We start from the raw sequence: 272,592 nt of genomic DNA, 5'->3' as shown, positions 1-272,592 counted from the left end.
AGTCGCTGTGTGCGAGGGTGGGAGGGAGCCGGGGAGTCTCTGCTCTCTCTCTCTCTCCCCCTCTCCTCTCCTCTCTCTCTCTCGGTCTCTTCTCTCTCCCTCTGCCCCCCTTCTCTCTCTCTCTCTCTCTCTGTTTGTGTGTGTGCGTGTGTGCGGCTGCGGGGGGAGGGGAGCGGGAGAGACAGAAAGGCGAGGGAGGAGGTGGGAGGCTGGGGGCGGGGGCGGGGGCGGGGGGGTGATCGGCGCCGAGGTGAGGAGGACGCAGCGACGCGGACACCTACTGATGATTGGCTGCAAATTACACGGGGAACAAGAGGCGCACGCGGGCCGGCGCTCCCCTTCACAAATCCTCTCCTCGCCGGAGGAGCCACGTTTCCCGGCTCGCCTGCCGATCGCCCTCCCTCCTGGCGCCCCGCTCTCCGGCTCAGCCGCCCAGCCCAGCACAGAGGGCTGTTGATTATTTTCTTTTGCTCTCGGAGATAATTGTTTGGAAGGGATGGAAAGAGGGCGTTTCCGCCTCTCTCTCTCTCTCTACGTGTGGGGTGTGTGTGTGTGTGCGTGTGCGGGTGTGTGTGTAAATAAACTTGTCTGGGTTTTTTGGCTGGGTTGAGAAGAGCAGTACAAGAAACAGAAAAGGTCGTGTTTGTTTGAAGAATACTCTTATTTCACACCCTACCGCATGGCTTTTAAATAATACTCCTGATATACCCAGGAAGACTCTTAAAAAATTATGATCATTTAGATCTTTAAAGTAAGGGAAAACGGATTGGTGTTCTGCTTGTCCGGATCTTTTAAATATTATTATGCCAGAATGTAAAAAATTTGGTAATGTGTGTAGCCTGACCGATCTCAAAATCAATCTCAATCTCTCTCCTCTTTCTCTCCTCCCCCCGCTTCCCCAACCCCATTCTTTTACTATTCCATCTGGTAGTTCCAATGATTAAATCTGATTTTTAACTTACTACCCTATTTTTAATTACAAACTTACTTAAACAAAAACTACTTTTATAGCTACATTAATCTATTTTATACTAGTATGACTTCTTGACACTTGGGAAAAATAGTTTCGTAATTGAAAGATAAATCTTTTTACCACAGGTCAAAAATAAATAAAACTCACTCATAAATGCAGCTATGAATTAACTTCTTCACTGCTGCCTTAAAGAAAATGATGTATTCCTGGCTACATGCTATCCTACTATTGAAATGAAGTGTGCTCATATTTATCTGAAATATTTAAAAATATGAATCTTTTGGATAATTTTAAAGAAAAAAATAGTGGTTCATAATAAGCTACAGAAGTAGGAAAGAAAAAAATTCAGATTGTTTAAATTGGTCTTATAAAGCAAAGTAAAAGTTCTGTATTAAAATTAAAACTGTACTCTAGAATAATACAATAATATAGTTTCAGAGAAGGAAGAAAAGTATAATAATGAGTTGTTTCTTTTATAATAACAAAATGCTGAAAAGACATTTTAAATCATTTTGTTTTTGAATTTTCAAAAGACTGACCTTGACCATATCAAGATTCTGCCAACTCTGGAGGACTGATTATTGATAAGATGTTAGGAACCGTGGTGTGCATAAATGCAGGTGCTGTACCAAGAGTGGGCAACTATTGAAATAGGGGGCAGATTGTTTTGTGACTCATTGATTAAGATGCATGTTTTGTAATTTAAAAAAATAGAATAAGTTGTTTATAAAATCAATCAAATCAGTTATTTGGCATTTATAGACAAAATAACTGGATGGTTAATAATTACTTAAGTTCATTGATAAGATATTTTTATACTTTTGTCAATGCTTTGTGAAAGCAAAGAAGGGAATTTTCCATTTGATTTTTTATTTTTTTTTTGAGCTGAACATCATAAGAAATTTATCAGCAAAATGTAGGCACCTTTTAATGAGCGCCTATACTCATTATACTGAAAAGATGATAGATTCTTAAACATCTTTTCGAAATATTTAAAGTAGTCCAATGTTAGAGGTTTTGAATTTGTAAATAAACAATTTTTAAAATCAAATAAAAATATCATGCTTTCTTATGCCAAACTTGCTTTTCTTTTCAGAATGCTTCAAGCTCACTTTCAAGATGAGACTTTAAACAAATGAGAGAAAATAAGCTCTAAATTCCAAAGAGTTTTATTTTCTAGTTGATAAAGGGAAAACTCAGAACACTCAGTCTTAATGATTAATAAGAGCCATCGTTAATGACCCATCTGTGTCAGACACTGTAGTAAGTAATTTGCAGGTAGTTTATTTTGTCCTTGAAATAACCCTATGAAGTAGTTAGTATTGTTTCCACTGGAAATAATAGGCCCATAGATATCAGATAACTTAGATGGGTCAAAAAGTTAGTATGTAACAGGGCTGAAGTTTGTACCCAATCCGGTATCTTCAAAACTTTATGCTTATAACCTCTACTCTAGTCTCACTATCAACAATTAATTAATGAATAACCCTCTCTGCATACTAGAACCTTAGCTTTAATTATGATCATAGGCCCCTCATTTATATGACATACAGAATATATTTTAGACAATATACCACATACCTCGGATATAACATCCATTGCCTTTCTGCTAGGGAATTGATTACATCCTTAGCCAAATGTGGTAAAGGGAAACATCTCTCTTCTGGTCTGGGATACCTCATATCCTTTATTTTTTTATATATACTAGTTTTACCACTTGCATATCTACCATGTCTCACAGTAAGAACATTACTCCACGTTCTCCATTGTGTTCTCCAGAATGATGTGTCAGGTTTTTTAGGAAAATCGTTGAGGACACTTGGTCCTGTATTAACTCTACTTCGGAATTCATAGTTCTATAAAGTACTAAAACTTAAGGTTCATTCTCTTTGGAAAATGCCTGCTACAGCTTCCAATTCCCTGGAAATGGTTTGTGCTTTACTCCGTATATTTTGTGACCCGAAGTAGGAGCACAGGGGCTTCCTTGATATCTTCATGGGAAAGATCAACTTGAGTCTCACTTGAAGAAGTGTCCCTACTCTGCAGAAATTTTGTGTTGTGCTGTGAAATATCTCTAAAGCATGGCTGCTTTCATCACGATCATGATCAATATTGTCATCATTATCCAGAATCTCTAAAAAGGTAGTTCATCTGTTGTAACAGATAGACTTCAAAATGTGTCAATGCAAAAAATAGAAGTATATTTGTTGTTCATGTCCCAGTCCGGGGTGGGAATTTCAGATCAGAGGATGGCTCTCCTCTATGAGTGATTCATGGATCCATGGATTCATCAACTACATCAAACGACCAGAAGGGCATGAATGGGGCATGATCCTTTCTTAAAGACTTGCTCTTGAAGTGACCCACAGCACCACGGCTCACTGACAATTGTCAAGAACCAGTCACATGCCATGACTAACTGCAAAGATGGCGGGGCAGTTACTTCCTAGATGCAAACTCTACTACTGTGGAGTAGAGAAAGAGTTTTGGTGGACAGCTGGCATTTTCCCCCCAAGAGTAACACTGGAAGGAGAATAACCTGCTGGAGAGGTTAAGTTGGCTCACACAGCCATGAATCGACTGTGAAAGTCCTCTTCCCTTGAGAACACTTTTGCTGATTACCACCCTTAGAGATTACCACTAAAAGCAGTCTTAATGACTTTGGGGAAAGTTTGGCAACTATGAACAAACTATGTTTCCTTAAATACCTGTAGGACAGCCAAGCTATGGATAAAATAGTTAAACAAGAATTTACTAAAGAATAAAGAAAGCAGAAGTAACACAAGCAGAGGAAATACCATAAATCTAAAATAAACTGACTTAGAGATAAATCTTAGGCATTAGCAGCTTGTCTGCTGGTGTTTTCAAAACCCAGAGGTAAGCTTTAATCCCTCCACCAATAATGTGTACCCTATTAGTCATAAAAACTACTCACTGCCCAGGTTAGGAAAGGTGTGTGAAGCTCTCTCACCTAACATCCTAGAATCCAGCTTCCCAATTCCTGTTCACAGTATCTGAGGACTGTCTCTTTCCATAGTAATTCATGCTGTAGATAATAATACAATAACCACCCTCTTCGCAGGAGGAATATGCCAATAAAACAAATGCAGAATAATGTCTTCAATTCTTCTCTAACTGTAGCTATCTGGGATTTTTATTTATTTGTCTTCTTTACCAGAACTGGAGATCCTTGATATCAGGGATTGTGTCTTATTCAGCTTCGTGTCCCGCCTCATACATTGCCTGACACATGGAAGGTTCTAACATTCTGTGCCATGCTCATTGAAGAAAGTAGCATACACAAAATGTAGAAGTAAGTTCCCCATGGTCCATAGGATAAAAATGGAAAATTCATAACATGTCATTCAAAGCTCTTCTCCAATTGGCCCCCATGTTTTGAATCTCATCTCCTATTACACCTAGCAAGAACTCTCTACTCCAGCAGATCCACTTTATCCAGAAAATGTCCATCACCTTACCATCACCAGATAAAAAAAACCTAATTAATAAAGAACCATAAGCTAAGATGAAGGTATTATTACTTACATAAAAGAGACTTTTTGCTTATAATGAATTATTCTTTTATAATGAAATAATATTTTTAAATCCCTTAAGTGAACATTTTAAGGAAATTTTCAGAGATTTTCTCAGTGACTCAACAAAGTGAAATTTGATTAAATTAGTCCTTAAAATCAATATTCTTCACACCCGTTATTTTCTTTCACTTTTAATTAAATATCGATACATCATTATCATAGTGTTGACCTTCATATTCGAAGCTGGTACTCTTAACCTGCCAACAGCAGGTCATGTGCTTTGAGCTGTTTTCTAGCAACAACAAATTTGTCTTAAGCTATCTACACTCTCTTGCCTTGTCTTTCTAATGACTAGCAGAATGCATTTATGGAATGGCTGACCACTCTTAGGGATAAAATCTGTAACTGTTGATGATAATGAAAATAATAGGTTCACAGGGTTGTGAACCTTGGCCTCATTAACACCATATTCAAATCAACTACGCTAATCAAGTACATACATTCACCTGTTTTTACATACAATTTGGACACTAGACAGATATTTACCAAATGCTAACCTGAGCATTAATTTTTAGAATTGTTCTTTGGAAGATCTAATTTGGTCTAGGCCATTTCTTATTTCTTCACGGCACTCCTTCTTATTATACAAATTCTCGTTTCTATAAAATTACATCTTTAATACTCCATGGCAGTATAATAGGAGTTGTCCCCAAATGCGGAAATCCATACAAATGAAATAACAATAGGCTAGAAATGAAAAGTCTCCAGAAAAACACTTCTTCTATAGGCTCCCTAATTTGGCTTGATTTTGATAAGATATGGGCTTCCTTGTATTTTACCATAAATATTCGGTATATTTTGTTCATTGGATTATTAGGAAACCCAAGCAATAACATTCCAGATTTTTTTCAAAGTATTTACTCATGAAGGAAATACTGCGTCAATTTTGGTCAAAACAAAACAAAACAAAACCACCAACTCACGGTGAGTAGCTTCCAGACACTCACAGATATAAACACAAATTTGCAGTTTGAGCCCCATGTTCCTTTCGGTCTCTCTTTCCTCTGCCTGACAGTATCAAGGCACCCTTCATTGACCTTTCTCCCAGGAAAATTTGCCTTAGGCATAGAATCACCTGTATGCTTTCTTGAAAGTATATCTCTTAAGATAGATCAGTAATGATAAAGTAATATGAAGCTTGGGAATCTTATGAAATTGACAATTAAGAGCTGACCAGAAAACACTTCCTATAGCTCTGTCAACATGCATTCAGTGTCACAGCATCCCTGTTTCCAAGAGAGCAGTCCAGAACGTGGCAGCATCATTCCTTGTGCTTTCAGCCATTCTCCCTGCACACAAGTTGTATCTGACAGGATTTACAGAACACTGGAAAGCAAGTGACAGAGTCTCCTCTCTCAATCCCTCTCCTTATTTTCAGTCAAAACCTGAAACCCAGTAACTCAAGTAACTAATGTTCTCCTTAGCTCAAAGGTGGAAACAATCTATATGCAGAAACTGGACATTTTACAAATAGGCTACTGAATCTTCAAATTACCAGATAGGACTTGCCCAATTATTCAAAACTAAGAAACAAAAAAACTCAAAGAATTTTAATAATGAAGTTATTTCTAAAACTTACTTTTTAGAGACATGAAATTTGGCTTATAAAAGTCATACTTTTTAAGCTCTGTCAAACAACTCTGAAATTAAATTTATCATAAACTATTTTCTATTAAATAATGTTAATTGAAATTTTTTGATTTGCCATTTTAAATACAAGAAAGATTTTTCATAAAATGTGATTTTTGGTTTTTTCTCCTGTACTTAGATTTTGATTTCCAAAGTAACCAGGATGCCCCTATTTGCAAAAGCACAGTTTTCTAATATTACTCTCAAGATTTCAAATCAAAACCAATTTTTTATGCTTGGTTTTTAAAAATGTAGGTTACCATTGTTTGGTTTATCTTCAATTAACCGTTCTCAGTATAAAGGATTATTATCTTTCTCTGTTGGGAGGAAAAATTCAGGATAATATCCCTGAGTAGTTAACGTTCAATCCAGGAAGGTTTTTTTTTTTTTTTTTTAATTTTCCCCAGCGCTGACCTTTGTTATGCTGTAGTTATAGCAACAAGAAGAGTTCCTTCTGTCTGTCTGTTGTGTTCTCTTTTCAAACTAATGACAGTCTTTTCTAAACTGTTGTATAGTATGAAGAAAGCTTTACATGCATTGATTTCTTGATTTATTGATGCATTTAGCTAAACCAGCAATTTAAATGGAAATATTTTAAATAAATGCAATTAATTGGAATTCGCATATTATAAATGTTTAGAACTATGCATTGTTCATTTAGCTATTTTTCCATATTGTCTTTAAGCTTCCCTAATCAACTTGCAGTTTAACTTCTCAGTGATCAAGTTTATTTATCCTATCATTATATCTTCTTAATCTAAACATGGAGAGAGAGAGAGATTGAAAGAGAGAGCTAGAAAAGCTCTTTCCAGAGGAGCAATAGATTGTAAGAACATGTAGTTTGTCTGCCAAACTAGGCCACACAATCTTGGCTATGACCTTGGGCATTCTAAATCTCATTGTACGGATCCAGAATATCAGTTTAATTATAGTCATTACCTATCTCAAGGGTTTGTGAGGTTTAATTAATGTTAGCAAAGTGTTGGAGCTATTTAGTAGCATAGTACTATAAAAGGCAAGCTACCTGAAAATCACAACTTCCTCCTCCCTACATAGTGCTTAATTTTATACACTCCTTTTCTTTCTTCTTCAGTTAATATCACTTTATTACCTTTTCCCCTGCCCTCCATATCTATATCTATGGTCTCTCCTACTTGAGACTTACCTTGGATGACAAATGGCCTCTGCCCCACATCTCTCACTTGCACCATCACCTCCAGGAGCTCAAACATTCCTGAGCCCAACAGGATCAGGATAAACATGGTATCTGAGTAAGCAGCTATGGCTATGCACTTCCTTTAAGCCAGACTCACAAGCATCCAGTCCACAATTTAAATTTGGGCCTCACACTCCTTTTGCTTGTGTCCATGGTGTTAATGAAACTGCGTTAGACTTCCAGCCTCTTTCAAAAATTGGGAGATGTGAAAACACCGTGTCTACATTTCCTCCTGAAAACAATAGCTGGAGCTGTGATTAGACGGGGTCTCTAGCTTGCCCATTCTCAGCGCTCCCTATTGTCTAACACTCGTCCACCTAAACGCTGGAATTTGCAACCCAGGGCCTCTGAGTACATTTGCGCTGGCTGTTCACCACACAACAATGCCTGGCCAAATGGACGAGAAGGGGCTGGAATCCAGCCTATTGCTCTGCTTGCCAAGCCATGTTCTGGTGGGTCTCATTTGCATAAAGGCATTCTAGGGACCAAAACTGGCCTGGTCGGTATCCCAGCTATAAGTCAATTAAATAGAGCAGTGAATGTCACAGCTTCCTTAATTAGTATTGAAAAATTGGCATCCAATTTTTGAAATTATATCCTACAACACTATATCTAGACTGAGCTTAAAAGTCATATTCAAGTTTATCCTTACCCACTTTTTGTCGTGGACCCTTTTTTCTTTTTTTTTTTTTAATTTTTATTTTATTGTTTATTTATTTATGTTTTGGTTGTGTTGGGTCTTCGTTGCTGTGCGCGGCTTTCTCTAGTTGTGGCAAGCGGGGGCTACTCTTTGTTGCGGTGCGTGGGCTTCTCATTGCGGTGGCTTCTCTTGCTGTGGAACACGGGCTCTAAGCACGTGGGCTTCTGTAGTTGTGGCACGCAGGCTCAGTAGTTGTGGCTTGTGGGCTCTAGAGCGCAGGCTCTGTAGTTGTGGCGCACGGGCTTAGTTGCGCCGTGGCATGTGGGATCTTCCCGGACCAGGGCTCGAACCCGTGTCCCCTGCATTGGCAGGGGGATTCTTAACCACTGTGCCACCAGGGAAGCCCCTGTCGTGGACCCTTTTTCACCTAAAACACATTCCAGTATGAACTACTTTACAAATAGGATGAACATAATATGAGAATTTTAATTGTTTTAACTCATTGAAGCTGAAACAGGAGCTGTATTTAATTGAAAATTAAAATGACTAAAACAGTCATGTATATTGGATAGTCATAATAATGTTATATTTCTTTCTCTGGGAAAAACTACTCTTTAAAAGAGGAAGCCACTGTTCCCACCCTAGTCTCTTGCTAACTGCTAACATTTTATAATGGCAGCACTGCTTAAAAGAGCAGTTGTTTTGACCTATTTGTAACTTAGCTCTTTTAGAATGCATGATGATTTAATAGCATTTCCTTTTGAGTGTTTCTGTTTTGAAAGCTATTCTATTCCTTTAATTTCGGCTACCTTATATAGTGTAAAAGAAACAATTCTGTTACCCAATGGCAGCACTAATTGATTTACACTTCTTTCCTCACCAAATTTCAAGCGTCTAAAATTTGAACATGGTCCATTGAAAGCTAATCTCTAGCTATGTTACTGCCACTAATGTACTTCCAAAAGAAATCCAGGTATCTGTATCTTTTCCTTATACAAAACGTAATATAAATTTATTCTTTAACCATAGAGAGAAGGAAAGTTGTCTGATTTCTACTGACTACAGGTAAGAGAAAATGACTCAAACTGGCGTAAATGAGGAGGTCCCAGGCAGGGCAGGCTCCAGGCACGAACAATCTGAAGCTTCAATGTGTCATGGGTGGTGCAGGTTCTTCCCACTCTTTCGCTCTGTCATCCCCATCATCTTGGCTCTTCCCTCAGGCAGGCTTCCCTCACAGGTACTGTTGCAGCAGTTCCAGCCATCATATGCAGGCACAAAAAGCATTCAAGGAAAGAAAGTGACTATCGTTTTTTGTGTCTATATCTCTAGAGATAAAATTTCCTAGAAGCACTAAGGTTGACTTCAACTAAGGTCTCATTAGCCAAAATTAGGTCACATGCCCACACCTAAACCAACCACTCTCAAAGAGAATGAGATTGACTTAGTTTTATAAGTATGTACTATCCCTGGAGCTAGAGATGAGATCATCTTGAAGCACATGCCAGTGTGGAGGATAGGAAATACCTGAACATAATGGTGGTTCAGTAAAAAGAGAGGAAGAAGCAGATAGGGGGATTAGATGGATGTTTGTGAGACAAGTATCAGTGTCTATTGTTGCCTTATTCAACCCCATCTTCTCATTTCTGCTCTCTGAGAAAAGCTAACCAGCTCTAAATCTCATGACTCATGCCAAATTACACATGATAAGAGGGAGTCAGTTTATGGACACCGGCTCTTTATCATGAATGAATTAGTGAATTATAATTTCAGCCATGAATGTCTGTAAGTAGAGCTTGTTTTTAGCAACATGGCTTTCTGGGCAAAGTTTTGATATATCAACATATCCTCATAGAATCCTTCAGGTTCTTCTCAAAATTGTATATTATGCTACACAAATCAGGTAACATCTGACCTTAAGATATAAGAGATGGGGCTAAAAACTCTGGATAAGAGGAGGAAACAAAAAGAATGAGGAAATTAAAATAAATTAAATTAAGAGGAATGGTAAAAAATTTTGTAGTATGATGCATCTATTTCCATAATTAAGTCCATCATGAATAATTTCCTCTTATAACTTCTGCTGGCCCTTAAAACTATTACTTTAATATATTTGCAAGGTATCAGAAGCAAAGTACATAGCCAGTCTTTAAAATTTCAAGTTGATCCCCAAACTGATTCAAATTTGCAGAAATCTGGCATAATTTAAAAGTAAATAAATAGAAGCAACACTTAGCAGAAGGTTCCTAACATAAACAAAGCTGTGCACGTTTTGTTTATTTATGGATCCATGCAAAAGTGCCATATTCATTTAAAAATATTCAGCACAAGAGTGATTGATTTAAAAAATTGAATAGAATTAAGGAGCATTCCTGAAACCTAAAAGTTTAGTAAAAAGAAGAACAATTCTTTTATTGTAATATTATGCTTGGGAAAACATTCCTCTCCTTTATGTATATTCAGATTTTTTGTTTTTGAGGTTGACTGTGAGAAAAGTAGACACCATTTCTGAAAAGTGCCCTTGAATCGGGATGTAGCAAACCTCACCCTTCGTATAACTCCTGTATGTTGTTCAAGGTTAAGTGTTGAGATGTAAGTGTGAAATCTCCTATATTAGTCTTTTTCATTCAATGAATTTTTACAGCACTCCCAAAAGACAAAGCAGTTTAAAATCCCTATCTTTGTGGAACTCACATTCTACTGACATCTCCTTATTCAGCTGATGGCCGTTCACTCTTCCTTGCCAGCCTCGATTATTCCCTGTCATATTTTAATTGAATAAACATTTCTTTAACACCAGTTATATGCACAGCACAGTGTAAAGTACTCAGGGAATGAGAAACTGCTCTGGAGAAACTAATAATCTAATACAGAGTACTCAGACAGGGAGAAAACACAGACACACACACACACACACACACACACACACGCAGATTTAATGACAATCATCTCACTTCTTTTTAACAGGAAGAATTTAAATGAATAGGTAAAGTGTAACAAAAAGCAGACTCTGAAAACATCTATATTGGAAGTGTAAGTAGAGTGTCATGATAGCAAACAGGAAGTATTGGGCAATTTGGAAAGTTAAGATGCTCCTCTGAAAGACCTCACAAAAGAAGTCTTCTTTGAACTGGATTGACTAACAAATGGAGAAGAGGGGAAAGAATATTGGGGGTAAAGGAAATAGTGTAAGAAAAACTGAAGGAACACAAGTGTATAGCAGAACCCACAATTTGTGTGTTGATAAATGTGGTACAGTTAAGGGATCCCTAAGAAGAGAAAAGGTTATGGAAAATGAGACCCAGGAAGAACAGAGTCAAATTTGCATATAACCTTCAACATTACGCTAAGGAAAAAAGACTTGCTTAGTGGTAAAAAGAGGCCATTAAATGTTTTGAGTACTGGATGTTTACTATTAGTTTTTGGTTTTTGAAAAAGTCCCTCTGATTTACATTGGAGAGGATGATTTGGCGGAAGGAGAGACATTCTGCCCCTTGAGGGCATTTACGATTCAGATCCCTGCCACAGAATAAAATAGGAAGGAGACCAAGTAGAAAATTTTAGGAATGCCGACAGTTTATTTAAGGGACAGATGAGGTTCAGAAGACAAGGAAGGTGACTGAGAAAGAGTCATCAGGAAGGGAGATAGCGATAGAAATTCCCAAAAGGAAGGGTATTCCTAAATTGCTGAGTGGTCCAAAGAAATAATGATGCTGAGAGGTCCAGAAAGGCCTGAAAGAAGCTGCCAGGGGCAATCCTAGGGTTGTATTCGGAGCAGTTTTATTTTCACCACTAATTGGTTTGGGAAGAGATGGCAGACTTCCACTACTACTGCTCTGAGTACAACCCCACAATTGGCTTCTGCTCATTCATGTGCCAAAACTATGGCCATTTTATAATTTATTTTATGGGAATTTATTATTTATTTTATGTGAGGAAATGGAAACTTAGAGGTGCCTGCTACGTATTTGAGCTTGCCCCCTAGAGAAGCCAACAAATTTGGCAATAAGGACTTTTGGCCATAAAGAAAAAAGTCAAAGACTTTATGGTTATATGGATAACTATGCAGTTAGATCATCCCTTGATTGAGGTCCCCACACCTCCATTAAGATGATGAAGAGAGGTCCATAGATTCTAAACTTTGCGTACTTCCAATCACTCACCTCCTCATCAGGACTCATCTATTTATTCACTTTATCACTACTTTTGTCAGTCACAACCTAGATTCCCAGAACATAGTTCATTTTCCGCATTCTCATCTCTATACAGCTCTCTACATCTACCTTTCAGTAGCCAGCTCCCTGACTCCTGAAACTGATTGTCATTAGCAAAACCCCCCCATTGTCCTCAACAACTTCTCTGAAAGTTCCCTTTATCTTCTTGTTCTTGCTGAAATGTGGCTCCTTTAGAGGCCCTGCATGCCCTGTATCTCAAATGGTGAAGGTAAGGAAGGTTCATCCTTGCTCTTCATTGCCACTTACGTACTATTCTATGCTTCCCAACACCTGCCTTTCCTGCTCTAACATAAATGTCATCACGCTACACCATCTACTTCTGTTTTTTGTTTCAGTCATCTCAAGGACTTTGGGGTTCTCCTCAATCTTTGAAATTTAGCTTTAGCTCCCAGCTCACTCCACCACAACTCTTTCCTTGAGTCTGAGTCATTTCAGTATTTAGGTATGAAATTCTTCCAGTAGTCTTGCCTCCTTGACCATCTCCCTCCAATGATAGTTTCTTCCATCTTGACTCAGTCACTAAACTCTATGTTCACACTCTAGACCCACTGTGTACTCATCACATCCTGTCTTTCCAGATCACTTTCTCAAATCCTCAGCTCTCAAATATCATTCAATGCCCCCCACCTCACCAGACCTATAATCCACTGATCCTACCACCCCTCACCCATCATGCTTTTGCTTCCCTATATACTCGGCTTAGTCAAGTATTACAAACATTCTCTTTCAAACATTCTCAGTTTTCCATGATCAATTATTTGAACACCATCTTTCATAGATCTCAATTCACTTGGCTTTCTCTTCGCTAAACTTGCTAAGCAAAACCCTTACTCTGGTTAAAAACAGCTCTATACCTCCTTCATTCCTGTACCCAAATTGCTAAATGTGGCTGGAAAAAAAAGTTTACAAATCTGTTTCTCACTTTAACTTTGTGGCGTTTACTCAAGGGAGCATTTAATGATACAGAATAATTGTATTACTTTTACTTTTCCTCTTTCCTCTCTATTTCATATTCTTCTCAAACCTCCAAAACCTCTTCCCTGTTTGTTATTTCAGTTCTCAACTTTCACTGAATTCATGAAAACATGAGAATAAGAATTCTATAAGCTCTCATCATCATATCTACTCGTCTTCTAGAATCTGTACAGACATTTTTTCCTTTCCTCCTATTAGAATAAACTCTAAATGTTCCTTTTTAAAGTCAAACTCCACGTTTTCACTAGACCTCATTTGCTGTGTCCCCACTCAGGAACCTCACTCCTGTAATTCTCCCCTGTCCTTCATCATCAAATTATCAACATTTCTCTCAACTGTACCATTACCATCAGACCATCAGTATACAAAGATATATATATATAAATAAATATATATAGATAAATATATATATATTTAACTCCATTCCCCGCCCCCCACAACCTAGAGTTATTCTCTCTTTTGACACAAAAATTTCTTGAAAGAATGATGTGTATGCAATGTCACAATGTCCTTTTTATCTATTGAACTGACTCCAGTTGGGCTCTTGTGAAGATTTCCAATGACTTGTACCTTGTTAAATACAAAGTTTTCAAGTCTCCCTTTTATTTGACCCATCAGCAGCATTTGACATTTTCTTCACATGGCTTTTAGGAAACCATGTTCCTGGTTTACCTCCTGCCTTGCTAACCTCTTAACACTGAAGTGATCCAAGGTTTAGACATTAAACCTTTTTCTTATCTGTCTACACTCACTCTCTTGCAGTTCTCATCCAATCTCATGGCTTTAAATTACACCTATATCCTAAAGACTCCAAAATGTAGATCTCTTATCTGGACTGTTATGTGTAACAACTTGAAAATTCCATTTAAATTATTTAAAATTGAACATTCCTCTTCCTAATGCCACCAAAACTGACCCTAAATTAATGGCAACTACATCACTCCAGTTACTCATATCAGAAATGTTGGTGTCATTCTTGACTCTTTATCTTTCCACATCTAATCATTAGCAAATCCTATTTGCCCCATTACCAAAATATATCAAGAATCAGATATTACCACCTCAACTACTAACACTCTGGTTCATACCGCCAGGATCTCTCACCTAGAGACCATCATGACTGGTCTTTTTCTTCCCTCCTTCTCTCCTACAGTCTATTATCAACACTATGATTTACCCTGTGGTCAGCAAAGAGCGAAAGCTGACAACTCAGTATTTAACTAAAGAGGAGTAGAGCTCTTTAGAAAGTAGAATCCTCTACTCCAGGAGGTCTGTTATGGCAAAGTCCGGTCCCAGACTGGGAAGGAGTAGAACCCTGAAAACTGGGATGTGGATGTCTGGGTTGCAGAACTTTCACATGTTAAATATCCAGATACTCCTGAACGCTCTGAAACTGTCAAAGTGATACACTCCTCCTTGTTAATTAATAGGCTAGACTACCATTGCTTGAGATGTCTTCTCTGCAAGACCAAATATGCTGTTCTCAGGATATGCCTCCACTTCTCCCTCTCCCTCTCTTCTAGTCCCTAAGCCAACAACTATGGTTAAGTCACAAACTAACTCACCTAGGGAAGTGCTGACTCTTCTAAAGTAGCAAAAGGATTGTAAGCTGAGGAAGAACTAACCAATATATACTGGCTGGATCCAGGAGACTATACATGGGATTCCATTCTGAGGATGTAGAATAAAAGGAGAGTTTTTTGATGTGAGAGCACTTTCTCAGGTTACAAGATTTAAAACCCATGCAAAGTCCCGGGAGGGGGGCAGACGGGGTGCTGGGATGGCTCCCAGAATCTTAGAGAAAGTGATGGACTATACTCTGTGAGGCAGAAGTGCTAGAACTGCTGTGCCTTACAGTTGTAGAGGGATCAAAGAGCTCACAGAGGTAGGCATGCCTGAATGAATACACTAAATAGGTCAGAAAACCTACCAGACCACTAAGTTCCAGGAGAGAAAATTCCACTTACCAAAGGAATAAGGAATATACTGGTGAGAGGAATGTGAGCATTACTGAGATGTTCTCTAGAGGGTAGGTAGGAGATAACTGTTAATAACTGGGCTCACTGACAGCAATGGTACTCATAGGCTCTCTAGTTAATAGAGGCAAGGTGACAGTGCCAAACTGTCAGAAACCAGTTGGGGCAGTTGCTATAATGAACAGCAACATCGGAGTGGAGGTCAGGAGAGGACATCCAGAGAGCTACAGAGATGGTTCTCAGGGCAAGATAGGTGGGCAGCCAAGAAAGGTTCTGCTCAAGCTGTACAACCAAAATAAAGGCTGGATGATCAGGAGACTAAAGGCAGTTACCCTAATAAAAAAAATTTCCATCTCTTCCCCAGATTCCAGACATGAGCCAGTTTTCAGACCTAGAAATTTTTAATTGAAGGAGAGATTTTGTACTTTAGAAAGAAGAAACCTGCAATACCATGGAATGGGTACCCAGTACCCACACAGTAATTATTAGCCCAGTCCCTTCCAAGTGGACCTTGCCATTTACTTGGCTAATTTTGCACTAGAGTCAGAGAGAAAGTCCAAACCTTTCAAGATCTCTTGCACAGGGTTCAAGTTGACATAGCTACCTGGAGGACCAAAGCATCATTATGATCCTTTTATTTGGGGCAGGAGTCAGGGTACTTAATCAATGGAGTCAAGTCCCAGGTGTGGCTCACAGAGTGTTCACTGGGACCACTGAGTTTTCAGACTTACTTGGTCTCTGAATGCACAGTTGAAATGGACATATTTAGCTTTTGAAAATACCCCATATCGGCTGCTTGGCTTTTAGGTTAAGAACCACCAAAGTGGGAAAGTCTCTGAAACTTGTCCCTCAGATATATCTAGATATATTATATTGAAACCAGGGGAGAGTGAGCAAATATTATGGCCTCTATTAAAGACACAATGGATTCAAGATTAGTGATCCATCTTACATTTCCATTTAATTCACTAGTCAGGTCTGTACAAAACCCAGATGGATCCTGGGTTTACAGTGGCCTGCCGACTGAAAACTCAACCTAGAAATCCCAAGTGCAGTTGCTTTGCTAGATGTGGTATCTTTGCCAGAGCTGGTTAACAATTCCTCAGGTTACATGGTATAGAGTAAGTGATCTGGCCAGAGTGCTTTTTCTCCACCTCTTCAGGACAGAGAGCATGAATATATTTGTATTCACTTCAAATGGACTATAGTATAGTTTCACAGTCTTGATCCAGCACTCTGATACCTCTTCTGCCCTGAATCCAGATATATAGTCTGAAGGTACCTTAACTATAGCTTCTACGAGGCTAGTGGACTTGTTCCCAGATGGAGAACACTTCCAACAGGAGTCACAGTGAGTGTGCCTTCATCTTGAAACTATGGCTGCCAATAGGTCACTTTGGGCTACTTGTGCCTATTTCCTTCTCCCATCTTAGCTGTTCTTCCCAAGAGCATTCTCCAAAACACTCCTGAATGCAAATTACAGAATCTGATAGTCTGTTTCCCTGGCAGCTGGCCTTCAACAACTTTAAACTTATCATAGAATTTACTCATTTATTGTTCTTGTTACTTATCTTCTCTTTCTTCCCAACAGAATGTGAGATCCATAAGAGTGGGAATCTTTGTTTGCTTTCTTTTCAGATATAATCCAGCATCCTAGAACAGCTCCTGGTTCATTGAAAGCACTTAAGAAATATTTGAATAAAGCTTTTAGACCATCTTACTATGTGACCTAAACGTCTTGAAATCTATTTAAGACTGGATTTTAAGTATATCTAGTGATTACATAATTTGCTATTAATTTTTAAATAGCTTTATAATTTTTCAAATTATCTAAATAATTTTTACTCAAATGGCATAGAGAAGCACAATGGACAGGTAATGTTACAACCCAGAGAAATACTATCAGATGACCATTCTTTAATATTTCTTTCTCAGCATTACATAAATACACTTTTAATTTTACCTAAATAAGATTTATCTTTTTTGTTATCAATATTTTTATCTTTTGTTTTGATTACTTGTACTACCCTCAGCCCAATTGTTCTCCCCATCACCAAGGTTTATATTCTACTTTTCCCTGTGCATATGTGATCACTTACAAATATGTTTGCACCTTTTGAGTTTGGGCATAATTTGCTTCAGGTATTGTGATGGGTGGAGGCACCGCCCAGATCCCCCCCTCAATGAAGGACTAGAAGCTGGGGGTGCTGTCAGCAGATGTCTTCAGCTCTCATTTCCTTCAGGGATTGCCTTGGCTGCAGAGAGCTGCCTCACCCAAGATCACACAATTTCCTGAGCAGCCCACATCAAGTAAGTGCCTGATACAGGTCAGAGTATGACTTACTGGCCATTTTGTCCCAGTGCAGGGACATTATTCTGATGGCCCACTTTAGTCCTAGACCGTCCCCCTGGGTCAACCAAGATGCTCATCAGTCCTGTTTCACAGTTCAGTTTCACCCTCTGCCCAGTCTTGCTTTTTACCCCTCCCTTCCATAGGTGTTGATTCTTAAATACTCCTAATAATTATCCTACAGTCTAAATTCCATCTCGGTTTCTGCTTCCTGGAGAATCCAACCTGAGTAACAGATCACATTACGTATTCATCTCTGCATCTTGCTTTTCTGCCTCACTATAATCATGGACTCTGTCCCAGGCAATTGACACAGATATAATGCTTTCTTTTGAATGACTGTGTAATTTTCCAGGGTTTTCATGTATCACAATTTGTTCAACTTTCCATACAAGGGAAAATTCTAGTTTCCAATTTTTATTTTTAACCACATGAAAAGTTCTGAAATAAATGTCCCTACCAATTTAAACTCAAAATTACATGATTATTTGCAAAGTTCCTATTACTTTCTTTCACTAATCAACTGTCCTTTATTTGCTTAATGATGTCCACAGTAGTCCACTTATGTCTTCATCTACCTTCTGAGCGTTCCAATATTATCAGTAATTTAAGAAATTCATGGTTGATATCTATAGAATCAAAGTCCTCCATAATTTCTCAGTCATTCTTAATTTTGTGAAATATCTGAAAACAGTACTATCAATATTCTTCTTTAGCTGGGATAAATCACTCCCGTAAAATTAGTAATGCCACCTTTACTCCTGTTGTAATCTAATCCACATGCACTGAAAAAAATATTAAAATCTATAAATTTTGAAGTCACACATTAGGTTGCAGTCCTGGCTGTATAAAATACTGCATGTCCAATATCCAAGTTATTCAAACTCTCTCCACTTCAGTTTCCTCATTTGTAAAATATACCTACCTTACTTTTAGTGATCTGTAACCTTTACAGATCTAAAGATTCTATAGGTTCATTGCCTAGCAAAGTGCTTGGCATAGAGAAGATGGTCTATGAATCATTATACTTATTTTCTTCATATTCTTGGATTTCCATGCAGGGGTGTGTGTGTGTGTGTGTGTGTGTGTGTGTGTGTGTGTGTATGCATGTGTGTGTATTGAAATGCTATACTCACATTTTTTTAAAGTTATTTCTTTCTAAAGAAAGCCACCTTTGTTCTGTGTAATAAAACTAAAGAATACTATCTCATGTGGCCTTTGTGATATCTAATTAGATGCATTTATATTCTTCTAAAATTTCAGGTTCCCTATATTTCTCAAGTCACCCAAGTACAGTTCATTGCCCACATGAAAAAGTAGAAGTAGATAGAACAAGTTTATGGACTTGATACATTGAGTTAGTTTCAAAACAGAAACAAAAACAAAAACCACTACTGGTTCAAGGAGTCAGTTCAGATCTAAACTAGAACCATTGCAGAAGCCTCAGCGTGGAATAAATCCGTGTCATTTCCCCTCTCTGTCCCCTGCATCAGGAGCTGGTTCCCTTAGCTGGGGGTGCCAGTGAGCCTTCCTCAGTCCTATACAGAGAGCAGGATGATGCTTTTCATCCCAGACGATCCTGATTTACTTTATAGGTAATATGCCACTCTGTTATATGGTGCCAATAGTGCAAATCTTCCTCCCCTTCCATATTGTTACATATTCTCTATTTGGCAACATTTTACTCTTGATTCTTATTTCCTCTGACTCCTAGCTTTCTCCTTGGATTATTTCTTCCATCCTGCCTAGCAACACTACTAACCCAGGTATACAGAAACATCACTCAGGATCTTTCATCTCTTCCTCAGGTGAGAGGTGACTCAACTCAACCCCGAGTCTCTCACCTGTTGGAGACTAGGTACTTAAACCACGAGTTGGAGAGCAATGGAGAGAGTGGAAGAAGCGGAGAACCTCCAAGAGAAAACACAAGAAAGGCAAAGAATTCTCTTTCAGAGAAATCTCTCTAAAAATCTCTACCCAAAGATTGTGGCACAGATAGTGAATCCAAGATGGAGCCAGCACTGAGAAAACACCAAAACACCATTTGGATATAGTGCTTTGTGAAACATTACAGAGCAAAAACTGTCTTACACTTTAGGTAGTACACATAACAAAGTAACATTTTAAGAGGAGCTATTAGAAAGTCTAGTGATAAAACAAGTATTCGCTCAGGAACATTTTATTAAATGTGTCTATAACATCTTTATGAAATCTTTCATTTAGTGGTTCTCAAGCCGGGGTGTCACCTATCACTCTTTGAAGCATCTGAAAATGTGTGAGGGCATTTCGGATCATCAGAATGACTGAGGTGTGTTCCTTGCATTATGTTGGCAGTGACCAAGGACGTAAATATCCTTTGCGTATTCCTGGAAATCCAGTCTAGTAAAGAATTGGTTTACATGAAATGTCATTGGATACTCCAACTGAGAAATACAACAATATAGTTGCAGATATGCTGCTAGGCTGTTCATAAACTCACTGTTTTACATGTTGCCTGGTAGGACTCAATCCATAACATAGCAGTTACTCCTGCACCCATCACCTCTAACTGGCTACGTAAGTACTTTCCGTAGCATTCAAGCTGGCCTACTCGATGTCAGGGGTAGAAAGTCAAAATACTCCCTTGCTATGGAAAATCAGAAAAAATACAAAGCCTAGCAGATGGGGACTTGCTCCTTTCTAAGATATTGTATATTTCTCATCAGCTGAGGGCTCTTGTTTTCAAGAAATGTACACAACTGAGAAAACAAGCTGCTCAGAGACTCAGAGAACAAAGCTCACCTAGGCCAAAGGTTTTTAAGTAAAACACACGGATATACACATGCATACAAACACACAGATACCCACACACAACTTGTTATGCAAATTAGCAAAGACTAAGGCTACTTTTACTAAAAGACAAATTCTCCAAGAAGAGTTTTAATAAAAATGTAAATAATAATCTACGGGTATGTTACTGGGCATGCTCAAGATACAGATACTGATGGCCAAGAGATGTGTCATCAGTATCACAAGGTACATAGCAGGACTAGTAAAAATTTCAAACCTGGTAAGAACTTCTGCCAGCTGAAAATGTTTTTAGCTATTTGTAAAAGTGCTATTGTGCTCTTGTTAGTGGGACAGAGACTTAAATATTCACATGGTCGTGTGGAGAAAGTTATACCTGCTGGATTAACAGCTGTAACAAAATTTTTCTGACTAACATTGAATGGATTTGTGGAAAATAACAACTGAGAATATTTAGAATGATCCCCTCCTCTTTTCGATGTGCCAATGTGAATACAAAAGTTTTTCTTTACAACATCGGATTCAACAGTTCTCTTAAAGATCTCATTGCAAAGTGACTAGTTAATTAGAAATTTTACTTAACATCTGACTAATTTTGATCTAGGAAAGATTTTGAGGGGAAATTCTTATTTTGAAATTCATACAACTAAATAAAAGTGCCTCCTTGCTCCTAGGACCATGTTCCAACCTCTCTGTGCTAGTTTTTACATGCTAAAATTCTCAATAATGATTTTCCTTTTTCTTCCTCTTTGCACTAACAACTGAAGGAAAATACTATTATATAGGAGAGATTCCCTCCAAAAGCACAAACTGCATAGAATTTCATTAATCCAGCCAAAAATATTAAAACCGTGTTTACAGCAGATAACCCCACTCTACTGTTATGCCTTAAACTTTTAATAATATTTGAATTCCATCCCATGTTCAAACAAAAGCCGAGTATCTTTGGTCCACTTTGAGGTTCAACTTAAAAAGAATCCATGAGACACTTTCGTAGAGAAACAAAAAGTAACAAGGCACAGGTGTCATAAACGAGAATTGCAGTTTGGCAGCACCAGGAAAGAGGCACAGCCCCAAAAGCCTAATCCTCTAGACCAGCGGTCTCCAACCTTTTTTGCGGGGGGATGGTTCAGGTGGTAATACGAACGATGGGGAGCGATGGGGAGCCGCAGATGAAGCTTGGCTTGCTCGCGCACCGCTCACTTCCTGCTCTGCGGCCACGTTCCTAACAGGCTGGGGACCGGTAGCGGTCCGTGGCCCGGGGGTTGGGGACCCCTGCTCTAGACTATCCAGAGAGCAAAGTAGCTTTCTGTTATTATCTCTATGCCATATGAAGCATAAGTGAAATTTGAGGCTTCCTAGCTTTGGAATATTAGATATTATCAAAAGAGATGGGATTGGGACCATCGGTTAATATCATAAACTGCCCAGGAGTTAGGCAGAACTGCCCTCTGCCCTAGGCTGTACCGCTTAGAGGTCTTCTAACCTCTCTAAACCACATCTTTCTCAATGAAATTCTCATGTGAAAATGATGACGTCTAGCTCTAAAATTCTGTAGTGCTAAAAAAAAAAAAAATCTTTATTTTCCTGAACTTTTTATAGAAGTTTCGATAGAAGCATGGAAAATAAAACAAAGGAAGTGACTGATAGATTTTACCACTCAAATAAAATAAAACATTCTCTATGCCATATAAATGAAATAAAATATTCTCTATGCCCAAAATTATGAACAAAAATATAAGGCGACCTCCCAAATGGAAAAATACTTATAAAAAACATGCCAAAGCATAATACCTTGTTATATAAAAAACTCACACAAATTCAAAAGAAAATTATGACTCAGATTTTGAAAAATAAGCAGAAAACATAAAAAATGAGTCACAAAAGTCAAAATTTGTATAGCTAGTAAACTTACGAATAAAAGTATTAGACTGCCTGTTGGAAGAACCAACAGTTTTCCTTTTCCCATACTCCATTTCCACATGCTTTAAGACTTTTATTTTATAATTTCAATTTCTTCTCACCCTTCCTTCTGCACTCAGTCCACTTCTCAAGTAAATGAGTCTTCTCATTCTCCATTGAGGAAATAGAAGTAATCAGGCAAAAACTCCAATGCCACAGCATTAAATCTACAAATCCATCTGATTTATTCCTATATTCCCTATCTTTCCATCACAAGGGTTGAAATGCAGCTAGTGTCTCTGTTGGCTATAGTTACAAAGATACTGCATAACAAATCACTCAATTTCAGCAGCTTAAAAAATATTCCTTTATTATCTCATTCACAAAACTGTGGGTTGGTTGGAGCTGTTCTGCTTCACTCTGCACACCTGAAGGATCGCTGGGATGGTTCTGTTCCATCAGAATCATTTTGGGTGGGGCTTCCCTGGTGGCGCAGTGGTTGAGAATCTGCCTGCTAATGCAGGGGACACGGGTTCGAGCCCTGGTCTGGGAAGATCCCACGTGCCTCGGAGCAACTGGGCCCGTGAGCCACAACTACTGAGCCTGCGCATCTGGAGCCTGTGCTCCGCAACAAGAGAGGCCGCGATAGTGAGAGGCCCGCGCACCGCGATGAAGAGTGGCCCCCGCTTGCCACAACTAGAGAAAGCCCTCGCACAGAAACGAAGACCCAACACAGCCAAAAATAAATAAATAAATTAATTAATTAATTTAACAAATTAAAAAAAAAAAAAAAAAGAATCATTCTGGGCTTCAGGCTGAAGGGGCACCAGTTTCCCAGTGGAAGCTTTTCTCATGACAGAGTCTGAAAACTCCCAGAGGGGAGGGTGGGAACACATGGCACTTCTTTTTAAATTTATTTTATTGAAGTATAGTTGATTTACAATGTTGAGTTTGTTTCTGGTGTACAGCAAAGTGATTCTGTTATATATATATTCCTTTTCATATTATTTTCCACTATGGTTTATTACAGTATATTGAATATAGTTCCCTGTGCTATACAGTAGGACCTTGTTGTTTATACCTTCTATATATAATAGTTCACATCTACTAATCCCAAATTCCCAATCCTTCTCTCCCGCTTGGCAACCACAAGTCTGCTCTCTGTGAGTCTGTTCAGTTTCATAGATAAATTCATTTGTGTCATATTGTAGATTCCACATATGAGTGATATCATATGGTATTTGTCTTTCTCTTTCTGACCTACTTCGCTTTGTATGATAATCTCTAGGTCCATCCATGTTGCTGCAAATGACATTATTTCATTCTTTTTAATGGCTGAGTAATATTCTATTGTATATATGTGCCACATCTTCTTTACCCATTCATCTGTCGATGGACATTTAGGTTGTTTCCATGTCTTGGCTATTGTAAATAGTGCTGCTATGAACATAGGGGTGCATGTATCTCTTCAAATTTTAGTTTTTTCTGGATATATGCCCAGGAGTGGGATTGCAGGATCACATGGTATCTCTATTTTTAGTTTTCTGAGAAACCTCCATGCTGTTCTCCATAGTGGCTGAAGCAATTTACATTTCTATCAACAGTGTAAGAGAGTTCCCTTTTCTACACCATCGCCAGCATTTATTGTTTGTGGACTTTTTAATGATGGACAAGACATTTCTTATGAGTAGGTTTGGAACTGACATAGTGTCGCTTTGCCCATACTGCATTGACCAAAGCAAGTCATTTGGCCAAGTCTTATATCAGTTTGTTGGGGGAAAGTATGCTGTCTCTAAAGGAGGGAATGTAAAGGCACATAGATGTGAATACAGCAAGGGACAAAGAACTGAGAAGAGAAGTGCAGTGTACCACAGTCAGATAGTTTTTCAAAGGAGTGAACAAGGAAGATATGGTTTTGGCTCTTATAAAACTTAGTTTAGTGGGGAGATGGAAGTTATAAGTAGAGAGGTGCAGATGACAGATATATTTTAGATTTGAGAATCATATGTACTTAGTGGATACCTGATGTCACTTTTGAGGATGAGAGAACCCAGAATGAAGAAAGAAAAGATCCAAGGACAGAATCACATATTTAAGAGATAGCAAAGGATTAAGATCTCTTGAAAGAGATGGAAAAGGAAGGTACAGAGAAATCAAAATAAAACCATGAGAGTGAAAAAAATAATCAAAGTCAAGAAGGAAGTGGCCTTCCAAAAGGCAAGTAATATATCAAAATCCTGCCAAGAGTTCAAGAAAACTGTGGACTGACAAGTGTCCATTTGATGTGACCATTAAGAATTTGTTGGTGACATTGATGATGATAATGTCAGTGGAGTGATAGGGCTAGATTCTAGACTGAAGTGGGTTGAGGAAGTAGAAGCAGTGAATATGGTCTACAAAGTACATAAGCTTAGTTATGAAGGGAATGAAAATGACAAGAAAACTGAAGAGGCTTGATTGAAGAGATCAAAGAGAAGAAAGCCCAGAAGGTAAAATAGTACATAAGGCCCTCTATGAACAAGCCACTACTTTATCTCAATTCTCATCTTCCATTTTTTTTCCCTTTCAAGCCTCTTTGTCACTTAGAGTTCCTCAAATAGGCCACACTATTCCCCATGGACAGGCCATTTTGTGTGCTTTTTCCTGCTTGAAATAACTTTTCACAGTGAGGCATTCTCTTGTATCCCTACATGTCTTTACAGGGATGAGAACTAACACTTATGGATACATACTATGCACTAGGCACTGTGTCCAGGGCATTAAATCAATTGCCTTAATGAACTGTCACAGAAACTCTCATACAGACATAATTATCTCCAATTCACAGGTGAAAAACTGGACTTAGAAAGGTATAATGACCTGCCCAAATACACATCTCCTATTGGTATATCAGAAAATTGAATTTATGACTATTTGACTCCAAAACCTGTGTTCTAGGTTCAGCTTAATTTACTGAAAAGTAAATTAAGTATCTTAATTTTACAAAAAAGTATCCACTTTTTTGTAAATCATCCCCTATTCCAAGGGTGTGATCCCTCCTATGAGTAGTGAAGAAGATAAAGGAGGTTTTGCATCATAACAGATTGGTGTTGATCTTACCCACCTTTGCAATACTGATATATCTTGCATGTGTCAACTCTAGCACTTATTACAGCATATTGTAACATTAAAAAATATAAACAGCACTCTCACAGGCAATAAGGAGCCATACAAGTATTTGAGTCTTTAAGTAGGGAATGACATATCACTTAGATAGTTGAAAGAGAAAACATTTATGTTAATATGGAAGGTGAATTGGAAAGAAAGAGACTGAAGCAGAGAGATAAACTGAGTAATAATTTCTAAATCTAAGTGAGAGAAATGAGGGCCTAACTAAAACTATCATAGAGAGGCTAGAAATGAAAGGAAAGAGTTGAGGGAGGTTTAAGAAGCAGAATCCACACCACTATGTATAAAATAGATAACCAACCAGGACCTGCTGTATAGCACAGGGAACTCTGCTCAATATTCTGTAATAACCTGTAAGAGGAAAGAATCTGAAAAAGAATAGATATATATGTGCATAACTGAATCACTTTGCTATACACCTGAAACTAACACAACATTGTAAATCAACTATACTTCAATAAAAATAAATAAATAAAAATAATTTTAAAAATAATAAATTTAAAAAAGAAGCAAAATCACTAGGACTTGGCCAGTTGGATGGGGAGAGATGGATGACAGAGTTTCCTAGCTGAATGGCTTGAATGGATTGATGTGCCTCAATGAAAGTGGAAAAAATAGGTGAGAGAACAGATTTGAGCAGGAAGTATGGAGCCAACCATGACATATGTGTGAGGCCCAGAGGAGAGGGAAAGAGACCACAACAAAGAGATCCCACATCAGCATGCTTACAAACAAGTCTGAGAAATTCTATACCCAATACTCATTTGATCTAAAGGAAGTTTTAGTTCTCAATTATTACCTGTGGATTTTGACTCACAAGGATCTGGCAACCAAACAAATTTTTATCCAAGACTTCTCAACAGAACACCATTTCTTTAGTTTTCTGATGACATACTACAAGTATATTTTTCAAAAATATTTCATCTTGCTCTTTCTGCAAGTAGCCTAAGGTGATATCTGGAAACTGTTTGCTATGCACTTGACTGAGAAAATCCCACAAAATCATGCATTTCAAGAGTTTTAAATCTTTGTGTCCACTTTAAGAACACCTGTGAAACTGCCCAGGCCATCAAGGGTATGTGTATCTGAATAGCCACCAAGTATCTGAAAGATGTCACTTTACAAAAGCAAGTGTGCACCATTCCATCACTACAGTGGTGGAGTTGGTAGGTTTGCTCAGACAAAACAGTGGGTTTGGACACAGGGTCTGTGGCCCCAAAAGAGTGTTAACTTTTTGCTGCAGTTGCTTAAAAACGCAGAATAATACTGAATTTAATGGTTTAGATGTAGATTCTCTAATCGTTAAGAACATCCAGGTGAACAAAGCCCCTTAGGGTGTGCTGCCTATTCACAGAGCTCATGGGTGGATTAACCCATACATTAGCTCACCCTGCCATAGAGAGATGATCTTACTGAAAAAGAACCCATTGTGATCTATATTTAAAATGGATAACCAACAAGGACCGACTGTATAGCACGGGGAACTCTGCTCAATATTATGTAACTATCTGTCTGGGAAGAGAACTTGAAAAAGAATAATATGTGTATATTTGTAACTGAATCACTTTGCTGTACACCTGAAACTAATGCAACAAATCAACTATACTCCAATATAAAATTAAAAGTTAAAAAAAACCCCAATTGTTCTTTTTTTCTTTTTTAATGTAATTTAATTAAGTTATTTTTTATACAACAGGTTCTTATTAGTTATCTATTTTATACATATAAGTATATATATGTCAATCCCAGTCTCCCAATTCATCCCATCACCACCACCAACCCTCCCCCCACTTTCCCCCTTTGTGTCCATACTTTTGTTCTCTACATCTGTGTCTTTATTTCTGCCTTGCAAACCGGTTCATCTGTACCATTTTTCTAGATTCCACATATATGTGTTAATATATGATATTTGTTTTTCTCTTTCTGACTTACTTCACTCTGTATGACAGTCTCTAAGTCCATCCATGTCTCTACAAATGAGCCAATTTCGTTCCTTTTTATGACTGAGTAATATTCCATTTTATATATGTACCACATCTTCTTTATACATTAGTCTGTTGATGGGCATTTAGGTTGCTTCCATGACCTGGCTATTATAAATAGTGCTGCAATGAACATTGGGGTGCATGTATCTGTTTGAATTATGGTTTTCTCTGGGTATATGCCCAGTAGTGGGATTGCTAGGTCATATGGTAATTCGATTTTTAGTTTTTAAAGGAACCTCCATACTGTTCTCCATAGTGGCTATATCAATTTACATTCCCACCAACAGTGCAAGAGGATTCCCTTTTCTCCACACCCTCTCCAGCATTTGCTGTTTGTAGATTTTCTGATAATGCCCATTCTGACCCATGTGAGGTGATACCTCAATGTAGTTTTGATTTGCATTTCTCTAGTAATTAGTGATGCTGAGCAGCTTTACATGTGCCTCTTGGCCATCTGTATGTCTTCTTTGGAGAAATGTCTATTTAGGTGTTCTGCCTATTTTTGGATTGGGTTGTTTGTTTTTGTAATATTGAGCTGCATGAGCTGTTTATATGTTTTGGAGATTAATCCTTTGTCCATTGATTCGTTTGAAAATATTTTCTCCCATTCTGAGGCTTGTCTTTTTGTCTTGTTTATAGTTTCCTTTGCTGTGCAAAAGCTTTTAAGTTTCATTAGGTCCCATTTTCTTGTTTTGTTTTTACTTCCATTACTCTAGGAGGTGGGTCAAAAAGGGTCTTGCTGTGATTTATGTCAAAGAGTGTTCTGGATAGGATTAGAGGGATCATCAAGATGGTGGAAGAGTTGTCCTCCCAACAACTGAACAACTCCTACAGAACACCTACTGAATGCTGGCAGAAGACCTCAGACTTCCCAAAAGGCAAGAAACTCCCCATGTACCTGGGTAGGGCAAAAGAAAAAAGAAAAAAACAGAGACAAAACAATAAGGATGGGACCTGCACCTTTGGGTGGGAGCTGTGAAGGAAGAAAAGTTTCCACACACTAGGAAGCCCCTTCACTGGTGGAGATGGGGGTTGGGTGGGGGGGAAGCTTCGGAGCCACAGAGGAGAGCACAGCAACAGGGGTGCAGAGGGCAAAGCGGAGAGATTCCCCCCACAGAGAATCAGTGCTGACCAGCACTCACCAGCCTGAGAGGCTTGTCTGCTCACCCGCTGGGGTGGGTGGGGGCTGGGAGCTGAGGCTCGGTCTTCAGAGGTCGGATCCCAGGGAGAGGACTGGGGTTGGCTGTATGAACACAGCCTGAAGGGGGCTAGTGCACCACAGCTAGCCAGGAGGGAGTTGGGGAAAGTGTCTGGACCTGCCGAAGAGGCAAGAGACCATTGTTTCTGGGTGTGCAAAGAAAGGGGATTCCTTTCCAGTGTGTCCACAGAAGGCAGAGCACTGCCTAAGCAAGCTCCAGAGACAGGCGTGAGCCATGGCTATCAGCTCAGACCCCAGAGATGGGCCTGAAACGCTAACGCTGCTGCTACTGCCACCAAGAATCCTGTGTGCAAGAACATGTCACTACACACACTCCCCTGGGAGCCTGTGAAGCCCACCACTGCCAGGGTCCCGAGATCCAGGGACAACTTTCCCGGGAGAACACACGGCGCTCCTCAGGCTGTTGCAATGTCATGCCAACCTCTGCCATCACAGGTGGTGATCACACGCGGTGCTAGCCCTGCATGCTGTACGCCACCCTCCCCCTGGCCTGAGTGAGCCAGAGCCTCCTAATCAGCTGCTGCTTTAACCCCATCCTGTCTGGGCAGGAACAGATGCCCTCAGGCAACCTACATGCAGAGGCGGGGCCAAATCCAAAACTGAACCCCAGGAGCTGTGCGAACAAAGAAGAGAAAGGGAAATTTCTCCCAGCAGCCTCAGGAGCAGCGGATTAAATCTCCACAATCAACTTGATGTACCCTGCATCTGTGGAATACCTGAATAGACAACGAGTCATCCCAAAATTGAGACGGTGGACTTTGGGAGCAACTGTAGATTTTCTCTCTTCCTTTTTTTTTTATATATAGATATATATTTTCTTTTTCTTTTTTCTCTTTTTGTAAGTGTGTATGTGTATGCTTTGTGAGATTTTTTCCGTATAACTTTGTTTTACCATTTGTCCAAAGGTTCTCTCTGTCTGTTTTTTTGTTTGTTTGTTTGTTTGTATAGTTTTTAGTGCTTGTTATCAGTGGTGGATTTGTTTTTAGGTTTGGATGCTCTCTTCTTTCTTTCTTTCTTTTTTTTAAATTACTTTTTAATTTTTTTTTTTAAAGATTTATTGATTGATTGATTGATTGATTTATTGCTATGTTGGGTCTTCGTTTCTGTGCTAGGGCTTTCTCTAGTTGTGGCAAGCGGGGGCCACTCTTCATCGCGGTGCACAGGCCTGTCACTATCGTGGCCTCTCCTGTTGCGGAGCACAGGCTCCAGACGCTCAGGCTCAGCAGTTGTGGCCCACGGGCCCAGTTGCTCTGTGGCATGTGGGATCTTCCCAGACCAGGGCTTGAACCCGTGTCCCCTGCATTGGCAGGCAGATTCTCAACCACTGCACCACCAGGGAAGCCCTTTTTAATTTTTTTAATAAAAATTTATTTTATTTTTTATTTAAATAACTTTTCCTTTCTTTCTTCCTTCCTTCCTTCCTTCCTTCCTTCCTTCCTTCCTTCCTTCCTTCCTTTCTTTCTTTCTTTCTTTCTTTCTTTCTTTCTTTCTTTCTTTCTTTCTTTCTTTCCTTCTTTCTTTCCTTCTTCTTCCTTCCTTCCTTCCTTCCTTCCTTCCTTCTTTCTTTCTTTCTTTCTTTCTTTCTTTCTTTCTTTCTTTCTTTCCTTCTTTCCTTCTTTCTTTCCTTCTCTTTCCTTCCTTCCTTCCTTCCTTCCTTCCTTCCTTCCTTCCTTCCTTCCTTCTTTCTTTCTTTCTTTCTTTCTTTCTTTCTTTCTTTCTTTCTTTCTTTCTTTCTTTCTTTCTTTCTTTCTTTCTTTCTTTCTTTCTTTCTTTCTTTCTTCTCCCTTTGCTTCTGAGCTGTGTGGCTGACAGGGTCTTGGAGCTCCAGCTGGGTGTCAGGCCTGAGCCCCTGAGGTAGGAGAGCCGAGTTCAAGACATTGGTCCACCAGAGACCTTCTGGCTCCACGTAATATCAAACAACGAAAGCTCTCCCAGAGATCTCCATCTCAAGGCTAAGACCCAGCTTCACTCAACGACCAGCAAGCTACAGTGCTGGAAACGCTATGGCAAACAACTAGGAAGACAGGAACACAACCCAACCCATTAAAAGGGAGGGTGCCTAAAATGATAATAAGTACACAGACACCCCAAAACACACCATCGGACTTAGTCCTGCCCACCAGAAAGACAAGATCCAGCCACATCCACAAGAACACAGGCACCAGTCGCTTCCAACAGGAAGCCTACAGAACCCACTGAACCAAACTTACCCACTGGGGGCAGACAAAAAAAACAACGGGAACTACGAACCTGCAGCCTGCAAAAAGGAGACCCCAAACACAGTAGGTTAAGCAAAATGAGAAGACAGAGAAATATGCAGCAGATGAAGGAGAAAGGTAACAACCCACCAGACCAAAGAAACGAAGAGGAAATAGGCAGTCTACCTGAAAAAGAATTCAGAGTAATGATATTAAAGATGATCCAAAATCTTGGAAATAAAAGGGAGAAAATACAAGAAACGTTTAACAAGGACCTAGAAAGCTAAAGAGCAAACAAACAATGATGAACGATGCAATAAATGAAATTAAAAATTCTCTAGAAGGCATCAAGAGCAGAATAACTGAGGCAGAAGAAGGGATAAGTGACCTAGAAGATAAAGTAGTGGAAGTAACTACTGCAGAGCAGAAAAAAGAAAAAAGAATGAAAAGAATTGAGGACAGTCTCAGAGACCTCTGGGATAATATTAAACACACCAACATTCAAATTATAGGGGTCCCAGAAGAAGAAGAGAAAAAGAATGGCACTGAGAAAATATTTGAAGAGATTATAGTTGAAAACTTCCTTAATATGGGAAAGGAAATAGTCAATCAAGTCCAGGAAGTGCAGAGAGTCCCATACGGGATAAATCCAAGGAGAAACACGCCAAGACACATATTAATCAAACTATCACAAAGGAACTACATATTAATCAAACTGTCACAAAGTAACTACAAAGAAAAAATATTAAAAGCATCAAGGGGAAAACAACAAATAACATACAAGGAAATCCCCATAAGGTTAGTTGATCTTTCAGGAGAAACTCTGGAAGCCAGAAGGGAGTGGCAGGACATATTTAAAGTGATGAAAGGGAAAAAACTACAACCAAGATTATGCTACCCAGCAAGAATCTCATTCATATTCGACGGAGAAATTAAAAACTTTAAAAACAAGCAAAAGCTAAGAGAATTCAGCACCACCAAACCAGCTTTAAAACAAATGTTACACAAATTTCTCTAGGCAGGAAACACAAGAGAAGAAAAAGAACTACAATAACAAACCCAGAAAAATTAAGAAAATGGTAATAGGAACATACATAGTGATAACTACCTTAAATGTAAATGGTTTAAGGCTCCAACCAAAAGACATAGACTGGCTGAATGGATACAAAAACAAGACCTGTACATATGCTGTCTACAAGACACCCACTTCTGACCTAGGGACGCATACAGACTGAAAGTGAGGGGATGGAAAAAGCAATTCCATGCAAATGGAATCAACAGAAAACTGGAGTAGCAATTCTCATATCAGGCAAAATAGACTTTAAAATAAAGACTATTACAAGAGACAAAGAAGGACACTACATAATGATCAAGGGATCAATCCAAGAAGAAGATATAATAATTATAAATATTTACACACCCAACAAAGGAGCACCTCAATACATAAGGCAAATGCTAACAGCCATAAAAAGGGAAATCGACAGTAATGCAATCACAGTAGGGAACTTTAACACCCCACTTTCACCAATGGACAGATCATCCAAAATGAAAATAAATAAGGAAACAGAAGTTTTAAATGACACATAACAAGATGGACTTAATTGATATTTATAGGACATTCGATCAAAAAAAGACAGAATACACTTTCTTCTCAAGTGCTCATGGAACATTCTCCAGGATAGATCATATCTTGGGTCACAAATCAAGACTTGGTAAATTTAAGAAAATTGAAATCCTATCAAGTATCTTTTCTGAAGACAATGCTATTAGACTAGATATCAATTACAGGAAAAAATCTGTAAAAAATACAAACACATGGATGCTAAACAATACGCTACGAAATAACCAAGAGATCACTGAAGAAATCAAAGAGGAAATCAAAAAATACCTGGAAGCTAATGACAACGAAAACATGACAACCCAAAATCTATGGAATGCAGCAAACTCAGTTCTAAGAGGGAAGTTTATAGCAATACAATCCTAACTCAAGAAACAAGAAACATCTCAAATAACAACCTAACCTTACACATAAACCAATTAGAGAAAGAAGAACAAAACAACTCCAAAGTTAACAAAAGGATAGAAATCATAAAGATCAGATCGGAAATAAATGAAAAAGAAATGAAGGAACCTATAGCAAAGATCAATAAAAATAAAAGCTGGTTATTTGAGAAGATAAATAAAACTGATAAACCATTAGCCAGACTCATCAAGAAAAAAAGGGAGAAGACTCAAATCAATAGAATTAGAAATGAAAAAGAAGAAGTAACAACTGATGCTGCAGAAATGCAAAGGATCATGTGAGATTACTACAAGTAACTATATGCCAATAAAAAGGACAACCTGGAAGAAATGGACAAATTCTTAGAAAAGCACAACCATCACAGACTGAACCAGGAAGAAATAAAAAATATAAACAGACCAATCATAAGCACTGAAATTGAAACTGTGATTAAAATCTTCCACCAAACAAAAGCCCAGGACCAAATGGCTTCACAGGCAAATTCTATCAAACATTAAGAGAAGAGCTAACATCTATGCTTCTCAAACTCTACCAAAATATACCAGAGGGAGGAACATTCCCAAATTCATCCTGCAAGGCCACCATCACCCTGATACCAAAACCAGACAAAGATGTCACAAAAAAAGAAAACTACAGGCCAATATCACTGATGAACATAGATGCAAAAATCCTCAACAAAATACTAGGAAACAGAATCCAACAGCACATTAAAAGGATTATACACCATGATCAAGTGGGGTTTATCCTAGGAATGCAAGTATTCTACAATATACACTAATCGATCAATGTGATACACCATATTAACAAACTGAAGGAGAAAAACCATATGATTATCTCAATAGATGCAGAAAAACCTTTTGACAAAATTCAACATCCATTTATGATAAAAATCCTCCAGAAAGTAGGTATAGAGGGAACTTAACTCAACATAATAAAGGCCATAAATGACAAACCCACAGCCAACATGATTCTCAATGGTGAAAAACTGAAAACATTTCCACTAAGATCAGGGAAAAGAGAAGGTTGCCCACTCTCACCACTGTTATTCAACGTAGTTTTGGAAGTTTCAACCACAGCAATCAGAGAAGAAAAAGAAATAAAAGCAATCCAAATTGGAAAAGAAGAATTAAAAAATTAAAACTGTCACTGCAGATGACATGATACTATACATAGAGAATCCTAAAGATGCTACCAGAATACTACTAGAGCTAATCAATGAATTTGGTAAAGTAGCAGGGTACAAAATTAATGCACAGAAATCTCTTGCATTCCTATACACCAATGATGAAAAATCTGAAAGAGAAATTAAGGAAACACTCCCATTTACCATTGCAATGAAAAGAATAAAATACCTAGTAATAAACCTACCTAGGAAGACAAAAGACCTGTATGCAGAAAACTATAAGACACTGATGAAAGAAATTAAAGACGATACAAACAGATGGAGAGATATACCATGTTCTTGGATTGGAAGAATCAACATTGTGAAAATGACTATACTACCCAAAGCAATCTACATATTCAACGCAATCCCTATCAAACTACCAATGGCATTTTTCACAGAACTAGAACAAAAATTTCACAATTTGTATGGAAACACAAAAGACCCTGAATAGCCAAAGCAATCTTGAGAAAGAAAAATGGAGCTGGAGGAATCATGCTCCCTGACTTCACACTAAAGTACAAAGCTACAGTAATCAAGACAGTATGGTACTGGCATAAAAACAGAAATACACATCAATGGAACAGGATAGAAAGCCCAGAGATAAACCCACGCACATATGGTCACCTTATCTTTGATAAAGGAGGCAAGAATATACAATGGAGAAAAGACAGCCTCTTAAATAAATGGTGCTGGGAAAACCGAACAGCTACATGTAAAAGAATGAAATTAGAACACTCCCTAACACCATACACAAAAATAAACTCAAAATGAATTAAAGACCTAAATGTAAGGCCAGACATTATAAAACTCTTAGAGGAAAACATAGGCAGAACACTCTATGACATAAATCACAGCAAGATCCTTTTTGACACACCTCCTAGAGAAAGGGAAATAAAAACAAAAATAAACAATTGGGGCCTAATGAAACTTAAAAGCTTTTGCACAGTAAAGGAAACCATAAACAAGATGAAAAGACAACCCTCAGAATGGGACAAAATATTTGCAAACGAACCAACTGACAACGGATTGATCTCCAAAATATACAAGCAGCCCATGCAGCTCAAATATCAAAAAAAAGAAACAACCCAATCCAAAAATCTGCAGAAGACCTAAATAGACCTTTCTCCAAAGAAGATATACAGATTGCCAACAAACACAGGAAAGAATGCTCAACATTACTAATCATTAGAGAAATGCAAATCAAAACTACAATGAGGTATCACCTCACACCGGTCAGAATGGCCATCATCAAAAAATCTACAAACAATAAATGCTGGAGAGGTTGTGGAGAAAAGGGAACCCTCTTGCACTGTTGGGGGAAATGTAAATTGATACAGCCACTATGGAGTACAGTATGGAGGTTCCTTAAAAAACTAAAAATGAACTACCATATGACCCAGCAATCCCATGACTGGGCACATACCCTGAGAAAACCATAACTCAAAAAGAGTCATATACCACAATGTTCACTGCAGCACTATTTACAATAGACAGGACACGGAAGTAACCTAAGCGTCCATCGACAGATGAATGAATTAAGAAGATGTGGCCCTTATATACAGTGGAATATTACTCAGGTATAAAAAGAAACGAAATTGAGTTATTTTTACTGAGGTGGATTAACCTAGAGAGTGTCATACTGAGTGAAGTAAGTCAGAAAGAGAAAAACAAATACTGTATGCTAACACATATATATGGAATCTAAAAAAAAAAAAAAAAGATTCTGATGAACCTAGGGGCAGGACAGGAATAAATATGCAGACATATAGAGTGGAGTTGAGGACATGGGGCTGGGGAAGGGTAAGCTGGGATGAAGTGAGAGAGTGACATGGACATATATACACTACCAAATGTAAAATAGATAGCAGCCACATAGCACAGGGAGATCAGCTCGGTGCTTTGTGCCCACTTAGAGGGGTGGGATAGGGAGGGTGGGAAGGAGATGAAAGAGGGAGAAGATATGGGGATATATGTATATGTATAGCTGATTAACTTTGTTATAAAGCAGAAACTAACATGTCATTGTAAAGCAATTATACTCCAATAAAGATGTTTTAAAAAAAAGAGCATTCTACCTATGTTTTCCTCTAAGAGTTTTATAGTTTCCGGTCTTACATTTAGGTCTTTAATTCATTTTGAGTTTATTTTTGTGTATGGTATTAGAGAGTGTTCTAGTTTCATTCTTTTACATGAAGCTGTCCAGTTGTCCCAGCACCACTTATTGAAGAGGCTGTCTTTTCTCCATTTTATATCCTTGCCTCCTTTGTCATAGATTAGTTGACCATAGGTGAGTGGGTTTATCTCTGGGCTTTCTATCCTGTTCCATTGATGTTAATTTCTGTTTTTGTGCCAGTACCATATTGTCTTTATTACTGTAGCTTTGTAGTATAGTCTGAAGTCAGGGAGTCTGATTCTTCCAGCTCAGTATTTTTCCCTCAAGATTGCTTTGGCTATTCAGGGTCTTTTGTGGCTCCACACAAATTTTAAGATCTTTTGTTCTAGTTCTGTGAAAAATTCTATTGGTAATTTGATAGGGATTGCATTGAATATGTAGATTGCTTTGGGTAGTGTAGTCATTTTCACAATATTGATTCTTCTAATCCAAGAACATGGTATACCTCTCCATCTGTTTGTTTCATCTTTGATTTCTTTCATCAGTGTCTGATAGTTTTCTGCATACAGGTGTTTTGTCTCTTTAGGTAAGTTTATCCTTAGGTATTTTATTCTTTTCATTGCAATGGTGAATGGGATTGTTTCCTTATTTTCTCTTTCTGATCTTGCATAGTTAGTGTATAGGAATGCAAGAGATTTCTGTGCATTAGCTTTGTATCCTGCTGCTTTACCAAATTCATTGATTAGCTCTAGTAGTTTTCTGGTGGCATCTTTAGGATTCTCTATGTATAGTATCATATCATCCACCAACTGTGACAGTTTTAGTCCTTCTTTTCCAGTTTGTAGTCTTTTTATTTCTTTTTCTTCTCTGATTGCCGTGGCTAGGACTTCCAAAACTATGTCGAATAATAGTGGCAAGAGTGGACATCCTTGTCTTGTTCCTGATCTTAGAGGAAATGCTTTCAGTTTTTCACCATTGAGAATGATGTTTGCTGTTGGTTTGTCGCATATGGTCTTTATTATGTTGAGGTAGGTTCCCTCTATGCCCACATTCTGGAGAGTTTTTGTCATAAATGGGTGTTGAATTTTGTCAAACCTTTTTCTGCATCTATTGAGATGATCATATTGTTTTTATTCTTCAATTTGTTAATATGGTGTATCACATTGATTGATTTGCATATATTTAAGAATCCTTGCATCCCTGGGATAAATCCCACTTGATCATGGTGTATGATCCTTTTAATGTGTTGTTGGATTCTGTTTGCTAGTATTTTGTAGAGGATTTTTACATCTTTATTCATCAGTGATATTGGTCTGTAATTTTCTTTTTTCGTAATATCTTTGTCTGGCTTTGGTTTCAGGGTGATGGTGGCCTCGTAGAATGAGTTTGGGAGTGGTCCTCCCTCTGCAATTTTTTGGAAGAGTTTGAGAAGGATGGGTATTAGCTCTTCTGTAAATGTTTGATAGAATTCACCTGTGAAGCCATCTGGTCCTGGACTTTTGTTTGTTGAAAGATTTTTAATCACAGTTTCAATTTCAGTACTTGTGATTGGTCTGTTCATATTTTCTATTTCTTCCTGGTTCAGTCTTGGAAGGTTATACCTTTCTAAGAATTTGTCCCTTTCTTCCAGCTTGTCCATTTTATTGGCATAGAGTTGCTTGTAGTAATCTCTTATGATGCTTTGTATTTCTGCATTGTCCGTTGTAACTTCTCTTTTTTCATTTCTAATTCTACTGATTTGAGTCCTCTCCCTCTTTTTCTTGATGAGTCTCACTAAAGGTTTATCAATTTTGTTTATCTTGTCAAAGAACCAGCTTTTAGTTTTATTGATCTTTGTTATTGTTTTCTTTGTTTCTATTTCATTTTTTTTCTGCTCTGATCTTTATGATTTCTTTCCTCCTACTAACTTTGGGTTTTGTTTGTTCTTCTTTCTCTAGTTTCCTTAGTTGTAAGGTTAGATTGTTTATTTGATATTTTTCTTGTTTCTTGAATTATGATTGTATTGCTATAAACTTCCCTCTTAGAACTGCTTTTGCTGCATCCCATAGCTTTTGGATTGTCATGTTTTTGTTGTCCTTTGTCTCTAGGTATTTTCTGATTTCCTCTTTGATTTCTTCAGTGATCTCTTGGTTATTTAGTAATGTATTGTTTAGCCTCCATCTGTTTGTGTTTTTTACATTTTTTCCCCTGTAATTTATTTCTAATCTCATAGTGTTGTGGTCAGAAAAGATACTTGATATGATTTCAATTTTCTTAAATTTACGGAGGCTTGAGTTGCAACCCAGGATGTGATCTATCCTGGAGAATGTGCCATGTACACTTGAGAAGAAAGTGTAGCTGTTTTATATAAATATCAATTAAATCTATCTGGTCTATCACATCCTTTAAAGCTTGGGTTTCCTTATTAATTTTCTGTCTGGATGATCTGTCCATTGGTGTAAGTGAGGTGTTAAAGTTCCCCACTATTACTGTGTTAGTATTGATTTCCTCTTTTATAGCTCTTAGCATTTGCCTTAGGTATTGTGGTGCTCCTATATTGGGTGCATAAATATTTACAATTATCATATCTTCTTCTTGGATTGATCCCTTGATTGTTATGTAGTGTCCTTCCTTGTCTCTTGTAACATTTTTTATTTTAAAGTCTATTTTATTTGATATGAGTATTGCTACTCCAGCTTTCTTTTGACTTCCATTTGCATGGAATTGCTTTTTCCATCCCGTCACTTTCAGTCTGTATGTGTCCCTAGGTCTGAAGTGGGTCACTTGTAGGTAGCATATGTACAGGTCTTGTTTTTGTATCCATTCAGCCAGTCTATATCTTTTGGTTAGAGCATTTAATCCATTTACATTTAAGGTAATTATCGATATGTATATTCATATTACCATTTTCTTAATTGTTTTGTTTTTGTTTTATAGGTCCTTTTCTTCTCTTGTGTTTCCCACTTAGAGAAGTTCCTTTAGCATTTGTTGTAGAGCTGGTTTGGTGGTGCTGAATTCTCTTAGGTTTTGCATGTCTTTAAAGCTTTTGTTTTCTCCGTCCAATCTGAATGAGATCCTCACCAGGTAGAGTAATCTTGGTTGTAGGTTCTTCCCTTTCATCACTTTAAATATATCATGCCACTCCCTTCTGGCTTGTAGTGTTTCTGCTGAGAAATCAGCTGTTAACGTTATGGGGATTCCCTTGTATGTTATTTTTCATTTTTTCCTTGTTCCTTTTAGTTATTTTTCTTTGTCTTTAATTTTTGTCAGTTTGAATACTATGTGTCTTGGCATGTTTCTCCTTGGATATCCTGCCTGGGACTCTCTATGCTTCCTAGACCTGGGTCGCTATTTCCTTTCCCATGTTAGGGAAGTTTTTGACTCTAATCTCTCCAAATATTTTCTTGGATCCTTTCTCTCTCTCTTTTCCTTCTGGGACCCCTATAATGCAAATGTTGATGCATTTAATGTTGTCCCAGAGGTCTCTTAGGCTGTCTTCATTTCTTTTCATTCTTTTTTCTTTATTCTGTTCTGCAGCAGTGAATTCCACCATTCTATCTTCCAGATCACTTATCTGTTCTTCTGCCTCAGTTATTCTGCTATCGATTCCTTCTAGAGTATTTTTCCTTTCAGTTATTGTATTGTTCATCTCTGTTCTTTAGTTCTTCTAGGTGTTTGTTCTTGAATTCTTCTAGGTCCTTGTTAAACATTTTTGCATCTTCTCGGTTTTTGCCTCCATTCTTTTTCCAAGGTCCTGGATCATCCACTTTCATTATTCTGAATTCTTTTTCTGGAAGGTTGCCTATTTCCACTTCATTAGTTGTTTTTCTGTGGTTTTATCTTGTTCCTTCATCTGGTACATAGTCCTCTGCGTTTTCATTTCGTTTATCTTTCTGTGAATGTGGTTTTCATTCCACAGGCTGTAGGATTGTAGTTCTTGCTTCTGCTGTCTGCCCTCTGGTCTAACCAATTGTTCTTAAATCACAAGATGAGGTTGCACAGAAGACGATATCCCTGAAGAAATAGAAGAAGCAAAAACTTATGTTCTGGGAATAAATTCAGCATAAAACGAATGCAAATCAAAGTTTAAAAAATTATTTTAGTTGGCAACTTTTAAATTGTTATTTTATTTTAGTTGTGTGTTACTGAAATGTAATATATTTAATACCTTTCAGCAACACTTCTACCCAGTGGTTTTGTAGTCTTTTGATAATGGCATAATAACCTGGGTATTGATTTCTAGATTTCTTTGGTATCTAAAAACTGGGAGATTCCTGCAAGATTGCCAGTGAACCTCAGGGAACACAGAATTGCTATTTGGTAGAGGAGAGAGCATTAAGTAACTCTGGCTGATATCACATCAGCATTTTGACCACTGAAATGACACCACATCCCACACAGCTGTATTGATCATTTTTCCTTTCCTGGTGTGGACATTGTTTTCAACTTTGGAGTCCTATGGTCCTATGTTGGAGTTTAAAAATAAAAAAAGTTAATATTAATGATTTTGTAATCTACTTCTATATTTTTGTTCAGATACTATCATGAGACAAAAGACGGAGGCATCTTCTCTATTAAGATGCTATATTCATCCCCATACGTATTAGTAGAACTCCTGCTTCTTCAGTGAAATGGTTAAGGTGTATTGAGGAGATGGATACAAAGTTAAATTGTCTCTGCCAAAGTTTCAGCAATGAGAGTTTAGTCATTAGTGCTCTCTAGTGAAGCAGGAATTTTGTGCTTACATCTTCAGACATCTCTTAGAAAGCTGTGTTTCCAGCAAATTTTTTAGATTACTCAGCATGGCCTGATGCTTACCATCTTTATAGGATGTATATGATGCTGAATGTGGTGATCATAAGGTGTTGGCTGTGAGTTTTTAATCATCCTGGACTTGGTGTGAAATTAGATCATTTTTATCTAACCTGTTTTAGAAGTGATGTTTTATTCTGTTACTTTGTTGAGGGCCATGCATATACACATTCACTTTTCATGCTCTAGGAAACATTAAAACAATATAACTTTAGCACCAGATTTTATTGTTTTAGCATCCTGGATACTCTCCTTCTATTACTCTTAAATTAAAGATATTCTAAATTTATTAAATCATAGACATTTATTACTTAAATTATAAATAAGTAAAAATTATAGTAGACAAGAAAGAATAATGTCTGAGTCTAAATCAATTAAATTACTTTGCCAACATTATGTTTCTTAGATTAATCTGAGTGTGAATTGAGAAAAAAAATCAAAATCCTTTCTGGCAAAATTTATCTGGAATAATACATTTGGTACTATCTTAACCAAAGTGCTCAGATTATTCCAAATTGACTTCAATTGGAATACTTCAAAATTCAGCACTTTGGTGAAAAACTCAAATAAATGGTATGAAGACAAATATATAGGTTTGCCTTTTGAAATGTAAAAACATTTTTGTGTGGAAGAATCCTAGTAGAACAAGTTAAATTTTGGAAAATTTTGATCATTTACACATTATAAAGCCAACTGATGAATTTTCATTTATTGAACAAATTATGATGCCTAAATTTTCAACCCAGTATGGTAGACAATAGTGCCTCTCTAGCTCTGTATCTATATCTATCAGTATGAAAAATGAAATTAATGAATAAGAGTACAAGAAACTCTGAACTGGTTCAAAGTGTATATAGATAGAAACATAGATAGATAGATAGATAGATAGATGGATAAATACATAGATAGATAGATAGATAGATACATACATACATACATACATATATATAAATTTTGAACCAGTTCAGAGTTTCTTACACTCTCATTCATTACCTTTATTTTCTGTATTGCTATTGTTAATAGAGCTTCTAATAACAGCTCTTACCTCTTAGTGCAACAGTGCAACCCTGCAGCTCCATCATTTTACTCACCAGTGCTTTTTTCCTATCACAACGGTGCTACTGCAGTCCTTCCTTTTGGGCAAAGAAATGCATTCTATAGAACATAGCTTATGAAATAGAAAGCAATGGTGTGCAGTGAATTTGAAAGACAAGGCAGAGGTTTAACAGGAATAAAAAGTTGATGGGCGGACGACTCAGATAAAGAGGAAGAGGTGGAGGTGATGCTTGGGTTGGACCTTTCAAAAGACAAAAGCCAGCACTGGGGAGGAGAGGGGAGGGGAATGGAGTGTAGCCTGATTACAGTGGAACAGGAAAGGGCTGTTTAAAGGAATACTGTACCACCAGCAGGATATAACCTAAAAAAATTGGTTTCCCTCCCACATCAGCTGACAAAACCAAGTATCCTGGACCTTGGACATCTAGTGCTCTCTACTTTTTAACAACCTTCACACCAAAGTACTTCTGCTGGTTGAATAATAATCCTCATCTAAAGGTCAGCTTCACTGTATAAATAGCATGCATGCAAGAGCAGTTCCTACGATACTACATTCATAATGATAGTATGGATAGGGTACTTTGCCAACTATCATGTTTTATTTTATTAACACAGTCTAAACCTCAACTCAAAATATCCCATTCTGTTGTTTCTATAATTTTCAGGCCATGTAATTCACCTTACCCACATCTGCAATTTTACTATAAATAATTATCTATAGGAACATGGTTCAGACCAACTGTCAGATCACTCTAAAAACTATTTAGTGTGAACTCTTGGAGAGCTCTTCTTAGCAAGACATTTTCTTGATCTCCTCTAGCTTATTCAGCCATATTAGAAACCCTGATGATAGAAAACTCCATGGCTTTCACCTATAACTCTTGCCATCTGGAAAGATGTTTTCCCAGTGCTCTAAGTAGGACAGGCAGGACCCTGAACTCCATGGGGAGCCCTTTGCCCAACATCTATGAGCATCAAATTTTATCCTAGATAGAGTATCCTAAATGGGAAAAGTTTACATATTGTTCCAAAAAGAATTTGACAAGGTTTCATACACCTTAGGTGTTATGAATCATTGCAGCCAATGCTGGGGCAGATTCCTCTAGAACCTAGTTAACTATATTTATCCAACAAGTGCAGCTGGGACCTGGCTGCAGTTCTGAGCACTATCCCTGACTCAATGTTTACTTCCACCACTGCCTTCTGATGACCAGGAGAGAAGTCATACTCTCAGAAGCAGACTGGTATCTTTAAAAATCCACAGGACAAAAAAAATGCTGTGGAACATCAAAAATGTGCTAGGATGAAAAGAATGATACCGAGAACCCTATCTGCTGATAATTATTTTCTTCTACAGCACTGATCTTGGTTTCCTCTTGTATTAAATGGCCCAGGAAAATTGCTTTAAAAAGACTCCTGGCAGCCTCTTCTTTCTGCCTACTCTGAAGTCTCCTTCTTGTGTCATGAAATGAGCTCCTTTGCCTGTGGCTCATCTTCTTATGTGGCACCACCCAGATTTCTGCTTCTGCCCTCTTCCCATATCATGGAAGATGTAAGAGTCCTTTTGGGAAAGAGACTGTGGCAATTCAGGATATGTTGTTTGGAAAGATAAAAGATAGCAAGCACAATTGAAGTAGGTAAAATGCAAGTTTGCTATTAAAATACATAATTAGATGATAGAAACTATAGTTGCTTATGTTATACAAAAAAGCATTGGTGAACTTTTGATGATTTTACTATGGTTATACGGTTGCTTCCTAAATGAGAGTTGGTATAAAAGTATGCATAAGTGTGGTATAAATACAAATTTAAAAATGGTTGAAATAGTAGCTATAAGATATATTGGCAGAATTTTGATAACAACCAGTAGTATATTGTTGTTAATATATTAGATATTCTGCTGTTGGCTAAACTCAATAAAGTGGTAGAGCTACTGATATTGCTGTTTTCATTATGCAGAAATATCATAAGGACGTGGATACAGAGTATAAATAAGTATTTGGGACTGGAAGAGGAATAAAACAAATGTAAAGTTTGAGGGAAGTATAGTAAAATCATTTATGCTTCTGATGATTAAGTTTTACATGTACAAGAAACTGGAGTTTCGTTGGCCATGACATAATTCAGAAATTAGTATCTCTGTTCATACAAACAGAACACTAATCTCAGTGATAGACCATATTCATGCAATTAATTCATGCAACTTGTTAAAGGTATGAAGATGAGTGCTTGCCTGAGATTCAAATATAACAACAGTAGCAAAGATCCTACCATCACTTTTTTCCAATAATCTTTAAATACCTGATTAAAACATAATTTCACGTTAACATACAACTGCAACGTTAATGTATTGGGTTGGCCAAATTGTTCCATTGGTCTTTAAGTAAAGCCAAAAGAAATATTTTTCATTTTCACCAAGAACTTTGTTGAACAACATATTCACCGTTTTGTTCCACTACCTTCTGCCATTTTTCAGGCAACTTCGTAATTCCATCTTCTAGAGGACTCCCATCCAATCCCACCATATACACAACATCACCTTCTTTGGATGAAGACTGGCCTTTGGTGTAGTTGGTGGTGGTTCATTTCACTTGTCCCACAATCTCTTCTGTTCCACATTATTGTACAGTATCCACTTTTCATAGACCATCACAATTTGTTTTAAAAACGGAACGTTTTTGTTACATTTCAATAGAGAATCTCATGTGGAAATACAGTCATAAAGTTTTTTTTCACTTAATTATGTGGAACCCAAACATCAAAGCCATTAACATAACCAAGCTGGTGCAAATAATTTTCAACACTTCATTTGGATATTTTGAGTATGTCAGCTGTCTCCCGCGTGGTATAACATTGATTGTTCTAAATTACTGTCTCGATTTGGTCGCTATCAACTTCAACTGGTCTACACGACCGTGGAGCATCGTCCAGCGAACAATCTCCAGCACAAAACTTCACAAACCACTTTTTTTGACACGTTTGATCAGTCTCAGCACCTTCTCCATACACTGCACAAATCTTTTTTTTTGCGTTTCAGTTGTGTTTTTACCTTGCTTGAAATAATAAAGCATAATATGCTGAAAATGTTGCTTTTTTCCTTCCATCTTCAATATTAAAATGGCTACACAAAAATTCACCAATTTTGACAAGTTTTTTTTTTTTAAGGCACACTGATATTACAGCTGTCACAATACGATCTAACAAAATTGTTTCAAATGAAGTTAAAGACAACTAAGAGCTACTAGAGCCATCTTATAGAAAAAAAACAAACGAACTTTTTGGCCAACCCAATAGAAATGCTCCCAAGCTAACTCTTTCCTGCCACAAAGTCACAAAAGTCCTCCTCTGATTTGAGGAAAAGCAGAATTAAACTGTAAGCAATTTCTAATGTTTCTGTGATCTGTGTAAACATTATTGTGAAGGAAAAATTCCCAGAGATGAGGGTGTACCTAAGAAAAGAGATGCCCGATGAGGTTGGAGGCTCCAGATTTTGCAGGTAGGCTGGAAATAGCAACAAATGACAGAAGGATCCCCTAAAGAGAAAAGAGGGGCTGAAAGGAGGAAGAAGAGGAAAGGAGAGAATACAGGCGATGTTGAACGCGTTGGGGCATGCTGCCTAGGGGGACTGAGGGAGACAGTAGTATAAGTGAAGGGATCAAGGGGACAAGGAGCAAATTAAGTTAGTGGGAATAATCAATTGGCAGGGTTGAAGAATTACTGGAATAGGGGTACCAAAGTGTTGTTGGAAAGGATATTGAGGTTATCAAGGAGCTGAAATTACTGGTAATGACAGCAAATTGGCATGACCCGAAGACTGAGTGTCTCTTTAAATTTTGTATTTGCCTCACCCTAGTCTCATTCTTGCTGAAATACTGAGACGGTCTAAACTAAGAAGACAGTATTATTGGATAGAATAAATAATAAATTGAGATAAATTGTTGAAATTTGAGAAAGAACATACTGAGGAATAGCAAACAGTAAAAATGAGGGGTAGAAGATGTGCTGTGATGATGTGGGACACTTCAAGAAGAAGAAGGGGAGACTTGTCTGAAAGCAGCCATAAGCACAAACTCCACCTTCGGACTCAGTGGGACGATCCCAGAAAAAGGAAGTATAGACCACAGAAAACAGAAACGTAGTAATGGTGCTCAGTGTTCACAAGACTGGAAACTGGCCCTTGAGCTCCCCTACCTCCATCTGTCTCAGCCTGATCTCTTTTTTGTTTCAGCAATCTGCTGCCTGCTCTAGATTTCCCAGTTTGGCAAACCAATCACTCAGTTTCTCTGGCTCTCTACTGTTTCTCTTTATTCCCCAGCTGATGCCTTAATTTCCACTCTGGCCTACCACTTGTTTTGGAAAGCGCTTCTGGTCACTGACCTTTGTCTTGGCTCAGAAACCTGCTTTGTGGATATGCCTCAGTAGTCAGTCCTATGGGGTGTGTATTCACCCCACATTCATGGAATATACATCTCTCCTCATTTTCCTAAGCACTTATAGCAAGTAAAACTAGCCAGTTTTAACAAAATGATCTTGATTTCAATCATAGCAGAAATTTATATAACTTGATCTACTGTCCAGTTTGTTTCATGGAATTTTACAATTGAGAAATGAAAATAGCAAAAAACTAAATTTCAACATCAGTTTCTCAAAAATAAAAATCACCAAAAACCCTGATTCTCAATCTACCTCTTTAAAGATTCCTACTAAAATTATATCCCTTTAACCTCCAGCCAAAGAAAGCATTCAAAATTTTATTTCTTGTAAAATAAATATTTATTGCAAATAATGTTCCAATATCTGGTGTATGTGTTTTCAGTTTTGTTGTTGTTGTTACCATTTTATACTTAGGAAAGTCTCACATTGCATATCATTAAGGTGTATGATTTACAGTTAATTATAATGTTATTCTTTTACTATTGGACTTTTGATAAGAAACATATCTTCTCTGTTATATACTTTTCAATGTACAGATTTATTTTCAGGATTAGGACCTTGCTCTATTGTTTGCTTACTTTGGTTTCTGTACAGTAGACTCTCTTAACCCAACTCCACTTACCCAAACCGCTGGTAACAAGCACTCCATTCCTCTGTAAAAAGCACCCAGTGCTCTAGGCTGCCGGCCACCCTCCTGTAGCCTCGTGCACTCCTGTGTCCTCCAACTTAGTTGTAGTTTACCAAGAGTCAGTTGAGTTTGCCCAAAGTTATTTTATTCAGTTTCACTTGTTGTCATTTTAAAATTAAATAATTATGTAAGTCATTTAGGTGTGTGTGAAAAAAAATAAACAACAAACACCCCAATCTGTTTCTAGGAAAATTAAACTTAATGCTTTGAAAAGTCTTGAAGAAGTTAAATTATAAACTGTAGTTAAATTAGACATGGACAGAAACAATCTGTAAAAGTTTGACAAAGCTTTTGTTACCTAAAGACTTTAAATTTAAATTCCACTTTAAAGACCTCAAACTGGAAATTATAAATGATGTGTTATGAGTGTCATTTATTCCAAAAAACCATTTGAAGAACTAAATAAAGGCTTCGATCTATATGTAGAATTTGATGAAAAATGTGCCCTTATATACATTAAGTTAAAATAAACTTTAAAAATATGTGTTATACTTCATTACTCTCCATTTAAATTCATATTTGAAATTAACAAATTAACTAAAGTTTCCAGTAACAATCCATGGCATCTACTGTATGTTCCCTTCTATACTATAATCTTCCCGAAACCCAAATTGAAGTCTGGTTCACCTGATTCCAAACCCTTTGCTTTTAACAACTATGGTAACATTATTCAATTCTTGCCTAACTTTTCATACCTTAAAATACAAACAAAGGACAATGACAATATAAAAGCTTTGGGTTTAATACTCTCTAGCCAAAACCCAATTTTTCTCCTTTCCAAAGCTAAATTCCTCAAAAGAATGAACTATGATTTCTTCCTCCATTCACTCTTCAAGCTACAGCAGCCAAGAGTCTGGCAAAGAACCCTGGCAAAGGCCTGGGACTGCTGTTGAGAAGTCCATCCATGACTCTTCCAATTACACTTTCCCAGTGGATTTTTTTCATCCCCATCTTATTTGATTGCAGTGCAGTATCTGAGACTGTTAGCTGTTTGCTTTATCTGCAGATCATCTCATTCGTTGGCAATTCCTCCTCCATCTTTTGTTTTTTCTCATTCTCTTTTGCAGGCCCACTCTTCTTATGCTTACTTTTTGCAGGATTTGTCAATAGCTCTCTTATGTTCCTTTCCTTAATTTCTGATTATAAAAGTAAAATAAGGCCATTATAGAATATTAGATATTAAACATTACCTTGAAAGTAACATAAAATTTACAATTATGCATAATCATGCCCCCTAGCAATTACTACTGTCATCATACAGATATTTTCCCTGCCTTCTTTATGCCTAATATATTTAACAGAAATGAAATGATATCCATCTTTAGTTTTGTTTTCTACTTTTATCATTAAATATTATTCTATAAACTTTCCAACCAGTATTATTAAATATTTTTCAATGTGAGTTTTTTATAGTTGGATGACATTAAATTATATGGATTTGTACTGGCTTATTTAAGCACTCTACCTCCACTGTTATTTATTTAACTTTCTTCTATATAGAAATATATTTTAACTCAACATACAAATTTTAGTTTTTAAATGTAGAGTTTAATTTATTCACGTTTAGTCATAACTAATAATTTTTTTTTCAAGCACTTACATATTAGAGAATGTGTAATTTCTGTATTTCTGACAAATTGTTAACTATTTGGTTTTCTACAGAATTCTTAGATCATATTTTTGCCCTATGAAAACTTGATATTTCAGATTATGTTCTGGAATTTTGTATTGTGAAGCAGATATATCCAGCCACTATGTTTTTATAGTTCAGGTGTCTTTTTATTTTTTCCTGTCTGGTTGTCTATAAGGATTTTTCTTCATCCCCAAACTTAGCAATTTTTACTAGGCTATGTCTAGGGTTATTTTTCAAAAGTAACTTTATTAGAGTAAATTCATATTTATTAGAGAAACTTCATCAAGAGGCAGCAGTGAAGAGTAATCAGACATTGGCATCTTTTGCTTAAATCATAAAATAAGAATTTTCAACATGTTCACAGTGCAGAACTGGCTGACTATCAAATAATAATATTAAATGTGTGATGCTGATAAACCTTCAGACTTATTAAGTGATATAAACTTATAGAGACCTTGGCAAGTATTAAAATACATAGATTATTCAATTCTGCCCCAAGAGTTATTTGCTCATTTATGTATTTCCTAGTTATATTTGTGTGTAACTTAATTATTTATAACAACATTCAGGCATGTCATTTAGTTTGATCCTCAAAACAACCATGACAGGGAATTTTGGTTATTGTTTCCCTATTTTATAAATCAGGGAAAAGATGCTCAGAGCAATTCAGTAACTTTCCCCAGTTTATCCAACTACTAAGTCTTGGAGTAAGACTTGTAGCCAGGTCTTCTGATTCCAAATAGGTAGATTTGTTAAACGTACCATGTTGATTTTTTTTTTTTTACATAATTTATGTAATTATGAGCCCAAGAGACAGAGAAACAGCCTCTGTGGACTGGAGTAAGGACTATAATGAGTGGTGTTAGTCACGATATATGCTGGAAAGTTTCATTCTCACTACCTGGAATTCTACCATCCTGGCTTGATTAAAGAGGCCCCTAAAGATTTTTTTTTTTTAATTTCTTCAGAAAGTCCATTTAAAATATAAAGTTTCCAGAAAAAAATCAAGCCATATTTTTCTTTAAGGGAAAAACTTGAGTATGTATTAGTATGTTTGGAAGAAAAGAATAACAACTAATGTGAGACATGTGTGATGATCAAGGATAAAAGGGAAAAGGTGCTCATCAAAAGAGACCAGGCTAACATACTTTATTTCATTCTATAACCAGTATCACATCTGCTTGAAAGTACTGTAATATTCTAAACACCCTATAACTCACATCTTTTTAATCAACAACTCATGTGGAGTAGATCCCTCATCACTTAGATAAAACATATTTCAAATTTGATAGGCATTACAATATAAACCCCTAAAATACACATTTTAGCAGATTTTTGCATTAAATCTTTGTAGCATTGCTAAGAATTATATATTTATAGAACTAAGTTACTAAAAAAATAGGACACATATTGTAACAAGTATGTAAGTTTTGTACCATATGAAAATTGATATACCTGCTATTTGATTACTGTAAGGTACACATTATGATTACGTAGTCTTGCAATAAAGGGTTTCTTTACTTTCAGGGTACTTTACTTGCACCTTTTTCCTACTAACAATCATTGTGAAGGACTTTAAAGGATCTCCACTTTCTAGGTAACCAGCTAGCTCGCCATAGTGATGTGAATGCTGTCCCAGACTCATGAGATTCCTGAGTCAGAAATAAAGAATTTTGTTACTTACAACAATAGCAATAGCCAGAATATCAGCATTTTCTTGTGCTGGTTCCTCCAGCTTCATTTTCCACAGAGCAATGCAACTGAGAGTTTGCATTACAGAAGAACTCTGAACTTGGAGATTCTGAAACCTTTATATACAAATGGGCAGGTATCATGTCTGCCCTCTACTCTGGAGGAAGATACTATCTCTATCTCCTAAGGATATTTGCTATACAAAAATCTTTTAAAGGTTTTTAAGAACAAAGGGCAGTTAGTACCTCACTCCCAAGATACACAGAAATGCAAGACACCCTTGGAGAATTTTTTACCAACAGTCATTTGCAATATATTTAGTACTTTGTGATAATTTCTGACCCTATAAAATAAATACTGAACTACATATTCACATTAACCTTACTGGGATATATGACCTTTCCTTTCTTTTACAGCTTCAATGTTTTATGTCTAGTGACAATACCTGTGTATGTTTCAAGACTGTGAACCTGTTCTTCAGCTTCTCAAATATACAAAGTATTGATATATAGGTATGTAAAACCTTTATCAGTTTTTGGCATTTTTGGAGCTGACTTGTTTTTATCTTGCCACTGACTCATTAAAATAGTTCAATGTTTTTAAAGAATACATTTCCAAATAAATTTTTCAATCTTATATATCTCAACCAAAATGCAAACAACAAAAAAAAGTCAGTATAATAAAACAACACTTGGCAGAATTAGTACTATATTCACTAAATGTATGTATATTGACATTTTTTGAAATTCATGTATTCCCATAATTATACAAAACATACACAAAATTATCTTGTTACTTATGAAAATGATGGAGAATATTATTTGTTAAGCAAAATTAAAATTTATATGCAATAAAATGTTTGCTACTGATACATACACACATACACACACAATAGATATTATTATTTAGAATGTTTACATCTCTAGAAAAGAAAAATCCCACCAGTATACCACTATAAAACAAATGTGACCCATCAATACATTACATATATATGCATATATAATACATTACATATAATATACATAGTATTTCATAGTATATATAATATATAGGTTATATATAATATTTCAATATGGATAACTTATTTTTAGTATCTTAGATTCTCATATTTTGATAATACATATGATTATACAGCATATGTTTAAAAATTCCTGCCTTTCATTCTGGTTTTAAAAGTCCTTAAATATATTCATGTTCTTTTAAAATGAAAACAATTGAGAGCAGGTTAGAGAAAGCTGAAGACAAAAGAGGCTAGACAGTACTTCTCCAAAAGTAAATAGATCTATCCACTATTCAAGAATGATTCAAACATCCATTATCAGTCAAATAACTGCCAAGCAATTGAAATCCCTCTCATTGCAAGGACCCTAAATGTAGCTTACTGCCTTCCTCTCCCATCTCCTGACTTCTCTGGGTCATTTCATTCACACCTCTCTTTCAAGCCATCTGGGATCCCTGGTACAGCCGAGTTTTAATGCCGAACACCTGGCCTGACAGTATTTGCTGCTCTTTCACCTGCCAGCCCTTTGTTCCTCCCTAAGATTGCATGAGCCCTGCAAGTCCTGTCAGGCATGCATGCACAGCAGCTTTCCTATGTTCAGTCTCTTCCTCTAGTCCTTAAGTCTGGTAAATCCTTTCATTATTTTGCCTTACCCGTATAGCTGTTCCATCTACTTTGTGATCTCTAGAAGCTAAAAATCCACATGAGGATTAAATCTAGATACATGTGATATCTCTAGAACACCAGAGTGGAAGAGAAGAGAAGAGTAAGTGAAGAAAATCACATAAAAACTCCCTGCTCTTATATAGAATTGTTATAAATCACCTGGGTTGCACTGAAATTTAAAAATTCAGAAGCTATGGGATTTGAAAATACGTGTAATCAGTACTTAGAGAAATATCAAATAGCTCCTCCGCAAGGCAGATAAGCCCTACTTACTACCCAAGACTTGATTTTTCATTCTTTGTCTAGTACCTCCCAGGATTTGCATCCCACCTCTTGAGCTCCGCCCACACACAAAGCTCCTTTTACACTTCCAAAAATAATTTCTGATCTGACATTCCCAGTGATATTGAGTCTATACCTCAACTTCCATCTGTTTCCCACACTCTATTTCTATAGACTATACAACTAAGAATATGGTACTTGGCTTAGCCGTCATTCTCCTTAATTATTCAGAAGTCTTTCCAAACTTTAGCCTTTTCCAAGTTTCTCCTTTCAGTCAATACAGACAACTTACCCAGTTTAACTCAGACACAATTATACTTCTCAGAGGCTTCTGTGAAAATGATATCATTCACTTCAGTGCTCAATAAAATAAATCTGATTTAAAATTTCAAAACTTGAACAAGTGAGAGCAAGAAGGGACAGGGGACTCATCTAGTACAGGACAAACTCCAAGGTATATAAAAATTCATAGCATTCTTCAAATGTGTAATGAGTAAAGACATAAAAAAGAACAGAAAAATATTTGCCATTCTAAGCATAGAAGAAAAAAAAAAGAAAAATAATAACAAAAAATTCTATGAACTTTACTGATTAAAACACAAAGAAACAAATAAGCCAGAATGTCACATAATCTTACGGCAATCCTTTAGTCGAATTAGAATGTTTCCATGGAAAACTGTGGAGAAGCCAACTTTGGGAATGAGGTAAGCAGAGTAATTTTAAATTGTGTTGTTGCAATCATGAAGTTAAGGCTCCTGTTACAGAGGGGCTCAAAACTGATTAGGCAAGGCTTAGTTTTTGATGACTTATACTTGATAAACCAGTTTCAGAGAGATTTTTTTTCCACAGAGTTTGTACAGAGGTCAGGAGAGCACCGACTCAGGTGACTGTGGAGAAATGTTAAACATTGGCTCTTTACTACATACCTGCTCTCAGGTTCCTGCCTCTTGTCTCTCCTGTTCCATGTTTCACTGCCTGCCAGAAATATAACTAATTTTTATAATAGGGCAAAAAATCAGAATTAATCTACTAGTGATAGAACTCTGAGAATTCAGATAATGTTTTTAAAAATCAAGAGAGAGACAGACAGAAAAGGGATAGTCTAATCTAAGAAATCAGGAAGAGAGAGGAACATTTCCAAATATATGTAATCTCTGTATGTACAGTGGCCTTTGTTGGCTAAAACAGGATGACTATTAGAGGTTAAAGTGACTTATAATTCACTGGAAAATATACTAGGGATAGGGTGAAAAGCAAAATTTACAGCCTCATGTTTGTCCATTATATAAAGTCAACTTAGTTAACTTGAGATTTTAAACTAAGGAAATAAATGAGCCCTCTGAAGAGAACTGAACTTTTGTTAAGACAAGACCATATGTGGAAAGTGGAAGTAGAATGATTCTTGGTTTAAAGGATAAAGATTGGGGGTGGGGAGCAAAGTAACACAGAATACCAAGGAGCTCTATAACTGTGGAGAAGTCCAGAGGATGGAATGAGGTAATTTAAATGAAGGACAAAGGAAACATAAATATAAGTATACTATAGGTCACCCAGATGACACAGAAAACTTCACAGAGCAAAAATAGTGTTGAAACAAGATATATAAAGATGTTTCAGTGATGTGGAACCTCTGGGCAGAGACTTCAATGGCGTGTTTCAGGAGTCCTTTTGTCTCTGTTCTGATGGACATTTCTGTCAATTCTTTGGATGAGGCCATGGATGATAAATTGATATATTTTCAGTAAGAAAAAAGTGGACAAGGGTCCCAATAACTGGTTTATCAACTCTCCACTTCTTCAACTGGTCCCTCATTTTTTCTCTTACTACTGATTTTTATCTCCCTATATTTACTCTTCCTTTTCCTTCCCAAACATTCCTAACATTATTTTAAACCCATGACTATTTTTCCTCAACAATATTCATGTCTCAGACCTCTGAAAATTGACTACCATCCCTGCCATCCCACCAGAACTATCCCTGCTAATGTCCTTGTGATGCTGTCCTAGTTGTCAAAAACCTATGGACTTGTCTCAGACCTCATCTTATCAGTCTCTCTGGTACTTACCTCCTTTGATAAATTCATCCTTGTCACATTCTCACTTCCTTTTTGGTCTTCCTCCTCCAATCCCTTTGAAACACTGGAGTTCCTTGTAGTTCCATTGGCTTCTCACATTCTGCTGCCTCTTAGGGCAATCTCACCTATTTCATGATTTAAACAAATATCTGCAGCAGTCATCTAACTCAGAGTCCCAGACCAAGTATCTTCTCCTGAATGTTCTAAAGGAAACCAGAATTCAACAAAACTAATAATTTCCTTCTACTCCTAACCTAATCTTCTCCTCCAGAAGGCATGGGCTTAGAAAACAGAACCAGAAAACACAGTCACCCAAACTAGGTTATAGATTCCTTCCAAACCTCATGCCCTTGCCCAGTGATGGGTTGGGATTTAGCTGACTATAGGCTTCACCAGCTGTAGTGTGTGCAGCAACAAGGAAGGCAATTTGAACACAGGTTACTTGTATTCTTATAAAGGTACCATTAAAATATCACTCCAAAGAAACATAAAAACACACATTTCAAATTCTTAGTGTTCGTTTTCTTATAAAATTACTTCCCTTATACTGCATTATTCTCACTTTCATTATGTCATAAAATTCACAAATTTAACTTTCCTCATTACATCATTCTTATCCCAAGGATGGAAAGTTGTGCTCTCTAAAGGACATTAGAAAATTGATTATTTCTATATAAAAAATTACATGTTTAGTCTTTCAAGGAAAGCAATATATCTTAATTTAAAAATAGATGCTCTTAAAAATTATACATTTAATTCTACTTTTTGATATTTGGATGATACATTCATGTATTATTATTGGGGGGGGACCATAAAGTGTTCATCTGCAACTAAACAAAACTTCTTTTTCCCTCTTCTATGCAACCTTTATAAAGTAGGGCAGAGAAGAAGCTGGCTTGCCAGATTCTAAACACATGAAAACCATTGCACCTAAATTTAGAAATTTTTAAAATCTTTTTTCATATTCCAATTTGGCTTTGAGAAAATTTGAATTCTTTAGCTGCACTTTAAAAGTTATTCTTTCTTTTTTTTCTCTTTCTAGGCTTGGGAGCATGGTAACACTGTTTGTTTATATAGCACTTTATGTCATTATATGTGTTAAGTCTGATCCTACAGAGGAAGTGGGCTGGTATAAAGTCAGCCAAGGTATGTTCATTGGATTTGATGCAAAGAGTAGAATGGCAAAATGAGAAGAAGAATTATTTTATCCCATTAATGTATAATGTAGAGGAAATAGTCCCTCCTGCATGTTCTCTTGGCCTCTGGGCTTGGAAGCATAGGTATGAGAAGACTGGGAATAACTTGTTGACCACAGATAAATAGTGATCCTTATTTCCAACATTCCAACCATAGTTTTTCCCACTCAAAAATATGCATGAGCTCAGTTACCTGGAAGGTCTTTCTCCTCTTGTACCATTTAGCTATTGCTGTGTAACAATTCTTCCTACCCTGCCCACATGCCCCCACCACGCCCAACCAAAGAAAAACCAAAACAAAACCTCTCAGCAGCTTAAAACAATAAGTCTATATTTCTCATGAGTCTACAAGTCAGCTGGGTTGTTTTTCTGGTCTTAGCTAGGTCACTCATGCACCTGTGGTTAACTATAGGTCAAGTAAGTAGCTCTGGTGATCTAGGCTGGGCAAAATGATTACATGATCAACTGATCACGTGATCAATTTGCTGTAAGCTAGTCTCGGTCACTGTTCTTCCAGCAGGCCAGTGCAAGCTTAACGCATAGGCAGGATTCCATGAGCAGACGGGAGGCAGAGGCGTAGAATCAGGCACACCTTCACTTCTGTTTCATTCTTGGCCCAGGTTTAAGAGATGGAAGGTAGACTCCACTTATTGATGGAGGAGCTGCAAAGCCATATTGCAAAGAGATTTATTTCAAGTATTATCATGGCATAACAGCATATCCCAAAGCATAGTGGCTTAAAACAACCAATTTATGTTTCTCACAGATTCTGTGGTCAGGAATTTAGACAGAATCAGTGGCTCATCTCTACTTCACTATGTCTGGGAAGACTTAAACCTGGGAGTGACTCGGCAGCTGGTCACCAGAATCATCAGAAGGCTCATTCACTCCACATCAAGCACCTGGGCTGAGGTGACTCAAAGACTAGGAGTGCTGAGTAGGGCATCCATGTGTAGCCTCCCCGTGTGGCTTGGTTCCTGCACAGTATGGCAGCCAAAAGGTAGTCAGACTCATTACATGGAAGTTCAGGGCTCCAGGCCAGGGCTCCACAGCAGAAGCTGCATTGCCTTTTATGACACAGCCTTAGAAGTCATACAGCCAACATTTCACCATACTTTATTAGTTCAGGTGATCATAAGCCTGCCCAGACCCAAGGGGAGAAGAATTAGCCTCCATCTCTTGATAGGAGAGTGCCAAGACCTCACTGTAGATGATTATGTGGGACAGGACATATTGTTGCAGTCATCTTAGGAAAATACAATCTGGTCTCATCTGCATTCTAGCCACATCAATTCACATTCCCCCTACATGCAAAATATGCTCATCTCTTTCCTCAAAACCTTCATTATGGCATCAGCTTGTAGTACAGTAGCTCATTATCTAAATTGTGTCCCATTGTGGATGAAACCACTTGGGTATAATTCCTTAAACTCCCAGAGTACAAACCCTCTAGTTCTAATTCCGAGGATCTGTGATCTAAAGAGTCTCCTCGGCAGGCTACTCTGGAACAATGCCCTTAGGATTCTTAGGAGCCCTAATTTTTAAAAGAAAGTCATGCCCTGAAGTCCTTAGAAAGATTTTCATTTGTTTGAAAGGGTCTATGAAGTATGTCTGTTAATCTTTCTGAGGTTTTAACAAAGGGTTATATCATCAGACCCTTGGCTTTATCCAGACCCTAACAGTTGAAACAGCTATGAGCCTACCTCTACCTCTTGATGGAAGAGTGGCAAGATTGTATTATAGAAGAACATATGATAGAGGAGATGTTGTCGGAAAACACAACCTGCCACAATAGTGATACCAGGAGGCCATGAACTGGATGAGATATCAGTGAAATTAACTTACCACACCCCCTTCTATAAAGTTATTCATCCATTTTTGGATAAATATTTGTAGAGTGTCTTCTATGTTTCAAGTATAGTTATGGGCACTAGAAATAAAACAAATAAAACAGACAAATATTCTATCCTCATAGTCCTTTACATTCTCACCAGGGGGTCAGACGATAAATAATAAGCATAATACGTAGTATATTAGATAGTGATACATACAAAGAAGAAAATAACCAAGCACAGGAAGGGAGGTGGAAAGTACACGTGGTGGATTGCCAGTTTAGATAGTATTACTGGGGAAGAGTTCACTGAGACAATAATATTTGAGTAAAGACCCAAAGGAAGTGAGAGAGTGAGCCAGACAGATATTGAGGGAAGAGGACTCCACGTAGAAGGTGTAGTAGGTGTGAAGTTCCTGACGCAGTAGTGGGCCTGGCATGTGTTGAAGGAAAAGCAAGAGGAAGTGGTAGAAAGTGAGGTCACAGTGGGAACTCAGGCCATATTATATAGGGACCTATTGGCCACTGTCAGTATTAGGCATTGACTGTGAGAGAGAGAGATAGGAAGCAATTAATGGATTTTTAGCTCATGAATGAAATGAACTAACACCCCTTTTAGCAGAATCACTCTGGCTGCTCTGTTGAGAACAGACTGAAAGAGGCATGGACAGAGTAGGGAAACCGGTTCAGAAGCTATTGAATTAATACAGATAAATGGGCTAAGGTCGAAGCAGTGGTGAGAACTCTGATCCTGCATATATTTTGAGGGTAGGAACAATAGGACCTGATGAGGTGGTGCATGTGGACGCTAAGAAAAAGGTCAAGGATGAGGCCAAAATCTTTGGCTTGAAACACTGGGTGGATTTACTGGGAAGATGAAGCTGGGAGTGTGTGAAGAGAGAAGGAAAGCTAGGTGCCTGAATATCCTGCTGAGGTTTAAGGAGGAGCATCTGATTCATAAATTGATTCTTCTTTGCAAGACCAAGAGCACCTGTGGGTTGTTTGTTTGTTTAGCGAACAAAGGCATAGATAAATGAGTTGGATCCTGTGAGAAAAGGAGAAAGCTTTCATCACCCAGAACTAACTACCTCAAACAAGACTGCTCAGGAGTCATTCCCGCAGCTCCCATCTTTCCCACACTGCAAGGTCCCTTTGTGAATGGCCTCCACATTGTTAAAATTTCCCCTTAGGTTCCCATCTTTTTTACCTTGAATATTTTCAGCTTCCAAATAGCTACAGTTCTTAAGATGTCAAAAAGCTTTTTGGGTGAGCATAGCATTGTCATAAATGGGACACTTTGGGGTATAAATGCTGAAAGGGATAACTCCTCTTTAACTGCATTGATCACTATCAGATGCCAGTCAGGCAGTACGTACCCTACCTGCTGACTAATACCAAAGTACACTCATCCCAGACAAAAGCAAAGGTGAAACGCAAAAGGCTGACAGTTTCAGCTGTTAATAATAGTCATTAATTAACCATTTTGCAGAAGAGCTTCTAACTATTCATTGAACCTTCATTGTTATTATCAATACATTTATTGGGCACCTACCAAGTGCTAAGGGTCCAATAATGGTATGAAATACAGCCACTGCTGTTGCGTGGTTTACGATCCATTAAAACACACATTTTCCAATTTTCTACATTTGCACAAGGTTCTGGTCTGTAGTGCTTTACTGCATTAAGGAGAGAGATAGGACACCAAAGGCAAGAGAAGACAAAAGGAAGAAAAAGAGAGTTCACTATGTACATGAAGTATATGTTTACCTAAAGGTTTCTAAGTGATGTTTTGGTGAAAGTGATTTATCTGTGAGATCCAATTCTATTAATGAGAATTTTCTTCCCTCAAAATTTGCTGCTGCTTACGTCTTTATAAAGGGTTACTCTTGACATGCAGAAAAGACATTAATGCATTCTACCATTTTCTAATGGCAGAAACAGAAGCTTAGAGTGATATATCAATAGTAAGCAGTAGAAGGAAGAAGAATGAAAGCACCATGAAGGTTAAGGACAATGATTGTAAATTCCCAGGTCTCGGGAAGGAGACTGGCACATAGCAGGTGCTCTAGTAAATATTTCCTAAAGAATGGATGGATGGATGGATAGTGGGTGGATAAGTGGATGGATGAATGGAGACGTGAATAAATTGAATAAGGACATTCAAAATCGCAATTATGAAATACAGGCCAAAAATCTTCATTTGGAAGGTGGAAGTGACAGAACTATGAATCTTGCTCTCCAGTTCACAATTTCCTCATCTTGTAAGGAAGATGATTGGATATTTAAGGTGATTTCTACGTCTAAAATAAGCTACTTTGATAATAATGATGATTTTTAAGTTTTTGAGCTTTGTATTCATCTATGGTTCATCTCTGAACCAGTAATTTGGGAATCTATTTTTAATAATAACAATATTAATGCTAACTTATACATGTATTAATTAGTTTCAAATTTAATAATCCTACAAGGTGAGATTCATTATGTGCCTCATTATACAGATGAGGAAACTGAGGTTTAGCTAGGTCAATATTTTGCCCAAGGTCATAGAGGAGGGCATGGTAGAGCTGGGATTCTAAATCAAATCTGTCCAATTCTGGTTCCCATGACCTTAACTGTTGTCTATTATTCTATACAGCTTATTTTGTTTTTTTGTGTGTGTCTAAAGCAGCGGTCCCCAACCTTTTTGGCACCAGGGACCGGTTTCGTGGAAGACAATTTTTCCATTGATGGGTGGGTGGGGGGAATGGTTCAGGTGGTAATGGGAGCGATGGCGAGAGGCAGATGAAGCTTCGCTCGCTCGCTCGCTCGCTCGCTCACCCGCCGCTCACCTCCGGTGTGGCCAAGTTCCTAACAGGGTTCCTAATATGTCCCCGGGGGTTGGGAACCCGTGGTCTAAAGGGTCCATTACTTGAGAATAGGTGCGAATTTGCTTCCTTACAGCGAGGCTGGTCATCAGTGTTGCTGGGCTGGACACAGGATTAGGACTGGGAAATTCCATCCAGCATGAAACAAGACAAGGATAAATATCCTGTGTCAGTGTGTTCAGGAGTCAGCCACAAGGCAAGAGGACAGACAACGGGGCATAAGGAACCAAGAACACAGGACATTTGGAAGGGACTGAGGAGGAGAACAGTTGGAAATCCTGGACAAGTGGGCAGAAATTAGGGAATATATCAGAATAGAAAGGCTCAGAACAACAGCAAGCAGGAGAGCAGAGCACAAAATAGTGTCGGTAGCTGTAGCCCTTAATCACCGAAGCACATCCATGTCTCGCGGAATTTTTTTACCATTGCATACAGTGGGCGCAAATTCTGGATTGCAGGACCAGGCACAGCATGAAGAAGTAGAATTGGCAGCTCTGGGCTAAGGAGACAGGAGATCAGTAGCAGCTGCCGGTGAGCAGCTCCTGACACCTTAGCATGCCGCCTTAGCTCTTTCGAGAGTTTTCGCTATCTCTTCAGTACCTTTTGCAAGGGGAAATTGGCTTGGCAGCCTATATCGTAGCCTCCCAGCTGGAAGAGTGCAATTATGGATTGTTGGAGTCCACCACGGCTGACAGGTTCTTTCTTTTATTCCCCCTGTCAGGAAAAAGTGACTCATAGCAACCATACATTGGTGTTATATATATGACTCTCTCCTCCCTGCTCCTCTGACCCCTCCCCCTGCCACACTTACTCACCACTGACGTAAATCTCCTTTTGTATTTCTACCTTGCAAGTTGCTGGTATTTGCAAGACACTGTGGTAGGTGGAGGATATGAAAAGATGAATGAGATATTATTCCTGCCTTTGAGGAGTTCACAACCTATATAAAAGAGAAGTGTATAAACCAATAATCATAGCTAACAGGTATGCAGTACTGTAATAAGGTATGATTCCTTATAACAGGCAGATGCTATTATATTTATTCTATGTATTAACTCATTTAATCCTCCAAACCAGCCTGTGAGGTAGGAGCTGTCTTATCCTCACTTTATAGATGACGTACCTGGGGCATGAAGGTGCTAAATCAATCACTCAAGGTTACTCAACTAAGAAGAGTCAGAACCAGGATTTAAAAACAAACAGTATGGCTACAAAGCCTGCTTTTTAAAGATTATGACATACTGCGTCCTCACGAAGAAAAAGTGACTGACTACAATTATAAGGGCAAGCACTGAGGCGTGTAGAAGAGGCAAGATGATCACATGAAAAGTACAGATTTGGGAGTGAGTGGGGTTCTGTCAACTGTCCTATGACTTCGGACACATTCCTCAACTTCTCTGGGTCTCAAGTTATTCATGGAGAGAATTACACCTACCTTCAGGTGTTGTTGAAGAGACAAGAAGACATCAAAAATATTACCGCAGTGTTTGGCACATATTAAGTCCCTAATAAATGAAGCGTGCAATTGTGCTGCCTGTGGTTGCTATTTTATCAGTGTGATGACATAGCTAAGTGCTGTGTGGACAAAAAAGAAATGACCGATTCTGACTGAGTAAACAGGAAGTTGTAGAAAGGAAGGTACTGTAAGACTCCCCAAGGCCAGTGGCATTTGAACTGCATCTAGAGGGATCCGCAGAAATTTTCTAGGCAGATAAAGGGAAGAAAACCATTCTAATTAGAGGGAACAACATGCGCATACATGTCTGGGGAATGTCAAGTTTTTTTGATGTGGATAATTTGTAGGGGGGGGGTGTGTGTGTTGGGAAAGAGTGGCAGAAGATGATACTATAACGATTCAGAGGAGACAAATCATGAAGGGCCCTGCCAATCATTGAATTTAGCCCTGAAGCCATAACATACTAAAGGTTTGGGAATTCCCTGGTGGTCTAGTGGTTAGGATTCGCGCTTTCACTGTCATGGCCAGGGATCAAAAAAAAAAAAAAAAAAAAACTAAAGGTTTTATGGTAACTCAGCAATCTTCTGGATCCTTCTAAGCTAGTGTTTTAATAGAGTACTGTCCTTTCTTCCTTCTAAATAGTTTAAAACACATGAACACTGCTCCAGAACCCAGACATACAGTGTTCTACAACTGGCCCAACTTAGTTCCATTTTACCCTAGAGTTAACATGCTTTCCACTCGTCTGTCTACAGCTCATGAGCACATCAACTAGAGTAAAGGGGGGGGATGATGAAGAATAAATGTGGCAGAAATTTAACAACTTGTTGGAACTGCTGCCTTTACTGATCACCTACTTTTGACCCAAACATAAACTGTCAAAACCTCATTGCTCACAAATTGGATAAGAACCCAGTTTTTGGTTGTTTTAAAATTAACTCTTTCTGAGAAAGGTGAGTAACCTATATATAGAGGACTAGACTCTTGTTTGTACAACCACTTGACATCACTTGATATCTATAGTTCCAGGATTAAAACAAAACAAAACAAAAGGCATACCAAAAAATAAATACTTCCCCAATAAGATATTAGTTTTTGAAACAGTTACTGAGTAAAATAAGCATATGAGTTTTTTTGAAGAATGAAAGGGAAACACAAAATGCTATTGTTTCCTTTGGGCTTTAGCCAGAGGGAGCATTTCAGTTGCAGTGACCTTGCAGCCACGCCTAAAAACCAAGGAGGAAAACTGCATCTGCTCTCCTTTAGAAGGTAGTACTGTCAAGACTGCTAGTGGACAACTATTTGACTTTCAGCAGTTATTGCTCCTGTAACTGATTCTTATTTTATCACCTTTCTTTACTCACATGGCCCTGGAATACACAGAACGATTACATAATAAATAGTTGCACAACTTACTACAACTGCTAATTTACCATTCTGTCAGAGATCTCATTGTAGTTGTTTTAATGAAATACCAGACAATCTTAATCTGGATTACACAAAGGAATGCCTAGCCCTTTGAGTGAATGGGGTTTTACTGTACTATTCCTTAGTGAAGAAAGTTATTACATACTGTCTGTCACTTGTGCTTCCTTTTCTTGGGTTTGCAGACTACAAGATTAATCTTTTCTTAGAAGTTCATCAGACTAACTTCTTATCATTTTTATTACCCATCTCATTTCAGATGTGTTTAATCCCATTTTCCTGCATTGATAAACACCAAATTGTTTTCATATTTGAATATTATTCTCATCAGAACTTTATAGAGAAACAGTGTTTTCCTCTCATTATAAAGTGAAAATTTAACGTAGCTAGTCCTCAAATACTGTATTAGTTTTTAACTCCATTACTTTATAACCAAAGTCAAATATTCTGTAAACAAATGTTAAATTCTTTCTGAACATCACGGATGCCTTGCTTTTCCTTCCATAGAATGACTCTTTTAAAAAATGTTTATACCAATTGTATTCACCTGATTTTTTAAGTAAAAGGTCATTTTGCTCACAGACACTCTTTCGAAATCATTTATCCATTTTGTCATTATGCATGCTAATAGTACCCTTTAATTTAGTATCATCTGTGAATTTCGTTAACATATTGTTTACTCCCATTTCCAGGTGATTAATGTAGATATTAAACATGGCTATACCTAACATCAATCCCTTCATGACTTGGTTGAATATTTCTTTGGTATAAAATAGCATTATTCATCAGTACTCCTCATTTGTAGTTCTTCTACCCATTTTCTTTTCTGGTGGCATGAGAATGTTCAATGCAACTTAATTTTAACTTTTAAGAGAATATCTAAGATTACGAAAATCAAATATGTTTTTCCTGCTGCATTTCTCCCATTCATTAATAATAATCCTGTAAAAATTATAGACTTCATTGACCTGTAAAATTAATCTATAAATCCAATTTATCTTTGAAACATGATGCATTCATCCTGGAGGGGTTTAAAGGTCTATGAAGTTTTTCTAGGGCTTTATAATATTGCTGGTCTTCTTAAAGTCAGTCTAAGAAGCACCATTTGTATTTCATTTTCAAATATTAATTCCTAGGCAACTTAAGGCATACTTGTGTTTTTGGTGATATGAATATGAACATACCTCAGTAGAATTCAGTTGGCTTTCCACTCCATTCTAATTTTACTTGTCTTCTAATTTGAATGATTGTGAGAAATATCTCTTCTAGTTGAGGCAGATGGAAAGAGGGACGTGTATATTAGTTACTTTCAGTACATTTTTGCATAATAGAACAGATATTCATACAGTAAATACTAGTATAGCCTTTTTTTTAACATGGCCTCCATTTTTATTGGTTACACATTGAATGGTAATTGATTAGTGTTTTTATTTTCTATCTCTCCTGCAGTTCAGAGATTAAAATCAGCTAATCATAGGCCACATAAAAATGATAATTTAAATGGAAATGTCGGGGCTTCCCTGGTGGCACAGTGGTTGAGAGTCTGCCTGCCAATGCAGGGGACACGGGTTCGGGCCCTGGTCTGGGAAGATCCCACATGCCACGGAGCGACTGGGCCTGTGAGCCACAATTGCTGAGCCTGCGCGTCTGGAGCCTGTGCTCCGCAACGGGAGAGGCTGCGATAGTGGGAGGCCCGCGCACCGCGATGAGGGGTGGCCCCCGCTCGCCGCAGGTGGAGAAGGCCCTCGCACAGAAGCGAAGACCCAACAGAGCCAAAAATAAGTAAATAAAATTTTAAAAAAGCAAGGAACCTGATAGCCTTTAAAAAAAAAAAAAAAAAAAAATGGAAATGTCTCCTACATGACTTCCAAAAAATTCCTAACACATAACTTGAATCACCTGATTATGAAGTAATTCCCATAACAACGAAATGTATTTTATCTAACCAAATACTCTCATTTCCTCAGAAGTTTATATCATTACACATGAAGAAGTTTGGCACTGCAGTAGTTATTTTCCTGTGTCCCACTCCCTCTCCCCAAGCAGATTAGGCAAATTAACCATGCTAATTTCACTCTTTTTAGGGATGGGAAAGACTAAGGCATTGTGGACCAATGAGAGAGTAGGAGAGACTTGCTAGGGGTTCTGGGAGAGGATTCCCTTCTCAGGAATTCAGTATCTTCTGTCTTCACTCCCTGACTTCTCCTCAACACCCCCTGAACATCCCCCGTCCCAAGGCATGTGAATAGGCACAAAACCCAGATTACCGCTGGCAGCAAACTTGCCACAATGGGAGAACCTGTGAATGGAATCTGAATGTGGGCAGCCAAGCAGACAGAAAGAAGCTGGTCCACATAGCCCCACTGAACCACTGGAAAAACCTGGGATCTACTCCAAAGAACAGCAAAGCTAGCTCTGGGCTTGCTCACTTACAAACACACAAATGCCCTTTCTCTATATGTCTATCCCAAGAGGATTTCTGTTATACAGAGCCAAAAACTCCCAATTAGACATTAAGAATACTCTTTGTAAGCTTAAATTAAGGAAGTATGAACATTTTGTATAGAATCTGGTATCTAGATCCTTGTTCAGCCTAGACATGAAAATTAGACTTTTCAGTATTTTTTTTTTTTGCTATCTCCATTTTTATTGTACTGTGTGACTTTCTGAAGACATATGTTTTGGGTTCAGGATTTTTAGCAATTTTTCTAGACACTCAGTTAAATATATTTATATTACGTGGCCACCCTGGCCAAAGAGCTACCTACCTAAGGTGGTATCCCTTACAATGCTGGAGAAATATGTTTGAAAGAGACATATGGATTATTGAAAATTCCTAATGGTGTCTTCACCAGTAGACACATTTATGTGCTTGGGAAATAAAAAATCTTGAGGCAAAGATTGTTAATGTTCATTATTAAATTTTCACTTGTATTTTTTACTACAATTTGTATTCATCCACTTTGCTTTTGTGTTGTTGTTGATCACTGAGTATGTTTTATTAATTATTATTTTACATTATCTCTGCTGGGTTTTCTTCTCCCTGTAAACAGGACATCACTAGGTCTGTAAAAGCGCCATTATCAAGCCTACTTATAATGACTGTCCTTTGACACACCTGGACTTCATCTCTTCATGCTTTCAATAGACTCTACTGCCTTGAGCATGCATCAGAATCACCTGGAGGGCTTGTTGGAACACTGGCTGCAGGGCGCCACCCCGCACAGTTTCTGATTGATAGGTTTGGAGCAAGCGGGGCTGAGAATTCACATTTCCTAACAGGTTCCCAGGTGATGCTGATACTGATGATCTGGGACCTCACTTTGAGACTCAGGGCTCTACCAGCATGCCTCATGCCTCGTGCTATTTGCCAGTTTTCACAGCTAGAGCCACTTAACTCACAAGTGTTGTTTCTGCCCCCACGCAGGTAGGAAGGAATACAGGCTTTTCATTGGTTCAGTGAGAAGTAACTTTACGGCAGATTTGACGTGAGGAGCAGAGTTGAGCCTTTGCTGAGTTTTCCAGCTCCCGTATTTTACCCCTTACTGGATTCCTTGCTGGACGTGCTATTTCCTCTGGGACTAGGACACTTTGGCTTCCCTTGCTCAGTTCCTCCGGGAAGCTGAAGATGAGCAGGTAAGTTCACTTCTCATTTCTGGGAATCGACCTGGTTGTCTTCTGGACATTTGTGGCCCTATGCTCACCTTCAAGGCGTTGGTTTGCCTACCGTGATTTCTTTCGTTGCTTGTTGTTAAGACTTTAAAGTTTGCCTTTTCTGTGCCAGTGAGTCTAGTGTCCTGGGTCTGGCATTATCTGGTCTGACTTCAAATACCCCAAGCTACCTTCTTCTCTGCTTTTCAAACATAGATTATTTATTCAGTTGAATAACATTGTTGCTATTTCTATGACTGCTGTCCATTCTTTCCCTCTCCTGATTTCTATATGTGTTTCCAGACCCATCAAGCCTTGGCTGTATCTCCCTCACGCTCTGAGACTCAGTGCTGGCTTGCTCTTTTTCCTCTGTGAATGATTACTTTTCTGGTAAAATCATGTACCTTGGCTGGAAGGTTCTAATGCCACCTACATGCATGACTTAGATCCAAGTAAGTCAACTATATTTTTTCTTTTTTAAATTTGTATCAGGGAGGTCTATGGGCTTGCTCTACAAAGTGTCGTCTGGGGATGAGTGGCTTTCAGCATGTTAGGGGAGCTTTTAGAAACACAGAGCCTCAAGCCCCATCTCAGATGTACTGAGTTAGAATCCACGTTGTAACAATAGACTCAGGTGATTTTCATGCACATTGTAAAGAACTGATGTATGGTGTAGCACTTATAGGATGAACTGCTCCCACCTGAGACTAATTGTGACTCAACCTTACCAATCACTACTTTTTCCAACTTCCTTATCGCCACCAATGTCATTTTACAAACCTGTGTTGGGTGAGTTTCCCACTGACGATGTGAAGTATGACTCACAACCCATGATTCTGCAGGAACCCAGAGTCTCTCTGTGTACATCTTACATTTGTTGTTTCTTGCAGTAAGCACTTATAGGATGAACTGCTTCCACCTGAGACTAATTGTGACTCAACCTTACCAATCACTACTTTTCCAACTTCCTTATCGCCACCAATGTAATTTTACAAACGTGTGTTGGGTGAGTTTCCCGCTGACAATGTGAAGTATGACTCACAACCCATGATTCTGCAGGAACCCAGAGTCTCTCTGTGTACATCTTACATTTGTTGTTTCTTGGTATATCTTTGCACAAGGCCTTTTCAACTATGTCAACATACCAGAGGAATATTTCTTCATGCTTTTGGCCATGATCCGATGTGGGCTTAGATGACAGGCAGCCTGAGGGTCCAGGGTGGATGAGTACCACTCAAGTTCAACAGTAAATTTTAGGTGCTTAATATAATGCTGGCCCCCAGGAGGTGACCATCCAAACACCTCTCATCAGCATTTATTATGGAGAAGGTGTTGAAAGTAGATGCGGCTGAGTGAACTAACCACCCCAGAGCTTCTATGGTGGGTGGGGCCAGCAGTATTGGTCTGGACAGGGACCAGAGAATGGCCTTGTTTCCAGAAACCCATCCCTGAAGGAGCAGGTCTCCAGCCAGTGACTGAGTCCACAAGTCAGGTTCAACCGTTGCAGGGAGGGGACTAATTAGACATATACAGAGCGTCAGAGCCTCGGTCAAGACTGCCTACATTCAGGATAGGGCTATAGCCCCAAAAGAAGGAGACCAGCACATTAACCTGGAGACCCAGGTGGACAGACCCTTATTCATAAGCATTGCCATAGAAAGAACATGGGTCACACATGGGTTTGTGTAACCTTGAGTAACTTTATCCTCAGATGGTCTTCCTAGGCAAATGAAAATGCATGTCCAGGGTCTAATAGAGGACTCAAATAGTAGATGTTTAATTAAATGGTAGTTACTATTATGTTTATTATAGAGGGCCTCATATGCTTATGTGAGCCTATGGACCTCAGGGCTGCTCCAGGTTCTCTGAATTCTGACCCAATTGGTCGGAGGGTTGGGTAGCCCGTGTGGTACCTTGTTCAGGATCTGAGCAGAAGGAAACATGCATGTTCAAAGTACAAGTGCCTAAAAAAAAAAAAAAAAGTACAAGTGCCTAGCTAGTATTGGAGGACTATTTTTTTTTTCCTTTCCTCTTTTGTTGTCTTGTGATTTGATGACTGTATTTAGTGTTGTGTTTGGATTCCTTTTCCTTTTTTGTGTGTATATCTATTATAGATTTTGGTTTGTGATTACCATGAGGTTTTGGTATAGCACACTTTCTAAATATATATGTATACACACACACACACGATTGTTTTGAGTTGCTGATCTCTTAATTTCAAATGCATTTAAAATATCCTGCATTTGTACTCTCCTCCTCTCATGATTACTGGTTTTGATATCATATTGGTGTGTGGATGATTTCCTACCTTTACTGAATATTTGCTTTTACCAGTAAGCTTTCCCATCTCGTAATTTGTCTTGCTGTGGTTTCTTCTTTGTGTCTTTGGATGTAGAATGTCTTTTTGGTAGGTTCCAGTCTTTTTTACTGATGGTTGTTCAGTTAGTTGTGATTTTGGTGTGCTCATGAGAGGAGGTGAGCTCAGGTTCCTTCTACTTTGCCGTCTTGTACCTCCCCTCAAACTTTTCAATCAATATATATTCTGTACCGCAAATGCTTAGTAAGGGGAGGTTTTGTAAGTGCTAGTAAGTGCAGAGTCAAGATTCGTGTCCAGGTGGTCTGGCTCCAGAGCCTGTGCTTGGAACCACTACACTGCACTGCCTCCCAGCAGAATGAGAGAGGACGCTTCAGGAATTTGGACAAATGTGCTCAAGACGGAAGAGGGCCAAAAGCAGGTCGTGTCTGAAAAAATGAGAGTAAAGAGTTTCAGAAGAAATGGAGTCATCATCGATGTGAAACACAGCAGAAAAACCAAATGTAAAAAGAAACAAAAATTAACCTTTAATATGAATTGAATTTTACTTATATACTTTGAAAAGCCAGGTACTCTAGTATTTGCCGAAGTAGCTGTCTTGGGTAGCGACTTAAATTATAAATGAGGAGAGGGGGGAAGCAAAAGTATCACATACTTAATTTCTGAGGTAACTAAAACTGTTATTATTATTTTCCCTACATCATAACCCCAGTGTGGAATCTTCTTCATCCCTAAATCTTCTCTATGTGTTCTCCAAAATAATATGTTCTCTTGGAGCCTTCGTATATTTCTCAGCATCTATATATATGTCTGTGCTGTAACAGTATACATGTTGGAAGGAATCTATCATTTTATCCTGAATTGGAATCCAAATTTCCCTCAACAAAATGTTCCAGCCAAACTTTTCTTTATACAAATGTGTTTGGCCTTATTAGGGAAGGTTCTTAGCTAACCATGTATTTGTTATTTTATACACAAAGAGTTGTGCTATGCAATCACATCACTCTGACATCTAAGCAGTAAGCAGGTGGTGATGAGACATTCAGGACAACCACATACCCAGAATTCTACAGAAAGAAAACCAAGAAGATTACTCTGAGATAGAGAATAAATAATGGAAATAACCAGTGTCTAAAGTAGTTTTGCTGACCTCGGTTGGAATTCTGTTCTGCTGCTTGTGACCTTGGAAATTGCCTTAACCTACCTGGGATTCAGGTTTGTCTTCAATAAAATGAGGGAAATAATACTTACTTTGCAATATTATTGTTATATTCAGCCACACAATACAGAGCCTGACACGTAGTGTGTGTTTAGTAAATGGTAGTCATTATTATTGTACATGTTATTGCTCTTACCCTACCATGACTCTTAAGGTTAGGGAAAGTTTTCTCATGACATATAAAAACAGAGTTTAAAGTAAGAAACCAAATAAAGTGGTTTCATCAATACTACTGCATTAAAATAAGAAAGAAAAAGAAGTGGGAAAGTGGCTACTTCTCTGAAGAGAAACTGAAAGGTATACCTCCTCACCCTATAAAGACATGACACGCTGAAATATTGACAGGGATCAGGCAGACAATATAAATGATTAAAGCATTTAATCATGTGTATGTGATGTGTATCCAGGTTCTAGGCTGGTTTGCCTTCAGCTATCTATGCCTTCCTTTCCTTGCTCTGCTCTGTATCCTAGAAGGGTTCACCCCTGAAGGATGTGTCCCGCAGGCTCCCAGTCAGCTGGCTTCCCGCAGGGTGAAGTTACAGTAGGAGACCAGAGGGCATGGTAAAGAGGGAAGCCAAGTTATTCCTGTCCTCCTCTTTCTCTACCTCTAAGAGCCTCTCCAGCAGAAGCTGCGTCTCCTGTGGATTCCAGTACCTGGAGTAGCCATGGCCCCTGGGCTCCTACAACACCATCTCCTTTTTCTCTTCAGCAAAGTGGTAGAAGCAGTGTCTTGCTGTGTCACTCTCTGGTTTATTTCACAGTCCCTGTGATTCTCTCTTCTCCTCCATCACCTGTGTCACTAGTTCCCTGTGTTATAGTTTTGGTTTCTGTATTCCTGGTTAGACTCTGACTGATGGATTCTGTAAGCTTAAATGCAAGAATAACTGTCAAGAGTCCAGGAATGGAATGGTGGGAGCCTTCTGGTCACCTGCTCCTCACCTGTGGTCAATTGGCACACTGTAGGAACTCAGGCACAGCGTGGTCAAATTCTCCAAACTTTCAAAAGAAGCTGAACATTCAGATTTTTATGTACAATCTGCTGTTTAGAAAACATTGGCAGTTAATTCCATGTTTGTAAGGACTGCAGGCCAAATTAAATATCTCTGCAGACCCCATATAATGTGAAGGTTAGAAATGTATAACTTCCACTTACTACGTATGTAATAGTTTATTACTTTTTTCTTAGTACAGCATCTTCTGCCAGTCTTATGTACAGAGGACCCCATAACCATTCTAAGAAAAATGATTCCTCTACCGTATTTCTTAAGGTAATGCTAGGTACTCTAACAAATAAATCCCCAAATTTTAGTGCCTTAACACTATAGAAATTTCTTTCTCATTCACGTAATACTTTGGCATAATTGTTCCCTTTTGGCCAGAGGCTTTTCCCTACACAGTGACCCAGGATTATGGCTCTACTATCTCCTGGGGCCTGGAATCCTCTGCATCCAACTGGCAGATGGGAAAGAGAGAGTGGAGAAGGCATGCCCACTGTTTATCCATCTTGGCATACACCCCTTTGGAGAGAACTAGTCACACAGCCACACCTAAATGAATATCGCCTTGGCTGGGCAGCTGTTTCCCAGTCCCAGGACCACACTATAGGAAATGTGTGACTTCCAATGTGCAGTTAGCTGTCTCTGCCACATTCACACTGCCTATCGACAAGGCAGTGTATGAAACTGTCTGAATGGGAGCCTCACATAAGAGGAAATCCACGCTGATAAATATTTTGACTATCTAAACAGAAGGAATTAGGATAATCAAGGCGTCTTCAACAGAGAGCTCTAGTGAATAAAAATAAAGGGCTAGGAAAAGGACTAGACAGACATATAAATCTTATTACAGCACAGTTTAGTGAGTATTATCATTCCTATTAGACCCGTGTGAAATCTGAGGCCTGTAAATATTTTAAATAACTTGTCCAAAGAATCACAACCAATAATTATGCTCATTCCGGAACATGCTATTTTGGAATTCCCTCAAACATTGCTTTTAGATGGGGTTTATTCTATTGCAGTAAAGTAACTTTTATTGCCTTCCACTGAGACAAGCAAAACAGAATAGAAAAATATCTTGGGGAGAGGCAAGAGTGTATTTAGAATTTCTCATTGCGTATTGTTGAGTCCTTGGGTTGAACCAACCCACAGAGAAATTAGGTTATTTACTTAATGGACTGGTCATAATTTTCTAGGGAAAATGTGGGGAGAGCCATGACTTAGTCACTTAGTGCTATTGAACACGCTGATTTGTGGTCTGGAATTAATCAACATTGAAAATGAAGTACCACCAAGCTGCTGAATTTATACATTGATTTTTTTCAAGAAACATTTTCAAGTGCCTAGGCTGTATTACTCACAGTGGTAGATGCCAAGAATACAAAAAAGAATACTAACTACTATTAACTGAATACCTACTTTATGCCAAGTGCTTTTATGTACATTATCAAATATCATCTTTACTATGATACTTCACAGTAAGTGATACTATCAACAAGTTTTGTTTTATTTCCACTCTTCAAACTTCACCACTTTTACATAGCTGGTTTGAAGAAGATCTAACTTAAAGTTATAGCAGTCTGACTCTACAGATTGTACTCTTTCTGTCATGATATCTACTCTCTTCCTGGCTTATGGAAAAAAGTGAAATGCTTATAATCAAATAGGTGACATTTTATCAGGGAGGAGAAACAAGTAAACAGTTATAAAACAATAAGGGAAATGATATTGCTCTAGATATATTTTAATGCTTCACTCATTTTGTTTACTCTGTTTATACAATAGCTGATTCAATAGTTCCTAGTTTTGCACACAGGTTTTCTTTCTTGGGCATGCCCCAAGGCCACTTTTTACGATGTGCAAAAAGCATGTGTTCAGGAAACATGTTTACCAAAGTAGTTGTGTACCATGGATAAAGGGAGGATGATGAGATCATCTCTGATACTTGCAGGTTACATAAATCTGAATGAGATTTAAACACTTATAACTATCTTTAAATATGTGGCAATAGTTAGCATATTAATTGTGACCATATATGTGAATTTATGTCTGTGAACAAAGAACACAGACCAACCTGAAATCTGAACTTTACTTTGTAAGACTTAAAAATAATTATATTTTAGTAATGCATTTTATACTATCTTAACATCTAGCTTTTATTCACTTTAAAACATGTTTGGTCTTTCTACTGAGAGGAATTGCAAAATGAATTAAATAACTAGCACCTTTATAGTTTTTACTATGTGTAAAGAACTTAAAAAGGTGCTTTTCAAGTGCTTTGCATATATTGCCTCATTTAATACAACATGCTTTTGAGGAAACTCATGATTATCCCTAATCTACAGAGGAAGAAACTGAGGAGGAAAGAGACTAAATAACTTGCCCGAGGTCACATAGATTCTAAGTTGCAGAGCTGTGATTCCAATTTAGGTCCTCTAGTGCCATGCTTCTGCTCTTAACCCTGTCACCCCACTGCCTCTCCATTGGGCCAGAAGTGCATACTGTATGGAGAGCACTGTGAGGGCTATGAGAGGGCCACCTCTCCTGAGTGACCTGGAATCTAATTGAAGAGCCATAATATGCCACCATCTAAATTTATATCAGTGTTAAATTAATTTTAAGGAAGCATCGTATAACATACTGAATTATCAGTGTTAATTGGATAAGTAACAAAGATCAGAGAAAGGCAAGGTAGACCAGTTGATTTTTATTGCTGGTATAAACCAAACATGGAATCTATTTTGATTCATATAAATTGCATGGCAGCCCAATAAAAATGCTATTAGCATCCCCGTTTTACAGATAGAAAGTAAATAACATGTTCAGACTCGTGTAGCTAGGAGGTGAGTGAAGTAAGGCAGTTGTCCTCAAAGTGTGTTCCAGGGACAAGCAGCCTCAGCATCACCTTGGAGTTTGTTAAAAATGCAAATTTCCAGGCCTAACCCAGACCTGTTGAGTCAGGTCTCTGGGACTGGGGTTCAGAAATTTGTGTTTCAAACAGCTTTCTAGGTGATTCTTATGCACACTTAACTCTGGGAAGCACTTGGCTAGGGTATGAATTCTGTGATGATTGTGAGATCTACTTGATGTGAAACCTCATATCTTTGCCACTGCAGTATGCTGTGACCTGGAATAGTTGAGAGAGTTTCATGAAAGAAAGATAAGAGCTGTTCTTTGAAGGATTTGTGAAATATGGGTCAGTGGAAAGGACAGAGGAGGCATTGCAGGAGGGGTCAGTTACTGGACATGTCACTCAGGATGGCTGCCATGTTCATCTTCTCCTAGATTTAACTGTTTCACCCAAAACTCTTTCAGATCACTTATTGGACTATGGGTAGGTTTTTAATACAGAGGTGGAATCTGCAATCTTGTCAGTAATCCACGGAGAGGCTTTGCATGAAGTGCTCAGCCAGTAATTAATTAACGCTAATAATTAAGCCAATTATTTGGATTTGGACTATGGACTATGGAGGGGGAACCATCAGTAGGTAGCAAGAATAGCTGAACAGACATATAGGGAAAGGCAGATACAACATAAAAACAAAAAGATAACCTTTCCATAGATCTTTTATACATTTTTTGCCAGTTCTTCTTTCTTTTTTTAAAAAATTTTTATTGGCGTATACTTGATTTACAATGTTGTGTTAGTTTCAGGTGTACAGCAAAGTGATTCAGTTATACATATATCCACTCTTTTTTAGATTCTTTTCCCATACAGGTCACTACAGAGTATAGAGTTTCCTGTGCTATACTGTAAGTCCTTATTCATTACCTATTTTATATATAGTAGTGTGCATATGTCAATCCCAATCTCCAAATTTATCCCTCCCCACACTTTTACCCCCTGGTAACCATAAGTTTGTTTTCTACATCTGTGACTCTTTTACTCTTTTGTAAATAAGTTCATTTGTCCCATTTTTTTAGATTCCACACGTAAGCAATATCATATATTTGTCTTTCTCTGACTTCACTCAGTGTGACAATCTCTAGGTCCATCAGTGTTGCTGCAAATGGCATTATTTTGTTCTTTTTTATGGCTGAGTAATATTCCTTTGTATATATGTACCACATCTTTATCCACTCCTCTGTCAATGAACATTTAGGTTGCTTCCATGTCTTGGCTATTGTAAATAGTGCTGCAATGAGTATTGGGGTACATGTATCTTTTCAAATTATGCTTTTCTCCAGATATAAGCCTAGGAGTGAGACTGCTGAATCATATAGTAGTTCTATATTTAGTTTTTTAAGAAACCTCCATACTGTTCTCCATAATGATTTTACCAATTTATATTCCCACCAAAAGTGTAGGAGGGTTCCCTTTTCTCCACACCCTCTTGAGCATTTATTGTTTGTAGATTTTTTTGATGATGGCCATTCTGTTTGGTATGAGGTGATACATCATTGTAGTTTTGATTTGCATCTCTCTAATAATTAGTGATGTTGAGCATTTTTTCATGTGCTTTTTAGCCATCTGTATGTCTTCTTTGGAGAAATATCTATTTAGATCTTCTGCCCATTTTTTGGTTTTTTTTTTTTTTTTTGATATTGAGCTGCATGAGCTGTTTGTATATTTTGGAGATTAATCTCTCTTTTGTCGCTTCATTTGTAAATATTTTCTCACATTCTGAGGTTTGTCTTTTTGTTTCTGGTTTCTGTTGCTGTGTAAAAGCTTTTAAGTTTAATTAGGTCCCATTTGTTTATTTTGTTTTTATTTTTATTACTCTGGGAGGTGGATCAAAAAACATCTTGCTTCGATTTATGTCAGAATGTCCTGCTTATGTTTTCCTCTAGGAGTTTTATAGTATCCAGGCTTACATTTAAGTTTTTAACCCATTTTGAGTTTCTTTTTTGTATGGTGTTAGAGAGTGTTCTAATTTCATTCGTTTACATGTAGCTGTCCAGTTTTCCCAGCACCACTTATTGAAGAACTGTCTTTTCTCCATTGTATAGTCTTTCCTCCTTTGTCATAGATTAGTTGACCTTAGGTGCGTGGGTTTCTCTCTGGACTTTCTATGCTGTTCCATTGATTTTATACTGGGTTGGCCAAAAAGGTTGTTTGGGTTTTTCTGTAAGATGGTATGGAAAAACCCGAATGAACTTTTTGGCCAACCCAATATTTCTGTGTTTGTGCCAGTAGCATACTGTTTTGATGACTGTAGCTTTGTAGTGTAGTCTGAAGTCAGGGGGCCTGATTGCTCCAGCTTCGCTTTTCTCGCTCAAGATTGCTTTGGCTATTTGGAGTCTTTTGTGTCTTCGTACAAATTTTAAGATTTTTTGTTCTAGTTCTGTGGAAAATGCCATTGGTAATTTGATAGAGATTGCATTGAATCTATAGATTGCTTAGGGTAATATAGTCATTTTGACAATATTGATTCTTCCAATCCAAGAACATGGTGTATCTCTCCATCTGTTTGTGTCATCTTTGATTTCTTTCATCAGTATCTTATAGTTTTCTGAGTACAGCTCTTCTGCCTCCTTGGGAAGGTTTATTCCTAGGTATTTTATTCTTTTTGACATGATGGCAAAGGGGATTGTTTCCTTGATTTCTCTTTCTGATATTTCATTGTTAGTGTACAGGACTGCAGGAGATTTCTATGTATTAATTTTGTATCCTACAACTTTACCAAATTCATTGATGAGCTCTAGTAGTTTTCTGGTAGCATCTTTAGGATTTTCTATGTATAGTGTCATGTCATCTGAAAACAGTGATAATTTTACTTCATCTTTTCCAATTTGTATTTCTTTTATTTCCTTTTCTCCTGCTTGCTGTAGCTAGAACTTCCAAACTATGTTGAATAAAAGTGGTGAGAGTGGACATCCTTGTCTTCTTCCTGATCTTAGAGGAGACACTTTCAGTTTTTCACCATTGAGAATGATGTTAGCTTGGGTTTGTCATATATGGCCTTTATTATGTTGAGGTCGATTCCCTTTACACCCACTTTCTGGAGAGTTTTTATCATAAATGAATGTTGAATATTGTCAAAAAGCTTTTTCTGCATCTACTGAGATGATCACATAGTTTTTATTCTTCAGTTTTGTAATGTGGTGTATCACATTGATTGATTTGCATATACTGAAAAATCCTTGCACCCCTGGGATAAATCGCACTTGATCATGGTGTATAATGCTTTTAATGTGTTGTTGGATTTGGTTTGCTAATATTTTGTTGAGGATTTTTGCATTTGTGTTCATCAGTGATATTGGCCTGTAATTTTCTTTTTTTGTGGTATCTTTGTCTGGTTTTAGTATCAGGATGATGGTGGCCTCGTAGATTGAGCTTGGGAGCATTCCTTTGCAATTTTTTGGAAGAGTTTCAGAAGGAAATGTTAGAAATAGAAGTCTTATCAAACATTAAAATTCTCTAAATGTTTGATAGAATTCACCTGTGAAGCCATCTGGTCCTGGACTTTTGTTTGTTGGAAGATTTTTAATCACAGTTTCAATTTCAGTACTTGTGATTGGGCTGTTCATATTTTCTATTTCTTTCTTGTTCGGTCTTGGAAGTTTGTACCTTTCTAAGAATTTGTCCATTTCTTCTAGGTTGTCCATTTTATTGGCATATAGTTGCTTGTAGTAGTCTCTTGTGATCCTTTGTATTTCTGTGGTGTCTGTTGTAACTTCTTCTTTTTCATCCCTAATTTTATTGATTTGAGCCCTCTCCCTTTTTTTTTCCTGATGAGTCTAGCTAAAGGTTTATCAATTTTGTTTACCTTTTCATAGAACCAGCTTTTAGTTTCATTGATCTTTTCTATTGTTTTCTTTGTCTCTATTTCATTTATTTCTGCGCTGATATTTATGATTTCTTCTAACTTTGGCTTTTGTTTGGTCTTCTTTCTCTAGCTGCTTTAGTTGTAAGGTTAGGTTGTTTATTTGAGGTTTTTCTTATTTCTTGAGGTAAGATTCTATTGCTGTAAACTTCCCTCTTAAAACTGCTTTTCCTGTGTCCCATAGGTTTTGGACTGTCGTGTTTTTGTTGTCATTTGTCTATAGGTATTTTTTGATATCCTCTTTGATTTCTTCAGTGATCCATTCGTTGTTTAGTAACATACTGTTTAGCCTCCATGTGTTTGTGTTTTTTACCACTTTTTTCCTGTAATTGATTTCTAATCTCATAGCATTGTGGTTGGAAAAGATGCTTGATATGATTTTGATTTTCTTAAATTTACCAAGGCTTGATTTGTGGCCCAAGATATGATCTATCCTGGAGAATGTTCCATGTGCACTTGAGAAGAAAGAATATTCTGCTGCTTTCAGATGGAATGCCCTATAAATATCAGTTAAGTCCACCTGGTCTCATATGTTATTTAAGGCTTGTGTTTCCTTATTGATTTTCTGTCTGGATGATCTGTTCATTGGTTCAAGTGGGGTTCAGTCTCTCGCTATACCGTGTTACTGTCTATTTCTTATTTTATGGCTGTTAATATTTGCCTTATGGATTGAGGTGCTCCTATGTTTGGTACATAAATGTTTACAATTGTCATATCTTCTTCTGGATTGATCCCTTGATCATTATGTAGTGTCCTTCCTTGTTTCTTATACCAGTCTTTTTTAAAGTCTATTTTGTCTGATATGAGTATTGCTACTCCAGCTTTCTTTTGATTTCCATTTGCATGGAATATCTTTTTCCATCCTCTCACTTTCAGTCTGTGTGTGTCCCTATGTCTGAAGTGAGTCTCTTGCAGACAGAATATATATGGGTCTTGTTTTTGTATCCATTCAGCCAGTCTATGTCTTTTGGTTGGAGGATTTAATCCATTTACATTTAGGGTAATTATTGATATGTATGTTCCCATTGCCATTTTCTTAGTTGTTTTCGATTTGTTTTTGTAGGTCTTCTTTCTTCCCTCCTTCATTTGTTCTCTTCTCTTGTGATTTGATGACTATATTTAGTGTTGTGTTTGAGTTGCTTTTTCTTTTTGGTGTGCGTATCTATTGTAGTTTTTTGGTTTGCAGTTCCCATGAGGTTTTGATATAGCAGTCTATATATGTATAAGGTTATTTTAAATTGCTGGTCTCTTAATTTCAAATGCAGTTCCCATTTCCTGCATTTATAATCTCCTCTTCTCATAGTTGCTGGTTTTGATATCATATTTGTGTGTGGATGATTTCCTACTTTTACCATATATTTACCTTTACCGGTGAGCTTTCCCATTTGTGATTTTCTTGTTTCTAGTCGTGGCCTCTTTTTTTTTTTTTTCTTGCCTAGAGAAGTTTCTTTAGCATTTGTTGTAAGGCTGGTTTGGTTTTTCTGAATTCTCTGAGGGTTTTTTTTTTTTGTCTGTAAATCTTTTGATTTCTCCATCGAATCTGAATGAGAGCCTTGCTGGGTAGACTACTCTTGGTTGTAGGTTTTTCCCTTACATCACTTTAAATATATCATGCCACTCCCTTCGGGCCTGCAGAATTTTTGCTGAAAAATCAGCTGATAACCTTATGGGGATTCCCTTGTATGTTATTTGTTGCTTTTCCCTTGTTGTTTTTAATATTTATTCTCTGTATTTAATTTTTTTTACTTTGATTACTGTGTGTCTCAGCATGTTCCTTCTTGTGTTTATCCTGTATGGGACTCTCTGCACTTCCTGAACAGGGTGACTGTTTCCCTTCCCATGTTAGGGAGGTTTTCAGCTATATTGCTTCAAATATTTTCTCAGACCCTTTCCCTCTCTCTTCTTCTTCTGGGTGCCCTATGATGCAAATGTTGGTGCGTTTAATGTTGTCCCAGAGGTCTCTGAGACTGTTCTCATTTATTTTCATTCTGTTTTCTTTATTCTGTTCTGTGGCAGTGATTTTCACCACTCTGTCTTCCAGCTCACTTACTCGTTCTTCTGCCTCAGTTGTTTTGCTTTTGATTCCGTCTAGTGTATTTTTCAATTCAGTTATTGTGTTGTTCATCTCTGTTTGTTCTTTAAATCTTCTATCTCTTTGTTAAACATTTCTTGTATTTCCTCAGTCTGTGCCTCCATTTCTTTTCCGAGATTTTGGATCATCTTTACTATCATGGCTCTGAATTCTCTCTCAGGTAGATTGCCTATCTCCTCTTCATTTGGTTATTCTTGTGGGTGTTTATTTTGTTCCTTCATCTGCACCATATTTTTCTGTTGTCTCAGTTCATCTAACTTTCTGTGTTTATGGTCTCCTTTCTGCAGGCTGCAGGATCATAGTACCTCTTGCATCTGGTGTCTGCCCTTTGGTGGGTGAGGTTGGTCCAGGGGCTTGTGCAGGCTTCCAGGCGGGAGGGACTGGTGCCTGCACTCTGGTGGGTTGAGTTGGATTTTGTCCCTCTGGTGGGCAGGGCTGTGTCAAGTGGTGTATTTTGAGGTGGCTGTGAGCTCAGTAAGACTTTAGGCAACCTGTCTGCTGATGGGTGGGGCTGTGTTCCTATCTTGTTGGTTGTTTGGCCCAAGGCCTTCCAGCACTGGATCCTAAAGGCTGTTGGGTGCGGCCGGGTCTTAGTGCCAAAATGGGGACCTCCGGGAGAGCTCATGCCAATCAGTATTCCCTGGGGTCTCTGCTACTAGTGTCCTTGCCCCCACAGTGAGCTACAGCCAACCCTCATCTCCCCAGGAGACACTCCAAGACCCCTATGTAGGTCTAGCCCAGGTTCCTATGGAGGTACTGTTTTGTGCTGGGTCCCAGTGCATGTGAGACCTTGTATGCTCCCCCCAAAGGAGGAGTCTCTGTTTCCCCCAGCCCTGTGGAGCTCCTGCACTCAAGTCCCACTGGCCTTCAAGGCTAAATGCTCTGGAGGTTCTTCCTCCCCATGCCACACCCTCAGACTGTCTTTGAGGGCTATTTTTATGTGTGAACGTCCCTGTGTAGCCTGAGTGGGTTTAATATTTTTTGGTGCAAGGGCTGTTTTTAGTATAGATGTCTGCACACTTCTTTCCTCTGTGTATGCTGGCCATTATCCCCTTGATAAGAGTTGTAACTGATGTTGTGGTGAGCAGAGCCTGCACTGGGTATTGAGCAGAGCCTCCCCTTTGCTCTGTGGTTGTCACTACCCTGCCGGGTGGGGTCTGCTCCCTAGTTGTTAGAGTAATGGTCCCCTGATCTGTTTCTTAGCTGTGTTTCTGATCTGTGGTTCAAAGCAGGTGGGATTGGAGCACTCCTACTGGGAGAGAAGCCACTGAATATTCCTCCTCTGGAGCTGTTCACTGGTGAGTGTGCTCTGTTGTGTCAGATTTCACCTGTTGTATGAGCTCTCAGACTACGCTGTTGGCACTGCTCTCAATCCAACCTTAACCATGGGTATGCCAGCAACTGGTCCTGGTATCTCTCAGGCATTGGTTTCACCAGGCTACCAGTGTAGATCCACTGAAGTCAGGTCCCAGGACTGCAGTAATCATGGATCTGGACCAGCTTTGGGCACTAGGGAGACAGCTCAGACTCTACCCTGGCCCAACCACCACATGTATTTGCCCACAAATTCCACAGCTGCTAAAGCTAGAGCCAACTCTGCCGTGGGAGCACTCATCCATTCAGATGTCCTGCAGGCTCTGAGTTTACAAAGCCAGTTAAGGGGGTATAAATCCACAGTTCGTGCAGCTGTGAGGAGAGATTTCAGCTCTTCTTCCTTAGTCACATGGCCTCCTGGGGCTCAGCTGCGGCTTCAGCCCCACTTCTGCCTCTGGGCCATCCACAGGGGTCTGCTCCTGAGGCTGCCCTGGAGCACATGAGCCCACCCGAGCAGGAGGGGGTGTAGGAGGCGGTGGCTGGGGGTGCTGCTTCAGCAGGAACCCTTCCTAGTTTCCGTGGAGGCAGGGCCTTCACATGGGAAGAGAGGCTGCAATGGTGGCCCTGTCCTTTGCACGTCACTCAACAATGGTGCTTCACTTTTATGGCAGTCCGGGCTTCCTCCATGAGCATTCCTGGTTGTGAGGCTCCTCACTCCTGTCCTCTCAGGCTGTCTCCTTGCAGCTAACAGCAGTCTTCTCCTCAAGTCTGCTCTCCAAAACCCATATTCCAGCACCCAGCCCCTATCTGCACTGGTGGACACATGTCTCAGGCTGAGGCACGCAGGGCTCATGGCACAGACCATCTGTGTAGGTCTCACTCTGTCCTGCCTGCCACAGACTGGTTGCTGCACTCTTCTCCTGGCCCTCAAAGCTCCCCTTCTGTCCCAGCTGATCTCCCCGCCAGTGGGGAGACTTCCCTGGGTGCGGGAAGCTCTCCTCTCCTTCAGCTTCCTCGACCCCAGGGATGCAGGTCCTATCCCGCTTCCTCTCCTCTTCCATTTCCCTTCTTCTTTCTTTTGTCCTATCCTGTTACACAGGGATCTTTCTTTTCCTTTTTGGTGTCTGAGGTACTCTGCTAGTGTTCAGCAGGTGCTCTGTGAGAATTGTTCCATTTGTAGATGTATTCTTGATGCATTTGTGGGGAGAGGGGAACTCCACATCCTCCTACTCCTCCACCACTTTGACTCCCCCTTGCCAGTTCTTATTTCTATTTATGAGTATTGTTAAACTCCTTTTTTTAGGAACTCTGAGTAAATATAATCTAAGACTAACCATAATCCTTTACGTAACATATGAAAAAGGCAAGGAAACTTGAAGGAGCAAGGCATTTGGATGGTCAGCTGTGGGGCCCAATTTGAATGGGCAGAAGTCTTTTTGGCAGGAATAACAGGACACAGAGCTGGTGAGAAGGAAGTTCATGTGAGTGAAAAAAAGTTCTTAGGCTGCTAAGTCACTTTCGTACATCCTCTCCCTAAATTCTACTTCTTATAATTCTCATCTCCTACCATGCACCAGCAGCACCAAGTGATGAACATTAAAACCTTATGGTACCAACTTCTTTCTAGCAAATGACTTATCCCTAGTAGCAAAAGCACTTCCTCCTCTGCAGGGGTCAACTTGTCCTAAGACATTCAAACACTTGCTTCTCTTGCTCTTCAGATGCCAGGAAGTTGGCTCCTTTGACCACACAGAGTAGCCCTGCCCTAGACCTCAGGCCGCTTTGTAAAACCTGTCTCAGCTCCTTTCTTTGCCACATTCCTATTGTACCTGCTCCCCTCACGCCAGCACAGTGCACAGAGATATAGACCATTCATGCTGAGGTACCTAAACATGGTAATAATGACACTCATGGTGAATATCACCTTTCTAAAAGGTTGTTTAGAGGATATAATGAGTTTATGTACTTGAATACAATTTGTAAATTGTTAAGTAGGCCTAGGTTTTAATATTATTATTATTACTATTCATAATATTACTTATTTAATGATATTTTTATTCATGGCTCCATTAGCTTTTAAAATGTTAAGTTGTACTTGATTTGCATAGCTAGTAAAAGAGTTTGGACTTTACTTTCTAGTATCCTTAAAGATTTAAAGTAAGGTAGTGACCAGTTAAAAGCTGAGTTTTAGCAATAATTTATCTAATCGTGATGTAGGGACTGAAGAGAGAAAATACCAGGATTGGGGGGTTAATGTAGGAGCCTATTATCCTGTACCCAGGTATTGGGCCCAAAGGTTGAGTAGTGGTCATGGAAATGGAAAGGAAGGGATAGTTTGCTGAGGCATATAGGCTGCAAAAATCATTAGTTCTTGATGACTGACTGACTGGCAATGAAAAAAGAGTCAGAGGTGACTATGTGGTTTGGAGTCTGCATCCTTGGGAAAACTGAATTACTCTAAATTTTACCCTCATGTCTAAGCTAAATTGTAGGTTTGCTTTGTCAAAGGGTATCCTTCTATACAATCTTTATAACATTCTTTTATTATTTTCTATGTATCCTTTTGGATCTTGGGGCACTTTTATTACTGCATAGGCCTTGTTTTCAACAATCTGGATCCAAATTGCTTTTTAAGGATGAGACCTGATATGGTGCTGAGATATGGGGCCTTATTTTGTCCCTGAGGTTTGGTTGAAAGTGACCCCTTTAGTCAGACTCTCCATGAAGGAACTGGGAAAGGGAATAAAACCAGCTCATCTCATTCTCCATCTGTTGTCAGAGCTGCTCGGGTGTTTGCTCCAAACCCTCCAACCCCCACTGTTAGCTGGAGTTAACATAACTCTTTAAGTTAAAGGGTCCAGAGATAAGAAAGGAAGCTACAAAAAAAAAAAAATCAGATGGAACCAGCTGGGACCAACAGGCGATACATCTGACCTGGCGAGACCCTGAGTCTCATTATATGCTGATTTTACTACATTAGCATATTAAATTATACACCTACTGGTGGCCATGACTGGACATTAAGAACAAAAAAGGATAAAAAGGAGGTGGCACTGCACTCCCCTGAAAAAGCCTTGCTTCCTCCCCAGTAGACTGATGCATATACCTCCCCATCATTAGCCTCGCTCCTCCTTCTTTTGTCTTTACTCTTTAAAATTAAATCACTCTTGCCAGTTGGGTGAGAAGTTGATCTGTGAACTTAGTTCTCACTTCTTCATTCTTTGGCCACTGAATAAAGCTTGTGCTGTGTCATTCTCAGCTTCCATTTCATTATTCACCTACTCAAACTCAAAAGGAGAAAACCCTCCCCACACTGAGACAGAGAGCCTCTGCCGGGCTAGGGCCTGAGCAGGGTCCATATGACTTAATTAGGTAACACATCCTCTGCTTTTCAGTTTTTCAGTTCTACTATTCCCTTCTGTCTCAGCCTGTTAAAATTAGTGTTTCATGCGCAGCTACAGAGCTAGAACTGTAGTCCAGGCCTCTGAAGTAAACTTAACCAAAGATTTCAGTGGGAAGAACAGAATTATTCATGTCTTGTAGCCACTGTGTGTGTGTGTATGTGTGTGTGTGTGTGTGTGTGTGTGTGAGTGAGAGAGAGAAGGAGAGGGAGGGGGAGGGGGAGGGGGGAAAGGGAGAGAGGGACCACAGTTTATTCAACAGAAATATTTGAGCTCTTTTTTTCTCAAATGGAAGCATACAGAATTTCTATAATTCTGAATGGCAGCAGTCATCAGTTGATATTAAAATATGCTATATTTTCTGTAAATGTTTTCTCTCAAGTTATGGGTTTAGTTTCATCCTGCTTTATTCTTTTCTTTAGGAAAAGATGGTGTTAAAATGCCATCAAGTAAAATAAGGGTTTTTATGCTGAGGTCTCCACATCAGCAAATTTACATTTTGTAAGAACATCCTAAGGGGATATCAGCTTCTTCCCTTAAAAAGTTAGATGGATCCATTTCAGTTGTGCACATCCAGCTTCATGCTCTAACGTGGCCACATTGCCTTAGCTTTAATTTAAGGCACAGGTTTCTGGTGATAATATACATCGACACTTTTCCAGTATTGGCTGAGAACGGGGCTCTAAAGAATTCGACTTGAGTCATTAGTAATGAAAACTTAAACCTGTGACCCCCAAATGGATGAATTCTGTTAATGTTTTAATGTATTCAACACTTTCTAAACTTATACACATTTCCAGATATGACTAACTTTATTTTTTTAATGACTAACTTTCTATATAAGAAATACTTTAGTAGTACGATAAAAGGAAAAATTGCCCCTGGAGGTCAAAATTCAAAGCATGCTATCACAAATAGCAATTATTTAGTTCTCTAAAATATATAACCTGACTGCTTTCATATAATTTAAAATGTGTCAGAATTAAACGTGCCTGATTTTTATAAATCTGTTATCAATATTAGAGTTTTATATATCATAAGTTGAAACTTGAGACATCAACTAAGTCTAATTAATTGTCACGTTATGACAGTGTATGTGTAAATTCTGAGTAGTCATAATTTTTAAGAAATGTGTTTTCTTTATACACTATTGTTTTCTGATTATTTCAGGTGAGATCAACTAGCTATGATTTACATTGTGTGGATCTGATTACTTGTGTTTCCATCAAGGTTCCAGCACATTAAATTGGGATGACCACATAAAGGACAGGATATAGGGAAATCACAAGCCAGAAGGTCATCCCCTGAGACTGAGAATGATGTTACCTCCCTAGGGACCTGAGGAGAGGTAGCTCTCCCTGGAACTCAGCAGGAAAAGATCATGTAGGGAGCACTGCCAAGAGACCACAGATTCCACTTAGGGGAAGTTGCCAACCCATGGTAAACCTGAAGGGAAGGATCCAGGAGAATAACTACCCTGGTCTCAATCCCCTACCCATCTCTGATCTCCTGCCAGGATTCGTTATTGGCAGACCACCACCAGAAACCAAAGGGTTGGGGATCCCACTAGGTCATCTACATAGGTCACCTCCCAGGGCAGAGAGCAACGTAGATAATGGTGGATAGTACATCTGGTTGGGCAAACAGAAGATTTACTGCACAGTGTGGTGAAAGAAATAATGATAAATTCTACCTATTTAATGCCTCATTTTATTTTTTCAGCTTTATTGAGATATAATTGGCATATAACATTGTGTAAGTTTAAGGTGTACAATGTGATGATTTGATACATATATTGCAAAATGATTACCACAGTAGGGTTTGTTAACACCTCTATCCCCTCACATAATTTCCATTTCTTTTTGTGGTGAGACCATTTAATATCTACTCTCTTAGCGACTTTCATGTGTATAATACAGTATTGTTAACTATAGTCACCATGCTATACATGAGCTCTCCAGAACTTAATTTATAATTGGAAGTTTGTCCAACGTCTCCCCATTTCCCCCACTGCCTGCTCTTGGCAACCACCATTCTAGCCTCTGTTTCTGAATTAAGCTTTTTTAGATTCCACCTACAAGTGAGATCATATGGTATTTTCCTTCTCTGTCTGACTTATTTCACTTAGCGTAATGCCCTCAAGGTCCATCCAAGTTGTACCAAATGACAGGATTTCCTTTATTCTCATGGCTGAACATTAAATTGTATATCTATATATATATCTCTATATATCTCTATATAGATACACACACACACACACACACACACACACACACACACACACATACACATACACATATACCAAATCTTTTTTAACTGTTCATCTGTGGGCAGACACTTAGGTTGTTTCCATATGTTGACTATTGTAAATAATGCTGCAATGAACATAGGAATACAGATATCTCTTTAAGATACTTCATTTCATATACCAAAGTATATATCCAAGTAGTAGGATTGCTGGATCGTATGGTAGTTCTATTTTTAATTTTTTGAGGAACCTCCATTGTGTTTTCCATTATGGCTCTACCAATTTACCTTCCCACCAACAATGCACAAGGGCTCTGTTTTCTCTACATCCATGCCAACACTTGTTATCTCCTGTCTTTTTGATAATAACAATTCTAATAGGTGTGAGGTGATATCTTGTGGATTTGATTTGCATTTCCCTGATGATTAATGATGTTAAGCATTTTTTTCAAGTACCTATTGACCATTTATATGTCATCTTTGGAAAAATGTCTATTCAGTTCCTCTGTTCACTTTTTAAGCAGATTTTTTGTTTTTTCTGTTGAGTTGTATGAGTTCCTAATAGTTTAGATGTTAACTGCTTATCATATATCTGGTTTACAATATTTATGTCCCATTCCATAGGTTGCCTTTTCATTATGATGATTGTTTCTTTTGCTGTGCAGGAGCTTTTTAGTTTGATGTAGTCACACTGATTCATTTTTGCTTTTGTTGCTTGTACTTTTGATGTTATATCCAACGTCTTATTGCCAGAATCAATGTCAAGGAGATTTTCCCCTAAGTTTTCTTCTAGGAGCTTTATGATTTCAAGTCTTAAGATTAAGTCTTTAATCTATTTTGAGGTAATTTTTTGAGTAGTATAAGATAGAGATCGAATTTCATTCTTCTGCATGCCATTATCCAGTTTTCCCAAAACCATTTATTGAAGAGACTATCTTTCCCATTGAGTATTCTTGGCTCCCTTGTCAAATATTAGTTGACTATATACATGAGTGTTTATTTCTGGGCTCTCAATTCTGTTGCATTGGTCTATGTGTCTATTTTAATGCTAGAACCATATTGTTTCGATTACTACAGATTTGTAGTAGTTTGAAATCAAGAAATGTGATGCCTCCAGCATTGTTCTTCTTCCTCATGATTGCTTTGATTATACAGGGTCTTTTGTGGTTCCATACAAATTTTGGGATTATTTTTACCTGTGAAAAATGAATTGGAACTTTGATAGATGGCTTTGAAACTATAGATGGCTTTGGATTGAAGGGATATTTTAACCATATTAATTCTTCCAATCCATGAACGAGATATATATTTCCATGTATGTGTGTTTTCTTTAATTTCTCTAATCAAAATTTATAGTTTTCAGTGTACATGTCTTTCACCTTCTTGGTTAAATTTATTCCTAAGTACTTTATTGTTTTTGATGTTATTGTGAATGGGATTGTTTTCTTTATTTCCTTTTCAGATAGTTTATAGAACTAGAATTAGTTTATAGAAATGCAGCTGATTTCTTATGTTGATTTTTGTATCCTCCAACTTTACTGAATTTGCTGATTAGTTAAAACAGGTTTTTTAATGGAGTCTTCAGAATTTTCTTTATATAAGATCATATCTGCAAACAATTTTACTTCTTTATTTCTGATTTGGATGCCTTTCATTTCTTTTTCTTGCCCGATTGGCTAGGATTTCTATTACTGTGTTGAATAGCAGTGGTGAGAATAGGTACCCTTGTCTTATTCCTGATTTTAGACAAAAAGCTTTCAACTTTTCATTGTTGATGGTAGGTGTGGGTTTTTCATATATGGCCTTTATTATGTTGAGGTATGTTTCTTTTATACCCAATTTGTTGAGTTTTTATCATAAAAGGATTTGTATTTTTCAAATGCTTTTCTGCATCTCTTGAGATGATCATAGATTTTTATCTTTCATTCTATTAATGTGGTGTCTTATATTTATTGATTTACATATGTTGAACTGTCCTTGCACCCCAGGGATAAGTCCTACTTGACCATGGTGTATGATCATTTTAATGTTTTTAGTGTACTGTCAAATTATGTTTGCTAATATTTTATTGAGAATTTTTGTATCTATATTCATCAGGGATATTGACCTATGATTTTCTTTTCTTGTAATGTCTTTATCTAGCTTTGCTATCAGAGTAATTCTGGCCTTGTAAAATGAGTCTGGAAATGTTCCCTCCTTTTCAATTTATTGGAAGAGTTTGAGAAGAACTGGCATTAATTCTTCTTCAAATGTTTGGTAGAATTTATCAGTGAAGCCATTTAGTTCCAGGCTCTTCTTTATTGGGAGTTTTTTGATTACTGATTCAATCTCCATACTTGTAATTGGTCTGTTCAGATTTTCTGTTTCTTCATAATTCAGTCTTGGTAGGTTGCATGTTTCTAGGAACTTATCCATTTTTTCTGTGTTATCCAATTTGTTGGCATATGATTCTTCACTATAGTCTCCTATGATCATTTGTATTTCTGTGGTATCAGTTGTAATGTCTCCTCTTCTATTCCTGATTTTATTTACTTGAGTCGTCTTTCTTTTTTTCTCAGTTAATCTAGCTAAAGGGTTGTCAATTTTGTTTATCTTTTCAAAAAGCAGCTCTTAGTTTTATTGATTTTTTTTCTATTTTTTTGGTCTCTATTTCATTTATTTCTTCTCTGATCTTTGTTATTTTCTTCCTTCTGCTAACTTTGGGCTTTGTTCTTTTTCTAGTTCCTTGAGTTGTAAAGTTAGATTGTTTTAGATCTTTCTTTTTTCTTTACATAGCCATTGATTGCTATAAATTTTCCTTTTAGAACTCCTTTTCTGCATCCCATAAGTTTTGGTATGCTATATTTCCATTTTCATTTGTTTCAAAATATTTTGATTTCTTCCATTGGTAGTTCATGAGTGTATTGTTTAAATTCCACATATTTATGAATTTTCCAGTTTTCCTTTTTTACTGGTGTCTAGTTTCATACTATTTGGGCCAGAAAAGATACTTGATACAATTTCAATCTTCTTAAATTTGCTAAAACTTGCTTTGTGATCTATTATATAATCTATTCTGGAGAATGTTATGCGTGCACTTGAGAAGAATGTTTATTTTGCTGCTGTTGGATGTAATGTTCTATATATGTCTGTTAGGTCTATTTGCTCTAAAGTATAGTTCAAGTTAATGTTTCCTTATTGACTTTCTATCTAGATGATCCGTGTTGTTGAAAATGGGTTACTGAAGTTCCCTACTATTATAGTATTGTTTATTTTTCCTTTCAGATCTGTTAGCATTTGTTTTATATATTTAGGTGCTCTGATGTTAGGTACATATATATTTATGATTTTTACATGCTATTGATGAATTGACCTCTTTATCATTATAAAATGATCTTTTTTGTCTCTTGTTACAGTTTTTGACTTAAAGTCTATTTTGTCTAATGTAAGTATAGCTACTTCTGCTTTTTTGTTTTGTTTTGTTTCCACTTACATGGAATATCTTTTCCCATCCCTTTGAGCCTGTGTGTGCTTAAAGCTGAAGTGAATCTCTTGTAGATGACATATAGTTGTATCTTTTTTTTTTAAATCCACCCAGCCACTGTACACCTTTTAATTGGAGAATTTAATCCATTTACATTTGGAGACATAATTAATAGGTAAGGACTTACTAATGACATCTTATTGTGTCTGGCTGTTTTATAGTTCCCTTGTTTTTTTTCTCCCTCTCTTGCTGCCCTTCCTTTGTAAATTGATGACTTTCCATATTGGCATGCTTTGATTTCCTTCTCCTTATCTCTTGTGTATCTACTCCAGGTTTATGCTTCATTGTTACCATGTGGCTTACATTAAAAATGTTATAAGGTCTATTTTATGCTGATAACAACCTAACTTTAATTGTATACAAAAACTGTACCTGTTTACTCTCCCATTTTATGTTTTTGATGTTGTAATTAACTCTTTTATATTGTGTATTCAGTAAAAAATTATGGTAGCTATATTATAGTATTATAGTATTCTGATTTTGACTATATATTTACCTTTACCATGTGATGTGTATTTTCATATATTTTCGTGTTACTCATTAGCATCCTTTCATTTTAGCTTGAATAAATTCTTTCATTATTTCTTGTAAGGAATTTCTAATAGTGATGAACTACCTCTGCTTTTGTCTGGGAAAGTCTTTATCTCTCCTTAATTTCTGAAGGACAACTTTGCTGGACAGAGTACTCTTGGTTGGTAGTTTTTTAATTCTTTCAGCACTTTGAATATATCATGCCATTCCCTCCTGGCCAATAAGGTTTCTGCTGAGAAAACAACTTATATAGTGTTATAGAGGTTTCTTTTGTAAATTACAAGTTTCTTTTCCCTTGTCCTCCTGCCACTTTTAAGATTCTCTCTTTGTCTTTGATTTTTGATAGTTTTATTATAATGTGTCCTGGAGAAGATCTCTTTAAATTGAGGTTGTTTGGTGACCTATGAGCTTCATTATCTTGGATATCCAAATGTCTCCCCAGATTTGGGAAGTTCTCAGCCATTCTTTCTTTAAATAAATTTTCTGCCATCTTCTCCCTCTCCTGGGACTCTCAGTAATTCACATTTCTTTTGAAATACCATCATTTCTTTTGATGGTATCCTATAGGTCGTGAAGGCTTTCTTCACTCTTCTCATTCTTTTTCCTTTGTTCTCCTCTGACTGGATAATTTCAAAAGTCCTGTCTTCTAATTCACAGATTTTTCTTCTTCTGATCCATTCTTTTTGTTGATGTTCTCTATTGCACTTTTCATTTTATTCATTGTATTCTTTAGCTTTCTGTTCTTTTTTTTAATGATTTTTATCTCTTTGTTAAACTTCTCATTTTATTCATGTACTGTTTTCCTGATTTTGTTCCATTGTCTTTTTCTTGTACCTCATTGAACTTACTTAAAACAACAATTTTGAATTCTTTGAGATAAATTGAAGATTTCCATGCCTTTGGGAGTTGGTTTCTGGAAGAGTATTATGATTCTTTGGTGTTGTCATGTTTCTTTGATTTTTCATGTTCCTTAAAGTTTTGTGTTGCTGTCTTCACATTTGAAGTAGCTGTCACCTCCTCCAGTTTTTTATTAACTGACTTTGGGAGAAAAACCTTCCATCAGCCCTTTTAGGGATTCTGAGGCTTTCCTCACCTTCTGTGGATACACCTGCTTCACACGTCTTGGTCCCTCTTATGACAGAATTCTTAAGCTTGTATGTCTTCTCTGGATCCTGCAAGGCACCAGGCCTCATACTGACAGCCTTCCTGTTGCTTTCTTAAGAGCAGAGATAAAGCTCAATTTTGTGCTCTCTCTGTAGCCCACAGATTTTGCTGGTTTTCTGCTCATGTTCACTAGTCATCTGCCTAAGCCCACTCTCCCCATTATCAGAGTGTACTCAGAGAGCTGGCCATAGGGTGTGTGTGTGTGTGAGTGAGGTGTGCAGAGTGCTGGAACTGCCCATTGGTCAGCTAAGGTGATCCATGGGTAAGGCATCCTACTAGCTCATGGGTGATTTTCTTGATGGAGTCCATGATGCAGTCAGTAGAATCTATTTTCCTTTACTGCTCTTCAAGAGTCCCAGCTGCTACACTCTCAGCCTCTTCCCACCCATGACTCAGTATTCTAGATGGGATGAGAGAAAGCCTCTAGGGCAGCATCCCACACAGCTTCCACTTTCCCCAGTGGGAGAAATCATGGGCTGAGAATATTTATCTTGGATAATGTGGGTAAAGTCAAACAGTTCCTCTTACCCTCTCCAATACACCCAAACTTGTATTTTTTTGCTCCAGTGCTGTGCTGGAAGTTTTCCCCTGGTAACCTGGATTTCCATAAAGCCTCTCTCATCTGTGGGTGGCTCTCTAAGACAGCGTTCTCTAGGGACTTTCAGACCATGGCCAAGGGATGCTGGAGCCGGTTCATGGGCCACTTTGTTGTCCAGAGCCAAGACCAAGGTCTGTATGCTTATTACTCAAGGAATGGATGGATGAGACTTCTCTCAGGTCCCTTATTGTATGGTGCTGGATCCCACAGCTTCCACAAAGGCACTTTTGCCCACAGATGGATGCCAAATTTTTGTTGTTGAGAGGGGAATACAATGAGGGACATCTTATTCAGCCATGTAGCCGACATTACTCCTTTAATGCCTCATTTTTAAGTAATTTCAAATAATAGAATGTCTTTGGTGCTTGGGCTGTTATAACAAAATACTATAGACTGGGTAGCTTAAACAACAAATGTTTATTTCTCAAAGTTCTGAAGGCTGAGGGGCCCAAGATCAAGGTGCTGGCAGATTCAGTAACTAGCGAGAGCCCTCTTTGTGGTTGGCTGAAGGCTGCGTTTTTGCTGTATTTTTACATGTTGGAGACTGAGAGGGCTCTGGTCTCTTCCTCTTCTAATAAGGGCACTAATCCCATCATCAGAGTTAAACCCTCATGACCTTATCTAAACCCAATTACTTACCAAAGGCCCCAGCTCCAAATACCACTTTGCGGATTAGGGCTTCAACATATGAATAATGTGGGAACACAGACATTCAGTCCATTGCACAGGAAAAAAATATCGGCCATCACCATTCATTCAGAATGCTTTCTAGAAGATAAACTGTGTTTTCTTACCCAGGAGACTTTGTTGGTCTACTTCATTTTAGACCTCTGAAGCACATGAGACTGCTAACTAAGGTCACCTGAATTTGAGAAAGGGTTTTAGCAGGGTTAGGATGAACAGGGCAGGAGTCAGAAACTAAAAAGGGCAGTCTCATTGGCAAGTGGGTGGCTGCACTAGCAGATGTACTCTTTCCTGCTGGTGTTACTCTTTGCTCCTCCTTTTTGTGAGTACTATACATTGTGTATCAGTTATATATTGTTAAATGCTATTTAACAAACCATTCTAAAACTCAAATGTGGCATAAAACAACCATAATCTGTTCTTCCTCATAGTACTGCAGGTAAACTGGGGATCAGCTAATCTAGATTGGACCCAACTATGTGGCTCTGCTTCAAGCTGTAGGTCTGGTTGGCTTGGCTCACTCAGTTCATTCTGGCTGATAGGGCAGCAGGGATGCTCTTTTCACAGAGATGGCAGATATACAAAGAGGGTTGTATAAAAATAATAATGCCTCTTCAGGTCCAGGCTCAGAATAAGCACACTGTCACTATTCTCCACAAGCAAGTGGACAATATAAGACACATGGCTAAGGTCAAAATCAAGGCATAGGAAAGAACATTATGCTCCAGATAAGGTCATGACAAGAATATGGGTGTGGAAAGGAATGAAGAATTGGATACAAAATTTCAATCTACCATAATCTATACTCTGGCCACAATTATTCATTTGTGACCCCTCCCTCCAGGCAAAAAACAAAACAAAGGAAACAAACAAAAATCTCACCCTCTTCCCAGAGTCGTTAAAAGTCTCATAACACATGACATTAGGCTCAAAGTTCAGGATCTTATAATCAACATCAGTCCAGATGAGGCCCTTTTTGATCTGGAAACCTATGAACTAAAATGGCAAGTCATTTCCCCCAAACACAACACACACCACTGGAAGAGTGAAAGAATAGTTGCAATAAGCAACTCCCATTTGAAAGGAGGAAGAGAGAAGAATGAGACACAGGTACATAGTAGGCATTGGGCTATAATTTTGAAAACCCATTGGGAAAATGTTGCCAGGCAACCCCTTTTTAGAGATAGGGAGTGGTCTTAGATAAGATCCTAATTGTGCTTGCAGGAAGTGGTTCCCCAGTCAATCACTCTCCTGGTTTGTTATTGTACCCTCTTGAACGTCCTTTTCCCCCAATTATCTTCTTTGGCCATTTCTGAAAAGAACTTTGTCGCAGATAACCTTTGTGGAAGCTGAGCAACTTTCTCAGACTGTTCCCTGCTGTAGACAGCTGGGGGCTCAGAGGTCTTAAAATTCCAGCAGGCCCAGTTCTCTCAGTCCTGGATTTCAGCATTTTGCCAATCAAATATCTCAAGAATATTGTGTATCTTCTCTATATTTTTCAATGTATTTCATGGGCCCCCAAACAGCCACAATTTTCTTGAATGTGCACTTTTTTTCCTACTCTTAATCTTGGACACAGTAGGCTTCTGTGGACTATGCCAGTAGTCTCACATTTCTCAATGTAACTATCCTCCTATGTAGAAAATGCTTTATTTTGTGATGAAAAATAATTGCTCCTGAGGATCAAAACCCAAAGTATCTACCAATAATAAAATATTTAATCTTCTGAAAATATATAACCTGATTCTTTTATATAATTCAAAATGAATATGTTAAAAATTAAGCTTGCCTGATTTATATAAAATTATTATCAGTGTTTTTATATGCTATTAAAAAGTTAAAAAAAAAACAGGCTCTTTTATCCAGAAAGCCTTTCTACAGATGCCCTTTTTTAGGGCTGGAAGAGATCTACTAGGCACCACCTTAATTTTTTCAGAGACCTTAACAAATGGTGTGAGGGCCAAACTCTGATTTGTTCTATGCCCCCAGGCTGTATGCTAATATTGATTTAATCTTTGCTCCCATCCTGTATCTTAATCTTCTACTGGCTGGAAAGCTGAGGAGGAGGAACAGTTTAATTTTCAAATCCAATAATTTCTGGGTTTATAACATTCTGCTTACAAACTGATAAATTATTTTCTGATCTCATTTCTTTCTTGTAGAAATACACTATATGCAGGTGAAAGAGATCAGCTCACACTTTTTATATTTTGCTTATAAACTATCTTGCCCAAGTCTACAATTTGGTGTGGTACATTTTTATCTTCCAAGTTATATCAGGTGAAAGTTTAAAAGTTTTTGCCTCTTCCCAATATGTCGTTATTTTTCCATATATATATATATATATATATATATATATTTTATTGAAGTATAGTTGATTTACAATGTTGTTAATTTCTGCTATACAGCAAAGTGACTCAGTAATACATATATATATTCTTTTTCATATTCTTTTCCATTATGTTTTATCATAGGACATTGAATATATTTCCCTGTGCTATACAGTAGGACCTTGCTGTTTATCCATCCTATATACAGTAGGTTGCATCTACTAATCTCAAACTCCCAATCCTTTCTTCCCCCACTCCCCACCTTGGCAACCACAAGTCTGTTCTCTATGTCTGTGAGTCCTGTTTCTGTTTTGTAGGTATGTTCATTTGTGTTGTATTTTAGATTCCACATGTAAGTGATATCATATGGTATTTATCTTTCACTTTCTGACTTACTTTGCTTAGTATGATAATCTCTAGTTGCATCCACGTTGCTGCAAATGACATTATTTCATTCTTCTTTATGGCCGAGTAGTACTCCATTGTATATATGTACCACATCTTCTTTATCCATTCATCTGTCAAATGGACATTTAGGTTGTTTCCATGTTTTGGCTATTGTGAATAGTGCTGCTCTGAACATAGGGGTGCATGTATCTTTTCAAATTATAGTTTTGTCTGGGTATATGCCCAGGAGTGGGATTGCTAGATTATATGGCAACCCTATTTTTAGTTTTTTGAGGAACCAACATACTGTTCTCCATAGTGGCTGCACCAATTTACATTCCTACCAACATTGTAAGAGAGTTCCCTTTTTCCACACCCTCTCCGCATTTGTTATTTGTAGACTTTTTAATGATGGCCATTCTGACCACTGTGAGGTGATACCTTATTATAGTTTTGATTTGCATTTCTATAACAATTAATGATGACAAGCATCTTTTCATCTGCCTGTTGGTCATCTGTATGTCTTCTTTGGAGAAATGTCTATTTAGGTCTTCTGCCCATTTTTCAATTGGATTGTTTGGTTTTTGTTATTGAATTGTATGAGTTGTTTGTATATTTTAGAAATTAAGCCCTTTTCAGTCACATCATTTGTAAATATTTTCTCCCATTCTGTAGGTTGCTTTTCATTTTGTTTATGTTTTCCTTTGCTGTGCAAAAATTGTAAGTTTGAGTAGGTCCCATTTGTTTATTTTTGCTTTTATTTCTATTGTCTTGGGAGACTGACCTAAGAAGAATCATTGGTAGGATTTATGTCAGAGAATGTTTTTCCTATGCTCTCTTCTAGGGGTTTTATGATGTCTTGTCTTACATTTAAGTTTTTAAGCCATTTCAAGTTTATTTTTGTGTATGGTATGAGGGTGTGTTCTAACTTCACTGATTTACATGCAGCTGCCCAACTTTCCCAACACCACTTGCTGAAGAGACTTTTTCCCATTGTATATTCTTGCCTCCTTTGTCAAATATTAATTGTCCATAGGTGTGTGGGTTTATTTCTGGGCTCTCTATTCGTTCCATTAATCTGTATGTCTGTTTTTGTGCCATTGCCATGCTGTTTTGATTACTGTAGCTTTGTAGTATTGTCTAAAGTCTGGGAGGGTTATGCCTCTGACTGTTCTTTTTCATTAGGATTGCTTTGGCAATTCTGGGTCTTTTATAGTTCCATACAAACTTTAGGATCACTTGTTCTAGTTCTGTGAAAAATGTCATGGGTAATTTGATAGGGATCTCATTAAATCTGTAGACTGCTTTGGGTAGTATGGTCATTTTAACAATATTAATTCTTCCAGTCCAAGAGCATGGTATATCTTTCTATTTCTTTGAATCACCTTCAATTTCCTTTATTAATATTTTATAGTTCTCATCATATAAGTCTTTCACCTCCTTGGTGAGGTTTATTCCTAAGTTTTCTTTTTTTAAAAAATAAATTTATTTATTTATTTTTATTTTTGGCTGTGTTGGGTCTTCGTTGCTGCATGCAAGCTTTCTCCAGTTGTGGTGAGCGGGGCCCACTCTTCGCTGCAGTGCGCGGGCCTCTCACTGCAGTGGCCTCTCCCATTGCAGAGCACAGGCTCCAGGCACATGGGCTTCAGCAGTTGTGGCTCATGGGCTCTAGAGCGCAGGCTCAGCAGTTGTGGCACACAGGCTTAGTTGCTCTGCAGCATGTGGGATCTTCCTGGACCAGGGCTCGAATCCATGTCCTCTGCATTGGCAGGCGGACTCTCAACCACTGAGCCACCAGGGAAGCTCCCTAAGTTTTTTTTATGTGATTTTAAAATAGATTGTTTGTTTGCATTCCCTTTCTGATATTTCATTGTTAGTGTAAAGAAATGCAACTCATTTCTGTATGTTAATCTTGTATCCTGCTACCTTGCTGAATTTGTTTATCAGTTCTAGTAGTTTTGTGTGTGGAGTCTTTAGGGTTTTCTATATATATAGTACATCATCTGCGTATAATGAAAATTGTACCTCTTCCCTACCAATGTGAATACTTTTTATTTCTTTTTTTTGTCTGATTGCTGTGGCTAGGACTTCCAATACTATATTGAAGAGAAATGGTGAGAGTGGGCATTGTTGTCTTGTTCCAGATTTTAGCAGGAAGGCTTTTTCAGCTTTTCACTGAAAAACTGAAATATAATTGAGTATTATAATGGCTGTGGGTTTGTCATAAATAGCTTTTATTATGTTTAGAGACATTCTCTCTATATCCACTTTCATAAGTTTTTTTTTTTTTTTTTATCATGAATGGGTGTTGAATTTTATCAAGTGTTTTCTCTGTCTATTTAGATGATCGTGTGGCTTTTGTCTTGTCTTTTGTTGTGGTGTATTATATTGATTTTGCATATGTTGAACCATCCTTGTGACCGTGGAATGAATCCAATTTGGTCGTGGTGTATGATCGTTTTTATGTGTTGTTGGATTTGATTTGCTAATATTTTGTTGAGAATTTTTGCATCTATATTCATCAAAGGTATTGGCCTGTAATTTTCTTTTTTGGTAGTGTCTTTGGTTTTGGTATCAGGGTGATGGTGGCTTCATAGAACATCTTTGAGAGTATTTCTTCCTCTTCAGTATTTTAAAGGAGTTTGAGAAGGATAGCTATAAATTCTTTTTTCTATGTTTTGTAGAATTCCCCAGTGAAGCCATCTGGTCCTGGACTTTTGTTTGTAGGGAGTTTTTTTATTACAGATACTGTTTCACTTCTATTGATTGGTCTGTTCAAGTTATCTGTTTATTCTTGATTCAGTTTTGGTAGGCTGTATGTTTCTAGAAAATTGTCCATTTCTTCTAGGTTGTCAAATTTGTTAACATATAATTGTTCATAGTATTCTCTCTCTCTTTTTTTGTATTTCTGCAGTATCAGTTGTGATTTCTCTTCCTTCATTTCTTAAATATTTTGTTTATTTGGGTCTTCTCTCTTTTCTTCTTGGTGAGCCTGATCAGAGGTTTATCAGTTTTGTTTCAAAGAACCAGCTCTTGGTTTTATTGATTTTTTTTCTATTTTCTTTTATTTATTTCCTCTCTGATCTTTATTATCTCCTTCCTTCTGCTGAATTGAGGTTTTGTTTGTTCTCCTCTTTCTAATTCTTTTAGGTGGTGGGTTAGGTTTTTTTGAGGTTTCTCTTGTTTCTTAAAGAAGGCCTGTATCACTATGAACCTCCCTCTAAGAACAGCTTTTGCTGTATCCCATAGATTTTGTGTGGTTGTGTTTTTATTGTCATTTGCTTCAAGGTATTTTTAAGTTTTTTCTTTGATTTCATCACTGACCCATTGGTTTTTTAGTAGCATGTTGTTTAGTCTCCATGTAATTGTTTTTTTCCTCATTTCTTTTCCTGTGGTTGATTTCTAGTTTCATGCCATTGTGGTCAGAAAAGATGCTTGAAATAGAACTCTTAAATTGTTTGAGGCTTGTTTTGTGCCCTAGTATGTGGTCAATCCTAGAGACTATTTCATGTGCACTTGAAAAGAATGTGTATTCTCTTTTTATTTGGATCAAATGTCCAGAAAATATCAATTATGTCTAACTGCTCTGTTGTATCATTTAGGATCTCTGCTGCCTGATTGATTTTCTGTCTCAAAGATCTGTCCATTGATGTGAGCGGGGTATTAAAGTCTCCTACTATTACTGTATTCTCATCAATTTCTCCCTTTATTTCTGTTAGTATTTTTTTATGTATTTGGGTGCTCCTATATTGGGTGCATATATGTTGACAAGTATAATATCCTCTCCTTGTATTGATCCTTTTATCATTATATAGTGTCCTTATTTATCTTTATTTATAGCTTTTGTTTTAAAGTCTATTTTGTCTGATATGAGTATTGTGACCCCCACTTTCTTGTCATTTCCATTTGCATGAAATACCTTTTTCCATCTCCTCGCTTTCAATCTATGTGTGTCCTTTGTCCTAAAGTGAGTCTCTTGTAGACAGCATATTGTAGGCTCTTGTTTTTTTATCCAGTCTGACACTCTGTGTCTTTTGATTGGAGCATTTAGTCCATTGACATTTAAGGTAATTATTGATATATGTATTTATTGTCATTTTAAACCTTGTTTTCACATTGGTTTTATGTTTCTTCTTTGTCCCTTTTTTCTTTTTGTTTTTCCTTTTGTGGTTTGATGATTTTCTTTTGTGTCATCCTTATGTTCTCTTCTTTTTGGTTTTTGTGAATATTTTGTAAGTTTTTGATTTGTGGTTGCCCTGTTTTTCAAGTAGGTTAACCCCTTCCTATATCTACTTGCTTTAGACTGGTAGTCATATAAGCTCAAACACATTGTAAGAAAACAATCTACATTTTCTTACTCCTCTCTTCCACACTTTATGATTTTGATGTCCTCTTTTACATCTTCATGTTCATCCTTTTGCTGTTCATTGTGGTTATCATCGCTTTCACAGAAGTTTTTTGATTTTTTTTTTTTAATCTGTGTACTGGCTTATTTAAGTGATTTACTTTCCAATTGTGATTTTCTCTTTCCTATAGATTATTCTTTTCCATTTAGAGAAGCCCTTTCAAATTTCCTTTAGGATAGGTTTAATACTGCTGTATTCTTTTAGTTTTGCTTGTCTGAGAAATTCTTTATCTCTCCTTCTATTCTAAATGATAATCTTGCTGGATAGAGTATACTAAGTTGCAGATTTTTCCCTTTCAGGACTTTGAATATATCTTGCCACTCCCTTCTGGCCTGCAAAGTTTCTGTAGAGAAATCAGCTGATAGACTTATGGGGGTTCCCTTGTAATTAACTCTTTGTTTTTCTCTTGCTGCCTTTAGAATCATCTCTTTATCTTTAACTTTTGCCACTTTAATTATATATCTTGGTGTAGGTCTGTTTGGGTTTATCTTGTTTGGGACCCTCTGTACTTCCTATACCTAGACATCTGTTTCCTTCCTTAGGTTTTGGAAGTTTTCAGCCATAATTTCTTCAAATACATTTTCAATCCCCTTTTCTCTTTCTTCTCCTTCTGGGATCCCTATTATGCATAGATTGACATGTTTTGTATTATCCCATAGGTCTCTTGTATTGCTTTTTTTTTTTTAATTTTGGTTTCTATTTGCTGTTCTAATTGGGTGATTTCCATTATTCTGTCTTCCAGATCACTTATTCATTCTTCTGCATTATTCATTCTGATATTCATTGCCTTTAGTTCAGCTTTCATCTCTGCAAATGAATTTTCTAATTTTTCTTAACTCCTCCTTATATTTTCTAGTTCCTTTTTACAGTAATCTGCATGTCTGTCAATAGCTTTTCTTAATTCCTTCAGTATTTTCATTATCTCCTTTTTGAACTCGATGTCGATTAGACTGAATAGGTCTGTTTCATTGTTTGGTCTTCCAGGGGAATTCTCTTGACGTTTTAATTGGACGTGTTTCCTCTGCTTCTTTTTTTATTTATATTTCTCTTGCTCTATGAGTTTAGGAGAAACAATTATCTACTGTGGTCTTGGAGGGCTATTTTTATGTGGGAACATTGCTGCATAGCCTGCGTGGGTTTAATGTTTCTGGTGCAAGGGCTGTTTTTATTTTGAATGTCTGCCGCCTCTTTCCTCAGTGTATGCTATCCATTATCCTCTTGATAAGAGGTGTGAATGGTGTTGTGGTGACCAGAGCCGCATTGGATATTGAGCAGGGTCTCCTCTTTGCTCTGTGGTTGTCACTGCCCTGTCAGTGGCAGAGTCTGCTCCCTAGTTGTTCAGTGTAAGCCCACAGATCTGTTTCTGAGCAGTGGTGCAAAGTAGGCAGGATTGGAGTGATCCCACTGGGAGAGGAGCCACTGAGTAGTCCTCCACCAGAGGTGTTCACTGGTGAGTGTGCTCTGTTGTGTAACATGTCACCCTTTGTGTGGGCTCACAAAGTACACTGTTGTTGGCACTGCCCTCAGCCCCACCTCAACTGTGGGAATGCCAGCAATTGGCTCTGGTGTCCCTCAGGGATTGTTTTCACAAGGCCAGCAGCACAGATCCATTGAAATCAGGTCCCAGGACTACAGTAGTCATGCACCTGGAACTGCTGTTGGAGCTATGGCGGCAGCTCAGACCCTGGCTTGTCCCAGCCCCCTGCATGCACATGCCCACAAAGCCCACACCCATTGTCTGTTTGGATGTCCCCCAGGTGCTGAATTCACAAAGCCAATGGCAAAGGCAAAAGTCCGTGGCTCATGCAGCCATGGGGAAAGATTTCAGCCCTGTTTCACAAGTCACGCAGCCCCTGGGGCTCAGCTGTGGCCTCAGCCCTGCCTCTGCACATGGGCAACCTGCTGGTGTCTGCTCCCAGAGCCCACCAAGGTGAGGTGGTGGCCAGTGTGTGGAGAAAGAGGCTGCAATGGCAGCCCTGCCCTCTGTGTGCCACTAAACAGTGGCACCTCCCTTCTATGGTGGCCCAGGCTTCTTCTGTGAACACTTCCAGTTGTGGTTGTACCACACTCCAATCCCTTCAGGCTGTCTTCATGCAGCCAACACCAGTTCTCTCCCTGGATCTGTCCTCTAAACCCCAAGTTTCAGCACCCAGCCCCTGCCTGTACCAGCAGACACACATCTCAGGCTGGGGAGTGTGGGGCAGTGGCACAGACCATCTGTGTAAGTCTCTGTTCTGCCTGCCACTAACCAGTTGTTGCGTTCTCCTCTGAGCCTTTGAAGCTGCCTTTCTGTCCCAGCTGGTCTCTCCACCAGTGAGGGGGCTTCCCAGGATGCTGAAGCTCCCTCCCAGGGACGCAGGTCCTGTCCTGCTTCCTTTTTATTCTCCTTTCATCCTACCTGATTACGGAGATCTTTCTTGACCTTTCATGTGTTTGAGGTCTTCTGCTAGTGTTCAGAAGGAATTGTTTCATTTGTAGATGTATTTTTGATGCATTTGTGGGAGGAGGTGAGTTCCATGTCCTTCTCCTCCACCATTTTGATTGGAGCTCCCCCAGATATTTTTCAATTTCCCTACCATTTTCCCAATTTTCACCCACTACTCAGTCCCAAATCCAATGGCATGTATTTCATGTTTTACTTACATCTGCTCTCTACTAGAGTACCAAGTTTGTATCAGTTAATTGCTGCAGTGTGGCTGCTGAACAAACAACCTCAACTCAGAAGCTTAAAACAAAATAATCATTTATTCTCAGAGATGTGAGGTAGGGCACGGCCTGGTGGCTCCTGCATTAAGCTGTAGGTCTAGCTAATCCTGACCCATCATTCAGGCCTACTCCAGGGCTCTGGCTGAAGGAATAATAGGTACCTAGGGAATCCTTTCTTAGGATGGTGACAGAGGTACAAAGAGAATAGTGCAAACACTTGAGGCCCTTACCGCCTACTCTTGGAACTGGCACTTTGTTACTTTTCCCCCACCTGCCATTGACTAAGGAAGTCCCTTAATTAAGCCTAAAGTCCCGTAACAAAAAAATATAAACCACCCTTGATGAGACCATGGCAGAATATTCATGCAGGGAAGGATTGGAGTCAATTTTATATATTACACTTTCAGAGTCCTGAATAGCCTTGAGTGCCACCAAGAATTTATAAGTGGGGCCAGCACAAAGAGTATCTGCTTCTTTATTGCTAAATCCTTAATACTAGGATTATAATCAGTTAGTGCATCATTATTCTATAGCTTCTAGTTTGACCCTGGTAAACAAGTATATGTTGTCAATTCACACTGAAAAATACCTTCCATTACTTACCCATTTTCATGCTGGAAACTTTCATTTGAAAGAACAAAATACTAACTTTCATCATGAGACTTATCACTTCCTTTCTTCTCATCATCATACTACTAGAACTGCCACTAGATCCTCAAAATGCACATCTTATCTGCAATCACTTAGAAGCTTTTATTTAGTCCCATGTCATCCTTCATAAATAAATGTCCACAAATTTTGAGAGGATGAAGCACTCTGTATTCCCATTGCTCTTGAAATTTCCACCAGCCTTGATCTGAGAACCCCATTTTTAGGCCAATCATAGTGTTGGCAATCTTGACAATCTTAGTTGAACGCCTATGGAACCAATTTTCTCATTGCTTCCATTAGTATTTGATAATTTTTACTCTGCCATCTAACACCAAGATCCAGCGACTCACTAAGAAATAACTCAAGACATTCTAAATTTGGAGTACTATTTAATGATGTATTCTAATGTACTTATTCAGGGTACAATGATCTACATTTATCTATGTTTTGGTCAGTATAGTTATATTACCATAACAGGTTGCAAAGGGGCTACCCAACTTGAAAATTTTGCCATTAATAAGTAGCTTTTTTCTAGTCCAATTCTGTCACCGTGTGTTTTGTTACATTATTCAAATTACCTAATTCTGGGACTTCCCTGGTGGCGCAGTGGTTAAGAATCTGTCTGCCAATGCAGGGGACACGGGTTTGAGCCCTGGTCTGGGAAGATCCCACATGCTGCGGAGCAACTAAGCCCATGTGTCACAACTACTGAACCTGAGATCTAGAGCCCGTGAGCCACAACTACTGAGCCCACGTGCCAAACCTACTAAAGCCCACATGCTTGGAGCCCGTGCTCCACAACAAGAGAAGACACCGCAGTGAGAAGCCCGCGCACTGCAACAAAGAGTAACCCCAGCTCGCCGCAACTAGAGAAAGCCCGTGCATAGCAACGAAGATCCAACACAGCCATAAATAAATAAACAAACAAACTAATTAATTAATTAAAATGAGCAAGAGTGTGTCACAATAACTTTAAAAAAAACTTACCTAATTCCTTGGACTTGGAAGGGTAATTCATATAAGAACAAAATACTTGAATAAATTTAACAAAAGATGTGTAAATCCTCTATACTTAAAAATAAAAGTTGAGAGAAAGTAAAGGAGATGGAAACAGATGGAGAAATATAACAGATTTATAGACTGAAAGAATCAATATTTCTAAGATGTCAAATTTTCCCAAATGGGTCAATATATTCAGTGTAATCCCAATCACAATTCTAACAAGTTTTTGTGGAAAACAACAAACTGATTCACAGAGTATGATGCTAAATTGTGTGGTAGTATAGAATATTGGTTCAGGACTCAGATCCTAGACTCAAACTCTTGGCTGTACCATCTTCTATGTGTGACCTTTAACCAAATAAAATTTCACAACTCACTGTGATATTTAATTTGTCTGAAATTTGGTATGTCCCCTCACTTTGTAAACAACATTTATGATTTTCTATAAACTGATGTGTTGGTAGTTTTCAAATGGGCCATGAACTATGTTCCAGTAACACAGAGACAGTATGAAACCCAGCTATCTCTGAACTTTTATTCTCTCATTTCTGTAGACAGTAGCAATAGTAACCCACCTCATGGAATTTCTGTGAAGATTAAATGAGATAATGCAAGCTACTTGGCAAAGTCCTGGCACACAATAGAGATTCAATAAATCTGGATTATCTAAAGGGAAAAAAGGATAATAGATGAATGAGAGTTGGACACAAACAGTGCTTTTATAACTCACACTACATTGGCTATGGAATGATTAAACGAGACCAGTTCTTGAGCCTCAGATATAAAAAATGTCATCTTTTCAAATTAAAAAAAAAAAACTTTTTCCCAAAATAGTAAGCCAGTTACCTATGGCATATCAGTTCAAGCAAGAAGGACCACTATGAGAGATAAGGAATAAGGGATTTATGATAGAACTTACTGAATTGTGGGAGCTGGTAATGGCACCTATGGAAAGCCATTCTGTGTGTAAAGAGGGCTGAAGTCATGAATGTAAGCAGGGCACACATCTAAGATTAAAAGCTGGGCATGAAAGGAGTGAAAGCAAAGGCAAATTGGAATCTAAAAGAATAAATAGGAACCCAGAAGACAAACTGGAAACTGCCAACAGCTAGCTCTCATTGCATTTAAATCTGACCACACAATGACCTGTATATTTTAAAGCTGGCATACTTGACCTCATAGCTGTGTAGGTGTCTGGCCCAGGTCTCAGAGAAGCTGAGAATATCCAGTGAGAGGCAAAGAAGCTGCAGATCCAGCTGCTGAAGGACATCAACAAAGTGTATCTGAAGATCAGCTACAACATGCGTAAGCTGCAGCTGTGTTTGAGGTCCTGCACAAACCTTCCAATCATAATTACTGCTGCTTTACTTCCATCTTTCAAATCTTACATAAATTTTCTTGTAGGCAACCCTAACTTGGAACCATACAGGCAAGAGAATTCTGGAAAATGTATTTCTCAATAAGACCATTTCTCAACCCCTATGGTAAATTACCATGTCTTGTTTATATCACTGAATATTAAATCCTGCCATAAATATATAAGAATAAATGCATGAGTATGATATTAAGAACAATCATATATTGATAAATGCATAAAAGAAATTAACTTTCTTTGAATACTCATTTTGTATCAGGGATATTTCTCAACACATTTCACATTACCATAATAATCCTCACAACTGCATAGTAGTGTATTCTCTAATTTACCATGATTTCATTTAAAAAGTAGGCTCAGAGGTGAAATAAATACCAAAGAACACAGAATTTATGGCAAAACATGAATCTGAACATGGGTCTTTGAAGTCAAAGTAGAGATGCATTTTCTACAGAATTACAGTAAAAAAAAAAAAAAAAAACAAAAGAAAAAAACAAAAAATCATGGTTAAAACTATTAAGAAAAAATACCAAAAATTTTCAATGAGCTTGAACACGATAGTGGCAAGTAGATGAAAGCAATGATGATTATGTGGCTTGAAATAACTCATTTTAAAAAGGTATTACATCCAGAGAAGAGGAAGTTGAAAGGTAGAATGGTCTTCACATATATGAAAGATTCTTACTCATAGGATTGCATGGTTGTCAAAAATCTGATGATTCTGTGATTGACAGGAAGACACCAACACATATAGGCAAAGGATATGAGTTCTCTTTTGTGTGTGTGTATGTATGTATATATATACATATATATATTTTTATAGTTCAGTTTTCCCCACTTTTTGTTTATTGGCATATAATTGCTTTACAATGTTGTGTTAGTCTCTGCTGTACAATGAAGTGAATCAGCTATATGTATTCCTCCCTCTTGCACTTCCCTCTCACCCACTCCCCCCATTCCACCCATCTGGGTCATCACAGAGCACCAAGCTGAGCACCCTGTGCTTTATAGCTGGTTCCCTCTAGCTAGCTATTTTACACATGGTAGTGTATATATGTCAATCCTAATCTCCCAATTCATCCCATCCTCCCCTTCCCCACCCCCCACCCCCCACCCCCCACCCCCATGTCCACATGTCTGTCCTCTATATCTGCATCTTGATTCCAGCCCTGGAAATAGGTTCATCTGTACCATTTTTCTAGATTCCACATATATGCATTAATATACAATATTTGTTTTTCTCTTTCTGACTTCTCTCTGTATGACAAACTCTAGGTCCATCCACATCTCTACAAAAGACCAAGTTTTATTCCTTTTTATGGCTGAGTAATATTCCATTGTATATATGTACCACATCTCTATCCATTCATCTGTTGTTGGGCATTTAGGTTGTTTCCATGTCCTGGCTATTGTAAACAGTGCTGCAAGGAACATTGGGGTACATGTGTCCTTTGAATTATGATTTTCTCAGGGTATATGTCCAGTAGAGGGATTGCTGGGTCATATGGTAGTTCCATATTTCATTTTTTAAGGAGTCTCCATACTGTTCTCCACAGTGGGTGTATCAATTTACCTTCCCACCAACTGTGCAAGAGGGTTCCCTTTTCTCCACACCCTCTCCAGCATTTATTGTTTGTAGATTTTTCAATGATGGCCATTCTGACCAGTGTGAGGTGATACCTCAATGTAGTTTTGATTTGCATTTCTCTAATAATAAGTGATGTTGAGCATCTTTTCATGTGTCTCTTGGCCATCTGCATGTCTTCTTTGGAGAGATGTCTATTTAGATCTTCCACTCACTTTTTGATTGGGTTGTTTGTTTTTTTGATATTGAGCTGCATGAACTGTTTGTATATTTTGGGGATTAATCCTTTGTCCATTGCTTCATTTGCAAATATTTTCTCCCCTTCTGAGGGTTCTCTTTTTGTCTAGTTTATGGTTTCCTTTGCTGTGCAAAAGCTTTTAAGTTTCATTAGGTCCCATTTGTTTATTTTTGTTTTTATTTTCACTACTCTAGGAGGTGGGTCAAAGAAGATCTTGCTGTGGTTTATGTCAAAGAGTGTTTTTCCTATGTTTTCTTCTAAGAGTTTTATAATGTTCAGTTGTACATTTAGGTCTTTAATCCATTTTGAGTTTATTTTTGTGTATGGTGCTAGGTAGTGTTCTAATTTCATTCTTTTACATGTAGCTGTCCAGTTTTCCCAGCACCAATTATTGAAGAGGCTGTCTTTTCTCCATTGTATGTCCTTTCCTCCTTTGTCATAGATTAGGTGACCATAGGTGTGTGGGTTTATCTCTGGTCTTTCTAACCTGTACCATTGATCTATATTTCTGTTTTGTGCCAGTACCATACTGTCTTGATTACTGTAGCTTTGTACTATATTTTGAAGTCAGAGAGCCTGATTCCTCCAGCTCTCCTTTTCTTTCTCAAGATTGCTTTGGCTATTCAGGGTCTTTTGTGTATCCATACAAGCTGCAAAATTTCTTGTTCTAATTCTGTAAAGAATGCCATTCGTAATTCGTTAGGGATTGAATTGAATCTGTAGATTGCTTTGGGTAGTATAGTCATTTTCACAATGTTGATTCTTCCAATCCAAGAACATGGTATATCTTTCCATCTGTGTGTTATCCTTGATTTCTTTCACCAGCGTCTTATAGTTTTCTGAGTACAGGTCTTTTGCCTCCTTAGGTAGGTTTATTTGTAGGTATTTTATTCTTTTTGATGTGATGGCAAATAGGATTGTTTCCTTGTTTTCTCTTTCTGATCTTTCATCGTTAGTGCACAGGAATGCAAGAGATTTCTCTGTATTAATTTTGTATCCTGGCAACTTTGCCAAGTTCATTGACGAGCTCTAGTAGTTTTCTGGTAGCGTCTCTAGGATTTTCTATGTATAGTATCATGTCATCTGCAAACAGTGACAGTTTTACTTGTTCTTTTCCAATTTGTATTCCTTTTATTTGTTTTACTTCTCTGATTGCCGTGGCTAGGACTTCCAAAACTATGTTGAATAAGAGTAGCGAGAGTGGACATCCTTGTCTTGTTCCTGATCTTAGAGGAAATGCTTTCAGTTTTTCACCATTGAGACTGATGTTTGCTGTGGGTTTGTCATACATGGCCTTTGTTATGTTGAGGTAGGTTCCCTCTATGCCCATTTTCTTGAGAGTTTTCATCATAAATGGCTGTTGAATTTTGTCAAAAGCCTTTTCTGCATCTATTGAGATGATATGCTTTTTATCCTTCAATTTGTGAATATGGTGTATCACATTGATTAGCGTATGTTGAAGAATCCTTTCATCCCTGGGATAAATCCCACTTGATCATTGTGTATAATCCTTTTAATATGTTGTTGGATTCTGTTTGCTAGTATTTTGTTGAGGATTTTTGCATCTATGTTCATCAGTGACATTGGCCTGTAATTTTCTTTTTTTGTGATATCTTTGTGTGGTTTTGGTATCAGTTTGGTGGTGGCCTCGTAGAATGAATTTGGTACTGTTCCTCCCTCTGCAACTTTTTGGAAGATTTTGAGAAGGATAGGTGTTTGCTCTTCTCTAAATGTTTGATAGAATTCACCTGTGAAGCCATCAGGTCCTGGGCTTTTGTTTGTTGGAAGATTTTAAATTACAGTTTCAATTTTATTAGTTGTGATTTGTCTGTTTATATTTTCTAATTCTTCCTGGTTCAGTCTTGGAAAATTGTACCTTTCTAAGAATTTGTCCGTTGCTTCCAGGTTGTCCATTTTATTGGCATATAGTTGCTTATAATAGTCTCTTATGATCCTTTATATTTCTACAGAGTCAGTTGTAATTTCTCCTTTTTTCATTCCTAATTTTATTGATTTGCATCTTCTCCCTTTTTTTCTTGATGAGTCTGGCTAAAGGTTTACCAATTTTGTTTCTCTTCTCAAAGAACCAACTTTTAGTTTTATTGATCTTTGCTATTGTTTTCTTTATTTCTATTTAATTTATTTCTGCTCTTATCTTTATGATTTCTTTACTTCTACTGACTTTGGGTTTTCTTTGTTCTTTGGGTTTTCTTTGTTCTTCTTTCTTTAGTTGCTTTCGGTGTAAGGTTAGATTGTTTATTTGAGATTTTTCTTGTTTCTTGAGGTGAGATTGAATTGTTATAAACTTCCCTCTTAGAACTGCTTTTGCTGTGTCCCATAGGTTTTGGATCATCATGTTTTCATTGTCATTTGTTTCTGTGTATTTTTTGATTTCCTCTTTGATTTCTTCAGTGATATCTTGGTTATTTAGCAGCACACTGTTTAGCCTCCCTGTGTTTGTGTTTTTTACAGTTTTTTTCTCCTATAATTTATTTCTAATCTCATAGTATTTTGGTCAGAAAAGATGCTTGATACGATTTCAATTTTCTTAAATTTACCAAGGCTTGATTTGTGACCCAAGATGTGATCTATCCTGGAGAATGTTCCATGTGCACTTGAGAAGAAAGTGTATTCTGCGCTTCTGGGTGGAATACCCTATAAATATCAAATCTATCTGGTCTACTGTGTCATTTAAAGTTTGTGTTTCCTTATTTATTTTCTGTCTGTATGATCTGACCATTGGTGTAACTGGATGTTAAAGCCCCCCACTATTATTGTGTTACTGTCAATTTCCCCTTTTATGGTCACTAGCGTTTGCCTTATGGATTGAGGTGCTCCTGTGTTGGGTGCATAAATATGTATGATTGTTATATCTTCTTCTTGGATTGATCCCTTGATCATTATGTAGTGTCCTTCCTTATCTCTTGTAACAGTCTTTATTTTAAAGTCTATTTTGTCTGATATGAGTATTGCTACTCCAGCTTTCTTTTGATTTCCATTTGCATGGAATATCTTTTTCCATCCCCCCCGTCAGTCTGTATGTGTCCCTAGGTCTGAAGTGGGTCTCTTGTAGACAGCATATATATGGGTCTTTTTTTGTATCCATTCAGCCATTCTGTGTCTTTGGTTGGAGCATTTAATCCGTTTACATTTAAGGTAATTATCAATATATATGTTCCTATCATTACCATTTTCTTAATTGTTTTGTTTTTGTGGGTCTTTTTCTTCTCTTGTGTTTCCTTCCTAGTGAAGTTCCTTTAGCATTTGTAAAGCTGGTTTGTTCGTGCTGAATTCTCTTAGCTTTTGCTTGTCTGTGAAGCGTTTGATTTCTCCGTCAAATCTGAATGATATCCTGCTGGGTAGAGTAATCTTGGTTGTAGGTTTTTCCCTTTCATCACTTTAAATATATCCTGCCACTCCCTTCTGGCTTGCAGAGTTTCTGCCGGAAAATCACCGTATGAGGATTCCCTTGTATGTTTTTTGTTGCTTTTCCCTTGCTGCTTTTAATATTTTTCCTTTGAATTTAATTTTTGTTTGATTAATATGTGTCTTGGTGTGTTTCTCCTAGGGTTTATCCTGTATGGGGCTCTCTGTGCTTTCTGGACTTGGGTGGCTATTTCCTTTCCCATGTTAGCGCAGTTTTCGACTATAACCTCTTCAAATATTTTCTCAGACCATTTCTTTTTCGCTTCTTCTTATGGGACCCCTGTAATTTGAATGTTGGTGTGTTTAGTGCTGTCCCAGAGGTCTCTGAGACTGTCTGCAATCATTTTCATTCTTTTTTCTTTATTCTGCTCCTCGGCAGTTATTTCCACTATTCTATCTTCCAGTGCCCTTATTCATTCTTCTGCCTCAATTATTCTGCTATTGATTCCTTCTAGTGTATTTTTCATTTCACTTATTGTGTTGTTCATCTCTGTTTGTTCTTTAGTTCTCCTATGTCCTTGTTATACATTTCTTGTATTTCTCAATCCATGCCTCCATTCTATTTCTGAGATTTTGGATCACCTTTACTATCATTACTCTGAATTCTCTTTCAGGTAGGTTGCCTATTTCCTCTTCATTTATTTGGTCTTCTAGGTTTTTACATTGCTCCTTTGTCTGTAACATATTTTTTTGTCATCTCTTTTTTTTTGATGGGTGGGACTATGTTCCTGTCTTACTGGTTGTTTGGCCTGAGGCTTGCAGCACTGGAGTTTGCAGGCAGTTATGTATAGCTGGGTCTTGGTGCCTAGATGAGGACCTCTGGGAGACCTCACTCTGATTAATATTCACTGGGGTCTGAGGTTCTCTGTTAGTACAGCAGTTCAGACTTGGTACTCCCACCACATGAGCTCAGGCCTGACCCCCAGCCCATGAACCCAGATCCTGCAAACTGTGCAGCAAAAGAAAAAAAGAACAATAACAAAGAATAAAAAATAAAATTAGAAAACTAACAGATATATTAGAAAAAAATATAAATGAAACAACAATTGGAATGTAAAACAGAACCACAATAGCAAAAAAAAACAAAGGGGGGGGCTGGAAAAGGCCTTGGCTGTGGGGAGGGCGGAGCTTAGGCAGGTGTGGGGTTTAGGCGGGAGGTGGGGTCTAGGCTCAGTGCAGCCAGAGAGGGTCTCAGTTTGCCTCCGGCCTTGGAGGGAGGAGGACCAGGCCCGGGACCCCAGAGGCTCCCTGGGGCCCAAGTGGGCAGGGGAAACACTAGCCATGTTCCTTCCCCGATCCTCTGATCCCCAAGGGTCCCTCTCCATTCACCTCTACTCTTCCTCTTCCCTCCCACACACTGCCAGAGAGGGCCTCAGAGGGCAGAGGACCAGGCTCAGGACGCCAGCAGGCTCCTTGGGGCCCGAGTGGGCGGGGGAAATGCTAGTCACGTTCCCCTCCAATCCTCTGAACCCCCGAGGGTTTTCTCCCTGTCCCTGTTGATCCCCTCATGGTGAGTGGGCCTCTCCAGGTGTGGGAACCCCTCCCCTCCCCCAGCCGCCCCTCAGGGATGCTGGTCCCATCCCACCTCCACTTCTCCTACCCCCACACTCCCCTCCATGTCCTACCCAGTTACTTGGGGGTTCCTCCTGTTCCCTTGGGTGTTGAGGTCTCCCACCAGCATCTGGTAGGTGCTCTAGTTGTGAGGAGACACAAACTCTGTGTCCTCCTACTCCACCATCTTGACTCCGCCCCCCCTGAGGGGCAGAGTCAAGATACATATTTACCTCTTAATGCAGGTAAAATATATATAATTCATTACAAACAGACAGCTATACAAGCCAGGCAAAACACCAGCACATCCAGACGGAAAGGCAAGGAAAGCTCCCTTACCCTTCAAGTCTTCCCGAAGCAGTCTTTCTACTGGGATACTACTTAATCAGAGTGAGAATTCTGTCACATCTTTCAAACAGACTTGACATCATTCTCAAAGGTTTTGTAACTCCTGGCTATTTCTAGCTGTTATTGAAACTCTGGCTATGTGCTTGACTCCTCACGAGGTTCAAGAAATTTGTAAAAACCTTCACACGTGCCTGAGTTGAATTTTTCCAGGCATAGCACGCCACTAGCTTGCCCAGACTTTAGGCTTGCCTATGATTCATTCTGCTAGGAGAGTTTTCTTATCCAAAAATGAATGGGTGGAAAAGAGGAAATGATCTTAAACTCTGAAACTAGAGGTCTAATTTAGGTACAAAACGATATTTTATGATAGTGGGACTTTAAGAGACTGGAATGAGGACTACAGAATCCCTATGAGTTGTTTTCTTTTTTTTTTTAATAGGTCCTTTTCTTTCTGGTTTGCTCTAATTGTGATTCTAGATGTCTCAAAATACCTCCCAAAATTTTATTCAATTTTATTCAATCAAATTTTATTTAATCATTCATGTAGAAAATATTTTTTGAGCACCCACCATATACCAGGTACTGCCTAGAATGTCAAAAAATGGAAGACTTGACTATCTAGGTTTTAAAAAGAGATTACAAAAACCCTTCCTGATATACACCAAATAAAGTTATCAGACTTCTACACACTGTTCTATCAGAACAAATCCGTAATTTAATACTTCCTCTTCTTAAGTGACATATCTGTTTTCTATAAGTAATTTTCATAAATATATGTGTAGTTTCTTTGTTATGTTGGTTGCTAATGTGGATTCCATGTAGATCAAGACTTGGCCACCACACACTATTGAGTTATTAGCAAATTATTCATATAAAGAACATTTTCAACATTATTGGGACAATTCAGAAACATTTTCTCAGTAAATATTTTAAATACCCTGATTAGCAATCAGCTACTAATAATTTTTGAATTTTCTGTTCAAGCAAAATGTAGCAATCAGGTTTCATGAAATAATTATGAACAGTTTGTGCCGACATAGAGGCGTTTGTGACCATTTTATATTATTTTTCACCTTCCAGAGTATGTGCAAATATTAAACCAAGTGCCTGTCATATTCCACACACTTACAAATGCTGATAACATTGCCCTCCTTATTTTAATAGCCTTCTGGGAACTTTGCTAGGGTCTGTATTAAGGACTAACTAGATTTATGTGTATCCTCCTTTCCTATGATTCCTTTTCTCACTATTCATTCTATTAGTACAGACATCTCCTGCTTTAAATTTTCCCCATCAAATTTATAAATACAAAAAGGCAAATTGTTGCACAACATTTACAACATCAACAACATCCAAAACCAAAAAAGCAGTCCCTTGGCTCCTTAAAGGCAACTCTTTTCAATCATTTTAACTATTTCTTTTGGTATTTTCTTCCCTATGCCTAAATTTCCTGATTTTACAGTTTCAGATATTATCTATTGACTTCTTACTTTGGGAGATTAAAACTCTCTTTATATTTCCTCCAACTCTTCTCTATCCACACATGCTTGAGTGTATGTGTGCACACGTATACACACACACCCTTCTTCCCACGTCAACTTCCCAATAGCTATATAATAATTTTGTGTTACAATAATATTCAATTTAACATTATTAAAACTACAACTATAGCATCATAGTTCAGCTGTATAATATTCTATGATCCCATTTGCTTTCTTTTACATCTACATTTCCCTTTTAAAAAAAATTATATAAGTGTCAGGTGTGCAGCATTAGAGTTCAACATCTGTATACACTGCAGATACACTACAGAGAGATCATCACCACAAGTCTAGTTACCAACCATCACCGTACAGTTGACCCCCTTCACCCATTTCCCCTATCCCCAATCCCCTTCCCCTCTGGTAACTACTGGTCTGTTCTCTATATCTATGAATTTATTTTTGTTTGTTTTGGTTTTTGTTTTTTAAATTCTACATGAGTGAAATCATGCAGTAGGTGTCCTTCTTCATCCAACTTACTGTCTTTTTTTTTAACTTTCCTTTCTCTATGTACTGCTCTCTTGTCAAGGATTCCTAGTTTCATGGACCCCAGATCTGCCTCCTACTTTGCTTACACGCTTCATTTGAAACACAGATTCTAGTAACTTCCTGTGAAAGAGCAAATGGGAGGCATATTTTTTGAGACCTTGCGTGTCTGATGTTGTCTTTATTACACTTATATTTGATTGAGAGTTCAGCTGGGTATGAGAATCCCATGTAGGGAGTTTTGAAGGCATTTCTTCTTCTTTTCTAGTTTCCAGAGTTAGTTTTGAGAAGTCTGATACTATTATAATTCCCGATCCTTTTAAGAAACCTGTTTCTTGTTTTTCCTTATAAAGTTTTAGAATCATCTTTTTGGGCCCAGTTGTGTGCTGGACTCTTCTTAATTGTCCTTTTCAGTCTGAAAACTATCTCTAAATTCTGGGAAATGTTTTAAAATAATTTATTCATTAATTTTCTTAATTTTTTTTACATTGTGCCTTTTTAAAATTTCTATTTTTTGAATGTTAATCTCCTACAGTGAACTCCTAATTTTATTATCTTTCTCCCTCCTTTCTATATCTTTTTCACTTTTGGGGAGATTTGCTCAACTTCATAATTTAATCCTTCAGATGAATGCTTTGTCTCTGCAGTTATTTCCAAGAGCACCATTATGTTCTTTCCTCTTTTTTACAGCCTCCTTTTCTTATTTCAAGGTTGCAGCAGCTTCACTATTTATTTGAAGACATTAATCATAATTTTCTAAACTTTTTTTTGCTCTCTGAGTTGTTTAAAAATTCTTCAAAGTTCTTTTGTCTTTGGTTTATGTGTGTTCTATCTCCCATGTTATGGGGCATTTTTTTTTCCCATAAAATGATTGTCCATTCATATTTCAGTTGAAGTGCTAAGAAACTGCTAGGATGTTCTGTGTCCATGGGCTGGGCTTATTTACTGGTTCTCTGCAATATAAGGTGATAAAGCTGAACCATTTTACCAGGAGTTCTGAAATTCTTAATACCTCTAGGATATCTTCTACCAAAAGGAATGCTTTACTTTCCTACCTGGGATTTATAGTCTGGCTGCCAATGTTCTTAGATTCAAGTAGAGAAGGTATCTCACTATTCAGAATGTAGATTTTCATGTAATCCCACTGTTTTCAGCATAAAACTCTCCACCTTCAGCTGTGTTTCTTTGGTACAAGCTCATCAGAGATTAAAACTCTGATTTTCAACCAGTCTCGTGGATCATGTGACTTGGCTTCTAGGATGTAAAATGTGCTACAGCTCTTGTAGCAGAAACACCCTGTCCACATAGGAGCAAGGTATTTTTGAGCAGAATTACAATTGACTCAGTCTATCCACTGGGAAAATAATGTCCTTAAACAGCTCTACATGGCCAATTATAAGTCCTTACAGAACATGTTAGAAAGTTGCTAAATTAATATAAAATAATATCAGCAAATTCTATAACTACATAATGCAATGGACATCAAGTCACAAAAATACCACATTCTTTAAAAATTATCCTAAATCCCTCATCGTGCCTCCTAACTCTGTTTCCATGATCTCTGTAATCCTACATCACCTGTGCTCTTGGTTCCTACAACTTCACTGGTTTTAGAGCTTCCCACTGGGTCTTTCCTGCTGGGTCCTTTGGTCTCCCTCTTAGATATTGCTTTCTCTTTATCTCCAGGCAATGTCAACTCTCTCTCTCATAACTTCCATCTTAATGAAATATTTATTCACCCTCTGTCAATATCATAGTATTTATTAATATATTTAAAATAGAAAAATCTAATAGTACTCCTAGAAACAGAGGACAAAAATCCCTCTCAGTTGCAAGATAGGACAACATTCAAACTAGATCCACTACTTACAGCTTCCATTCCTGGTGAGGTTAGTTGTGTTTTATGATCATCTAAAATTCCCATTCTTTGGAAGCCTTCAAGCAGAGGGGTGGGCCAAACTTTAACCTATCTCTTCTCTTAAAATCTCTATTCTAGAGTTGGTTTCCTGATCCAGTTGAAGGCCCAGAGTTGTGAGGCCGGTAACTGCCAACATACACCATGGCTTCTGGTATTCTTTCAGGCCATTTGAAATGCCACCTTAAGAAACACCCTGAGTTCAAATCCTGCATACAGATACAACTCACAAATGTAGAGGACTGATTGGGAAAGAAAACAGGAAGATCTCCTCTCTCTCTCTCTCCATCTCCCTCCTTCTCCCTCACTCTCTCTCTCCCTCCCTCTCTCTCCCTCTCTCTCTCTCTCTCTCTCTCTCCCCCCCCCCCCTCTCTCTCTCTCTCTCTCTCTCACACACACACACACACACACACACACACCACCCCACCCCCCGCCTTTGGCAGTTAAAAATTATGACCAAATGCTTCTCAGTAGCTCTCAGTTGTTTTGAGTGTATAAAGGAAGACAGCTGATCTCTAAGATAACAAGGGTCCAAGTAAAATAAAGCCTTATAGATTAAAGTCAACACTTAAATTAAAATGAAATCATATCCTGAACTGGCTGTGAAGTGCAGGTGTTCCATACTCTCTATGACCAACAGCCGTAGCCAAACAGGTTGTAATTAGAGCATCATAGTTCAAAACTTCCAGCCAAACTCTCACTTTGGTCTCCGGATAAAGCTTTGCCTGAAATTGTAAATGTTTGAAATATAAGAGAAATTCAGACAGAAAATACAAGGGGTCCTCGAGAAAGAGACTTCCATTTGTACCTGGGCTAGTGGGTCAGGAGTCAGGGTCATGCCCTTTCCTGATGTGTCTCTAAATAGAACTAAGGCCCTGATGCTAAACTTTTCATAAACGATAGGGTTTGTGGTGGTTTCCTTTCAGCAACATATTTCTTGCTATGCAGGATACAATTATAAATAACTTATTATTCTGCACACTTATGTCCTTCTTTTTCTTTCTCTCGCTCCTCATTCATTCTTTCCATATCTTCAATCTACCTCCCACTCGAATGCCCCATCTCCCATGGCAGAAATACAAGCACATAGTGAGAAAAGCACAGAATTTAATGACCTCAGAAATGTCTACGTTTAAGCTCAATTTTTAGAATCTAATTTTTAGGTTGGAGTCTCTTCTTCTAATCCACATGGAATTCAGAAAATGTCAGGCCCAGAAATATTGAATACTAACCACATTTCGTTGGTGATAATAACTATGATAGCAAATAGCATGAAAATGCATTTTAATTACCAATTCTTTCCTTTAATTCATCAAAAAGGATATTAATTATAACAGCCAACATTACTTGGGTGCTTACTATGTTCCAGGCAGTGTTCTAAGTGACTGATGTGTATTATCTCATTAAATCATTGTAACAGTCCTATGAGGGATCGTTCCCACTTTATGGATGAAGAAAGGAAAACCCAGAAGAGCATTGACCTGATTGACAAGCAACAGTGCCAGAGTTGGAACACAGACATCAACCCCCCAAAGTCTGGATTCATAAGGAATAGACTATAAGACCTCTCCACGTGACTGTGTACTGTATACAGAAAGAATTATTAATCAGGGAAAGTTAGAATGAAAGGAGCTAAGAAACCCACTAGTCTACCCTCCCCCCACATGGAGAAATGGAGGCGGCCTACAACGTCCCTGAGAGGTTGCACCCAGCTTCTGTCGAGCTGACATGTTTGAAATTCAGCTGCTATTCTATTTGGTCAGCCTGAGCCAGCTCTGGGTAGTATCAAAACAAGGTGGAAGAGGTTTCCTGGCAACTAGAACAGTAACCTTGGCCTAACAGCCCCAGTGCTCAATTTTTCTTTCCCTCAATTCACTCAGACATGTCTTCCCTTTCTTTTTCAAATATCTTCTTCTTGCTTTCTACAAGATAAAAGAAGAATTAAAACTTGTTTCATGAAGCCAGAAATGAGTTACCTTTAGAATTTGATATTCAATTATTGTTATTTTTTTAAATGTTATTTTTTGAATTTCCACCCCTCCACTTCTTAACAGATACAGGCTGCATGTTTTTAAAAAGTAAATTAAAAATTGTATTCCTTTCTGTTTATCCTTTTGGAAAACGCGGGCATTCCCTTTGAGAAAAACTATTTTTCTGAAGCTCAGGTCAAGGGTTCCCATTCTAAGGTCTACTTCAGCTGGAGGGCCGTGATCCCACTTCACCGGGTTACCCCGCAGCGCCCAAGGTGAGTTAAAATGGAGTCAAACATCAAGGACAAAAGAGGCACCTTAGTCCTGGTGCTGTTTTTCTTCCAGGTAAAATGAGAAATCAAATCCTCCCCTCTTCAGGCAGCACTGTCGTCTCTGAACATGACGTTAACTTCCACAAACGAGCCTGGTGGTAAAGGGGGTGATTAGCTAGATAGGCCTTAACAGCTGGGCTCCCGGAGCAGGCAGCGGGGTGGGGGAGGGGCATTACCAGGCACCAGGGCTTGTAGTTCTATCGGCAGCAGCGGCAGCAGCAGCAGATGAGAAGCTTCTAGAGGTGGGGGCAGGGGAAAGCCCAGACTGTAAACAGCTCTTGCCTGTTGCCTAGAAGCAGTGGCAGCAAACAATCCAAAGACTGCTCCCAGATTTTCAACATTTCCTTTATACACAGGGCTCTGTTTCTTTTTAAGATATGCGGCCATTTTATAAGGTCATCAGCACACATGTAACATGTTTTAATCACTTCCTAGCCACCCCGGGGAATTGCTTACCTAAAGTGGTCAATTATTGTTTAGCAAAACCTTGTTAATGTTAGTATATTAATTCTGGGGCTTTTATAAGCCTTTTAATGACTACTCTCTAGTAGGCACTCATATTAGTAAGAATCAACAGAAACTTAAAAATATACTGCTTTGTTTAGAGGGAAAATTTGAGAGTTCCTTATTAATAGTTTTCTGAAACAAGCTGTGACGAAGGGCAGGAGTTATGTATTATAAATTTGTTGAAAATGTGATAACAGTAATGCTATAGACTGTCTTGCAGAAATGAACTATGAAATATCTCACACACACATACACAGCAAGAAAAGGGCAGGGTAGTAACAGTGGAAGATTTTAATTACCTACGCATAGGACAGGATTACATCAAGTGGAGGAAGTAGGGCTGGATCTGGTGCAAAGCTGCTTTCTAATTTAATGTGTACATCAACCTGAAAAGGGAGGAAAGAATGCCAGGTCTATGATTAAATAATATTTAGGACTCAAAAGAAAGAGAATGTGGAAAACAGTGATTAAACCTCATTAAGCATAGGATTTAATCCCAGATACAAGCTAGAGGTGTTTAGAGACAACATGGAATTTTAGGAAGACAGAAAATTAAATACAGCATATAATCATTAACTCAGAAAGAGACATGCCACCGAATTAAGGTCAGGGTAAATAGTAGGGAAATGGTTTTTAAAAACACAGCATCACCCAGAATGCCAGTCCCACTAATAAGTGGTAAATTTGTTTAGCCTTTTACAAGATCACAGTGGAAAAGTAATGTTTCTAGAATGATGCAGCAAAGAAAAGGCTCCCCTACCCTTTTCCAAGATCCAGAAATCTTAAATAGAAAATCAAATCCTCTATACTTGGAAGGGAACTCTAAAAGGACCCAGGGGAGAAAAAAGAGGCAAAAAAATTACCAACTCAGAAGACAAACTTCTTTTATGACATTAAAAGCACACAACCCAGCAAGGCATCCATAGGGCCATTAAGGGGATGAGTGGGAAGTCAGTGACAGATGAGGCTGCCTTTGCTGAGAGCCTGAATGAATTCTCTGCCTGCGTATTTACCAAAGAAGCTGAAGGTCACATCCCGGAAATCGGGATACATTTTCTTGAGGGGAAAAGTGAAATGTTAAAAGGATTTTATGATCACACAAGAGCAGATAGTTGGACAATTAGAACTATTAAAAGTTGACAGGTCACAAGACCTGGATTAAGTATGTCATAGAAATTGGAGAAAAGTGCAAAGGAAACAGGAAATGCCTTCAGCAGTGTTTCTTGATAGCTTGCTCAAAGGAGACTGAAGAATTGAGCTGGGAGCTATTCTAGGGCTAGGTGTTTAAAAGAAATCCTGGGAATCTTTAGAAATCTAGCCAACAATAATCTGAGTCATGGTTACAAAGCAGATAGGCCCACCCTCGTTTTGCAGTTTTTAGAAGTTAACATTAGCTTTATAAATCACAAACAATTGGTATTTTCACAGAAATGGGGCATTTATGCACTATTCCACACAGGTAAAAATGGAATTCACTTAACTGCGTCTAAATTTCCTAAATTATTTCTCGTAATTTCATCTATAATCTGTCTGCATTAAATGCAGTAGTATGAGAGTAAATCCAAACTATCCCTAGACTCAAGGGAATGTGTATATGTGAAATGGAAAGGAAAGCTTTTGGAAATTACTGTCCATTGTCACTGTCATCATCACCGTAACTATGCGATCATTAAACACATACTTGTGTACAATACTATAGCCAGGGAGTGGTTTGAGGGGGAGTCATTCTCTGTCTCAGGGTTTGGATCTCACAGTGATTCATCTGTGCTTTTGGTCATTGTCTTACCAACTATCATGGCATCGTATTATTTTTAAAAACAAAAAAATAAGAACAGTCCACTTTCTGAGGATGTGCTCAGAGTGGACGACTGCTCCGTGCGTCAGCCTCCAGCTGTGTTTCCATGAACCCATAAAAATAATGTAAATAGTCACAGAACTGTGAAGTTAAAATCGGAAGGGCAGGTGGCATTACTTAGTGTTCATTAATCACTTAAAAACTGCATTTTCTTTTCCTTTTGCCCTTCCTCCTCTCCGTCTGCCTGCCTTTCTTTCTACCCTCCCTCCTTCCTTCCTGTCTGCAAATGTTTATTGAATCTCCTAGGCCAGACTGTAATATTTAACAATAACAACATGCAAACATGTATTACTGCCCTCAAATAATTCCCAGAGTAGTGGCAATAATAGTGTGATAGAGGCTAAAAGAGTAAAAACCCAAAGTGTCCAGAATTATATAAGAGAGTACATAACACAGCCACAGGCTAGTCAAGGGAAAGGTGGGCTATAGAGGAAACAAGAGGAGTTAAGTGAAGAAGAGGTGAGAAAGGATGCTGTAAACATAGAGTATATTTACAAAGGTTTAGAGAGGAGACAACACAGTGAACTGCAAAATGATGTGACCAGATTATTCTCTCATTTTGTATTTTTATATTTTTTCTACCAAACTCTACCACACTAACTGCATTTATTTATTTATTTTTAAATCAGTTTACTGTTTTGATTTTTAAAATTTTTATTTATTTATTTATTTATTGGCTGCATTGGGTCTTCATTGCTGCATGCAGGCTTTCTCTAGTTGTGGCGAGTGGGGGCTACTCTTTGTTGCTGTGCACTGGCTTCTCATTGCAGTGGCTTCTCTTGTTGCGGAGCACGGGCTCTAGGCGCACGGGCTTCAGTAGTTGTGGCACACAGCCTCGGTAGTTGTGGCTCAGGGGCTCTAGAGCAGAGGCTCAGTAGTTGTGGCACACGGGCTTAGTTGCTCCGCGGCATGTGGGATCTTCCTGGACCAGGGATCGAACCATGTCCCCTGCATTGGCAGGCAGATTCTTAACCACTGAGCCACCAGGGAAATCCCACAGCATTTATTATTGAATTTAATTTCTTATATTTTCTTAGGAAGAAAATAGCAAAATCAGAAAATAGAACAAAGTGAGTAGAGAGCTGAGTGATTTAGAAAAAGGATATCAAAAGTGTTCATAAATTTCAGAAATACATGTACTTTGTTTAACCTTTTCATTAATGACCAGGAGCGGTCTACTTCAAAAGTGAAATTTTGGTGGCTTACCAAGAAAATAAGGATGGTGAAGAGAGGTGGTGACATTGACATGATTGAATACATCAGGCTCTGTGGACCTAAAAAGAGCAAGAATATTTTATACAAGAAAGAGGAAAATCACATAGCAAGGGCTACCTATACGCATATGGAATAAAGAGAGCCCAGTGGAAAATATGGACCAGGGTAATACAGTGAAGTTATGATCAACATGAAAATAATACCTCCTAATTTTTCTTAACAAGCCATCCCATTAGAAACTGGTGAAATCATTCTTGCAGAAGTACTGAAAAATCACTCTTGTAAATCACTCCCTTCTAGCTCTAAAGCTGTACTGCAGTTCAAGACCTGCACACACACCCACTGTTCCTCTTCCTGTGCCTACCGCAGAGCTCAAGCCAGGAAACTGGCTTTGCACTGATCACATTAACTTTCTCCTTTACCATCTTCATTGGAATCTACAGTCACTGTACTACTCACATTCCTCAATCTTAGTGAATGTCAGCAAGCAGGACTCTCAGAAAATGCGAAGTTTTTTAGTACCCCCAAGTCTCCCTTTCCATCTTTCACATTTTGCTTAATATTTCTCTAGTTTCCCTACTACAATGTAGCAAACCCTGTGTTTTAAAGAAATACCTCTAATAATCATTTAACCATAGTGTATGGTATGCCAGCTTTACCTGGGTTATTCCCATTAAGTCATCACTAATTACAGAAGACAAATCTTTATTCCAAATGAGAGGAATTTTAAAAGCAAGCTAAGCAAATGACGGGTATTTGCCTGGAAGGAAGTAGGGATAGGAAAGGGGATGCCATGGAACTTATCAGAGACCCTGTAAATATGACATTAAAAATAAAAAGCTCCAGTACCTCACTGGCCGTAATGCTGGAGCAGTGTCCAGGACACATCGGCCAATGTTTATATTTTAGTTGCTGGGTCACAAGGTAGCCATGTTTGTAAATCAAACTTATTTCATCTATCTTACTCAGAAAGTAGGCTCTCTACTGCAAAGAACATAGCCGGCATGCAAAAAAACAGTTTTTTTTTTTTTTTTTTTTTTTTTCCCTGATTTCAAAGCCAGAACTGGGTTATACCAAATAGTATTGAAGTTTTAAAAAATGATATATGTCAGATGATTAATTGATTGATTTGCAAATAAAAACATGGTCTACGTGTCACTTTAATTCTTAAGGAGGTAGTGGAGGAGTAAAATATGTCAGCTGATCAATACATATAGATGATTAAGAACACTGAGCTGATTTCAGCAGATTGGAGCTCTGGGCCAAGAACTGCCTTTGACTTGCTTTCTAACCTCTGGCAAATCAATTAAAACTCATCTCTACGCACTTGCCGCACTTTTAAAAATAGAAATAAAAAGATTCTCTGCCTACTCACCCAAACATTTGCTGCTGCAAAATAAGAGATGAACCTTAAAAATAACCTTGCAGTAAGTACCATGTGACGGGTATCACTTTAAAGTAGTGACACATACGGCAGAGGAGAACCCTGTAAATATTTGTGAAACAAGTATAAATTTCTGGAAACAGTACTTGAATAAATTTAAAAAGAATCTCTTGGAAGGAATGGAAACCTAAAGTCAAACTACTAGAGTAAAAATACTGGAGACATTGACACATATTTAGGCATGGTTTCTGAAGGAAAAGTTTCCATTATGAGGGACAACTTTTCACTTATTTTCAACCTCTCTTTCATACCTCTCCCTTGTTTGCACTCCTGGCGATCACTGCTGCTGATAAGGCAGGATGCAGGATGATGCTTGAGTATTTGTATGTTCATTTCTTCAAAATATGGTTTTCCAGCAAGTACCATGAGCTTTGGTCATTTAATATCTCTTCCAAATTTATACTTTCTTTACATAGACATTGGACACACTTTACTCTGATTTTATAAAGCAACAATAATTCATTTTCAGGTACTGAATGATATGTGCACATTACAAAAAAGAAATGATGTGCTCAAACCCTAAATGCAGTTAAAGTTGCTTTAGAAATATTTTAAAAACAATTTTATAAATTCTCCATAATTTTTAGCATCTGGATATATATAGATAGTCCATTTCAACTTATATTCCAAATGTCAATTGTGTTTATGAAAATTCTTATATAATTTACAGATATTTCTCAGAATTCAAAGAGTAATATTAGAAAAATAATTCATAACCATATTCTAAAATATAGCTAGGAATAGTCTGGGAGAGATGGAAAAAATAAAAGGCCAGAGTGGACAGTAAGCCTATCAACGTGAACAAAAGTTGCTTGTATTTATTTATTTATTTTTAATTTTTTATTTTATATTGCAGTATAGTTGATTAACAATGTTGTGTTTCAGGTGTAGAGCAGAGTGATTCAGTTATACATATACATGTGTCTATTATTTTTCAAGTTCTTTTTCCATTTAGGTTATTACAGAATATTGAGCAGAGTTCCCTGTGCTATACAGTAGGTCCTTGTTGGTTATCTATTTTAAATATGGCAGTGTGTATATATCAGTCCCAAACTCCCAATCTATCCCTCCCCCCCCACCCTTCCCCCCAGTTACCATAAGTTTGTTCTCTAAGTCTGTGGCTCTGTTTCTGTTTTGTAAATAAGTTCATTTGCATCGTTTTTTTTTAAAGATTCCACATATAAGTGATATCATATGATATTTGTCTTTCTCTGTCTGACTTACTTCACTTAGTATGAAAATCTCCAGGTCCATCCATGTTGCTGCAAATGGCATTATTTCATTCTTTTTAATGGCTGAGTAATATTTCATTGTATATATATACATCTTCTTTACCCATTCATCTGTTGTTGGACATTTAGGTTGCTTCCATGTCTTGGCTATTTTAAATAACACTGAAATGAACATTGGGGTGCATGTATCCTTTTGAACCATGTTTTTCTGCAGATATATGCCAAGGAGTGAGATTGCTGGATCATATGGTAGCTCTAGTTTTAGCTTTTTAAGGAACCTCCATACTGTTCTCCATAACGGCTGTACCAATTTACACACCCACCAATAGTGCAGGAGGGTTCCCTTTTCTCCGCACCCTCTCCAGCATTTATTGTTTGTAGACCTTTTGATGATGCCCATTCTGACTGGTGTGAGGTGATACCTCATTGTAATTTTGATTTGCATTTCTCTAATAATTAGTGATGTTGAACATTTTTTCATGTACTTTTCATGAGGTTTTGACATAGCAGTCTATATATATATATAAACGTATATATAAACAAGGTTGTTTCAAGTTGCTGGTCTTTTAATTTCAAATGCATTTCCAATATCCTGCATTTGTGCTCTCCTCTTCTCACAGTTGCTGGTTTTGATACCATATTTGTGTGTGGATGATTTCCTACCTTTACTGTATGTTTGCCTTTACTGGTGAGTTTTTCCATTTGTAATTTTCTTGTTTCTAGTTGTACTCATTGACAGCCTACAGGAGGGCTCATGCCAATGAGTATTCCCCAGAACTACCGCTGCCAGTGTCTTTGTCCCCACAGTGAGCCATAGCTGCCCCCTGCCTCTGCAGGACACCCTCAAATACTAGCAGGTAGGTCTGGCCCGGGGTCTTACGAGGTCACTGCTTTTTCCCCTGGGTTCTGGTATGCACGAGATCTTGTGTGTGCCCTCCAAGAGTGGAGCTTCTCTTTCCCCCCATCCTGCAGGATTCCTGTGATCAAACCCCACTGGCCTTCAAAGCCAGATTCTCTGCGGGGCTTCTCCTCCCATTGCCAGACCTCCAGGCTGGGGAGCCTGATGTGGGGCTCAGGACTTTCACTCCTGTGGGAGAACTTCTGTAGTATAATTATTTTCCAGTTTGTGGGTTGCCCACCTGGTGGTTATGGGATTTGATTTTATTGCTATTGAGCCCCTCCTACCCTCTTGTTGTGGCTTCTTCTTTGTCTTTGGATATAGGGTATCTTTTTTTGGTAGGTTCCAGTGTTTTTTTGGTCAACGGTTGTTCAGTAGTTAGTTGTTATTGTGGTGTTTTCATAAGAAGAGGTGAGCTCACATTCTTCTACTCTGCCATCTTGTCTCCCCAACAGTTGATTTTAAAGTCCATTGATATCCAACTCCTTACATACACACACACGCAGGCACACACACACACAGATCATTTGGGTTGCGTGCTATGTTATTTTAAATTTCATTCTACTTTGTATGTGATATGGTTTTAAGAGCAGCTTTGAAATTAAGCAAAGTATATGTTGCTAATGTAGTATAGTTAAATAAATGCAGGACATACTGAGTCAACTGTGTTTAGGTATAATACTTACAAGTATTTTGTAAGGCTCCATGGGATTGACTTTGTAAACCCCAAATTCAAAAAGTTACAACAAATTTTTCAAACTATTTCACTCTCTCATATTGTTAGAGAATGTTTAAAGTCCTTAAAAAATATTCTACCACGTAGGAAGTTAATTTTCACATTTATCTGGTCTCAGAAAGACGCCAGTGTAAGGAAAGGTCAAGGAAGAGGTTAAGGTAAGTTGTGGGAAAGATGGCACATTTTCTTGCTCTAGACATAGGTCTCTATTTGAGTGAATGGAGGATCTTTCTTAATTGGCCAAACCTGGATGAAGGGCACAGAATTAGCAACTGATCTCAAAAACAAGGTAGAGAATGCCATTAGATAATATCTATTAACATGGAAAGACATTTACAGTGTACTGTTAAAAAGAGAGAGGCAAATTATAAAACAATATTTACAGTGATTAATCATTCCTATGAGCAAGGAATAAAAAATAAAATAAGTAGATATAAGAATGAAGTCATAATGATTATCTCTAGGTTATGGAATTGTGGAAGTTTTTTTGCTTTATCTGAAATTTCTAATGCTACTCAATGAACAAGTACTATTCTGCCATAAAAGAAATGGTATTTTTAACTTCTAAACAAAAAATCAATTCTTGTTTTCTGAGATATTATCTCAGATTTGATATTCTCTCAGATTTTGATTCATACATATTTGACATTTAGACATAAATTTTCCTTCATGTTACATGCATATTTGCATATAATCTATAGATTACATAGATAACTGCATCTAGTAATTAATAACAGATTTAAGTTTATATAAAATTAACAAGACCTTTTAACCTAATTATTCAATGGTAACAAATTTTGCTGAGACTTTTTTTTTTTGAGACTTTTAAGTTAATTTATTACATGCTAACAATAGGAATATATTTTGACTTATAAAATTAATAGGGTCGTGTAAAATTAATAGTTACTGGTTTGTTTCTCCAGTTACATGCAGAGAGTCTTACAATCATATAATGGTTTAGGGCTGCAAGGGATCATTCAGCTTAACCCATTAATTTTATAGATAAGGATGCTGAGGTTCAAAGAGACTAAGATATTACCCAAGGTCACTCGTTTAGTTCATGGCAGTGAGTATTATGACCAAGTCTTCTGATGTTGAGTCCATCTAAGTTCATAGTGTATACAAAAGAATGTATACAGATAGAATTTACTTCTTTCTTCTGAAATTCTTTGCTTTACTGTATTTGAAATTCTGAAGTTGCCTTTATTTAATTTTAAAGTACATAGTTTATCTCTTTAGAACTTGTCTTTTAATATTAATAAATTTAGATTTATTTGAAGCAATTTTAGGCACTCATAGTTGTAAAAATATATATTGACTATAAAGGTATGGCTTAAAAAAGTTTTGACTTTAAATCCTGATTCCACTTTGCTGATTTGTTGAATTTTCAAGAGCAGTTTTAAATATTTCAATTTAGAGGTCAAGTAGTGTAAACTCACATGTGTCTGACAGTAATCCATACGAATGGTTCAAAAATACCTTAGTGTTACACATATACACACACGAAAACACACACATACACACATATACATTCAGTTCATTTTGATAAAACAATATTGAGTATGAACATCTATTTTAACTAATATTTCATATGAGGAATCATTTAAAACATTGATCACATTTAGGAAGCAACATGGCACAGAGGAAGAGCTTTGGCATCTTTGTTGTTGTTGTTGTTTTTATTTTGTTTTGGCTTTGGAGTCTTAAACACCAAAGTGGAGTTCCAATCCACCTACCAACATTCAGAGCTTGAGGTAAATTGTTCAACCTTTCTGAGCCTGTTTTCTTATCTGAAAGTAGGATTTAAAACTTCGTAGGAGTATTTTTTGAAGGATAAGAAATGTTATGTAAAGCACCCAGATTACTGAAGGACACAGAAAACATTCAGTACATGGTACCTTATTTTTAAATTAGAATTTATATAAAGAATGCATGAGAAATGTCCTTTTTAAACTCCAGTTAATCTATAATTTCCTTCCATTCATACTCATCCAGTTGCTCACTGTTACAGTAATAGGTTATAGTCTCATCTTATTCCACAGCTCAGCAGACCATGCAAGAGTAGATTCCAGGGAAAACTTGTTCTCCTCTGAGGAGGATAGGAACTTTCAGAAAGAGGATACAGTATTTATTTTATTTTTCTGGGATCATCTTTTCTAAAAAAATTATAATTGGAGTATAGTTGATTTACACTGCAGCGTTAGTTTCAGGTGCACAGCAAAGTGATTCAGTTACACATAGACAAATATCCATTATTTTTCAGATTCGTTTCCCATATAGGCCTTTACAGTGTATTGTGTAGAGTTCCCTGTGCTATACAGTAGGTCCTTATTAGTTATCTATTTTATATACAGTAGTGTGCCTATGTCAACCCCACAATGTATATTTTATATTTAAGAAGTTCAATCATCTTATTCCATGCACAGAAACAACCAGATTGTAAACAGTTTCAAAAATCTCAGATTTATAAGATTTCTTAAAAATTTTTGTTACTCATCAGACCTTCACATGATTGCAAACAATATATGTTACTGAGGATATAGGTGTTAACTGTCTGTATCTCTGGAAAAGAGCAAACAGCAGACCATGGGAGACACAGCATCTACCTTCAACTATTTGAATGGCTGTTGTGCTGTATCAGCCAGGGTTGCTAGTTGCAAGCAACAGAAATGGACTTTGAATTGTTTAAGCAGAAAAGTAAATTGTGGAGTAGTTCACAAAATCACTGGTAAGGCTATAGAATCAGGTTTGGAAATGGGCACGAACAAAGAAGGTTTAGTAGCAGCCAGGATCCCATCCCAAATCATCCCACAAAACCAGCCCAGTAAGCACATAGTGCTGCCACCCCACTGGACATGTGATCTCATGGCTTGTATTGCTGTCACCCTGGCTCTGAACCCTGGACACCACTGATGGTCTTCTGCGCTACTGCCCCTAGAAAGATAATCCTTCAAGCTCTCTTGCCACTGCTTGCTGCTACAGTGCATTGTCTTTGGTCTGTTTTTTTCTTGGGTCACTAACACCAGATTTAGAGTTGAGCTAAGGAAGACTGGGAATAAATATTTCTGCTTTTGCCTCTCCCCACCCCCACTACCAGATTCACAAATTAGTGAATTCTCTAAACAGAGGAAAGGTTCAAATGTTGGGCAGCCAAGGAAATATACAAAGTATCCACTCTCTAAGTGGAAGAACAGGCAGAGTTTTTCTGAGTTGCCACAACAGAAAGCAGGACTAAGAAAGAAGATGTCAGGGGAAGGGGAGGTTTGGTGTTTGCAGATTTAAACATGATAAGAAACTTTCCACAAAATAAAATTGTTAAAGAATTAGATAACTGCTCTAAAAATTTGGGAACTCCCTGCTACAACTGAAATTTAAGTAAATGATATATGGCCATCAGAAAAGGGAGCTATAGAAAAAAATCCACAACGTTTCTATGATTCTTTCCTTCTGTTGAGATTGGGATTCTGCCTCAGATTATGGTTTTTTTGTATGTTTCCACCATATTCTGTGTTATGGTCCTGTTGCAAATATCGCCGGGGCCTGGGACAGACAGAACTCCCCACTGACCTGTGCATCTCAGTCAACTTAGTGAACTCCCAACTGATCCCAGTGAGCTGAAAAAATAGTATTTTTAATATCTGCTGTCACATGCATATGGTTGGGAAGCTGACTCTGAGGAGATAAAGATAATTAATTTTACAAATTTATCAATATATATTTCTGTGGTCAATATCTCTCTATATATCATATATACATACATATGTTATATGATGTGATATCCATGATACTTGATATCCGATATATGCTATATATATATATGTATAATATTTTCTACTTAAAAGTAAAAGTGCTAGTGGGAGTAGATCTGCAAGTAGACAGTATAGGTTATAAATAATAACAGTAAAGCTAATAGATTACCTACTGATATTTATACAAAAAGTACAATCAGACCCCTGACTTTTAGATGTGACTGGTATTTATGAGGTTTTGTAATTACTTTTGCTTCTGAATTTTATTAATAATAATAATGGTACTGTTGATAATAATATAATTATTGTGCTGTTAAGTGCTTAAGTATATCATCTAATTTAAACCTCACAGCAACACAATAAGTTTCTTATCCTCATTATCAGATGAAGGCACAGCCTCGAGGCTGTTACTTATGTTGTCGAACTTCGCAGCGCTGGCTGATGATAGAATCTGGGATGGAACCAATGCCAGTCTGACTGTAGCAACCCTGCTCTTAGCTACTGCCTCTCCAGTCACCGATGCTTTTGCATCTTCAATGATAAGTGTATCCCTACTCTTTCTGCTTTTTCCTCTCAGCCACCATTAGCTGCTCTATTTCTTGATGTATAAATTCAGTGTGTGCTCAGTGTATTTCTGATGTCCACCTGCTTGCATCTATGTAACAAATAAATATTCAGTTTTGTAGCGATCATTTACCTATTTGTACAGATCTCTCCCAACAGAAAACAGTGCAGTAAGCCTCCCTTTAATTTTGGGCGATCAGCTGGGCTCCAGATCCTCAGAGTTGGATGTCCTGATATTCAACACAATCCAGAGACAGGGCGGATGCAACATCTCATGAGGCTGCTGGGGTGTCAAAGTTGAACCTTAGGAATCCATGAGGAGAGGTTTTAGAGGAAATCAGGATGTTTAGTAACAGAAGACAGAACCCATAGCAGTAGCACACGATTTTGCAAAGATTAGATGCAATTATGGTGGTTTTAAAATGAATGTTGTCTTTAGAGAAGAGCTAACACCTATCCTTCTCAAACTCCTCCAAAATATAGCAGGGGGAGGAACACTCCCAAACTCATTCTGCAAGGCCACCATCACCCTGATACCAAAACCAGACAAAGATGTCACAAAAAAAGAAAACTACAGGCCAATATCACTGATGAACATAGATGCAAAAATCCTCAACAAAATACTAGCAAACAGAATCCAACAGCATATTAAAAGGATCATACACCATGATCAAGTGCAGTTTACCCCAGGAATGCAAGGATTCTTCAATATACACAAATCAATCAATGAGATACACCATATTAACAAACTGAAGGATAAAAAGCATATGATCATCTCAATAGATTCAGAAAAAGCTTTCGACAAAATTCAACACTGATTTATGAAAAAAAACCTCCAGAAAGTAGGCATAGAGGGAACTTACCTTAACATAATAAAGGCCATATATGACAAACCCACAGCCAACATCATTCTCAATGGTGAAAAACTGAAACCATTTCCACTAAGATCAGGTACAAGACAAGGTTGCCTACTCTCACCACTATTATTCAACATAGTTTTGGAAGTTTTAGCCACAGCAATCAGAGAAGCAAAAGAAATAAAAGCAATCCAAACTGGAAAAGAAGTAAAGCTGTCACTGTTCACAGATGACATGATACTATACATAGAAAATCCTAAAGACATTACCAGAAAACTACTAGAGCTAATCAATGAATTTGGTAAAGTAGCAGGATACAAAATTAATGCACAGAAATCTCTTGCATTCCTATATACTAACAATGAAAAATATGAAAGAGAAATTAAGGAAACACTGCCATTTACCACTGCAACAAAAAGAATAAAATACCTAGGAATAAACCTACCTAAGGAGACAAAACACCTGTATGCAGAAAACTGTAAGACACTGATGAAAGAAATCAAAGATGACGCAAACAGACGAAGAGATATTCCATGTTCGTGGATTGGAAGAATCAACATTGTGAAAATGACTATACTACCCAAAGCAATCTACAGATTCAGTGCAATCCCTATCAAACTACCAATGGCATTTTTCAAAGAACTAGAACAAAAAATTTCACAATTTGTATGGAAATACAGAAGACCCTGAATAGCCAAAGCAATCTTAAGAAAGAAAAATGGAGCTGGAATCAGGCTCCCTGACTTCAGACTATACTACAAAGCTACAGTAATCAAGACAGTATGGTACTGGCACAAAAACAGAAATATAGGTCAATGGAACAGGATAGAAAGCCCAGAGATAAACCCACGCACATATGGTCACCTTATTTTTGATAAAGGAGGCAAGAATATACAATGGAGAAAATACAGTCTCTTCAGTAAGTGGTGCTGGGAAAACTGGACAGCTACATGTAAAAGAATGAAATTAGAATACTCCCTAACACCATACACAAAAATAAACTCCAAATGGATTAAAGACCTAAATGTAAGGCCAGACACTATAAAACTCTTAGAGGAAAACATAGGCAGAACACACTGTAACATAAATCACAGCAAGATCCTTTTTGACCTACCTCCTAGAGAAATGGAAATAAAAACAAAAATAAACAAATGGGATCTAATGAAACTTAAAAGCTTTTGCACAGCAAAGGAAACCATAAACAAGATGAAAAGACAACCCTCAGAATGGGAGAAAATATTTGCAAATGAAGCAACGGACAAAGGATTAATCTCCAAAATTTATAAGCAGCTCATGCAGCTCAATATCAAAAAAACAAACAACCCAATCCCAAAATGGGCAGAAGACCTAAATTGACATTTCTCCAAAGAAGACATGCAGATGGCCAAGAGGCACATGAAAAGCTGCTCAACATCACTAATTATTAGAGAAATGCAAATCAAAACTACAATGAGGTATCACCTCACACTGGTTAGAATGGGCATCATCAGAAAAATCTACAAACAACAAACGCTGGAGAGGGTGTGGAGAAAAGGGAACCCTCTTGCACTGTTGGTGGGGATGTAAACTGATACAGCCACTATGGAGAACAGTATGGAGGTTCCTTAAAAAACTGAAAATAGAACTACCATATGACCCCGCAATCCCCCTACTGGGCATACACCCTGAGAAAGCCATAATTCAAAAAGAGTCATGTATCACAATATTCATTGCAGCACTATTTACAATAGCCAGGACATGGAAGCAACCTAAGTGTCCATTGACAGATGAATGGATAAAGAAGATGTGGCACATATATACAATGGAATATTACTCAGCCGTAAAAAGAAACGAAATTGAGTTATTTGTAGTGAGGTGGATGAACCTAGAGTCTGTCATACAGAGTGAAGTAAGTCAGAAAGAGAAAAACAAATACCATATGCTAACACATATATATGGAATCTAAAAAAAAAAGAAAATGGTTCTGAAGAACCATTTAGGGGCAGGACAGGAATAAAGACGCAGATGTAGAGAATGGACTTGAGGACGTGGGGAGGGGGAAGGGTAAGCTGGGACGAAGTGAGAGAGTGGCATGGACATATATACACTACCAAATGTAAAATAGATAGCTAGTGGGAAGCAGCCACATGGCACAGGGAGATCAGCTCGGTGCTTTGTGACCACCTAAAGGTGTTGGATAGGGAGGGTGGGAGGGAGACACGAGAGGGAAGAGATATGGGGATATATGTATATGTATAGCTGATTCACTTTGTTATAAAGCAGAAACTAACACACCATTGTAAAGCAATGATACTCCAATAAAGATGTTAAATAAATAAATAATAAAAAAAATGAATGTTGTCAAGTGTCACAGGCCCCACAAGTAGGGCATGCCCTACCCATAGGATTATCTCTTTCCACCCGAAGCAAAAACATCCTCTACAACACCCATGACAGATGGTTCTTCACCTCTGCCTGAACACTTTTGGAAATGGAGAACTCTAGCTTATTTTGTATTGAATAAATAGCTTCCTGTTGCTGCTGGCACTAAGTTTTTCAGGCCTAGAAATGTGAATTCATCAGCTCACCAGGGAGCTTCAGAAAACAGAACCATATGCCTGCTATTCTGGGCACCTTTCATTATCAAGGTATCTGGAAACTAAATGAATAATCAGAAGGATGCTTTCTAAACTTAGAATAATAGAAAATAAAATTACATATTATTATGAAATTTTCCCCTCAAGTCATGGAAAAAGCCTCATGAATTATTCCTGTCCAGCCACAGAGAGAGCATTTCTGAGAAGTGGAATGTACAAGGTCTCTCTGTCTCTCTCTCTTTCCGGAAGAATGCTGAATAAATTCAATCCAATTTCTCAAATAACCAGTTTTTATCAGCCACAAATCCATCACCTAATGCTAGAATTTTACTAGGGTGATAAAGAACATGCTGGTGAGGATGGGTATTAGCACATTGAATATCTGGTAGTGGCCATTTTTTCAGGTTGGTACTAGTAGTAGGAGATGCTGTTACAAAACTGGGCTCCCCAGTAGCAAGGGGGATAATGGGATCTAGAATATCAGAGACTAGGGGCAGAAGCAGAGTGGACAGAATTACTTTAAATGGAAGCAAAGTAAAAGGGTACTTTACTTTAGAAGGGCAGTACCTGGAATGGCAGTTGGGGATAGGGGTGGGGGGCTGCTGACCTTCAGAAATCTATTGAGGTGGCTCATAGGACATGATATTTCTAAAGGCAAGAAAGATGAGAACTGCCTAATACATAATTAAAAGAGATCAAGAATGAATGCGCAGAAGCCTGAGATCAGGTGTCCTCACGAAAAGTCACGATCCTTCACTCAGTTTCCAGATTTATACCAGTTCTAAGACCAAAAACCTGTCAACCAAAGAAGAGGCAAGATCTTCATGAAGAAGGGCCCTGAAATACTATAGCATATATTTAGAAGTGCTTTCTCCTTTTTTTCTTAAAGGGATCTATGGTCATTTACTCAAGAAACCGTACCCAGGGCACAGAGCCTGAGCTCAGCTCATGAGTGGCATGGCGTGGGGTCCAAGCAGAAAAGGGACTGCTGTTGCACTGTCGGCCCTACTCAAGAATAACCTCAAGTGACAGCAGTGGAGAGTTATCCTTCCAAAGAGCAGACCTTTGAGCTATACATCTGTTCATTTTCTTCTAGTGGAATGAAACGTTGCCTGAGGTTACAGTCTCATGGGCAGCGGTGAATGGCTTAACTTGCTGGTCAGGGCCGTTGAGAGGAGCAAGATTCCAAGACCAGGAAAAGGCAGTTCAAGGAAATAAGTAAGTGGCTGGACCTATGGTTAAAAGCAAAGAGTATTAGGATCTCTGTGCTACACATTAATGTTCATAAAAGACATCCACTGAGAAAGATGCATGGAAAAACCGAGCCACAGGATGATTTGGCCAGTAGGTGTCAGCCAGCCTCTCTCCTTGCCCATTTCAGTGCTTATACAATAGGTTTATGAATAGGTAAGCATGGGGGAAAAGATGGAAGCTATTTATGAGCCCAAGAGCACAGGCTTCTTTTCACAAGGGCTGATCTAACTACTACTTCTCATAAATGTCCAACCTGCCAGTAACAGAATTCAATATTGAATTCCCCATATGGTACCAAACAAAACACTGAAGAAAAGTTGATTACATGAGGCCCTTTATATCCTAGAAAGGGCAATGTTCCATCATGACCTGGACTGACATGTATCTGCATATGAGTCTGTCTTCCTGCATAGAGTGCCACTACCAGAACCCTCCAAAGACTCACAGAGTATATGAGAAATTGGCATAGGGTCTATCATAATATCATCTTAAATTGGGGAACTCATTTTATGGCAAAGGAAGCATGGCATTGGACACATGACCATGAGATCCACTGGTCCTAATCACATACCATAACCTTCAGAAGCTGCCTCCTGAAGGTTTTCCTGAGGCACAGCTAAGAGGTGACATCCTTCAAGGATAAGGAGGTATTCTTCAAGATATGGCATATACCTTAAACCAATGGTCATTATATGGTACCATATACCCAATAAATAGAACATATGGGTCCATGAAACAAAGAGTGGAAGCAGGAGTGGTGCTGCTTAGCATTCATCCACTTAATTACTTTGGAAAATTTTGTTTCCTGTCTCTTCAATTTTAGGCTCGGTAGGTCTAAGTTTCCTGATTCCAAGGGAAGGGATGCTTCCACTGAACTTTTATGCTGTAGCTACCATCTTAAAACTTTAGGCTCCTTGTGCCAGTAAACTAGTATTGAAAGAAAAAAATATTATCTCTGGCAGGTATAATTGATCCTGATCATCATGAGGAAGTAGGACTAATCTTACATAATCAGGATGGGAAGGAATATATTTGACACTCAGGTCATCCACTGGAGAGTATTCATTGTTATGCCCATGCCCAGTTGTAATCTGAGAAGGTAACCAGATCTTAGACCCTTCAGGGTCAAATGCCTGGGTCAACCTACCAGGCAAGCCACTTAGACCAGCAGAAGAGGAAGATGATGAGTAGTAGTCTTACACTCAGGACCAACGGAGCAGTGAGAACTATAGTTTTTCTACTAACTCTTCATATAAGCTTTCCCAGAAATTGTGACTAATCAGAAAATCTTGAGACGCTGTGCCTGAATTGAGTAAACTGAATTAAGAAGCAAGTGGATCTGAGTGTTTCAAGGTGGGGACAATAGTAAATGCTGTTGGTGACTCACTCTTCTTCATTAGCCACAGCTCCCATTCCACATATGATATCATCTGATAGCCGCTCTGAGTGTTGGCTAATGACAACTCACAGCTGTCCCTTCAGAGAATGGTTTTTGGTCAAACAGAAGCTACCACATCCTGGACCTATGACCCACATTGGGGAGGACAAACTTTTGCCAATGATTGACATTACTGATTTACTGAATTAGTTTTGTCAATTTGTACAAGTCAAGTAGAGGTCTTCCTTTGAAATGTCATTGGTTAGGACTATTGTCCCAGATACCTACAAGAGCTTCCTAACTTGTTGACATTTCCATAGTACCATTCCCCTCCAGCTCATCTTGCAAACTATGTCAGATGCATCTCCCTAAACCACATTTTCATCATGTCAGCCTGCCCTTCAAGAATCTATAATGGTCGTTTAATTTTACCACATTAAGACTACTTATCACTACAGGTAAATTTAACAAATATTAGTTGAATATAGGCACTAAAGACACAAAAATGAATATGAAATGGTACTTACCTTCACATTTTCACAATCTGCTAGGGAAAAATGGACTGCTTGTGTCTTAGAGGAGGACCAAGCTTTGCCAATATTGGTATCCTAGCTCATAGAAGACAGTGCTGCCTGAGAAACTTGGGGATGGTCTCAAGAAGGAGATGACAATTGACCCTTATCTTAGAGAATGTAAGAATAAAAGTTTTTCTTATGTAGACTGTGGTGTTGAGAAGTGCTTTCAATGAAGAGATTCCAGTGTGAGCCTGGGTGCAGAGAAAAGGGAATGCAGTGAGTTCCTGAGTGACTGGAGCAACAGCTGTCACTCTACTGCAGACACACTGAAAGGCTGGGTGGCAATCATTTGTCAGGTGTGATGTAACTTGTTACTAATAATATTTACTGATACATGCTGAGGTTTGTGACTGACTCACCTATTGAAATAAATTAGAGAGAATTCAAAGCTCTCCCTCAGTACTTTATTCCATTCTGACCTTTTGTGTAGTAAAGATTTGGGTTTGTCCCAAAGAGTAGTCTGGCCATCGTTCCTGGCTCCTGGGAAGTAATCTCTCTATTCTGTGTCACTCTATTCCTGAATGATAGGAGTGTCTTTGTTATTCATGGTGGGCTTCTCAGACAAAACCTGACAGATTTATGCTAACAAGGGGATTCCTGGTAAACCCTTTGGGTCACGTGATATCTGCCCAACCTCTAGTGGAACTGAGGGTGGTTGAAGACAGAGTTTAACTATTTGAACCATCAATCAATCATGCTTACATTATGAAGTCTCAATAAAAACTCTGGGTACCAAAGCATGAGTGAGCTTTTTAGGTTGGCAGTACTCTCTGTGTATTATTGCTCATCGATGCCAGGAGGGTGGCACATCCTAAGGACACTGAAAGCTTTGCATTTGGGACCCTCCCCATGTGCCTCTTCCTTTGGCTGATTCTAATTTGTACCTTCCTTATAATAAGCCATAACTGTGAATACAATAGGATCCGTTGAGTTCTGTAAGTCTTTCAAGTGAATTACCAACTGTGAGAGTAATTCTGGGAAACCCAATGTCAGAGGTGAGGATTGTGTGGAATCTTCCCTCTAACTTTGTAGTTGGACCCTAACTACTTGCACTGTGTCAAAAGGCTTGGCCAGACTTGGAATCTGGAGGATTATACCTTTAATCCCATGGTTTGGCTCACTCTGGGTACTTTCTTAATTGGAACAGACGAGGATAAAGTCAGTGTGCCAACTGATAATTATACATAACCCTGGGTCACTCATGAGCATGCCATCCATCCTGTGTGTCCTGCCCAAAAAGTATGTGTGTGAGTAGATGTGGCAGAAAATGAGGTTACCAAAGTAGGTATTGTCTAAACTAGTAATTCTTATTTTATATAATAGTATTTGAAATGGACAATCACATAGTCTGGTAAAACTCTATAATCTAGAAAATCCTGATTGTTTACTGCAAATAAAACGGTATTTGAAATCAGAGACCTACATGCTCTTTCTAGCTATGTGGGTTTTAGCTTCTTATTTAGTAACTGACTTTGTTTCTTTATATATAAATGAGGGTAAAGTAAGGCATAATTTAGAGAATTATGCAGTTTGGATAGAAAATTCACAGCATATGAAAGTGCTTTATAAAGCTTAAAATGTTGATGATGTTAGTAAATAAGAAGGGTTTTGCTCCTCTTCTTCCATCAAATAGTCACATGACAAAAATTTAACTTTCTTAATGCTTGGTTTCCTGATATGTTAAAATGATAAGATCATTTCCACTTCTCTGAGTTCATCTTAGAGGAAGATACTTTCATTATAATCTTTCTTTTAGGTATCAAAATTCTGATGTATTTTCTTTCTTTTAGAAAAGTAACTTCCTCTGAAGCCCAATATTCCTGATAGAGAGGAGCAATTGTAATGGAAAATTGATCATTAGGTTTATAACCCTCTATTTGCCAAGACAAGCATCATAATCTGGGCCAAAAACATGCTCAGTAGTAAGAGATATATGTTGCCTAAGGGAGTGAAAAGTAATATAAAAATTTGCCAAGCAAGAACTTTCTAATTAACTATTTGGGGAAATATTAATTAACAAATTATATTCATATAATAATTATATAATTTCACACATCATTTGTTGTATTTTAAAGAAATATAAGTAATGAAATTGATACAATTTCAGTTCCTTGTTTCCTTAATTTCTTCATGGGAGCCAAATTGTTGCATTTTCAGGGAACAACAGGTTGTGGTGGAGAGAGTCTGCCATTGATGATTAGTGATTCTGAGAACAAGATAAATTCATTCTTCCACTTAGCAACTCTTATATTTATTGTAGCTGGATACTGTTTTGAGATAAAATGTCTTTCCCTCTATTTTCCCCTTTCCTTTCTCCTAATTCAAACATATGAGACGCTGCTTATTGCAATGAGGAATGTTTGTGGCAGAGTGGAAAGCAGCAAAAGCAGCGTTTGTTTCCCAAACCTAAGGCCCAGGAGGGAAAGGGAGTTATAGGTAGAGGCAAATGTCTTTAAGAAACTTAAAAGAGAAAGAATTCTTTCAAACTAAAAGGGATTCTGTGTGTTGGGAGGATGAGGGGACAAGAGAGGTGTATTGGTCTGCTCTGGCTAGGGCCTGGGGTGGGAGGGGCACCCTGGCTTCCTGGTAGCCAGCAAGGCTCAAGTGGGAATAGCTGTGCGTGATCAGGGGTCTCAAGTCTGTACCAAGATTCCTGTTCCCCAAGCTTGGCACAGAAACAGCAGAAGTTGGAACTGAATGGCCCATTAGGCAGGGGAAATAGATGCCTGCATGACAAACTGTAAGAACAGATACAAGATTAAAAGGCTTCCCTGCAAAAACCCCAGTATATTATCACTGAATATGATCCTGGAAGTGTGATACAACTATGGTGAAGTCCCAAGGTTATTGCTACTGGGGACTTAAGTATCACACCAGACCAGCAGGAATTGAATTTGAAATATTTTTAAATACTTCAAGAGATGCATTATTTCAAGTGCACCTGGGTCTATACTCAATATGATGAATAAAAGTGCTCAATTTTAAACATTTCAGAAGTAATCAATAAATTTAAATCCCCAAGTATTTGTCCAAATCAAGTCCTTAGAAAAAAACTGATGAACTAATTTCAAATTTTCCTGTTTTATTTTTCCCTTAGCATCACTTATATTCTGCTGTATAAGAAATAGTAAAATTCTCAAAATCTGGGCAGCAGTAGGGAGAAGGTGAGGAAGCCAAAGACCTAGAGAATGAATAATCTAGATGTCCCTTGAGTAAATTAAAATTAATTGGTAGCTTAAATGTTGAAGCAAAGGCTACTTTTTGGTAGAAATTGGTTTTGTGCTTTTTTTTCATTTGCATATAGGCCTTGATACATTTTATGTATACAGATTTATATTTTATCATTCACTTAATGAAGATATCATCTTTCCATGCCTTTTCTTCAGTTTTTACAGGCACATGCCTACAAACTTTCTTCCAGGCAACATCAAGGCACTCACAGCCACTCTGCCAGTCCTATGACCTAGAAAGATTCTATTTTTTTAGCTTGAAGTTTCAAATAAGAGAGAGAGGGACTAAAATAGAAAGTGAATTTCAAAACTGGTATGAATACTAATATGAGATGACCTCTCTTTTTTCCCTCCCTAGACTATAATGCCTCATTTTAAAATATATTCTCTCTTTTTCAGTCCTTTATTGTTTATTGAATCCCAGCTAACTGCCAGACACTATACTATGCTCCAGGAATACAAATCTGGAAAAACCAGGATGCCTGCCCTCAAAGAATTCAAGTCTAGAGAGTGAGCAAAACTAGGTGCACAACTACTTGTATCGACATAGAGCAATCTGGAAATTAATATGATAGAAATATGTTCAAACTGCTGGGGGACCCCAGAAAAGGGCATGTTTGCTTCTTCCCAGAAGAATGAGTGGCAAGAGGGCATCAGAAGGAGATTCATATGGTGGTTGTTGTCTGGGCTGGTCCTTGAAGAATGCGATGTGGGAGTCGGTTGTGGTTATGGGGAAAAGTATTCCAGGTGTAAAAATGTGCATAGCAAAAAGGCAAGGACACAGATGTGAAGATGAACATATTTGGGGGATGTTGACGAAACAGGACATTTATGTGACCCAGAGAAAGCAGGTAGGGCAAGACAGATGAATGAGGCAATACAAGGCTGGAAAGACAGAGTCTGGATTTAAAATTACTTTGTTTCATTTCCAACATTTATTTCTCACTGTATGTTTCCATATATTAGAGCAGTTGACAAATTTTAGGCAAAGAGGAATGCCTAGTTTAAAATTATTTAGGCCAATTTTTCTCACTTGGCATACTTCCTCTTTGGGCATTTTCAGAGGTCTGGCAAGGCAGGGACAAAATTTTCCTTAGACCTTCTTCAGTATTGATTCGGGAAAGCACCACACATTTGAAGCCTGGTCACTGTTTTGTTTTGTGTTTTATTGAAGTATAGTTAATCCCCAATGTTGTGTTCATTGCTGCTATACAGCAAAGTGACTCAGTTATGCATATATACACATTCTTTTTTCATATTCTTTTCCATTATGGTTTATCACAGGATATTGAATATAGCTCCCTGTCTATACAGTGGGACCTTGTTGTTTATCCATTCTATATATATCAGTTTGCATCTGCTAATCCTGAACTCCCAATCCATCCCTCTCCTACGCCTTCCCCCTTGGCAACAACAAGTCTATTCTTTATGTCTGTGATTCTGTTTCTGTTTCATAGATAGGTTCATTTGTGTCATATTTTAGATTCCATATATAAGTGGTATCATGTGGTATTTGTCTTTCTCTGTCTGACTTAACTTCACTTAGTATGATAATCTCTAGATCCGTCCATGTTGCTGCAAATGGCATTACTTTTTTATGGCTGAGTAATATTCCATTGTACATATGTACATTTTCTTTATCCATTCATCTGTCGATGGACATTTAGGTTGTTCCCATGTCTTGGCTACTGTGAATAGTGCTGCTATGAACATTGGGTGCATGTATCTTTTTGAATTATAGTTTTGTCTGGATATATGCTCAGGAGTGGGATTGCTGGAACATATGGTAGTTCTACTTTTAGTTTTCTGAGGAACCTCCATACTGTTCTCCATAGTGGCTGCACCAATTTACATTCCCACCAACGGTGTAGGAGGGATCCCTTTTCTCCACACCCTCTCTAGCATTTGTTATTTGAAGACTTTTTAATGACGGCCATTCTAACCTGTGTGAGGTGGTACCTCATTGTAGTTTTGAATTGCATTTCTCTATTAATTGGCGATGTTGAGCATCTTTTCATGTGCCTATTGGCCATCTGTATGTCTTCTTTGGAAAAATGTCTATTTAGGTCTTCTGCCCATTTTTTGATTGGGTTGTGTGTTTTTTCTGTTGTTCAGTTGTATGAGCTGCTTGCATATTTTGGAAATTAAGCCCTTGTCAGTCGCATTGTTTGCAAATATTTTCTCCCGTTGTCTTTTCATTTTGTTTATGGTTTCCTTTGCTGTGCAAAACCTCATAAGTTTGATTAGGTCCCATTTGTTTATTTTTGTTTTTATTTCTATTGCCTTGGAAGACTGAAGAAGCCTGGTCACTGTTAAAAATGACTGTCATTTATTAAATCTTATCAATTTTGTTTTGATATGGCATTTCTGTTTCTATTCTTACCAAACACACATATCCCCCTCTCCATAATCGAGGCCATCTGTAATTCAAATATCATGGCTGAAATGGCTTTGGAAAGAATTTCCTGATATAGGAATCTCTTGCCTTTCATTCTATGCTACTCTAACTGTTAGAAAAGACTAACAGTTATGTCTGTCTTATGTCAGAAAATTGCTTATACACACACACACACGTCAGTACCACACCATTTTTTTGTAATTTTCATTCCATTGAACTTGCAGCCATTCTGTCTTTACCACTGAATTGTAACCTCTGTAAAGATGAGTCTCACTTTACATTTGAGTCGGCTCCAAGGTGCCTAGAACAGCACCAGACAGACAGGGTTTCCAAAATATGTATGCTGATTGATTATTTGATCCTTACCCATTCTTCCTGTCTTTTCTTTCTTACTTATTTTAACAAACGAATGCAAGGAAAAATAAGTAGATTTAATATGGGTACAGGTTTGTTCAGGCAGTTTAGCTTTTTACTTTTTATTGTTTTTGTTATTCCTCCCCCAACCCTGAAAGTAAACACTTAAAAATAAAGGCTGAGAGAGATGTGCAGGTAATGGTATGAAAATGGATATAGGTGAAATTCTGGGTTCCTATTCTTCTGTCTGGGAAAAAGTCAAATAGCCTTGCTTTACTTATTTATGCACATACTAACTTAAAGTTCAAGTAAAGGAAAAAGTACTGGGCTTTTCACATTCTCATTGGGATTTGAAACCCCAAAGAAATTCCCCACAACACTCAGCAGGTTTGCTGCGCCTGGCCTGGTTTGGAATGTTATTAAGTGCTTGACTCTTTCGAGTGCTCTGCAATAATTTATAAACCGCTTTTCGCAGAATCCTAAGGGAAAGGGAAGACGTACTGTGGCTATTTTTTAACTTGCCAAAGAAGAAGGAAAGTCAGAGGAAAGAGAAGGGAACTTACGTTTGGGGTGCCTCCTACCTTCCCTCATTTTTTCTTCTGTGGCTTTCCATTTCCCTCTAGGTTCATGACTTTTGAGAACATAAGTGCATATTAACGTACAAACTACACACGGGAAGGAAAAATCACCGACGTGTCTCCCAATCGCTCAGAGTGGCACAGGTTTTAAGGTGGCACACCCCATCCTAGCCTTCCTTGTCATCTCTGCTCTCTGAACTACAGGCACTTAGAGACCCGGATTCTGGAACTGTGGAGTCTCTGATCCAGCCTCTCTGCACTCGCCAAGTCAAGGCCTCCGACCTCCTTTTATTCTCTGGAAAATTAGTGCTCCTTCCTGACCCTCCTTTGACTTCTGGCTGAAGCTGTTCCTGCTGTGTCGCCTGTCTCCTCGCATCAGCTGGGCAGAGTGACTGGGAGTGCCTTGGGGGCTTTGCATTCCCACCTGGCTCGCCTCTTCCACCTTGATCCGGACTCGTCTGGGAGCTGACTTTGGGGACCGCTCCCTCCTGGTGAAGCTCCCTCCTGCACTCTCAAATCTCTCTGCTCCTTCTCTTCCCTTTCTCTTGGAAGCTGGCTTTCTGAAAAGCTCACATAGGACTTTAATTCTCACGCGTCTGTCACACCACTCCTGGCTTGGGAAGTTCTCATGGTCTTTCTATAAACATATAAAATATGAAAGCCCTACGTGGCCATTTTACCTCATTCACAGACTCCCCTTTATCTGAGCTTATCCCTCCATCCAGACTCACAGTTTACTTACTGACCTGTCATATTCCCTCCCATTTTAGAACCAAAATAATCATTGGTTTGTTACGATAGGTATATTGTTCTCTTTAATAAAGAGAAGAATCATCTCTTGCTAACTAATCCCAGTGAGAATTTGCCGTGGGAGCGGGGGTGTGGCATCTCAGAAACTGAAGGGCAGAGCGGTAATAAAGGGGAATCACTTCCTATCCTCAGTGTCGGGGGTTTATACAGGAAACAGGAATTAACCTCTGCTTTCCTTTTCTCCCTTATACTCTGTTGCTCTCAGGACATAAAATAGGCTGCTTTTGTACCTGAGCTTAGGTCTAGATTAAGGAATGCATCACTACAGACACTGCAGTTTTCCAGGACCTTGTGGTGCCACTAGGCATGACTGGGTCATGTCATTTGGCTTTGATCTTAGTAATCAATGAACAGCCTCAAAGAGCAGCACAGTTTGCAGCTCAGATTAGCACTTTGCCCCCATCTTTTCCTACTTATTAAATTACATCCTTACTGAATCACCTGTAATTTTGAAATGTTTTCATGCATGTGCATTCATTCAACTAGAAACATATTGTCAAGTACTGTTGTAGATTAAATTCGTAGTCTTAGTTTTTCACACCATTATAGTATATAATGCATCCTTATCCTTTTCATGGCCTAATGGTGAGAGGGGTGTGCTTTTATTCCCCCTGACTTTTGACTTGGCCATGCTTCTTGCTTTAGACAATAGGATACAGTGGCCATGATTTAATTAGTGCTTGTACTGCTGCCACTTCCACGAAAAGAATAACCACTGTTTCTCTATCCATTGGACCTCAGAATGTGGTATATGGGTGTGTGTGTGTGTGTGTGTGTGTGTGTGTGTGTGTGTATACACACATATGAAATATATATATATGTATGTGTGTGTGTATATATATATTATTCAGCCATGAGAAAGAAGGTCACCCTGCTATTTGTGAGAACATGGATGGAGTGTCTGTATCTTTTTTTTTCTTTTTTTTTTAAATTTTAATTTTATATTGGAGTATAGTTGATTAACAACGTTAAGTTAGTTTCAGGTATACAGCGAAGTGATTCAGTTATGCATATGCATGCATCTACTCCTTTTCAAGTTCTTTTCCCATTTAGGTTATTACAGTACATTAAGCAGAGTTCCCTGTGCTATACAGTAGGTCCTTGTTGGTTATCTGTTTTAAATGTAGCAGTGTGTATATGTCAGTCCCAAACTCCCTATCTATCCCTCCCCTGACTCTTCCCCCCATGTAACCATAAGTTCATTCTCTAAGTCTGTGAGTCTGTTTCTGTTTTGTAAATAAGTTCATTTATATCGTTTTTTTAAGATTCCACATATAAGTGATATCATATGATATTTGTCTTTCTCTGTCTAACTTACTTCACTTAGTATGAAAATCTCCAGGTCCATCCATGTTGCTGCAAGTGGCATTATTTCATTCTTTTTAATGGCTGAGTAATATTTCATTGTTTATATGTACCACATCTTCTTTATCCATCCGTCAATGGACATTTAGATTGCTTCCGTGTCTTGGCTATTGTAAACAGCGCTGCAATAAAAATTACGGTGCATGTATCCTTTCGAACCATGGTTTTCTCTGGATATATGCCCAGAGGTGGGATTTTTGGATCATATGGTAACTCTAGTTTCAGCTTTTTAAGGAACCTACATACTGTTCTCCACAGTGGCTGCACCAATTTTCATTCCCACCAAAAGTGTAGGAGGGTTCCCTTTTCTCCACACCCTCTCCAGCACTTATTGTTTGTAGACTTTTTGATGATGGCCATTCTGACTAGTGTGAGGTGATATCTCATTGTAGTTTTGATTTGCATTTCTCTAATAATTGTGATGTTGAGCATCTTTTCATGTGCCTCTTGGTGATCTGTATATTTTCTTTGGAGAAATATCTATTTAGGTCTTCTGCCCATTTTTTGATTGGGTTGGGTTTTTTTGTTTGTTTGTTTTTTGAGTTTTTTTTTTGTATATTGAGCCACATGATCTCTTTTTAAATTTTGGAGATTAACCCTTCATTGGTCGCATTGTTTGCAAATATTTTCTCCCATTCTGTGGATTGCCTTTTCATTTTGTTTAGGGTTTCCTTTTGCTGTGCAGAAGCTTTTGAGTTTAATTAGGTTCCATTTGTTTATTTTTGCTTTTATTTTCATTACTCTAGAAGGCAGATTGAAAACGATATTGCTGCAATTTATGTCAAAATCTGTTCTGCCTATATTTTCCTCTAAGAGTTTTTATAGTATCCGGTCTTACATTTAGGTCTTTAATCCATTTTGAGTTTATTTTTGTGTATGGTGTTAGAAAGTGTTCTAATTTCATTCTTTTACATGTAGCTGTCCAGTTTTGCCAGCACCACTTATTGAAGAGACTGTATTTTCTCCATTGTATATCCTTGCCTCCTTTGTTGTAGATTAATTGACCATAGATGCCCGGGTTTATTTCTGGGCTTTCTATCCTGTTCCAATGATCTATATTTCTGTTTTGGTGCCAGTACCATACTTTTTGATGACTGTAGCTTTGTAGTATAGTCCAAAATCAGGGACCCTGATTCCTCCAGCTCCGTTTTTCTTTCTCAAGATTACTTTGGCTATTCAGGGTCTTTTGTGTTTCCATACAAATTTAAAAATTTTTTGTTCCAGTTCTGTGAAAAATGCTATTGGTAATTTGATAGGGATTGCATTAAATCTGTAGATTACCTTGGGTAGTACAGTCATTTTGACAATATTGATTCTTCCAGTCCAAGAATATGGTATATCTTTCCATCTGTTTGTGTCATCTTTGATTTCTTTCATCAGCGTCTTATAGTTTTCTGCATACAGGTCTTTTGCTTCCTTAGGTAGGTTTATTCCTAGGTACTTTATTCTTTTTGTTGCAATGGTAAATGGGAGTGTTTCCTTGATTTCTCTTTCTGATTTTTTGTTGTTAGTGTATAGGAATGCAAGAGATTTCTGTGTATTAATTTCATATCCTGCAACTTTACCAAATTCATTGATGAGCTCTAGTAGTTTTCTGGTTGTATCTTTAGGATTTTCTATGTATAGTATCATGTCATCTGTGAACAGTGACAGTTTTACTTCTTCTTTTCCAATTTGGATTCGTTTTATTTATTTTTCTTTTCTGACTGCCATGGCTAGGACTTCCAGAATTATGTTGAATAAAAGTGGTGAGAGTGGATATTCTTGTCTTGTTCCTGATCTTAGAGGAAATGCTTTCTGCTTTTCCCTCATTGACTATGATGCTAGATGTAGGTTTGTCATATATGGCCTTTATTATGTTGAGGTATGTTCTCTCAGTGCCCACTTTCTGGAGAGTTTTTATCATAAATGGGTATTGAATTTTGTCAAAAGCCTTTTCTGCATCTATTGAGATGACCATGTGGTTTTTATTCTTCAATTTGTTGGTGTGGTGTATCCCACTGATTGATTTGCAGATACTGAAAAATCCTTGCATCCCTGGGATAAATCCCACTTGATCATGGTGTATGATCCTTTTATTGTATTGTTGGATTTTGTTTCCTAGTATTTTGTTGAGGTTTTTTGTGTCTATGTTCATCAGTGATATTGGCCTGTAATTTTTTGTGTGTGGTATCTTTGTCTGGTTTGGGTATCAGGGTGATGTTGGCCTCATAGAATGAGTATGGGAGTGTTGTTTCCTCTGCAATGTTTTGGAATGGTATTTCAGAAGGATAGGTATTAACTCTTCTCTAAATGTTTGGTAGAATTCACCTGTGAAGCCATCTGGTCCTGGACTTTTGTTTGTTGGAAGATTTTTAATTACAGTTTCCATTTCAGTACTTGTGATTTTTCTGTTCGTATTTTCTATTTCTTCCTGGTTCACACTTGGGAGATTGTACCTTTCTAAGAATTTGTACATTTCTTCTAGGTTGTCCATTTTATAGTAGCATATACAAGCATATAGTTGCTTGTAGTCTCTCATGATCCTTTGTATTTCTGTGGTGTCCATGGTAACTTATTTTTCATTTCTAATTTTATTGATTTGAGCCCTCTCCCATTTTTTCTTGATGAGTCTGACTAAAAGTTTATCAATCTTGTTTATCTTTCCAAAGAACCAACTTTTAGTTTCATTGATCTTTTCTATTGTTTTCTTCATCTCTATTTCATTTATTTCTGCTCTGACCTTTATGATTTCTTTCCTTCTACTAACTTTGGGTTATGTTTGTTCTTCTTACTCTAGTTTCTATAGGTGTAAGAATAAGTTGTTTATTTGAGATTTTTCTTGTTTCCTGAGGTAAGATTGTATTGCTATAAACTGCCCTTTTAGACTACTTTTGCTGTGTCCCATTGGTTATGGATGGTTGTGCTTTTGTCTTCATTTATCTCTAGGTATTTTTTGATATCCTCTTTGATCTCTTCAGTGATCCATTGGGTGGTTAGTAGCATATTGTGTAACTTCCATGTGTTTGTGGGTTTTTTACAGTTTTTTTCTTGTAGTTGATGTCTAATCTCATAGCACTATGGTCAGAAAAGATGCTTGATATGATTTCAATTTTCTTATATTTACTGAGGCTCTCTTTGTGGTCCAGCATGTGATCAATCCTGGAGAATGTTCCATGTGCCCTTGAGAAGAATGTGTATTCTGCTGCTTTTGGATGGAGTGCTCTATAAATATCAATTTAATCCATCTAGTCTAATGTGTCATTTAAGGTGTGTGTTTCCTTATTGATTCTCTGTCTGGATGATCTGTCCATTGATGAAAGTGGGATGTTAAAGTCCCCCAGTATTATTGTGTTACTGTTGATTTCTCCTTTTATGGCTGTTAGCATTTGCCTTGTATGCTGAGGTGCTCCTATGTTGGGTGCATAAATATTTACAATTGTTATATCTTCTTCTTGGATTGAGCCCTTGATCAGTATGTAATGTCCTTCTTTGTCTCTTGTACCAGTCTTTATTTTAAAGTCTGTTTTGTCTGATATGAGTGTTCCTACTTTAGCTTTGTTTTGATTACCATGTGCATGGAATACATTTTTCCATGCCCTCACTTGTAGTCTGTATGTGTCCCTGGGTCTGAAGTGGGTCTCTTATAGACAGCATATATACAGGTTTTGTTTTTGTATCCATTCAGCCAGTCTATGTCTTTTGCTTGGAGAATTTAATCTGTTTACATTCAAGGTAATCATTGATATTTATGTTCCATTTTGTTAATTGTTTTGGATTTGTTTTTGTAGGTATTTTTTCTTCACTTCCTCTTTTATTCTCTTCTGTTGTGATTTGATGACTAACTTTAGTGTTGTGTTTGGATTCCTTTTTCTTTTTTGTGTGTGTATCTATTGTAGATTTTTTGTTTGTGGTTACCATGGGGTTTTGATACAGCGGTCTATATATAAACAAGATCATTTTAAGTTGCTGGTGTTTTAATTTCAAATGCATTTCCAATATCATTCATCCTCTTCTCACGATTGCTGGTTTTTGATATCATATTTGTGTGTGGATGATTTCCTAGTTTACTTTATGTTTGCCTTTACTGGTGAACTTTTCTGTTTGTAATTTTCTTGTTTCTAGTTGTGGCCTTTTCTTTTCTGCCTAGAGAACTTCCTTTAGCATTTGTTGCAAAGCTGGTGGTGATGAATTCTGTTAGCTTTTGCTTTTCTGTAAAGTGTTCAATTTCTCCACTGAATCTGAATGAGAGCCTTGCTAGGTAGAGTATTCTTGGCTGAAGGTTCTTCCCCTTCGTCACTTTAAATATATTGTGCCACTCCTTCCTGGCCTGCGTAGTTCCTGCTGATGGATCAGCTGATAACCTTATGGGAATCCCTTGTATGTTATTTGTTGCTTTTCCCTTGTTGCTTTTAATATTTTATCTTTAATTTTTGTCAATTTGATTACTATGTGTCTTGGCATATTCCTCCTTGGGTTTATCCTTCCTGGGACTCTCTACGCTTCCTGGAATTGGTTGACTGTTTCCTTTCCCATGTTAGGGAAGTTTTCAGCTATTATCTCTTCAAATATTTTCTCAGGTCCTTTTTCTCTCTCTTCTCCTTCTGGGACCACTACAATGTGAATGTTGGCATGTTTAATGTTGTCCTAGAAGTCTCTAAGGTTTTCCTCATTTCTTTTCATTCTTTTTTTTTTTATTCTGTTCCATGGCAGTGATTCCACCATTCTGTCTTCCAGCTCACTTATCTGTTCTTCAGCCTTAGTTATTCTGCTTTTGATTCCTTTCAGTGTATTTTTCATTTCAGTTATTGTATTGTTCATCTCTGTTTGTTTGTTCTTTAGTTCTTCTAGATCTTTGTTAAACATTTCTTGTATCTTCTCAGTCTGTGCCTCCATTCTTTTTCTGAGATCTTGGATCATCTTTACTATCATTCCTCTGAATTCTTTTTTTGTGTGTGTGTAGATTGCCTATCTCCACCTCACTTAGTTTTTCTTCTGGGTTTTTATCTTGTTCCTTCATCTGGGACATATTCCTCTGCTGTCTCATTTTATCTAACTTTCTGTGATTGTGGTTTCTGTTCTGCAGGCTGTAGTGTTATAGTTTTTCTTTCTTCTGCTGTCTGCCCCCTGCTGGGTGAGGCTGTAGGAGAGGCTTGTGCAGGCTTTCTGGTGGAAGGGACTGTTTCCTGCCCACTGGTGGGCAGAGCTGGGTCTTGTTCCTCTGGTGGGCAGGGCCAGGATAAGGGGTGTGTTTAGCAGGCAGCCATGTGCTCAGGAAGACTTTAAGCAGCCTGTCTGCTGATGGGTGGGTCTGTGTTCCCACCCTGTTGATTGTTTGGCCTGAGGCATCTCAGCACTGGAGCCTACTTGCTGTTGGGTGGGGCCAGATCCTGGTGAGAAAATGGCAGCCTCCAGGAGGACTCATGCCAATGAGTACTCCCTAGAACTACCACCACCTGTGTCTTTGTACCTGCAATTAGCCATAGCCACCCTCTGCAGGAGACCCTCCAATACTAGCAGGTAGGTCTGGCCAAGGCACTTCTGAGGTCGCTGCTTTTTTCCCTTGTTCCTGGTGTGCCTGAGACCTTGTGTGTACCCTACAAGAGTGGAGTTTCTGTTTCCCCTATTCCTATGGAATTCCTGAGATCAAACCCCGCTGGCCTTCAAAGTCAGATTCTCTGGGGGCTCCTCCTCCTGTTGCCAGACCCCCAGGCTTGAGATCCTGACATGGGGCTCAGGACTTTCATTCCTGTGGGAGAACTTCTGTGGTATAATTATTTTCCAGTTTGTGGGTTGCCCACCCAGTAGGTGTGGGATTTGATTTTATCATGATTGCACGCATCCTACCATCTCATTGTGGTTTCTTTGTCTGTGGGTGTAAGATATCTTTTTTGGTAGGTTCCAGCATTTTTTTTGGTCAGTGGTGTTCAGCAGTTGTTATTTTGGTGTTTTCTTAAGAAGAGTTGAGCTCACATCCTTCTACTCTGCCATCTTGTCAAATCCAGCCTGGAGTGAGGGCATTATGCTACATGAGATAAGTCAGACAGAGAAAGACATATACTGTATGATATCACTTATATGTGGAATCTAAAGAAGCTGAACTTATTAAAATAGAGACTAGAATGGTGATTACCTGGGGCTGGAGGGTGGGAGGAATGGAGAGATGTTGGTCAAAGGGTACAAATGTTCATTAATAAGATGAGTAAATTCTAGGGGTATAATGTACAGCATGGTGACTAGAGTTAACAATACAGTATTATATACTTGAAAGTTGCTAAGAGAGTAGATCTTAACTCATTATTGACCGGGGGATTTTTGCAGAAACTAATGCATGTGGCTGGTGATTTGTCATGTAAATGAATATTGAAACGTTTCCGGTCAATAGCATTTGGGTAACAAAAGATGTATTAATATGTCTCTGGTCAATAGGTCAATAATTTGTTAAATGATCTCACCACCAAAAAGAAATGGTAATTATGTGATGTGATGCTACTGCTATGGTGGTAATCATTTCCCAATATATAAGTGTATCAAATCAGTACATTGTATGCCTTAAACCTACACAGTGTTATATGTCAATTATATCTCAATAAACCTGAAAAAAATTTTAAATTAAAAAATATTTAAAGAATATGGTAATATGGTACAGAGATGTGCTAGCCAACCCACAGACCTGCAGATTAAAGCAGCACCCTCGCAGTTGATCCACAGATGCATAAATAAAAAATAAATATTTATTATTACAGCCACTGAGTTTTGAGATGTTTATTATGCAGTATAGCATCATTTTAGCAGTAGTTGACTAACAAAGACTAAAAGCTAGAGACATAAGACACAAAACCAAATACATGGATTTTAACTTCCCCAGGTTCACAGTTTATTAACAAAGATATATATATATATATATATATATATATATATAACTCATAGCAATAAAGTAATTTTTCAAAGAGGTATGAAAAAGCACATGGGAACACAGAGTTTAGAATACTTAATTCTGTCAAGAAGTTGGAGGAAAGCTGTCCATAGGAGAAAACAATATTGGACCATTTGGATAAAGAAGGGAGAGGAAGAGTGAAGATATTCCAGGCAGGAGAATATAGGCAGGACAGGGAGCCACTGGTTAAATTAGGCACATGCAGATCATAGAGACTCCAAGGGACCTTATCAGAGCTATAGTAAGGGGTGCTTTTGAGTATTGCTCTAAAAAGGGTGCTGAAACAGGGCAAGAATTCATAAGAAATAAAGGGTCAGTTAACAAGAGTGAGGGAGTCCTCATATAACTGGGAAAATATAAATTGATCTCATTGCTGCCAATATAGACAGGGACCTCAAGTGGGAAAAATAAATCCTTGCAGCATTGACCTTATCGACCTTGGCTGTACTGAATACATGTTGAACAATTTTTGAAGATTATCAGTTTGAAGGACTGCCAAATCATTTGGCAAGGAGAGATGCCAAGTCTTGGCCCGGCCTTGGTTCTTAGAGATTATCTAACTCAACCTTTTTATCTTATGGATGGGAAAACTATGACTCCAAAGATTGAAATTTACTCAAAGTAAAAAACCTGAAGTCAGAACCCCAGTCTGATTAATCACTCCTGACTTCTTTCCATCATACTATACTTCCTGCCATAAATTTGCTATAGCATGCAGGGAACTGGGAAGTCTGCACTAATGGAAGAATCAGAGTTGAAGCTCAAGAATATGTATCACTTAAGAAAGAAGTAGGAGATTTAAGAGAACAGAGAATTTATACATGCATGGAGACATCCATAATATCATGGCATATTTATTAGGGATAAAAAAGGATGGGGAAGAAATTGATAGGTGCAGCTCCAAAGGAGCTAACCAGGGAGAAGCTACGGAACTAAGCTCTTACCTGGTTCTAACAGAGTAGTAGGCAGTACGATGCCTTCTAGTAAGACACACACAAAGAAGAAAACTGGACAAAATAAATGGAAACAACCTGGAAATCGTATCCTTCTGGAAAAATACAGAAGATATAAGGTACTACCCTATGCTTTTCTCCTCTTGAAAACATCCAGTATCTTCTGTAAGGTTAAGTATTTTAGTAAAGGATCCAGAGCCCTCTTCAATAGCATGATAGAATATTACCTAATCTTACAGATGGTTTTAGATCCCTTCAGAGAATCCTTGGGAACAGAGAACAGGTTTTTCCTAAGCCGTAAAATCCCCAGTGATATATATTATAGTGAGGTACACTGAATGAGCAACAAATAAGCATTAACTGAGGAAAAGTGCCCCCAAGATGGGGCATATGCCTTCCTGTTGCTGTGACCGGTTCACTTCACATTGTCATAAGGTAGATTCCCTGCCTTTACCACACACGTCCAGTGGAGCTTGTGCAGGTTCTGAACCCTCATCTCTAAATGAAAGCTGAAGTTTCAATAAGTTCAGTCTGCACAAAAGCCAAGGCTAGTTCATTACAAGAGAAATGACCTTAGCTTTGAGTGAGTTAAATCAAAATAGAAAATTATGAAGAACTGCTGTCAGTATACTAGAATGTTGACTTTTAAGAAAATGGTCTTTTTCCAGAAAATAAAGTTTGAATGAAAGCGTTTATTGGTGAAAAAAAAAGTGGAGGCAAGCAGGAGTACTTAAATAATAGATATTGATCCAGAGCATACAGATCCAGGCATATCTTTAAGACTAAACTTCTGCTATGTGTTCCTTATGAGCCTGGTGAACCCCAGTAGGTAAGCTGTTATATTTTAAACTTACTTATCCCTGAAACAACCACAGAAAGGTTCACTCACATCCTCCTTTTGTCTCTAACTTTTGGCCTCCATGTTCTGTTCTAATTAAACTTTCTTCACCAGGTGCGGTTTTCTCAGCTTTATCTGATCCTTCTGTAAAAAAAGACTCACAGGCCTACCTCAACAGGGCCAACCTTTCTGATGCTGCTCTGACTCTCTCTGTGATCATTCCACCACCAAGTCAAATTCAATGTATTCTACAAATACCAGGATGGTGGACTTTCTTCTCCCCCATGGCAGCTCCCAGCATGATTTCCTTCGAAAGGGTCCATATCCTTCTGTCCTTTACCTGACACTACCTCTTCATGGCTCTCCTTCTAGTTCATGTCTTCATGTCTTCTTGACCTCTTCTTACCCTCTCAAGGTTATTATTCTCCATCTTTGTCCTTAAGTTTATTTTTCTTCTCTTTACATTTTCTTCTTGACATTCCTTGACAGTCTAATGACTTCAATTCCATGTATTTGGTGATTAGATTAATATCTTTAGACTCTTCCTCTCTCCTAAGTTTTTGACCCACATTTCCAGTCATCTGCTAAATGTCACTACTTGGCTATTCCACTTACACATGAAACCCGATAAGCCAAAATGGAACTTGTTTTTCTACACAAACTTTATCCTCACTGTTTCCGTCAATGTTTCATGGATTTGAAACTTCAGCAATCTCAGTGATTATTTTCTTTCCCTTGCTCCATGAACCCCACAATCCAATCCAGCCATTTTCTTAGCACTTTTGAATCCACATTTTTAATATTTCCCTCATCCACCCTCCTCTCTCCAATCTCATTGCCTATATCCCAGTTCAGGTCCTTATTATTTCTCTCAAGTTATTGCAAGAACGTCCTAACGGAAGCCGCCTTTTATACTAACTCATTTAAAATATGGTCAAAATATTTCTAAATAATGCACTTCTCTAATACTGTCATTCCTTCCTCTTCCCTCAAATCTCTCAGTGTGGCTCCTTTATGTTCCTTAGCTTAACATTTAAAGCATTAAGTCTCTCCAAGACCTCATTCCCAAGCTTATTTCCCACTAATTCTCCTCATATAACCACAAGATAAACTAAACTTAACCACTGGATTGTTATTTGTTAGGATATAAAGCTGAAAGTTGAATGTTATTATTATATTGGTCATTCTGTTACACATGTTCTATCCCATCATCTTTCTATATCCAGATACCAATAATTCAGCAGGGCCCAACTCATTTGCTTCCTTCTTTGTAAATGCTTCCCACAACTGGAAATAACTCCCACCCCAAAATTCAACAGTGTTTTTCTGTCCCCCTGTTTTGTATATTTTGGCTTATCAAGTGTATCTCTCCTAGACCATAAGCTCGTAAGAGTAGAACTACTTCTAGTGAGCAATGCATTCCTCAGAGAAAATACTCCAGTGCCAATAACTCGATGTTCCTGCCAATAGCAGGAATACAATAAATGTTTGCTTGCTTAATGTACAAATGAATAATCATAGCTTTTTTTGGAGGAGTGGACACTTGCTATTTCATGGAAGTGTGACTTTTATTTTTTCTTAAGAAATTGGACAACAACGACCCTGAAGTTCAAAGTGGTTAAGTAACTTGTATAAGGTCACACATTAAATGTCAAGACTAGACTCAAAATCATACTTCTAGCATAGACCTCTCCTTGAGCTCCAGTTCCATATATTCAACTGCCTTCTCTACATTTCCACTTGAGTGTTTAACGCTTTTTTTGTGTGGCAGCTCTAATACCTATCTCTTGTAGTCCATTGTCTTCCATTTGGTATAGACTATCATGGATTCATATCAAGACTACTGATTTTGTTTAATAACTGGTTCCTTTACCCCATACTTTGATTCAACTTGTCCTACATTTATCTTTCTAAATCACCACCTGTAATATTGCCACCATCCTGCTCCAATATTTTCAGTGGCTCCCTACTATGAAAATAAACCCCATCTTCTCTGTCTGGCAACCAACAAATTGGTCTCAGCTGTGTCTCCAATAAATTTCTCCAAATACTCCCCAACTTGTAGCCTCCATACCAAACAAACTAGTCTCTTCATTGCATTTGAATATACCATGTGTATTTTTGCCTTTTTTCAGGAATTATACACAAGGTTCTACTTCAGTGGAACACACTTCTTATTCTGATCCACTTATTAGAACCTAAAGTGACTGTACAATTTATCTTCCAAACGGGGACCCTTTGGTGGGGTTGGGGTGAGGCAGGTAGGAAGAGAAGTGATCACTCAGGGACCGTCTCAGGTAAACCAGCATGTATAATTAAACTATTAATATCTATGTATATTTTCATATCTATATCAAATGATATCTATATCTATATCAAATCTCACCTTTCCAGAAAAGTTTTTAGACTCTCTGGGCTTAAGTAATCATTTTCCCTTTTTAGAGCACTTTGCACATACAAGTCGGAACCCAAAGATGAAGACCTGAATCCCAGCTCCTCTACTTATTAACTGTGTGATCAGGAGCAGGCCACTTAAACTCTTTGGATTTCTGTCCTCATTTGTAAATAGGACTATTGTCTTCATTTCTTTTCCTCCCTGTAGTAGGATGATACATCCACATCCTTTGCCTTGTGACTTTGCATTGCTTGCCACTGTGGGTGGAATACACTTCCTCTTCCCACTGATGTTGGCCTTGGCCATGTGACTTGATTTGGCTGATGGAAGGTTAAGAGACATGACATGAGCAGATACTTTAAGCGTGCTTCCATGGTTCTGTTTGCCTTCCTTTGTGCTCCTATGATCCACTCTGTGGATAACATGCCCCAAGAAGCTATAACTTTATCCTGGGCCTCAGAATGAAGACAAATGAAGCTGAACCAAACCTAAATGGAAGCCTGCAGTCGAGAGTAACCCACTCAAAGCCAGGCAAGCCCACATGAGATCAGAGAACCAAAACCAACCCACAGATCAAATGTCAAGAGAAAAAAATGCTTGAGGTTATAAGCCATTGACATTTGAGGATTGTCACATAGCCTAGTTTCAGCCAAAACTGAATAATATAACCATCTTACATACTTTTATAAAATAATATATTTATGTGAGGATGACTTTAGAAATTGAAAATCACAATTCAAATGTTATTTATGATCATTGCTCCTCAGTATCATGAATTATTTTATATATATACTTCTTATCTCCACATTCTAAACTGTAAAATATTAGAGATAAGACCATTTTATATAAAAATAAAATACTTGTATAATTATATAAGAAGTATATATTACATAAGAATAACAACTATGTGAGAATTATATAAGAAATATAATTATTTCATATATTTGCCAAGGTACCCTGCACAGGGCCTAACATGTCGAGCGTACTGAGAAATGTTATATGGCTACTGTTGCTGCTCTTCCTCCTAATTACGTTTGTTTGTGTCTTTGTTTTTGCTCTTTTAGGTCTTTATTTTTTTATATTTTCACAAGGCAGTATAAGATATGAAAAGGGTAGATTATCAAACCAAACAGGTGGATTTGAGACCTGCCTCGATGGCACCTTGGGCAAGTTGCTTAAACCCTCAAAGCTTTAACTTCTTTGCTTATAAACCAAATAATAATAGTAGTAATAGTAGTAGTAATACACTTCTAAATTAAAATTACAATAAATAATTTAACACAGTGATTGTCACATCTTAAAGCAGCCAGTGAATAGTTTTTATTATATCATCCATATATACTCCTTTCTCCTCTCCAGAAATTTCAAAGCAGAACCCTCAGACAGTCCTACATTCTCTAGACAAGTGTAATTCTCTTTATTCTAGACAGACAGACACTTAGACACACACCCCTAGAACTCACAAGATTTTCCATAATTAGGTGGGGGAAAGGTGACAGGAAAAAGACGTCTTGAAAGTTCTGTGTTCTCTCTTTGCTCTGTGGCCTTGTTCCTGATATTTCCAATGCCCTGAAATAATTCACATTTCTATTTACCTAACTAGTGCTTAATCACTCTTCTGAGTTCAAAAAAAAAAAAAAATCTTCTGAATTCTGCTTAGAGGACTCTGCCGAGTCTAGGTTAGGCATCTCTCTTATAAAAGAGCAGCTCTCTTATAAAATCCTGGTAGAGGGCCCTTAAACAAGGAATTGAAATTGCTTTTTTATTTTTTTAAATTTATTTTATTTATTTATTTTTGGCTGTGTTGGATCTTTGTTGCTGAGTACGGGCTTTCTCTAGTTGCAGCGAGGGCCGGGGCTGCTCTTCGTTGCGGTGTGCGTGCTTCTTATTGCGGTGGCTTCTCTTGTTGCAGAGCACGGGCTCTAGGCACGCGGGCCTCAGTAGTTGCAGCACATGGGCTCAGTAGTTGTGGCTCAAGGGCTCCAGAGAGCAGGCTCAGTAGCTGTGGTGCATGGGTTTGGTTGCTCCATGGCATGTGGGATCTTCCTGGACCAGGGAATCAAACCCATGCCCTCCGCATTGGCAGGTGGATTCTTAACCACTGAGCCACCAGGGAAGTCCAAAATTGCTTTTTGACTTGTCAATCTTCCCAACTGTACTATAAGGTCTTTGAGGGCACAGGCCATGTCATTACTTTTCACCAGCATCTAGCACAGTCTTGACACATGCTAAGTGCTTAAAGACATGAGGTAAAAGAAAAAATGGAAGAAAGGAAGGGAGGAAAGGATGGAAAGAGAGAAAGGCAAGAAAGAAAGGAGGAAAGAAGTAAAAGGTTATTTTTATTTTCATTCTTCCCTGAAAAGAATGTTCAAAAAGAACAAGACAGTTACTACAGCATCATCAAAACTCACTTCCACCCAAATCTACATTTTGCATCAAATCCCATGTCAGTGTGTTCTTTTCCTCTCATCAGAGTAATAGGATGTTTATTTTAAAATGTCAACTCATCATAAAACCTATTTGGGGCAAAACGGACTCCAGGGAGATTGACTGAAATTCCCATTCTTCTCCTGTTTCTCCTCCTGCTTCCTGTTCATTTTAGGAAAAGGCTCTGATCTGTTAAAAAAAAAAAAAAAAAAAAAAAGTTGGGGGGGAGCCTCTAGCAAGAGACACATATAGAACATGTGTCTCACCTGCTTTTTAATATTAAGTACAGGAAATTTTCAGCTTCATTCATTTAAAATACTTGTGCTTCACATTTATGGCTAGGTATTAGAGATGAGAAGCCCAGATGTGGTTAGTAATGGGGGAAAAAGATTAAAAATAGAGCCATAGAAAAAGAAAGATGATCCAATGGAAAGAAGAAATAGAAGTCGTCGTCTTAGAGTAATGTTTGTTCAGAGCTCTTCATCTGTTTTAATCCTAAACTCTAAATGCTCTCTCTGAGCATGAACAGGAGAACAATCCAAATGATTCTCAGGTATGCGCTGGTACTGAGGAGTGGGACTGGAGTGATATCCTTCTGGAATTTGATGAAATCAAGTTGAAATTAAGATACGGTTATCAAACCAGCAATTCACATCTTTGGCTAAGGGGACGTTAATCAATAACATAAAGTAACAGGCTTCACCGTTCTTAATTTGACAAGTATTAGACAAGACTTCTCTGTGCTGCCTTTCTATTCTGATTTTTTAAATAAGCATCTTCAAAACTGATTCAAAGAATTCAAAGAAAAAGGAGTAGCAAAAACAATTGGGGAAAAAAGGAAGAACTCAGCAATTTTAATTGTCCACATGGGTCATAAAAATGGATTTTTCTAAGGGACAGCTATCCAGTGCATTGGCCACGAAATACACAGATATCCCTAGTGATGCTATGTCAATGTACATTAACTTCTGCTATATAGATGGACTCAGTTCTCCTCACATACTTACTTCTCTGGTGTGTGCCTGGCAAACAGAAGACTCTCAACAAATGTTAGTAAATGAATAAACACAAGATTGAATTAGTGATCTGCTTATTTATTATTAGGGCCAGGGCTGTTGCTGAATCCACAATTTGTACTCATAGTTGATTCCTCTGATAGAGGTAAAACTTAATGAAGACAGCCTCACAGAGGAGGAGAGACAGTTCCTGCCTGCCACCTGACAAGCTAAGCCACTTGTCTAAACCAATTCTGCAGCAACAAGTGCCCAGTGGATGGGGAAGACAGACGTACAGATGGCTGCCTGGATGCATCACGGGACGGGATTGCCACTACAGCCCATTGTTACATTTATTGCTGACAGTGTAATTAATTGGCTGACTCCTTGTTTTTCAATTGGTCACCCTCAATGGACAGCTGCACTGGGGGTTGTACTAATCGTGCCTGGGACGAGAGTATGCTCCGCGGGTGGGCCCAGCTCTGCAGCAGGGGCTTTGTGACGTCAACCCTGGACTGCTGTACAGAAGCCCGCGCTTCACTCTCCCAGGGCCCTGAACAGGCGTCCTCATGCCCAGGAAACACAGCACTTTTCTTTCTGAGTGTTCCTGTTTCTGAAGTATGATACAATGGAAACAAAACAAAACACTTCTTAGTTTCCTTTTCCAGTAAGAATTTCTTAAAAATAGACTGAAATATCAGCTTTAATACTCACTGTAGAAAAAGATTACAGTAACTTCATTAGATTTTATCCAAATTATCAAGTAAAAAGAGAAGCTAGAGTTCATGTGGAGGTATCAAAAAGCTCTTTTAACTCATCTCTGTGTCCAGCAATCATGTATATATTTTGATTTTTATACTGTGGAAAATGATCTTTATTTTGTGTACAGTATGATGAGGATTAAATAACACTCGTGGGATATTTCATCAAAGAATTCTAAGGGTATTTTTACAGTGAGAAAGCCTCATATATCAAGCACAGGCTCAGCAGGTAATAACACAAGACTGGAGTCATGGCTCAGGCAACAATCTTTCCACTGGTCTCCTGCCCCTCTTTCTTCACCTGTAAAACGAGTCATTGCACTTCACTGACCTTACTTCCACCCGACTAACTTCCAGAAAGTCATGTGGCAGCTCTGTTCCCTAGGGTTTAATCTGTAAAATCAGAAAACTGAACTCAGTGAATCTCTAACATTCTGTGACCTTACCTGGATATTGAGGCAAATAGAAATTTCAATATATTCCTCAAATTAATAAAAATATGTGCATATACCTTATAAGGGCATGCATTAACTAAAAATGCAAGTAATTCTTGACTTCTTTTTTAATCACAAATATCAGTGTCCATTATTTGACAACTTGCTTATGAAAAAGTCCCTTACACGTTCCTTTTTCTGGTTTGCTAATTTTCCATTCTGTATTCCAAGGCAGGCCAATAATTGCAATGAAATCAGGTTAAACATTGATCTTCCACCCTGACATTGCATTAACTTTTCTAATAAACATATTCACTGTGTCAACCAGCACTGTGTTTACATATTGAGCCCAGCAACCAATTGTCTTGCTTCTTTTAGATGCTTTTGAATTCTGGAAGGAATCTTATCTGAAAGACTAGAATCGTGCTTCTGCCGTGCCTTTCAATTTTGTATTTCAGATTAACTGCTCCTTTTCCTCCACGTTCTGAAGGCCTTCTAAGAAATTTCCTTCCCAGTTCATCTGGTAAGTGCCTGCTTTGGCTGTTACTCTTTAGTGAATTCAAGTCTTTTCTCCTATGTTTCTTGTACCACCCTTGTTATCTGGAGTCAGGATTCTGAGCTCTGACCTCCCTCCTTGTCCTGCTGCCTAGGAGAATTGAAGGCAGACCCTCAGACCTCTAATATTCTAGATTTTTGAAGATCCAGCTTTGGCTGGGTTGAGGACAGGATTGGGGTGGAAATAAGCACTGAATTTTTTTTATCTACAGCCTTCTGAAAATTAACTATTTCTGTTCAGATTCAGGGGCTGAGTAAAAGTATTAACCAGTAGATGTGCCTAAAGATCCCTGATCAAAGACTCTATTTTTAATGTTGTGAAGAATACATGCTTAGGGGATACTTTTCCTAGCAAATTGAGCCAATGCTGCTTGCTTCACTAGAACTACAGGCAAAAGATGATTACCAGAGAGGCTGGGGAGAAATTGCCCCATGATATGAAGCAAAGCCTTCATTCATGAATGATTTCTTGTCTCAATGTGGAAGAAATAGATCATAAAGTGTGGGGCTGGGATTCTAAAGGATATTTAATACCTCATTCCTGGAGATATGGTCTAAAATTTAAAGACTGTGATCACTGGTCAGGTGAGAAAAGATGCTCCAAGATTCCCCTTATTTTAATATTTATTTATTTATTTATTTATTTGGCTGCACCATGTCCTGGTTGCGACATGCGGGATCTTCATTGCCGTGTGCAGGATCTTTTAGTTGCAGCATGAGGGATTCTTTAGTTGCAGCACGTGGGATCTTTTAGTTGCAGCATGCGGGCTCTTAGTTGCAGCATGCAATATCTAGTTCCCTGACCAGGGATCGAACCCGGGCCCCCTGCATTGGAGTGCATAGTCTCAACCACTGGACAACCAGGGAAGTCCCTTCCCTTATTTTAACAAGAGTATCTAAGAATATCTGCCAATATCATGGATCGCTGGGAAAACATCCTATCCAGACCCACAGAATCAGATCAACCAACCACAAATCAGAGTAGCTATAATGAAAAATTCATTAGACTAACTCTCACCACTTGCCAAGAGGGTATTTACACCAGGCACTGTACTAAGTGCTTAACATATCTCATGTGTGATCCTCATAAAGCTCTGTCAGGTACACATGGTTATTCCTATTTTATGGACAGGAAAGAAAGACTCCGATGGACTAAATAACTTCTCCAAAGTCACACATCTACCACACTTACCAGGATTAAGCCCAAATCTGCACGACTCCAAAAGTTCCTAGCCATTCTATGCTCCTGCAGAATAGCCACGCCAGTAGACAGCAGGGGAGAATAGGGGTGCAGACACAATGGGAGCCTTATCATAGCGTCACATATAGGCAGAGGTTCCTTATTCCAAGAGAGCTTTGCTCCTACCCTCATAGCACCTTGCATAGACTTATGTCAGTACTTGCAATTCATGGTATTGCGGTTTGTAATTTGGGGGCTGGAGAGAGAGAAAAATGAAAGAATGGATTTCTAAATATTGGCTCTCTCATTTTATTAGCTTGCCTTGAACAAGTTACTGAATCTCTCTCATCCTAATATTTTAACTACAAATGGGAATAAAACTACTCCTCAGTGTGTGCTTTTAAAAAGATAATAAAATCAAAGGACTTTAGACTAATCCCTTTGCACGTGTAGGCACTTCTTTAATGACCCCCTTCTTACATTTCAATCTTGCCCAATGTCCCATGACCTCTTCAGAGCAGGGACCATAGAGTATCCACATGCATGTCTCCAGATAAAATGCTTAGCACATAGTTGGTGCTCAGTGACTTAAAATGATTGGTATATATTGAGAATTAGTTTGTTTGCAACTCTAAGAACTGTTGTAAAACTTTAGGTTTTAGTGTATATATTTATTGATTTTTTAAAATATGCATTCTTCGTATTCTTCCTTATATATTATAGTCAGTCTCTTGGGCTCTCTAGAAGAGAGCGTTTTCCAGCTTTCTTTGAGTCTCAAGTCAAGAGAATTAGAACACCCCATAAAAATAACGCAGGCATCTCTGACAAAGGACCTGCTTCTGCCAATAGGTTGATTTTGCATTTCACAACTAATTTCACATATCAGTTTATACTAAATCATTTATTCATCCATTCATTCACTAAACACCCATCCATTGATGTCTATATTATCCTAGTGATAACAATGTAAATAGGACTAATCTCTGCCCTGGAAATGTTTATAATTTAGTGATATGAAACACATATGAACAAATCATTTAAAATTGAGTATGGTAATTTCCACAACATATATGAAAAAAGGATTATGAGAGAAAAGGGCACATGGTAACACCTTCAAACTTTGTTTCACTTCTGTTACTGAAAGTTACTTTTTCATCCCAGAATTACATTTCTATTCTTCCCCCTGCCCCCATATTTTTCAGTAAACTTTTGATAATTTTCTCTTTTTAAAATAACTTATATGTTATTTTAAGGATTTTTTCCCTTCTTTTTGTGCTTTTTCTCTTTAAATAACATAGAAAATTTGGCTTTTATCAAGTATCACTAAACTCTTCTATTTTTCTTTGCACATTAGGTATGCAACTGCACTGTGAAGAGATGCTTTCCAAAATTGTGTCTCCTTTACTTTCAAATACCTAAAATGAAAAAAATCTGTATCCTGTATGAGGATATTTTATTTAACTAGGATACATATATTAGTCAGGTATTTATCTTAAATTCCCTTTGCCATCGTCAGCCTAATATGTTTACTTCTATACTGGACTTTACCAGTTTCACACACTGGTCAACTATTTCCATCACATATATATTTATATATCAACTGCTGCATAGAAACCCCAAAACTTAGGGATTTAACATTCTCTCACCATTCTGTGAGTAGATTGGACTCAGTTGGATGGTTTATCCACATGACGTCAACTAGGGCTATAGTCATATGGGGGCTTGAATGGGCTACAGTATCCAAGGTTGCTCCCTCACATGGCTGGCAGCTGTTGCTAGCTGTTGGCTGAGAACTGCTGGCAAGTAGGTCTCTTAAGTTTTCCTCCATATGACCTCTCAATGTGTCTGGTTTCTGAAAGGGAGTACCCTAACTGTGAACATTTCAAGGGTAGAGAAGCAGAAACTGATGGTCTCTTAATGCCTCCTTTTCTGCACTCTGTTGATCAAAAGCCATCCCAGATTCAAGGGGTGGAGAAATAAATGCTCCTCTTAACATGATATGCGGTTCATGGAGAGGAGGGAGTGGTTGGTCATTTTAAGATTGACTATTATATCTATATACTAGTTAGCTTCTAGTATTTTCTTCAAAAATGATTCCCTTCTCCATTTTCCTTCTGTACATTTTCCTTCTATATGTGAGAATTTAAAATCAGTGATCTCTTTCTCTGTACTAACCTAAACATATAGTTGATTGTGTTTGTTTTATGTCTTTGATGAATATATTATGTTTTACATTTAGAATTCTAAGCTCTAACTCCCTCTTTATCTTCTGCTCTGGAATTAAAGATAAGCCTTCAGACCTGAAATATACCAAAGGCTGCAATGGGGCAGTATGGGAGGTGGATGGTGAGATTTTCTTGTAAGTATTACTTTTCTTTTTCAGTTCATATATTTTGAATTCTTAAAAAAATAGATATAAAATGCTTTATTACACTTCTATTATAGTCTCAATTGTAAAAATAAATACCCAAACTCTAACAAATTTGGCTAAGTAAAATATTATATAACATTAATGCACAGGAGGTGGGGAGAAGCAGTACATTCTGGACTTCCCTTCTCTTTAATTGTTTTGAAAGAGAACACTGACTGAAAGTCTGAGTGACCCAAGCATGGACTTCATTGGAGTAAACCAGTAAGCAAGATGTATAAAAAATGCTATCAAGATAATCAGATAAAATTATTAAAGAGGAAAGAAGATATTTTGTATCTCATTTGCACAGAGAAACATCTTAAATAAGCCCTCTGAAGCCTGAGAACCCCTAGGTGAGGAGAATATGCATTATTCCAGATCAGAACTAAAGATTCAAGCAAGGAGGATGACCTCATGTGGCTTTCCTGTCTAGAGACATGTAAAAACAAATGTTACAACTATGAATTTGACATTAATCATGGGGAAATTTAACAAATGAAAATTACACATTACTGATGGATCTCTTTGTAAAACTTGTTGGATTTCCATGCCATTTTTTCATTCACTGATCATACAGTAAGGATACTGGGTCATTAATTATAGGCATACACAACAAGAGGTGTTTCTACTGTGTAAGTTCTTTCATGCTTTTTTTTTTTTCCTAATGGGTAAATTATACCTGGATATTATTTAAATTGAAAATCTGTGTTAGTGTATTGAAGCAACATTATGTCTGTTACCAGTATGGTAGTTATAATTAGAATTTTGTTACAAGTGGACAAGAAGGAAATATACATTATCATTATATTTAGACATGCAACCTACACAATAAGAAAGACAGTGATGATGGTAACTACATACTTCTTAGCATTGATTTCTTATTTGCTGCAAGGAGGGAAATCCAGAGGGGACTTAGAGATGGAAGCTGGGAGATAAGAAGCCCACACAGTAAAAGATGAGAGCTTGATATGAGGAGACTGGTCATTCAGCATTTGCTTTTACTAGACTATTTTAGAAAAGACATGATGATACTACTGGTGGGAACAAATATAGCATAGTAATTTAGGGCACTGGTTCTGAAGACTACCAAATCACTTACTAACTCTCAATGCCTCTTTGAATGTCTATAAGATGGAGATTAAAAATTTGGACCTCAAATTTTACATGATGTAAGGCGTATGAACAAAAATTGCCAAGATATTTGCTATTTTTAAATAACTGTAGAATCACAAATGTTTCTGTGTAACATATCAACTTTAAAGAGAGAGAATCTTGAAAGAAGCCAGAGGAGAGGAAGAAAAATAAACCTTCCTTACAAAGGAACAAGAGTAAGAATATATAGCAAATTACTTCAGAAACCATGCAGGCAAGAAGAGAGTGGGGTAAATTTTTTTTTTAATTTAAAATGTTGAAAGAAAAAAAATCACTAACCTAAGATTCTATATCCAGTAAACTTATTTCCCAAAAGTGAAGGAGAAGTAACATCTTTCCCAAACAAACAAAAATTGAGGTAATTCCTCTCCAGCAGAAGAATAGTGCTTACCTCATATTGTATGGGAACCTGAGGGAATTGACATGTATTGGAAGATGTGTTAGAAGACTATTTTAGGAGAAAGATAGTGATATAGGCAAGAATCTCAACTCTACATAAAGAAAGGATAAAAGTCAGAGAAGAAATAATGAAGGTAAAATAATTTTTTTCTCAATTGCGCTACAAAAAACTTTATTAAAGTAATAACAGTAATAATGTTTTGGGTAATTATAGCCTGTAAATAAATAAAAACAGCAATATCACAAGGAATGGGAGGGAGGAATTGTGAATACTCTGTAAGTTACTTGTACTATACTTGAAGCAGTAGTGTTATTTGAAAGTGGAATTAGATTGGTTAAAAACCAATATACAGATATGCTAGTAGAGGAAAGAAAATGGAATCATATATAATGCTCAATTAAAACAAGAAAAAGGCAGAAAAAGGAAAAGAAGAAAAAAAGAATGAATGTAACAAATAGAAAATAATTATAATCATGGCAAATATTTATGCAACTATATCAGTATTACGTTAAATGTGAATGGTCTAATAACACCAATTAAAAGACAGATTTTTAGAATATATAAAAAATAACCTATTTACCATCACATCAAAAAGAATAAAATACGTAGGAATAAGGCTACCTAAGAAGGCAAAAGACCTATACTCAGAAAACTATAAGGTACTGATGAATAAAAGATGACACAAATGGAGAGATATACCATGTTCTTGGATTGAACTATACTACCCAAAGCAATCTACAGATTCAATGCAATCCTTATCAAATTACCAATGGCATTTTTCACAGAATTAGAACAAAAAATTTTTACAGTTTATGGAAACACAAAAGACCACGAATGGCCAAAGCAATCTTGAGAAAGAAAAACAGCTGGAGGATTCAGGCTCCCTGACTTCAGACTATACTACAAAGCTACAGGCATCAAAACAGTATGGTACTGGAACAAAAAAACAGAAATATAGATCAGGGGAACAGGATAGAAAGCCCAGAGATAAACCCATGAACTATGGTCACCTAATCTATGATAAAGGAGGCAAGAATATACAACTGAGAAAAGACAGTCTCTTCAATAAGTGATTCTGGGAAAACTGGACCTACATGTAAATGAATGAAATTAGAAGATTCCCTGACACCATACACAAAAATAAACTCAAAATGGATTAAAGACCTAAATGTAAGACTGGATACTGTAAAACTCTTAGAGGAAAACATAGGCAGAACACTCTTCGACATAAATCACAGCAAGATCTATATCCAGTAAACTTATTTTCCAAAAAAAAGTAAAAACAAAAATAAACAAATGGAACCTAATTAAACTCAAAAGTTTTTGCACAGCAAAGGAGACCATAAACAAAACAAAAAGACAACCCTTGGAATGGGAGAAAATATTTGTAAATGAAGCAACTGACCAGGGATTAATCTCCAAAATATACAAACAGCTCATGCAGCTCAATATAAAAAAACAAACAAACAACCCAATCCAAAAATGGACAGGAGATCTAAATAGACATTTCTCCAAAGACATACAGATGGCCAAAAAGCACATGAAAAGATGCTCAACATCACTAATTATCAGAGAAATACAAGTCAAAACTACAATGTGGTTATCACCTCACACAGGTCCGAATGGCTATTATCAAAATATCTACAAACAATAAATGTGGGAGAGGGTGTGGAGAAAAAGGAACACTCTTGCACTGTTGGTGGGAATGTAAATTGATACAGCCACTATGGAGAACAGTATGGAGGTTCCTTAAAAAACTAAAAATAGAGCTAGCATTTGATCCAGCAATTTCACTCTTGGGCATATATCCAGAGAAAACCATAATTTGAAAAGATACATGCACCCCAATGTTCACTGCAGCACTATTTACAATAGCCAGGACATGGAAGCAACCTAAATGTCCACCAACAGAGGAATGGATAAAGAAGATGTGGTACATATATACAATGGAATATTACTCAGCAATAAAAAAGAATGAAATAATGCCATTTGCAGCAACATGGATGGACATAGAGATTCTCATACTAAGTGAAGTAACTCAGAGAAAGACAAATATGATATTGCTTATATGTGGAATCTAAAAAAAAAGGGTACAAATGAACTTATCTACAAAGCAGAAATAGAGTTACACATGTAGAAAACAAACTTATGTTTACCAGGGGATAAGGGGAGGGAGGGATAAGTTGGGAGATTGGGATTGACATATACACACTACTATATATAAAATAGATAACAAATAAGGATCAACTATATAGCACAGGGAAGTCTACTCAAATCTCTGTAATGACCTATATGGGAAAAGAATCTAAAAAAGAGTTGATATATGTATAACTGATTCACTTTGCTGTACAGCAGAAACTAACACAACATTGTAAATCAACTATACTCCAATTAAAAAAAAAAGTCCCACCTGTATGTCTTTACAAGAAACACACTTTAAATATAAGCACTCATGTAAATTAAAAGTAAAGGAATGAAGAATGATACATCATCTTAACACTACTAAAGAGAAAGCTGGAATATCTGTTTTAATTTCAGACAAAGCAAATCTCAGAGCAAGAAAAGTTATCAAGGATAAAGAGGAACACTACATACCGATAAAAGGATCATCTCCAAGAAGATATAACAATTTTTACTGTGTATGCACCTAACAACAGAACATCAAAATATGAGGGAAAACTAATAGAACTGAAAGTAGAAATACACAAATCCACTATTGTAATTGGAGACTTCATCACCTCTCACTAATTGATAAGATACCACAGGCAGAGAAACCAATAAGAACACTGTTGATCTAAACAACACTATCAGTAAATTTGATCTAACTGACATTCATAGAAAACTCTACCCAGTAAGAGCGGAATACACATTTTTGTCAAGCACACATGGATCAGTAAGATAGACCACATTCTAGGCTGTGAAATGCACCTTATTAAAGTTAAAGGTATAAGACTCATACAAAGTATGTTCTCAGATGACAATAGAATTATAAATCAATAACAAAAAAATCCTCAAACATTGGAGATTAAATAAACATATTTCTAAATAACACATGGATCAGAAAATCTCTAGAGGAATTAAAAAACATTTTGAACTAAATGAAAATAAAAAATACAACTTATCAAAATGTATGGGAGTCAGTGAAAGTAATGTTTAGAGGAAAATTTATAACATCAAATGCATATATCAGAAAAGAAGAATGATTTAAAATCAATAATATAAACTTTCACATTAGAAAACTAGAGAAAGAAGAGAAATTTAACCTAAGGCAAGCATAAGAAAAGAAACCATAAAAATAAAAACAAACTATTGAAATATTAAAGAAAAACATTAGATAAAACCAATCAACCCCAAATCTGAAAAGGTTAATAGAATTGATAAAACTCTAGCCAGGCTAACAAAGAAAAAAGGAGAAAAGATGCAAATTATCACTATTAGAAATGAAAGAGAAATCACTAGTGATTTCATGGACAATAAAAGGATAACATGAATATTATGAAAAATTCTATGCCCATAAATTTAATAACTTAATGAAATGAACTAATTCCTTGACAACACAAACTACCAAAACCCACACAAGAAAAAGCAAATAATATAAATATTTCTATTAAGTAAATTGAATAGTTAATAATATTTCAAAAAAGATAACACCAGTCCTAGATTGTTTCACTGGTGAGCTGTAATAAACATTTAATCATTAGGAAATGATTCCAATTCTCCACAATCTTTTCGAGAGAATAGAAGGAGAGCAAACATTTCCTAAATCATTCTATGAGGCCAACATTACCCTAATACCAAAACCAGATAAACACATTATAAGAAAGGAAAACCACAGAATGATATCTCTCATGAACATAGATGCAAAAATCCTCAACAAAATGCTAGAAAATTGAATCCAACAATGTATAAAAAACTAAGTACTATGACCGAATGGGATTTATTTTGGGTATGCAAGGCTGGTTCAACACTCAAAAATCAGTCAGTACACTATATCAACAGGCTTAAGAAAAATCATATGATTATCTTAATTGTTGCAGAAAAAGCATTTGACAAAATCTAACATCCATTCATGATTAAAAAAACCCTCAGCAAACTGGAAATAGAGAGGAACTTTCTCAGTTTGATAAAGACCATTTATAGAAAAACTAGTATCGTACTTAAAGGTGAAAAACTGGATGCCTTCCCACTGAGATCAGGAACAAGACAAAGCTGTCCTTTCTCACTACTCCTATTCAACATTGTAGTGGAAGTTGCAACTGGTGCAATAAGATAAGAAAGTGAAATAAAGATTTATAGATTGAAAAGTATGTAATAAAATTGTCTTTGTTCATAGATGGCATAATTGTCTATGTAGAAAGTCTCAAAGAATCTACAAAAAAATTCCTGGAATTAATGAGTATAGAAAGGTCACAGGATACACGGTCAAGATACAAAAGTTAATTGCTTTTCTATATTCTAAAAATGAACATTTAAAATTATATATATGAAAGAAAGTACTAATTACTAGTATCAGGAACAAATAGATGGATTTCTTTTATAGATTTTATTATAAAGGATAGAAACATGCAATAAACAACTTTGTTCTATATCTATTCAACAAATTGAAATTGAAACTAAAATCTTCCAATAATACCAAAGAAATGTAAGAACCAGACAAATTTATAGTGATTTCTTTCAAATATTTTAAGAAAAATAACAACTATCCATACAGACTAGTCCAGAGAAATAATAATAAAAAAAAAAACAGTTCACAAGTCACTTTTTAAGGCTGATGAAATCTTGATACCAAATGATTAGTTCATTTTTAAGAATGAAAATTTACAAACCAATATCTTTCATGAACAATGCAAAACCTGAAAAAAAATGAGCAAATCAAATTCAAATATATATTAAAATATTATATTACAACAGTTATATTTATTCCAAAAAGCAAGGTTGTTTTAGCATTCTAAAATTAAAATAATTAACTGCATTAACAGAATAAAGAAGAAAACTCATATGATGATCTCAATAGCAGCAAAAGAAGCATTTGAAATAATTAAACACCAAAATTAAAATACCTCAGAAAACTATAATTAGAAGAAAACTTACTTATGTGATACAGAGTATTTATAAAATTATATCTACAGCAAACCTTGTATTAATACTATATAGTATTAAAAGTTTTCCCCCTGAGACTAGGATGAGATAACATGTACACTATCACCCCTTATATTCTCCTCATGTTGAAGGTCCCTACTAGTATAATAAAGGCAAAAACAAAACAAGAGAAAAAAGGAAAGGAGGGAGGAAAGAAGGAAAGGAGGGAAGAGGGAAGGGAGGAAGAGAAGAAGGAAAGAAAGGAAAAGCTCAAGAATGGACAATGAAGAAATAAAACTCATTCACAGTTTATATGATAGTACATTTAGAAAATCTAAAATGATATATAGCTAAATTATTAAATAAGAGACTTTAGCAATGCCTTTGCACAGAAGGACAATATAAAAAAATCAAAGGTATTTATATGTACTGTACCACCAGTTAGAAAATGAAACTAAAAATTGACATTTGAAATAGTATCAAAAACTCAAACAACAAAGAAGTAGGACAAAATATGTAAAATTTCTCAACACATAAATCAATAAAATATTGTGAGAAGTATTAAAATGACCTAGAAAACTGAGAGGTTATGTCAAGTTTTTGGATTGGAAGACAGTATTTATAGGTTTCAATTTTCTGCAAACTGATTTCCCTATTTTATGCAAACCTGTGCAAATTCCAACAGATACTTTGTTTTTGTAAAAATGGACAATTGGTTTTAATGTTAGTGGAAATGTAAAGAGCCACAAATAGCCAAATTTTGAAGAACAAAGTTCGAAGGCTTACACTGCTACCTTAATTGAAGGAATGTGGTATTGACATTTAGACAATTAAACCAATGGAGCAAAAAAAATCCAGAAACAGATTTTCACCTACACCAACACTTGACTAGGGCAAAGATGACACAGCACTGTGGAGAAAGGATGGACTCTTCAATAAATAATTCTGGGTTACCTGCATGTTCAGAAGAAAAAATGATTCTTGCACAATTCACACCACCCACAAAAATCACTTCTAGTTGGATTATAGATATAAATTTATGAGAGAAAATATAGCTTCTGGAAGATAAGAAAATAGCTTTATAATTTATTAGAAGCCAAAGATTTCTTTGACAGAACACAAAATGTAGTATTAGAAAATTATTGATAAATTGTATTACATTAGAATTTTATGGATTACATAAAATTATTTTAAAAATTACATAAAAATTAAAAAGCTCAGTTCATTAAAGACACTATTCATTCAAAGGCAAGTAAATAAGGGGGAGAAAATATTTGCAATACATACAACTGATAAAGGATTTATGTCAAGAATATTTTTAAAACCTTACAAATTAATAAGAAAAAGACAACACAGTAAAAAGAAATAGGCAAGACTTGAAGAGTCCTCTCATTAAATAAGTTATTGAAATGTCTGTTAATCCCATGAGAAGGTGTTCTTCCTCATTAGTCATCAGGAAAATACAATTTAAAGCCACAATGTATTGATGATGTTCTGTTTATTGATGTGGATGGTGATTACAAATGTGTGTTCATTTTGTGAAAATTCATCAAACTGTACATTTATGATTTGTGCACTTTTATATGTATGTCATATTTCAATAGAAATGTTTCTTTCTACAAGAGATAAGTGGATGTGGTAATAAGGGGAATTTGGCTGGTAGAAGGCAGAAGAAAAAAAGCTGAATGGTACTTAACCTCGTATTTTCCACACTATTCCCTTTTCTCATCCTTACTCTTTTCTCTTTAACACACAGTCTATATTGGCAGTGCTTCAGTAGAAGTGTCAGCTATGGCAATTAAGATCAGGATTAAAGAAGCAGCATGGAGTTTACTTCCCCCCTCCACCCATTTCCTCACATTTTAATTCTATGTTCCCTTCTGCGTAATTAATACTACAGCAGAAGGAGCTGGAGGATTACAAGTGGGAGCTTAAAGTGGAAGCACCAAACTTTTCTTTTATTCTATCCAAACGTCATCAATTATTCTTGCTGCTAGATGAACATTGGGAAAGATAAGAAGCAGGATTTTGGTTTGGGGAGTCACAGGCCGTTACAGGATCCACTGACTTGAAGGGGAAAACTTAGAAAATACCTGGTAGTGGCAGTAAGGAAATGAAACACCTGTGGACACATCTGTGTTGTACATAATGGAAACAGGATAGCCCAACAGTGAAGATCATGGGCACCGGAGGCAAGTAGACTGGTGTGTGAATTCTGCCTCACACATTTACTATGTGATTTTGGACAAGTTACTTATTCTCCCTAAGCCTCAGTTTTCTCATCTGTAGTTTGTATAAAATACCAATGCCTATTTCATAAGATTGTTGTGATGGTTAAATAAAAATTATTCACAGAAAATGCTTAATGGTGCCTGTTGCAGAATAGGCACTCAGTACATGTTAACTAGGATGATGATGATATTGGTGTTTTAGAAACCTGCATCAACAGTCTTCCATTTTATGACCTTTTTAAGTTAGCTTAGCTCTAAGGCCAGCAATGTCTTCTTGGTTAAAGATAACTCAGTCTCATCTAATAGAGGTCTCTTCAGCAGAACTATACATTCATGAGGTTCATAAAGTATGACCTGTTCTAGGTATCCAGTAATAAGACAATTCCACTGATGGTAACTAATATTTCACCATTTAACACATCAAAGGCTTTATCAAAAGCCTGCCCTGATTCCTTGCATCATTGATATGCTGTAGTACTTCTTCTAAACTTTAATTTCTTAGGCAACTAGTATTGAGCACCTATTATCTACCGGGTACTCTATTAAGCCTTGATAATTCAGAGTTAAAAGATAAATTTGGTGTTCTCTGGTAAGACAGATAAACTAAGACATGAATTCAATATTGGATGATAATGTCTTATGACAGACAAAAGTACACAGGAAGAATATCCAAAATCAACTAGCTGAATTGGGCAGAAGAATATTAAAGAAGGATGCCTGGAAAATGTGATGGCCAAGCTGAGTTTTAACAGATGAACAGGAATTAGCCAGACTAGAACAAGGGGAGTGATCTTTCTAGGGAGCTTGTGTGGAGGCAAAGTGGTATGAGAGAACAGGTTGCATCTGGGAAACGCAAGTATTTCAACAAAGCCACCTACTTGCATTTTGAATAATGGATGCTTAAATTTTTTCAAATTTAATATTTTACATCCAAAGTATGATATGTCCATTTGTAGAGTTAAAACTGCATATGCTCTTATTGACCCATCACCAATAAAAGAGAGAATTGATAGCGCATACATGATTTATCAGACCAACTAAATTCCATTGTGAACAGGAAGTGGAATGTTTTTAAACCTTACTTTTGCATTTTGCCTGGTAACCACACTCCTAATCAGTTGAGATATCCTGGGAGGCTAGGTGAGGAATATTTAGATTGCACTTTAGGAAATGCAGCAATTAGCTCCTAGGCTCAGTCTGTCAAAGTGGTATCATATTAAACTTTTAATTCTGTCCCCCACAAAAATGATACCACTGGGAGGGAGAGTTAAGGAGCAGACCTAGGGCCAAGTTATTTCTGTCATTATTTTGTTCTGTGACTCTGATGCATTTTCAGAAAGAACAAAACAGAAATTTCATCCTGGGAAACTTTGAGTGATTTTAGGTACAAAAACCATAGACTACAGCCTGTTTTATCCTATGCATTCAAGGATTCTGTGAAACCCACCCAGAAAATAATAAACTTTATTCCATTCAAACACCATTCAGCTGGAGTAATTGTTACCTGTTTTTCAAATCTAAGCACCTGAATCCTAAGTGTAATTTTTAGTGTGAGTTTATGCAATTTAAAAACTCTCCTTATACATACCTACTTTTTCAACCCTTTTTTTAATCAGGATTTTTTTCTTAAATCCTCAAAATTACATGAGAATGAATAATTCCACAACACAAAACACAAATTATAAAAACTACATACAACTTATTAGGAGTGATAGATTTTCAAAAATTAATTGGCTGTATTTTCAAGAACTAGGAATGGTATGCAGAGTGATTCTGCATTAACTTCCAGGCCATCCACATTAGGGAACTGTATTCTAAACCAGTTTTGTCTGACTGTTTACATTCTGAGTCTATATGTGTGTACCATGCCAATCTATAGTGAACGTTGCCTAATTTCAGTCTCTCTGGCAGAAAGATCTCAAACTTCAGATTTCACCAACAGTATTTCTATAGTTCTATGCCTGGTCCATGTCATCCTGAAATGTAAGGTGTACTTTATTTCAATATGCTCTGCAAAATGCCAACCATAGCTGCTTATTTCCTGGGGATGACATCTCTTGTGCGTTTTCTAATCTGTTCTATGGCGTTGAGTATGTGTTCACATAAGCACCTGGATTTTTGGCAGAGAGACGGTACCAGATTGGCAATATAGCACCTGAAAATAGCTCCTCGCTGTCAAAAATTTTGGACTCCATGATGCTTCGTCTGTAACACTATCAAAGATACACTTTCACTACCATCTCTTCTTACTCCAAACTCTACCATGTAATAGTTCAAAAGTTTAATGTCTAAACTTTCATGCCTGCTCAGCAGAATTCACTACATCTGTATAAACTCTGTATTTACTAATCGAAGATAAAACAGTTAAAATACCATATCTCAAAAGAAAATTACATAAACCAATAATCACTTGTAATTTGCAAAGTTGCTCAAATTAGAAGAAATAAAATAGGTATGTTATAAATCAAATATGTCATTTTGTATAGGTTACTTCAGCAAATTTGAGAAATATGAATGTGCATGAATAAGGATGCTGATTTTTTTATTCCATTAGCAAAATCTGTGACTTACATTATCCTTGCCCTAATCTACATTTGGACTGTCAAAACATACTTCTGATCTGATCACACACCCTACTGAGGACAGATGGAGACAATGATATTTTTATGAGTTTGTAGACAGAGAAAGGAAGGTGTTTGTTTTATTTTGTTTTAAAATGGAAAGGAGGCCTTTTAACACTGCAAATCCCTTCAGCCTAGTGAGGATAATTTGCATTGTTTACTTTTATTGGCCTCATCAATAGACCCAACTGTATTTCTGTTTAGCTCCTTTCTTTTTCTTACTCACTTTCACCTTCCTGATCCGGTCCTTACTGATTTCATTTAGGTTTTTAACAATTACCTTATCTCTGTGATTAAAAAACTAATAAGAATTTCTAAGTGAAAACTGTATAGTGTTAAAATCAATTGTTAAAAAGATATACAATTAACATTTGTATCTCCAGTAAGACAATTTTAAGTATGCACGATGATAGCTGTGATCTACATAACCAAATCATAAGATTCATCACTTTAAGGCCCGCTGCAAAATGCAAATGTATTAACAGTTTACTTATATGTTCTCTATTTTTCTATGATTCTGTTTTTGGGGGATACATACTTCATACTGCTTAAATCCTGCATGTGTGGACATGAACCAGAATAAAAGGAGGGAATGGATATAACTTTAGATAGCTGATCCTTTAGTCTAGAGCAAAAGGCCACTTTCATGTCTCTTCACGAAGGGAGCAAGAGCTAGTCCACGAAAACTGCTCTGTAGCCATCCTCCCACCCTGAGCATGAAATACTAAGGTAGGTTCAGGGAATGATCAGAACATGTCACTATTTTGCTTTCAAATCACAAATTTTGCCACTTTATAGCCACAGAGGCAATCAGTACAGCTGAGTATAACTTCAGGAAGGCTGGCATAAAGCATTTAAAAAATCACTTTCTAGTCTGTATTAAATTCTGTGAGAACACTTATGAAGAAACAGGAAGTAACTTTCCATCCTTCCTCAAGAACTGGCTCATGAGAAAAGGTAAAATATACAACTTGGGGTGTTCTAAAAATCTTTATACCCTGGCCAAACAAACAATAAATAAATCACCTTCCTGGTAATATAATTTTCACTTTAGGGTTTCTTTAACTCTTAAGAGCCTCTTATTAACAGCACACTTTCTTCAGTTTTCTTTTTTCTTAATTTTCCATGACTGGTCTGTTTATTATCTTACTTTTCTATGACTAGTCTGCTTATTCTAACTCCAAGTTTATAGAACAAACCAACAAAAATCTTGGGATAAATCTCTGAAGCAAGGCCCTCTTTACACTAGGGACCAAGTCTCTCTGACAATTTTGGGATTACTGATGATGGCCGCACACCCACTTCTCTATCCAACCCCAGCTCTTGGTCTTTCCAGTCCTACACACAGGCATGTGCACACCCTGGCCTGCTTGTTCAAGCTCCATTCACACCTATAGCAACAGTTACTTCAAGTCCAAGGGGTGTGGTACACACTGGACCAGTTCTTGAGGAAAGGGGTCCCATGGGACCTGGAAGATGTCTTGGGCAACTTAAGCATAAAAGTCCAGGGTCCTATGTAGTGAAATGTGATCAAGAAAGCAGTGCTCACAGCAAAGGAAACCATAAACAAAATGAAAAGACAACCTATGGAATGGGAGAAAATATTTGCAAACAATGCAATGGACAAGGGCTTAATTTCCAAAATATACAAACAGCTCATGCAACTGAACAACAACAAACAACCCAATCAAAAACTGGGCAGAAGACCTAAGTAGACATTGCTCCAAAGAAGACATACAGGCCAACAGGCACATGAAAAGATGCTCAACATCGCTAATTATTAGAGAAATGCAAATCAAAACTACAATGAGGTACCACCTCACACAGGTCAGAATGGCCGTCATTAAGAAGTCTACAAATAACAAGTGCTGGAGAGGGTGTGGAGAAAAGGGAACCCTCCTATGCTGTTGGTGGGAATGTGAGTTGGTGCAGCCACTGTGGAAAACAGTATGGAGGTTCCTCAGAAAACTAAAAATAGAATTACCATATCATCCCACTCCTGGGCATATATCCAGACAAAACTATAATTCAAAAAGATACATGCACCCCTATGTTCATGGCAGCACTATTCACAATGGCCAAGACATGGAAACAACCTAAATGTCCATCAATAGAGGAATGGATAAAGAAGATGTGGTACATATACAATGGAATATTACTCAGCCATAAAAATGAACAAAATAATGCCATTTGCAGCAACATGGATGGACCTAGAGATTATCATACTAAGTGAAGTAAGTCAGAAAGAGACAGATAACATAAGATATCACTTATATGTGGAATCTAAACTATGACACAAATGAGCCTATCTATGAAACAGACACATGGACATAGAGAACAGACGTGGTTGCCGAGGAGGAGGGGGAGGGGGGAAGGTTGGAGGGGAAGGGGGAAGTTTGGAGTGGGAGGTTGGTGTTAGCAGATGTAAGCTACTGTATATAGAATGGATTACAACATCCTACTGTATAGCACAGGGGACTATATTCAATATCCCATGATAAACCATAATGGAAAAGAATATTAAAGAATGTAGATATATGTATAACTGCATCACTTTGTTGTACAGCAGAAATTAACACATTGTAAATCAACTATACTTCAATAAAAAAAAAAAAAGTGAAAATACACACAAAGAAAGCAGTGCTCAGGTGTGAGTGAGCACATCCCCTTGACCTCATGTACTCTGACCCCATAGATGAGGTCAGCAGAGAGGCAGGGTAAGGACCTCTAAGTGCAGGGCTCAGAGCTGGGCCCAGTGTCCCAGGTCACAAGGTAGTACTGGGGAGAAGCCTGATGGATACTCTACATGTTAGAGAATAATCAATATTATAAATAGGATTATTCCTAGCTATGAAGGACAACACTAGGCAGCCCATATTTAATTATAAATATGGAGTTGGAAAGGCAAATATGCGTTTCATAAGCAATCATAAGCTAAAGAAAAAAAATTTAATAAGACAGTCCAAGAAAAAAGTGATACTTTCATGACAATGAAGATGCTTTGAGAATTTTAAGCTAGTATTCACTCATTCTGTGAATATTTTGTAGGTTAACTATTATGTCTCAAATTCTGTACTAGGTGCTAGAGATAGAGCAATGAATGAATGTGACAAAGTTCCTGTCCTCATGCAGTTTTCATTCTAGTGGGAGAGACAAACATTAAAAATGTATTTAAAAAGCAATCATGTGTATTATTGAAGTAATTAGAAATATCGATAAGTTCAAAAAATAATCGGTGGAAGATGAGCATTCCAGGCAGGGACAAGTCAGTGCACAGGTTCTTTGGCGGGAAATGGCTTTTCATGTAACAGTAAGAGAGGAGGTTGGAGGCAAGTATATTCAGTACCTTGGAGACTAAGGATATGGGTTTTATTCCAGGAAGCATAAGAAGTCATTACACGATTTTAGGCAGGAAAGTTCCACCATGTGATTCACATTTTTGAGAAGATGGCTGAGGCTGTGAGGGGAGAGTGGCAGGGAGACTGGAGGCTATAGTATCATCCGTGAGGGATGAGAGTCAAGAATGTCATCATACAGAAGAGAGCACAACAATTTATTCAAGAGTCTTACTAAGACAACATAGCATGTTTTTGGATGTTGCCATTTGAGTACCAGATCTTAAAACTCCGCATGAGCATTTCGGAATTGTGTTCGTGCGCTGTTTGTGCGCGTAGAATGTGCTTGTAGGAAGAAAGGCCTTCCTTCTCAGCCTCTGCCAATATGGCTTGTCAGCTGGAGAAGTGACAGGATTAGAGGGGTAGGACGGAGTGAGCTGAGTGGATTTAAACCAAGCCTCTATGTACAGAGTTTCTATGATCGCACTTTCAAACCCACCTAAAATAGCTGCGTTGGGACACAGATTTCAGCCAAATAAACAGACAAAGCTAGGATGAGAAGAACAGAACACAAGGTCAAATGTGCAAATTGTTTCAGGTCTAGCTGATCCCAAGGTCCCTTAATTTTTTATGCTCCAACACCTATTCCTCCCACCATCTCTTTTTATTCATTTTCCTGCCATTTTTTTTCTGAATCTGTGATGTTACCTGTTCTAGCTTGGTCCAGCCTGGGTCACTGCTTCAATTTCACTGGACTCTAGCTATTTGCAAAGCACTATAGCTTTTCCATGAAATCCCTACCTGGGCCTTCTCTTTTCCTTTTCTTCAATTTGAATGCAGACATTTCTGTTAAACTGTTTGTTAATTCAATTAGAGGTAGTGAAAGAAGCCCAGGGAACAAACCACAAGCTGCCTTGTTTCAGCAAAGTCTCCTAATAGCATTCTCAACTCTAGAAAACTGTCAGCTTCAACTGAGGGTGCTACGAGGACACGTACAAAAGAGTAACGCTAGAGCAGCTGAGAATGTGACAGTGAAAAAATACACTATTTCCAGTCACTGAGAAAAATAATTATTAACGTGTACCCCATAGCCACTGTCGACAGTATTATGTACTATGGAGGATGCAGCAGTAAATGATCTGGTGTCTGCTCTCATCCCATTTGCCCTGAGAACACAGCCTCATTAATTCCAGAAGGCCCCATTAAAAAGGTGGCAATGCTCTGTAACCTTGTTTCCTCACCCATTAACCACAGTGCCCTGACCACAAGATGGCCTTTTTCATGTAGGATTACATGACACCACTCTGACTTGCCCAAACATAGCTCACGTAGTATAATAAGAAACCACTGGCTTTGGCCAAATGAGGCTTAGCCATCTCCAGCCTGAGTGGCACTCCTTCTTGTCACTAGGGAGTAATGATCTAGTTGGGGAACCAAAAAAAAAAAAGTACTTACATGAAATACTCACTGAACAATTCCAGGCAACATAAAAATAAGATCTCTTTGTCCATTAATTTAAGCTACGAGAAGGACGTCTCAAGTGAACTCTTATTCTTTCTAGGCTCATCACATGCTGCTAATCAAGTTGAAACAGTTCAAAGACTGTTTCATTCCTTAGGTCAAGTCCCCGTTTTTTTCCCTTGAGGAAAGTCTAGAAAGATGCTGTTAGTAAAGCTCTCAGGACAGCTGGAGACCAGACCTCCATTACTCACTGTGCTGCTCTTCCAAACACAACCTTGATTCACCGTGGATAAGTGAACACAGAGGCAGCCAGCTTAGGGAGTGAAACTTTGAAATTAGATATGATCATTGCCAATAAATCTATTTTGGCAACTTAACCTCTAATATAACCCTCTCACAAAGACAGATGCTATAGATAGAGATGTAAAGAGAGGCATAGATATAGATGCATAGATATGGCTTAGATACAGATATAGTGCCTACCACACATACAAAGCTCTGAAGCTCCAACAGGGAATAGAAGAGGCACACTTCCTGCCCATTCTGTGAGGGGAAACCAGCATTAAGTAAATAAACATACAATTAAGTATATAATATTATGTGCCTTGAAGAAGAAATACAGGTGCTTTGAAAATGTATAATGGTGTTTTGATCTAGTCTTGGGGACCTGAATTAGCTGTTAGGATTGAGTTTCAGCACCGATGAATGAACTTCTCATCACTCACCTGGAATTATTCTGCCTCTCTGCCTGGCAATGACTCCTCTAGCCTACACACTGGCTACAGAGGAGCTCTGCCAGGCTTCTGTAGGACTCTCACACTTCATCTTCTGAGCAACTGGGGGAGACTGGTCACCAGAGGGAATATAATCAGGACTGTCAGCCTCATACCTCACCTTATCGGTTTACCTGACTCAGCAGAAGCAGCCCAAATCTCGCAAGTTATTCATCATTATAAGGACACTTGTCCCTCTCTGGCTGTGTACATTCCCTAAAATCTGACCCAGTCTTCCTCTCCTCTGCACCACCCTAAATCCTTGGCTGGTGCCTTCGAGAACTGTTATCAGCTAAGCTCTGTATCTGCAGCCTCTGCTGAACATCCACACTTCCGTACTCTCATTGAAACCTGACCCTCCCTAAGGTCACAGCTTCCTCTGAAGCTTTCTCAAGTGGCATCTCTTTTCTCTCCAACACCTCATGTCTTGCTGGGCCTTGCTCTTTGTTGCTCATTCCTGGATGATCCCTGATAAAAACATGCTTACACGCTTACACACACACACACACACACACACACACTCTGAAAATCCCACCTCTCAGTTTATTCCACAAGCTAATAGCACTTATATATTGATTACTCTTTGCCAGGCATTGATCTGATTTAATCCTTACAACAAAGCTGTGAGTTATGTATATTGCTTTCTTTATTTTACAGATGCATTTGAGGTAACTGGGATGTTAAGTTAGCTGTCCACAGTCAAACAGCTAGAAAATGTTAGAGCCAGGATTTGAACACTGGCAGTTGGGCTCCAGAGTCCATTCTCTTAATAACTGTATCATATTGCCTCCCATCACTTGGTGCCATTATCTTCCGTCTTTCCAGCCACTGCCTCTCATTCAGTGAAGATTTGAACTCTTAGCTCACTGTTTTTTTTTTCCCTTGCATTATTAGTCCTGTCATCAGTCTTGCTGATTGCAATAGATATGGGAAAGATCCCTTCAGTACCCCTTGATGCCATCCCCTCTACCATGCACCTCTTTGAGTGCCCACTAGATTTTGTCATTACCACTAATTGCCCCATCTTCCCAATCTGTTTCAAATGTCCCACAGTGTAATCACTACCTCTCATCTTTCCACTTCAAAGTTCTAGGACCTCCACTCCCACAATTTTTCTACCACACCACTTCCCTACTTTCTTCTTATTTGCTTGGATTCCATGCATTATTATTACAATTGCTCCCTTGAATACACCCTCTATTTCCTTGCCCCTTTCTTTCTCAATCTTTCTTGTTTGACACAATTCTAATCCCAGTTGAATCTAGTTCTTCACCTACGCTTACAAGCCTGTCAAGCTGAACCTGAAGAAAAAATGTAGTCGGGCTTACTTTAAATGAAGGCAAACCTCAACACTGTCTAGTAGTTCTACATTTTACTAATCAGTTCTCTCTACCGGTTCAAGATAATGATTTCATTGACTCTCCTTCCTCCACAAACCTGAAATATCATCTACTTCATCCTGCATAGGTGATAATCTTGCCTCTTGTTTCCTGAACAGTAAGAATCCATAAAAATAGACCATCCTCACACTCCTACCTGCAAACCTCCAACCTGTTTGCATCCCTGCACACTACTCTGCCTCTATTCCTTTCAAAAGGGATGGCAATCTAAGCCCACTTCCAACCACATTTTTTTCTATTTCACAATATAATTAACTCTCAATATCACTTAGAAATCCAACTATATATCCTAAAAATTTAAACAAAACCAAATGAACCTATATCCAATGTTTTTTTTTAATTTTCATCTGTTACTGTTTTCCTCTCAAGATGTATCCCAGTAGTTTTATTCTCCCCAAAGTAACTGTGCACCTATCAGCACAATTGATTGCAGAAATAAGTAATAGACGTAACATCTTCACTTTCTTATTGGATTGCCATAATGAATTCTGCATTTCTCAGCATATTGAGTTTTTAAATTATTAATCATGTACATAGTCCAAAACTACATCCATAACATACAACATATAATATAGAGAGAGCAAACTATTCCCTGGTGTCCAACATTTCTGGTGGCAAGACAAACCAGAAGAGGAAAGCTTGAGCTGTCTGCACATGTCACCCAAGATTAAAAGATGAAAAGAATATTTAAAAAGTAAGGGATCTTATGCAAACTTTTATGCATATTTACCTTCTGGATAGTTTGCTATGATCAATAACAAATAATTTCTTTCATTTTTCCATCCCATTCTTATAAAAGGAAGCATTAGTTAAGTTCTTCTAGAATGATGGTCCATGGCTCTTTAAATTAATATTAACACCAGTGTGTGATCAGACCACCCAAGGTGGCTTTTTGCTTTCTCTCGGTACATCCCCTGCCCAACCTGCACCTACACCCCACTCACAGGACTGACCTCTCCCGTTAATTGCAGGGCCTAATCAGTTAATGCCTACATACTTGTCCCCCGGCCCCAGCCAATGATTGTTTTAGTCTTTAGATCAGAATCATAGTTTAACAAAGGGAAGACCTCCGCCCCATGAAGGCACTTAGCCTGAGGGGCTAGGAGGGCCATGCCCCTCTGTTGGTTTCCCTGGTAACTAATGAGCCAACCTGAGGTAATTCCCCGTATAACTGGAAATCTCCCCTTCCCTCTGGGAGGGAAGACTGCTGCTGCGTCCTGCCTGCCATCCGCCTGTCCAAGGTGGGTTGCCCCCTTTCTTGCCAGATGCGAGAGATCTCCCTTCTGTCTAATAAGGTCAGTATCCTCATAGCCATGTGAAAATCTATGTTTTCTGAGCCTTCATAACTCTTTTTTTCTCACCTAAGCAGCATTCTTCACCACTTCTGCCTCTTAAATTTCAGCCTGTCCTTCAAGACCCAGCTAAGACCCACTATCTCCATGTTAGCTTCCCATTTGCATCCCTTGTTTCCCTCTCCTCTGTGCTCCTGTGACACCCATGGCCTGTACCACATAGATGAGCACATGTCCACCAAACTTATTCAAAAGCTCATTCAACCATTTTGGTTCCTCCAATTATTCATTCCTAAGAGGCAGGAACTATATTTTATACAGATTTCATAGCACCTGCTCAGTAATGAATACATAGCAGGAATTTATAGATAGACACCTAGGATGTTTATAAACCCTCTCTGTGCTGATTTATGTTTCCTAAAAAGTATACATTTAAATAAGTTAGTATAAAAACATTTATCTATTGTTTAATATAATTTCAGTATGTTATTACACATGAGTATGTAATATAAAACAAATTTATAGTGTTTATTTAAAGGATCTTTCTGGAACTCTCAAAAGAATCTAATAAACACTTAAAGTGATACTTTCTCTTCTCTTTTTCTTTCTGTATTAAAGATCTTAGCAGTATCCTGGATTCAGTACTAAGAACAAAAGCTAAGGGAGATATTTATTATGTGGCCTCTAGATAACAGAAACTGTACTGCACTGAAAACTTATGATTTACTTTGCATCTTAGACAAAGCCAGACAGGTAAGATTTTCTCTATCATTGTGCCTAGCACAGGCCTGGGGGTGTAAGTGCTCAATAACTTCTTGTTAATTGATTGAATTTTTGATAATTCACTCAATAGAAGATTCCATTTCTGAAATATGCTCATAATATCTTCAGGAATTAGATCTAGGTGGTATTTCCCAAGGCAATCCCTCATTCTAACTTTGAGAAGTGATGTGATTAATGGGAAAGTGATATTCTAATTTCCCATTTTTAGATTTGACTATTACCTTGAGAGGTAGCAGGTCAAGAGTCTTGCTGCCACACTTCCAGTAATTTTCCTTGGGTGGCAAAAAGTTTTAGAGCTGGAAACAGTTTTAGAAACCACGTATTCTAACTTATTCACTCTTCGGATGAGGATGCAGACCCAGAGAAAACATAGATCAGGTCATATAGAGAAGCCAAGGCAGGAATCAAGCTCTCTTAATCAGCAACTACCTTATCTTCATATAAATAATGAAGGATGGCAAAATACCATCAAATCCTGGAACTGAATACAACTTACAGATGGTTCATTATTCTTTGCTTTAGCACTTCCAATAATTGGCAAACAGCTCTTCCTACAATGGAATGCCTCTAAAAATTAGAAATGTTCTTTGAAAGAGTAATTCTCAGTGTCTTATATCGAGTCAAAATTTGCCTTTCCACAACTCTGTAGCAATAGTCCTAGCCTTGCATTCTCGAACAGAAACAACAATCCACTCTCCCTTCCATGGGGCAGATGTTTCTAAACAACACATGTGACTTAAGTTTCCCTCCTCTCGAGTTCTTCTAAACTTTCTTCGTATGGCATGGCCTTCCTCTGTTCTGACAAGAATCTTAGAATTTTGCCCTTGGACTTGTTAGAATGATTTCAGTTAAAGGTGATCAAAAAACAAACAAACAAAATACAACAACTCAATTTGGCTTAAAGAATACCTAAAAACTCCAGCCTCAGGGCAATTTAGGCATAGTTTGGTCAGAGCTCTGACTCCATTTTCCATTGCTTTGCTCTTCTCTGCCTTTATCTCTCTGTGTTTGTGAACTTTCTCCTCAGACTGATGACTTCCCTCATAGTTGTTGGATCCCTGCCAGCAGCAATTAGTGCTGCCTGATGCCTCATTCAGCAGGAAGGGCAGGTTGCTTCCCGTTAACTGCTGGGAAAAAAGAAAACACTGAGATTTACATCAATTGGCCACCCCTGAACCAATCCCTAAAATCAGGCAAATGCCACACACTGATAAGCTTAGGCCTGGATTAATTAAACCAATTACAGTGCAAAGGAAGATGGAATTTTCCTGATTGGCCTTCGTTGGACATTGCCTACCCTTGAAGCTGGAGTGAGGTCAAGCCCACTCAAACTTTACTGCTGGTATCAACAGGGCAGGTGGAATGGACATTGAGGAAATAGCCATATCTTGCATCTGTAACTGTATGTGATACTCAAGATGAGTCTGACCAGAGTCCAAGTTCAGTGAAATATTCGAAATCAGTCTTATTGCCACTCCCCTCATTTGGAAACTGTTCCTCTATTAATACAGTCTTAGCTTGAATTCACTTTTGTTTAAGCAGGTACAACTTTTGGATTTTGTGGTTAACAAAAGGACCTAGAGTTTCATTTTGCTTTGTATTGCTTTTGAGATGAACTTTAAAAATCTCTTAGGTAACTGATTTTCAAAGCCAAAACTTTACCTGCATTTCTATTGCTAAATCTCAAAGTCCAGATTTTTATGTGTTGTTCTAAGGCATTTTTGAATTCTGTTTCTATCAGTCAATATATGAACTTCCTCCTTCCAGACTGATGTCTCTTCAATCAGATTACATTTTAAAATGAGACCAAGACAACGCCAAGGACAAAGCCATGAAACACAGCCTGAGAAATCTCCCTGCAAGCTAACCCCAAATTACTAATTACACGCAGTGTTCAACCAGCTACATATCCACCTACCCCTACTGACATATTTCTATACCACTCCACAAGGACATTCTGAGTGATTTCATCAAAATCCTTACTTAGATACAAATAGTGCAACCTCCCAACCTCCTGAAATCTCCCAGGTAACTCAACCTATGGAAAACTAATGGATCCTACAGGTAGTTTCATTATTTTCTAAATACTCACAATTCCTTGTTAGAGTAATCCATTCTAGAATGGTATTAAAGATCAACACTGCTGATCTAATAGTTTCTAGAATCTACCGTTTTACCTTTGAGAGAATTGGTATGACATTCACTCAGATCACATCTCCTGGCAACACTCCCTTCCTCCATGATTTCTGTAGATTGCTGGCAACCATTCTGCGATTACATCTGTAAGCCCTTTCAAAACTTTGGGATGTAATTTATCTATGGCTACAAGCTAGAATTCATTTAAAATGTCTGGATGACTTGATAATCTATTTTTTTCTGGGACTGCAGTTCACTTTTAATGGTGTTTTTCTTTTCATTCTAGTTTGATAATAACTTTTCCATAATGACAAGAACAGATGCAAAATAGGAGTGGAATGATTCTGCCTCCTGTCTGTATTTGCTAGCATCTCACCATCTTTTCTAAGCAGTGGGAAGATCTATCGTATATCCGTAATTATGATTCCTAGCCTTTACATAAATCCTCTTCATTGGGAACACTCTTCTTGTTCTCAACCTTCTTGTTATCTTTTATTCTTCCATCAGACCTTAGAAATAATCTCCTTGAGAGGGCTTCATTGATCCTCCAAACCTAAACTAAGCACCTCTCCTACATCTTACATTCCCTCAGGATAGCCTTCTGTGAAATTTAGCACACTATATTGTAATTGCCTGTTATCGTATCTGCATTCCCCATTTAACAATAAGACATTAGAAGGCAAGGCCTTTACCTTATTTTTTTTTTCTGCAGAGATTTTTAGTGCTTAGCACTTAAGAGGTACTTAATATTAACGATTATTAAATTAATTGAAAATGTAAAGGTCCTTGTTAATGTTAGCGTTTTTCCAATTCTTATATTTTTTCCCAAGATTTCTTTTATGGCCATGTCACCATGAACAAGGTTCCTTGGTGATCAAAACTAAATCCAGTGTAACAATTTATTCAGAGCTTTTCCCAATAAAAGGGTACTTGTTGGGCCTCTAAGGTGTTTATCAAAATAATATTTCTTATGAAAAAAGAAAGGAAAAAATCTAGTATCCATACCTAGTCAATCAGAAAGCCATGACTCATTATAAATTCCTTTTTGAGGCATGTGAAGTGTATCCTTACAAATGGGAACATATGAAAACAAAAGTGAGGTAACCATTTTTGCAAAGACAAAAATGAAACAAATCTCCTGGTTTAGAATTTTTTAAAACACTTTTCAGACATTAAGACAAATTTAATATTTGAAAGCTTGAAAAATACATTTTTTAATCAAATGCTCTTGGTAAATTTTACAGTCTTTAGTTTTCCTATTTTACCGAGGGTATTTCTTACTGATACACTTTTCTTACAACAATAAACCTCCTTAGCTTATCCAATTTGTCACCTGTTCACTAGTTTATAAAATTTTAAAGCTAACGGTATAACAAACTCAAATAATGATATTTCATATTTATAAGTGCATCCTGGGATGAATAAATAATGAAAACACAGTCAGTTTCTATTAAAAGTGTAGGGTGTGAGTGTTTAAGAAGTTATCTACCAACAGGAAAGTGGAATAGTCCTGATTTCCTCTTATTTTAAAATTTAAGTAGATTTCAGCCAGATTGGTTCTCGAACAATTGACAAAAATATCCTGTTTGGTTACTTTTTTTTTTTTTTTCTGTTCAACACTGGCATACAGCAATTGTCTTGATCTATTGCCACAGATCACTTGCTCCAGTATCTTTTCAAACTATCTTGGGCTATGTCTACATGCTTGATGACAACTTGCCTGACTATACTAATCAGTCAAAGGCCATTTACAAGCAACTACAATTGACTGAGACCCAGAAGTATGTTTCTCTGATTAGGGTTAAGAGAGAAAAATTGTTGCTGATTAGTACAATTGAAAGTTATTGTACTATCTATTCTGCAGCAATTCTTTAGCCGAGTGTAATGAGTGATCCCAAAAGAGAAGACAAATAAGTTGTCTTTAATTTTTTAAGTATTACTAATATATTTACAATTCATTTTGTACCTTGTGCTAATACAGCCATGAATTATCTGGACAATCTGGGGCAAATCAACCTCTCTATGTCTCAATTTTTCCATATAAAACATTAGGCTCTCCAAAAGTTGCAATTTACGAACTTTGTAGTAGGGAGTCCTTGAGTTATTTTTAATATGTCAACAAACTCTTAGGAACCTTGTACTTAACCACAATAGAGATTTACAAGCCCAGTATAGTTTCTGATACATTAAAACCACTCCATAATTAATGAATTCAGGAATGAATAGGAGAATGAATGAAAAAAGTAAATGAATGAATAAAAAAATTAGAACATTGGCTTTTGTCTACATCAACCCTGTAGTCTATTGTTAATTTTTTGCTGATCTGATGTCCAATTATATATGCCTTTGACTGTGGAAAAGTGAATTGAGTTCTTCTTAAGTTTGAGGAATAAAATATTTTTAATACCCAAAGTTGTGGGTATTAATAATAAAAAATGATCCTTGGTAGCAATAATATTAGAAACTACTGAAAGAGAGGAAATATTTCCACCTATACAAGTACTGTTAATCCTTTTCATTGTCTCTATTACACCTATGAATTCTTAAACCTTTTCACAGGGATCTTTGTCTATTACTTTCATCATCTTGTGACTTTGATCCTATTTGTAACTCCCGCTTAGCCTAAAATCTCAACTGATCCTTGAAGAAAATCAATAAAAAAATTATTTACATACTGGTCACAACTAATATAAGCTCAATGTTACTTCTTTTAAAGCAACATTTTCCTCAACAGTTCATTCATTCATAATGATAGAATCTGAAAGCGAGGCATAATTCTTCCCTCCACGACAAGAGGATCTAATTAAATGAGGAAAAACTAGAAAGTTTTCTATCCCTCTTTTACTTAGGTCAAATTATTTGACATTCTTTTCATGTAAATGAAAAATTAACACTTTTTTCTTGTTTTTTGAAGTTATAAATTTTTAAAAATTAGTGCTCTTTGTTCTAACTTGTCCCTAGATATGTTCCTGAATCCATAACTCTACACACTCTTTATTTTTATTATAGCTGAGTGGGTAATAGGCTCCATTTTTGTTGTAATTTACCTACATTCTCTGTCAAAGGCCTTCATTAAACTGTTTTCTGTTTTGTTTTTTTTCTTTGACTCATAGAATTTATTTCCTTGTGTGTCTGATATTTTTTTACTACATTCTAGACATTGTATTTGAAAAATTATTTGGGAAATATTTTGAAGACTACAATAATGGTACTTTCCTCCAAGGAGAGCTTGTGTTTGCTTGGGGGTACTGCCAGTTCAAGTCCAGAGATTGCATAAAAACTCATGACCTGGGCTGTGACTTACTACAGGCTGTGTTATTCCAATGAATCTCACCCTGAGGTGTGGCACTTTGACACTTCAGCTCACTGTAGAGAGTCTCTTGTTTGACTCTGAATTTTATCAGAGATCTAAGCTTTGCTTTTGAGTGCTTTATTTCCTAAGCATCTTATAACAAAGGTTTTCACATTCTGGGAAAATTCAAATGCAGTTGGAGCAAAAGACACTTCTGTTAACAAGATTTTGCACTAAATGAACAAATAGTACAATACCCATTTAGAAACAAAGGTTTTTGTATGTTATCTGATCTTAAGTACATGCCTTTGGTGTATATTTGTACAAACTTATAAACTGATTTTTTAATTTTCGTACAAGTGAATTGACTAATATCCTAGTCAGTTCAGGCTGCTATAACAGGTTGTCTATGTACCATAGACTGGGTAGCTTATAAATAACAGAAATTTGTTTCTCACAGTTCTGGAGACTGGAGGTCCAAGATCAAGTTGTCAGTATGGTCAGGTTCTGGTGAGAACCCCCTTGTGGATTGCAGACTGCTGACTTCTCCTTGTATCCTCACATGGGCAAAAGAGAACTAGAAAGCTTTCTGGGGTCTCTTTCATAAAGAACTTATCCCATTCATGAGGGCTCCACTCTCATGCCCTTACTCCCCGCAAAGCCCCACCTCCCAATACCATCACATTGGGGGTTAGGATTTCAACATGTGAATTTGGGAGGGTACAAAAACATTTAGCCCATAACACCTAGGATAGTGGTCCTGTTTTAAGAATCTGAGTGCCGTGAAATTTAAGCTCTGAGCAGTTCTAAATCCTGTTTAAAATAATTTTAAAAATTATTTGTGTTTAGAACTGCATGCACTATAATAGACTAAAAAAAGACTATCCAACATAATCCTGTTTTCTTAGTTTATAATTAAAAGTGAGAATTTAGTGTCCTGTCAAAAAATATTAATTTAGCCCTTAAAGTAAATCAAAATAGCATGAATGAGATTGACACAACCTTATCATCTATGTTTTCTATTGTCTAGCACTCTGAGCCAGATTGATCAGTGCACTGACCTCAGTTGTGAAACTTAAATCTTTGCAGGTCAATTTACCTTTAGGAATGAAGTTGAAAAATACTAGTTTTCATTCATAATCTCAGAGTAGAAGCAGAGATAAAATTCAGGTACAAAAGAAAATCCAATCAATAATGAACATCAAGTCAACAAACTGTAAACACATGATAGGCAATATGGAGTTTTCATCCTAAAAATTATTTGCTTCCATTGCCTTTGTTTCATTCTTCTGAGGGTGAAAGTAGAGTTGTAGAACAGTCCAACAAAAACCCAGATCCACAGTTCAGTCAATCTTCCTAAACAGTAGTATTAAATTCCTTCACTATATGGCCCAAACTGAGAGTAGCCTTTGGAAAAATTCCAAAATAATAAAAGCCTTCCTATTAGAACCTAAGCAGCACATTTTCTGTGATAAGCAGCAATAGGGTGGACTCCTTCTAAACAGCTTAATGAGATAAAATTATACCATAATATTCACTCATTTAAAGTTCAATGGTTTTTTAGTTTATTTACTGAGTTATGCAATCATCACTATAATTTTAGGATATTTCTATTACCTCAAAAAGAAATCTATACCCATTAGCATTCACTTCCCATTTCAACCCCAGACAACCACTAATCTGCTTTTTGTCTTTATAGAATTGCCTCCCCACTGCCAACCTCCCCACCGCCAACCCCAGACAACCACTAATCTGCTTTTTGTCTTTATAGAATTGCCTAGTCTAGACATTTCATATAAATGGGATCATGCCCTCTACGGTCTTTTATGACTGGCTTTCTTTACTTAGCATACTGTTTTCAGGTTCATTCACATAGTAGCAGTTATCAGTACTCCATTCCTTTTCATTGCCTAATAACATTCCACTGAAGAGATATGCCACATTTTGCTTATTCCTTCAGCAGTTGTTGGAAATTTGGGTTGTTTCCCCTTTTTGGCTATTATGCCTAATGCTGCTGTGAACATCTGTGTACAACTTTTGATGTAGACATATGTTTCTTATGAGTAAATACTTAGGAGTGGATTTGTAGATCATATGGTAACTCTATATTTAACATTTTGAGGAACTGCCACACTGTTTTCCAATGTAGCTGCACCAGTTAACATTCCCACCAGCAATGTTTGAGGGTTTCAATTTCTTCACATCCTCACCAAATTTTTACTGTCAGTTTTTTTTTCTACAGCTATTATAGTGAGTTGTGAAGTGGTATCTCACTGTGACTTTGATTTGCATTCCTGTGATGACTAATAATGCTGAACATCTTTAATGTACTTATTAGATGTTCCTGTATCTTTTTGGATATTTTCCAATCCTTTTTTGTTAATGAGTTTCATATATTCTGGATACAGGTCTCATCGAAAACAGGATTTGCAAATATTTTCTCTTTTCAATTTTTTGATGATGTCATTTGAAGCACAAAAATCTAAAATTTTGATGCTATTCAGTTAATCACTTTTTCATTTTTTTGCTTGTGCTTTTCATCTCATAGCTAAAAAAATCATTGTATAATCCAAAGTCACAAAGATTTATTCATGTGTTTTCTTCTACAAACTTTATAATTTTGGCTCTTACATTTAGGTCTTTGACCCATTTTGCGTTACATTTTGTGTATGATGTGAATTAAGCATTCAGATTCAATATTTTGCATCTTGATATCTAGTTGTCCCACCACTACTGATTGAAAAGACTACTCCTTCCCCATTGAATTGCCTTGGCATCTTTGTTAGACTCAATTGACCACAGATGTAAGTGTTAGTTTCTGGACCCTCATTTCTATTTCATTGATCTATATGTCTATGATAGTACCACACCTTTTGATTACTGTAGCTTTGTAAATAAGTTTTAGAACTGTGTTCTACAACTTTTTTCTTCCATTTCAAGATTGCCTTGGTTACTTTTGGTCTCTTGAATTTACATGTGGATTTCAGAATCAGCTGATGGACTCCTTTAGAGCAACATTTATGTGTTAGCTCACATAAATTCAATTTCAGTGCCATACCTTTTTCAAAATATTTTCTAATCAAATGTTTCATTTATTCAACCTCCACCTTTCCACTGGCCTCTTCTTATTCTCCTAACTTCCATAACTAATCATGCTTAGTTATCCCCATTCTTGAAAAAAGATCATTTCTTGACATTGTCTCACTCTTCACAGTCCAAATTCTTCAAAGAGCAGTCTTTAGTTTTACTTTTAAGTCTCTCTTAAAGCTGTATGAAGAAAAGTTATCAACGACATTCTAATTGCCAAGCAGAACAGCACATTTTCAATCCTTATTGCAACATTTTATAGCAACGACCCTTATATTTTTCACCCTTTTCTCATTTGTTTTTATGATACTACCGTAGTCTCCTCTTATCTAGTTCTATTTCCTCTTGTCTATGTCTATTTTGCTCAACTCATGCTTCTACTCCTTACATGTTGTTTTTACCCAGGATTTTTTCCTCAGCTTTCACGTTTTCTCATTTTATAAAATTTACCAATCTCTAAACTCTAATCACAGACTCCCTTTTACAGGTTTTATTTATCTTCACATGGTTATTCAAAAATGCAAAGTTGAACTCAATATCTGTCTTGTCAAAACTTGTTCCTCATTCTTCCTTCCATATATCAATAAATAAGCTACCTAAATTTAAAAATGAAGGATTTTGAAGTCATTTCTAACCCTTCCCCCTGCCCTTTCTCACATGTAAATGGTAAACTTGTCTTGTAAATTGTGTCTCTAAAATTTGTCTCTCATTCATCCACTCCTCTTTATTCTCTGACTCAGCTCAATTCCTCATCATTTTTTTCTTTGGACTCCAATAAAAACTTGCCTGCTATCTTTCATGGTTCCAACAATTTTGCTGTAAAATATAGAACTTATCACATCACTCCTATTCTTAAAAATCCTTCACTGACTTCCCATTACCTGGAGAGTAACTGAATCTACTTAGTTTGGTGTTAATGATGCTGCAAAACTCAGTCCCAGCTTAATTTTTCAATCTTATGCCCAATGACACAATTGCTCCTTTAACAATCCCTACCTTCTCTCTGTTGTCTCATTTCCCAAATATACCACCAAATACACACACAGCTGTTTTAGCCATAAAAGACTTGCTCACTGTAAACCTCACACATTGCTCATATGTTTATATGAAAGGGAAGCAAGAGAGGGAAGAGAAGAAAGCCAAGCAAGACAAAGACCTGTAGAGCATAGCTTCAGCCTGATCCTACAGAGGAACTCTGAAGTTACACTTCTCAGATGTCTAAGGCAAGGAAACTAAGCTGTCATACTCCTGTATCTGTCAGCCACTGGGCAAGGGCTCTACAAAAAGGGACTAAATTCCCAGAGACTTCTAGATTTCTGCATGTGTGGACAAAGAACCTCAGTAGAAAAAATGGAGTTCCTATAGTAGAGGCATATTTCAAACTTGCCAGATTTTAGTCAAAATAGCTTTTATACTTGCTTACGTCTCTTGGTTCTTATTTTCCCTTCAATTTTGGCCTGTTCTTATCAACTCTTCTGGGAATATAAAAATAATTTTAACATTTAATGTCTTTTTTAGTTGTCTACAATGAGAGGCTTGGTTCTAATAACCTAATACATTTTTTTTTGTAATTTTAAGCCCCATTTTTATTCTCAATTTTCACTATCTTTTATTTGAAGTGTTTCTTTTATATTTTGTATATTGTTGGATGATGTTTTTCTAATTCATTCCAAAGATCTGTTTTGTCAGTGAATTTAACACATTTACATTTATTACAACTGTTGCTAGCACTCATTTCTACCTTCATATTTTATTGATTTCTTTCTATTACACATTTTCTATACATTAATTCTCCTTTCATGCCTTCCATTGGACATATCAAGTTGAATATGGTAGTCTAGATTTAAAGTTCTTTTATTCTGACTCTTTAACAATGTTACTCCTCTTATCCACAAAAAAAAATGTTATATGCATTTTGCATATAAGATTTTCATTGAGAAGTATGTTACTGTCCATTTCTTGTGTCTTTTTAAATAATCTGCTCTTTCTATTGGGAGCTTTAAGAGAGGTCTTTGATGTTTTAAAATTCACTCTAATATGTGTGTATTTTTTGTTGTCCTAAAGCTGTGGTACTATGAAACTTGTCAATGTTTACTATGAAACTTGTCAATGTTTATCTCTCTTTAATTCTTAGAAATTCTAGGTCATTATTTCTTCAAATATAACCTCCCTGCCGTTTTTTTTTCCAATTGGTTTTCTGGAAAACCTTTAATGTGGAAGTTAACACTTGCACACCCTTCCTTCACATCCCTAATTTGTTTTACTATTCTTTTTCTTTGTCCCTTCCTGATAACTTTTTTGAATTCCTCAACTTTAAAGTCACTCATCTGTTAACCAGTTGTACTCATTCTCATGTTTTAATCCTTCTACTGAGTACTTTATTTTATTTTTTTCTTTAAAACATTATTCTGCTTCTCTTTTCCAACATTCTCCTTTATCTCTTTGAGAATACTGATTATGCTTGTGTTATACTTAATTTTTTGTTTATATTAAGTTTTTGGTCCACTAACTCTCCATTATGTGGTATTAGGTGGAGGGATTCACCTCAAGTTTGAGATTTTCTAACTTTACAATCTGAGCTGAACCACTCTTTGCATATCTCTTCCCACAGTCAACAACTCCACTCTTGGGGGATCCTCCTTTCCTCCTGTCGGTCCTGGCAGGGATACTGGGGAAGAGGGGATTCTCAGGAGGCAGCCAAAATGCCTGAGAATCTGTTGTTATTCACCTTCTACCCCAGCTAAGCACGAGTTCCATTCTGCTATTTTCCCACCATCTGTCACTGGTGCTGGGCTGGTGGTACTATTTATTTATTTATTTTTCTTACTGTAGACAATAATCCATGCAGTGCAATGTGAGAAAAGGTAGGAATTACAACTTAAAATTCCTCCTCAAAATTCTGTTGTCCTTCTACTAAGCTCTTTTCATATCTAGGTTGTCTTTCCATATATGAAAAATAATCAGCTTATGTCTTCATCAGAATTCTCAGTCTGTTAATTTTAGTTTCTCAGAATCAACCATACCATCACTTCTGTAACACCTACAGAATTATATCTAGGGAAAATAATCTAGCAATATCCATTCATTTATCAAAAACTGGGGAAGGTTTTCCAATTATTCTATATTTTACCCTTATAACAAAGATCAACTTTGCCGCTGTATCTCCCTCTTCGACACTCCATTTTTGGCTATCTATTACAAACTAATTCAGTTCCACAAGATTCTACGTACCTAGCACAGTGCATTGGGCAAAAGTGTGTATTATGATCCCAAACTTCTAAGAGAACTTTCTATTTTGCTGGAGAGGTCAATTTATCAAGACATATAAATCTCTGAGGAATAACAAAGTTGTCGAAGTTGTAAGTTAAATAGTCCTGAACTTAATATGATAAAACCCCTCAGTATTACACATTCAGGTAATAAGTAGACAAGAAATAAGTAAAGAGCTTAACCAATGCATCCTATGAATACATAGGAGCAGATAAGTGAGGAAGATAGAGTACCATGAGTCTTCTAGCATCTCAATATCACACGAGTGCTGTGAAGTAGTTCATGGTTTGGCATTATCTTCCCTGAAAGAGAAGAACAACCTTAACACTGACCTTGAACTGCTTTCTAATTCTCCAGAGTACATTATAAAATGTACTTAAATAAGTTGAAAATCGCTTCTCTATCTCTCAGGAAGATTAATACAGATAAAGTATTCCTTTTAAATCAGATTTATTTATATACATTTACAAATGCCCATTTTTAAATCATCCCAGAAAATTTTACCTTTTACCTTGATAATCCCTATGTCATGGCAGAGCTGTATCTGTTGATATTGACAGTAATTAACTTGAAGAACTGTTGTAAATTACCTCTCCCATTCAGAAGTCTGTAACACCTCTAAAATGAGATTGTTTTCCTCCTACATGCAGCGTTATTTCTTTTAGCTCCTCAATACTTTAAAGCCATCTATTTGGCCACTGAAGATCTTCCAGGATTAATTGAACAAACAATTTGGTGAAGACTTCTGGGAAATTACAACAAAAGACAAATCATAGTAGGTGGTTGCAACAGCAGAAATGCTCTTTTAAGAAAAGACTTTCAGGGACTTCCCTGGTGGCACAGTGGTTAAGAATCCACCTGCCAATGCAGGGGACACGAGTTCAAGCCCTGGTCCAGGAAGATCCCATATGCCGCGGAACAACTAAGCTCCTGCACCACAATTTACTTACTTACTTAGTGAGCTGCACTCTAGAGCCTGTGAGCCACAACTACTGAGCCCGTGAGCCACAACTACTGAAGCCCACGTGCCTAGAGTCCGTGCTCCGCAACAAGAGAAGCCACTGCAATGAGAAGCCCACACACTGCAACGAAGAGTAGCCCCTGCTCACCACAATTAGAGAAAGCCCACGCGCAGCAACAAAGACCCAACGCAGCCCAAAATAAATAAATAAATAAATTTATATTAAAAAAAAAAGAAAGAAAGAAAAGGCTTTCTGCAGACTCTAAGAGTCAGAATCTCCCACTGGTTTTGCAAATAGTAGCTCTGGTTGCAAATCAAAGGCCCAACTGTAGGTACACAGAGCTCAGCTCAGGTGGTAACTGGCACAAAGGGTCAGCCCTAAATGAAATTGTGAAGTGAAATTCATTTCAGTGCACACAGTGGTATCTTCCTCCTTCACCTCTCTTCCTCTGAAAACTTTCTCAATGCTTGAAGCTTTCCCCTTCTCTGACTACACAAACTGATTTAATCATGTATTCATTCAATGAACATGTTGTAAGAGTCAAGTGCCAGATACTAGACTTATTAAGACACATAAGGCATAAAGTATAAACTTAATAACTCATAGTGTAATGGGGAGAAAGATACAAAATAACTGATATGATAAATACAATACTTAGAGTTCGATACTATGCATAAACATGAGTCAGAAGAAAGATATCAACTTCACTTAGAAGATTCAGAGAAGGTTTTAAATGGGAAAAGACACTTAAACCAGGTATTGAACCATTAGGTATGGGAGAAAGAGTATTCCATTGAAATTAACTGAATGTTCAAAACAGAAAAAGTTATAGCAAACTGCTTCACATTGAGGTGTGAAATTGCTAGGATAAAAGGCAAAATTTTAGGTCTAAGGAATAAATCCCTAAAATATGAACTTATAGAACCTGATAAATTAGGAATATTATTTGGCTTTGCAGGGAAACCTGTCTAGAAACCCAGGCAAATGATCATCATCAGTCTTCACTGTTTGTGCGTCTGTCTCTCCCTCATCTCCATCTCTCTGTTTTTCTGTCTTTATCTCTATCTCCATTTTAGAACATAATCACATACACACACTCATTCTCACTCACACACATTCACACATGCATAGTAATCAACACCTGAAATGGACACAGTACTATAGAATATGTCATTCTACCAGGTTGAAAAGAGTGGTCAGACCATTTGTTTGCCACCATGCTGACAGAAAAAAGTCTAATCAGATTGTTTTCCTGCTTTGATTCTTGGACAGAGTTAGGGAAAGGCCAGAAAAATCTAGAGAAGAAATGTTTTGAGCAGCCTGAAAATAGCAGGCATGACTGAACACTCTCAGTAAATCCTAAGATGCTGAGAATCGGGGTCTGTGGCTTCTCTCATTTAGGGCCCTGTTATGCAAACATGTCCCCTCCCAGCAGCTATCCAGAAATGTTCCCTCACACCAGGTCTGGGCTGCTTTTAAGATTTTTAACAACTACTGTCACATGTACCAGTTTATACTTTGTTATAACTTCCTCTCTGTTTTGCTGTTAAAGACGCATAAGCTAATGGTATGATTTTGCAAGTCTTTTTCTTTCTATGTACAGCCATATTTTATCATCTCCTCTGAAGACTATATCCTTTACGTTCTGGTTAATGCACTCTTCATTGGCTGGTTCATTGTGGATCTTAAAAAACACAGAAAAATAGTCCAATTACAGAGTGTTTAGTATAAAAGTAAGCGAATCACTTCTTTATTTCACTGCAACGTTTAGCAGTTTGTATTGAGCCGCATGTGCTTTGATAGAAATTTGCTGACCTGTGCATTAGGCAGATAGACCAAAAGACAATCCATTTGCACTGGAAACTAAATTGATTATGCCGCTGAATCAAGAGTAAGTTCAGAACATATCACTGTGCAAGACAACCAGATATCAAGGAGTCTGCTAGTTTTTCATTTAAAAACATATGGTGTATATTTCCCACATTAGCAAGTATCAATTTTAAAAAATCATTTAATGGTTAATTAGCATTCCATCATATGCTGTTCATACTTATTTATATACATTATATAAATAAATATATTGGGCATATGTGTGTTATTGCCCGTTATTTTTTATAGGCAAAAAAACAATGTTTTGTATTTAGTAGGTATTCAGTTAGTGTAGATCAATTGTAAAAATGGTTACAATAATGATTTTTTACCACAAGAGGGGATAAGCCAGTGGATTTAATTATTGGTATTGCAAAACTTCAATTTTATACTGATAATTTTCTTTTACTAAATGTTCAATTCAAAATGACTCCATTAGGAACTGTTACCTGATGCTGTTATTCAGAATTGTAGAACTGAGACTGAAATGTAAATTTCATAATATTTTTCCTAATAAGGTCTTAATGGGGTTAAGGGTTGATAAATATTAGATCTCACAATAATGCACCATTCCACAATGTAGAATATTCAGCAGTATCCATAACAACCATGATTCTTTAAAAATATTTTAATTGCAACATTCTTTGGAATTGTTGATGGTTTATTGTGACAAAATGAAGACAACTTAAGGAAGACTATTTATTGATAAATGGGTTTCTAACCAAGATGATGGAGAATAAGCTTTATATTCTGCTTTTCTGACAAGGCAATGGTTGTATCTGAAAGGAAAAAGATGCAAGATATTGCTTCTATGCTATCTATTTGAGGAAAAGAATTATGTCAAGCATATGAAATAAAAAGATGTCACCTTCAGGCCCCAAACCACTGAACCTAGGAAACCTTAAATTTAAATATACATATATTGATCAATTAGCCAGAAAACAAAACACTATAAAAAATCGAAATCATTTCAAATTAGAAAAAAAAAATTCCGTTGTAAAGAATTCATGAAAAAATTTACTTTGGGAAGAATAACACCAAAATCTGTGCTAAATGTAATTGCTTGATGTAAACTTTATCAACATTTTTCCCTGATTAATAAGAATTCCCCAAAACTATCTTGGCAAATGATTTTTATTTCTATATAAAAATTTATTTTCAGTTTCTAGGAAGTAAATTTGCTTCAGACAATTTCATTATTATTGATGCAGCCATAAGATAGAAACTTCATTTTGCATGGTCCCTTGAGTATTCATTTTAGCATATAGTTCACATTTCACCCTTTGTGGCCGACTGGCTAGACGTTATCAGTCCTGCTTCCTCCCCTGGCACATAGGAAGACTCTGTTGCACAACCTTCCTTGCGTTCACGGTAGGGTTGTGTTCCTGCCTCCTGTTGGAAGAACATGAGTGGGAGTATTCTATACCTCTTCCAGGGCTGACCAAGATCTCCTCTCACTCACTCTTTGCTTGTTGCCAGTTCAAAGCAGAGAAACCTATGGAGAACTTTGAAGAAGGCCTAGAAGACAGCAGTGCCACAGATGGAAAGGGCTAGGATCCTTTAATCATCATGCAAAAGGCCACACATCAAATATCCAAACTGTGATATAATCCAGAAATAAACACTTACTTCATTAAGTTACTGAGATTTGGGGGTTCTTATGGCAGCTAGCACTGATCATCCCTGAATAACAAACCTGCCCTTAAAAGTTTTTCTGTTGACATTACTGGTTTTGTGTTTAAGTGTTAGGTTTGGTAGTTTGAGGAGCATTTTGTGCCGATTGTTCTCTGCAGGAATTTAGGAGATTTTATTATTGAGTTCAAAAGAAATAACTAAAATAATAAATGGGTCGCTCACACCATATTATTAACTGAACTACCTTGTACTCAACCAAAGACTCTGCGTATTTATTCCTCCTGCATATCAGTTCTCTAAACTACCTCAAGACTTGAATATTCTGAAATATGTTGCTTCATTCAGTTCACAGCTAAGTGATGCTAGTACTCACTAGTGCTTTGATTACTCATCAAAGCCAGCAGCTTTATGGAATAGAGAGAACTGCTTTCCTTTTTTTTTTTTTTTTTTCAGATGGTCAAATACTGTATAAGAGAACTGTAGATATTTTGGAATTGGAGTGAACCTTAAAGACTATAGAATTATGACACTTTTCAGATGAGCAAACTGTGCTTTATGAAAGGTTAAGAGATTTGAATAAGGACTCAGAGCTGGTTGGCAGCAGAGCTGAGATTAGGACTATCATCTCCTGAATGCTCAATTACATCCTACCTGCAACTGTCTTTTGACAGCAGTGTCAATCACAGGACTTCCAACACCCACAATCCATTCTAAGGGATACTGGCCAGCCCACAGACAAATCTTGTTCAATTTGACTCACTGGCACTACACTCCTTTCCTATTCATCCCAGCTGAGTAGTCAAAGGGTGGACCCCAACACAAGAACAGCCAATCTATATATTGACCAGCAATTTAGATTGAGATCTGGTATATAAAGATGAAGTGGGCCATGGTCTTTGGAATCTGAATAGGCAAACATGGAGAGCTTCAGTCAGCAAATGTGAACAGTCTATGTAAAGAGAGAGAGAGAATGAAGTAAGTGGAGGTCATGTAGGATCATGACAAGGCCAAGTTATAGGGGGGAATTTATACTTGGAGATACTTGAAATTCCACCAGAGGGAGATGCTAGAACCAGCAGATTGCCAGAGCTCCCTACATTCCTGATGTCTACCTTGACCCATTCTAGTACCAGTCAATAAACCCTCTGTATCTCATGGTGACCTAGATGAGAAACTGTCCTTACAACTGAAAAAAAAAAAAGTTATATATGAATGAGAAACACTTAAATACACCCTTCAACTAAATGCTTGTGAAAAAATATATAATTCTATGTGGAAATAAATCACAAAATAAAATAGCAAAATAAACATTTACATTTTTAAATTTAACACATAGCAAAAATATAAACAAAATTTAAGGGCATACAAATTGAGTATGAATATTTACTAAAATCATATCACAAAAAAGGTAAATAACTTTACTGTGTAAAGAGAATATACATATGGATAAGAAAAATACTAATGCTGCAATGAGATAATATGAAAAGATAATGGACTAATAGTTCATAAAAGATATAGAAAAAGCTGACTAGCATATGAAAATATGCTTTAACCTCACTAATAAGGAAATGAGAAATAAGTCAATTAGGAAATATTTTTACTTATAAAATTATCAAATATTTATCAAATGTTAATAATATGCTAATAGTGGTTTGGTGAGAAATGTGATCTCAACACACTCCCAATGCATTCGTGAATTGAGAGAATCATTCTGGAAAACCATTAGGCAGCACACAGCTAAAGTCTTCAAAATGTTTTTTCACACTGACCCAATAATACATGATTAGAAATGTAAACATAGATTTATATCAACATTATGTTAGCATTTATCATATTTTAGTGTACTTGTTTGTGTTTATAGGCTATCCTCCTCGTTTATTCACTTTGGTACCTCCAAAGCCCAGCACAGTGCCTGGCATAGGGTACCTGACACATAAAATGCGTTTGATAACAATTTGTTGAAAGAACAAATAAAGCGGAGGGAAGACAGTTGCCACAGTACTATTTGAAACAATAAAGAATTAGGAAAAAAAAGTATCCTATGAATGGTTCAATAATTTATAGTACACAAAATATATAAGCATCAAAATTATGTTTTATGAAGTTCTTAATACAAGAAATTATTTAAAAGTAAAGGGTAATGAAAAGGTAAAATATAGCACTTTATGAATCATATGTTCTCAAGTATGCTAAAACATGCATGTTTATATGAAGAGGAATAGAAATGTACTAATATATAAATACTGGTCAAATTTTGGTCAAATATTATAAATAATGGTCAAATATAGGTGAGAGTCTTCTGGATGACTTTTATTTTCTTCTTTATGCTTCTCAATATTTTCCAGTTTTTTATACTATTATATATTACTTTCTTAATTAGAACATAGCTATAAAATTTATTTTTAAACTGCCTGTAAGGCAGTGCCAGCCCTATTCAACCAATTTAACAGAATGTTCACACTGGCACTTTTTCTGTGAATATTTGGTAAGTGCTAATTGGTGATGATGGTCATTAATTTTTTTTTTTTTTTTTTTTTGGTATGTTCAAAATGACAGACTTTAAAATTGCAGGGACTTTCAGCACAGCTTAAAGGGCAGAGAAGACATTATCAGGTGATACTTCAGAGCAGCTTTAAGACTAGTGTAGGAATAAAGGGTTAAAATAGCTTTTTTATTTATTAAGATAGAATATGTAGAATACATGACAAAGTGTAGCACACAGCGTACATTTAATACATATCAATCCTGTTTCCTTGTTTGCCCTTTTGCTAATCAATTTAGTTACAGCTTGATCCAAGACTCTCACTGGTCTCACTGACCTCCTTCCCATACCTCCCACCCTTTTACCTCCCAAATACCAAGTCTTGTACAAAAATATGTATATAAGGCAGTGCCACATCTATTCAACCAATTTAACAGAATGCTCAGAATTGTAGTCTTTCTGTGACTTACTGATTGATTATGCTAATTGATAATGATAGTTATTAAAATGGCCTTTTCTTGGTATGCATGTCAGTATGCTCAAAATGAGAGACAAAAATATTCCACGGACTTTCAGCACAGAGGGAAATAATATATCCCTCCAGAACCGGGCACTGGGAACTCTGGAAGACGATTGGTTAGAATCACGGAGCTCAGATTTAGATTGTGGATATTATCCTTCAACATGGTACCTCTGTAGGAACCTGCGTTTCCCTTACCATTATGTGTGTGTCCTTTTGCAAATTAGCTGCTACCCATAGTGTTCAGCTTTTTAGCTATGTGGGTGTGATACATCACTCCAATTATCCCACCCCTATATATTTGACTACATTTCTTCTGCATAATCTGTTACTTTGTTTCCAAGGCATCTAACTTCATCTACTCACAGATTTATACTTAGTTGAATGTACCATTACTTTTCTCCTGTTGTGTGTCAGATATTCCACGTGAATGTCTATAAATAATCTCTGTTCGATAGACTTCTTTTAGAAAGAAAATGTCTTATTTCTTCCTAATGCATTAATGGAAAAAATAATCATGATTAATGACACAGTTGTCCCAAATATTCAACATGCCAGTGGTATCTGATGCCATCTGTGTCTTTTCACCCAACTTGAAGCATGTAACCATGACCAGTTGCCTTACCTTCATCATTCTAGATTGCACCCTTAATTGAAATTCAGTACAAAATGACAGTTGTTTTATCAATATGGAAAAAAACACAAATAAGCCCTTGAATATTATTCATCATGGATGACATTGTCATCATGCCACCTCTATCTACTTCCCATTCTATCTGCCCATCCCCATAAATTTGACAGTTCATGTTGTCACTTGTATACATTTGCACTGTTTAGCATACAAAATTTCTTTCCTTCTTACAATATTTCAGCTATGGTATATTGTCTTCTTGGTAAATGGTAAGTGTTATTATTTTAAACGTGATAAAAGTCTACAAATTTCTTCTCCGGGCTTTGCGTACAGCATAGCCTTTATCCTTTTGTTTCTCTCTCTCTGGGTTCCCTCCACTCCCTTCCATTACCACATCTTTTATTACCTGGCTTGAGAAGTTGAAGTGACATCACTGAGATCCTTGGCTTAGAAGAAATGGCAGTACCCATTGCATACTTCTTCATTAGTACAAGGAAGAAGGGTATACGTGCCCCTAGGGGAAGGCCCTCATCACCAACTCACAGAACACTTCAATTCCTTAACCCTAATCCTGTAACCCCAGTTAACTATATCCCAAATGCTTGCCATTGTTCAAAATAAAGATACTCCAAAGGGAGTGTACAGACAAGGGAGAAATGCCTATGTAGCCAAGAAGGAGGGAAAAATCCTCCTAGAGTCCTATCATCAAGAGCTTCCTGTCTATCAAGAGTGGTAGGTGTCACAGCCAGAATCCCTCACATACAAAGGAAACTTCCACATGTAGTTGGGTCATCACATATGCAATATATCTTACTAGGAAAATTGTAAAGCATGGTTCATGAGTATCCTCAACATAAAACTCCTACTTAGTCAAAGCTTAAATAACCCATAAATAGGCATATTCGGCTCTCCCTGAAGCATTTCTCAGCTGTTGTTATGACTCCTTGAGCATGAGAAGAATTGTTTCCCCTAGGTTGAGTTCTGGGAGGGCTAAGTATCTATCCACTGATTTATTGTGGCTTATATCAGAAGACTGAACTTTTGGTAGATTATATTCAACTAGACACTGCCTGCTGAAAATTTAACAGCCAAGCAATAGATTGGTCTGTGGTCAAGGCCTTAGAAAAGTGAGTGGTGGCCTTGTAGAGATGCAAGCCACTTAATCAATAAATAAAGCTCCAGAAAGCCCAACAGGAGACAGCTGGCACCTTGACATTCTATTTTGATAGTAGTTTCATTAAATTTTGGAAAATGCATACTTGACTTAAGCGTTAGTTGTTGAGAGTTGAATGAAAGAGGCAAACACACTATGTTTGCTTTGTGCTAAAAAAGTATGTCTGGTGAAATACCTGATTCTGTAACAATAACCATGGTGTACACCCAGATATGAAAATGAGTAGTTAGGTTTATAGGTTAATGATAAATATGTGCAGAGAAATTAGGAGCTTAGTTAGATACTCAGCCCACACATCACTTTTCTTTTAACTAACAGGGCACTTGTTGAAACTCCTGCAAGCATGTTTCCTTGAGTTCCTATTGAAAATAATTTGGTTCATTTTCTAATTTACTTTTCTCACAAGTCAGAGGAAATTTACCTTGCTAAGGAAATCATACCGTGCTAAAAAAATACAATGTACAGGATAAACTGAATAATCACCTATTCTTTAGTAAAGGAGAGAGCTTTACTAAATAGGATCGAACCAATGTACTTTTCAACCAAACATTATATTTATAATATTAAGAATATGAATACGCATGAAATCTATAGGTAGCTAAAGATTGTCCACAGTTGCTAATATGTTTTGACAGGACTATAAGTTTGCTCTTCCTTGACAAGAGTTAGGGGTAGTCATGAAGTACAAACTGTGGGTTGGCTACTTAATATGTTGTACAAAGAAAAATAGAAAGCAGAACAATCTCATTGAATCATGATGAAAAAGCATAGATTAAGCGTATTTAGTCCTTAGAAATGTGCTAGTTCTCAAAAACACTTTAAAAAACTGAAAATAAAGCTAATTCTAATTATTCATTTGAATGAAGAAGAATGAATAGTTAAGGTAAATTTTAACAGTTAGTAGATATGCATAATTATATATGTCTTGTATTGACTTCTATATGCTCTTATGAATGCAGACAAGAACATGCAGAGTTCATTTCTCTTGCTAAATAACGTTGATTACACAGTTACTGGTATTTTTAAATTATCTCACTTTCATATTAAAAATCAGTGTATTTTTCCTTTTTTTATCATAAAAATAACACATACAAGTGAAAGTAGTTAGAATATATATACAATATGAGTACAGTTGTTTATCATCACACTAAATTCTTATTTTTGCACCAGGATCTCTTAGAATGAGAATATTCCTGAGTTACATAAGGGTTAAAAGATGGAAATACTCTTAAAAATCTCTTTTTTTCCCCCCTCTTTCTCTCTGAAGTAATCAGAAAACTTATCACCTGTCAAAATAAACATGTAAGGTTAGAAAGGATAGCATTGACAAATGGTATACATTTCTTTTTCTGGACTAAACAACTTTAAAGGCATACTTAAATTCTTGGCCATTATTCAGTTCACCTTGGTACTGACTTATTCTCATATAAAAGGACCTACTTGACAGTTGCACAATTGTGTAAAAACATTAAAACTGCTACTACTACGAATAGCTAATATTTGAAAATGTAGCCTATGTCAGGTACTGTGTTACGTACTCTACATATGTCTTGTTTACTCAGCCAAACACACTATGAGGCGGCACTCTTATTATCCCCAATTTGTATATGAAAATATTTAAAATATAAAGTCTAAATAACTATCACAATGTTACTCGACAGAATCTAGTTAGAATCTAGTCTTGGAAATTCACACAGTCCAAGGGACTCCAAGATCACACTTTCAACTACTGTGCTATCATGTGGTAGATAAAATATGCTGCAGATACAATATTTAAATGTAAATAAGCATTCACTTAAGGAATAAGCTGCACTGAAGTTGTTTTCGGATACGATGAAATTAAGAATGATGAGACCTAGGACTTCCCTGGCGGTCCAGTGGTTAAGACTCCACACTTCCACTACAGGGAGCACAGGTTCAATCCCTGGTCGGGAAACTATGATCCCTGTGCAGCAAGGCCAAAAAAAAAAAAAAAAAGGAATAATGAGACCTCAAATCATGGAATCTTAGAGTATTAGGGGCTGGAGAGGTAACCAAGACCAACAAAGTTTTACTGATTCTCTGTCATGGGTCAGACATTGTCCTAGGAGTGGTAGTGATTAAAACAAAGTTCTGCTCTCATGAATCTATACTGTAGTTAGAAAATAAGTAAGTAGAATGGATGATTTCAGGGATTGATCATGGTTATGGGGAAAAGTAAAATAAAGATAAATGACAACGACAAGGGAGAGTTCCTTTGGCTTGAGTAAGGCCTCTCTTAGAAGGTGACATTTAAGTTGATGCTAAATAACAAGCAGGAGTCAGCAGTGGGCGCATTAGGGGCCACAGCCAGTGCAAAGGTCTGAAACTGGGAAGGAGTCTGGCATGTTCCTAGAGAAGAAAGATGGCCAGTATGGCAGGAACACATGGAACAACAGGGAAGAAGAGGGCAAAAGGTAGTAGGCAGTGACTGTGTCATTTAGGGCCTTGGAGGCAATGGAAAAGAACTTGAATTTTATACTTTCATACTAAGTAAGAAGATAATAGAATGGGTTTAGGCAGAAAATGCACAACATGATTTTGTTTTTAAAAATATCTCTCTGGCTGCTCTTTAGAGGGTGGATTAGAGTGGCAAAAAGAGTAGAAGCAGAAAGACCAGATAGAAGTTTACTGATGCAGTTGGTGTGAGTGATGGTGGTGTCTTGGCCTGGGGAAGGGAAGTGGAAAGAGCAGAATATGCGGTAAAAGTTGAGTCAATAGGATTTGCTTCCTTAAATTGGGTTACGAGGGTCTCCACATTATCTTCACCCACTGACTCTGTCTGGACCTCTAAGGAAATGCAGAATAGATTTAATCCCTTCAAGTATGGAAAAGCAGTACACATGACCTTCCTGAAATCTCCTTTCCATATTGAAGAGCCCTCCAACTATCTTCTGATATCTTTTTAATACTCCTGTGTAACCTGAACACCTTCTACTGGTTACTTCTTGTTTGACAATGCCTCCTTTAAAAAGTGGTGCCAGCACTGACAGAAGCACTTCTTTTGGGTGTTCCCTGACCACTGTAGAGGACAGTAAGGCTACTTCCTCCCGATGTACTGCATTTCTTTTAACAGATCCTAATGCACATGAATTGCATGCATAGTGAAGCAAAGAGGTGAGGAATATAGCTTGAAGGGTCAGAACCAGGACGATCACTTGTCATCCTGTTGTTGCAGAATACCTGTGAAAGTGATTCCCGTAGGTAAAGGGAACAGAGCTGGGGAGATGATGGTTTTCTCGGCAGATTATCATCTTAAGAGAAGGTGCTAAACTGATAATTAAATGAAGCTGATGTTAAAAAGATCTGCTGGGTGTGGGGTACAGTGAGGAGAGCAGAGAGAGAAGCAGAATAGGAAAGAGAGCAAAGCAAGGTTAATCGTGAGAAAGCATTTTGAGGTTTTCTGTTCAAGGAATAGGGTGAGTGAAGTGGAAATTTCAGGTGAACAGAGAACAATGTTTTTAAGTTGGAAGCAACGGTAAACATGATTTTTGGAGTAAAGTTCTCTGGGCTCTTTAACGACCTTAACTGGTTTGACTCCTTGTTTTGCATCAGTCACAAATAATATGACATGAACCAAATTTTAATCACTACGAAGGAGGTGTCTTAACTCTGTTTCAGCTAACTTGTTTCCTTATCAGTTCTTTCTGTACCAGGGTGCCACAGGACATACAATAAGTCTATTAACTTTGCAGCCGTCTTAGAATGTGAGAATTTGTGCCATATTAGAACTGTCTCCCAAATGCCAGATCTGATTTTCCATCTTTGTTACATTTTGTTTTTGTTCTTCCATGCAGAATATTGTCCTATTCTGTGAATGAGCATCTGAAATTAAGGGAACACCATGAGATGGTGGAGAGGGACATTTTGAAGAGGAAATTAACTTAATCCTTAAGAGGAAATGTGCCATATTCAATGAATGAAAATACGTCATTCCATTTATCCTCCTCATTCAGGAAGGGGGACATTATGCACACAATTCTCTTCTCAATAAGAAAAGGGATGAGAAGGAAAAATAAAATCATAACAGTTAATATTAAACTCTCGTATTTCTTATAATTCATGTTGAGAATGTTGAGTTGGAGGTAGAAATAAATAGGAAGGCCACAAACAGTGCTTCCAAAACAGTCCTCTTTTGAGACCAAATAATCCTTTTGATATTCACAATCTAGATTGTAGAATACAATCCAAGAACCAAAAGACATATCACTAACAAGAACCAAACAACAGCAGAATCTCGTTTTTAAAATGTTTTCTAGGATTACTAAGGATTTTACAGAAATTAATGCATTCATTTTTACAGCTTCCTGAAGAGTAAATTTAAACAAAAAAGAATAGTTATAAAGGCTAGCATCTATTAAGAGCTTACTATGTGCTAACCTCTGTGCCTAGTGAATTGCCCTGATGCCTTACAGACCACCGTAATCCATCCTTAATCCACCACTTAATCCACCGTAATCAGACCTAAAGAGACAATATTTCAAAACATTTATATCAAAAAAACATCATCTAAAGTCCTTGATAGGATACCCACGTACCACATTTCATTGGACTTCCTGAATAACCGATGCATCTATTTGTTAAATTCTACAGCTTTACCATGCCACATCAATTCAATGTCTGTAAGGAGACTTTATTATTGGCTAAAGCCTTACAGATGTTAAAGGGTAAAACTAGGCTTTTATATAAGGGGAAAAAACATTGAGTTTAATGTAGTTAAATATTCAAAGTATTTTTGGCAAAGCTCTGCCCCAAAGGTTAAGAGTCGGAAACTAGTTGAGATTTACAAAATAAAAAGTAGTTAAAGACTTTTGTTGGGACTTCCCTGGCAGTCCAATGCAGGGGGTGCGGGTTCCATCAATCCCTGGTGGGGGAACTAAGATCCGGCATGCATGCCCCATGGCATGGCCAAAAATATAAATAAATAAAATAAAAATAAAGACTTTTGTTATTTAACCTGAACGGGGACAATTTTTATTTAACCTTTTATAAATTAACTGGAGGGAGCTCGTGAGTTACAGATAACACTAAGCTCTTCTAGTTAGTGATGAAAGAAACAGATGGGAGTATGTTGTAGCAAGATAACATGAGACTGTGAGATGGCGTAAAAATGGTAGCCAAGCTCCTATGGGAGCAATTGCAAAGCAATGCATTAGCCATCAGTTACATCCTTTTAAAAATACTAGACCTGAGTATATGTGCAGAATATTCAAGACACTGGAACATGGTTAAAAAAGTAAAATCAAAGAGCAAATATTATTTTACCCATTTATAAAGTAAGACCTATCCTTTACTGAAATGGTATACAAGGCAATAAGTAACTATTGTTCTACTGAAAATAAAGTCAATGTGTTACTTGGAAGTAGGATATGTGGTTTCCAGTCCTGGCTCAATTGCTTATTCTTTTACTCAATAAATCATTCATTTAGTCATTCATTCAAAGCAAGATTTATTAAGTATTTATTATGAGTCAGATACTCTGCTGGGTATAAGGAAATGATGTGTAGATGATGAAATTACATTCCCTAAACTGAAAGATCTCATAATCTAATAGGGGAGATACACAAAATAACAAACAATTATAGTGATATATTAAGTGATTAAACATAAATTTATGTACAAGATGGAATTATTTCAGATGAGGGTAGGAAAGGTTTTGCTAGTAGTTCAGTGTGGTCAAAATTTAAGGTGGAAGCAGACTGGAATAGTGTTGATAAAACTGAGATAAAGCAGGGAAGAGCTGGATTATGAACAACCTACTGTGCTAGGCTAAAGTGTTTGCTTATTTGTTCTAACAACTGTAAGGCAAGCAAAAGTCAGAAAAATGTAAGGAGAGATGGGTGAAAGGCAATTGTTAAATTTATGTTTCAAATAGATCAATAATGTTATGGAGACTAAATTGGATGAAATTGAAGTCTGGAGACAGGAAATATTAGGATACTACTGAAAAATCAGGGTAAGAAATAATAAGACTGTTTATGGTGATGAAGAGAAAATTGGTGGATTTGATGACCTATTGGAATGGGAGATAAGTATGGAAAGAGTCAAGGATGAACCACTTATTTCTGGATTGGGCAACTGGGTAGATAATGAAAATAATACTCATCAAAATAAGAAGAGTAGATTTGTTATAAATAATTTGGAGACCTATTAAATTTGAAGAGCCTTTGTGACCTCCAAGAAAAGAAGTGCAATAAATATTTGAGTGTACACAAAAGCCTGGACATAAAATAGATATCTATCCTGCAGAGACAGGTTTTACAGTTCTCAAAATGTATACGATAGTTGTAGCCAGGAGTCTGCGTAAGAATGAGAATAGAAGATTGTCTGGTGATGGAACCTTGAGAGTCCTCAACACTCTACCAACAATAGCACCATAATATAGATACAAATGTGTTTATACACACATTTTTCAATTCCACATTGGAAATTCATACAAAGTATGTTCTCAGATCATCATGGAACTAAAGAAGCAGTCAATAACAGAAAGATACATAGAGGGCTTCCCTGGTGGCGCAGTGGTTGAGAGTCTGCCTGCCAATGCAGGGGACACGGGTTTGAGCCCTGGTCTGGGAAGATCCCACATGCCGCAGAGCAACGAGGCCCGTGGGCCACAACTGCTGAGCCTGTGCATCTGGAGCCTGTGCTCTGCAACGAGAGAGGCGCGATAGTGAGAGGCCCACGCACCGCGATGAAGAGTGGCCCCCACTTGCCGCAACTAGAGAAAGCCCTCACACAGAAATGGAGACCCAACACAGCCAAAAATTAAATTAAAAAAAAAAAAGATACATAGAAAATTCTAAAGTATTTAGAAATTAAACAACATAATTCTACGAAACACATGGGTCAAAGAAGAAATCTGAAGAGAAATTAGAATATATTTTGAACTGACTGAAAATGAAAACACAACATAGCAAAATTTGCAGGATGCAGCTAAAACAATACTTACAGGGAACTTTATAGTATTAAATGCTATATTAGAAAAGTAGAAAGTTCTCAGTCAGTAATCTAAGTTTCCACTTTAAGAAAGTAGAAAAAAAGAGGAGCATGCTAACCACAAATTAAGCAGAAGGAAGTAAATATTAAAGTTAATAGCAGAAATCAATGAAATTAAAAACAAAAAATAGAAAAAAGAACAATGAAAACAAAAATTAATACTGTAAAAATCAATAAAACTGATAAACCTGTAACCAGACTTTTAAAGGGAAAAAAGAGAGAGAAAATAAAAATTACAAATATCAGAAGTAAAAGAGGTGATATTATTACAGACTCCATAGACCTTAAGAGAATACTAGAAAAATCTATATGCACACATTCAAAAACATAGATAAAATAGGCCAATTTCTTTAAAGACACCAACTATCAAAACTCACTTGAGAAGAAATAGATAACCTTTTCTACTGAAGTTTAAAATCTTAAGAAAAAGAAAAGAGCAAGATCCAGAACATGCTTTCACCACTGAATTCTACTAAACATTTAAGGAACAAATAATTACAATTCTGTACAATCTCTTCCAGAAAATAGGAGATAACAACTCACAACTCATTTTGTGAGGCAAGCATACCCTAATTCCTGAACCAAACAGGCATAACAGGAAAAGAAAACTGTAGACCAATAAATCTTATAAATACAGGCATTAGCAAATTAAATCCAATAATATATAAAAAGGCTAATATATCATGGCCAAGTAGGTGCTTTTTCCAGGAATGTAAACCTGGTACAATATTTAAAAATCAAACACCATAATTCACCGTATTAAGAGACTAAAGGAAAAAATACATATGATTATCTTTATACATGGAGAAAAAGGTTTTAATAAATTTCAACATCCATTTGTGATAAAAGTCTCAGCTAACAGGGAACATTCTTAACCTGAAAAAGGCTATCTCGAAAAAAAAAAAGTTACCATGATACGTATGAAAAACTTAATGTATTCTTCTTAAGATCTGGAACAAGGTAAGGATGTCTTCTCTCATCACGCCTATTCAATAACACACTGGAAGTCTTAGCCAGTACAAAAAGGCAAGGAAAAGAAACAAAAGATATCCAGCCTGAAAAGATGAAATAAAATCTGTCTCTTTTTGTGGATAACTTCTCAAAGAATCTATACAAAAACTCCTAGTAAATGAGCTTAGAAAAATTGCAGGACACAAGTACAATATACAAAAAATCAACTTTATTTCTGTATGCTAGCAATGAATTTGAAATTTTTCAAAATACCATTTACAGTAGCACTGAAAAAATAAAATTTTAGATAGAAATCTAAAAACATAATCTCAAGGTCTGTATGCTAAAAATCATAAACACTGATGAAAGAAATCATAGACCTAAGTAAGTGGAGAAATATACTGTATTCATGTGTTAGAACACTGAATACTATTCTATTTAATTTAATCCACAGACTTAACACAATACAAATGAAAATTGTAGTAGACTTTTTGTAGATACCAACAAGTTGATTCTAAAGAAACTAGAATAGCTAAACAATTCTGGAAAAGAAGAACTAAATTCTGGGAATCACACTATCCAATTTCAGGACTTACTATAAAGTTACATTAATCAAGAAAGTATGATATTGGTGAAGGATAGTCATTTGGATCAATGGAACAAAATAGAGAGCCCAGAAATAGGCCCTCACAAATAGTTAATTGATTTGTGACAAATATGTAAAGGCAATTCAATTGAGAAAGATTAGTCTTTTCAATAAATGGTGCTAGAATAGTTGGATATCAACAGGAAATCCATACCTCACATCTTACACAAAAATTAATGCAAAACATATCATTGGCCTAAATGTAAATATAAAACTTTAAAACTTCTGAAAGAAAATATAAGAGAAGATCTGAATGACCTTGGTTTTGTTGATAGAGCTTTTAGATATACCACTAATAGCACAATTTGTAAATGAAAATATTGATAAATTGAATTTTATCTAATTAAAATCTTTTGCTCTGCTAAATATACTGTTAAAAGAATGAAAGGGAGAAAACATTTGCAAATCACATTTCTGACAAAGAACTTGTGTTTAGACTATAAAACAAATCCTCCAAACACAACAGTAATAAAACAAACAGCCCAATAAAACAAATTGGCAAAAGATCTGAACAGGCACCTCACCAAAGAGAATATGTGCATGGCAAATAAGCAGTTAATTAAGGAAATGCAAATTTAAAACTATGTGATACCACCCATTCTTATTAAAAAGGAAAATAGCACTACCAAGTTCTGACAAAGATGTATAACAACTGGAGTGCTCATACATTGCTGGTGGAAATTTAAAATGAACTATCACTTTAAAAGACAGTGTGGCAGTTTTCTTATAAAGTTAAACATGTATATACCATATGACCCAGCAATCTCACTTCTAGGTATTAACTTAAAAGAAATAGAAACTGTTTCACACAAAAACCTGTATATAGATATTTTTAGCAGCTTTTTGCATTATAGCAGATTTTGAAAGACATAATCATCCGTATGTCTTTCAAATGGTAAATGGATAAACAAAATGTGGTACATCCATACAATGGAATACTGCTCAGCAATAAAAGGGAACAAACATGCAACATAGATGAATCATAAATTCATTTTACCAAGTGGAAGATACCAGACCCCGAAGACTATAAACTGAATGATTCCATTTATACGACACACTGGATAAAGCAAAAATACAGATACAGAAAAGAAGTAAGTTGGGAATGGGGAAGGTACTGCCTATTAGTTAAAAAGAGGCAACAAGAGAATTTGGGGGTGATGGAACTCTTCTGTAAGAAAACGTGGTGTCAGATACCTGACTCTATGTCACACAGGGAACTCTACTCAATACTCTGTAATGACCTATGTGGGAAAAGAATCTTAAAAAGAGTAGACATATGTATATATATAGCTGATTCACTTTGTTGTACAGCAGAAACTAACACAGCATTGTAAATCAACTATACTCCAATAAAAATTAATTAAAAAGAAATAGAGAACAGTAGCATGAACACTGGAGTGCTGGAGTCATAGCCGTCAGTATGGACTCCTGGATTTTATTTAAGATAGATACATAAAGAAGCATATATTAGATGGGCAGATGATTGATAAATAGATAAACAGTGACATATGTTTATGCCTGGATTTGTACACATATACACATTTCCTAGCTCTATTGACAAGAAGTATTAGAAGCAATGACATCCCTGTGGCTGTGAGAACAACTAGTATCCAGATGTTTTGGTTTCTAAATATTATTCTTCAATAAAAGCAACCAGAGATTCTTGATGAAGTGGTTGTTTCCAGGTCTGGGGCAGGGAAGACACAAGAGGAACCTGAAGCATCTTGTGGTACCAGGAAGAAAAAAAAAGTATGCAAAAATAATTTTTTTTTAGAATGAGGGTATATCCTCCCTTTGGCTCCTTATTGCTGAGAGAAAAACTTGAGTAAGAAAATAAACAACAGTAGTACTGGATTCTAACTCATAAAATAAAAGAAATGTCCATGAGTTCATACTAATATAAATAAAAATGTGAATAAGTGAGATAAAAGGTATAATGCTTCCTTATAAAAATTACAAGTAATAAATGAGGAAAATTCAAAATCACCATTAGAAGAGCATGGTACTAATTATGCAGGTAGGATTCACCTATAGATGAGAAAAGTCATGGTGAAAATTTAAACAGGGTATTTGCAGATTCTCAAAGCAGCTTCCTCCATATGTTTATTCATCAAAAAGGGGAAAACAATAAGCTTACAATGAAGAAACTGGCACACACTTTAACCAAATGATCAAAGTTATCATCAAGATGAATGTATTTCAACATCATTAACCTGATTTGATGCCCTGAGAAGGGAACATCATCCCTGCAGCTTTCTTCCCAAGAATGCATAACCTTGATCTAATTATGAAGACATATTTGAGAAATACAAATAAAAGGATATTCTACATACGAATCCACCAGTACCTTTTAAATATGAAGATCATGAAAGACAAGGTCACCAAGTAAAAGAGAAACTAAGGAGACATGACATCTAAGTGTATTGTGGGACCTTGGATTGGATCCTGGAACACAAAAGGGACATTAATAGAAGGGCTAGTAAGGACTAGTGAAATCTGAGTAAAATGGGTAGTTTAATTACTAGTATTATACCAAAGTTCATTTTTTACTTTGATAAATACATTATGATTTTGTATGACGTTTACTAAAGGGGAATCGAGGCAATAGATAACAGGAACCTCTGTCATACTTTTGCAACTCTTGTGTAAGTCTAAGATTATCTCAAAAGTAAAAGTTAGAAAGAATTGAGGATATTGAGCAACGGGAACTCTTATACACTGATGTTCATCATCAGTATAAAATATAAATTGTTACAAATACTTTGAAAAACCACTTAGCCTCTTCTCAAAATAATCCTATGCATGCCCTATTTTGTAATAAGTCCACTTCTAGGGATATATCATACAGAGATGTATACATATGCGCTCCCAAAATATATACGATAATGTGCTTGGTAACATTATTTAAAATAGCAAAAAGCTGGAGACAGGCCCAATGTCTATCAATAGTAGAATGGATACATTTTCATACATTCATACAGTGAAATACTACACTGCAATGAAACTGAACAGACTACTGTTAAATTAAACAACACGGATGAATCTCATATGGGTAATGTTGAGTGAAAGAAGCTAAACACAAAAGAATATGTACTGCATGATTTCATTTACATGAAATTCAAAACTAGACAAACTAATCTATGGTGTTCCAGGTCAGGATAGTGGCTCCCATAGAGGAGAACAAAGGGTCTCATGATTGGGAGGGGATACAAAGAATGCTTCTAGGATGCTGGTAATCTTCCAATTCTAGAGCTGGATAGTTGTATGAATGTATTCATTTTGTAAAATTTATCAAGCTGTACATGTGAAGTCTCTGTATTTTTCTACATGCATATTATAAATTTTAATACAAGTAAAGTTTGGTTTTTTTAAGACAAATGATTCCTTGGCTGCTATACTGTGAATTGACCTGAAGGATGCCAGAATGGAAGCAGGGTGATCAGTTAGATAATTCCACATTATAAGATATTAAAATATTTCATTTACAATGCTTTTATAAAAAGGAGAAAGATAAAATAGTGGATCACAATAGCATATAAATGATGAGAGATGATCTGAAAGTGTTCTGAAGTCCTAATGTTCTTTGGGAGTAGATTAAGATTGATTAACCTTTGTTAAGCATGGATGTTAAAATTTCAAGAATAATTCCTAAAGGAATAAAAATAGATTTTATTCTTCTAAAGAAGTAGAGAAAATGGAATGAGAAAGCAAACAATCCTCAATCAATCAAGAAAAAAATGCATAGAAAAGTGAGACAATTAGGAAACACAAAGTAAGGTGGTAGAAACAAATCCAAATATCAGCAACCATAACTGAATGAACTGACTTCCTTTCACAAAAGAGGATTTTCAGCTTGGGAATAAATCCAACCTTACACTGTTTTCAAAGAGACACACCTAAAATATAAGCTGTTAAAAGGTTGAAAGTAAAAGGATGCAAAGAAATATTCTAAGCAAAGATCAAGTAAAATAAAGCAAGGGTATCTATAGTAATTTTATGTCAAAGGAAGAATTAGTAGAGTTAAAAAAGGGGGGCTCACAATTTAATGATAAAAGTTTTAACACAGAAGATTGATGTACTCAAAACTTGTAGCACCTTATAAAACAGCTTAAAAATTACAAAACAAAAACATACCAGAACTACAGAGAGAAGTCGATACCCCACTGTCATAGTGGGAGGTTTCAACACACCTCTCCACGTTATTCTTAGGTAAAGTAGATGGAAAACTTGGTGAAGATAAAGAATACAACAATCTTGATCTAGAAGACTTATATAGAACCCTAGGTCTAATAACTAAAGAATTTCCATCCTTCTTGGATACACATGAGCCACATTTTAAAAGTGGGGCAGGGGCAAATACTAGGCAATCCTCTACTAAATTTCAAAGAATATGTGTCATCAGAATATCTACTCTGACTACAATGAAAATTTCCAAAGCAGAACAGATATATTTTAAAACATACATTTAAAATTTTTTTTTAAAAGTTCTAAAAATTCATTGATCAAAATGAAATCATAACTGAAATGATAATTTTGAACTGAACAATAATGAAAGTACTTCATATCAAAACTTAGAGATGCGGTGCAAGTAGAAATTTGGGGGAAATTTTTGTCTTAAATGCTCTAAATGCATGAGGCTAAAATTAATTAGCCAAAAACAAAAAACTATTCGAAAAAGTAAGAACAACAGAATACAACCAGATCAGTTATGAGCAGAAGTAGGTCATGAGAGAGGAGTCTCAATAAAGATAGATTTTGCTATTATTTTTATTATTTGTAAGAAAAAAAAAAAATGCTGAGTATCTATAGAATTGCCAGTTACTGAAGAGAAGTCAAAGATATGACTTTCTGTTCCTGCCTTCAAGTAAGATTATACAAATCACAGTGAAAAATAAAGATTAGCCAGCAGGAGCAGAAATTTGTGACAAAGCCTGAGAGTGGCAGCTCAGTTGGGGTTTTGGGGGCTGATGAGACAGGGCAGCCCTAACCAGCATGTCTTCAGGCTGAGAAGATCAACTCCTGGCCTCCAGAGATGGGTGCAGGAGAAAGGTGTGTGTCCTTAAGGGAGATTCCGGCTTCAGATAAAGAAGAAAGTGGAAGGAGCTTTCTAAGAAGAGACTGAGGGTGTGGGAAGCTTTGTTTACCGTGTTACAGAGGTACCAGAGGAAGGGAAGAAGGAGGGAGTAAAGAAGTGGGAGAATGAATCTGGGAAGAACCACATGACAGTCCTAGAATGAGTAGGCGTGAGATGAACAGGCAACAGAGACTCTCATAATGACTTTGGACAAGAAAAAGAGAATGTGAGGCGTGAGGCATTTTCCCTTCTGAAGATTCTAAATGAAACTCGGGAGGAATGTTGTATTAGTGTTTCTGCAGGCTAAAGCTTCTAAATTGCTGTGAGCTTGGTGATTCTGGCAAAATGTAGCCTTTGGCCAAAGTTCTAATGAAACACTTTTAAGAAATGATTAAGGCCTTTCTGAAGTTCTTCTGGCAAAAACCAGCAAGTCATAGGAGGCCAGTGACAGTTAAAATTAGACACATCAGAAATAATCCACTGTGCTTCATGGCTGATGGTTAAATTGGTTTCTAGGAACCTTTCCCGGCGTGGATCTCTGGCAACAGTTGATTCTGGCCTCATTTAATGGAGCCAGGTTGGATTGTGCCAAAACTTAACACTTGTGTGGCCCAAGTGGAAATAGTTCTTGAACTTCCTTTTTTTTTTTTTAACTCCCTATATATAAAATTGTGAAAATGATACAGGGATCTTGAGATGATTACTGATAATGTAAAAAATTGCCTAGCACAGTAGGCATATGCCACATCGTAGGTAGCTCATAAATGGTATCTCATCATTATTATTGTCACTTATTCCAGATCACCACTGTATCTACAAGTTACAAGCATACCTAAGTGCTTTTAAAATCACCAGTCCTTTATCACACAAGTATACCTAAGTGCTTTTAAAATCACCAGTCCTTTATCACACAAGTACATGACAACCTCCACCTCTTGGCCAGAGTCCACCAGATCAGTGATTTTACTTGCTTTGCTGCCTCCTGTTGACCAGTTCCAGCTTCCTCTTCAAAGTTGCCTCATGGTGTCCACACTGATACTGCCTACTATCTCCCCCAGGGGACGTGGGTAGGGATAGTAGGAGAGCAGAAAGCCTTTTATGCTGTCCTTTATATGCTTGCTCTCATTCTTTAACGCTGCTCTCTGCTTCCCTCTCTTTTATCCTGCTCTTGATTCATTCATTTATCAAACGGTTATTGAGTGTCTAGGTACTAGGCTGGACGCTAGCGATACAAAGTTGACAAAGGCACAGTCATGCCCTGAAGGATATTACAGTCCAGTGGGAGAAACAGATGTGAGCAGATACCCACAGTGCAATTAGATAAATGGTAATGGGAGGGCTTCCGTGGTACTCTGGGAGCACGAATGATGAGGCGACTAATACTTCTGGGGCAGATGAAGTTTCACAGAGGTATCTGAGCATCTTTTAAAAAGATGATTAAGGGGCCACCAGTCCATGATGTGGCAGTGAGGATGGGGAAGGAAGAGAGAGAGGAAAAGAGAGAGTCACTACAGACCAAGGGGTTGGGGGTGTGTGTGTGTGGTGGAGCAGGGAGGGGGGTGGATTCCAGCAGAGAAAACCTGGATATTAGCTTAGTTGCAAGATTTTAAGGGGAGGCTTAGGAAAAACAAAAAAAGAACAAAATGAAATTCAGGGGCAAATGAAATAATATTTCTCAAAGATGCTTTGCATGGACTAAAGAAAAAAAATTTTTTTCCACAAATGCCTAAGATTGCTCAAGGCAAGAGCATATGCCGTCCCTGTAATTCCTACTGAAAAGATGAAATCTTTGAGATTCATGTCATACTTTATAGAGATATTGCAGTAAACAAAATTATCAAGACACCTTTAAGCATGATCCAGGGAAGAAGGATTCGTTTAGTTTGATGTGATCACACTCTCTCTTGTCTTTCATCCACCTTCTTGTGGTGCAGTTCAGAAGGCATCACTGCCCTCTCCTCTCCTCGTAAGAGTGACCTTGCAATAGGAAGAAAGTACGACGACGGCTATGGCAACCCAGTGTCTGCATGTGCATCTTGAATGCCCTTATATCCATTCCCAGATTGGGAAAAGATTAAAATAAAAAAAGCTCTCAGCACCTCTTCTGCCTCAACAAAAAAGTAACATTATAGCAAAGCAAGCCCAACCCAGTGAAGACAACCAGCAAAAATGCAACCTTTTGACTTCGGCTTTAACTCACCATCCCAAGACCAATGGGTTATACAGGAGGTACTGTCGGGAAAAGCTTCCCTCAAGAGCTATTAGGAACATAACGATGTTTTAGGATAAAGTAGAGAAAAAAATGTTCTGGGAGTGTGTAAGTGCAAGAGTATGTTAACTGAGATGAAAAATGGACAAACCAAGTACATTTTTGACAACTCTGCCAGGTTCCTTCCTTGACCCTAGGTTCTCCCTCCAGCTCTTAAAACATACATATTTCCTAACAGTTTCTATCATTTCCTCATTCCTGAGGGAACAGATCTAGAAGAGGTGGACTTTTCCTTAAGTCCCAAAACTCTTTAGAGCACCTTGGTAAGTCAGACCAAATAAGAGAGGAAGGCAGAATACATTTGTTTATGATTTTCTCACAAATATTTACAGGTCAAACACTCTAATACTGCTGAGGGGTATCGTGTGGGCATAGATAGTTTGGATTTGTTTCATCTTAGGTAAAGACTGGTGTCAGCAATTTTAGTGAATATCAGAAATGTATCAAACTAGCACAACATTGTAAATCAACTATACTTCAATATAAGATAAAAATTAAAAAAAAAGAAATATGTCTGTTTCTAGATATGGTACAGGCCATGCACATACCACATCTCCTTGTCCTGTGGAGCTTTATTCTTTTTTTTAAATTGAGGTGTAATTGACATGCAACATTGTATTAGTTTAAGGTGTATGACATATTGATTTGATATTTGCATATATTGCGAAATGATCACCACAATAAGTCTAGTTAACATTTAGTTAACCTATGTTATAGGCCATGCACACACCACATCTCCCTGTCCTGTGGCGTTTTATTCTAACACTGATGTTGAGACAGGCACCAATTTAAAATTTAAATTTTAAAGAGTTAGGACAACAAGGTACCAAAGATAACTATCTAATGAGCAAAAGCCCTCACTTCTATGTTGAAATGGAAATTAAGAGAGGTTGAACTGTTTGGTTACCTTAACTTGGTATCTCATATCAAGGAACAGTAAATGGTTTAATGTTAATGCTGTGTGAATTACAAGAGCTTCAGAACATTTAAAGAGAGGAGAAGAAGACATTTAATTACTGTGAAGTTACTCATGAACACAGAACAAATATTTTCTTACTATTTTGTAAATAACACTGAACCCTTTTTATCTCCATCAGCCCCAACCACTGTGGTACCATTTTGCATGCAGACCAGTCAGGCTGAGGAGCATTAAATTTAATTTGTGCAAAAGTTGAAGGTGGAAGAGCGTGAAATTAACTTGACGCATTTTTACGGCATTTTCTATCTTCTAGCTTCCCTCAGCCTTGCCAATCCAGAACGATTTGGTTGACTGTCAGGATCTCCTCATCCCTGGAGCTTCCCCCTCCTCTCTATTCATTGAGATTTGAGGGCATCTGTGTATGTGTAGCTTATTCTTCCTTAGTCCACAGGCAACCCAGCTGAAGGAAATGCTGATTTATTTGGCTTGTTATTTACGTTGGCAGAGCTTCAGTCTGTGCTCAGGGTTCACTCATCTTGGTGACTCATCTCTTTCAGGAGTATGTGTGTGTGAAAACAGCCAAAGATGAGTCAACTCATTCAAGAAATCATTCAGCATGGCCCAAATGGTTTGCAAACATTTTGAAAGAAAAGGAAAACTTTTATAAGACTGTATAGTACATAGCAACTTAGCAATCGGTTGCTAGTATAACACCTATAAACTTGAGAGGTTATTACAGACACACCTCAACCGATGGGGATAAAACTGTGATATCCCATATTGTATCAGTAAAGGAAGCACTTCTACATGACTTTAAAAACACATAGAATAAGAACTGATTGAAGACAATTATGTTTAGAAAGAGAGAGGCAGATGGAAATGAGATTGCGGGTTGCCTACTGTAGATTTCATTTAGTGACTAATTGTTAAGTGTTACAAGAAATGCCTGCACCATGCAGTATAAGCACTCCTCTCATTATTAAAAATCTAGGAAGATGTTCTATCAATTCTGTTCAACTCCTGATATGAACATTCAAATAGCACATATTATTCAAATAACATGGTTGTGCAGAGATTCTGAAGTTTTATCAGGAGAGTTTTGTGAAGGAATGTATTTGCAAATTACAAATGAAGATGGATAATACAAACAAAAAAGAAATGTATAAACACCACAGATTGCAAATTGTACCTTATTCCATTATGCCCTTATTATTTAAAAGGTAATAATCAAAGCATATTTTGTGCATATTTATAGAAATAACCATGTAGTAATTTTTTAAAGGTGCCTATTTAAAATTTCTTCTGCTCATGAAAATGTGCCTTTTCCAGAGCTGGCCCATTATCCTTAATAGAACCTCTTCTACCACATTAAATAATTTATCTCTTTTTCAAGAGAAACTAGGTGTTTCTCACCCCACACAGGACTTGTACTTCATTTGCCAATATCCAACACAAAACTAGATCATCTACATTAATTAATTCTGTCCGCTATACATGGATATTTCCATGGGTGCTGGGCTCTGATGGTGCAGGTTTTATGAAGCATCACACATTTATATTTGATAAATAGAAACACAAAAATGCACATTGACTCATACCTTGATCCCATGAAATATAAATAAAGGTCTTCCTATTTCTGAAAGGAATATAGAAAGAAATAATTAAAATGATTCAGAGGCTTTCAAGGAAAGGGGACAAATAATAAACCCATAATTTAGGAAAATATAATTAGCTTTCCTTTTATTTGAAACAATAAAAACACCGAAGAGATGGAGAGAAAAAGTGGAAGTGAGAGAACCTTTGTGTGTTGGGAAAGAAGGCGTAGATTTGTTTGTCCTTTCCAAAAATGTTTTAATACTCACAGAAACCAATAAGATAGGGATTTTCATCCTCACTGCACAAATGAGAAAACTGAAGATCTGAGAAATTGTTACTTGATGAAAGTTATACCAACAGGATGTAATGGAACTAAGATTGAACCCAGTTGTAACAAACTCAGAACTTAATTCTTGTAAGTTAAACCAAAGTATTTCAGAGAAGGTGATGTCTGTGCTGAATTCTGAAGAAAGAATTGAGCCTGTTTTATGAACAGGTGAACATTGGAGAAGAATATTTTAGACAAAGGGTGAGTAATCATAATAACAGCCATCATTTAAAGCATTTACTATGTGTTAGATTCTTAATGTACAAGTACATAACTATCAAATTAACATAACTTATATGGTTCTCATAATGATCAAATGAAGTAGGTGATACTACATTCAACCTAAAGAAGAAAAGATGGAGCCCAGGAAAGTTTTGAGTAACCTACCAAATGTCTGACATGTCAGAGCCTGGTTTGAAACTCAGATCCAAGCATCTCTAAAGTTTCTGTTCTTTCCAAAGTCTTAGGATCACTGGTGCAGCTGGATCAGAGTCAGGGGGGAAGGAAAGTGGTGGGATTGAGCTGGTGAATTGAACAGACACAGGTCACAAAAAGCTGTGTAAGCCAAGTGAGAGTGTTTACACCTTATTCTTAGTTGACAAGAAGCCTTTGAGAGATATTAAATGAGGAAATGACATGATCATATTGTAGCTTTAAGGTCATTCTGGGTAAGGGGTGAAGTGTAGAGACTCAATCAAATTGGGAAGCAGAGAGAACAATTAGTAAACTAGCTAAATAACCCGAAGCAATATATAATGCCCATCCAGTTAACCAACCATGGAATTGGAGTAGACAAGGATGATTCTAGACATATCAAAAAGGTGAAAATGACAAGATATAGAGACCAATAGATTTCCTTGCTAAGAACAGAGTCTATAATGATTCCCAGGTCTCTGATTAGGTTACTTAATAAATCAAAGACATACTAGGAACTAACTCTACAGTCATGGGGAGGCAAATAAACAACGTCTAACAAAGATCCAGTTATCAGGCTAGGTTTAAAATTCATGGTAAAGTTTTGTTGTGGTAAAGATTAGAAAATGCTACCATTAGAATAAATTTGGAGAGCACATGAAAAAACGATTTGGATTTTAAACTATGCGATGAGTGATTTCTGTATTTGAAAGCATTTTATTTGTTTTCATGTTTAATTTTGCCTACCCCACATTCCTAAAATGTAAACTTCTTGAGGGCAGGGATTTTATAATTCTTGTTACCACTCTAAATCCCACACATAGAATAGTCCCCAGTACAGAGTAAGGGCTCAATAAATATGTATGCACTGGGTGACAGCCCATTGAATATGACTGAGATCCTGATTACAGGAACCCTCATAGTTTACATAGCATCTTCAGCTAAGTATTCATGTGGTACTTTGCTTCCTGCCCTGTCAAATCAATGAAATTGGGGTCATTTCTGACATTCTGAGAGGACAGAAATGAGAAATGTAATGACAAAACTCCCTGAACTCTGGCTCTACCTTCTTCCTCCAAATAATGAGCACCAAATTAATTTTCAGATTGGACACTCTTAAAATTCCCTAGAAAATCAATAATGCAAAGTGATAAGACTAAGTTTAGATGATTGATTTATCCATTGATTTTTCTTTTAATATTTCTGGCAAGAGATGGTCACTTCAAGGCCAGCGATGACTACCTCAACTCTTACTCCTTCTTCTAACCTTCAGTCTCCTCATTGCTGCACTTAACCTTGAGGACTACCCAGTATTGCTACAGAAAGGTCTCAAACCTTCCAGTGCAGTCATCTCTAATGGGGGAGAACTGAGGGTAAAGGTAAGGTCAGAAACACTGAGTCTAGGATATGCCTGCAAGGAAGAAGAGTCAGTGAACATGAACAAGCTCAGAGACAGAAAATCCAAACAAGGTTATCAACCCAATGTCAGAACAGCGTAGAGAGAATCAGATGTTGGTTCAGAGGCAAGAATTGCAAGAGAGAAGCAGATCTTGGAAGGAAAGGGAGGATTATATTCACCTGACTCAGAGCCTTCCCCTTTCTTTTACTGAGGTCCATTTCCATAGGAAACTTCTGGAAAAGCTTTTCATTCTGTGCATGCCCTTTCTCTTTTTTATTCTGTGGTTTTCCTTATTCTGTGCCTGATCTTTGATAGTCCTCTAAGGTTTCTTCTCACCCCTTGCACGCCCCCCTGGAAAACCTTATACTCTTAACAGTTTTAGGTATTCTTATAATGTTAATTATGTTAAACTGCCCCTTTCTCTCTGTTTTTGTTGTTGTTGTTGTTGTTTTGTGTTTTTTTTGGCCGTACTATGAGACATGCTGGATCTTAGTTCCCCGACGAGGGATCCAACACATGCCCCGTGCCTTGGGAGCACAGAGTCTTAACCACTGGCCCGCCAGGGAAGTCCCTCTTTCTCTCTTGAATCCCTGTTTCATAGTATTAACTGCATAAAAAACATCTCCATTTGGAACTGTTCAAATTCACCAATATTTTAAAAAAATATTTTCCACCTCTGTTTTTAAACACATCCCCATCGTTACTCCCTGCATCTGAGTGGTCCTCACCTTGGGTTTGGATGACTGCCATGCATTCTCATCTGGAAATTCTTCCTTCAATCTCTTCCACTTCAAAATCCAACTTATACCTAACTTCGAATTAAAAAGAACTCAAATTCCATTTTTATCACATTATTCCTCTGACTTAAAAGGAAAAAGCTTAATTACCTTTCCAGTATAACAAAGTTTCTTAACCTATCTTGTACAGGAACTCTTGTTTTTCTGAGATCTCAAAAGCACTAAGTAGGGACTGTATCATCACTAGACCCAATCCTGGGTCCTGCACTTCGAGATCCCACTTGGCCCTCCTCTGACTATGTCTTCCCAGCAATTCCCCGCCCTCTACCCCCAACAAGAAATCCATAGGGCAGGACAGTTACCCGTGGAGAGCTTTTCATTCCCTAATCTGAACTACGCTCCAGATACCTGTGACCCTGATGGTTCCTTCCCAAATAGCCTAGGGCTTGCTTCTGGGGCCTGTGTGGCCCTCTTCCCTGAATCTGTCCTCTTGATGGAGTCATGAAGCAAATTTGTCCAAGTCTAGGTCCAAAGAGTGGCCAAGGAATAGGTGTTTACAGAAGGTGTAAATAAAGTTGAAACATGTATGCTCAAGTGCCCCAGGTTTCACAGTGAGGGATGGAGCTAGGGGTAGGAAGAGAAGGGGTATGAGCTCTAGGCCCAATACTCTCCTGTTCTGAGCTAAAACACTAAGGGTGTTGTAGTAGTTTTCAATTGCTGCATAAGCCAATTACCACAAACTTACCAACTTAAAACAACACCAATTTATTATCTCACAGTTCTGCAGGTCAGAAGTCCAAGTGGACTCAGATGCATTCTCTGCTTAGGGTTTCCTAAGGCCAAAGCTATGGTGTTGGCTGGACTAGGGTGTTACAGAGGATCTGGGGAAGGATATGCTTTCAAGCTCACTCAGGTTTTAGCAGAATTCAGTTCGCCATGGTTGTAGGACTGAGGTCACAATTCCTTTCTGACTGTCGTTCAGGGGCCTTTCAGCTCCTTAAGGCCCTCTGCGTTCCTCCTCACATGGCCCCTCCATCTTCAGACCAGCAACAGCTCATGGAGTTTTCATCTCTCTGACTTTCTTTTCAGCCAGCAGATGGAGAAAGTTCTGTGCCTTTAATGGCTCATGTGATTTCTTTGGCCCACCAAGAAAATCCAGGATAATAGCCCTATTTTAAGGTCATCTGTGCCCTACAAACTTACATGATGAGTGATGTCTCATCATATTTACAGGTTATGGGGATCAGGGCCAGACACGTTTGGGAGCTATATTAGTGCCCAGGCTGCTGCAGCAAAGTACCACAGACTGGGGACTTAAACAATAGAAATGTATTTTCTCATAGTTCTGGAGGCTGAAAGTCTGAGGTCAAGGTGACAGCAGGGTTGGTTTCTTTGAAGGCCTCTCTCAGTGACTTGGAGATGATTGCCCTCTGCCTGTGTCTTCACATAATCTTCTCTGCATACATGTCTGTGTCCTAATTGCCTCTTCTTACAAAAACACCAATCATACTGGATTAGGGTCCACCCATATGACCTCATTTTAACTTAATTAACTCTTTAAAGATACCATCTCCAAGTACAGTTACATTCTGAGATACTGGGGGTTAGGACTTCAACACATGAATTTGGGGGAACACAATTCAGCTCATACTAGGGACTACTTTAAGAAATCTCCTACCAAAAGAATTAGAAATGTGAACCCAGCCTTGAAGGTTTCTATGAGGGCATATTTGTCAATGTAGGAAGATAGAACATATTCTATTTAACAGTTTTCCAACTTTACTATTTTAAGTATTTAGATATATGGTATGTAGGTCTTCAATTGTATTCCTGTTCCAACTTTGCAGATCTGGTGGATGTGCCTGGACAGAGAGGTGAGGAATCTGAGAGGAAATGAACAGAGCTGGAGGCTGCCTTTCAATGAAAAGTAACTGTGGTGGCAGCAGCCACATTGGAGTCTATAAGGTGAAGTCTAAGGCTCTACTGATGTAGCTAAGCCTATGATCAGGGAATAAAGCTTATTTTCCTTAACCTGTCATTACTATGCATACAGATGGTCCATCAGGCATTCTTTGCTCATCCCTGTAAGATGCAATACCATGCTCCATGCCTCCTTCCCCTCCCCCAGCCTCTACTCCATACCATGCCCACACACACTCTGACTGCTTTGTTCCTTCCTGCATAGCCTGAGACTGACCAACTGTCTTAGTCCATTCGGGCTGCTATAATGGGTGGTTTATAAACCATGAAGACTAGGTGGCTTATCAACAACAAAACTTTATTTCTCATAATTCTAGAGGCTGGAAAGTCCAAAATCAAGGTGCTGGCAGATTCAGTGTTTGTTGAGGGGCTGCTTTCTAGCTAATAGACAGCTATCTTTTCTGTGTCATACCTGGCAGAAGAGGCCAGAGAGCTCTCTGGGGGTGTTTTAAACAGGTACTAATTGCATCCATGAGGGCTCTGCCTTCCAAAGGTACCACCACCAAGCACCAACACATTGGAGGTTAGGTTTCAAGGTGTATTTGGGAGACACAAACAATTCCAAGATGACACCAAAAATCTACTTCCTGTACTACTCCTCTCAACTTCCAAGGCATGTGCTTGCCTGTCTCAGTCATTTGGAACTTAGCATTTATAATTTTATACAACTTTTAAACTTTTTAATGTCATGAAGAAAATACAAGATCTCTTCTAGATTGTGATCTTGTTGAATTCAAGTACCATGGCTTACATATCTCCCCTAGTGTAGAGGGAATGCACCAAACTTGGTAAATACACAGATGAAATGAATTAAGATTATTTTCCTAGTGTTTGTTCCTTATGGATGCTGCATGACAAATAATTTGGTGTTAAAATAAGTTTGGACAGATTTTACAAGGTTAAAACATGTTTCTTAAAGACATCTCAGAGTCTTTAATATACTACTGCATATGGTTAATATCTAAAGGAGAGATAGTCATGAAGACTTTACCAAATTTATTGACCTTTCATTTCAAGAGCATGTTATGCAACTGGTGTTCCTGAATATATACCTTTTAAAAGGCTGGCTTAAGAATTATTCCTCACCCAACTCTCTTTCTAAATATATAATATTATTTATATGCAGCATATAAAAGAATTCCACATATCTATATGTATTCAAAAGTCTTTATCCTGACCATCCCCACATCAACTATGGGCAATCGTTCAGGTTATATGAAAACTCCTATCTGATATGAAAATTTCCTGCTCACTCAAGGTCTTCAGGGATATAAGTTCAGGTCTTTCCCACAAAGTTTAGTGATGAGCTGAACTTCATGTCCTTTGAGGAAAGATCCAGAGTAAGCAGCTTTATATCAAAATATAAAATATTAAGATTCCAGTTATTAACTGGAATGTGTTAAGGAGGGAGAACATGGAATCTTTGGCTCTGGAGAGCACTTAACATTTCATTACTATAAATGGTTTTGACATCTGTGAGGTTGAACTTATCAGGCTCTCTTAGGTTGTAAGCACCGTTCAGATGGACACAGTAGCTTTCTTAAGTTTCACAGAGTTTCTTAAGAGTATACTGTCTAAAAATGTTGATGACAGCAATGAACAGGATGATTTTCCCTCACAGACATGCTGTGAAAACTAATAACAGTCTAATAAATACTTTGAGCTCCTTTGGGGAAAACCAAATAAAAATTAAAGTACTTTCATATAATAATGCCTTTGTCAACATACCTAAGCACTTGTATATTAGATGATTTTAAAACATAGGAAGGCATTAACCTCTTTGAAATGCAGATGGATAAAGTTTAGTAACGGCATGAGTGTCTGAACATTAAGAAGCTGGGTCCAGTGGGTAAACCCTTGACTAAATAGTCCTGATTTTCATTGTTTACAAATATCAAAGGGATTAAAAGTTTTAGGATGTAACCTCTAGAGTCAAAGAGAACTGGCAATCCCAAAACCATTCCGCTATTATCTTAGTTGACCTGCAGGGAACTATGTTGTGGAAAACTTTATCTAATTTGTAATAATGCTGTGGGACTGAATTTTCCATTAGTACTCTCATATATTCTATTTTCCTCAAATACTTTCACTTTTTTTTCTAATTGAATTTCTCGCTTTTGAAGCCAGAGTTTCTTTTATCAATACTGTTATTAACATTTGCATTCCTATTTTTAACTCCCATTTCGAGGCATGCCTTGAAAACATTTTGTTGAAAGCAGTTATTTGCCATGTTTAGAGCACTGTAGTTCAGCAAAATTGAAAAATACCTCTACTGCATTAGTAACATAAGAACAAAAATGTATTTTATCACTTTGAGTATGTAAACACACAGAGAACAGCAAATCAAATAATGGAACTAAGAGGAGACATAGTCTAATGGACTCAGCAGAGAATTAAGAGCCAAAAATATCTGAGCTCCAACCTTGGCTCCAATACAGGGTCCTATGTCCTTGGGTATGTTCCTTTGTCTTCATGGAATGAAAAAGAACTTAAAAAAAAAAAGCAAAAAATAGAAAAACAGAAAACCTCACTGTAGTAGAAATAGGGGAAAGTGGTCAGAAACATGACAGTTATTTCAGTACTATCTAAAGCAAGATTTTCACCTTAGCCATGACTGTTTTATTTCCATCAGATTCTGTCACAAACATGATACTGTTTCTGTTTATGCCACTTTAATTCTAATTGTTTTGTCTCTGTACCCTTTGAACTTGGATACTTCCTGGCCATAAGTAAGTCATTTGAAAGCCCTAAATCAAACAGCCTTACCCTTCATTCTTGTTACAAGGGTATGCAGTTATATAAGTCTTTAAAGACACAACTAGATCAGGAACCAGAATATGCATACTTTGTGGTCTCAAGTTTCCCTAAGGGTTTAACCAGGTTGAACATATTCTATTACATGCAATCACCATCTGTGCTGTTTGGCCAGGAAATAGAACGCATGGCACCTCACCAGCAACTTGTATCAACTTGTCATTTTAATTAGTCAGAGACCATTTGTGTGAGGGCTTACACATCACCTCATGAAAAACAGTGATCTCCTCACATCAGTAAACATCCCAAAACACAACCTGAATGCAATACCATGTGCTGCTCCTCTGATTTTTCCAGCATCTTACAAAGTATTTGATATATAAAGGGCCAAATAAGTGTTTGTTAAACTGACCTGAATGAGTTGAAGTTTCTCTTCTTAACTGTACAAGTAATAATATTTCCCCCAGGTACCACTTAGGGAAAAATGAATGGGTAAGAACCAGGATTCAGTTCCTTTGCTGTCCATTTTCATCACTGCGGCTGTTGCTGCTACATCCCATCATCCCCGCAACCACGGATGGACTGGACCACAGCCTGGATTCTACCCCAGGGGAGTCCTTCTCCAGATGCTGTATCTTGGTGTCCTAGACAAACTGCAATGGGAGTCACCTCTTCTTCTAACTCTTCCCACTCCTCCTCAAGGCCTGACTTACACAGGAAGGACTCCGCCTCTCTTCCCACAGTGGGCTTCTCAGAATTTCTTTGGGCAGCAGTGGAAATCTTCCCTCAACTACCCCAACCTTTCTCTACCTTGTGAGCTAACACTACCAACCCTTCACCATCCCCCATGCTAAATGGCCAGACTGCCCCCTCCACCAGAGTCCTCCTGCAGCCACTTCGATTCTCTTTGTTGTGAGGCTCACTGCCATGTGAAAGATATACTTTCAGTAAACCACTCAGCTACTGCCCTGAAAGTATCCTCTTATCTGAGTTTTTGCGTAAAGTCACCACCACATCTCTGGAAGATAAAATATGTGCATACTTCCAAATTAAATTCTTTTTAAAATTCATGAGGTTCTTGAGGTTCTATATATAAACTGGAACTATTAGGGAATAGACTTTCTTCCCAGAATATTCCTTTGTTGGACCTCTTTCCTTCCCTGCATCACCCAAATGAGACAAAGGCAAAATGTAGCTGTCTCCCACAAAGCTTAATTTTATCAAATGTGCAAGTGGAAAGCCCCACATAAACTTCCTTTCCCAGACAGAAAGGTGAGTGTGATACACGGTACTTTTAACAGGAAGTAAGTCTGTTTGGGGGTTAACTGCTATGCACAGAAAATGAAAAAGTGAGTGTTCTCCAGCCAGAACAATTCCTTAGCCTTTGGCCGAGTCTCTCTCTCAGTGTATGTAAGGTATGGGGAGATGGGAGAGAGGTTGCCATCTGGCACAGAAATTTTCCCCATCTAGCTCTGCTATTAGGTGCTGGCTTGGGTGATCATAAGTTGAAGGTAGAGGAAACAAGAGCAGACAGGACCTGTAAGCTTAGTGGGCAAAGGGGAATGAATTAAGAAAGACAGCATTTCACTTGGAAAAACATTGATATGATGGACTTCATAAATCCACTTTGGAAGAGCTTTGACATTTTTCCTTACACTCCACACTCTGACAAGTGAAGTCCTGTTTTATTTTCAGGCTGGGACCTCAGAAGAAAATAAAGCCTGCAATGCTCACAAGCTGTTAAGCTCATATTGTGGACTGAATGTCTGCATGGCCCCCAAATTCATATGTTGAAATTCTAACCCCCCAATATAATGGTATTAGGAGGTGGAGCCTATGGAAGGTGATGAGGTCAGGAGGGTGGAGCCCTCATGAATGGGGTTAGTGCCCTGATAAAAGAAGCCCAAGAGAGCTCTTCCACTCCTTCTGCCATGTGAGGACACAGTAAAAAGACTATGAATAGGAACTGAGCTCTCACCAGATACAGACTCTGCCGGCATCTTGCTCTTGGACTTCTCAGCCTCCAGAACTGTGAGAAATAAATGCTGTTGTTTAAACCACTCAGTCTGTGGTGTTTTTGTTATAGCAGCCCAAACATACTAAGACAGTATATATGGACCAAGAGAAAGATCTAGAGCCAAAAGGAAGTAGAAATTTGAAACCACTTACTCAGTGCCATGTAAAACATTCAAAACAAAGAGTGACATAAAACTAGAGATCTGACAAAAATTAGCAATGGACACCACTAATCACAGTAGGATAGGCCACTGAAATACTGTGCAAGGTTTCAAGTAGATTACAAGAAAGTATATCAGAGACTTGGAAAGGCACAGAAATAGCAACAAAATGATAAAGAGTATCAATGTTTATAACTGCAAAGGGGGGCGGGAATTAGCTCTATGTTCATTAGAAAAAAGAGATTAGAAGGGATAATTACTGAGGTGTCTAAAAGTCCGCTGCATACTGAGAAGGGAGAGACAGGAAATGGCTCAAAAGCAAAAGAGGACATGAGCAGAAAGGAACAAAGAACTGTGCATTAAAGGGAATTCAGAAGCAATGTATTTATAGAGTAATTACTGCCGCCTGCAGAAAAGGCTACCGATATCAGACAGGCATTACCCTAACCCTGGGTGTATTTTTACAGTGAGTTAAATGAGTGCTTTTCGGGGGCTCTACAAGGTGCACGACCTGCGCGGAGGGATTGAGTTTGTCAGGGCAACGTGGCTGCTTTCCTTCCTGAAATGCGAGCTGCTCTCTCTCATTAAGTTAACACACTGATCTGGCAGAGCCACATCCTGGAATCCTAAAAACATCAGCTTCCATCTAAACTTTTCATTTCTTATGTGCTTAATTTGGCTTAGTCAGCTTGATGGCAAGTTTGCAATATTATAAATATGCATATGGCCTGGTATCTGCCACCCGCTGTCTGATCCTGACTTATTTGCCTATGGGAAGAAGCATAAGCCAGATAGGATGCGCAGCTGGGCAAACCTCCAGGTCTGGAATTCGGGTTCAGTCTTGCTAAACATCAGATAATGTTGAGTGCTTATCTAAACTGGTCAGTCCCATAGAGCCTCTGACCTTCTTCCAATCACCTGACTAGTTCTTATCCTCTGGAGGGAGGGTAGAAATTCAAAAAAATGACCTATACAAATCAGTTTTACCATGCTTTGGTCTATTATTGTTATGAAATATTTTGACACCCAACTGTCTCATGGTTTAGGGGCAAACCCATATTTGTTCTTCTTTATGGGGATGTATATAGGTTACACTCTCCCTGAACATTGAAAGCTGTTAAATCCAGAAAACAGCCTTAACACAGTGGATGATTGAGCCACCTCTGTCCATCCACTGAGTGGAAGTTCAGTCTCACGGAAAGAATTTTTCTGCCTCCTTCCAAACGAATTCAACCTTTGTGCTTCCTTAAGACATTGCTCTGTTAAATCTCTCCTCCCTTCTAAAACATCAATCTCTTTCTTTCCCTTCAACCTGTAAGTATGCTCAAATATCTCCCCACCAAAAATGTCCTCTCTAGTTACAACTGTATGCCATCCCTTTATAAATTTTCTCTTGGGGGGGGGGGAGAAAAAAAAGGCACAGACTCATGGGCTCTGCTTCTCCACAGCCCCCAGACCCCATTAACTCCCAAGCCTCAGCAAGTTGGCTTCTGGCCTCACCATTACAGTAAAACTGCTTCGGTAAAGGTCACTAATGGCCTCCTGATAGCCAAACACAAAGAGCATTTTCAGTGTGGGGTTTACACTCTGCTTCAAACTCTTGTCTTTGGCTTCAAAGATGTCAGGGCCTCCTCGTTGTCCTTCCAACTGCTCTGTTTGCTCCTCTTTTTTTTTTTTTTTTTCTTCCCCCTGTGGATTCCTCTCGCTCTATGTACTCTTTCAAGTTGGTGTTTCCAAGATGATCTCATTATTTTTGTTTCTTTTCACTCTATTATTTACCCTGAACTTCCCTATCTAATTATCACCCACATTTCTGAACCTCCCAAATCTGTATTTCCATTCTAAATCTTTGCTTGAGTTCTAAAACCTCATATGAAACTGTCTACAAATACATTGTCTGACTGTCCCTCACATACCCCAAGCTTATTACATGCATGACTGTAACTCATTGACCTTCAATCCCTTTGCCTATCTGCCAACCTCCTCCTCTTCCCATTTTACCTCTGTGAATGAAAACTCATAAATGGAGAGATAATCTTAAATTTTTCTTTTTCTTCAACATCCACATCCAATTGGTCAAGTTTTATACATTCTACTTCAAAATTTTTTTTTAGATTCAGTTTCCATCTCTCAGCTTCATAGCCTTAGTTCCTGCTTCAAGAATATTTCACTCAGCCTACTGAAATAGCAACCTCATTGATATTTCAGACTCCAATCTATCCATTAGCAAAGTTTTCTATAAATCAAATCTGATTACATTACTGTCCTGCTTAAACTGGGCCATTTACTGTATCACCCCCAGAAAAAGTGCTCTAAAGTCTGCTTCCGTATTCAATCTCATCCCCTGCCATTACCTCTTGTGCTCCATCCAACCTGTCCTGAGCCTTTGAATGTCCTTGAGGACAATACATTCTCTTGTGCTTGATGACACTGCCAAGGTCCTCCTCTGCTTAAATACCTTTTCTCCCACTCCAATTATTTACCTGGAAAACCTTTCCTTATACTTCAAGGCTTGGTTTAAGCATCATCTGTGGCCCATCTTCCTTGATCCTCCCCACCCAGCACCAAAGTTAGGCATACTTTGAACTACCACACCCCAAAAGCACTTTGTAAAAGTCTCTATTACAACACAATAATTGCTCAGTGACACCAACAGACAGTTTTGTTAAGTGTTTCCCAGGAGTGGGATGTTCAAGTTCCCATGGTACCAGTGGTTGGGAAAGAATTTAGGTGGTTTCTTCTACCATGAGAAGTCAAGAAGAAGGTGGGAGTGGATGACTTTGTCCAAGCTAGCTGTAAAAATTCCCATGAATTCAAGCCACTAGAAAAAAGTTTTTAATCTACTCTCCCCCTCCAAAAAGTGCAAAGAATTCAAGTTTTTGAGCAAATGCTTACTAACCAACCCCAGAAGGTAGTTTAGAGGTGTCTAGATCTGAATTTTCTCAGAGAAGTTTAATAGTAGCAACACATGTGGTATATGTAGCATTTTTTTCTAAATGTTTCCATCTTTATCTTGGCATATATTTTCAAAAATCTAGCCAGCAGATATGAGAATATACTGAGATTTCATTTAGCATATGAAGAAACCAAGGACTCAAGATGTTAGGCAATTTTCTCAGAATTATACAGTGTGTCACCAACTGATTGATATCCAGTCTCCCAAATCTATGTTTCATGTTCTAGAAACCTGAACGTGTTGTCTTCTCTCTAAAGGGTCTTCCTTTCTCATGTCATTTCTTTCATTAATGCATATATTCATTTTTTACACAAAGATTTTATTAAGAGCTATGATAAGATAGAAGTAATAATCAATTTAGAGTCAGGAGGCCTGACCTTGAGTTCCTCTTAGACTCATGTAAATATTCAAAGTCAGCAGCGCATAATGAAAAGAGGACTTGGATTTGGAAGATCTGGGCTTGATCCTAGCCTGACTGCTTTCCAGCTAGGTGAGCTTGAGCAAGCCACCTCACTTCTCTGAACCTCAACTCCTTAATCAACAAAGTTGGAATAACAATACTTATGCGGATCACTCTTATGAGACACAGCACATGAAACCACTTTGTAAAGTAAAAATGCTATGCAGGGATACTCCCAGCCTTTTACTGAGTATTTACTATGTGCAATGTGATGTTCTAAGTCTTTCACTAAGATGGGCTCATTTGAATTTTCACAATGATTCTATGAAGTAGACACTATTGTTATTCATACTTTATAGACGAGAAATGAAAGGCATGCAGGAGTTACGTAACTTTTCCAAAATCACACAGATAAGAAATGGAGCTAGGATTGAACCCAGACAGTGAAATGCCCAAGCTCATCTCCAAACCACTTAATGATGCTGGCTCTCCAGCTAACATACTGAGTACTTTCATGTTTTAGGATCTTAGTGCATATGAACTCAATTGCCCTTTACATGTATTATCTCCCTCAGTCCCCTCTGCAACCTTATAATTTTATCCAGAGGAGGTAAATAAATATAACAAAGGTCCATGCATGCTCCTTGAGTCTATTCTGAACACATCAGCCAGAGCGAGCCCTCTTTGTTCAAAACCCACTAATGCTTCCCAGTTCATACAATGTACAGTCCAAACTCTTTGCTATGGCCTAGAAGACCCTATAAGGTTCAGCCTTTCATGGTGCTCCTACCACTCCCCTCATTCCTCCCTTCCAGCCAAACTGCTCTCTTTGCTGTTGCTGAAAAATGTTAGACGTGCTCCTGCTTCAGGGCCATTGTCTCGACTGTTTCCTCTGCTTGGAATGTTCTTACCCAGATAATCACAAGGCTCATTTCCTCACTTTATTCAGGTCTCTGCTCAAAAAATAACCTATCAGAGGCTCCTTGGACTATTCTAAGATGGGAACTACCAGCCCCTTCAGTCACTCTCAAACTCATTACTCTGGTTTTATTTTTCTTTATGGCACCCATCATCAGTGGCATCCTCTTATGGCACCTAATAGATTTTATATACATATATTTTTATTATCTGTTTCCCTCTTGCCATATACACATAAACACCCTTAAATTCTCCCTCAACAAACACACACACATACACACACAGTGGAATACTAGCTGCTTACCAAAAGTTCAGGTTTTGTTTTCTGCTATTACCCGCCAGTACCTAGAACTGTGCCTGACATCTAGCAAAAGCCTCAAAACCCATAAGTTTTGTCAGTAAGTGTGAATAAATGATTCTATGAAAAGGCAAACGAGTCTTGTTAAAGACTCCTCAGAAACAGCTGATAGTGACAGGAATATCTTGGATATTTTTTATTCCATTTCTTTAGAACCTTTTGGAGCTGCAAACACAGTCTTCTGTTATAAACTAAGGTTGAGTAAATATTACCAAATAAATATATAAATTTAGTTCCCTTCCACGGAAGTGCCTCCCTTTTGGTTCCAGCCAGATAGTGGCTTACTTTACTGTCAGTGGCAAATAAAGGATTAAAATTCACCTGATCCTAGTCAACTGTGGACTAGGAAGTAAGGCTGAGTCAAGTGCAAAAGGATTTTTTTTCATTTCTGCTCTATTTTATGAGAAGTTTTTGTTTAATGAGAAATTACAATGCAGTCATGTTACCAAAATACCTCATGCATCATTTTTAATCCAGGAGAAGGTAAGCCCTAATTGACCTATTATGGTTCCCTTCCTTTTTCTCTGATACCATTTATCTACCCGGCTGTTTCATAGTGCCATGCAGCAAGTGAAGTGGGAAAGTAGGTGTCTCAAGAAAATTCTAGCAAAGCAAAGCATGGGTGGAGGGGAGAGGAAATCTCTTGAGAGGAAGTGTTTATACAAGTTTTAGAAGGGCTGTGAATAGGACAGAGGTAGAGACGTTAAGTTTTTTACTGGTTCTAGTTACCAGTGTCCACTATATTCGACAACCCTGAAACGAAATATAGTGATGTTATCACCACTACATCGAAGAATTGCTCAGAAACCAGGGAACTGGAACATAAATCTCCATCATTCCCTGGTTAGGTTATGTACCTCAATTTCTTTTTTTCTATGAGGCATTAGGAGTCAGTGGAAAAAGCGTGGGCTTTAGAATCAGACAAAATTTGTTTTGAATTTTGGATCTACTACATATTAGCTGTGTGATGTCAGTATGTTACCTAACCTTCCTGAGCCTGTTTCTGCCCATCTAAAATTGCATTTATAATGCCTACTCACTAGGACTTGTGTGAAAATTCAGTTAAATTACTGTGTAGTAGCACACCCAAGTGGTCTTGGGGCATGAAAGTTTATGACTACCTCTCTTTGTCTTAATAGAAAAACACAAAAAATACTTGTAGCTAATTCTTATAAAGTATCCAATGATAAAAATATCACTTTATCATTTGCTTTTTGAAGTGAAGATTTCAAATATTTCTCCAGAAATGTCTAGGGATTTGGGAATCCAGGGACTCTAATAAAAAGGCCTAAGGGCCAAACAAGAAGGTTAGGGATGAATGAAAACTCCTGCATTTACTTTCTATACATCGAGTAAAGCATTTAAGATCCAATGGACGATGGATGTCCTTGCAGCGTCCATCCCTTAAATCTCGTCAGAAAAGAAGAGCTGCTCAAATCTTTAGCTTGTAGGAGGAGATATAAGATAAAATGCAAGAAGACCTTTGGTATAAAGAGGAGCCGAAAACAGGATTTGCCCCTAGGGAACGTCAGCTCTCCTCTGACTCTCTTCACTCACACACACAAAAAAATGCTGAGAAATTTCAAAGACACTGGGTTAAAAGAAAACTTTAAAACATCCGGGTACCTACAAAGCAATCCCTATTCTGCCCTGAGTTATGTAGAGAGCAGCTTGGATCTTCGCATACCTAATACAGGGTCAGAGCCCAGCCATTCCCCGGATTGTCATGAATCTTTTATGAAGGCTAAGCGTGGCTTCAGTCCACTGCTATTTGGGGGTAGGAGCTGGAACCCCAAATTTAGCCCTGTGTCTTGATCATGTCTCAAGGGGGTGGGAGCACTTGAATGAGTTCCTTTGATTGCCCAGGTTGATAGTCACAAAATTCAGTAGTGAAATTGGTACCAAGAGCTAGCAAAAATAGAAACTCTGACTCTATGAGAAAAAAAAAAAAAATGGACGTAATTATACAAGGAAGAGCAATAACATACTATGAAGCTGTATGAAATATTTTCTTAAAAATCATGCCATGGTCCTTTTGGAAGGGAAATAGAGCTAAATATTAATAACATGTTTAGTTTTTTGTTGAATTTAATTAATTTAAAATGTTTGAAGCCACCAAAATAAAGTTGGGGGCTGATTTTAAAGAAATTTATGTATTTTTAATTTTCTATTTTAAATATCTATTTCTCCACACTGCTTACTTTCTGTAATTTAAGGGCTTGATTTATGAAAATCACTTAACTCTACAAGTACCCAAAGTATTAATGATATCATGGAGGTATCTTAAGAATGCATCCAGCAGGATGAATGCTAATGTACCCTAAAAGATTTTTTAAAAGCTTAGTGAGTTTCTGTATATCAAGTGTATCTGAACAACTTCTATCTTCACAAAGAACAAAATTAGGATTAGAGGTTACATTAGGCAAGAATAAGACATTGCAATAATTATAATAATATTTTACTATCATACAGTATTCTAGCTCATTTGAATATTTTTTTTACACACAGTTCATTTTATTGTTTCTATATACCAACAACCCTGTGAAGTGAAATTCTCTTTCATACAGATGAGGAAATCGGAGCTCAGAGAATTGAAGGTTCTTTGCCAAGGAACCTGGCTGGAAGAAAGTAAAGCCAGGGCCAAAAGTCAATTCCTCTCGGCTCTGAGAGTAGTGGTCTAGACCAGTGGACAATGAAGATGGACCCAGTACCCAACCTACATTATTTGAAAGATTTTTTTTTAATTATTGTGCCCCGAGTCCATGGATCTTTTATCCAAAAATTTTTCTTTCTTGCTTTCTACTATAAAAGTAACATACTTTTCAAATGTAATTTTGCAGTTCAGGGAGAAAAGTAAAAATGTTTACTGGCAGGGAATTTGATAAGATTGTTTTAAGATCATTATGTAAACATCTTATAGCATGTAACATTTTTAGCTTTATTGGACTTTTATATTTAAAATAATAACTATTTTATGCAATACTTTAAAAATATACATTCAGTATATTTCTACACAGAGGGTGGGTATTTTCTGTTTTTTAAAGGTTACCCCTGAGTCCAGAATGAAAAGTTCTACAACTTTTCTCAAGGTCACTTATTATGCTAGAAAGGGCCTTAATTTTTTTCATTTCATTCTAAATAAACAGAATAGTAAAATACAAGAAATTTCATTTTTTAGTTTATGTTAACTGGGGAAGGAACATCTGTTTGTCTTGTAGTCTTGTGCTTTAGGAATCAAAATTATAAACATGCAGACTTTTTTCTAGAACTTATAAATTTCCTTCATATTTCGCAGAAGACTACACATATGCAGATAAACAAAATCAGATTTTACCTAACTAGAAAACCAAGTATTCCATAAAGAATTAAGAAAATGTACAGTCTGTAGGATCCAGGCCTGCCATCTGTTTTCCTTTCAACTTTTTGGTAACTAGGAAGCAGGGGGATTTTAAGAAGTAATATTTCCTTTCAGATATTTAATTTAGGGGGTGGGGGGCACATACAGCTGACCTCCATCATTGCACCCAGGGTCCACACAAAGTGATTTGTATAAATGTTAACCTCCCCTTCCTGACCTCTCCTGTATAGGAAATTAGAGAGGTCAGAAGTGGTAAGTCAGAGCTCCAGGGCTGTTATCAAGAAGGAAAACTCTACTGAAAAATGAAGAAGGAAAGGAAAAAAATCACTAGAAAACTATGGGAGGATATATTTCAAAATACTGTACTAGATAAAGATCAGGACTCAAAATAAGAAGGAGGTATCCTCAACACTGCCACTCAAGAACTTTTTAATAAATAGTATATTGGCTGTCTTGATAATTAGTGAACATCCTAGGTTTTCACCCACTCTTGGAGTGCCTAATATGAGTCAAGCACTCTGCCAGGTGCTGACAATGAGATGGCTCACTGTCTTTCCTCAAGAAGCTGACAGTCCATACGCAATATTATAAGTGCTGTGCTAGAGACTGGATGGAGGAAGGGCTCTTAATCCAGCCTCAGGAGAGAGGGAAGATTTATCATTGGATTACTAGCTCCATATCAACTAAGGCCATGTCTCCATAACTTCTACACCCTCACTCAAAACCAACCACTATACATACCCCTAATAGATTCCCAATGAATTTGATGACAATCTCAGCTGAGACTTATAGAATGAGCAAGAGTTATACAGGTTATGAGAAAAGAAATGACTTTTCCAGCATGTCTAAGAGTAGAGGCTCTAGGGTAACAGAAGTTCTAAGAATTGAAAGGCAAGTTTTAGATATGGCTGAAAAACTAAGTGTTGGTGGATGATGATGAGCCATGAGGCCAGACAGATATGCAAGAGCATACCTTGAAGATTTTTGTAGGCCATGTTAAAAAAATATAAATATTTTACAGAGGAACATCAAAGTTCTTACTTTAAGAGGTTGAATAATCCAACAATCACAGTAAAATGTATGCTTAGGTTACTGCTACAAGAACGCAGAGGAGAGGCCATATAATCAAAGTTGGCTGTCCAAGAGGCCTTGCCAAAAATGTCACACTTGAGCTTTGGATGAGCAAAGTGAAGAGAGATCATATTCTAGGGGGAAAAAATGCACATCTGAAGACGTGGAGGTATAAAATAGCATGGTGTTTAAACAAACCAATATGCTTAGACTTGTGGGTGATGAAACTAGAGGAATGAAAGTGACCAGACCATGCTGGTTTCTGTGTGCTAAGCTTAATTGTTGAACTTGACCCTGAAAGGAACGGAGAAACACTGAAAGACTTGAAGCAAGAGAATTACATGAGTAGATTTCCATTTTACTAAGATCTATACATGGTGTGGTTGAAAAGTAAGAAAACCAGTGAAAATGGTTCTCAGAGGGAAATTACCACCCTAGAAGGAAGTCTGAAAATTTGGGGAAGTTTTTGTTGTCACAGTATTAGGAGGCATTATGAGCATTTAGAAGACAAAAGGACAGGGATGCTGGAGGTCTCCCAATGCCAGCAGCTCTGAACAAGGAAGATTGTTCCTGTACCACACACTACTTCCTAATGTCCCATTGGACAATCAAGTATGTGAAAAATCTTTTCCTAATTATCTGAATTAGAATCTAACACCATTTTACATATTAAAACAAAGTGTTTTTCACTGTTTTAATTTATAGTGAATTTTGCATGAAGGCGGGTACCATATAAACTGAGGTAAAATTTTATTTTGTTTTCTTTGGGACTTTATCAAGAGTTGTTCACCATTTCAGAGAAAAAAAAAAAATGTGTCATGGAAACACTGTTTGTTACCAATGTAGCACACCTGAATTATAGCAGTTGTAGTGACTATGCTTCCACGGGCCCAAGCTTCCAGACCTGAGCTTTGACATCTTTTCTCTCACAACAGCCTTTTCTATGGCCCAGCCCCAGTTCCAGCCACAAGTCCTGCTAATGGTACCTCACCAGGCTCCAACCCTCCTGTAAGGAGTGGTCTTAAAGAAGATCTAGAAGTCATGAGAGACAATGTAATAGTTGAATTGGAAAGAAAATTGGATTTGAACAGTGGCTCTCCAACTCCAGTGTACTTGTACGTGAGGATGAGAATTACCCTGGGAGGTGAATTTAAAAGGCAGATTCTCAAGCTCTACCCTCTGAGAATCTGGGTCTGCTCAAGGAGTAAGGCCAAGGAGTTTGAATTTTTAACAAGGTCCCCAGGGGACGCTTGCAGACGTTAAGGCCTTGGAACACCTTGGAGAACCACTACATGGGATGATGTCTAAGATCTCCTCTAAGCCTAATGTTCTCTGACCCGCTGAAGACTATGGCAATGGGAATGAGGGGCTTCTATCCATTCCCTGAATAGGAACACCAAAACTCTAAGCACCACCATCCTGACCTTGGCTCCAACGTAAGTGACCACATGAGTCACATGTGTGTTAGTGACCACCTAACATATGCTCTAAGCAACTGACAAAGTAACCACCTTGTCATTATGAACACAAAGTACCACCTTTAGTATTCACACACATCTATGAAAAGGTAAGTGTTTAAAAAAGACTCAAGGGCTTCCCTGGTGGCGCAGTGGTTGAGAATCTGCCTGCCAATGCAGGGGACATGGGTTCGAGCCCTGGTCTGGGAAGATCCCACATGCCGCGGAGCAACTGGGCCCGTGAGCCACAACTACTGAGCCTGCGCGTCTGGAGCTTGTGCTCCGCAACAAGAGAGGCCGCGACAGTGAGAGGCCCGCGCACTGCGATGAAGAGTGGCCCCCGCTCGCCGCAACTAGAGAAAGCCCTCGCACAGAAACGAAGACCCAACACAGCCAAAAAAATAAAATAAATAAATTTAAAAAATTAAAAAAATAAAAAAAAAAAGACTCAAAATGTGTAATGTACGTTATAGCAGGTGTATAAGAAATAAAGTTTTGCCAAACTGAACTAAAATTTACTCCATAACAAGAGCAGTGCATTTTCTCCATGGCTGCCATAGATTTCATGGATCCTGAGAAACCCAGCCATTTTTAGAAATCCCATGAAATTTACCTTTTCACTCAAATCCACATGAAATCAAAATTTTTCCCTACGAGTCCCCATAAAATTGGCACATTTCCTCAGAAGACCCCATGAAATTATAAAGAATATTGCAGATTCTTTGCTCCTGGCCCTTGTTGCACATCTTAAAGAGACAGGTTAGATTACAGAATTATTTCATTTTTCTGATAAAAAGATGAAGTTGCCCCAATTTTTTCCTTAAATAATCATTGTTACCCATTTTTCTAATCATTCTTTAAAAATAGAATGTATCTTTACTTTGAAGGAGTAAGCATTTCTGGAAAATCACCTGAAGTTAGGAAGTTATGAATTAAGGGACCATCCCAGTTGTTTTCACATTCACAAACTATGCAATATTCAAGTCAAAATAATATTTTCCCCAAAGCAAAAAGTCTCATCTCATTGTAATATACAAATTTACAATGGCAAACAACATCTTTTATAAAGTTCTACTTCATCAGATATTGTGAGAATCAAATGAGATCATGAATGTGCAAGTACAGATGGTAATGTGCTTTAGAAATATAGAATGGTAAGGTGGGATAGTTTTAGAATGAGAAAAAATTGATTATTATAATAAATGAAAATATAGACATTTCTGCTAAAAGTAGCACATGTATTCCAATTAATACAAAATGAATACTCAGCCTTTTTTGTTCACAAAGAAAAATTGAATGCGAAAAAAATAAAAAGGGGATCACGGCAACACAAAGCAAAATTGCAACAGATAGATGGCTTTAAGTTATGACTATTTATGTGTTATGAAAATGAAAGGAACACACATATTTCATATTCCTATAGTAATCATAAAATCTTACCCTCCTGGTTTTACCTAGATCTTGATTCCCTCGGGTTGTTAAGCAAAACAAGCTCTCAGTTCAAGTTGTCAAGGCCGCACTTAAAATGTCATTTCCTGAATGCGAGCCAGTATTCCATTCAAAGGAGGAAGTTTTGCTGCAGACGTACCCTTCTAAATGGTAATCGATCTAACAGAAATTCTAAGCTGCCCTCGTACTTTGACTTTGAATCATGTGAATATTTAATCTTTTATTAGATTCATCATCCAACAATCACAAATCCAGAAAGATGCTGGGGATGACCACAAAAATCAGTATAATGAAGAGAGTTACTTCAAGATGTCAGCCAGAAATTTTAACAATATATCTAACTACCACACAAAATAGACAGATGCAACTACAGAGAGGAAAAAGTCATTTAACTTGTTCTGATATTTGGAATTCTGATTTTGATCCAGATGTGAGAGACTGGGCTGTCCTGGTAAAAACATCAGTGTAGAAAGAAAAGCACTTCTGGCTCTCTACCAACATTGATTGGATTCCCCTTTAGGTTAATCAATCTGCAGCTGAATTAACTTTCTTTCTGCTGTGATAACCTTTCAGGTTTTCTGCCAACACACAGCAGATGGAATCTGGGGTTGAAAAGCAGAGGAACGGGATTCTAATCCTAACTTTTCTATTAAATAGTGATGTGACCTTGTGTGCCTCAGTTAACCTCTTTGAGCTTCATTTTCCTTATCTGTAAAATGGGGACAGTAATCCCTCATCTGACAACTTTTCAGAGTTTTAGTAAAGCTCATAGCACATTTTTAATGGAAAAGAGCTGTGCACTTGTAAAAGCATTTCTCAGAAGGAAATTCAGTGAACAGGGGACCTCCAGGAGCATCCTTCTGAAGCCATAGCCAAGGGATACCCCTCAAGTACTTTCCACATTCAGGATATTTGGACTGAGCAGAGGAGGCATGTATATCTGTCAGCAAACCACTCTTTATGCCTTGGATTTCTAATCTACAAACAACCTGGGTAATGAAATTGAAACTGATGTTTTTCATGTTATAATGTGTTCTGAACATTGAGTGCTTAAAACAAACAAACACACCTTTGGTCATATGTCAATAATCCAGAGCTTTTCACCTGTTGATAAACTAGTTTAGTCCTTGGCTCTCTGTTTAATGAACTCAAGTGGTAAGTTATATTACTTTCCTTACTTTATTGATGATGAAACTAAAATGCAGAGATGTGGCTGACTGTCCTAGGGTCCTCAGTTAGGAAGTAATAGAGCAAGGCCTTGAATCCAAGCAGTCAGTCACCTGTCCCATGAGGCCCTTGTCTTTGTTTCCATTGATACTTTAAAGTGGCTTCTAAAAAGCTTTGTTAACAAAAAGGGTTGTCTGTAATTTTTTTTTTTTTTTTATTAACAGACAATTTGGGGGTAGAGAGTGGAATTTAGGATTGGTTAAGGAAAACTTATGTAAAGGTAAAGCAAAAATACTAATTTACAAAATGCAGTTTACTATTTTTTTACTTTTATTAAAAAAATAAGAATAAACCAGTAGTGTTAGAAATTATCACAACAAGAAATTTTTGTGATTGGTCAAAAGTGAAATTGCTACTATTATGTGTTTTCCATGTTCCCTTGCCTAGACAAAGCAAACACACAACAACAACAAAACTCACACGCTGCCCTGAAGGTCCCAATGCTCACATGTAGAAACTCTAGGCTCTAAGAATTGAGGTGAAATGGAGTGTGGCTGTGAACTGAATGGCTTAGAGAAATGTCACTCATCCTGTTGCCAGGGACAACTGGTGTTTCTTCAAAGCTATAAGACTACAGTTGACCCTTGAACAACTTGGGGATTAGGAACACCGATCCTCCACACAGCTGAAAAATGCCATCTAATTTAGTCAGCCATCCATATCCGAGATCCCAATTCAACCAACCATCCATCATGTAGTACCTGCTGTATTTACTACTGAAAAATATCCACATAAGTGGATCAGTGCATATAAGTGGATCAAACCTGTGCTGTTCAAGTGTCAACTATATTTATATTTGACAACACGTTTAAGTAAAGTGATTGCCTGGCTGAGGTGTCCTGAAATCTGTCTGTCACACAGTCTCCACGACTCACAACTTTTCCCCAAATTGATAAACGGAGCATAAATATTGCACAAATAATACTCAATTCATCTGAAGTATCATAGGATTTCATATGTGGAATTTTAAAAATATTAAATAGTAGGAAAAGAGTTGGCTACTATACTTCAACTAAATGGTTATATTTCTTTCTTTATAACATCATCAATATCCTGGGATTTTTCTGCACCATAAAAATGCATTTGTTAATTTATCTACTCACTAATTTTACAGCTATTTAATGAACCCCTGCTCTGTACCAGACACTAAGCCTGGTTCTGAAAATTCAGATATGACCACGATCCCCTCCCTCTCCCACGCTCAAGGTTTTTTCAGGGTAGTGTAGTAGAAGTCAGCCATCAGGCAATTGAAATAGGATGTGTAATTAGAACATTGCTTGGTGCTATACCAGTTGCCTCAGGAGTGGATTAGCAAGAATTGTTGCCTTTCCTATGGCCTAAGAAGTAGTTGGGCTTAAATCAGCATGCTGATACCACACCTAAGAAGGATAGCAACTGGGCAAAAATACATCTAGAGGCTGTAGGATGGGGGGGGGGGTTCATCAGGAAGGAGCTGAGGAGAGGTCAGAAGTCAAGCTAGAGCGGATCCTTGTGTCACAAAATTGAGGACGCTCCTGAAGTGTCCACATGTGAACCCCAAAGAAGTGCAATCATTTGGGTACTTTGCCCCGCAGATGGTGTCTATGACCAGTTGAAGATTGGGGTGGGGCTGGGCAAGAGCAGTGACTGACAAGGGTCTACAGCAGGAGCCATTAAAGAAACAGAACCAACCTTCTGTGTCAAATCCCTCCCACCTGTTTCAACACAAAACCAAATGGAAATCGGAGTTGAGTAGATAAGCTCCACTCCTGACTCAAGCTATTAGTCAAACCTGGGCTGGAGAGACCGGAGTGTTACCCTGGATATGAGGTTAGAATTTTAAATTTGACGGGACTGATCTTTTTTATAACACCTGAAAGTGATCAGACAACCATGGGATTTACCTGAGATGTTACTGAATGCGAAAACCATTTGAAGGGGGTCATATGAGAAATAAGAAAACTGTCTCTTCTTTGTAACTCTGGGGGAGTTAGGACTATTCAAAATCATAGCTATAAGTGTGATAAATAAGACAGACGTGTCAACAAGGATATGGTGAGGGCACTTAAAAGGGACAACTGACGTAATACTGAGACGCTAAAGGGGTCTCAGAAATGTTTATAGTTACGAGCAGACTCTCACCTCTGTTAACTTCTATAAGCCTCTCTTTTTTTCTTTTGTGAAGTTGCTTTGTGAAGTCAAAGTCATTGAGTCATGTTTATTTTGGTCTTAACTCTAGATCACTGGCTTTTAAAAATAGTAAAGGCCTTGCTTTGCACAATGCATAGTCTGGTCCATTAATTTTTTTTTTTTTTTTTAATAAGTGAGCTCTACTTTGGACCATGGTGATTTCATTCCTTTAACTGGCTGACTCACCTTAAAGCATCTTGAGGATGGAGAAGTTTGTTCTTAGGTTGTAAAGAGAAACATGAGTGCCTGATGGAAGCACAGATTTCAAAAACCGTATCATTTGCGTTACTTGTATTACTCAGGTAGGGAACAAGGAAGAGAAGCAGAACATGAGAATAATAAGTACAAGCCATTCTGAGGAGCACCAGAGCCAGGCCTTCAACTGACTTCCTGTGGGGATGCTGCAGTCTCATTCGCGCTACGATGGAAGCTGGCACCAAGGAGAGGGATGCTAGCCCTGCCTCATTGTTCACCACCAGGTGTGACTGAGCCGCTCACACCTCCACTCACCCTCCCCTCCCTGGCCTGTTGCAGAGTGTGCTTTAAAGAGAGAGGTACAGGAACTGAAACAAAGAAGTTTCCTTGTTTCTTTTTTAGGTTCTTCTGCCTGATTTTATCCTCGGCCCCTTTTGTCTCATACCATGTATACTAAGGCTATAAGAAATGAAATGCAAACCCTCTGGAACTGGAGTATTTTAAGGGAATAGATTCTCAAACCAAAAGCAGCCATTTTATTCAGGAAGCTTTTAACATGCCTTTCTCTGACAATGCTTTTACTTTTATATAATTAAGAGATTTAAAAACCTGGAAAACGTGAATGGTTTTTGCTCATATGTATGCCCATATATACTATACACAGCACTCACAATGAATGATGTGTTATTTTGTGCAACCAACCAAAAAGTATTCCTTTGCAGTTTAATCATTTTCATCTTTACTTGTTGCAAAGCCTGACCCAAGTTGTACACTGAATGTTCGAAAGCGACTTTATGCTACAATTATTTAAACTGAAAAGAAAGACTTTTCAAGTGGGAATAATAAAATTATCTAGTTTCACAAACTGACACCTATTCCACCAATAAAGTGCTGTTACATTTTTGAGCATCTACTGAAAATTATTACTTGTAATTTAGGAAACTGCTATCATTTAGCACTTGGTTATATGGACTAGTAATGATTTTTCTTCATCACAGATAATTAAAATTTAGTACAAACTAGATTATATAATCATGTAGCCCCTTTTTCTAAAATTATTACATTTCAACAGTATAATTTAAATGCACAATGTGAATAATATACAAATATTTGAAATGCAATATAAAGAAAGTAAATGTAAGATACAAACGAGGTACATTTTCATATAACTGTTATCAGATTTATTAAGTGAAACCAACCTGGTTTTAAAGTTTGCACACTTATAGCTTATAAGCCTTTAAGCCTTCTTATATTCTTGCTCTTGGGTTTTGTTTTGCTTTGATTTTCTTGGCAAAAATTTCAAAAAACCGTAGTGACTCTTGCATCTCTATTTATAAGTATGGGAAAAAGTGACTCAATTGACTTTAATTGTTAAGTTTGATCACTTAACCGGTATACATTAGGAGAAAACAACTTCAGTAATAACGATCAACAACAACAAAAAAGAAACTTCACGTTAGATGTAGTTTTGCACTTTGGAAAGTAGATGGGAATTTCCTAAAAAGTTAAACATACATTTACTATATGACTCAGCAAATCTACTCCTAAGTATCTGCCCCGTCCCCCAAAAGAAAGGTGTATGTCCACACAAAGACTAATGTGAATGCTCATAGCAGCATTATTCAAAATTTATAAATAATAGAGACAGTTTAAAAATCCATGAACAGTTGAATGGCAAAACAAACTGTGGTATATCCACATGATGGAATACTACTCAACAATGGAAATGGAATGAATTAGTGGATACATGCAACATGAAACCTCAGAAACATTACACTAAGTGAAAGAAGTTTTACACAAAGGACTACTTATAGTATGATTACATTTATATGAAATTTCTAAAAATAGCAAAACTGTAGAGACAGAGAACAGATCAACTTTACCTGGGGCTGGTGATAGGAGTGAGGATTGGCTAAACTGGGCATTAGGGAATTTGTGGGGATGATGAAAATGTTGTAAAACTAGATTGTGTTGCTGATTGAACAACTTTAAATTTAATAAAACTCCACCAAAGTGTACACATAAAATCAGTGGATTTTATGGTAAATTACATATAGAGAGAGCTTTTAAAAATCAAGGCTTGGACTTCCCTGGTGGTGCAGTGGTTAAGAATCCGCCTGCCAATGCAGGGGACATGGGTTCGATCCCTGGTCCAGGAAGATCTCACATGCCGTGGAGCAGCTAAGCCCGCGAGCCACAACTACTGAGCCTGCATGCCACAGCTACTGAAGCCCGTGCGCCCAGAGCCCGTGCTCTGCAACAAGAGAAGCCACTGCAATGAGAAGCCCACTCACCACAGCGAAGAGTAGTCCCCCTCGCCACAACTAGAGAAAGCCCAAGCGCAGCAACGAAGACCCAACACAGCCAGATAAATAAATAAATAAATAAATAAATAAATAAAATTGCCATCCCTCAAACCACTAAAAAAAAAACTTTAAAAAAAAAATCAAGGCTTGTTCTATTCTCCTTCTACTAATACTTCATATATTTCTCTGCTTTTTATTCATGATCAGAGTAGAACATTTTTCATTCTGTGATCTTCTACTGAAAACTCACCCAAATATAGCAGCTCTTCATATCTCCTTCCTTCTGTCTGCCTGGCTTATTCATTCATTCTGTCATTCAATTATTCAACAAAACTATATTGAGCATCTACCAAGTATCAAACCCTGCTCTAGGTGCAAGATGAATAAGTCATCTCCTAATGCTCCTCTTTTCTTCTCATTACAAACTCTCTTCATTTTAGAGCCACTCTTTCCCCATCTTCCCTATTTATACTTACTATCCTATATAGGTCAGTGATTTGCAAGTTGGTTCAGTGCTTTGCAGATGTGCTACTTCATTTGAAAGTGTAAAGCTTTTCTACTTTAATAAATATATCTTTAAAACACCTAACCAATTCAAAATTAATTAATTTATTAAAATATTTATTCAGTGGTTTCTTCCAAAAAACACACCAGGCAACACCAATGGTTTGGGACAAAGGACTTTCACTTTGCTCAGCAGTATCAACTTAACTGTCTCCATTATTGACAGCTAAGGCAGTTCTGGAATTGTGTAAAGGGTACTGTCCACTCTAAGAAGAGATTTCTAAGCCTGCTGTGGAGATGTCCCTAAATCCAAAACTGACCTTTGAACTGGGATCCATTTTCCAGACTAAGTGTGATGGACTTATATAGTGTCCAGAAACAATTTAGGATGGTTTAATTTCCTAGATTCATCCATTCACTCTTCCTACAAAGATGTCCATCTTGTAACTCTTGTGCACCAAATATCAAGCCATACACTGGTGTGCAAGATGAATAAGGCTTAGAGTTTTCCCTCAAAGTGCTTACAGTATGAGAGACAAACAAATAAAATGACAAGACTGATAAGAGCAAAACAATGAAAACATATACAGAGAATAGAAACTATATATACAGTGTTTTATATATATATATATATATTTTTTTTTTTTTCTTCTGAAGGTGAGTGATATTGAGCTGATTTTCAAAAACTAAGTCAACGTCTGACTGATATACTAAGAGTAGGATGGTAAGGCATTCAAACTAAAGGAAAAATGTATGCAAAAGTCACCTTCAGGGAATTATATATAACACAAACAGATGCAGTGCATGGTGTAACTGGGGAAGTAGCTTGACAAAACTGAACATTTATTTCCTCAAGAGTTGAATAATAAATGAATTTATATACTAGTCATGATACTGTGATTAATAAAAAATATACATTTAGTCATTCAGATGACCCAAATATATTTCTCATACATATTTGGTCTTCATCCACAGTTCCTGGCTCACAGCTCCCCAAATCCTTGGAATTGCCTAAATGTTGAGAATGATAAAAAGTGTCTTTTGTTATATCAGTGAGCTGACTTTTGGAGAGCAGCTAAGGGTGGGGGCTGGTTGCCAGTGATTAGAGGGTTGGAACTTTCAGTCCCATGCCCTGATTTCTGGGAAGGAGAGAGGGGCTTGAGGTTGAATCAACTGCCATTGGCCAATGAGTTGGTCAATCATGTCTATGTAATGAAGCCTCCATAAAATCCTTCCCCAGAAAAGCTTTTCGGTCCTTTTTTGGACAGCATGCATGTTGGGAAACCAGAATGCTTCCATGTGCCACCAAGCCACATCCCATGCTCCAGGAGGACAGAAGTGCCTTTGTTCAGGACCTCACCAGCTGTATCTCTTCATCTGGCTCTTGATTCATATCCTTTAATATCCTTTTATAATAAATTGATAATCTAGTGAGTAAAGGGGTTTTCTTGAGTTCTGTGAGCCTTTCTAACCAACTAACTGAACCCAAGGAGTGGGTCATGGGGACCTCTAATGAATAGCCAGTTGGTCAGAAGTAGAGGAAATAACGGGCTTGTGACTGGAAGCTGAGTGGTGGGTGGTCTTGTGAGACTGAGCCAACTACCTGTGGAATTTGATTCTATCTGCAGGTAGATAGTGTCAGAATTGAGGTGAATCCTTGGACACTCTGTTGGCATCCAAGAATTGGTGTGGGTGAGACTAAACACACACACACACACACACACACACACACACACACACACTGGAATTGGGTCTAGGAACTCTTTTTCACCAGTCAAGCAATTATACTTTGTCTGATAGATAGTAAGTGTTCACTGAAGTGTTTTAATAGGCAAGAAACATGAAATAGACCAATTTTATGGCCGTATGGGGGATGGGGGAATGACTGGTTTGAATTTTTTAGATGGTAAAGGAGAGGAAGAGTTGTGGGATGATTTTTCCATTTCCCTGGCTTTTCCAGAACTGATCACGACTTAGTGGGTAAGAATTCTGGTACCTCTTATACTTGGAAAGTAAGTGGCCCTCAGATTTTTGTTAGATAATGCCCAGAAATATTAGTATGCCAGCCTTCAGAATCTAGATTAGCAATTCAAGTCTATTTTCTCTATGCACAGATTATTTTTTTGCCCATTTCTGATTTCACTCGTGCTTAACAAAGACATGACTCTCTTCAGTCTTCTATAATATCATTTGCTGGAGAAATCACTTGGTGACCAATACTGCTATAAACACAAACACAAGGACTGTATCCGAGAGAAAATAATTCGCTCCCCAATATTTAACCAATTTTTTTTTCAATACTCTGGCCCTTTTTTTTCATATAAAATGATTAACTTAATAAAATTTAAAGCATTTTCAATTTAAATATATATCTTTAAAAATTTCATTTATGCAGAGACTTTGTGAACTCTGCTTCTTCTCCATCAATCCCAGCATTTTGAGAAATGAGGAAGAAACCTTTGGACAAAAGGATGTGCACTCCAAAAAAAAAAAGAGGCACATGAGGAGCAGAAGTCACTAATGTATGCAACACCACCTCTCCCACATAAACATCGGGCTTTACCTGGTCCAGTTTCGATGCTTGCCTTTACCCAGTCATTCAGTGACAAAAGAGGAGACTGTGTTGATTTGAGAAATATTATAGCATACAAAAATAATTCTCTTGCAGTTATTTATAATAAATCTTTTACTCTCTTATTGTTCAAGGACTTTTTTTGTTTTTTTTCCTGAAACTGCTCCTATCTCATCTTTTAGTGTTATTCCTTTGTAGTGAGCAGTTTGGTTTCTGTAAAACTATCATCTGTACACACTGATGTTTTAATTTCACGTGGTACATGGCCCTTGGACCCTATCTTCCAACCTGGTCAGAAGCACAGATATCAAGTGATAGAAGTATTCTCATTCAGGGTCACTGATCAAAGTAAAAGTCTTACATAAATCAGACTCACATAAATAAAAAATAAAAAAGAAACTGAAATTTGGTGTCATCTGTGAAAATTGTCTCTTTGGTTGAATTTGTATGGAAATATCTTAAATTCGGGCTCTAGAATGATGTTTTGCTTCCATCAGCTTTAACGCACCTGAAGGTGTGGGTCCTGGGAAAGATTTCCGTTAATAGAAAGACTTTAATATTGGTTGCTGTGACCAAACACTTCATTTAAAAACAGTTCTGACGTGTTATGTTCAAAATATGTCTAAATGTAAGGAAGAAAAAAGTTTGGTCCTGCAAAGGACTCAGATTTAAAACTGGGAGTGGGGATGAACAAAACCAGGTTTCCTTAAAAGCACATAGGAAATATAATATCAGAGTTGTATATTCTAAGTAATACTCATTAGTAGTCATTAACAAGGAAAAAAAATGAAGTGAGAGAAGTGATTTTTAAAAAGATAAATAGCAGGAAATTTTCTCTTCATCAGCAATAATATTGTGAAAGTAGCCATTTTTTAAATGGAGGTAAGTTATCATGGGTTCTTTGATAACTAGGGAAGAAAGCAGAAGGATGGTACCTTGTCTATATATTTCTATTCTGAGGTGGAAATGGGAAAGATAAGAATATAAGGTGATTTAGAAACACAGCAGGTATACAGAAGCCTTGAGATGAGTTGCCCTTTCACAAGTACTAACTGGATAGAGAGACCCAGGTAAGAGGTCAGTGGCTTTTCTCTAATAAGGAGCTGAAAAGAATAATGAGGTGATGCCTGAAGCAAAAGCTGCAGGAGCCAGGCTCCGCGTGTCACAGAAATATTAGCATTTGTGAGCGGAGCAGCGAATAGGTTCAATGCAATGCAAAGGACAATAGATCAACATTTCAGGTTGGACTGAAACAGAAATTAAAAATAGATTAAAAACATACTTGTGTTTAGGTATTGGTATTTCTTTCAGTCTTGCCTCCCAAATCTGAGAAATGAACTCTTAAATGTAATTTGCAGAGTAGAAATTATATTCCTGTTGTCTAAATCAAAATTAAAATAATAGTGAAAGGTGGTATCAAAATATATATTTTGTGTGTGTGTGTGTGTGTGTGTGTGTGTGTATTTTAAAGAACTCATACTCTAGTCTGGAAGTGTGATATGTGATATTTTTTCTCCTCTATCTCAAGTTATCATACTAGGAAAAGAATAACTCATTCAGTCTGAGTTCCACAATCCATAGCCAATGCTGTCTACTTCAGATCTGCTACCTACAATGCAGGAATTGTGCCTAGAAGGAATCGGTCAGCCTAAACTGAAAATACCCTATTTTTGTAATGACATTTACAAAACTACTGTCATTTTTGAAAGTTAGAATTAGGTTTTGAAAGTTTTAACATTTGTACACAACAATTTAAAAAGAGAGGCCATATTGTGAAGAGATGGTGGGGAGAGTCTCTGTTAACTAGGGGGAAAGTCACTCTGATAAATGTTCTTAATGTTAGTTATGAAATTGGAAGTGACTTCCAGCCATTCGACATGCAGTCAGAGGAGCGAGCCATAGTTCAGATGTTCCTGGTGTCCTGTGGTAACTAGGTCTGTTCAGAGGAATTGCATTCCCTCCAGCCTGTCTTCATCTACAAGTACTCCCCAAGGACTAAATTTGACCTAGAAAATTTTGGCACACATATGGTTAGTAAGGTAAGTACATGATTCAAGGTGAGCAGTCGTTCCTGTCCCTGACAGCATTCAGCATACTACCTCTGGCTAAAAGACTCATTTCTAAACCTCAAAGGCTACTCCTACCCTCTCAGCAAACTCTCTTCCCCATTTGCATTGGGCTTTACTATGTTCCATATTCCTTTCTTTCTGGAACCTCAGGCTGTAGCATGGCCACATACGGTATGTGCGGGCAACCGAGAAGGGGGAGGGAGTTAATGTTCAATGGGATACACTTTGAACAGTAAGCAGAGGGATCCAGAAGATAAATTCCTCTCCCCTCCTCCCCTCCGCAGACTATACAAGAAACCATGGTTCCACATGGTTCCCCAGAGCCACCCCAGAAGACTAGTTAAATGTCTATATCTTCTTTTGAAGCTGTGGCCACTTCGATAACATATCGTGTTACATCTGCTTTCCCTTCGTCTCTTCCTCTCTTCCTTTTTCCCTTCACTCTTGCTGCCCCTGAACTGTACTCTACAATAAAGCATTAACATATAGATTTCACCTCAGATTCATTCTGTTGTCTAAGGCTAAGCGCAGACGCCTGATAAATTTCATTATTTTGATTGAATGCCATCATGAGCAGAAATTATTGGCCCATGATAATATCTAATCAAAAGTCTTTACCTAATTCAGAACAATATGGATCAAGTGTACTCTATTTTTTATAGAAACACAAAAGGATAAAAAGCACAAACACAAGGTTTTCAGTTGTGGATTTACAGATGGTACAGATGCTACCCTGATTTTATCTTCAGGAAAGGACAAGAAGACTTTGACATATCTCAATTTAGGAAATTAGTGATTGCCTGTTAATCCTATATGTTTATGTGAGATGGGAAAAAAAGTCATTACATTGTGATTCCAGAAGTATTAGGCCCCATAAGAGACTTTCCTGAAGGTGCCCTTTAATACTTCTACACATAAGTTCTGGATATATCGAACTTCTCCAAACACAACACTATAAAGCTCTCAGACTTCCATGTTCTTGCACAAGCTATTCATTCTCCCTGAATATCCTACACATACACACACACACACACACACACATGCACACATATACTTTCTACCTTGAAAACTGATGATTCAGATAAAGACCTTTTTTGTGACTTCCCCAACTGTCCCTCCTTCTCATTGCAAAATTGTTTCTGCCTCCTATTTATACTTCTATTCCAATGCCTTGCTCATACACAGCACCTGTCTTTCTACTGGCCTTTTATTTTTTGTTTTAAATTTTATTTTATTTTATATGATTTTTTTATACAGCAGGTTCTTACTAGTCATCAATTTTATACACATCAGTGTATACATGTCAATCTCAATCACCCAATTCATCACACCACCATTCCCACCTGCCAGTGGCTTTCCCCCCTTGGTGTCCATAAGTTTGTCCTCTACATCTGTGGCTCAACTTCTGCCCTGCAAACCGGTTCATCTGTACCATTTTTCTAGGTTCCACATACATGCGTTAATATATGATATTTGTTTTTTTTTTTCTGACTTACTTCATTCTGTACAACAGTCTCTAGATCCATCCACGTCTCTACAAATGACCCAATTTCGTTCCTTTTTATGGCTGAGTAATATTCCATTGTATATATGTACCACAACTTCTTTATTCATTCGTCTGTTGATGGCATTTAGGTTGCTTCCATGACCTGGCTATTGTAAATAGTGCTGCAATGAACATTGGGTGCATGTGTTTTTTTGAATTATGGTTTTCTCTGTGTATGTGCCCAGTAGTGGGATGGCTGGATCATATGGTAATTCTAGTTTTAGCTTTTTAAGGAACCTCCATACTGTTCTCCATAGTGGCTGTATCAATTTACATTCCCACCAACAGTGCAAGAGGGTTGCCTTTTCTCTACACCCTCTCCAGCATTTGTTGTTTGCACATTTTCTGATGATGCCCATTCTAACTGGTGTGAGGTGATACCTCTTTGTAGTTTTGATTTGCATTTCTCTAATAATTAGTGATGTTGAGCAGCTTTTCATGTGCTTCTTGACCATCTGTATGTCTTCTTTGGAGAAATGTCTATTTAGATCTTCTGCCCATTTTTGGATTGGGTTCTTTTTCTAATATTGAGCTGCATGAGCTGTTTATATATTTGGAGATTAATCCTTTGTGCGTAGATTTGTTTGCAAATATTTTCTCCCATTCTGAGGGTTGTCTTTTCCTCTTGTTTATGGTTTCCTTTGCTGTGCAAAAGCTTTTAAGATTCATTAGGTCCTATTTGTTTATTTTTGTTGTTATTTCCATTACTCCAGGAGGTGGATCAAAAAAGATCTTGCTGTGATTTATGTCAAAGAGTGTTCTTCCTATGTTTTCCTCTAAGGGTTTTATAGTGTCTGGTCTTACATTTAGGTCTCAAATCCATGTTGAGTTTATTTTTGTGTATGGTGTTAGGGAGTGTTCTAATTTCATTCTTTTACATGTAGCTCTCCAGTTGTCTCAGCACCACTTATTGAAGAGACTGTCTTCAATAAGACAGTTTTCCACTGTATATCCTTGCCTCCTTTGTCATAGATTACTTGACCATAGGTGCATGGGTTTATCTCTGGGCTTTCTATCTTGTTCCATTGATCTATGTTTCTGTTTTTGTGCCAGTACCATATTGTCTTGATTACTGTAGCTTTGTAGTATAGTCTGAAGTCAGGGAGTCTGATTCCTCCAGCTCCGTTTTTTTCCCTCAAGACTGCTTTGGCTATTCGGGGTCTTTGGTGTCTCCATACAAATCTTAAGATTTTTTGTTCTAGTTCCGTAAAAAATGCCATTGGTAATTTGATAGGGATTGCATTGAATCTGTAGGTTGCTTTGGGTAGTATAGTCATTTTCACAATATTGATTCTTCCAATCCAAGAACATGGTATATCTCTCCATCTGTTGGTATCATCTTTAATTTCTTTCATCAGTGTCTTATAGTTTTCTGCATACAGGTCTTTTGTCTCCCTTAGTAGGTTTATTCCTAGGTATATTATTCTTTTTGTTGCAATGGTAAATGGGAGCGTTTCTTTAATTTCTCTTTCAGATTTTTCATCATTAGTATATAAGAATGCAAGAGATTTCTGTGCATTAATTTTGTATCCTGCTACTTTACCAAATTCATTGATTAGCTCTAGTAGTTTTCTGGTGGCATCTTTAGGATTCTCTATGTATAGTATCATGTCATCTGCAAACAGTGACAGATTTACTTCTTCTTTTCTGATTTGGATTCCTTTTATTTCTTTTTCTTCTCTGATTGCCGTGTCTAGGACTTCCAAAACTATGTTGAATAATAGTTGTGAGAGTGGACACCCTTGTCTTGTTCCTGATCTTAGAGGAAATGCTTTCAGTTTTTCACCATTGAGAATGATGTTTGCTGTGGGTTTGTAGTATATGGCCTTTATTATGTTGAGGTAGGTTCCCTCTATGCCCACTTTCTGGAGAGTTTTTATCATAAATGGGTGTTGAATTTTATCAAAAGCTTTTTCTGCATCTATTGAGATGATCATATAGTTTTTATTCTTCAATTTGTTAATATAGTGTATCACATTGATTGATTTGCATATATTGAAGAATCCTTGCATCCCTGGGATAAATCCCACTTGATCGTGGTGTATGATCCTTTTAATGTATTGTTGGATTCTGTTTGCTAGTATTTCGTTGAGGATTTTTGCATCTATATTCATCAGTGATATTCGTCTGTAATTTTCTTTTTTGGAGTATCTTTGTCTGGTTTTGGTAACAGGGTGATGGTGGCCTCATAGAATGAGTTTGGGAGTGTTCCTTCCTCTGCAATTTTTGGAAGAGTTTGAGAAGGATGGGTGTTAGCTCTTCTCTAAATGTTTGATAGAATTCACCTGTGAAGCCATCTGGTCCTGGACTTTTGTTTGTTGGAAGATTTTTAATCACAGTTTCAATTTCATTACTTGTGATTGGTCTGTTCATATTTTCTAGTTCTTCCTGGTTCAGTCTTGGAAGGTTATACCTTTCTAAGAATTTGTCCATTTTTTCCAGGTTGTCCATTTTATTGGCACAGAGCTGCTTGTAGTAGTCTCTTAGGATGCTTTGTATTTCTGTGGTGTCTGTTGTAACTTCTCCTTTTGCATTTCTAATTTTATTGATTTGAGTCCTCTCCCTCTTTTTCTTGATGAGTTTGGCTAATAGTTTATCAATTTTGTTTATCTTCTCAAAGAACCAGGTTTTAGTTTCATTGATCTTTGCTATTGTTTTCTTTGTTTCTATTTCATTTATTTCTCCTCTGATCTTTATGGTATGATTTCTTTCCTTCTGCTAACTTTGGGTTTTGTTTGTTCTTGTTTCTCTAGTTCCTTTAGGTGTAAGGTTAGATTGTTTGAGATTTTTCTTGTTCTTGAGGTAGGCTTGTATAGCTATAAACTTCCCTCTTAGAACTGCTTTTGCTGCATCCCATAGGTTTTGGATCGTCGTGTTTTCATTGTCATTTGTCTCTAGGTATTTTTTGATTTCCTCTTTGATTTCTTCAGTGATCTCTTGGTTATTTAGTATCGTATTGTTTAGCCTCCATGTGTTTGTGTTTTTTACGTTCTTTTCCCTGTAAGTGATTTCTAATCTCATAGCGTTGTAGTCAGAAAAGATGCTTCATATGATTTCAATATTCTTAAATTTACTGAGGCTTGATTTGTGACCCAAGATGTGATCTATCCTGGAGAATGTTCCGTGTGCACTTGAGAAGAAAGTGTAATCTGCTGATTTTGGATGGAATGTCCTATAAATATCAATTAAATCTATCTGGTCTATTGTGTCATTTAAAGCTTCTGTCTCCTTATTTATTTTCATTTTGGATGATCTGTCCATTGGTGTAAGTGAGGTGTTAAAGTCCCCCACTATTACTGTGTTACTGTCGATTTCTTCTTTTATACCTGTTAGCAGTTGCCTTATGTATTGAGGTGCTCCTATGTTGGGTGCATATATATTTATAATTGTTATATCTTCTTCTTGGATTGATCCCTTGATCATTATGTAGTGTCCTTCCTTGTGTCCTGTAACATTCTTTATTTTAACGTCTATTTTATCCGATATGAGTATTGCTACTCCAGCTTTCTTTTGATTTCCATTTGCATGGAATATCTTTTTCCATCCCCTCACTTTCAGTCTGTATGGTTCCCTAGGTCTGATGTGGGTCTCATGTAGACAGCATATATATGGGTCTTGTTTTTGTATCCATTCAGCAAGCCTGTTTCTTTTGGTTGGAGCATTTAATCCATTCACGTTTAAGGTAATTATTGATATGTATGTTCCTATGACCATTTTCTTAATTGTTTTGGGTTTGTTTTTGTAGGTTCTTTTCTTTCTTGTGTTTCCCACTTAGAGAAGTTCCTTTAGTATTTGTTGTAGAGCTGGTTTGGTGGTACTGAATTCTCTTAGCTTTTGCTTCTTTGTAAAGCTTTTGATTTCTCCATTGAATCTGAATGAGATCCTTGCCGGGTAGAGTAATCTTGGTTGTAGGTTCTTCCCTTTCATCACTTTAAGTATATCATGCCACTCCCTTCTGGCTTGTAGAGTTTCTGCTGAGAAATCAGCTGTTAACCTTATGGGAGTTCCCTTGTATGTTATTTGTCATTTTTCCCTTGCTGCTTTCAATACTTTTTCTTTGTCTTTAATTTTTGCCAATTTGATTACTATGTGTCTCGGCGTGTTTCTCCTTGGGTTTATCCTGTATGGGACTCACTGCACTTCCTGGACCTGGGTGGCTATTTCCTTTCCCATGTTAGGGAAGTTTTCAACTATAATCTCTTCAAATATTTTTTCCGGTCCTTTCTCTCTCTTCTCCTTCTGGGACCCTATAATGTGAATGTTGTTGCGTTTAATGTTGTCCCAGAGGTCTCTTAGGCTGTCTTCATTTCTTTTCATTCTTTTTTCTTTATTCTGTTCTGCAGCAGTGAATTCCACCATTCTGTCTTCCAGGTCACTTATCCTTTCTTCTGCCTCAGTTATTCTGCTGTTGATTCCTTCTAGTGTAGTTTTCATTTCAGTTATTGTATTGTTCATCTCTGTTTGTTTGTTCTTTTATTCTTCTAGGTCTTTGTTAAACATTTCTTGCATCTTCTTGATCTTTGCCTCCATTCTTTTTCCGAAGTCCTGGATCATCTTCACTATCATTATTCTGAATTCTTTTCCTGGAAGGTTGCCTATCTCCACTTCATTTAGTTGTTTTTCTGGGGTTTTATCTTGTTCCTTCATCTGGTACATAGCCCTCTGCCTTTTCATCTTGTCTATCTTTCTGTGAGTATGTTTTTTGTTCCACAGGCTGCAGGATTGTAGTTCTTCTTGCTTCTGCTGTCTGCCCTCTGGTGGATGAGCTCTACTGGCCTTTTAACCATAGTGGGAATTCCCTAAATTTTCAGATTGTGTTGCTTTTGTTTTTATATCCCCAATATGTTTCATGACCGTTGAGACATGATAAGGATGGGGCAAAAAGAAACTAAGGGACAGGCCAAAGTGGTAAACAAGGACAAAGAGGAGAAGGAAAAAAAACCCCACAGGAATGTACTCTATCAGTCTCCTTCCTTTCCTTCTTTCTCCCCAGATTTTGGATTTGAAGAAGAGAATCCAAAGTTAAAATAATGATACATATTTTTGAAAGTTTTAGAAAACATCACGATATTTCATGCACTGTACCACAAAATATTTTAAGTCAATCCTCTGGAGATTTTTTTCTGATTGCAACATGCTTTCAAGAGTACAACAAAAATCAATGAGGTATCACCTCACACTGGTCAGAATGGCCATCATCAAAAAATCTACAAACAATAAATGCTGGAGAGGGTGTGGAGAATAGGGAACCCTCTTGCACTCTTGGTGGGAATGTAAATTGATACAGCCACTATGGAGAACAATATGGAGGTTCCTTAAAAAACTAAAAATAGAACTACCATACGACCCAGCAATCCCACTACTGGGCATATACCCTGAGAAAACCATAATTCCAAAGAGTCATGTATCACAATGTTCATTGCAGCTCTATTTACAGTATCCAGGAAATGGAAGCAACCTAAGTGTCCATTGACAGATGAATGGATAAAGATGGTGTGGCACATGTATACAATGGAATATTACTCAGCCATAAAAATAAACGAAATTGAATTATTTGTAGTGAGGTGGATGGACCTAAAGTCTGTCATACAGAGTGAAGTAAGTCAGAAAGAGAAAAACAAATACTGTATGCTAACACATATATATGGAATCTAAAAAAGGGGCAGGACAGGAATAAAGATGCAGATGTAGAGAATGGACTTGAGGACATGGGGAGAGGGGAGGGTAAGCTGGGACAAAGTGAGAGAGTGGCATGGACATATATACACTACCAAATGTAAAATAGCTAGTGGGAAGCAAGCAGCTGCATAGCACAGGGAGATCAGCTCGGTGCTTTGTGACCACCTAGAGGGGTGGGATAGGGAGGGTGGGAGGGAGCCGTAAGAGGGAGGGGATATGGGGATATATGTATATGTATAGCTGATTAACTTTGTTGTAAAGCAGAAACTAACACACCATTGTAAAGCAATTATACTCCAATAAAGATGTTAAATATATATATATATATATAAAGAGAAGTATAAATTTAAATATAAATATAAATGGAGTTTAATTATTAAATTTTCAAATTACAAAAAAAAAAATCAATAAAGAAATGTTGCTTTCCAGAAACTTGTTTTGAGGGAAACTGTCCTGAAACACTTCAGATCTATAAACAGATATTTGTATTAAATCCCTAAGTTTCAGATGCAGAAAATGGACACCATGAATTAGAATGGATCATCGTGTAACGTCTAATAAGCCTGCTTATTCTACAGAAGAGATAGAAACTTGTAAATACAGTGTTTTTAACAATAAATTTGATTGAGCACTAACAGACAAATCTCCTCCTGATCTTGAACCTCAAAGGAGTTGACCCAGATGCATGGAAATCTTCCCTAAGTGGAATATTTGTGCCACACTCAGGCTCTCAAACACTGTGAGATAAGCATCATTTCCAGAATGGGACTGTGGTATCTTGACATATTTTAAAGACTGAAGAGGAAATTACTATTTTTGATTGTGTTAACCTGTGTATAATTATGTAATTACCTACAAAATTTAGGCAGAGTGTTACAGATCTAAATCATTAACTTTAACAATTGACAAGCTGCTTTGATTAGTATTTTCATAGTGTAAGATAACATACTTTTGTCAGCTTTCATATGATTAGTGATGATTGGGAATTTATTTATGTAAAATGTTTTTATTGCCTGTTTGGAGAAACAGAGCTGGAGAGTGAGGGCAGGGGAGTCACACACCTTCCTCATGGTTCAACTCAGGAAATGTCAGTGATGAGAAAACACTGAAGAGGTCCTCATTATCACCCCCAAATGACATAAAATTGTAGTGTCGGATTAGAAGAGTATCCAGAGAATTCAATTTGGGAGACTTGGACTCTCCTTTGGCAAGTTAGACTAACAAGGACATGAGTTTATGTGGCATCAACTCAGACTGTCATACGCAACCCCCGACTTGGCCAGGCAGCCCCTCTAACAGCATTGATCCCTGCAGCTTCTCTTCTAAGGAAAATGCATGTCAATATATTTGTTATTTACTTTCTAGCAGAAACCCAGCAGCTGCAGCAATTTTTGAGAGAATTCTCTGACACATCTCATTTCCTATCAGTCTTAGGTGCTAGTGGCTGTACACACATGTTCCTATTAGGCTAACATCTCTGAATGCAGCTAGCTATTGGAAGAGAAAATCCTTTAATTTCTTGGCTATGACAAGGCTGTGTGAAGCCAAATTTCAACTCTCTATGGGAGACAGAAAGTCCTCAGGACATGAAGCCTTTCTTGTCTCCCCAGGCAAATTGGCTGGGCTCATTTGTTTAAAGGAACCTATTACAAAAAGTGGCTTAGAGAAATTTTAATGTAAAATTAAAAATAAAAAAAGTCTTTCCCTTATGAGGAAAAGTGTTTGGGGTGGAGATGGGCGTATTCAAAAGGGACCAACACAAGTAATACATTCTAATTGGGAATGAAAAAAAAGTGTGATTTGCCATTGTGATCAGAAGGTGAGACCATCCTTCCAAAAGAATTGGTGGAGCAAAATGGACCCTTAGCTCTTGTTAATCTTTCCTTTCTCTCTGCATTTTTATGACATTGTATTCTAGTGAAAATGCCTGGAAAGGAATAGTTTCATATGATTGTCTTTCATTGTCTCCCTACAAAAAAATAAATAAATCACATTCTAAATGCAGTTTGTTTGTCAAGAGGAGCAGAGAACGCTGTACCATGTGAGAGATTTTTTTCTTTATCAGATTAGGAATGTCAAACTCCACAATCGTAAAGTATTGATCTCTCCAAATCAGACATCTCTGTTGTCACGTCTCACAAGCATGACATCGGCTCCATCTTTCACAATAAGACTTTTCCCCACAATCACACAGGCTACTGTCATTGAGATGCAAGCTTAATTATACTGTTTTTAAACCTTCATGATTGAATACACATGCAGCAATGCCACCCCCTTACTGCGTCTTTAATCTTGTCTTTCCATCTCTCTAAATATATTTTAAACGTAGGACTTTTTACGAATTTCAAATCGCCATCCAGCCTTATAATTTTTCTCCTACTTGGTACTAATTCTACCTTTCTTGACCGTCACTCTCTAATAGTTCTTATCAATTTAAGAAATATCTACCTTTCTGAAAGTTTGGAAACTGAATCCTACTCTACTTCTCTGATAATGTAAGTTATCTACTCCATTATGCAAAAAAAGGAAAGTTGTATGATGCTTTATAATATTCTTTTGCTTTCTAAATAAAATAACCACTCCTAATTTTTATTATTAATTATTTTTGTGTCTCCTTTCCATGGCCTACATAGATATGAATGTTTGCAGCCCATTTGGGGGAGGCAATATGCATTTCCTGTGTCAGAGCATGCCTACCCAACAATGCAAAATACCAGGAATGAAAAAGGAGCCAGAAGTCACCTGGGTATTATAGGTAGGATGTGTTGTTGAAGAGTCTTCCTTCGTGGGCACATCATATTCGGTAAGGCCATTTTACAGCCTAAAGAACTAAACCATTTGTCTTTCTTTTCTTTCTTTGTTTTTTTCTAAACAAAACATATTTGAATCCAATCCCTCAGTTGAAACTCAGGTATGAGATGATGCTCGGGGATGGAGTCAGGAATGGGATACAATGGGCGTTTGGAGTGGAGAGAGATTTGGGGATATTATGGGGAATGATGTGAGACTCAGCAAAGAAGGGAGGAATGGGGTAAACTCTAGGATGGTGTAAAACAAGGAGTGTCTTTGCACATATTACTTGGTAACAATAAGCTGTATTTATATCTTAATATGGCTGTTTGGGACATTAAGATGACTGTGTTAAAAAAAAAAAGACAAATCAAATTTCTAAACCAAGATTTCTTTGTTGTGATGACAATCTTGTGCATCGTAAGATGTTTAACAACCTCTGTAGCCTCTACCCACCAGATGCCAGTAGGCTTTCATTCAGTTGTGACAACCAAGAAAGTCTCCAGGCACAGCCAGATATCCCCTGCCTGGAAAGCAAAACTTCTTCCATTTGAGAACCACTCTTCTAAAAATCTCAAGTGTCTCACTTTACTTTTGACTTCACAAGCATCCCTAATATTACCTGCTATGGTTTTCAGGGCAAAGGCAAGGGTCCTTAGAGTTTAAACACTCCATATTTATGACCAAATAGTAACGGTTAAGCAGCCACCTGGTTGCTCAGAAAAGGAAGTTGATGACCCAGCTTTATCACACATTTATAAAGACCCAGTTACAGCTCTGTTCTCCACAATAGAATCTAGATGGTAAGCAAGCAAAGCAGACCTGGTGTCTCCACATTATACTTTTGGAACACTAACTAAGAGTACATGATGCTCTTTACCTACAAGACTTCCTTTGTTATATGTAACACTCTATTGACAAAAATCCCAAGAATGGTTGAGGCTGAGGTTGGAACCCAGAAGAGGGAAGTCAGTCTTCAGAGACATTCTCTTAGAGCCTGCCAGGTTTTTTCACAGAACAAAAGAATAGTCTTGTCTCTGGATGAAATTACTATTATTTCTACTTCAGCACATTCAAAGGTCCATGATAAGTTTCTTCTTCATTTAAAAATTAACCATGAGTGCCTTCATATTTCTACAATTCTTAGTAATATGGCCTTTGATTAAAGGGTCCAAACAGAATTGTATAAGGACAGCAAAATCTATCTAATAGAATTTTATTAGAGTTTTGTAAGCAGCAGACGTGCTTTTAAATTTGAAAGGTATGTTACTATCAAGCTTATAGAAACAATACATTTCACCTAATTTTACATTTCCAAGGATATGCTGGCCTTTCTTTTTCTGATCTCATAAACTTTTCTAAATTTCTTAGGAAATGAAAGATTCTAAAAATCATAAAAGTTCCTCTTATTTCCTAAACAGCATGAAAAGCTGTTGCATAATCTCAGAAAAAGATAGACAGGACAGACCTTACAAATATATTTTAAAGCTCTGAAATGTAGACAAGAATATGTAAATTGAAAGTAAATTTATTTTAGTGAACTGGCAAGAAGGGAAAAAATATAGGGCCATATGTTACCATCAGTTTTGCTATGCATATTTGGGGGGAAAAAGTTTCTTAAGCCAGGCATTTGCAGTCCATAAAATGCCTTCCATAGGTAACCACAAGCTGGCAGAAGTAGCAGGCAAGTGTTGAAAGTTAGAAATGAGGACAATGCTTTTATTGGTGGCAGAGCGGAATTGGGAACTTGGTCTAAGAGGAATGGAGATGAGGGTATGATAATTTTACGTAAGTGAAAATGGTACCAGTGAGTAAGGAAACTCTTAGCGGAAGCAGAAGTTCTTTGCTTCATCTCCTTTCCTCCTGTTGATCTCCCTACTCACAGAGAAACAATTTTGAAAATCACCTACAACGTAAAGAATGTGTATTCCAACCCACCTCTCTGTTCTAGGCACTAAGTGACTTCTTCTTTTGTGCTTTGCTTAATAAGCACATCACAGTACCCAGGGGGTCAGTTTGAGTTATAGCCATAGGTACAAATAACAAATTATGTGGATTTTAATATAAATAATATGCTCCCTGAAAGCAAGGCTTTATCTGTTTTGATTATAATCTGCAATGCTGTAAAAATGCCTGGCATACAATAAGTGCTCAGTAATTTTTATTGAATGAATGAATGAATGAATACCATAAACAATAATTATTTTGCGCATGACACCTGGAGCTTATAAATTTTAAGTTAATTATTTTTCTCTGTGTGTGTGATTATATTTGAACTTCACACATTTCCACAATATAT

General features: G+C 37.4%; 1 protein-coding gene across 1 annotated transcript; it reads left to right on the top strand.

Annotated features, from left to right (window-relative positions):
- The first annotated feature begins 102,407 nt into the window (after nt 1–102,407).
- On the top strand, nt 102,408–248,122 carry LOC133091765 (uncharacterized). The gene is made up of 4 exons (XM_061190996.1): nt 102,408–102,791; nt 163,696–163,804; nt 167,303–167,375; nt 247,266–248,122. The coding sequence occupies exons 1-4, from the start codon at nt 102,408–102,410 to the stop codon at nt 247,591–247,593; spliced, it is 894 nt and encodes a 297-aa protein (XP_061046979.1). The 3' UTR covers nt 247,594–248,122.
- The last annotated feature ends 24,470 nt before the right edge of the window (nt 248,123–272,592 follow it).

The sequence above is a fragment of the Eubalaena glacialis genome, chromosome 5 (assembly GCF_028564815.1).
Source record: "Eubalaena glacialis isolate mEubGla1 chromosome 5, mEubGla1.1.hap2.+ XY, whole genome shotgun sequence".
Taxonomy (NCBI): Eukaryota; Metazoa; Chordata; class Mammalia; order Artiodactyla; family Balaenidae; genus Eubalaena; species Eubalaena glacialis.
Note: the sequence above shows the minus strand (reverse complement) of the source record. Positions and strands in the feature narration are given on the sequence as shown.

Coding starts and splice junctions, on each gene's coding strand:
- LOC133091765 (XM_061190996.1), top strand. CDS start 102,408: ATGCCAGCAATTGGCTCTGGTGTCCCTCAGGGATTGTTTTCACAAGGC. Junction 163,805..167,302: donor TTTCCTTCCCAGTTCATCTG/GTAAGTGCCTGC, acceptor CTGGAATTAAAG/ATAAGCCTTCAGACCTGAAA. Junction 167,376..247,265: donor GTGGATGGTGAGATTTTCTT/GTAAGTATTACT, acceptor CTCTCACAACAG/CCTTTTCTATGGCCCAGCCC.